We start from the raw sequence: 262356 nt of genomic DNA on the forward strand, positions 1-262356 counted from the left end.
ATGAAAGAAGTTATATAGGGCCATTGAAATTGCAATGTGCTGATTTTTCTGTCATTTCTTCCTTTACTGCTGTCATAAGTTCCTGCTTTATAGCAAATAAAAACGTTCTTGGAATCATTTTTCTTTTTTGAAATGCTTCTCATTTTTAAAAATTCTCAGGTTTATTCAATAATGTTATTAGTTTGTCTCTAACTTCAAATGCCACCGGGATCTCTGTTGCAATTCCATTAAATCTAAAAGTTAAATTTCCTATTAAAAAAGCAATTTATGAAGATTACAACATCTTTTAATCTTGATTTGCTCATATAGGAAAACAAAAAAACAGCTGGAGTTCCTCTTGTGGCTCAGCCTTACCAGTTCTGACTAGTATTCATGAGGATGCAGATTGGATCCCTGCCCCGCTCAGTGGGTTAAGGATCCGGCATTGCTGTGAGCTGTGGTGTAGGCCGGCAGCTGCTCCTCCACTTTGACCTGGGAACTTCCATATGCCACAGGTGTGGCCCTAAAAAAAAAAAAAGAAAGAAAAAGAAGAAAAACAGCTAACGTTTGTGAGGGCTTATCATATGCCATTCTCCAATCTAAACTATTTTACCTATCATTTTTGTAATCACTGCAGTGATTTTCAGATACACATTTACAAGTGAGGAGACTCAAGCACATATTGAAAAGCAATCCTTAAAAATATAAAACCACTGGTGGTGATGGGTTGTTAACGAAATATTGTCGTGATGATCATTTCTCAATATACACACATATCCACATCATCATGTTGTGCACGCGAACGAATACAGTGTTATACGTCAATAGAACTGAAAAAAGGCAGAAAAATAAATAAGTAAATTTTTTAAATTAAAAAAAAAATCACTGACCTAGTAATCACATTTTTCTTCATCAGAATTATCACAGTCCATGCTCTCCACCTCCTTCTGTTTTCTGAATCTCACTTTTTTTTCTAGTTCTGTTTCATTCTGAATTTTTCTTTCTAGATCTATTTTGCCTTCTTCATTTTACCTCCACAGAGTTGGCCATATTCTGCAATTCTGAAATTTAAATGAGTTGGTTTGAACTGTTTTGCTTTATTAAGGAAACAATATGTGACCTCAGGTGAGCTTTGGGTGAGCTAGGGTCCCATATGGCACCTCAACCCCCCAAAATGGGGAACAAGTGACTTCTGAAGTAGACACTGGAAACAGAAGGCCAAGATCCATAAGACATGGGGAAATGCAGAGGGGAACCAGAAAGGAAGCTTCAGGATGCAATTCCACCTTCATGTTTAATGTCAAAACCTGAGAATTTATTCGTCCACTTTAAAGTTATTGAGCACCTACTGTCTCCCAGGAGGAGACTCCTGAAACGTGATCCCTCCTCTAATAGAGGGTATGCATCTGTTGGGGTTATGCAGCTGGAGAGGCGGAAAACTAGCTGAGTCCTAAAGATCCCTAGGCTATGCCAGAGACAAGTAGGGAATTGTCTCCGCTTTGCTTCCTTTTTTTTTTTCTTCTTTCTTTCTTTGGGGGAGTCTTACATGAGGCATATGGAAGTTCCCAGGCTAGGGATCAAATCAGAGCTATAGCTGCTGGCTATGCCACAGCCACAGCAATGCCAGATCCGAGCTGCGTCTGGGACCTACACCACAGCTCATGGCAACACTAGATTCCCAACCCACTGAGTGGGCCCAGGAATCAAACCTGCATCCTCATGGATACTAGGTGGATTCATTACTCCTGAGCCACAATGAGATCTCCCACTTTGCTTCTTTATAGAAGTAAAGAGTCTTCACCTCTTATCCTAGAGCAGAAAAGGGCTGTCATCCATGATTCACAGGATGGGGTGACAATTCAGCTCAATTAACGTAGGTCCTTGAGACATGTCCAGGTTGAAGTAACTGTTCTCAGCCCTCTGTGGACTGGCCTCTCATCCTCAGAGGGCTTCTTAGGATCCAATTCTGTCCTTTGAGACAAAGATCAGATCTAAGCCTGGGGTACCTGAGGTCCCGTCAAGCCCCAGTGTAGCACGCTGGTTCTTGGCCACATGGCTTCCCCCGAGCCCGCCCTTCTCTGATCTCTGCTGGAAGGGGCGTATGCTGAGATACCGCAGGACCTCCAGGAGAGAACGAAAATATCAGGGAGCCAGTATGAGGTTAAGCTTCGACTTCTTTTTATGGCAGGAGTAGAAATGGAACTGGGGGAGGTAGAAAATGCTATTATTAATTCTAATGCATGGCAGGTTGATGTCCAGACATATACGATAAAACTGTGGGGCTCTCTAAGGCATGACCTGTTTATATTTACAATATAGGTTTTTAAGGATGTCCAACAATAAAAAAAGCTGCTGTAGTTATAGAGTTCACCCAGTTGGCGTCATGGATGCTTATTTTCTCTACACTCTGAGGAGAGATCTATCAAGAATCTGGTTTATTGGTGACTTTTTTGTGGGAAGGCTAGGCTGGATGAGATGTTCTCATGGACATGGAGAACAGACTTGTGGTGGCCAAGTCGGGGGGGAGTGGGCTGGACTTGGCATTTGGGGTTCATAGATGCAAACTACTGCCTTTGGAATGGATAAGCAATGAGATCCTGCTGTGTAGCACCGGGAATGATGTCTAGTCACTTATGATGGAGCAGGATCATGTGAGAAAAAAGAATGTATACATGTATGTGTGACCGGGTCACCTTGCTTCAGGATCTATGCTGTTATTATATAGAATATTATGTAATAATATATAATATTAAAACCTATAATGTTTCTCGTGTCTGTATTGCTATTGGGACTCGACAAAACCAAACGGCAGGTCAGCTCAATTAATTTTCGTTGCTGCCTGTCATGTCAGGGCTGAGTAAGCTTCCCAGTTGAGAGCCACGCCTCCCCATCAGCCATCTGACAGGCACATTGGGAAGAAGAGGGGAGGAAACGGTGCAGGCACAGGGAGGCTGCCAGATGGTGGGGGCAGAAGGAGGAAATGCCTGGAAGGCCAAGTTAAAGGAAGACCTTAAACAGAAATTCCTGTCTGTGGGGAGGGTGGAGCGTGGAAGAGCAGCGGAAGAATACATAAGGAGAGCTAGCGGTACAGAAGAATATTGAAAAACAAGAGGTTACTTTCAGTGGGGACGTCCCACTTGAACAACAAAGAAAGAAGTGAGGAATACATCGCCAAGGAGATGTGCTTTTGTTGTTGTTGTTAATTCACAAACGAATGGTGACTCGAGAAATGTCCTTCTTTGAATATGGAAATGGTGCCTGCTTGTCCATATTCGCAATTGCTATGAAATATTGCCTCCTACTTGGTTAGATACTTGTGTTTTTACTCTTAAGGCTTTTGATGCATTGTAATGAAAGCAGTTTCATGAGACACAAAAGCATGTCTTTTTTTCTCTTAATGAGAGAGAAACACTAGTCAATTTCATGGACCTCCCCCTTGTTTAAAATGGAATCTGAGATATAAAGGCAATGTTTAGCACATCTGAAATTTAGAATGCCTTTTTAAGCTATACACCTGTGCCTCACTCCATGTAAGCAATTCATTTTGCTAATATTGACCAAAGGATTAATTACCGTTTGACTGAAACTCTTCTAATGAATGAATATAAAATTTAGATCTTCTTCAAGTGTTGGAAATTGGTTACCAATAAGACAAAAGCAAGGTTCGAAGCATGAAGCCCCACTTAGATTTCAAGAACTCAATTCTTCTAACAGGAAGATAAGCACAGAGCAATATTCAAGACCTCTAAAGCATAGAGCAAAACAAGATTAATTTGTAAAGGGGTGGAGGGTAAAGAGAAAGTGAAAACAAAGAATTCTGTTACCAAGCATAGGAAGGGGTTTGAGGGTATGTGGTGTGGACAGACGCAAACTCATAAACGAATGTCCCCAGTTCGAGAAGCAGTTATCTTCACAAATAAATCTGCTTGGATTCAACCGTGCGGCTGACAGCCCTTGGTCAATGTTAAGATTCTGCCACCTTCTGGTTGCCATGTGTATGACAGGCGCGCTCACGTTGTTTGCAGAGTTGGAGCACTTCTGTTTTATGCAGAACTTATATTGAAGGGAAACAGCAGATACGTTACTTGCGCTGTGTACTCTCTCCCCTGGGGACGGTATTGGAACGAGAACACGATCCATAAATGTACTCCAGTGGCTGCTCTGCTTGAAAATCTGAGTTCACTTTTTAAGCTTGATCAACTGTAACGGTATATGAGAGGCCAGGAGTTGGAGGCAGCGCTGTAATTGAGAGAACAGGAGGATTCTGTTGTCTGTCTTCTTCCTGGTTGCCACTTTCTGAACTTCTTAGAGTCGCAGAAACGGAGCTCCAGCCAACGTGGCAAGCCTTCTGCGGGTCAGGGAAAGCAGATAGGAGCGTGCGGAGGGATCGAGCCTGCAAACCAACACGGCACCATGTAAGCTAATTTCACTGGACAACATTAACACACAGTTGTGTCCAAATGATGACTTGGATTGCATCCTGCCGAAACTCGTTCTTCAATTCAGTATCGTGGCCTTGGCAGTCTTGGCTGGAGAGGCGAGCTTGGCAAAGACAGACCTTTGCCACTTCACCAGGGCGTCCTAGCGGGAGGACTTTTGGAGGACCCATGGCCAGCCACTTTATGCATGAATCTCCTATAGTTTGCACACGGAGCTCTAGTGTTTGAAAAGGTAGTCACCGAGGAAAAGTATCATTTCTTCTATAGACAGTGCCTAAGGTGTTACACGTCTTAATTGAAATTAGCTCTAGAAGTCTTGAAGTCCTATATTATTGGTAAGTGCTTCTCCAGTGGCAAATATATTTTTATAGATAGAGTAAGGTAATTGAATAATTGTTCTGTACATATTAGTGGTGTAGACTCTGAAGATCTCTTGGACAGGCAGCCCTATGTCACACCACCTCCCGCCCCTCTGCCATTTGCTGCTCACTGCCCTGCACCCACACATACACTCTCAGCCCCAGAGCAGAAAGCTGGCAACACGTTTAGCGACAGAAAGGAGTAGAGGTTTACTGTAATGATTCAGGTGATTTTTTTTCAACTTTCTATTGCACCTCCCCTAGGCTGAGGGAATTCAATTTTTTTTGTGTGTGTGATTGAGCCATTTCTGAATCTACAAAGCAAGCGATCAAGAAAGGAGTAGTCAGGAAAAAATAAAATGCAAGTTTACTTTAAAAAAAAAAAAAGACTAAATTAGCTGCTGTTACTGTGTTAAATCATGGTCATAAATTGGTATTGGGGTTTATTCTATATAGCATGTCATCATGAAGAATACAACTTTCCAGGGTAAGTGTTTAAAGCGTACTCCCACAAAAGAACTGTGAGATCTAAGCGTGACATGAAATACATGATGCAAACAGAGCCAATTGAACACATTAAAAATCAGTGAGACTCAGAAGCCAGCTTGAGGGCTTCCCACCAGTCAAATTTGGGACCATTTGGGAAACAAAAGAAATAATAAGAGTAAAATTTTGTGACCTATTGAATAGGGAAAAAAAAAAAAAGCCATGAGTTCATGCTAATAGGGATACATGGAGATGGTGTTAACATGAATACATAAGCAAAAGGGTGATAAAGAAAAGCTTTTCCTGGAGTTCCCTTAGTGGCTCAGCAGTTAACGACCCAAGTACGATCCATGAGGATGCAGGTTCGACCCCTGGCCTCAATCAGTGGGTTAGGATCTGGCGTTGCCAGGAGCTGTGGTATAGGTTGCAGACGCGGTTCGGATCCCGAGTTGCTGTGGCTGTGGTGTAGGCCGGTAGCCATAGCTCTGAATCGACCCCTAGCCTGGGAACTTCCATATGCCCCAGGCGCAGCCCTAAAAATCAAAAAAAGCAAAAAGAAAACTTTTTCCTTACAGTAGAAAGGCAACTATTAAAGGTGGGAAAAAAAGCCTGAAATTAGAAAATTGACATTTGGCACCATCATCATAGTGATTGATTCAGAGCAGGATCATTAACAGACTCTAAAAGTAGTGAGTGAATGTTTGAGGAGGATTATTTATATAATCTCATGGTATCTCTACAGAATAGTTACTCATGTAAGAGGGTAAAGTAAGAACCTGAAAATGAGAAAGGTGCGAGTCTCCCCTTAAACAAATGATCAGAGTCCATGAGCAAATCCTTGCCATGAACAAATGCACAAATCTAGTCTTCATTTCCTGATGTCAACTGCTGAGAAGAATTTAGCATCACTCCTGTAACATCCCTGCCAAAAGCATAAAACCTGTTTGTGTGAAACATTTGGCCAACCCAAAATAAGAGACATTCTATAATTGGCTTGTGCTCTTAAAAAAAAAAGTCAGCATCAGGAGGAGTTCCCATCATGGCTCAGTGGTTAACGAATCCGACTAGGAACCATGAGGTTGCGGGTTTGATCCCTTGCTCATTGGGTTAAGGATCTGGCGTTGCCGTGAGCTGTGGTGTAGGTCACAGATGCGGCTCGGATCCCGAGTTGCTGTGGCTGTGGTGTAGGCCAGCGGCTACAGCTCCGATAGACCCCTAGCCAGGGAACCTCCATGTGCCACAGATGCAGCCCTAGAAAAGACAAAAAAAAAAAAAGAAAAAAAAAAAGTCAGCATCATGAAATACAAAAAAAAGAGAGACTCATAACGCTGTTGCAGATTAAAGATGGCTATATACAGGATGACTTGAATGAAGCATATGACTCTGGATTTTCGACCTATGAAAGAAGACAGTTGGTGAAATCCGAGAAGTCTATAGATAAGAGTGCCGACTCAGTGTTAGACTCTTGACTTGGTTAATTTCATTGAGGTTATATAAGATGATTTCTTATAGATGTTTGAAGTAACATGGATGCAACCAGAGATTCTCATACTAAGTGAAGTCAGTCAGAAAGAGAAAGACAGATACCATATGATATCACTTACATGTGGAATCTAAAATATGGCACAAATGAATCTATCTACAGAACAGAAACAGACTCATAGCCCTGGAGAACTGACTTGTAGTTATCAAGGGGGAGGAGGGAGGGAGTGCGATGGACTGGGAGTTTGGGGTTCGTAGATGCTAACTATTACATTTAGATTGGATAAGCGATGTACAGCACAGGGGGCTGTATCTAGTCTCTTTGAATAGACCATGATGGAAAATAATATAAGAAAAGGAATGTAGGGGTTCCCATTGTGGTTCAGCAGGTGACAAACCTGACTACCGTCCATGAGGATGCGGGTTTGATCCCTGGCCTCGCTCAGTGGGTTAGGGATCTGGTGTTGCCCTGAGCGGTGGTGTAGGTCACAGATGTGGCTCCAATTGATTCTGAGTTGCTGTGGCTGTGGCATAGGTTGGCAGCTGCAGCTCCCATTTGACCCTAGCCTGGGAACTTCCATATGCCATAGGTGTGGCCCTAAAAAGCAAAAAGTGGCGGGGAATGTACATACACATGACTGGGTCACTTTGCTGTACTGCAGAAATTGGTAGCCTCGTAAATCGACTATAAAAAAATAATTTCTTGTTTTTAGGAAACACTAACTGAAGTCCTTAGTGGTAAAGGGGCTTAATCTCTGCATTTGCTCTTACATGATTCAGAAAAAAACGTGGTAAATGTTAATATTTAGAGAATTGTACATATAAGAATTCTCAGTGTTATTCTTGCAGCCTTTCTACAGGCCCGACACTTTCAAAGGAAATTACAAATTAGTACAAAATTAATAACACTGTCATTTCTTTCAGTTCACATAGTGCCAAATAACAGCTAACTCTAATTTTTTCATCAAAAAGCAAGTTTTTTAGTCTCATGTAGACTCAATTCCAGACACTGATGAGGGCGTTTAGCAATCATGTCTTTTCAGCGTAGCCACTTTGCACCCTCAGCTGCAAGGCAGCATCCTGTCCTAGTTGAGCTTCACACTTTCTCTTCCCTTCTTTTTTTTTTTCGTCTTTCTGCCATTTTCTTGGGCCACTCCCTCGGCATGTGGAGGTTCCCAGGCTAGGGGTCGGATCAGAACTCTAGCCGCTGGCCTGCACCAGAGTCACAGCAATGAGGGATCCGAGCCACGTCTGCAACCTACACCACAGTTCACGGCAACGCTGGATCCTTAACCACTGAGCAAGGCCAGGGATCGAACCCGCAGCCTCATGGTCCCTAGTCAGATTCGTTAACCATTGAGCCACGACGGGAACTCCTCTCTTCCCTTCTTTCCGCGCTTTGTTTCCTTCAAAGATCTTCGTGGTGCCCCATCTGCAGCCAGATCGTGAGAACTGCTGGGTCTTCAGAGGTGAGTTAGACCCAGCTCCCAGTCTAAGACACCCAAGGAGTTCTAGCAGCGTCTACTTCATAAGTGCAACAATAGTCATAGTGTGGAAATAAGGAGAGAAAATAATAACACGGATGATTTCAAGGAGGAGTCTCCACCAGAGACTGAAGACATTGAGATAGCGGGTGTGCTGTTCAGGGCTCTCCCAGGGCCCTGATACTGTGTGGCACAGCTGAACGGTGAACGATGTGCCACACACACAGGGCTGAGACTGGGGCAGACACCGTTTTCCTCCTATAGAGTTTGAATTCTATTACTTGGTTGTGGGAAGCCACCAGGATCATGCTTAGATTTGTATATTAGAAGGAGCCCTTTGTAACTTTCTTATCAGCCACTTCCTCAACGAATGACTGCTTTAGGTCATTGAACGACACATGACCTGCCCCCCCCCCCAAATGTAGGGTTTCTGCTCTTACAAAGCATCTCCATTCTGTGACTCTGTGGCTTTTTTTTCTTTTTGTTTCCAACACTTAAATTTGAGCCCTGTATAAAGATCACTGTAAGTGGTAGTTGGTCTGCCCTGTATTTATTTGTGCTTCTTCACCTCACCCTGGAACTCCTGAGTCTGCTGTTGTTAAGCTAGCAGAAGGAGAAAGTGCTCGAAAGAAACCACAATGCAAATGTAAGGCAAACTTTGACGTTCCCTAGCCAGTCCCAAAGTAGCCGATTTAAACGCTACTCAAAGCTTTCTGCCCAATTCTAGCAGGTAATATCGAAATTATAGGATTCCCTAAAACCCATCTTTTTAATCCATTTACTTAACAATATTCCTGTCATCTTAACAGTTATAAGATAAAATAATTGTATCATTTGTATAATTCTGAAATGTAGTTAGCCATTATTTTCAATTATTTTTTTCACAATATAGTATGATCATTTATATTTCATGCTTAGTACACTAATTAGGTTAATAGCCTCTAGTTCTAAGCACTGTAGTATTTTATTTCATGGTGTTTGAAAGCTATCCTGTATGGAATATAATATAATTTTCACTGTATACATTCACATATTATCATGATTTTTGCAAGTATATTTTTATTGGAAGGGTCAGCAAGGGGGAAACACTCAAGGCCGTTTAGATTTACCCAAAGAACATAACATGTCCTTCAACCAGTGCACCAGCTGGGCACTCAACATTTGGTTAGAACTCTCCCAGGACACGGGTGAGAGAGAAGTGGACAGGGAGAGGTGAGAGCAAAGGCCATCCTCCAGAAAGAGTCTTCTGTAGTCAGAGAAATAACAGTTTCTCTACTAGATACACCGGAAGATTTAGAGAGCAAAATCTGAAATTTGAATCCTTAAAATGCTGCTTTCTAGCGACACAAGCTTAAGCGACTGAAGGACGCCAAGGCTCCGTTTCCTTGTGGGTAAAATACGGGTAAAAAAGCCACATCAGAGCCTCTCCCTCGGTTCCACTCCTAGACTCTCTCGCTCCCCCCGCTTAAGGGGTGGGTGGTCCTCCAGCCACGCGTCAGTCCGCGTGGAGCCGCCCCTGGCCCCTCGCGCCTCCCACTCAGATTGCTCTTCCTGAAGATTATAGCTCAGAAACCCCCCACATTCATCCCCCAAGTCCTCGGGCCTCACTTACTGAATTTAAGGACTGAAAACGTAAACAGAGTCCTTGGTTTGAAGCACAGGGGTATTTTTAGATCTTGGAAGGAACCTAATAAATAATTATGACTTGGGTTTTTTTTTCGTAATTAGAACATTTGAGTTACAATCTTCATGTTCTTGTCCTACCTCCCACAATTAGTTAGCCCTACCTTCCATCCAATTAGCTATCTTTTTATTTATTTTTTTTTCTTTTTTTTTGGGGGGGGGAGGGCGCTGCCCAGAAAGCTATCTTTTTAAATTGACTTCCGTTCATTTTCGTCACTTGTTCTGTGCACAGCCACTGCGACTACCTCTCCCTTCTGCCTGCTTGCCTTCCTGCCTGAGCCACTGACAGCATTTCCTCATCTGTGTCCCTCCCCGACTCTGGACCGTCCTATACACGGCAGCCCAGCCTATTCTGCTTAAGACTGTGCCTGTCCCGTGCTCCAAACTGCCCAACACTGTCTCCAACTAGAAGCCAACTCATCCTACATGTTCCTGAAACACCAGTGGAAACCAACCAGTGGAAACCACGTATGCTTTCATCCAGGCTATTTTTCCAACCTGCTAAAACCTCGTCTTTCCCTCTCACACCTCCTCCAACACAGCGCGGACAAATCCAGTCCTCCCCAAGCTCCAACTCAAATACCCCCTCCTCCCTGAGGTCCTTATTAACTTCCCCCAACTGCACATAACCTCAGCCCTTTTCGTTCTCATATACGTCATCTTGAAGACTCTGCTCTGGAATAAAACCCCATAAAAACCCCATCACGTGCTCCTTTCTCGAGGAACTATCACTTCTTCTCTGCAACACGGTGTGATTATGCAGGCTGACATCACTCTGAGGGCCGCCTAGTCCTGTCTTTATCACATATTCTTTTTCGCCTTTTGTCCATAAAGATGTTGCCTTAAAAGCTTTGGGTCTGACAGGGTCCGACTATTATAAGCATGCGCAGTCGGTGCACTCCAAGGAGCCCTTCATCCTCCAACTGGCTGGTGGGAGACGAAAAGCCGCAAGAGGGGGAACTCACCGGTCCCGCCCCAGCCTGGCTTCTCGCGACAGTTCGTGAATGGTTCCTTTCTCTTTGGTCCACGTACACGAACCAGAAGCCTCTGGTCTTTTGGAGATTTCACCTAAGAAGTTTCAGGTATTCTGCAAGTGGCTTTCAGATAGCTTCTGTGAACCCGTCAGATTTCTGCCTTATACTGTCAAAGCGTGAAATAACAGTAACGACGCTGCCACCGCTGTGCCGTGAAATTGTCAAGGAAGCCATTGGTTTTCAAATCCACCTTTAGAGACACCATCACTAGCAAATAGGGAACTTGGATTTAATTTGGGGAGGAAATTTTAAATCGAGCCTATCGAACTTTTCTTTCTTTTCCATCACGGCCTCTCACGGAAGGACTAGTGAGCAGCGGTTTGACTAAAGACCTTGTCATCACCAGGAAAAAGTTGGCAAGGAGGGGCGGGGCCTCACGCACGGGCCCCCACCCCGGGCAGCACATGGTGGCGGCGGGACTCTCTCTGGCCAAGGGGCCCACGTCCCTCTGGAGGCTCTGAGGAGAGTCCTAGTGCTTCCTCTTTATGAAGAACCTAAGGTGTCCTTCTGTTCGTCTCAATTTTGCGCTTCTGCGGCCCCAGTACAGTGTATTATGGGGCCTCCACCATATTACAGCGGAGAGGCTGGGGCTGACTGGTGATTGGGACCTCCCTTCCCAGTCTACTGAAAATGGCCATGGGCACTAACCACATTAGAGAAGGCACGTCTGACCCCAATTCAGACTCTGTTCAATCACAGAGAAGACATTGGTTGCAAATGGTCAGGCCGAGTCAGACCACTGGTCTCTGGTACAGCCTGGCCCCTCCGCTCCTCTGCTTCCTGGCTGTGTGACCTCGGGAAAGCCACCTAGTCTCTCTGGGCTTCCACTTCCATATTTATTGGTTGGGGATGATAAAATTTATAATATTGTCAGAGTTTTAGTAACAGTCTTTTATTGAGCACCCGGAAAATAGTAGTTCTTTAATAAATGCCAGTTTATAATTTAAAAGTTCCAATGTTATACAAATAGCGCTTTCACTAGTCATGTTATTTTAGCAATTTGCTTTTAACCCATACCAGAGATTAATGACTTTCCTCCAGTTTTAAATATCTACGGCACCGCAGAGTCCGCAAACATTTCAGAAAACTTGATTTTCAAGGTATTTCTTTCCCTGGACTGATAACAATGAAGTGGAAATTGCTGTTTGTTTAGTTATAAAGAATATTTCCAGAGGGAGTATTGTGAAATATCAAAGAGGGCAGAAAGGATTGGTGAGTGAATTTTAAAGTCTTTTTTTTCCCCCCAAGGAGTTTCTAAGAAAGATATATTTTGCACAGTGAAGATTTTAGTTCTTTCATATACAGATATTTGGGGAGATCTGTTACATGCCAGGCTCTGAGCATAACAGATGGCTGGGCTTCAGCTCCTATCCTGGAAAAGCCTTCGGTCTGGTAGATGAAACATATTCTGTGGTTTCACATCTCAGTGATGATTTCCAGCAGAGAGTAGCCATACCTGAGGGCAGAAGGATGAATTTGATGCTCTCTGGACGCCTATTCCAGCTGAAAGGTTCTGTGATAAGAATAAGGAGTCAGGGTACCAGGATGTTCAGAGGTTCCTACTCAAACAGGACTGAGCTCCACATGCTGATGGGCAAAGGCTGATCAGGAGAAAACAGTTGGTACGTTTTTGCAAGTGCTTCGTGGTATGAGTATTTCCCTTTTTCAATGGATTCTAACTCTGTTATGATCATGAAAAATGTCGCATTTTTCATAGGCGACTTTCTTCCCTACTATTTCAATTATGTCCATTAATTCCCACCTGTGGACATAAAAGGACCACAGGCAGGTAACCCAGAAAAGCAGCTCTCTGATATTTGCATGTCTTCCCTGTTGGAAAGAGAGGTTCCGGCTGCTGTGTAGACCGACTCTAAGAGACTTAAAACAGAAAGGGATCTGGGAAGCCACCACCAAAGGCGGGCTCTGATACGGGGCCAGGCATCACACATCCTGCCCAAACTGGCATTGTTGTCAAGCTGTTTAACTTGGGATTATTTTCTCCTGTTGCCTTTTCTTTGAAAACTAATTGTCGGTGTGAAATGGCCACGTTTAAATAATTCATAAAAACATAATAAATCCAGAGGAAAGTGGCAAAGGTATCGAGAAAGCGGGCGAAGTACAAAGCAGGGGTCAGGTCTGTTATAGTTTTCCAAGCGCTTTCCTTACTCTGGAGTGCTTAATTAGGCCTGCCTGCCTGTTTGGCCCTGGGTTGGTTTTGTTCTTTCAAGAGAGCTGTTGACCTAATCCTGCATTAGAACACACTGAGCAGGAGCTTCTCACGGTTCATGAAAACATTTGTAAATGCTGTTATTTTGGCATCTGGAAAAAAAGAAAAAAAAAGTCAGTACCATCTGACCAAAGGAAACTCATACATTTATCATTGTATTTTTTTAATGTTGTGGAACAGCCTTTTGGCTCTACCAATTAGGCAAACCAGTTAGACAGTATTGTTAAATGTAGGTAACTAAATGCCTGGAAGATCCTTAACTATAAAAACAAGAGCTTCTGCAGGTTTGGGAAATTCTTCTGACCGAACAATTATTTGAACTAACTCAATGATGCCTTTCTAAGGTTTATAGCTTCTGGAACCCCGGCTGTGCTTACAGAGGCATGTTAAAGGGTATATGCTTCAAACTTCTAGATCTGTTAGTTTGTGATAGAAGGCTATCTCTAAGTCTAAAATTACTTTTTTGGGTGCGGATACATCATTTTCAGTAATAAGCTTTTTTTTCTTTCTTTCTTTTTTTTTTTTTTAGAACTAATTAGTAGCTCATGCCCTGGAGACACTGCTGCATATTGGCTAAACTTTCCTGCTCATACAGTGAGGGAATTTCTAGCATGAACTTCATCGCCCCTCCTCCAAAGTGCATGGGTCGTTAGAATAATAGAAAAAAGTGACTCAACCTTTCTCTAAGAAGACCAGTTAGGTTTCTCTATTCTGTTAAGTCTGCTAACCACTCTAATGTTTTAAAAGCTCCTCAAACATACACTGTTTCAGCTCTTCCCTATGCCCAGTTTCATTTTTTAAAAATACGGCCACGTTTCCGCTTTCAGCCAGTACCAAATATGTTTCTGTGGAATGCCCTGTTACTGCAAAAAGTGATTTTCAAAGTTGACATTCAAAAGTGTTCATCTGGGGAGCTCCCATTGTGGCTCAGCAGGTTGCAAACCCTGCTAGTAGCCAGGAAGATGAGGGTTCGATCCGTGACCTTGCTCAGTGGGTTAAGGATCCGGCATTGCCGTGAGCTGTGGTGTAGGTCCCAGAGGCCGCTTGGATCCTGAGTTGCTGTGGCTGTGGCTGTGGCTGTGGCTGGCAGCTGCAGCTCCCATTCCACCTGGGAACTTCCACATGCTGAAAGTGCCAACCTGAAAAGCCAAAAAAAAAAAAAAAATCCATCTGGCTTCTTAAACACTAGCATGTCTCTTGTTTTCCCAAGTCTCTGATGAGGAGATGTTTGTCACTTAATTGCTGCTGAGGATCACAGATGATGGTTTATAGGTTTAGGTAAATTGTGGGCCGTGCTTTGTTAAGCAGGGAAGGGCACGCTGGTACTTGGTAATTACCCTGCAGCGCTCAACTGGCCCTTAACGGCACCTGCCTGGATAGCATCAGGGAGGCTGGTCTCCACACCGAAGCTCCTGCTTGTTAATTAACCTGTGTGTGCTGTGACAAATGAAACCTATTTGTTTCCAGTTAATATATTTGCTGCTGCTTTAAATATTCATTTATTACTATGCTTGTTAAGTGAAGGGTGGAGGAGAACCGTTTTGGACGACTTCCATCACGATGCACTGAGCCTTAAGTGATCCGCAATCGACTCACATGTCAATTGCGTTGCTGTGGGCTCGGTGGGCCCCCAAATGTGCTTAAGAAAGATGAGTTCCTCTCAACCGTGAAAACAAGATAGGGGGCGACTGAAAAGCAAGGCACCCACCTCAGCAATCAGTGAATTTTCAGTAGAGGAGAATTTTCCTACATATTAAATGCTATTCATGTGAAGCCTGATTTCATTTCACAGTCTACCTCATGACTCTTTTCTGTCCGGGTAGGAAAAAAACTGGACACCTGCAAGTAGCTATGTCTTGATTTTCTTGAACGAAATGATGAAGCAAAATTAAGAGGAATTTGCTAAATTACTTATAAGCAAAAGTAATTTGACAATCATAAGAAAATTAAGATATAGATGCCATGTCTGGAGTATGGGAATTGAAAAAGCAGTAGAAACAATAAACAGGTACCTATTCAGCATATTTTATATAAAGCCTAGAATAAAACAGCTATTCTTGTAAAGCCTGCCCAAATTGATCACTCAAAATGAGATTCTTAAAATGTTGGTGGTCTGTAATTCGTCTTAGGTATTTGTTATGCTTCAAAACTCATATTGGAAAATTTTCTAGAATGCATTTTTTTCAAAGTAAGAATAACCTACTTTACAAATGAAACCACAGTATTTTATGCAAACACGAAGAGGGACTTTTTTTATTTGAATGTAATATTGGAACTATGTGGCTTTAAAATTTGCCCTTTGGAATAGATTCTTTGTTTTTGTTGCATCAAAAATCATGCTTATGTGACTGCAATTAGGTTTGCTTAACTGCATACAGAGTTCAAAATACACTTAAATATTGATGGAAGCAACATTCCCACAGCCACCAATCAATTGCTTTGATTCTTCTGTTTTAAAATTGGTCCAATAATGCATTTTAGAATAGGTCAATACTGCCTGCTACGTAGAGTGATATGTCTAATTTGTTCCTATTCATCATGATCATGTAGTTAAGAACAATACGCTTAAAATTTCAAGTTGTCCCTTCGAAGCATGATATGTGAAATTGACAAAAGAATTTATAAAATTGCTATCTGGGCATAATGTTTTTAAACATGTAACACATCTCTGCATCCTGTCTTTCCTGTGAACACGTGATGCTTTGGATGTACTGCTCATTTGCATGAACTTGATTGACCTGCACGCATACACTCTCTAGTTACTAACTCAAAAGAGACCATTTCTCTAAGCCCAGATGCAAAAAAATTTCTCACTGCCCTCTGCAGCATCATTCAGAAAAAACATCAGAGAAGAGAATGCCTTTCCCTCTTGCCTTAACCGAATCATTTTTTTTCTGAGGAAGAATTCCTCATTAACAGCACCAGCAAGTGTTGGCGAGGACCTCTATGTGAGGTGCTGTGGAGATGCAGCCAGAAGGGCTGTAAGAACATCCACAATCACCATGCTCTTTGAAGCTCTGCTTTCACCAACCATGGACCGTTATCAGGAGACCGAAAAGCAGAAACGTGGAGGTCCGTTCTGCTGGGCTCCTTGGTGTGTTCAACCCACGAAAAAAAAAATGCACACTCACCATGGAACATTCCAAAGAAGAAAACAGCTGGGACTCAAGAAACCTCCTTGTGTGGCCCTTGTGAGTGTAATAAGCGTCCTTGTGCCTGACTTTATTCTTTATTCCTTCTTCCTTGGCAGAGTTGGGGAACCAAGGAAGAAACCCAACAGGCTATTTTCACTTGAGTTCTGGTGTATGTGGGGCTCACGTGGGCATGCGCTAACTTTTAGAACACTAGGGCTGTATTTATTGCACCATGATCTATATAAAGAAACTCGTCCTTGGAGTGCTCATCGTGGCGCAGCGGAAACGAATCCGCCTAGGAACCATGAGGTTGCAGGTTCGATCCCTGGCCTTGCTCAGTGGGTTAAGGATCCAGTGTTGCCATGAGCTGTCAAAGACACAGCTGGGATCTGGTGTGGCTGTGGCTCTGGTGTAGGCAGGCAGCTGTAGCCCCGATTAGACCCCTAGCCTGGGAACCTCCATATGTCGTACGTGTGGCCCTAAAAAAAAAAAAAAGAAGAAAAAAATAATTTAAAGTAACTCATCTGTGTAACATTAACATGGATATTTGGAAAAAGTTCTTTTATCCTTGCAGGTTGCTTTAGTCCTAGGAAAGAACTTTAAAATTTATAGTGATCATTTCCCTGAACTTCTTTACCACTTTTTGGCCATCATTCTGATTAACCACACCTCTACTGCTTCAGTCTGCTATGCATAGTTGCCACTATTTATTTATATAATAAATGCTGTAAATATATATTACTTACATATCTGATCACTCTTTCATTGAAATAAACTCTATATATCCAGCACTCACACATAAACCAAGCAATCACGTGTCATTAATAGGAAAATTATAATAGGAGTTTCCGTAGTGGCTCAGCGGAAACAAATCTGACTAGCATCCATGAGGACGTGGGTTCGATCCCTGGCCCTGCTCAGTGGATTAAGGATCCAGCGTTGCCATGAGCTGTGGTGGAGGTCACAGATGCGGCTGGGTGCTGGCATTGCTGTGGCTGTGGTGTAGGCCTGCAGCTACAGCTCTGATTCAACCCCTAGACTGGGAACCTCCACATGCCTTGGGAGCCGCACTAAAAAGAACAAAAAGAAAAGAAAATTATAACATATGTCCCTCACCTTTTATTAAAATTCTCGTTATTGATCTAAGCCAATTTGGGCATTCACCAGGACTAGGTTCTTTTTTGGGTGGATAGACTTAGCTTCTAACAGTTAGAAGTAGATGAGGACTAAAATTCTCCCTCCAAATTTTGATGGTATGTTACAATAAAAGCAAGCCTGAGGATGAATTCTGTAACACATATACATGTCATCGCATTTAAATATTTTTCAGTAAACAGGGACAAAAAGAGACAGATCATCTGCCCCATAAAAAATGTTCTTATGTTATTTACTATGTGAACAAATATGTGTCTACCAATTCAAGCAGCACATATGGTGTCTTTGACGATGGAAGCGACAGAATGTATCACAGGATTCTGGGGTGAGGGTTCACCACGGATGGTGGTGATGGAGGAAACCATCACCAAAGAAGCTAACCTTGAACCAGACTGCTAAGAAAAGGCAGGTCTTCGATGGATGGAGTGGCGCAAAGGGCGTCCTCAGCAGGAGAGAACCAGCAAAGTTTCCAAGGTGGAAACGCCGTATGGAGGCAGGCTCGCATGTTTATGGAATTGCACTTTTCCTAATTCCAGCCATCAAAGTTGGAACAACATTTTGAAAATGAGGAACATTATCATCAAATTATAGGTGTCTTAGCAGCCATACCATCAGAATTAATCTATCCTAATAGGCCAACCAGGAATAAAGAGTGTGGATTTTCTATTTTTTATAGGCAACTTGACTTTCAGTTGGAACATTTTACAACCCATTCTCTAAAACATGAAGGGCTCGGAAAACACTACCTGTACTCCCAGAGCAGCACAGTGTGCTACGGTGTGTTAAAATGCCAAGGAGGCAACAGACTTTCCCTGTGTTTATCTGTTCATTCATTCATCCATTCATTCATTCAAGCAGCCATCTGGAGAAAAGACTACCTCTAGGGGTGGCTAGAATCCTGGCTTATTTTGACAATTTCTAAAAGGCAGGCTTACCTAGGACTATCACATTGATTTGAAAATGGGGTTCCGATGTATGAAGTGGAAGATCAGTGAGGTGACTCCATCTGTATACATTACTGGCTCTCATTTTGCAAGGGCATCCAGAGAATTGGCGAAAATTGCCAGCCATTCTCTCATCTGCAGCATAAAATAATTGAACTCCCAGGCTTCAAAGTACTTTACGAGGATGACTAAAGTTCAGATTTGCCTGGGTCTGTCCTGATTTTGCCAGTTGTGCAGGTGTGTTAATTAACAGCACCTACTTCCCTTCTTTAAAATATCCCACTGAACCAATAATTATTTGTTTAATATGATCTGACTTCAGCCTTTAGTAACAGGCACCTACCTACATCTATCAACCATTTGGGAAAGAAGGCTTCTGACATGTTAAAAGGCTTCTAACCAAGGAGAACAGCTGGAGGGATTTCTTGAACTAGTTATATGATACTAAAAAATGAGTCAGTTTCATCAAAAGAGCTGGACAATTGATAAGGAGGGGAAATAAATCACCATGGCTGGGAGTCAAGGACACAGACTCAAGCCACATTCACATCCCAGTTCTGCTACTTCCTCCCCAGTAAATCTACCCTCACTGGTCTCAGTTTCCTCATCAGTAGAGCCAGGATGATAGGAGTAGCTCTTTCATAGTGTTGCAGTGATAATTAGATTACTTTGTAGGTGTTAAATGCCTAGGATGGTGCCTGGCACACTGTCAGTCATATGATAAGGGTTTGCTCCATCATTCAAAAAGGTAGGCATGGGAGTGCAGAAATCTCTTTGAGACGCTGATTTCATTTCCTTTGGATAGAGGTCCAGAAAAGGGATTGCTGGGTCCTGTGGTTGTTCTATTTTTAATTTTTTGAGGGATCTCTGTACTGTTTTCCATAAATAGCTGCACCAATTTACATTCCCATCAAGGTGCACAAGGTTCCCTTTTATCCTCACAGTATTTGTTATCATTGCCTTCTTGGTAACAACCATTCTAAGAGCGGCCAAGTGATATCACCTTATAGCTTTGATTTGCCTTTCAGATGATTAGTGAGGATTAGTGATGTTGAACCTTCTCACATACCTGTTATCCATTTATGTCCTCTTTTGAGAAACATTGCTCCAGGTCCTTTCCCCTTTTTTATTTTTGTCTTTTTGTCTTTTAGGGTCGCACCCGTGGCATATGGAGGTTCCCAGGCTAGAGGTCTAATCAGAGCTGTAGCTGCAGGCCTATGCCAGAGCCACAGCAACGCGGGATCTGAGCCATGTCTGTGACCTACACCTCAGATCACAGCAACGTCAGATCCTTAACCCGCGGAGTGAGGCCAGGGATCGAACCTGCGTCCTCATGGATGCTAGTTGGGTTCGTTAACCACTGAGCCACGATGGGAACTCCCCTTTCCCCTTTTTTAAATTCAGGATATTTGGTTTTTTGATATTGAGTTGTGTGTTCATTGCAGCATTATTCACAATAGTTGAGATATGGAAACAACCTAGATGTCCGTCAACAGATGAGAAGAAAGAATGTGTTTATACACACACACACACATTTTTAATATAAATGTATTATATATACACACACATTTACATAAATGTGTGTATACATATATATAAACGTGTTTATATATGTATAAATGTGTTTATATCTCTATCCTTACATTCAAGGGTATACTATTCAGCCTTAAAAAGGAAATCCTGGACATCATGTTAATGAAAATAAGCCAGACACAGAAAGACAAATTATGCATGATCTTCTTACCCAAGGGATGTAAAAGAGTGAAACTCATAGAAGCAGCGGTCAGGAGAGATCGGAGGGGAGGGAGAAATGAAGGGACGTTGGTCAAGGGGTAAAAGTTTCAGTTACGCAAATTGAATAAATTCTGGAGATCGAATGTACAGCATAGTGAGCATAGTTAATGATACCGTATGTATCCCTAAAATTTTACCAAGAGGGTAGATCGTCAGTGTTCTTACCATACAAGAGAAAGAAGGAAGGAGGAAGGAGGGAGGGAGGGAAGGAGGGAAGGAAGGAACGGAGGGGAAAGAAAGGAAGGAAGCGGGGAAGGGTAACTGTGAGCTGATAGGCACGTGAAGTAGCCTAGTTATCTCATACTGCATACATATATCAAAACACCACATTGTACACCTTGAATATATACATGTTTTATTTGTCAATTATACCGCAATTAAAGCTAAAAAGAATAGGTAAGCACGGATGAGTTAACATATCTTGTATATAGATGCAGCCTTAATTGAGCAATGTCAACCACAGGGTTTAATAGACTATACAGCAGATTTAATAGGTGATGAAGCCAATGGCATGTTGCTATAAGCCTTTAAGATACTTGGTTAATATATCATAATAAAAACAAGAGGTTTATTTACAATAACACTTTGAGCTTTTGTGACGTGAAACATGTCATATCTCACTGACAACTAACTTCATGTTATTACTCTCAAGACATAAAGGGGAGTTCCCCGATGGCCTAGAGGTTAAAGATTTGGCATTGTCCCTGCTGTGGCTTGGGTTGGATTCCTGGCCTGGGAACTTCTGCATGCCATGGACATGCCCCCTCCCTGCAAAAAGAGACAACGATTCTGGTATCTTACTATGTTATAGCATCTGAAAATTTTTTATCTTCTAATATTAGAATACCCTACAGTCTCATTGAATAAAAACCTCATTTACATCTCCCTAGTTCTGTGTGAAAACTAGCATATATATTTTTTATTTATATATACCACTAAAACAGATACATTTCACTGTATAGATTAGAGGCAATATACATTTAACTTGAAAAAGAATCACTGAGGTTAATAGGATACATTCAGTTGATAATACTTGACTGTTGGCTATTGAACTGGGGATTAAGATATCAGACAGTTCCCTAAAGTAAATACCTTGATAGAATGATCACAATGGAATTTAGAAATTAAATATAAAAGACTATGTTAATGTGGTATAAGTGGGAACATGCGAAAATATCAAAGTTGAAGTTTTTGTTGGAAGATGAATTTGAAATGATCTCTTATGCATATGCAACTTTTTAATACATACTCTCTGAGGTACATTTACACTCACATTTAGAAGTCTAATTAGTAATAAAAAGGGAAGCGTTCCTAATGATAGCACCCTGCTCTTAGGGTCCCTATTACAGATTCTGAAAACAAATTCATTAATATCTTAATATACATGATGTCATTTTCTATACTCAAATACTGCAGCCCCAAAGCTTTTCTTCCTTTTCCTTTCCCTTTCTTTCTTCCTTCCTTCTTCTTTCCTTCCTTCCTTCCTCTTCCTTCCTCTTCCTTCCTTTTCTTCCTTCCTCTCCCTTTCTCTCTCTCTCTCTCTCTCTCTCTCTCTCTCTCTCTCTCTCTCTCTCTCTCGCTTGTCTTTCTTCTTTTTTTAAACACTTAATCTGTAAGTCTGAAGCCTAGGGATCTTGTTTCTTTCCAAGTCAGACTTGTGAAGACATTTTTCTTCTGCAAAACAAAAGACTTGAAAAAGAAGTAGGCATGACGCTTTGAAATGTGTGCTTTCTCTAATGTGTGCTGCTTCTTGAAAAGGCTAATAGGCATTTGGATAGTGAACCATCAAAATCCCCACTTCTCAGCCTTTTCTTTTAGGCTATTACTGGTAGAATGCCTCTTAACCCTTGAGGCAACTCAACAATTGAGTTAAGGAGATTTTCATGTATCGGTTTTGCCTGTCATATGGTTGACTTAACTTCAGGATATACTTTGCTGCGGAAGGTTCATTTCCCTCAATTTGTTAAGTGGCTAATTATAAAGGTTCACAAAAGAAGCGACACAAGGGAAGGAGAAGGGCCAGGCTTCTCTCAGCAGCCCCAAGAGGCCTGTACAAGTGTCATGTGTAAAAACAGAGCACAAATTAAACAATGGCCATAATAAGCTGCCAGTGGCTGGGGTATAATGAAAGGGAAATTCGTATGTAGATGCAAAGCAGGCACTCAATTCTTGGGACTTTTGTTTATTTTTTTATATTGACAGCTAGGTCCTAATATGTCATTGTATTGAAGGTTCTGCTGCAAAAATCAAATTTTAAACCTGAGTTGACTGTAACAAGCTAAATAAAGAGACAACTTGTTTTGTACTTGTAGATGAGATTTATATTTTTATTTCCTCTCTATGATATATTGAAAATACTTTTGAATCCCAATAAAAGAATTGGTCTTGTTGCCCGAAAGAGCAGGCATTTACAATAAGTTATTTAAAGCAGTGGCCAGAAATATAAGTGTAAGATGAAACATCTGTATTAAGAAACAAACATTTTCCATCAAACAACAATCAGCATTCCTATTTACAGGCAGTACCATGAATTCTAAATGCCAGCCTTTTTAACGTATGAAAAAAGCGTGAACAACAAGGATAAGTCCCTTTGCTTGGGAGCATGATAGCTAATGAAACAGAATGGAAATCACTCCATTTTTTCTTCCTTTCATCAAAACATCCCTATGCATAGTGTTCGCATCATTATGTAAGACATTTGCAAATATGTATAATGCTTTTGCCTATGGGAAAACGCTCTTGCTCTAATGTATTCCTGAAAGATGAATGAACAATTCTTTAGGTATGATAAAAAGACTCAGAGGGTTGGAGAGAGCAGTAATATTAAAGCCACAGGCTCATCATTTAAATTTTTTTTAAATGTCAACCACGAACACTGCAGGTCTATGTTGTACTTAAAGAATTTTTTTTTTTTCTCTGCAAACTCATCACTGCTTTTCCAATTCCTTTTCTGATTCAAGAGCAGCAACCCCTTATTGGCTGGAGGCTGCCGGCTTTGATAATTCAGCGGGGAGCTTGTGAAGTGAGAATATTCTTCGGCTTCAGATCTCTGATCTGGATTTTTGCCTCATCTCTCTAGATTTTTCAGTAGCCTCTGAAACAATTGCTGAAAGTTGGACATCATCAGATATCCATCTCATTATCAAATTCGAGAATCAGACCAGGAGCTGATTTTCAGAATTGTGTGGGTTCCGCTTTGACTAAAATCATAAAATGTGAAGACAGCTTTCATCGCATTTTTGAAATATAGAAAGCAGATGGAAGGGTAGTTCTGGATTGAACAGAGTAGAGGAAATTAGAACATAAGTGCAGGCAGAGGTAGAGAAGAAACACAGGTGAGCCAGTTTGTCCCATGAACTCCTGAGAGCTTCTGTACTTGGAGGCATCAGGTCTCTGACGGTGCAAAGCCAAAAAGACATGGTTGGATTAAAAGACTATGTACGGTCATTGCATATCCCAAGAAGGTGAGAGTTTCTAGATTCAAGTATAACAGGCAAAAACGTGGTCAGGGTCAAGTTGTGAAACTGATACCAGTGATTTGATTAAGAGAAAGCAGGTTCATAGAGTGTTTGCCACCAATTTGAAGGCATCTTCTCCAGGGAAACTGAACTGACTTTTAGAGATCTTCTTATGAAAAGGTCACCTTGCTTCCTGATGAGCCCACAGTGAAGTCCTTCAATGGAAAATTCCATCCACACATATGGAGCTTCTGCTTTTCTTTTTTCCTGCCTCATTCATAAGCATGAACAGCAGCAAGAGATCACCAGGCATTTAAGTAAAGCCTTCAAGCTGAAAAAGAGTATAATAATTACCACACAAACAAAGGAATTCAGAGGAGACAGACAATGCAGAGTACAGAAGAAACTTTTAAAAATAACAAATAGCGGAGTTCCCTTTGTGGCTCAGCAGGTAACGAACCCTACTAGGGTCCATGGGGATGTGGGTTTGATCCCTGCCCTTGCTCAGTGGGTTAAGGATCCAGCATTGCTGTGAGCTGTGGTGTAGGTTGCAGACGCGGCTTGGATCCCGACTTGCTGTGGCTGTGGCTGTGGTGTAGGCCCTCGACTACAGAGCTGAATAGACTCCTAGCCTGGGAACCTCCATATGCTGCAGATGTGGCCCTAAAATAGCCACAAAAAAAAAAATCCCCTGATAAAGACAAATATTTTATGATATCACCTATATATGGAATCTAAAAAAAAAAAAAATGATACAAATGAACTTACAAAACAGAAACACTCATAACATAGAAAACAAAATTATGGTTACCAAAGGGGGAAGGAGGGGAGGGATGAACTAGGAGTATGGGATTAACAGATTCACACCTCTATATATAAAATAGATAAACAACAAGGATGTACTTAATTAATAATAATATCCTTAGAGAGTCAGGAAAAGATACTGTGTCCATAAAACAAGAACAGGATGCTATGAAAACAGAACAATTAGAAGCAAGAAAGAGCTGTTATAAATCAAGACTAGGGTCAAAGTGACAATTTAATAGAAAGTTGGCAGATAAGGACAAGAAAATTTCAAAGAAACTATATAAAAAAGACCAAAAAAAATGGAAAATGGAAGAAATGAAAAGAAGTTGAGAAGATAATTTTTTTTTAATAAAAAGGTCTAGAGAGAATAGAAAGAATGGAGCAAAGAAAAGATCTAAAAAGTAACACAAGGAAAACATTCAGAACTGAGGGCATCTGTCTCCAGGTTACAAGGATATTGTAAGTACTCAGCCCAATTGAAGAAAAAAATCAGAGTTCCCACTGTGGCTCAGTAGTAATGAACCTGACTACTATCCATGAGGATGCAGGTTCGATCCTTGGACCCTCTCAGTGGGTTAAAGATCCAGCATTGCTATGAGCTGCAACATAGGTCACAGATGCAGCTTGGATCTTGTGTTGCTGTGGCTACGGTGGAGGCTGGCAGCTGCAGCTCCAATTTGACTCCTAGACTGGGAACCTCCATATGCCACAGGTACAGCCCTTAAAAAATACATAAATAAAATAAAAAAGGCCACATCATCATGAGCTTTCACAACAGCAATGATAAACACAAAATCCTTAACACTTCAAGAAAGAAAGAAAAGAGAAAAACAGATTTTAAAAACCTCAAAAGACAAAGCAACAGACCACATATAAAGAGCACAGAATCAGAATGGCATCAGAATTCTCAAAAGCTAGAAACCTGGAAGCGGGAAATTCCTTTCAGTATTCTAAGGCCAAATGACTTTAAACCAAAAATTTTATATTATCCCTATTTTCAATTGAGTCTGAGAATATGAAAAATATGTATTTAGATATACCAGGACTCCAAAAATTTACTTACAATCATCCTTTTTTAAGGAACCTACTGCAGGTTATAATTCAGAAAAAGTAGGGAATGAATTAAGAAAAGGGATCCAGAATATAGACATTCTGATACCAGGGTGAAAAAATCTTCTCGTTTGTTTGGAAGTCTTAGGTTAGCCCTATTGTTGTGGCATAATTATTAGTAACACTGCTTTCATTCTCAAAGATGTCCTAGTTATTTTTAAAGGTAGGTATCTAATTTCATATTTTAAGGCATTCAAAATTCTTAAACGAATGTCTCCATTTTGGTTCAATCAATGTAAAAAAAAAACAGGATAAAATTAATGGATTCATTTACATACAATCTGGAAAATGAATCAGAAAGTATATGCGATTATGTTGAAGCTATGAAATGATTTTGCTAGGAGGAAACCTCTTGTGAGCAGATGCGACACAGAAATAAACATAAAAATATACATAAAAACTTTCAACACGCATAAACATCATTCAGATGTTTGACTTGGTTTTTCTACTCATATAATTTAATAGAAAATACATACCCAAAGACTGCTTTCAAAAGAGAAGACAGCTATTACAGTTACCATGAATTTAGGAGGCTCATAATATACAAACCCCAATGATGTAATCTCAAGTTCTTTCGATGTAGTGTCAGTTGCCTTTGCAGCCGTTAAAACAATAGGAATTCTTTATTTGGAGCGTAAAAAATGAAAAAGTCTAAAGTGTATACACTTTTTTAAGATGGTCTAAATATAAAAATTAACTAGGTAAGAGATCTGAACGCACACACCCACACCAGGCATTGTGTGGGTACATTCATGGGCTCCAGAAGATCCAATTGGCTTTTCTTAGCTATGGAACCTTGGAGAAACTGGCAAAACCCCTCTGTAAAATGTAAAACACCCTCATAGTGTGGTGTCAAAATGCATTTGCCAGTGTCTGTTTATATCTCGTTATATCCCCTCACCTTTATTAGGTTAAATACTCCCAATTCCCTCAAACTCTGCTCTTATTGTCATGGGCTTCATCACCCCCTTCTTTTGAAACACTCCCTTAGTCAATGATCGTCTTAAAATCACAGAACTTGGGACTGGATACTCTACAGGGCTCCATGCACTATTGAAAGAGTTTCATAGGAGGCCCAGGTTGCCTCTTGCAGAAGAGAACAGACAGGTTGCAGAAAGAACAGGGCAGCACTACAAACTGTAAAGTCCCTTTACAAATGCACAGTATAACCAATTCTTCATAGATTTCTTCTGGTGTTCTTTTATTTATTTATTTATTTATTTATTTATTTATTTTTATTTATTTATTAGGGCCACACCCACAGCATATGGAGGTTGCCAGGCTAGGCGTTGTATCAGAGCTGTAGCTGCTGGCCTACGCCATGGCCACAGCAACACCAGACCCAAGCCGAAACTGTGACTTACACCACAGCTCATGGCAATGTTGAATCTTTAACCCACTGATCAAGGCCAGGGATCGAACCTGCATCCTCATGGATACGGGTCAGATTTGTTTCTGCTGAGCCATGACAGGAGCTCCATTTTTTAAAATTTTATTGGAGTAGAGTAGATTACAACATTGTGTTATTTTCAGGTGTATAACAAAGTGACTCAATTATATATATATATAATTTTTCAGGTTCTTTTTCCTTCTAGATTAGTCTATTTTATTATACAGATGTTTCCCAAATATGGTTGTATTACTAAGCCTTTGTTTGAGGTTCTCTTAACAAAGTCAGTAGGTGAGTCTTTCTCCCCAACACTGAGGAAGCTATACTATAATATATGAGCGCCTTGTCATTCCATCATCCCACAGAAATAAGCATAGAGGGAAAGATACTGTACCTACGTGATTGTCAGCGGCAATTTCCCATTCTTGTCCACTGGGAAGTATGAGTAAGCATATGGGGAACCACCTCTCGACAACTTCACTAGGCTGCTCGGCGAAGCCAATGGATTCCACGTCTTTTTTCTGTGGATAAAGTTACATATACTAACCAAGAAGCCAAGAAGCTAGACTATATGAGAAAGAGAAATAACTTGCTTAGCGCATTATGATTATAGTTGGGGCCTGTTGGTTCTGACAAGAGGCTGTGTGGTCCCCAGCAAGGCTGAAACATGTAACCAGATATTAGGTTAATGTTGGCAAGTTCTTTTATAAAGATGAAATGATAACTCCCTTCCTAAATACTTCTCAACATCTTAAAAATGTATGGCTATGAGCTCATTTAAGCACTGTTGGGTTGACACGCATTTGAAGATTTGAGGATAAAAATATACGGCTTGTTGTTTTCTTTTTTCCCTTCTTTCTTTTTATGTGAAAGCAAGTGATGATTAAAGAATTGAAGTTTTCTGGTGAATGAAACAGCCAGACCACTTTTCATGACAAAGTTGGTAATTAGAAGGCCAATTTAGTGGTGAATCAGGCAGAAATATTCAAACCATGACAAATGACTTTAATAATGCAGCTTGCAATGCCTGAACAGAAATAAATTTCACTTCCTCAAACTCTTGCCTTTCTCTGCCTGCCTGGAAGATAGAACTGTCCAGGAGGTATTTTGTACCCTTTATTCAGTAAAGCTTTTACTAGATTTTAAGCGACCAAATAGCTTGCAAATGCACAACATCATTCAACTTCTTATGATTTTTTTTTTTTCCTGAAGGTAGACCGTGATCAGAATTCTGAGTAAGTCGAGATTTATTTTTCTTCGGTTCTGCTTAGCCCTGCAATAGTGTTTTATTGTTGCCTCTCTGACTTGAGGTATTAAAGGGAGCTACACTGGCCTCAAAATTGAAAGCTAATTTTGGTGTTTGTCATAAGTTTGTTAAGACCACATGCATTCCACAGTTTGAAAAATTTCATTATTCTGTCCATGCTGGGGCTTCGTAATTGGATAGTAAGGATGTTCAAAGACTAATTTAGTGAATTGCACAATATTTTAAATGGAATTATGCAGGTTTATGGGTCCTTAGGGGATTCAGCTAGGAGCCTCTCGAGAAAATCTGTTTATCAGTAAATGATATTAGCAGCTTTCACCTAGCTTTTGTCTTCATTAAATTGCTGCTCTCCCAATTGAGGGTCACATCTGAGGCCTGCTTTGATAATTTGTCATTATTGTCTTGTTTATTGGAGCATAAAGTTGATACGGGCTGGGCTGTGCTGTTTATACACAATGTGCAAAGAAGTTTCTATTAACAATTCCACCGGTGCTAAATCAAAGTGGAATTTTTCAGGATTCAGGAAAGGGGATCATTTGTAGCATTCTAATTTCCTCTAAAACTCTCTGAGTACATGCCATGCCCCCTTTTCTAATATGTATAACACATAATGGCATTGCTAGAGCCAATTCTCTCCAGACTTAAAAAAAAAAAATCCATTTCTATCTTTAAAAATAAGGTTGAAAGTTGAAATTCTTTCCATAGTATTGACCTGTCAGATAAAACCAAATCCATGCCACGGAGCTCCTTTAAAGTATGACATTCATACATAATGGCCATTAACTATTTATCTTAAGAGACTTGGGGTTACAGCGGAGATATGAAAATTATGAAGAAACATACTATTTATTGTAGCACCATCAAGCATTCTTTTCAGGGCACTTATGTGTTCTAAGTCCAGCAATAGGAGGAAAATTCTTCATTCATGGCGTCTTTGAAAGTATCACTGAGCATGTTTAAACTCAGTTGGTTTCTGGCTGTGCTTTACACGTGGATTGCCATGAGGTGTTTTTTTTTTTCCCCAGTGATGACGTGGGATCTAGAACTGGGAAGGAGGGCGGGTAGACTCTATTTCCAGACAGGTCTCTAATTCCAAGCCTTTTTTTCCAGGGCAATTTGCATGCCTTGTGGCTGCCTTCCCTCTGTCTTGGCAGAGTCATTTGCTGGACCTTGGTTTCTCTACATTTGATCTGGGATTTGCTCTGCTCCCTAGAGGGTTCAGACACGTCTCCTTTCTCCCTCTGTCTTCCATTTGTCTCCTCTCCATTAGAGTCCCTCTTGCCCCCAGGAACAATACTATTTATTTCTCTACGAGAGACTGGGCGTAGGAAGAAGGAGAACAGAAGTTCAGTGGCTGATGATCACCAGACTTCTGTGGTACAACTTGGGAGAAAAGAACCCCCTGTCCCCTTCAACACAAAAGGTGAATTGTCCTTTGGAGTCAGCCTAGGAGAGAAGCAGGTCCGCCGAGGGTTTTATTGTGCACACCCAGTAGTCCTGCTTCCTGAGCCACGCTGGGCCCTACTCTCCCTGGGAGGGAGCTTGAGAAAGACCAGGGCTCATGGGGGGTGGGGGGGCTAATGACACCCCACACAATGTGCACAGGGGTGTTGGGATGCCAGGAAGGCACAGGCCAGCCCCGTCAAGTGTAAGGACAAGTGCAAATAGTAAGTTCTACACTCTCGCAGGCTCAGAATGATGGCTCAGGCTTTCCTTATGAAAGTTCTCAGGCCAGGAACCTAGCCAACCTCATTTTTACATACTATTACCTAGCCCATCTCCAGCTTTCAAAGATTTATGGTTATTATCACTATCTACTCACCCACATAATCACCAGCCTTTCACTCTAAAATGGTTAAAAATTGTTTTATAGATTGCAGATCATTAATGTAAATTAGACTATTTCTATATTTGATTTCTTAATTTTTAAAAGGAAAAGAATAGCTCTCTCACACACACATACTCTTTTTTTTTTTTACTTGAAAATTTTAAACGGCTCTCCAGACACCTCTTTCAATAATTCTTACCCTCCAAAGCTAGGCTGCCTTTTAATTTCACTTTAAAATAGCTACATTGGGACCATAATATGATTAGAACTAATGAATATTGTGGAGAGAAGAAAAAAATTTTTATTTAAAATCTTTAAAAAGTATAAATACTTCATGTGAGTAAGGACCTAGGGTTCATCCCAACCCAGTTGAGGACTCAATTTTGATTCTGAAGATAAATCACTTGAGCTCAGCAGGCCCCACCTTCCTTGTCTGCTTAAAAGGATCATGACTCCAGAAGTTTCTTCACTGAATGGAAAAAAGCAATCATATTAAAATAAGTTACCATCTCTCAATAGTGACAATAATATAAGAATAGCAAAATTGTCTAAGTGCAAAAGCAGTAGAAACTACTCATATATTGGAGCTAATAAAGTCTTGCTTGTTTCCTTTTTAAGAAGACATGGACATAGGGAATGGCCAAGATGACATCAAATAGATGTTGTATAAAGTTGCCAACTTATTAATGACTATTCCATTTACCTAAAAAGTTCTTTCTTTCAGCCAGAGTTCTTTATTCTTGACTAGTTTCTTTAAAAAAAAAAAAAATCAACTCCTCAAACTTAAACCAGGCATTTGGAATTTGCTTGGCAGATTCTGAAATCTAAGATGGTTTTGCTAGAAAGACTTGGATGCCAGACTCTGTACTAACTGCTGAAGGGCATTCTTTTCGGAATGAGCTGTTGTTCCTGAAATGCAATTCCATCTTTCTTAAGACCTTTGCAAGCCTTAGCACTCCTCCACCCCTCCTAACTTCCCTTTGGTGGTGGTCTTTCTCTCAAGATTTGGGGACCGTTCCCATCCTAGAGCCCCTTTGTTCTGTGACAAGAGGCACTTTAAGCCTTCCTCTCACCACCATATCCTACGGAATCTGATCTTTCCATAACACACATAAGAATGTTTGACATGCTATTTTTGAATAGAGACAGTAAGAATGGTTGAGTTTTGCCGAGTTTGGAGAGGCAATAGCCTGGAAGAGCTGAAAAAAAATGGTGGGTCTAGATGTCAGGAACCTGCAGGCTAACTTTTCTTTTGCAGCCTTGGACAAGTCCTCACAACTTGGCTTAGTTCCCTTCTGCCCTGGAATGATGAGGTGGTAAAGAGACTTTGGCTTACTGCACATTTGTCAGATGGCCTGTGAGCCCCCTGAGAAGTTCAGAATAAAGGAGAGCTGGTATTTCCCCAGCATTCAGACTGGGTGGATGTGCTTAGCTCAACAATGGCCCAACCATCAAAGCTAGAGACACCAGTGCAATGGCTGGAAACATACAGCTTGGAAGGATCACTCTAGCCTAAAGAGAAGACTACAAATAGGCTTGTCAGCAGAAACAAGCTAAGCTATGTTCATTTTTCTTCTTCTAGCTTCAGTATTCTCATTTTCTGCTTAGTCTTGAGCTTATTCAATTCTGCTATGGAATTTTAAAAGCTAGGCATTTCTGTGACGGTTCTCATATTTGGTGAGAAATGATGAATACACAAAATGCTTCTGGCTTTAAAAGCATTAGATATTTTGAAGTGGCAGTATTTATTGATAGATAGAATCCTGGATTTCGAGCAAAGAAGATCTAAAAGTTCTATTTCTTGACCCGTGAAACAGAGAAAGAGTACTTACGCCATTCTCACAAGGCTCATTGCAATTTAAGGACTTATCCCTTGTTGTATTAAATAGCAAACAGAAAAGTTTGGAGAAGACATATGTATATTCAACTAGATAAGCAAAAACAAAACAGTCCAATAATCTGATTTAGTTATGAAATTCAGAAATAGAGTCAGATCTGCTTAAATGGAAGTAAATACAACTTGGCAGCATCACCTGCCTCTTGATATGATCATGTTTTAAACCATCTTACTTGATTTGAGAAATAAATGTCGATTTGCAGACATTGTTTTATCTCTGTTTGCAATTGCAAATATGTATCAGCCTGATTTTCAAACAACTGACCATTGAAAATTTTTCTTCACGTAAGTGCACCTGAGTCCTAGAATATAGGGCCTTTATTCTCTGAAGAAGCAGAAAATGCCTCAATGAATTTTTCTCTTTCTCTTTGAGTCAGCTTGCACTTCAAAATTTTATACTTTTTTCTGGGGATTTATTTGTGTTCTTGTCAATGTGAAGACATTGGGGACTTTAGTGACAAATCCATCAGTGCTGTGAGTTGGGGGCTGGAGGCAGGGACAGGGAGATCAAGGGAAGGTGAAAACCAGAAAATAGGGAAGAGATAAAAATGATATATAAGATAAAAAATATAAAATCGCCGGTAATGTTAAAAGAAGTTCAATAAACAAATAATGTAATAAATAGATAAATTAAAAAGTACGTTCTATTTCTCTATGAGCATTTCGATTATGTTGTTTTCCAAATTATCCTTGTTAACCTAAAAATAAGGAACTACAGTTTTTATGCCTTTTTCCTTCTCCCAGATAAACCGCATGAATGAGAATTCTGATTGGCCATGGATATACCTGGTCCCAGAGGAAAAGGAAGTCTCGTTAAGCATGTCCTGGGACAAGGGGTCTTTCTGGGACTACAAATGGTCTCATGCAGGATAACATGCTGCTGTCTCAAAGGGATGCCTCCGGGCCATGGTTCTTCCCTGGTGAGTTTCCCCCCATGCCCACTCGCAATTCCCAGGAGCTGCTTTGTTATAAAAAGAAAGAAATTCCCAGACTTCCTTGCTTTCCCCAGTTTCACAGTTGTGGGGCATCTCTTAATCTCAGGTCATTCTGTGCACTTGTCTGGGATTTTTTCAAAAGTATTCCATGATGGCAGTTAAAAATGGAGTTTTAGTTTCGCTACTGCTGCCATCCCAGTTATGTCTGTATTGTATGGTAGGATCACGAGGCTAGGCATTGCACATCATTTTAAAGGATCGCATGCATTTGAAATTGGGGAAAATTAAATGTTTGGCAAAGTATGCCCCCATGGAACAGCACCCACCCCAAATCTTCTTAGAGCAAAAGAAATGGTTGCACAAATAATTGGGTAAATGCTGCATACCATCTACTCCTCTTGGTGAGCCACGATGCACATTAGTAAATTCAATATCTGAGAAATCCTATAGCAAAGTACCTATTTTTCTGTATGTAACCCAGAGTTTTTCAATCACTTCAGATCTCTTTTTGGAGCAGCACCTATTTGCATGCTATGTAACAGTTTGGGGAGGCATACTCTTAAGGCGAACCTTATCAAGGTACTTCAGAAAGGAAAGGAACTAATATTTGAGATGAAATAATATAGCAAACAAAGGCCAAGATCAAACAAGGGAGACAAGAGATATGCTCATCCCATTTTCCAACCCCCCTCAGCACTCCACGTATATTCAGAAGTGGTCTACAGAAGGATTAGCATCCCTAACATGACTGCCTAGAAATGCTGAGGCAAATGTAGCAAGCAGAGTTAAACATAAATGTGGGTTTTCGTAAGTAAACCAAAATACCACTAGAATTTACCTTGGCTCCTTAGCCGGTATATCAGGCAGTAAAAATTTCAATACCCAAACTGCAAAAACCCACATTATTATTCATATTACTCAGGCCAGTAAGATAATGTTCCAGAGGCTGTCCGGTAGGCTAGTTGACCTAATCATGGTACATGGTCACAGGACACCAAACTGACCTCGGACTTAGGGTCCATACTTCCTGCTTCAGTTTATCCAAAGAATAAAATTATAAAAATGCAACCTCCCAAATCAATGAGATAACATCTCAATTAAAAAACCCAAGTCCCTTTGGCCAGGGAGACTCACCGGGTAGCTGTTTTCTAAATATTATGGAGGAATCGTTAGAAGAGACCCCATTTCCATGTACTAAACCCCCAGCAAGGTGGAGAGGTTGCCAGAAAACATATCTTTTTAGTCCTGTATTACAGCTAAAGACCTGACCACACAAAGACTTTCTATTCAGTGAGACTGAATTTTCTTTCTTTTTCCAAGCTACCTTGCTTAGTGAAATTGGGCAATTTATCACACAATGGCCTGCAGCAAATTTAGTATATGCAGGTGATTAGTTTGTCTCTTCCCCAAGCAGCCTTGATGGACTTGGGGAAGAGTGGCGGCAGAAACGGAAGGTCACTTATAACAGGAATTCTCTGGGGAACCGCTAATGGGCTATTGACCCTTCCCCACTTTAGGTCGATGTGTCATATTTGATTTTGGTTTCTTGAGATGTAATTTCCAAGTGGTGAAGGTTCAAAGTCTACACAAGATGGGTTGTTCTATCAAGTTTTAAGCACGATATTATTCACACTGTGAATGGCAGGTGCCAGTTGATTGGACTGGAGATAATTTTACTGTTTCCAGCTAGCCCCAAGGCAAAGGAAAAATACACTATTGACAACATTGGCTAAGTTAATAACCAAGAGGAAATTATATCTTCACCCTTGCATTTAACACCCTTCCCTCTCTTCCCCTTAAGCCTATTTCCATGAGGTCTAGGGAGCCAAGTCAACATTTTTGGTATGGTGTGATACTTGGGTCTGTTTTTACAATGAATTTAATGAGTGCCTTTCCTGCCATCATTAAAAAGTCTATGGAGGATGGAGAACCATTGCAAATAAAATGCTAGGTTCTGTCCACAATCCCTAAATGGAAAAGAATCGGTGGAAATAATCAGAAATGTCAAATGGGCTAACAGTCCTTATTTTTTAATTTAAAATACTTTTTTTTTTTACCCCGAATAATCTTTATACATTTCAAGAACAAATGCTAAAGTTGATAGGCATTGGAGAAGCATCGTTAAATTAAACCAACACATTATCCATGTATGTCGTTTCCTCTGAAGGTGGGGGAGAGACCAGAGCACACTTTGCAAGGTCTAAGGAAGCCAGAGTCGGGATGAAATACTTTTCTTGGTTCACTGATACAGTGACAATTAAAAAACGTCCGTTGGGATACGGAGCAGTGAGGGGTGGGCAGGAGGGTTGATGTGGAATAATAGAGGTCGGGGAAAGGAAAGAGGGAGAAATAGACAAGGAAGAGGACAAAGGAATGAAAGGATGGGCCTGGATGGTCCAACAGACATGCAGCTGCTCCTTGTGCCTCCCACTGGACGAACACACAGCAGAGGTATGAAGGAGTAGGTTTTTCTAGCGCCCACCGTGTCCATCCTAGGGCTGTGGAAGCATGATGTTCACACGGGGGAGGGTCCGTGGGTGTGGGAAAACAGCTGGCAGAGGTAGAAATCAAGGTTCCTTGAATTTTCAAAAACTCCAACCATGGTAGTGGGTTTAGAAAAACGGATGTATAACAAGCTCTCAATTTATTGTAGCAGTACACTTATTTTGAAATCATCAATTTAGAAAGAGGGAGGTTTTCGCTCTCCGAGACTCACTAAATTACTGTACCAGGCCAACTTATGATCTTCCAAGTGTTGCTGCAAAGAAAAATTCTCCCTGCAGGTAAGCTGTCTGTCTAGAGCCAGAGATATTAGAAGCAATTTTATGAGCAGCATCATTAATTATGACCTATGAAATTTTAATAGGTACCTTCTTCGGATCTTTTGTAGGAGCTGAGATCAAAGTGGCTCCAAAGCATTGACACAGACTTGGTCATTGGGAAGTCTGGCAAGCTTGTGAGGATTTGAGATCCCTATGCACTCTTTTGTTTCAGTTGCTAATGTTTTGCTAAGGGCAACATGTGTTAAATTATATATATATGTATATATATATATATATATATGCAAATATATGTATATATATGTACACATATACACATAAACACACACATATACACATGCACATATATTGCAGTTTCTACAGTATTTTATTTACTTTAATCCTCGTGGTTGTACCAGACACTTATTTTATATGCTTGCATTTCTAAGGGGTACTACTTTTCTTTTTAAATTACAATTAAGAGAAGGTATGGTATAGTTGAAAGATAAGTGAATGTGAAATAACCTACATTTATTCCAGGTCTGTCATATAACAGAACACGTCCTTGGGCAATTGGCGTAACAGTATCCATTCACGTTAAACACGGGTGTCTCATCCATTTTGATGCCTCCGAGCCACGGGTATGGCCTGAGAACTATTGGAAGATAGGGCTCCATGTTTATTAACATGTTTGTCTTTCAGATCGAAGATTATGTAGATACATACTTCTCTAGATTCCAGGAAAATGGGGATCATAACAGTTCCTGCCTCATAGGCTTGCTGTGAAGACAAAATAGGATAATCCTTGAAAAGCACCTCCAAGAGTACCTAGCACACAGTGCACATTCCACATGTGCTCATTCTTCTCTTATTATCTTTATTATTTCTGCTACATGAGAGGAAACAGGGCACTTACATAAAAAGAAAAGCTGGTTCAAACGGCTCTAAAAAGTCGAATAAGTAAAATTAAAGATCCATCATCTGGTGCACTGGGTGTTCCTAAGGCCGTACAGTGACTCTACCAGAAGCTGCAGGTGTTACAGGTGTATAAGCACTTGCCCTGTTCTTCTAAGATTAATACTCTTCTGCTCTGTGCACATGGAGGATGAAAGCTCCCCAATTAAAAAGAAAGAACCCCCCCCCCCAAACAGCTGCTCCTGCATGGCCCTCTTAGGGTCCTGTTAAAATAGATGGCAGCATCCAAAGACAGAGGGAAGATAGCAAACTCATGGAACCAGCCCGGCTAGTTGTCTGCCAGACCAGGCTGGTCAGATGAATAATCAAATGGACCACTTTTTTCTGCATATGATAGAGGTAATCAGAAATTAGATTCCTACTCATGTCATTCCTGAGTCTAGCTCAGAAAATGGTACACTTCCTTCCATTTAACTAGAAGTTTCCTATGCCTAAAACATGTTAACAGTACAAATTACTATCAAAATCTTTTAGTTGTCTGTATTGTAAATTGACTATATTCAATAAAAAAAAAATCCTTTAGCTGGTTAAAATTATTTTAGGTTTTTTTTTTTTTTTTCTTGATGAATAGCTTACTGGTCAAGGCATTGTTTTTTATCTAGGTCTCATATCTCAGCAGTAAATTCTGTCAAGGGTTTCCTTGGCCGTCTAGCTCAAATTCTAGCTGTATGGATGACATCAGGTTCAATGCCTCTGTTCTCTCCACTCTTCCCCCGGCATTGCCAAAGACCCCCCATCTGTGGCCTAGGTCCCTTGAGTTCCACAGCCATCCTGAAGGTCAGAATGGCAGCAGCAGTCTCAGCCCTAGTGGCAGGGAAGCCACCAAACCTCCTTTACTCCCTACCCCTGTTCCCTCTCCTGGCGTCTAGAGCACAGACTGGATCTCTGCCTTGATCCTCCTCCAGCCCACCACTTGAGGCTGGAACTGAAGCTCTGTTCTCCTCCCTGAGCTCCTCAGATGAATCTGCACATCCCAGTCACAAGCTGAGCCTACATGGTGCATGGCGCCTTGGCTGTGATATCACCTTTTCCCTGGAGGACAAGTGCCTTGAACAGGTCTTTATATCTGGACCCACCTATGGACCAGGCTCAAGGATGCCACACTGGTCCTTTGCAAAGATCAGTCTCTGAAATGATTTCACATTTCCAAGCCCTTTTTTTACATTGTCCAGGCTCTTCCTCACCACCAGCCAGGGCTACTGAGACCTCATAGGCTCCTGAGTGAGATAACTAAGGCTATTCTACCTGTGGACCTTTGCACCTTCTCTACACCATCTAAATGACCACCAGCAGTGTTTAAGAGGCCCTCCTTCCTTTCTGCAATGCTAACATTAATTTCCAGGAACTTTTATCCTTTCACCTCACCTACTTCTGTTGATGGGCATGATCACTGGTTAGTTATACCAAGGGTCATTCCCACCCTTGATGATGCTTTTATGACCTTGCTTCCTATTCCTCACAGCCTCTGGAAAATGCACTCCAGGGAAAATGAGATGTCAAGTAGGTGACAAGCAGTTGCATTCCACTGATTTCCTGAATGAATGGAATCAATGACTATTCAGGGATGGTACTTCATAGCTGTCTATATTTTCATGCGAAGGAAGGGTCTTCGGTTTGCTTACCTGGCAAACTATTGAGTGAACCAAATGAGATTAAGTACAGAAAACCACTTGTCAACTCTCAAGTGCCACACAAATGCAGTTACTCAATATAGTTGAGCGATATCCACTCATGACTAATTTTAGTTTCTAATATGATATTGGATTTATTTATTCTGCTTATGTAGGAGGTACAAATTTCTCAGCATTTAGATACGTGTAAAAAGAAAATGTAACTTTCTCTGCAACTCAATCGAATCTCTGCTTTAAGCCTTATTCCACCAGGTGACAGAGGGTTTAATTTTCATCAGACTTAGTGAAATTGGTTTTTTGGACTTTTCTTGATTAACCCTTCTCCACTCTCCCCGGACTTCATTTGAGTCCTGGGGATCTTACCTCACAGCTAGGCTACTGGGAGAGAAGGAAGGAGAGAGACTTCTGTTTTTAGGCTGACACCCCCACCCCCCCGCATGTTTTGGCAGCTACGGCTGATGCCTGCATTCCCATCTGCCTCCAGCCCGCGGCCAGTGCACCTGTCCAGCCCCTCGGGCCCACGGGCCCTCTCTCTGGCACTCCCTCTCTCTTTTGGAATCACGGAAAAGCTTCAGATGCCCTCACACAGCACCCAAGGGGCTGCTGGAAATTTGAGTGACGGGCCCCATGTGCTGCAAAACACCACGTGGCTATTTCTAGTACCCTCGTGCTCCAGGATTCAGGAGCACGCAGGCTCAGTCTTTGTTTCTCGGACTCACCTCTGTCTCCACAGCAAAAACACATTTTCAGCAAGGGGAAGAGAGGAAAAGATTCCCACAAAAAGCTCATCCAGCCCTCTTCTCAAGTCTTTGGCTAATGCAAACTTTGGTTCTCGTACTTCAGTGCTCAAGCTCTTGAGCCTAATATCCCTTCTTCAACCAACAAGCACAAAACTGACAAAACTCTATTTGAAGAGTTTATACTTCATTCCTCCAAGGAATGAAGCAGGGAAAGGGCCCCAAGGTAAAGGCAATGTTTTGTAGCTGGATTGTGTGCAGATGACTTAGGGACTATATACATATGCATATTTTCTTATATGTAAATTTTACCTCAATCAGCTTTTTGGAAAATATTCAAATGTGGACATATGTGTACACACACAGAGAATGGTATTAAAATATTATCCCCTTTACACTTATGTAATCAGTCCTGTCTTCTTTCTTTAGAAGCAAATCCTAAGTATATTGTTGCATTAAAATACAGCTTTTCCAGATGTTCCCATTGTGGCTCAGTGGTATGAAATCCGACTAGTATCCATGAGGATGTGGGTTCAATCCCTGTCCTTGCTCAGTGGGTTCAGGATCTGGCAGTGGTGTAGGTTGAAGATACGGTTCTGATTCGACCTCTAGCCTAGGAACTTCCATATGCTGCACGTGCAGCCCTAGTCGGATTGCATACCACTGAGCCACAATGGGAACATCTGGAAAATCTGTATTTTAATGCAACAATATACTGCATGTGCAAACAAAACAAACTTCCATATGCTGCACGTGCAAACAAGACAAAACAAAACAAAAAACTCAGAATTTTTTCCACTTGATTTTTTTCCTTATGACATTCTTTTAATTCTTGATTTTTTTTTTAACTTTAGAGATATATCAAGTTTGCTCTCCTTATTCGCCATTTTTCCTTTCCATAGTTTTGAGGGTATTGGTTTATGCTAGTTACTTTATTTCTGCTCTGCATAGGAAATACATGTTGCAATGGTTTGTTCTTAGGCATTTGAGCTGAGCTGGTGGAGACTCCAGTGACTCCAGAGACTCCAGAGACTACTCAGCTATCCCAGTGTAATAACTAGATCCTTGCACTGAAGAAGAAAGGGATTAGACATGTATGTCTCTTCCTGCTAACCCCACACAGGTGTCAGAAGTTGAGTTTTCTATGGAATGGCTGTTTCTCTGCATTGATGCCCTTTTTCCAATAAAAACTGATCAAGAACTCACATTTTTGCAAGAGTCATCAACAAAGTACATTAAAAAATTATTTTTGTCCTCTAACAACTTGACTGCCAAGAACATGAAAAATGAAAAGGGTCCCATATTTCTGGTTTGTCAGAGAAGAAGTGTTAATATCTATCTGCATTCATGACTCTGAGATCCTACTCTATTTTTTAATTCCACAATTCTAAGTCAGGAAAAAACATACCAAAGGGTCATCACAGAAAAATGTTACATTTCCTTTTCCCATAAAATGCTGTGAATTCTCAATGTATCAATATTATGTAAATCACAGCATAGATGTTTGTTTAAATAACTGAACACTGAAAGGTCACTATATATCTTCTTTTTTGTTGCGAGTTCCTTTGCAACCATACTGGTCACCACTGAGTGCCAATCATTCTCCCGGGAGTTTGAGAGAATCCGGAAGTAACTGGCAACATCAGCAAGATGTGAGTAGGCAAACTGCATAGGAAAGTGGATTTTAGAAATGATGACACACTACATGTAAAATTGATAGCATTATCACTAAAATCATTTATTAACCAGCCACTTGAGCATGATGTTCAGCTTCTAGCCTCCAAGAGAAATCTTTGCCAATAAACAACTGCTCACTTGATCGGCCTTGGCAATCACAATCCTCCAGTGATTGCAGAGGGATCTCTGAATTTGGTGAAGTGCATTTGGACTTCTGGCATTGTATGGCCCTGGCACATACAGTAAAACCTTTTTCTTTTCTTTTCTTTTTTTCCTTTTTGGCCCCACCCATGGCATGTGGAAGTTCCTGGGCCTGGGATGGAACCACACCACAGCAGCAACCCGAGCCACTGCAGAGACAATGCCGGATCCTTAACCCACTGAGCCAGCAGAGAACTCCAATAATTGCTTTCTTTTGCGACTTTCATATCTAAATTACTTGTTAAGAGTCCAGCGATGAAGAATCAAATGATTTCTATTGACCTTGACCTATTACCTGGAAAAAGTTAAAAATACAAATATATTTGTAGTTTTATATCATTATGGATAATGATGAATGTTATTGCTCCTACACTATTAATATTATATTGAGGTCCTAAGTCGATCATAATTAATTAAATCAATGGTATCACACGATTAGTATTTAGTTTATTTATTAAATATAATTATGAAAATGAGGCAAAGCACAAGAACTCAAGTGGCGCTGGGACAGAGCAGTAGGTGGGTCATGGGGGTGACAGTATATAGAACCACAGCTAAATTTCACTTCTCCACACAGAGTAAGAATTTTTTTCTATGATAACCATATTCGTGATGTTGAAAAATCCTGGATTACTTTCTATGTACTTTTGAAATATTCTCATGTCAAGTTTGCAACAATAACAGGTTTAATTAGTAAGTTAGCTTTACATCTAATCTAAATATTCCACATTCCAGAAGACCAAATGTTATGATTTTCACTTCACATTTGTAAAGATACAGACAAAGAAAAAGGAGTCATCATATCACAGAACATAATTCCCCCGCTTCTATAAGATGTTAGATGTCCATATCCTTAGAAAAAATTAAGCCTGTCTCTTGGCAGCATGGACTCTAGAGGTTGCTTCTTGTCTTCCATTTTCATTCTTGATAGCGAGTTACCCAAAAACAATTCATTTCAATAAATTTCAAATCGTAGGCTATAAACAAAATCAGAGCTTTGTGAGATTCAAATATATGTAGAACTGTTAGGTGTGGTTTCCACTGGAGAATCCCTGATCCTAGTAGAATATTAAACTGTATTTCCTCTACATGAGATTTCAGATATTCTAATTTCTCTCATTCTTTGGAGCTTGATAGAAGTCTCCAGAGACTTCTTTTCAGGTAAATATTTTTGACATTAAAAAAAGGAAAAATAAGTCTTCAAATATAACTCTGGCTTGGCATTAAAACCTTAGGGTTGTCATAGTCAAACAAACTCTGAAAACTGAAGTCCTGAAAGAAAGAAGGAATTAAATTTGGCCATTCGGTTTAACAATGAGATCATAACGTGACTTTTAAGGCTCACTGAAACCCTGGATGATTCTGTGGTATTCCCAAAGAAACGAAAATTGATTGAGTTATGCATGGCCAATGCACTCCCAAGGAGTTCATTGCAAAGTAATGCATATTGAAAAAGACCGTTTAAAGTTCCCACACACTAATGGGTCTGATGGGCTCTGAATTAGCTGGCACTTTTCACAAAAAAGATCTAGGCGTCATTATGAACAGCTCAATTAAGATGTCTGCTCAATGGGCTACACTGGGCCAAAAAGCAAATAGACTGCTTGGATGAATTAATAAAGGGAGAGATAATGTAGAAATATGGTAACGGCCTTGCATAAGCCTTGATGAGTGGAGGTAGTTTCAGTGCCTCCTGCCTAAATTTAGATGAGTAAATCAGCTTCTCCCATCGTGGATCGTTTGACTCCTTTCCAGAGGAACTCTCTGGGCACAGTTTTCCTGATCTGGGAGGCGGCAGTCAGGTGCCTTGTAACATCAGAAACATCATTCTTACCACATCTGTTTGGCTGCTGATGCCTTTGGATGGGATCTGCTCACCTTTTTTCTTCTGACTCAGCTTAGGGAAACTTCCTGCCTGCTTATGGAGTGCCACGAACCCCGGGAAGAGGAAACATGAAGGCACACACAAGTCTACCACCCCACGAGCCTCGTGTCCATTCACACTCCACCAATTTATAATCTTATCTTGGAGATGGGTTCACAGTTTTCAGATGCTTCCGAGTTTCCCCCCGTTTTGATAAACATTCCCCACTGCAAACTGTAATAAACCCACTTCATCTAAGCCATAGCTCTCCTTTCCCATGATCCTTGCCTCAGAGGAAGGAGAAAAAATAGATACCAGTCTAAAGTAAGCATACCCAGAATCCCTCAAGCCACTTCCTGTGTGAGAATATTCAGCTTGCTTTGGAGTTCCCCTCGTGGTTCAGCAGTTAAGGAACCCCACTAGTAACCATGAGGATGCTGTTTGATCCCTGGCCTTGCTCAGTGGGTTAAGAATCTGGTGTTGCAGTGAGCTGTGGTGTAGGTTGAAGATGCAGCTCGGATCCTGCGTTGCTGTGGCTATGGTGGAGACTGGCAGCTGTAGCTCTGATTTGACCCTAGCATGGGAACTTCCATATGCCACGGGTACGGACCTAAAAAGACAAAAGACCAAAAATATATATATATATATATTTTTCAGCTTGCTTTGAAAAAACTTACAAGAACTTAAAAGAAAACATAGCCAGTCTCATGGCCCTGAGGTTCATTCAGATTTCTGGCACAATTGTCTCAGAAGGTCACACTGCTTGTGATAGCACTGCTTGTGTGCACATGTGCATGTGTGTGTGTGCGCGTTCTTAGTCTTGTGTCATTAATGCCCGCCCCCCACCGCTCAGGCAAGAAAGGAATTTCTCCAGAGCATGCTGAGAGCAGATACACTGAAGTTGCTCCCGGTTACCTAATGAGCTGGTAATAAGTTCTCCCATCAGGTTATGCACAGAGCTTTAAACATTTTTAATCCAAGCTGTTTACAATCTAACTCTCATATGATCCCAAAACAACCCTGAGAAATTTTAAATCTGGAAAAAAAAAAAAAAAACCAACAAAAAAACCCCCAGAGTCCTAGAAAAGTTGATCTAATGGGGTCATTTGAATTTTGGGGCATCCAAATAGAGATGAGTACCAGTCTCTAAACTTTTGAACTAGTACTTAGTCCATGAGACCAGTCCTCCTCTATTGTTACTGGTACAGTGAGGGTGACTGGACCACATTGTTATAGCAATGCGGCATTGCTTTTAAAACAACCAAGAACAGGATTTTGGTTTTTACCAAAGTATCCGTCTATAATAGACTGAAGATTAAAAACAAATGGCTCAATAAACCGTCCTCCACCAGAGATGCTTTGCATGCTGAGCACTGAACTAGGGGAACGCAGCTGCTGAAAGTCCTTCAGCATTGCAGTCGGGATCTTTTGCACTTTCAGGTTCAGCCTCTGAAGCGCCAGTTAAGAGAGAAACTAAGCAAATCGACATGCAATCAAAACACATCCACGTGGGAGATGCCGAGACTCACCTTTCCACATTTTGACATATTAATATGTTTCAACTTCCTGTTTCCCTCTAGTGGCTCTTGGTTCAGAAAGCTGAGGAGGGCCTGAGAGACTGAAGACCAGCAAAGACAGGATCGACTAAATGCCTTCACCTTCCTCTCAAGTTGGAGATAAAAACCTTGAATTCTTTTCGGTATGCTTAGTTTCTGCCTTTTTTTTTTTTTTTTTTTTTTCACTTTCAAGATTTCCTGACTTATTTGAGTTTCATCAGCCAACAACTGAATTTAAAAAAAAAAAAAAAAAACAACCGTCCTGTGGAGATACATATATTTTCCTATTTATTTCTTATACTTAACTATCACAACACTCAGGCTCACAAAGAGAGGGCAGGGGATAAGGGTATCATGGAGATACAAGAACTGAAATAAGGAAAATCTGGGTGTGGATAGTTTATAATTCTCTGATTTCGAAAGAGGGCTGTGCTGTGGGTGACTGCTCTCAGAGAACAAAGAGTTAATCTCCACTTTTTGGAGAAATGTTTACCAAAACATTAATGCCGAGGTGGGGCTGAGTGTGGTCGTCCAGAGCCTATCGATAAAAGAAATGCAGAACAGCATTGATTTTGCTGCAGCCGAAGTGCCCAGGCTTCGATCTATGGCCGTATTGACCCCGTTCCCAGAACAAAATGTAACAAAATTTACACAACAGCAGCATCAAATGGGCTTCAGTGCTGCTGTGTGTGGTGATCAAGGAGAGGTTTGATTTTCAAGTTGTGTCGATACTTGTGTTGAAAATACCACAGTTCCTGTCAAAACCGTGCCGGGGGAAAACAGTACACATATGTTTGAGAAACACCTTTTTTCCCTCCCAACTGACAATGCCGTACTTATTCCCCCAACACAGTTACAGTAAAAAGATTTTAAGAGTTCCTAGGGGGTCATGGGGCGCAGATGTAAGGTTGACAACAATAAGTCTTATATTAAGACTATATATTTCACAGGTTTATATTTAGTGACACAGAAAGGTGTTTATAATATGTTGTTAATAAGAGACAGGTTTTAAAACTGTACCCATAATGTGATTCACTTTTGCTATTGTATATGCACTGGGGAAAAAAATCTAAAAGATACATATTCCAAAAATTTAGCAGTGGTGTCCTCTAAGTGACAGTACTCTCACTGATTCTTTTTCTTTTGCTTGTCCATGTTTTCCAATATTCCTCTCCCAAGCAGGATTTCCCATTTTCCTTTTAAAAAAATGAAGAAAAGGAAATATTTTCATCTACTTCTGAGACAGTAGAATGAGCCACATAGTCTCTAACGTTTCTGCAAGTAGGAACACATCCGAAATATTCAACATTGTGCTGAGGGGTTGGAATGTGGGTCCCAGCCAAGATGGGAGACTTGCTTCCTTTCCTCTCCCAGGTAGACAATCTTTACAAAAGATTCTCAGCAAAAGCATGGGTAGGATTCAGTAATCAAAGAATATAATAATGTAAAGAATAAAAGACTATAAAGTAAATAATATATGTGTAACCATATAGAACTGTCTCAAAAGTCAGCCGAAACGTCTATTCTCGAATGGATAAAAAATGAAAGTCTAGAGAGCTTGAAAGAGTGTTTCTGGTGAGCCGCGTGACAGAACTATAGGTTTTAGGATCTGAAAGACCTGGATTTGGTTTTTGTTGCCACCACTTATAGCAGAACATCTCTGAAAGTCTCAGTTTCCTCTTCTGTAAAATGAGGAAAATGATAACCATTTCATAGAGATTTTATTTTATTTATTTATTTATTTATTTATTTTTTTTTTTGCCATTTCTTGGGCCGCTCCCGTGGCATATGGAGGTTCCCAGACTAGGGGTCTAATTGGAGCTGTAGCTGCCAGCCTACGTCAGAGCCACAGCAACACGGGATCCGAGCCACGTCTGCGACCTACACCACAGCTCACGGCAACGCCGGAACCTTGACCCACTGAGCAGGGGCAGGGATCGAACCCGCAACCTCATGGTTCCTAGTCGGATTCGTTAACCACTGCGCCACGACGGGAACTCTAAGATTTTATTTTATTTTCTAATTTATTTATTTATCTTTTTGGCCTTGCCCATGGCATGCAGAAGTTCCTGGGCCAGGGGTCAAACCCGCACCATGGCAGCAATCCAAGCCACAGCAGTGACAATGCCAGATCCTTAACCCATTGAGCCACCAGGGAACTCCTGGGATTTTAAATAACTACTCAGAATCCGTGTGAAAAGTTTATCACATTGCCTGACATATTAAGCCCTCAGCAAACAGTCCCCATAAAATTACTATTAATTGGAAAAGCTGTCCTCTTGTCCCCTCCTAATTCCCACCATGGCCAGAACTCTGCTCATCCCTCTGTTCTTTCCTGCCTCTCTCATGTTTCAGTTCATGTGACAGGTTCCACGCCTGCACTGTATTTGCACGTAGAGGGAAAGCCATTTCTCCCGCTCTACCAACAAAAACTGAAAACTGAAGGCAAGATATTCCACATCTATCATGACCAAACATCACTGGGTCTAGTACACTCAGAGGAAAGAAAGAGAATGCGATGTCTGAATTTTTAAAAAATTTTTATTATAGTTGATTTATAATGTTCTGTCAATTTCTGCTGTACCACAAAGTCACCTGGTTATACATATATATACATTCTTTTTCTCACATTATCCTCCGTCATGTTTCATCATAAGTGACTAGATATAGTTCCCTGTGCTACACAGCAGGATCTCTTCTTATCCACTCCAAATGCAACAGTTTGCATCTATTAACCCCAAACTCCCAGTCCATCCCACTCCCTCCCACTCCCCCTTGGCAACCACAGGTCTGTTCTCCAAGTCCATGAATTTCTCTTCTGTGGGAAGGTTCATTTTGTGCCATATATTAGATTCCAGATATAAGGGATAGTATTTGTCTTTCTCTTTCTGACTTACTTTATTTAGTATGGGAGTCTCTAGTTCCATCCATGTTGCTGCAAAACATCCATGTTGTTTTGTCCTTTTTATGGCTGAGTAGTATTCCATTGTATATATATACCACATCTTCTTAATCCAGTCATCTGTCTTTGAACATTTAGATTGTTCAACCTAATGTTGTCCCTCGCCCCTGGTAAATACAAGTCTGTTCTCCATGTCTGTGATCTGTTTCTATTTTGTAGATAGGATCATTTGTGCCATATTTTAAATTTCTATTATTCTTATAGTTGGTATCATGGAAGCTGTAGTCCTCTTGAACCAGTGACAGACGTCAGGGTCTTTGGGGGCTTCATGTCCTGTGCCTAAAGGTCCTGGCTACAGACACTGCTGGATTCTTAATCCGCATTCATGAAAGAGGAACAAAGTGTGAGAGGGATACCCTATAAACATTTTAGCCATTTCACATGTTTTGAATACAACAACACAGTGAAAGCCCATTAAACATAGTAAAAAACAAAAGCAAAAAAAAAGCCACTAATTTAATCAGCAACAACCTATTTTTGACATTCACTACGTCAGTTAACATCACCTAAAGTGTTGGTTGGTATATAGATAGTTTTCTTTTTTTTTTTTTTTATTTTCCCACTGTACAGCAAGGGGGTCAGGTCATCCTTAGATGTATACATTGCAGTTACAGTTTTTTCCCCCACCCTTTCTTCTGTTGCGACATGAGTATCTAGACATAGTTCTCAATGCTATTCAGCAGGATCTCCTTATAAATCTATTCTAGGTTGTGTCTGATAAGCCCAAGCTCCCGATCCCTCCCACTCCCTCCCCCTCCCATCAGGCAACCACAAGTCTCTTCTCCAAGTCCATGATTTTCTTTTCTGAGGAGATGTTCATTTGTGCTGGATATTAGATTCCAGTTATAAGGGATATCATATGGTATTTGTCTTTGTCTTTCTGGCTCATTTCACTCAGTATGAGATTCTCTAGTTCCATCCATGTTGCTGCAAATGGCATTATGTCATCCTTTTTTATGGCTGAGTAGTATTCCATTGTGTATATATACCACATCTTCCGAATCCAATCATCTGTCGATGGACATTTGGATTGTTTCCATGTCCTGGCTATTGTGGATAGGGCTGCAATGAACATGCGGGTGCATGTGTCTCTTTTAAGTAGAGCTTTGTCTGGATAGATGCCCAAGAGTGGGATTGCGGGGTCATATGGAAGTTCTATGTATAGATTTCTAAGGTATCTCCAAACTGTTCTCCATAGTGGCTGTACCAGTTTACATTCCCACAGGATAGTTTTCTATATTTGTACACACTTTAGCCATTTATGGGAAGATGTGTAGAAATATAGGTCATAGCCATTAATGGAGCATGGCTTGTCTGATAAAATGTTAGCTTACCATCTTTGGAGAATGGATTCTTGATTAAAACAACTAACTGTTCCTAAAATGAAACACTAAACTAGTTAATCCATACATCCCACTCTTTCTATACCGAAAAATTAGAACACTGTAATAAGACATGATAATAAAATGAAATCAAATGCATTTAAATTAATTAGACATGAGTAGTTCTTGAATGCTTATGTATATATGCACTCTGCTAGGTACTGAGGGAGGATTAAAAGCATAAGATAATTGGGTATCCAGGCCATTCATTACACCATCTTTAGTTACCTTGATTCATTCATCCAGAGATAGATACCATTGAATTGTTCATCAATTATTTCCAGCCTATCGTTAAATAGTTCTTGTATCTGGATTTATTTTCTAAGATCTGATTTGTCATGTGGCCAGAATGCTCACTTTCCCAAGATATCAAGGAGTCTGGGTATCAAAAACCTATTTGTAAATTTACTGTTTAACTGATATTACGGGATTACCTATTCACTGGCAAAAGAGGTCAGTTGTCTTTCATCTTAATCCAAGAAACCTACAGAAACTGAGGCCTGTCAGTCATCATATCTTTCCTTCTATGTGAGAATGCTACAGTTTTGTGTGCATCTCTTCCTCATCCTTTGTGACCATTTTAAAATTATAAAGGAATAGTTAATAGAATGCAGCCTCTTCATTTACACAAGTTAACCCATGAGTTAGGCCATCAGCATCTCAGTCTGCTACAACTATATCTACTATGTATCGGCCACTTATTTGTGAGCCAAGTACTTTATAGATACGACATTTAATCCCCACATGCTCTGAGGAGACTTTTATTATCTCTATTTTATCAATAAGATATGAGCTTTAAGAAGAAGAAGTCGCTTGCTGAAGTTACACAGCTAAAGAAAGAGGAAGTAGATCAGGCTTCTGCCTCACAAACAGCCTTCTATTGATCTTATACTATACTGTAGCCAGCCCTTTCCCCACACACAGTCCCTACTATTTACAACTTAAGGCAACCTCAAGGCGGGAGCCCTTTCTTTAGTCTCAGCTCCAGGTTTATGATTTGATAAATTACAAGTGAATAAGGTGACTTTCCGCAAAGCATTGTTTTTTTTTCAAGAAACTCCTTTTGTTGGTTTTTATTTTCATGACCTCTTCAATAATCTACCTCATGAAAATTCCAATTTCTTTGTGTCATCAAACAAATAAAAAATTTACATCTCAAAAAATCCCAGAGGTAAATCTGTTTGCAGAGGCGGCATCTCTTAGGTTCCATTTCACTGGGGCCTTTGAAGAGGATGTGGGCACCCCCTGCAGAGATGCCAAAGCCTGACCTCTGGTACTTGCCCTTAATTGCTGCCATAGAGGAGTCAACTGCAATGAGAAAGAAAGGGCATATGTGTAAAGAAATGGGGAACGTTTTCAGCGTTTTTGTTTGTTTGTTTGTTTGTTTTGAGAACTCTAAGTATGTCATGACCTCTTGGATAAAATGAGGAATACACATCTTGCAACACAGGTCAAGCCCCATGTGAAAACACAACCCCAAGGCAAGATGCATCCCGAAACCCTGAAGACCTTCTTTCCACCTGGACTTCTAGTTCTCCCTCTTCTAAAGCTCAAGTAGTCCCTCCGTACTAAAGCTTATTCTAAAAAAAAGTTATCAGATGGGTGGCTTAAAAATAGCAGAGTTCCTGTTGTGGCTCAGTTGGGTTGACTAGTATCCATGAGGATGTGGGTTCAACCCCTGGCCTCATTCAGTGGGTTAAGGATCTGGTGTTGCCATGAGCTGTGGTGTAGAGTCGCAGATGTGGTCTAGATCTGGTGTGGCTGTGGCTGTGGCATAGGCCAGCAGCTGTAACTCTGACTTGACCCCCAGCCTGGGAACTTCCATATGCAGCCACTACAGCCTTAAAAAGATTTAAAAAAAAGATGAGAGGATGAAACAATAGAGGAGCTTTTGAAGGAAAAGTCACTTAAAGTTGAAGTTTTGAAGTTCCTCAGTGTCTAGTTATGTCACACCAGAGTCCCCCACATGATCCATGCCTGGTCATGGATTTGTGCCTTTGCTCAGACTAGAAGGCTTTTCCATCACCTCAGCCTAGGGTAATACAACTCCATCTTGAAAACCTAATCCAAATATCTCTTATTTATTTATTTATTTATTGTCTTTTTGCCTTTTCTAGGGCCGCTCCCACAGCATATGGAAGTTCCCAGGCTAGGGGTCTAATCAGAGCTGTAGCCGCTAGCCTACGCCAGAACCATAGCAACGCAGGATCTGAGCCATGTCTGTGACCTACACTGCAGCTTACAGCAACGCTAGATCCCTAACCCACTGAGCAAGGCCAGGGATCGAACCTGCAACCTCATGGTTCCTAGTCAGATTCGTTAACCACTGCACCACGACGGGAACTCCCAAATATCTCTTTTTTTAGACACTCCTTCTTCCACAGCCCTCTGCTCTGTCCCTCACTATTTCCAGAGGACAGAAAGAGAATTAATTTCTCCCTCCTAGGAGCAGCTACAGCACCTTCCTCAAATTGCTAAGGCAGCATGAGTCAGAAAGCATTCTGATAGTGGCTTGCCATTTTATTTATCCTTGCCCCACTTGCTCATCTACTCCTAACTGGGTGCTTTCATCAGGGAAAGGGCAGGGAGAAAAGGGATGTAACACTAATATTTATCCAGTCCCTGCTTTCCATCAGCAAACATCTCAAAGTGGTGCTTTTACTGAGGCTACCTTATGTTATTATCAAATAATCCAAAATGAATGCAGAATTACCCTTAATTTATAATGGAGGATGTAGATGCTCAGAGAGGTTATGAAATTTTTATCAAAGTAGCATAGCTACTGCCATGAATGAATGGTGTCCCCCACCCCAACTCTTACATTGAAGCCTTGACACGTGATGTGATAGATTTGGGGGGGAGGTCTTTAGGCGATAACTAGTTTTAGATGAGGTCATGGGGGTGGGGCCTTCATAATGGAATTAGTGCCCTTATACAGAGAGACAGCAGGGAGCTTGCTTTCTTCTCTATGGGCACAGCGAGAAGGTTACTGTCCACAAGCCTGTAAGAGAACTCTCCCCAGAACCTGACCATGCTGAGACACTGATCTCTGAATCTCAGACTTCCAGCCTCCAGAACATACATCTCTATGAAAAGACACATTTCTGTTGAAGCCACCCAGCCTATAGTAATTTGTTACCACAGTCCCAGCAGGCTAATAGTGCTATTGAATAGCAGAGCCAGCATGTAAATCCTGACTTATTTTTCCTCTAAAATACTATGCTGCCTCTCAATGTGAACTGTTCATGAAATGCCTTTATAACTCTAGCATTAAACAGGTTGACTGGAATACAGCAGACTGAAATTTCAGAGATGGATACTGGATGCTGAATGAATGAATGATTAAATAATTACAGAATGAAAGATAAGCATTCACAGCAGAACTTTCACAAACTAGACACATACCAGTTCACAGATTTCTTTTTCTGTTTTTCCTTTTTTTCAGCCACACTCGAGGCATATGGAAGTTCCTCCGCCAGAGACTGAATCTGAGCCACAGCTGTGACCTATGCCCCAGCTGTGCCAACACCGGATCCTTAATCCAATGCACCACAGCAGGAAATCCAGGGGCAAATCATTTCCGATTGCCATGCAGCAAATATGTACCATTCCCTTGGTAGCAGAGAATTTACTGGTGTGTTCTGAACAGTGTACAGACCACCACTGGCATTTGTTGAGCTATTTTGCGAAAGAAGATGAGTTTCTCCCTGAAAATAAGTCAGGAATTCTGGGAAGCTATATTAATCCTTTGAGATAACTGTTTTGATTTTATTTTTTCCTGCCTATTTCTTCCTTTTTTCTTCCAGTTTTATTGAGACAAAATTGATACAAAGGGCTGTATAATTTTTAAGGTGTAGAGTATAATGATTTGACTTGCATACATCATGGAATGAATATCCCAGTAAGTTTAGTGAGCATCCATCATTGCATATAAATTCAAAAATTAAAGAAATAGAAAAATATTTTTTCCTCGTGAGAACTCTTAACAACTGTCATATATAATACATAGCAGTTTAATTATATTTTTCATGTTTTACATCACACCCCTGGTACTGATTTATCTTATAACCAGAAATTTGTACCTTTGACCACCTTCATTCAATCCTCTCCCCAACCCTGCCTCTGGTAACCACAAATTTCATCTCTTTTTCTGTAAGTTTGTTTGTGTGTTTGTCTGTTTGTTTGTTTGTTTTTGAAGTATAATTGACCTACAACACTATGCTAGGTCCTGTTATATAACACAGTAATTTGATATTTCTATACATTTCAAAATGATCACCATAAGTCTGGTTATGATATGTCACCATACAAAGATATTAAATGGTCATTGACTGTATCCCCCACATTGTACATATCATACTTGTGACTTATTTATTTTGCAGCTGGTTATTGTTTTTATTAAAGAAATCATGCCTTGAGAGTGTAAGTGTGGGGGGATGGGTTATACACAGAGAACTGGGTTCAATTAAGCAAATAATTTCAGAGCAATGACTACTATAAGGTTTACTTAACCTCATTCTCAAAGCAGCACTTGCATCTTACTGAGGAGACTTTTAGAAAGTAAATGTTTATATCCACTAAATTCAGCCATTTTATGTGAGAATAATGACAAACGTAATTTTCTTCTATCCATTTTACAATTTGTATATAAAAATACAAATTGGGAATATTAAACAAATCTCATCATGTTTTGCATTAGTGATGTGTGTACAAATCTACTGGCCTGTCACTTATTATACCAACAGGTCCGCGACACAGGGAGAAGGAGGGCTTCTTATCATCTGTAATTGGAGAGGCGAGCAGTAGAGATGGATCACTGGAGTCCTTTCCAATTTTGATATCAGTGATTCTACTTCTGTGAGTGTAACAGTCAAAGGGAGAAGAGAGCACTGCCTCCCCACTCTGCGCAGTCTGCTGCAGTTCCACTCCACCTTCAAAACGCAATTCAAATATTTCCCTTTTCCTTGACACTCCCCCACATACTCCGACACGTTCCTCAACTCTGTTCCACAGGGTGATAGCAGAGTTAATCTCCCCTTTCTCTGAGCCCCCATCATACTCTGTTCACAGCACTGTAGACAATGGATCGGAGAGTTACGAGGAGGGGCGTGCTAGTTCATTTCTCCTCAACCCTACCCTTTCCTTGGCTCCCTCCTTGCTGGGAAGTGCTAGGAAGTTACCAGGAGGCTACTCAGCATTAACCCTGAGGTGGCAAATGAATGGTTCTCCTTTCTTAAACGGGAAAAGCACAAAGTAGAACTTTATTTCATGCTTTAAAAATAAAAATGGCCACAGCTTGTTTTTAAAGAATTTTATTTTATTTATTTATTTATTTTTGTCTTTTTGTCTTTTTTGTTGTTGTTGTTGTTGTTTTTGCTATTTCTTGGGCCGCTCCCGCGGCGTATGGAGGTTCCCAGGCTAGGGGTTGAATCGGAGCTGTAGCCACCGGCCTACACCAGAGCCACAGCAACGCGGGATCCGAGCCGCGTCTGCAACCTACACCACAGCTCATAGTAACGCCGGATCGTTAACCCACTGAGCCAGGGCAGGGACCGAACCCGCAACCTCATGGTTCCTAGTCGGATTCGTTAACCACTGCGCCACGACGGGAACTCCTTTAAAGAATTTTAATTTAATTTAATTTAAATAATAATAATTTTATTATTTTTTATATAAAATTTTTAATTTTTTCCATTATAGCTGCTTTACAGTGTTCTGTCAATTTTCTACTGTACAGCGTGGTGACTCAGTTTTTAGATTTAATTTTAAAGAATTTGAATTTTAGCTCATTTTTATTATAAAATGTATAACTTTTTAAGAGTGATTGATTATTCATGCTGCGGTTTACTTTGTAATCACACCAAATTTTGTTTCATTTTTAACAGTGATTTTGACTCCAACACATTTCTTATCATTCCAATATGTAAACATTAAGGAAACCAAATGTCTGAATTTTCTCAATGCCGTTTGCTCATTGGCTCTAATATTTAAGATGCCAGCCTCAAAGAACAATCCAGAATAAGAATTTCAGAGGGTGCTGGGATCTTCCCTATCAGCTCGTCATCTAGAAACGGAGAGTTAGCAATCTTCAGTTCATGCTTGGAGACCAGTGTTGTCGAGGAGCAGTTGGCTGTCTATGACGGTGGCAAGAAAAGAATCCAGGTCTCATACATCCCTTGCTCTCTTCCTTAAAATTTCACTTCCTTTCATGACTATTCACATAATTCTATCTTGCAAAAAAGAGTGGTATTGATGCCTCTCTTCTAAAATACATAAAACTTACCTGTCCCCATCTTTTTCTCAGCTCCATCGATGTACCAATGTGTGTGTACTGAAATCCCACCGATTAGCCAATATTTTTTAAAAGATATAAATGTGAAAAAATATAGAAAATAGATATGAATCTCATAAAAGAGCCATTAAGGGACAGAGCTAAAAGATGAAAGGTAAATATATATTACAAGACATGGTAATAAGGTGGTCAGGCGCTCCTGAAATTAAGTTGAAATGTAATATACGGAGATGAAAGGAAATTAAATATGAAACCCTGAGATACTTATTAAGCCGTCAGTGGGATTCTGGATGATGATGTCACAACCAGGAGAGGAAAGACGTGCAAAGTTGGACGAGATCCAGTTTGCGCTGTAGATTTATGCAGTTAATTTTGTCCCCTGACTGCATTCAGATGAGCATTTCTCCTCGACATACACCAAGAAAATTGCTGCGTTATAGCTGTGTTAATGGTAATCAGCTTGCTAATGAGCACCAGAAGGTCGTTACAGCAAAGAGAGGTTCAAAGATGTATAACCTAGAGGAAACAAGAGCGTAATTCTTCGGGGAATTCAAGTGTCTTGTTTGTAGGTCATAGATTATTTGTTTTGGTCACTGCATTGCACAGGGAGTTTAATTTAAGCAGGAAAAAAAAAATGAAGCCTTTTGAATTGTGAGATCAGCCCAGCTTAATTAAGAAAAGTAACACTAGGTAGCTTTATATTTGTGGTAAAAATAGAATTCTTCAGTAGACCTAAGACAGTCCTAAATATCGCTGTCCCACGCGGAATGAGAGCGGTGGTTATGCAAAATGTGAGATTTTATTTGTGTTTACTCATGTGCCAGACATTGCTTCATGGCCCTGTGGCAAGGACAGGGTCAAAACATCAGGGGTGAAAAAGGTAACGTTCAGAAATTAAGTCACAGTCTTGTGCAGACAATTTCAGAGTCTAAGCCTTCTGCAAGAATTAAGAGCTATTTCAGTGTTTACTTCAGATTCGCATTTTGGCTTCAAAAGGTTAAGTATTTATTGATACTGACAAAGGAGAGTATTCATCAGGACCACTGCTGCTCTAGCTTATTAGGGCGACCAGGGACATAATTTCAGGTCAAGCTGGGCAGGGCGTGGCTTCCCAGGAACTTCCTCCCCTTGGGAAGATTTAGGGAGTCCCATTAGCTCATCCATTCCTTTAGCGTATCAATAGAAACAGAATCATAATACCACTTGCTTAAATCATTGGAGAGGTTCTATGTTTTTATATAATGAGGACTTTTAAATACACTGTTTTGCTAATATGCTCTTTGGGTTGGTTTTATAACCAAACAATGATGCCTTAGAAATGAACAATGGTAAGAATTTGCATTTCCCCTGTCTGATAGCACAAGCCATTTGTCACCATATTCAAATGAATGTTTTTCTCAACCCAAAATGGACAAATAAAATGGCTTCTGATGATTGATAATATATAGATATAGATAGACACACAGATATATATGACTGATTATAATACAATAAATATATCATCATATTGTACTCTATTATACTAAGAGCATTTTACAATTTCCAACCTAATACCTCTCTGAATAAGAAAGTACATATTTTTTATACTCACCGATTTCCTCGAATAAACACCTTCCTTTGTGAAGGAAACTTCCTTTGTTCCCATTTCTCAAGGTTAAACACCAGAGGGCCTAGTCCTAAAGTTTCCTCACTGCAAAGAAAAGCACACTTTGGATTAGACCAGGGTTTTAATTGTTGGGGTCCATGCTGTCACCTTTACTCAGAACAGCTGTGACATGTATCCTCTCATGAATGGCTGGAAAATAGGTTTCCATGCCAATCTGGAAAAAAAAGAAATAGTGAAGTAAAAAGACAAGGTGAAAGACAGCTAGAGAGGAAAGGGAGGGAGGGAGGAGGGAAGGGCAGTGTGGAGGAATAGGATGAACAGGTAAGACACTGGACAATTTATCAGTGTAACAGCATGGTGTTGGGGAAATATATTTAAAAAACAAAATCTTGGAGTTCCCGTCGTGGCGCAGTGGTTAACGAATCCGACTAGGAACCATGAGGTTGCGGGTTCGGTCCCTGCCCTTGCTCAGTGGGTTAACGATCCGGTGTTGCCGTGAGCTGTGGTGTAGGTTGCAGACGCGGCTCGGATCCCGCGTTGCTGTGGCTCTGGCGTAGGCTGGTGGCTACAGCTCCGATTCGACCCCTAGCCTGGGAACCTCCATATGCCGTGGGAGCGGCCCAAAGAAATAGCAAAGACAAAAAAAAAAAAAAAAAAATCTTCTTCCAGTGTAGAAAACCTCTCCACAAAGAGAGTGAGAAAGAAGACACTTTTCTTATTGAATAAGCACTAAACCAGAGAGCAACTCACACGCAATCTGCTGAGATGCAAAGACGGGAAAAGAATCTCCACGGCACCCCTTGTACAGGCAAGCAGACACAGCCCACTGCATGCATGTTCTTGAAGAGAACAGTGACTAGTCCTCAAGTCAGAGGACTTGATAGCACCGTTGGTCACAAGCGGTTCATCCTAACTTCGCCTGGTAGTTGAGGTGACCATCTGTGTTGGCTAATTGGCCTTTTCCAGAGGAAAAATACACACTCATCTCCTCGTGAAAAGAAGTAGCTCGGCAACCTGGACCAAGGCATCCAGCAAAGTTAGGGTCCTGCCCCCCAACAGACATTGGGGGATAGGCATGCTATCTCCCTTGAGGTTTAAAGAGACACCTCCTGGGTCCTTGAGAAAGACATTCCCAGGTCAGAAAGATGACAAAAGGCCTGTATCTAGTTTTCAAAAGGATCCCTATAGAGTTCAAAGACGTGAGCAAGCACGGGCAATTCCAAGTTTTCTAAAGCAAATGCTCTGAGAAAAAGGAGGGGAGGCATATCTCTTCCATTACTTTCAACAAGTGGGGTCAAGCCTCTTTTTTTTTTTGTCTTTTTGCCATTTTCTTGGGCCGCTCTTGCGGCATATGGAGGTTCCCAGGCTAGGGGTCGAATTGGAGCTGTAGCCACCGGCCTACGCCAGAGCCACAGCAACGCGGGATCCGAGCCACGTCTGCAACCTACACCACAGCTCACGGCAACGCCGGATCCTTAACCCACTGAGCAAGGGCAGGGACCGAACCCGCAACCTCATGGTTCCTAGTCAGATTCGTTAACCACTGCACCACGATGGGAACGCCCTTATTTTTAATTTGTATTTGTCCTTACAATGGGAACCACTGATTTTAACCCCAAATAATGTCCCTGGGTTCACCGAGGTTTGGGTCCCGACAGCAGGGCGGGCAGGAGCCTGAGCTGAAGAGCTCTGGCGTCTCCCAGGTCTGAGGCTCCCACACACTGGGTGTTTGGTTCCTAGAGGTCCCCGAGCACCCAACTCAGTGTCGTCCAGCCTTCCTGGGCACCCGGCCTCAGACTCTAGGAGTGGCCCAGGGTTCCGTGTCTCCAACAGGCTCCCAGGTGATGCTGCAGCTGCTGGACCAAGGCCCATGCTCTGAGCAACAAGTAGCTGTGTTCACCTAGCCTCCTGGGTGCAAAAACCCACCATTTACCAGACACAGGCCCTGGAGTACATGATTCTGCCTCTTTCATTTCAGGGAGGAAAGACCCACAAATGAACTACAACAATTAAGAAATCATTTCCTAGAAAAGCAGAGACTTAGAGCCTTAAAGTGGCCTTAAAAACAGATCCATCCTGTCCTGGAATACTTTGAGCTTCCATGTTTAAAGCAGCACCTTCAGTCAGGTCACAATTTTACAAATGGAGATGCACTCGGCTTCCTTATCCATTTGATTCATTGGGTCTGTTTCTGTCATCTGGGACTACAGAAAATAAGAGAGAAAAAGCTAACATCTTCAACACACTTTACAGTCTATAAAGCAAATTTATGGTGATGATCTGATGTTATCAACAGAGCCCTTTTTATATCTGTGGCCAGTAGTTTTTCCAGCATTGTCTTATCTTCTGCAGGTGACACTCCCCAGGGTTTCCAGATTCTTAACTGCCTTGATTTCCTTTATTTATACTCACTTATAGTTTTTAGTGTCTCTTTTTAATTGGGTACAAATTAATGGCAATTAAAGAATTAGGCCTTATCTCAGAAAATACTTCCTAGTAAGCACTTCCTGAGCATAAACGCTTCCTTTTGTTAAGTCAGTATGCTCTATCAGTGATATGTATTCTTTTCTTACGAGTAGGCATAAACGCAATATTTTTGATAGGGAAGGGGAGGTATGATATGGGTTTGTTATGCATTCTTCTCCTTCCGCTAAGCAAATGTGTTGTAAACGTGCTTTTATCTCACATGTCACAGTACACCAGGGAACCAAGACGTGAGGAAAGAGGAGAGCATGATTATGAAGACTCCGATGGCCCCGGTGGTCCCTCTATGCTGCAGACATTATAGGAGGGTTGCAATGTTGCTGACACGCACTTCGTCTTGGTTGGTTCTGACTCTCTGATACACTAATGCTCTCCTCGCTTCTCTCCCCACTACAGCCCCCAACTGTAAAGAGGAAGGGGCACGGGGCTTCCTGGCAGTAGAGGAGGGTGGAGGCTGGCAAAGCAGCAGACGCGGAGTCCTTGGAGGGCCGTGGCTGGCGCTGCACACCTCTGCTGTGTCCTGCCTCCATCTATCCTCTGGGTGTCCTGCAGATGGTGAACTCAGGGTTCGGATGCTGGTCAAATTCTGGGTCTCCACCATGTCTGCGATCTAGTCCCCTGGCTCATGAAGAGTCCCCTGAAGTGTTGTCCGCAAGACCAGCCACGTCTACAGTGTGAAACTGAGGAAACCTCCAGAGTGTCAGGGAGCTCTTGTTCTGGCTGACCACACTGCACCGGCCCTGCAAAGAGGCTCTGTGCACCGCAGCCTCCATTCAGAATTCCAAAGGACAGAGTGGAGCAGGGGCCTCGTCCTCTCACTGCCTCCTGACAGCTACTTAGCACCTGCGCCCACCACCTCCACCCCGCACACCCCTGCTGCTTCCCCCAACCAGCCGCAGGAAGGAAAGAAAGGATGACATCTCCAGTCTCAGCCGACTTCTCCCTCTCTCCTTCACCAAAAAGACTGTCCACCCCTGCTTCCTTTTTCAGTCTACGCCTCCTCTCCATGAAACTAGGATCAGACCCAATAAACCTACCTCATAGCACGCTTAGAGAGCCTATGAAGAAATTCAGATAGGAGTTTCCATTGTGGCTCAGCGGATTATGAATTTGACTAGTATCTATGAAGATGCAGGTTCCATCCCTGGCCTCACTCAGTGGGTTAAGGATCCAGTGTTGCCGTGAGCCGTGGTGTAGGTTGCAGTGAGGCTTGGATCCAGTGTTGCTGTGGCTGTGGTGTATGCAGGCCAGCAGTTGTGGCTCTAATTCGACCCCTGGCCTGGGAACTTCCATATGCTGCAGGCGTAGTCATAAAAAGAAAAACAAAGAAACAAACCAAATTCAGATAATCTGTTCAGATAATCTTGATAATCAAGACTTGATTTTTGCTGAGCAATCCTATTCTTTCAAGTGAAGAAGCTGATTATTATTTTCCTTCACTTTGAAGTCTCAGCAGACACTTTTAGTTGACTCTTCAAATGCTTCCTTCCTTCTTGTTTGCCACAAGAACCCTGATTTTTGCACCATGCGTCTGTGTGTGTCAGGGGAGGCTGAACTCCTTCCTAATCTGTTTGCTGGTATTGATTCCTTGGAATGTGGCAGCCCTTTTGAGGCCATGAGGATACTTAAACGTAGGGGAGAAAGATGACACTGAAGAAGGCAGAACAGATAAATGGGGGGGGGGAGATGATCCCTTGGTGTTGTCATTGAGCTACTGAATTAACCAAACCTAAAAGTGCCCTAACTCAAAACTTCCTATGTGAAATAATACGTTTTCCTCATTCTTTAAGCCGTTTCCACTTGAATTTTCTTATTCAGAACAGAAAGAATCCAAATTGATGTCTTTCTGTAACATTCTCCTCCAAGGCCAATGAGTAATCCGGCCAACGTGGGCAAAATATTAAAGGAAACTAATGATTATTAATAAGACTAACCCTAAGAATAGGCACTATGAAAATCCAGAGTTCTCTCTCTCCCGTAAATTCTCATCACCATTGCCTATCACGTTTGATAACAAGCTGCACAGCTAGTCTGATCGCCACTCATCTCAACCACCACTTCTAACCCACCCTCTCCAGCAATGCTGGTATCTCCTCCTGAGACACAAATCTCATATGACTCTCCAACTCAGAGCCCTTCCGTGGCTCCTCGTGGTCCCCATGATGAAATCCAAGCTACTGTGTACGTTCTACAAGGCCTGGCACACCCTGGCCCCTGCCTACTTTTTCAGCTTTGATTTCTGCATATCTCTGCCTGGCATTCTGCCCCACGATCCCTCAAGATCTGAGAGTTCCTAAGTGCACCGTGTCATTTCTTAGGAGCTATTCCTGGGGCTTGGGATCAGCTCCCTCAGGTGTTAAAGACTGACAAACCCTCGCGTGTCCTTCATGAGTCAGCAGAAACCTCGCTGCATCCAGGAACACCTCCCTGAGAGCTCCAGGAACAGTGCACTATGTGTTGTGTGCTCTCTAACCTTGCCTGTCCCTCTCCTGCGGCAGCTCTCCCACGGAACAGCACTTCAGGTACACCTGTCTCCCACGTAACCTCTGAATTTATTGAGAAAGAAACCTTCTTGATTTCTGTCTCTTCATCACCTAGCACAGCTCCTAAGATCCAGAGGAGCAGCACAACATGACCCAAGTTCTGGCTGGGTTCCGATCTTGGTTCCATCATATCCTGGTTTTTGTGACTTTCAACAAGTAATTAACCTCTCTGTGCTTTGTTTTCCTTACCTATTGGGGGAGGGGGATAGTAATAACTATAATTACTATTATTGAATAGTAATAATAGGAATAGCATTGTCATGAGGATGAAGTGAGTTTATTCATATATAAATTTTTTTTTTTTTGTCTTTTCGCCTTTTCTAGGGCCGCTTCCCATGGCATATGGAGGTTCCCAGGCTAGGGGTGGAATCAGAGCTGTAGCCACTGGCCTACGCCAGAGCCACAGCAACACGGGATCTGAGCTGCATCTGCGACCTACACCACAGGTCACGGCAACGCCAGATCCTTAACCCACTGAGCAAGGGCAGGGATCGAACCCGCAACCTCATGGTTCCTAGTCGGATTCGTTAACCACTGAGCCATGATGGGAACTCCTATTCATATACAATTATTTAAAACAGTGTCCAGCTCAGAGGAAGCATCCCATAAATACTACGTTTTATAATTATTATTGGCACGCAATAAATATCTGTGCATTGTACTAAAGGACTGTAGCTTCTCTCTAGTTCATGCTCTTTAGGGAACTAAATGTTTTGGAAGTCACAGATTAAAGGGCAGGGATTTCTGTTCCCAAACACATTTCTGCTACAGCTCATGATGCCCCACGTCCCACAGAGGTTTTATCAAGTGCCCTGTGTTTGCAAGGACAGTGGAGGCTGTGTGCTCTATGGCATCCCACACAGATCCCACAACAAATGTTTACATTCAACCTTAGCCCCCAATTCATCTCCCACTTGGTGCCGAGGTGAAGTGAGGGCCCCCAGGGAGCCCAGGAGGATGAACAGGTGAGTTGACAGAAGAAACACCATGGTGGAGTCCTGAACCCTGCATCAGAAAACAGTACGAAGGTCCTCGCTTGGGCAGCACAAATACTAAAATTGGAATGATACTGAGAAGATCATCATGGGCTCTGCGCGAGGATGACTTGTGAATTTGTCCAGCATTCCCTGTTCTTTATAAATCAGCAATAGTTAAATAAAATAAATGAGAAAATAGTACAAAGAGCTGTGTAATCTTAGGAAGTCCCTTAACCTGACAAAACTTCAGCCTCCATATGGAAAGTGGGGGTCATTAAGCCTGTTCCACCTGCCATATAGGGCAAGTATAAGAAATAGATTAATTAAAGCAGGTGCATAGTCATTTGCTAGGCACTTGAATATGCACAGAAGCAAGAAATTTGCTAATGACCCCCATCAAAACCTTCTCTGAGCTCTGCAGCATCAGTCTGTCTGGCGCATAGAAACTCCCCGTAACACCCTCAAGAGATCCCCTAATGTGAGACCGCGCATAGGTCCTGACATTAATGTTTTGTGTGTGCCTGAGTGTGGGGGTGTGTACGCCTGACTCGTCTATCTACTCGCCATATTTTACCTCCCATCCTAAGAAATCCAATTACTTATTATATTCCTCTCTGGAATAAAAGAATTTATTCTAATGACTACCAGACAGCAGAGTAAAATTAGCTTCAGAGGACTATGGAAGCCGATAATGTTCTAGTTTACCAGAAACCAAGGAAACCTCGTATATCCGGCAGCAATTTTTCTTCCTTCTTATTCTTTCCTTGTGGTGAAGCTGAGAATAATGCCCTTAGGTTTTTCTCACTATATATGTAGATGGGGAGCAGATAGGAGCTGCAATGATACAGACACAGAGAAGGTGCAATTAAAAAGGCTAAAATAACTTAGTGTTCTTTTAACCCGGGCTTCTCTGCTATCAAAGTCACCTCAAATCAACAATTTCAACATAATGTAATTCAACAAAAATATTATTTTAGGCATAAGAACGTTTTATAGGAGGAAACATATTGGATGAAGTATCGCTTGTGGTGTAATTTTAATTCTGAAGGATCTTGCTAAGAGGGCTTATTTAAATAGGTTCTCCCTGAGATGAATATTTAGGGGGAAGAAATTCCTACAGGATGATTTATAGCAAAATTATATGAACAGAATGAAGGACAGAAGAATTTTATTAGAAAAGGGCCTCATTTCCACAAAATATAAATTATACCTTTTAGAAAATATATTGAATTTTATTAATATTCTGTAGACAGCCTGAAGTGTTAATCTCCACCCCTACCTATAAGACTTTCATTATGATGTACAAGGTGTATTTACCCTTTAACCAAATAATTTTTGAGCAACTCGGTGGACTCTCCAGTTTACATATCCTACAAAATATTTTCATTGCAGTTACAAAATCCTATACTTTGTGTTGTTGGCAACTTTTAATGATATAAATGTGGGGATGTATATTTTATATACACGTGTGCATGCTTTTGGTATCACCATACAAGAACACATTTTAATGATGAATTCTTTGTATTTGATATCTGAGATGGATATTTCTCCAACATCCACTGTTTCTGTTGTTATCGTTTTAACCATTTTTTTAAATTGTCTTTTTAGGAACACACCCATGGCATAAGGTAGTTTCCAGGCTAGGGGTTGAATCGCAGCTGTAACTGCTAGCCTATACCACAGCCATAGCAACACCCGATCCAAGCTGCATCTTTGACCTACACCACAGCTCATGGCAATGCCAGATCATTAAGCTACTGAATGAGGCCAAGGATCGAACCAATATTCTCATGGATACTTTTCAGGTTTATTACTTCTAAGCCACGACAGGAACTCCTAACCATTATTTTTAAGTAGAGATACAATCAGTTTGAATTTTTTCAGTGCTTTGATTAAAATTCTGCCATGCTTAATCTTGAAATTTATAGTTAGAAGAATTACTTAGGATAGGTTATTGAGTACTGTATTTTTGCATGGCATTTGAAAGTGACCTCATTTAGACCTTAGTAACTAATATTTTTGATGAGAAAATTGACTTATTAGGATTCAAAGAACTTGGTTATAAATCCTTTTCCAGTCTCTATCAGCCTTGAAAATTGAGCCTTTCTTGGAATGGTGACTTTGCGGTAGCAAACAAGAACAGACTGACCATAAATGCAGTGTGAGTTTCAGCAAGGACAAGCTAGAATTTAGGTTCTATATTATTTAAAAATGAAGACTGAGAACAAGAATGAGACTAAATCCAGAAGATTAGAGAGAAAAGACTAGACATATTTTGACTTTTTTTTGTTGTTGTCTTTTTGTCTCTTTAGGGCCGCACCTGCAGCATATGGAGGTTCCCAGGTTAGGGGTCAAATTGGAGCTATAGCCTCCGGCCTATGCCATAGCCACAGCAACACTGGATCCAAGCCGCGTCTGCCACCTACACAATAGCTCATAGCAACACCGGATCCTTAACCTACCAAGCAAGGCCAGGGATCGAACCCTCATCCTCATGGATGCTAGTCAGGTTCGTTAACTGCTGAGCCACGACAGGAACTCCACATTTTGACTCTTAAATAAATATTATTAAATACTTTTCTCTTGCATAAATATACATACTGTAACAATTGATATATTTCACTCTCCTAGGGCATGTAAAATGGAAAAAAGTCCTATTCAAAATATCTGTAAAATACGCTGCTATAAAAAGTATTATTCATGATTTATAAAATGGGAAGAACTTGGTTTAAAAAGGTGGGCCTAGGTTAAAACCAGAAGCCAAGCCTTTCTTTACACCTTAAAAAAAAACCAAAAAAACAAAAAAACCCTTCCAGAGATTCCTCCCTGAGTGCTAGTTAAGGCCAGCTTCTATTTGCATCTCCATGAAGAGAACACTGAAGACACATCTCTAAAAAGTAGCTGGGCATTTGAAACCATAACATCTTGGCATTTCATCCTAGCCCTTATATAAATCTAAAGACCTGGGGAACTGCCCAGGAGGGAAATCTCTGCCATTTATTATTGGCCAATATGGCAAACATCTCAAGGTAATGAAATTAAAGTATTATGATACATTTTAGTACAAATATTCCTGGCTCACCCTCCAAATAAATACTGCAAATCAAGAATCCATAGTCTCCTCATATGGAAAAAAAAGAATTAAAACAAAACATTAAACCTGAAGACCTATCAATATATGTCCCTAAAAGAATAAATGGGATAGCAAAAGGGAACTGTCCCTATTAATCTGTAAGGAAATGCCAGCATCACTCTATTCATGAAATTTTAGTTGTACGAATTTTGAAAAGATTCTCTAATCTGAGATGTGTATTTTTCCATTTGAGGATACAAACTCAGAGTGGTTGTGACACATCTAAGGTCACACAGCCAACCAATGGAAAAGTTAGGACTTGAACCAGGATCCACTCATATCTAACTATATCTTAGCCTCCATCATTTTTGAGGACCACAGGACTCAGACAAAGTTCAACACTGTCAAAGATACCAAATGCAACCTTTGCTTTTAAGGGGAATAAACCAAATAAAATCGTCAACTGAAAAAACTTGATTCTCTTTACATCCTCCTTGGTGATCCATTCTGGTTTTTATAATTTATCATAACAGATGAAAAAACTGAAGGGCAACAATATGAGAACTGGTGACAGATGAACCTTCAATAAACCTTAAATCACATGCTTGTTGCATGCCTCTTACGTTTTATTGTAAATTTACTTTAGTTTTTTTATGTATTTACTTAGGCCTTATCATATCCCTCAAAGAGCTTAAATGGCAGAGAAGTTATCTATGCACAGATTCTATACCCCTCATGTCAAGCCTCAACATGTACCAGTCAGAATTAATGTTATAATAAGGTAATTGGGCAGTTTTCCATCTTGGTTCTATCTGATGACTTCTCCTGGTGACCCATCGCTGTTCCCAAGATCTTGGAAAGGTGGCCGTCACAGTAACCACAAGAAATATAATTATTTAATAAATCAAACACAACCGGCTGGTTTCATTCACATCACTTATACCTCTACAGAACTGGTCCAAATTTAAAAATATGAATTATTCATTTCTAAGGTCTATTCCTAGGTGTTACATAACAATTTTAGACCTTTACTTAAGTAACATGGTTTTCCCAAAAGTCTCTGTAAGCAATCCCAAGCCCTAAAATAACCGGTCCTGGGGAAACTGCTTTCTCTGTCTACCGATCATTCAATTGCAGAATGGCCACTCAAGCTATTGTCAATGAAAATTCGGAATGCCAAAAGGAAATAAAGAATGTGTGGAATATTCTCTTTGACAGCATCTGGTGCCTTTAAAAAGAAAACGTCAGCACCCTCTCTGCTATCTAAGCTCAAAGCGTCACACTCAATGGCATCTTTTCAAATGGCCTGAATTGTATTCCTCGCTTCCCTTGATTTATCCTCCCCTTGGCCCTGCAGGAGAGCATCATTTTTTTCCTCCTGCCCTCTGTCTTCTATATTTCATTTCAGGTGTCTATCGAGGCAATGAAAGATAAAGCTCTCGGCTTTCCCTTGTACTAAAGTTCTATACGGAATCAGTTCACCTGTCTGTCACTCCTCATTAAATTCTTACCCTCTTCATTCACATCCTGATCTTTGCAAATGAACATTTGCTTAATAAATGTTCCCAAGACTAACAGTGCAGAGTGAAAATCCCACACAGCAGTAAATTATTAACTCAGTCACAGAGGGAGTGCCATATATGACTTTTCAGAATGAGTTATTATGTGGATCATCATGTAATTATGAATTTTTCAAGCCATGATAGAGGAAAATTGAATATTTAATATTTTATGGACATATTCTACACTGAGGACATCTTTCAAAATTTTATGATAATTTTTAGAGTGAGCGAAGAGCAGAACAAAAGTTACAAAATAATTGCAAACCTGAATATTTAATCACCAGGGACACTGTTGATTATTTCTCAAATTATGTAATGTAACCAAGGCTATGAACTTTTAATCATAGTGTATTCAAATGGAGAAAAGAAAGGGCATTAAAATCAATCCATAAATATGTTTTGGTTGTTTAAGAAATAAGAATACAGAGCTTAATGTTGTCAAATTGAGACCTTAGGGTATAAATATTCATGTGAGAGGCAGTCTTGAGTGATTTGTTCTAAATGAGCTATTGTTGAACAAAAAATTTTTAAATGAGGCAATTTAAAATGTTAAAAATCAATGCCAAGGAGTAAATACGAAAATATCTTAAAACACTTGACTGAAACAAAATGGAAAACTGAAATTGGTATTTGTCTGAAAAATTAAAAATTGCAAGAAATATTTTATAGCTTTGATGAAAAAATTAAAGAAAAATTGAGATAGACAATTCCATGCCAAATAATGAAGAGTAAGATTTTCTCATGTGTTGCCCTGTGTCTTTACACAGATTCATGAATTCACATCACAGCATAATATTTTTTTTATTTTTATGATTTTAATAGTCAATTGTTACTCATGTTTTAATTTGAAAATTAGAATATTTAGCAATTTCAAATTATTTCTTTATAGGTTCTCCTTTTTGCTGGAGAGGATCATTTCCCAGTGCTAATAATAATAAGCTTTGAGGACACTTGAACTCAGAGGTTCTCACATTGGCTGCACATCAGCCTTGCCTAGTCCTACCTCCCAGAGAGTCTGAATTGGCCCAAAGTGAGCTGGACACTGTGAGGTTTTTTTGTTTGATTTTAAGGCTTTCAAATTATTTTAATTTTCAGCATAATTTAGAATCATTGATACCAATGAGGCCGTCATCCAGTTTCCAGAAGTCAAAATTTCATACATGATTTTAAAATCCCGAAGAATCATGAGCATTAAGGATACAGAGATAATAAGTTAACAGTGCTGACTCTGAAATCACACATAATCTAATGAAAAACCAATATAAATAACCACAACTCAGTGCAATTGCTGCTGGTGGAGAGACATGCGTGAGGTGATACAGCAATGGAGAAGAAAACCAACATTCCAGGTACAAAAATAGACTTTTTGAACCTGAAATTTGACTAAGAAAAAAAATATTACCCTACTATTTCTTGTATTCATTCATTCACTTATTCAATTATTTATTCAACATTTACTAAATTACTACTATTTCCCAAGTATCATCCTATTCTTCTTGTCATAGATTATGGAATGTGATTGAAAGTATGGAGAGTGTGGAGTTTCCTATTGGCCCAGTAGGTTAAGGATCTGACATTGTTACTGCAGTGGCTCAGGTTCAATCCCTGGCTCGGGAATTTCTGCATGCCACAGGAACAGCCAAAAAAAAAATGGAGCATGTTATCAGTTAACTACTGTTGCATAACAAATGACAATGAATTCAAAATGACTCGGAACTATAGCTGTTTATTTGCTTATGGTTCTGAGATTGGAAATTTAGGCTGGGTTAAGCTGCTTCATCAGAAAAGCATGCCTAAGTTACACCATAACCTCTTAAAACATCATTAAAAAAAGAGATTTAGGGAGTTTCCACCGTGGTGCAGTGGTTAACGAATCCGACTAGGAACCATGAGGTTTCGGGTTCGATCCCTGGCCTTGCTCAGTGGGTTAAGGATCTGGCGTTGCCGTGAGCTGTGGTGTAGGTTGCAGACGCGGCTCGGATCCCGCGTTGCTGTGGCTCTGGCGTAGGCTGGCGGCTACAGCTCCTATTTGACCCCTAGCCTGGGAACCTCCATATGCCGCAGGAGTGGTCCAAGAAATAGCAAAAAGACAAAAATAAAAAAAAAAAGAAAGAGATTTAATGACACTTGCCTGAGAAATTGAATCTACTTAGTGGAGTGAATACTTCCTTTAAAAAAAAAAAAAAAAGATCTATACACAGTAGAAAGTTTTATTTATTTATTTATTTTTAAATTTTTTTGTCTTTTCTAGGGCCGAACCCGTGGCATATGGAGGCTCCCAGGCTAGGAGTCTAATGTGAGCTGTAGCTGCCAGCCTATGCTAGAGCCACAGCAATGAAGGATCCGAGGCGAATCTTCCACCTACACCACAGCTCACGGCAACACCAGATCCTTAACCCACTGAGTGAGGCCAGGGATTGAACCCGAAACCACATGGTTCCTAGTCGGATTAGTTAACCACTGACCCATGACAGGAACTCCAGGATTTTTTTTTTTTTTTTTTTTTTTTTTTGTACAGTAGAAAGTTTTAAAGGAAAAAAAACAGACTAAACAATCAGAACGGAGATGCCAATTTTCTGCTCCTTTTTCATCCATTATTGTTTTCCAGCCATGCAAATAAGAGACAGGAATCGGTTACTCCTTTTCCCATGAGTCTCGCCCATTTGTAGAGCCCTTCCTTGCTCTTTAGGACAAAGAGCCAGAAGTAGGGTAAAAGGGTCTCATGTGCTGGTATTGGCCTCTAACCTTTATTAAACAGAGTGGTGATGAAAGGACAGGCGCTTAAGAAGATGTGAATTCTCACAGATTTCCCACTCTCCTTTGGAGTTCCCGGCACTTCCACAAGGAGCCTGGAGACTGAGGAGAAGAGGGAGTAGGATAAAATTTTGTACTTAAATAGCTGGATTGGTGGGAACAGAGAGCTAAACATTTAAGGTTGTGATTTTTTTCTCTCTTTTTTAAAATTTTTTATTTTATTTTTAATTTTTTTTTTTTTGTCTTTTGTCTTTTTAGGGCTGCACCTGCGGCATATGGAGGTTCCCAGGTTAGGGGTCTAATCAGAGCTGTAGCTGCCAGCCTACGCCAGAGCCACATCAATGACAGATCCGAGCCACATCTACGACCTACACCACAGCTCACTCCTACACCAGATCCTTAACCCACTGAGTGAGGCCAGGGATCAAACCCACAACCTCACGGTTCCTACTCGATTCGTTTCTGCTGTGCCACAACGGAAACCCCTCTTTTTTTTAATAGTACTGTTTTAGTATCCTTCTTGTTTTTTTACTTGCTCATTTGTGTGTTTGTTTACAGATAAAAATGCTAAACTTAGAAATTCTGCTATGTCATAGACTCACTTGAATGTTCGAAAGCTATGTAGAGCTATTTGGGGTGCCTGTTGTGGCTCAGCAGTAACAAACCCGACTGCTATCCATGAGGACACGGATTCAATCTCTAGCCCCGCTCAGTGAGCTGTGGTGTGGGCTGCAGACGCAGCTCTGATCCCGCATTGCTATGGCTGTGGCGTAGGCTGGCAGCTGCAGCAGCTCTAATTCAACCCTTAGCCTGGGAACTTCCATATGCCGCGGTTTGGCCCTAAAAAGACCAAAAAAAAAAAAAAAAAAAATTAGGTAGAGTTATTTCAGATGAGATGAGTGCCAAATACATACTGGTAACCCTACTGAACTTGGCTTTTTGACTTGTTTTGTTTGGTGGTAAGAATATTTAACTTGAGATCTGCCCTCTTAACCAAGTTTTTAAAGTGTATGATACAGTGTTGTTAACTACTGACGCAATGTCGTACAACAGCTCTCTAGAATCCATTCATTTTTAAAATTTTTAAATTTTTTTTGTCTTTTTGTCTTTTCTAGGCCTGCTCCTATGGCATATGGAGGTTCCCACGCTAGGGGTCGAAATGGAGCTGTAGCCGCCAGCCTACACCAGAGCCACAGCACCGCCAGATCTGAGCCACGTCTGCAACCTACACCACAGCTCACGGCAGCGCCAGATCCTTAACCCACTGAGTGAGGCCAGGGATCGAACCCACAACCTCATGTTCCTAGTCGGATTCGTTAAACACTGAGCCACGACGGGAACTCCTAGAACTCATTCATTGTGCATAAGTGAAGCCGGATACCCATAGAATATTTCCTATTTCCCCCTCCCCAGTCCCTGGCAATCACTATTACACTCTGCTTCTTCGAGTTTTTCTATTTTAGATTCCTCATGTAAGTGGAATCCCACAGTATTTGTCCTTCGGTGACTGGCTGATTTTACTTAGCATTATGTCCTTAAGGTTCATCCATGCTGTCACATATGGCAGCATTTCCTTCTTTTTGAGAATATAAAAAGAATACAATAACATTCCATTATATGTATTTACCACATTTTCTTTATTCAATCATCTGTCAATGGACATTTAGGTTGTTTCCATATCTTGGCTATGACGCCTTATGCTGCAATGAACATGGGAGTGCAGAGGGCAATTCAAGATCCAGATTTCAATTCTTTTGAATAAGGACTCAGAAGTGCGACTGCGAGAGCATAGAGTAGTTCTGGTTTTAATTCTTTGAGCAACCGCCATGTTATTTTCCATAGTGTCTGTACCATTTTACATTCCCATCAATAGTGTGTAAGGGTTTTCTCCCCCCAACATTCACATTCTCGCCATCACTAGGATATTTTTCATCAGAATGCAACACTACGGAAAACAATATAATAACCTTAGAATAACCTCAGGGCAGAAAACTCCCAGACATCTTAGAAGAAAAAGAAAGACTTGGCATAAGTGGCAGAAGCAATCATGTGTCTAATGGGAAGACTAAAAATATGGTACACATAAACCACACTTCCCAAATATATTCTCTATTTAAAGCATTATCAGTCCCAGTGGGATTTTTAGAAAGCAAATTTGACAAACCATTCTGAAATATTTTTAGTAAAGAATTTAAAATAATGTTCAATCAGAGCTGTAGCTGCCAGCCTAGACCACAGCCACAGCAACGCGGGATCTGAACCACATCTGCAACCCACACCACAGCTCACAGCTACGCCGGATCCTTAACCATTGAGTCCTGGCTAGGGATCGAATCTGCATCCTCATGGATGCTAGTCAGATTCATTTCCACTGAGCCATGATGGGAACTACTGAGGATTTGAAGATAAATAGGACACAGCCCCTGCTTTTCATAGTCCTATGTAAAGACAGAGAAGTAAATATATAATTGCAACATGGAGTACTCACAGGGTCCTGTGGGACCACATAGGAGGGACCCCAGGGGAGAGGGTGTTAAGCTGAGATTTAACAGCTAAGAAGCTGGGTTCAAGGAGAGGAACACTGACAGGTAAGGCTGAAAAAGCAGGCGATTGCCACATCACACCAAGGACTCTACACCTTTTCTGACTTAAGCATCAGGCATCGACTGAGGAGGCTGACAGCCCATCAAACACCCTAATTCTCAATAGCTCTTTTCCTGGAATTACTGCCTACCTCACATAGAGACAAGCACAGTCATGCATTCCTCAAGTGCATTTTCATCAGTGTAAGTAGGGTTTAATCCAAAGTAACACTTTAAACTAAGAGCATCAATCATACTTTTTAAAAAATCAGTATTCACTGGGGAAATCTTATTTTAAAAAATAAAAGTGCAGACTCATTCCTCTTTCTTTTAAACATTCAGTCATCAAGTTGAAGAAACCTAACAAACATCACTTGACCTGAATGGAGAAAGTGCCATAAGATGCTGAAACACTGAAAGCTCCAGTTCTAGCATTGCTTTCGAGTTGTCGCAAAGAATTCCCTTTGTCACTTTGCCCAGGGCATGAAGCATTTCAGCTGGACCTGCAGAACTGCAACCAAGCCGACCTGTACACAACAGAAAAGAACTGACCATGGCACCTGAAAGTGGTGAGTTCTTTCTTAGCAGGGATGGCCAATTCACAGTGTATAGAGCAGCTCTTTTTCAATGTGATGACTCAAGATCAGATAAATGGAAGACAGAGGTAGGCATTACGGAAGTGGGGTGCTGAGGGTGACAAGAATGGAACAAAAAGAACAAACAAAGGAAAGAGTGCTGTAGGCAGCTGAACTACATTCTACCAAGAGAATCCAGCTAGTACCCATGGTCCACAAGGGGCATGATGTGAACACTGGCTCAGAGGCACACCAAGAACAGCATGAAGGCCAGAAAGCAGACCTCACTATTCCAGTGAGATGGGTCTCCATCAGGCACATGCCACACCAATTAACCTGCCTGGTACCAAATTATGCCCTTTAAGTACATTCTCTAGGTGCTCTCAGGGTTCCTTTGGTCCACAAAGAGTCCATCTACCCTCCTCCTTGACCCCGACCTGGATCTAGAAAAATCTATAGCTAGTACTTTTCTGATTTATGGTAATAAGTGAAAGCTTGCTAAAATTTAGCTAAAGTCAAGAAATTCTGTGGCAATTATTATCCTTATTGTTACTGCTGCCAGCATTTGATTTAATTTTGCACATCATGTGCTAGCAGAAGAAGGAGAACCACCTTTCTCCTCAGTTTGTAAACTCAGCTTGAATTCTTGATACTGCACATCTAGGTTACTTCAGAAAATGTTACCTAGTACTTCCAGGTCAGACAACTCTGCTGCAGATACGCAGGAGGTTCAAGGCAGAATTCTTGCACTAGTAGAGCACACAGATGAATAAAAAGGTAACAACAATATGTTTGAAAATTTCATGTCATAGGGATAGGAACAGAATGGTTTGAGGTCACCAAGAAGGGGACCCTAACCCCATTCTATGAGATGAAGGCAAGCTTCCAGGAGAATGAGCAAGATGGAGTTCCCGCTGTGTTGCAGTGGAAACAAATCCGAATAGTATCCATGAGGATGCAGGTTCAATCCCTAGCCTTGTTCAGTGGGTTGGGGGCGTTGCCACGAGCTGAGGTGTAGGTCATAGACATGGCCTGGATCCCGCATTGCTGTGGCAGTGGTGTAGGCCAGCAGCTATCGCTCCAATTTGACCCCTAGCCTGAGAACTTCCATATGCTGCAAGTGCAGCCCTAAAAAAAAAATAGCAAAAAAAAAAAAAAAAAAAGAGAGAGAGAGAGAGAGAGAGAGAGAATGAGCAAGGTTAGTCAAGTGAAGAACAGTGGAGAAGTCTTTCAGACAGAAGTAATGGCAAATGTAGTCAGGGGCAGAGCACATGGCCTATCTAGAGGATTTGAGACGGGTCAGAATGATTGAATCACAAGGCATAGAGGGAGTGGTAACATACGAGGTTGGAGAGATAAAGACAAGACCACAAGGCCATTTCAAGAAGGATAAATGGCATTCTTAAGTCCAAGGAAACCATTAAAGAGTCTCAAGAAAAGAAGAGATGTTACCCTCTAGACTCCTGCTGTTTCAGAGAATAGATTGCTGGCTGCCTGAGGTGAGGGTGGGTGAAATGGCTGAAGATGGTTAAAATGTACAAAGTTCCAGTTGTAAGATATATATGTCCTGGGGATGTAATTTACAGCATGGTGACTATAAGTAACAATACTGTATTGTATTTTGAACATTGCTAAACAATAGATCTTAAAAGTTCTCATCACAAGAAAAAAATTGTAACTGTGTGAGGTGGTACATGTTAACTAAAGTTATTGTGGTAATCATTTCTCAATACATACATATATCAAATCTTTATGATGTACTCCTAAAACTAACATAATGTTATATGTCAATAGTAACTCCATTTCAAAAATGTAAGTTATTTCAGCCAGAACTTGGATCTAAATAAAAACAACTCAGTAAAATTCATATTCTAATTCCAGAATTCTCTGAACCCAACTGAGTATAGACAGTTAAAATTTCCTTCCTTCAGGGTTCATCTCAGACAATGTGAGTCTCAAAAACTTGACTCTTTTAGAGCAGCATGCTTTTTAAAAATTGACATATTAGTCAAAGCCTCACTGGAGAAGTTGAGCAACATTAATTCTGTATCAGCTGCCTTCTCAGTACTGGGGCTTCAGCCTAAGGCCTGTCACCACTATATTCAGTGTGGATTAAAACCAGGCCATCCACACCCTATTCATAATTGATCATAAACTTCAGCATTAGCAGGCTTTGGGCATTATGAGACCTGTCTGATTGATTGCGGTGGGTACCATGCTCACTTGAATGAGAGCCAGTAAATTCACAGGATGAGTCTTCACCTCCCCCTTTTAATTTGTGAAATTATAATAGAAAAATTGTACCAGACACTTGTTATAAATGGCAAGGATGACTTTATTCAAGACTATTGCATTAGGAGAGAGATTAAACTCAACTCCACTTAAATAAAAGGTGAGAGGATTTTCTTTAACCCTGAACTGAGCTTATAGAAAAGTATGGAGGACTTGGGGGGTGGGGGAGAACCAGTCAATGTAATTAGGCCATCTGTGTTGGTTGATTGACCCTTGTTGAAGTAGGTACCTATCTTCCCCTAGAGACTGGGAGATGGGGTGCTATTCTCCCTCAATGATTACATTTCAAAGAGATAGAGTCTAGGTCTTTGAGAAAGACCCTGGATTGCAGATTTATATCTCAAAGGGGCAGAGAAAGAATTTACAAGTTTCCTAGTTGAGTAAAATAATTCAACCCCGCAGATTCTGGAATTATAACACTGTGTGAGCCATAATATAATTGCCAAGTCTTGCATCACTCCAAGTGACTTTTGCTTATGAAGCGCCTCACCCCTGCTCTGGTTTCACCCAAGATATCTCTGATGATGCAAAAAGCAAAGGAGATGTTGACCCACATGCACCTTGACAGCCTATCACCCTTTAAAAGGAGGGTGACCATTGATTTTTGCCTTGGTAAATAGAAGCTATCTTAACTATAAAGCTTGGTAAACCATACATGCCAAAATGTCTTCAAAGTATGTAAAATCAGCTCACTCCACTTCTTCATCCAAGTCTTTTTCATTCATCTATGTATTCAGCAAAAGTTTATGTTCCAGGCCCTGTGCTGAATGATAGATAAATCACACAGTCTCTCCAAAGACAGGACATGGTACACTGTACCTACAATAAATATGTGTTATTTGTCACAAATATTTAATAAATATGTGTTATGATCCTGTTAAAATCATGTTAGGTATGATCACTGAAATTTAGATTTATATTTCAGTGACCATGGCAGATTCTGGAATTATAACACTGTGTGAGCCATAATATAATTGCCAAGTCTTGCATCACTCCAAGTGACTTTTGCTTATGAAGCGCCTCACCCCTGCTCTGGTTCCACCCAAGATATCTCTGATGATGCAAAAAGCAAAGGAGATGTTGACCCACATGCACCTTGACAGCCTAGATTTATATTTCAGTGACCATGGCTAGCATGATTTTAACAGGATCATAATACATATTTATTAAATATTTGTGACAAGACCTACAAAGCACTTCACATCATTTATACTGTCTAGAGTTGACAACAGTCCCATGAGTTCAGTACTCGTATTATCAGATTGCCACTTTTCAGATGAGGAACCTGAGTCTCAGAGCGATTATCACAGATGGAACGAGGACTCGAGCTCAGGTCTGTATGGCTCTAAACCTGTGTTTTAAATCATTTCTTATACTTTGCTCTTAAATCCTACCCAGAGCATCAGAGCCTCCTTCATGAATTCAACATAAACTCAGCAAATACATTCTAAGCACTCTAAGAGTTTAAAATTCACATTAGTGGAGATTCCCCTGTTTCAGGGCAGAGGGTAAGAGATGATTTCAAAGACGACAGTAGAACACAAGGCTTGATGCTAAAACTCAATCAAAGTGCTTCCAGAGCACTGACAGGGCACATGTTTTGGTGAAATAAACAGGTCAGTCCCCACCCTGGAGAAGGCCATGTTGGTTAGCGCCACAGGCCCCCAACTTCACATCATGTGCACAATTTCTGCTATATCCACTTAGTACTTGCACTCTTATTCACTTAATATCTATCTTTAAATAGATCCACAGTGAGTGGGGAAAAAAGGTATCTTTCATTATTGTCATTAAAATAAATGTAACACCGTTGAAACGTAAATATTCATCTGGGCACTAAGTTCATCTCAAGTGCCCCTTTGGGAAGGAGTACTTGCTCTCAATCTTCCTTTGGTTTCCTCTTTCCCATCCCACTCCAGGCATCACTGTGCAGATTCCAGGCCCAGCCCTCACTCTGGGAAAATGCTCTAGACTTTTCCATTTTATCTGCCACCCAACACATACATCAATGAGTGTTCAAAGCCCGTTCACTCAGGCCTTTCACGAGTAACTCACTTTATATTCTGATAAAATAACTCTCTTTGGAGGGCATGAGTAAACTCATTTTATAATCTGATAACTCTCCTTGGCGGGCATTCATAGAGTAATAGTCATCAATAAATAGGAATTTACAATGAGCCAAGCACTGGACAAATGTATTACCTGGATACATTTTAATCTTTGCAACAGTCTGATGCTGAAGAGGCTATTATCCTCTTTTTGTATATGAGGAGATTGAAGCCTGCTTGCTGACTATGCGAAGGGAGGTGAAATAATTTGCCTAAGGCCCCAAAGCTGGTCAGTTGCAAGTCTGTGCACCTCCAATGTCTAAATACTCTTACATACGGAGTGGGTCATCTTTGCTGCTGCTGTTAATAGAGGGCCTGTTTGTGCCTCTGTCTCATGCCCTCCCGCCCCTCCTACCCACCAACACTGCCTTCCTCTGCAGTTCACCTGCCAGGCAGTCACTACAAACACACTTAAAAATGACCAATGGCTGGCTCTGCATTGCCTACAGGATACAGGATCAAGTTCAAACTTCTTGTAGCATTCAGGGCTCATCACAATCGGGCCATAATCTGACTTCCCTGAGCCCCTTTCCTCTCCCCTCACAGCCGTATTAGATCTCACCTTCCCCCGAGACAGGCCATGTTCCCTTCACTGTGCAATCACGTAGCCAAGGATGCTGCAAAATTGAAGCAAGGGCATGTGCTTGGGAAGAGACAGACCTGTTTGAATCACAAAGTGCATGGGCTGTTTAACCTCTCAGGGCCTTCTCGGTTTATTGGACATAAAAAACAGTGATAACACGTCTTGCTTCTAAGAAGTGGGCTGGCTGGCCTAACACATGCCACTCAGTGTGTGGCCCAATGCACATGGCAAAGGTATCTGGCAGGGCTTCGGATACAAGTCACTATTATACCTGTGTCCATGCTGTCCCCTTGAAAATTACCTGGAATTGTTTTTTTCTTCTTCTCTTAAAAATTGCTTATCTATACTTCCAGCTCAAATATCACTTCCTCTGTGAAAGCGTTCTTCAGGCAATATTAACTCCTTCCTCTGCATTTCCCTAGCACTCAGCATCCACCTCAACTGTGACACTTTGAATTGTCTTTCAATGTTCTGTTACTTGTTCCTCTCTTCCATTAGACCATGAGCTCTCAGGAGACTGTGTATCTACCAAGTACAATATTTAGCAATAGTAAATCGACAAATGTTTGTTGAATGACTTAATGCTTCATTCCCCCCCACCCCCCAGACATCATTACTATTTGTAGAATGCTATAAATTTAGACTGAAATTTTAGACACTGAAGCAGAAACACTGAGGTGGGTGGGTGGAAGGTGAGATCTTTCTCCAAAATCTCCAAGCACTTAGATCCACTCTCTATGCATAAAGCCATGTGGGTTCCAGAATCTTTGTTTGCAAACTATAGTGGTCTTCTCTTACAAGCATGAGGGAATTTTTGTGACAGGAAAAGACAATGCTTACAAAACCTTTCATTGTAAATGCTGATTATTTATGAACTACAGGAAAGGGACCCTCTGGATGCTGACACGTGGGAGAAGACACCCCCTCCCTCAATTTATAATAAATGAATGTTGGAGTAAATCTCTTCATTAACCAGAGAGAGAAAGGAATTTACGCTCCAAAGTAATCGCTCGTCTCTTCAGCCACAGAAGCCCCCAAGACTCCTCTTGCTGAACATCCTCTCTAATGGGACAGACCTTTCTGACTGACTGAGCACAAGGAAGGCTTCAGCAGGTAGACTCCACGATGCTCGCAGCCCAAAGCAAACACACAGCCACACTGCCTGGAAGCCGGTGGGGGGGCGGGGGCTTGGCTGGTGAAAGCCCGTCCTTCAAGCAACTGAGGCAGGAGCCCATTAAAGGTGTTAATTTTACATGATGTGGCACGGCAAGTTTATAAATAAGTTAACAAATGAACATTCCCCACGGTTCCTCTCCTCTGCATTTCTGTGTACCTGCTTACAGGCCTGGCGACAGCAGGAGCTGCTCAGATGCCAGATCAGAATTGCTCTGCAAAAAAGTGAGGGGGGAGGCATTTCTGTCGCCAGGACTTGATAACTTTTGACGCCTACATCACTGGATCCAGCCACCTTAAAAAAAAAATTGCCAACTAATCTGCCCTCTGTGGTTGGATATGCTCAATTTAAGATTATCATCATGAGCTGCAAGAACAAAACACAGATGTTAGAATTTCAGAAAAATGTACTGTGGGGGACCATTAGTAAAAAATACTGTTTAAAATATATAGCATATGTAACTATTAAATACATAAAAATCCCATGTACCAAGAGGCAAAACATGATGAAAGTTGTTGAATATTTTAAGTACCTATATTGCTGCATAAAATGGTTCTGTGCGGTAGAATTTTCTATTGCAGGAGATTTATGAAATTTTGTCAAAGTGGTAGATCATGCTGAAGTCAGGGGAAATACTAGCACACACTTTAGGTTGCTTTCTATTTTTAATTAAGTTTGAAACTGCATCTTTGCACTTGTGAGTGTGCATATAAATATATGTAAGTGCAGATGTGATTAACAATAATGCTGATCTATGCAGACATTCAAATTCACTCACAAAATGACCCCCTCCCACTGCAGAAAAAAATTACTTAATTGAGGCTGGGCCCATGTAATCATAATGAACTCGATGTAGAATGGCAAAACTCGGCTAGCATGGTTCACCCTTGCTCATTTTAACAGTGTAGGGGAAAGGAATTAAACAAGCCCTAGGGTCCTGATGTGGATTTCCAGCTGGAGATGAGCCATGATAACCAAATGTTAGCGTACGTGTCAAGTTCACCGAGGACAATAAAGATGGAGATGACTGAACTTGGGTAGATGACTAATGTCCATTTAATGTTTACTTCAAGAGACTGAGGCACCCTTGAGAATTAACTGGGGTCCAAGTTACTCAGAGCCCAAAATAATAAGCTAGTGTTAACAACAATGAAGTCAAAGGCAAGTGAGAAGATCGGATGGACTGGACGGCAGTGAAAGTCAAAGATCAATAAAGTCAGAGTTAAAAGAGAAACAAAAGGATGCAAGCAGTGGACTCTCTCTAGACACAACCCAAGTCCCTTTTCACCACAAGCTCCCCTCCACTGCTCCCCCCATCTCCATTCTTCTGGATCAACCTCTCTTCCAAATTACTGTTGCACCTGGAGCCCATACCATATAACCTAGCATGTAATTACATACTCTTCTGTTTTCATGTTGTTTTATATGTGTTCATTTTCATCCTAACTAGATTCAAATGTATTTGCAGGTCAGTAACTATATCTCATATATCTGTATTTTCCTCAGGGCCTCACATAGCCTTATGCACATTAAAAGTTTCAGCAGTTGCTCATTGGTTGAATCAATATCAAGTCATTTTTGCCCTCTAGCAAAGATTGATAGCAAGTGTCATTCATTCTTCCTCCATCATGTCCTATCTACACCTGTTCCAGTGTTTTTACAAAACATATAAACACATCCTCTAAAATACATGAGGATATTTGTCTCGTTATTATACACTTTATAACTTTTTTTACACAACCACACATACACAGATTCAACTCATTCTAATAGTTGCATAAAATTCTATTGCATGGTTGTGCCACAATTTATTCAGTCATTTCTCTTGCTGCCATTTATTCTAACATGCAACCAATATTACAATAAATAAATGTATCTATATCATTTTTTACATATGCTTTTATTTCTTCATAGATTGCTATGGTAGGCTGCAGAATAAAAGGTTATTTTGCAAAATTGACTTGTTAAAGATACTTCCAGTTTACTTTTTCAGAATATTTAATTAGTCATCCTCTCACCATTAATATAGTTGAATGTTTGTTCATTCAATCTCTCGATAGTACTGGATATGATCAACCTTTTTAATGTTTGCCAAGGGTTAGGAGCAAGATTAGAGGGAAAAAAATGTGATCTCAGCTTGGTTGTGCGTCTCTGCTGGTGAAGTTAAGTCTCTTCATTGTCCATTTGCATTTCTTCTTGTGAAAAAGTGCCTTTCTACCCATTTTTTATATTTAACATACAAGACTTCTTTGTATAGTGGGGATATTCTTCATTTATGAATAACTTATATATTGTTCTCCCAGATAAATCTTACATGTTTATATCTTACAAACTCCTTAAGAATAATGACCGGATTTTAGAGCTCATCTCCTAATAACCCCTTCTTGCTAGCCACCCTGGCATAGTATGTTATAATGCGTGCATTGAGAGAATTTGATAAATATATTCAACAACTTCAAACAACATCAATCAAATGTGATTAGATCACATGATTAGACTGACCAGGCAAATATTCTTTGCAGAGTAGAGCATTTAGTACCTAAAATGTCGGCCTGATCAAATAAGGCACTTCCATTTTAGTTAAAACTAGGCACCCTTAACTCCAGTCTCACCCCTGCTTTGTACCAACATAGAGAAGACTTCAGAAAAGCATTTGAGTCCAAAGTAATAGGTGAAAGTACAACTGTAAAGGGTGTTTGAAAAAAAAATGAAGAAAGGGATTAAAAGAGAGCTTTTGGTATGTATCCACTTGCATGAGCATGTACACACACACATGCGTGCACACACACACACACACACACACACACCCAATGCAGAACAGTGTTTTAATTTTAGCACAAGCCTACCCATTGCATGGTAGGTAGGCCCTGTCTTTGCTTATGTAACAAAGGCAGAACATTAAGATGCATACAAATGAAGATAAGTTAGAGAAATATATAAATATAGCAAACATTTACACTATAAATATTAAGAGGAAACTCATTTGCGAAGTAGCAAGGAAAGTTACAAAATCTTCATTCCAACAAAATTCACAACTATTTCAGGGATTTGGGGAACCATCTAAATGGAGGTAGGATGTGGGGAGTTTGACTGACATACGAAAGTAAACCATGAAACTTAGGATGTAGGTTTAGGGGAGATTTCATCATAGTTTAAGAAATGTACAGAATTGGTAGATAGATAAGATTTCATCATTGTTTAAGAAATGAACAGAATTGGTAGACAGATAATCCAGGGTGCTCTGAAGAAAGATTTTGAAATTTGAGATGGAGCAGATAAGGCTTATCCCATCTGAGAGACTTAGGGTTTGAGCCACCAGCCTTAGTTATCTTCACCTCCAGCTGATAGCGCCACCTGCATCTCTACCACCAATGGCCCCTCTGAATGTGTCTATAGGGACTCTGTGAGCCCTGCTACAGAACACCAATACTTCAACGAAGTAATCTTGTTAATTAGATACCACTGACAAGTCAACTATTCCAAGTGAAAGACTCCCTTTAACTGGTGCTATATATACGGGGGGAAAAAAAGTTGAATTATAGAATTCCATAGATGAGAATAAAATACAGCAAATAAAATTCATATTTTCAAGAAATGTTTAATGACACGGAAAATTCTCATGCTATGTGCAGTGAAAAAAGCATCTAAAACTGTATACAGACACTGCATTTCAATAAAGGACATACACATATATTTTGTACATAAAAGTGAAGAAAAAAGATTAAAAGATAATGCTACAAAATGTTGACAGTAGCGAGTCAACAGAACTTGCCAATGATTTTATTTTCTTCCCTACACTTCTCCGTATTTCACAACCAATTTTAAGGGAAGCGTTTGTATGTTTTAAATCAGCAAAAGCTATTTTAAAATAAATATTGTTTTATGATATTATATATTTAACTGATCCTTGGCTAATCTGATTCTCAGTCATGTTTTGCTCTTTATTTTCTCTCATTTGATTAATCTGAAGGCAAACTTCTCTTCACTCTACTTCTCATTCCTACAGCTCCCATTCCCTCACAATCTGAACGACCTCAGAAGGAAGAAGCAATTGCTCCCAACATTCCCGTGCAGCCTCATATGTGGCAAAGACAAACCTGAACTTGAAGAGGAGGAAAAAAAAATATGAAAGCTGTTTTCAGATGCAAGCTCAACCACATATATCGTCTTCACCCACGAGAACATTTTATACAAAAAAGAAAGTTTAGAGAGCTCTCTATGCAATAACTTATAAACTTGGTCCTGACAGTGTGAGGGTTTTTTTTTTTTTTTTTTTGAGAGAGAGGGGCATATTTCAAAATGCCCTTTATGTCTAAATACAGTATTAAATTAAAAAGTTAACAAAATTTTAAGTAGACACATATGGAGGGATTTCATGACATGGGGAACACATGGCATGTAGATCTTCTCTGTGATTTTTGTGGCACCTAACTATTATTCTCATTATTTAGATTATGGGTGGCATGGTAAAATTTGTTTCCTTACAAAACTGGGGTACACTGAATGGTGTTTCTGCTTATTTGTCACACTAGCAACCTGACATAAAAAAATGGACAGATTACTAACCGTAGCTTCACCACCAGGAATATTAAATTTTACACATATAACTAAAAGTCACTACCAGGAAGGAAAGGAAGGTGGGAGAAAATAGTGTTTTTTTCCTCACCTACAACAACAATGACAAAATAGGTCTGTGATAATCTATGTGAGACAAGAATCTGAAAGAGAATGGTGTGTGTACATGTATAACTGAACCATTTTGTTATAGAGCAGAAATTATCACAACATTGTAAATCAATTATACTTCAATAAAACTTTTAAAAAGGAAAAAAAAATGGAATTCCCGTTGTGCCTCAGCAGTAATGAACTGGACTGGCATCCATGAAGACTCAGGTTCGATCCCTGGCCTTGCTCAGTGGGTTAAGGATCCAGCATTGCCGTGAGCTGTGGTGTAAGGTAGCAGATGTGGCTTGGATCCCATGTTGCTGTGGCTGTGGCATAGGCCAGCAGCTATAGCTCCAATTCGACCCCTAACCTGAGAACTTCAATATGCTGCAGGTGCAGCCCTAAAAGAAGACCAAAAAGAAAAAAAGAAAAAAGAAAAAAAATAGGCCTTGCTATCCTAAATTTTGCTTGTGTGGAGGAATTTTCAGGTACACAAGGACAAATCCAGATCTTCTTGGCTTTCTTAAAGGGTCATCAGGATGTGTGTGTTTGAACAAATGAACTAGATAGTAAATGGCAGAACCAGAATATGAGCTGAGCATTCTGACTCCAGAGCTCTCATACTTAATTTCCACACACAAGGGTGAGACAGCACCCCCCCAAATCTGTGACACTCTCTCTACAAGTATTTGCATGTAATAGAATCCTACCTTAACCACTAGGAGAAGACTTTCTAGTGGAGAAATTTCTGGCACCACTGGAAATATTGAGCTCAAATTGGAGAAAGTTAGGAATAGATTCTTGCTTGCTTTTCTTTGCCTTTGCCTTTTACCTTTGTGTGGAGTGATTGTGAATGAGAAGTGGCAAAGAAAAATAAAACTTACCAGGGAGTCAGGATACTTGGGTCTGGATTTAATTCAGATAACCAACTGCTCTTATATAATTCAGACTAAGTCTACAACTAGACCTTTATCTCCCTTGCCCTGTCCTGTCTCTTGGTAAGGACGTGTGTGTGTGTGTGTGTGTGTGTGTGTGTGTGTGTGTGTGTGTATGCATGCATGAGTGTATGTATATGCATATGCATCATTCATGATTTATACCTGAGGAGTCAGGTCTCCACAAAGGACAGGGAAAGTTGAAAATAGCTGTTTTTATTTTGCTTCCCGAAGCATATGGAAGTTCCCAGGCTAGGGGCTGAATCAGAGGTACAGCTGCTAGCCTACGCCACAGCCACAGCAACTTGGGATCCAAGCTGCCTCTGGGACCTACACCACACCTCATGGCAATGCTGGATCCTTAACCCACTGAGAGAGGCCAGGGATTGAACCTGTATCCTCACAGCTACTAGTCGGATTGGTTTCAGCTGCACCACAATGGAACTCCAAGATGTAGTTATTAAACTATGTCTGAGCTTCTTGAAAAGATAAGAGATTTTTTTTTCTGCAAATGTTAAAATTACAGGTAGGGATCATTTAAAAGTTAATTTTGTCAACTTTGTATTTTCCTCTGACATCTAGGACTTTAAATTTTATGTGACAGCACTAATGCAAGCCAAGCAACAATACACTCTCCACTTAAAAAATGCACAACCTAAAAGTTGAGAATTATGTTTTACTTGGGGCATTGCTAAGGATAATAGCCTGGGAATGTGCCTCTCAGCTCCAAGGAATTGCTCCAAAGAAGGGAGGAACCAGAATATACAGGAGTTTTTGCTGAAGAAACATACAAACGAACAAACCAAAAACAAACAAACAAACAAACAAACAAAAAAACAAATGTAGTAGAACATAAAAAGATTATTTCTAATGACATAAACAGACATCTCGAGTAAATGATTTTAGTACTTTTCTATGTAGAGGAAGATGCACGCGTCTGGGCTTATTGAAACCACTCCTTTGACATGCATCCTCACCATCCAGGGCCAGCATCCTGTCCTCCATCCTGAATTCACCACTGGTGGCAGCTGCGGTGACTGATGGCTTGATGGTGGGCAACATTCATTGTTTACTGAAATGGCAAGTGACATTCTTTGCCCACAAGAGGAAAAAGGTTTTCTGAATTATCTCATTTCATAGAAAAGGCAGTATCTGTGACCCTCTAGAGGTGCAAGTATAAATACTTGATCTCTGGTCTGATTCAACCCAAAGAAATTTAGCAGAAATTGGCACAACATTGGTAATCACCTATACTTTAATAATAAAAAAAAAGAACGAAAGAAAACCAGCTTGTGAATAAATTTGTCCAATTTGCTTCTAATTATAGAAATCTAAGACCTAATCTTTCTTTTACCAAGCTTTGGAAAGTATAGAATTAGACTTTGATTTAGAGAAAGGAGGCCATAAAACATGCTATTGCCTTGCATATAGTTTGTACTTGATAAATATCTACTAATTCATTATTTGATAGCAGTGAATCTTTTGGCCTTACTAGTCCTGATATTGTTTTAAATATCTACTGTGTCCATGAAGCTATTAGAATATTAGCGCTGGAGCTCCCATTGTGGCTCAGTGGTTAACGAACCCAACTAGTATCCATAAGGATGCAGGTTCAAGCCCTGGCCTCGCTCAGTGGGTTAAGGATCTGGTGTTGCCATAAGTTATGGTGTAGGTCACAGACATGGGCTCGGATCCTGTGTTGCTGTGGCTGTGGTGTAGGCTGGCAGCGGCAGCTCCAATTCAACCCCCAGCCTGGGAATTTCCATATGCCACAGGTGCAGCCCTAAAAAACAAAACAAAAACAAACAAACAAACAAAAGGTTAGGCTACCATGAAAAAACAGCAGCACTTTCAAAAGGCAGGGATGGCCTGTGGCCAGAAGTGAAGCTACATGTGTAAAATGAAGCATAAAACCCTTGAAATCCATCTCTGTCGAGAAGACTTATTTACTTTTTAACTGACATAGTACACCCGCATTTCAACCTCATTTCTCCCCATCATGATAACCAACATTTTAAAATCCTTCTCTCACTATGAATGGCTTATATTTGTCTGCTTAAGGCCACTTGACTTCACAGTCCTCTCAAAATGCAGTTCAAAGACACTCACCTAATCCATTTCTTCTAAACAATGAGCTTAGTTTGACTGTAGAAAAAGAAATATTGGAAAGTCTTCTCAGGAGGCTTTGAACACTCCTAGGGAAAGGGCGCTTTCAGGGAATGGTTGAGTACTTTGAAAACCATAAGGAGCTTTGTAGCTAGAAATGACCTTGCAACCTCTCAACAGCTTTTTTGCAAACAAAATCTTTCAAGCTTCATCTGAAAGACTGGTGAGCAACAATTTGAAGAATGAGGTTTTCCTCTGTCAGATTACAGAGCTCAGCAGTTGTAACCTTTTTGTTCTATTATGTTTCTGATCTAAATAAGGAATTATTTATTACCAGAAAACGGTGGTATTCAGATCATAAGCCTCCTCAGAGCACCGACTTTGATCCTCAACTGTTAAGTAGTGATTTAGGGAGGAGAAGCCAACTTATTTGGAGAGTGTCCTAAGAGCCACTCTTAGAAGCTGTCTTTCCAGGGAGGAGACACTGGGCACTCTGGTCATTGAGAAGGAACCTGTCTTACAACTGCTTGTTTACACTGGGCTATTGTAATGCATCTTTTCTTAGCACCTGAAAGTTTCATTTTCCTATGTGAATGGAATTTCTTCTCCATGCCAAAAAACAAATGGACTCAGAAGTTTAATTTGACATGAATTTTCTGACAAAATTACCAAGGGATTAGTTTATATCCCTCCATTAATGTTTCTTGGTAATGACCAGGGAATTTCACCATACCACCAAAGATAAATTTCTGGGAATGCATATGTTACACGATGTTTCGGTCTTCCTCATGAAGATGCCATTGTGAAACTGAGCCTTAAAAGGTAGCTGGGAAATTGTCATTTAAAAGCAATATGTAATATTCTTGGCAGGCTGTTCTGGGGACAGACTATTCCTTGAGTTTGGGGAAGATCAGCCAAACAGTCCTTTTGGCTTTCAAATGTAAAGGGAAGATGCTCTCCTGCAATAGAGATATTTGAGACCAGATATTTGAGACAAAGAGCTAAACTTGTCTTGTTGGTAAGATAAAGTTGCCTCTAGTACAGACAGTATTGGATCTTTACAAGTTATGCTTCCTTCAGAGAAATATTCTTTTCCTTGGTATGGATTGAGTTTCTCGGTCTTGTTCTGAGTGTCTTGGAGGGCCAGAGGTAAGATGGCAGGGGGAGGGGAAGAGGAAAGGGAGGGAAAGGATGGGACAGGACCAGTGGCAGGAAATCTGCACCTGTGGGCCCAAGGCTGCAGGAGGAACTGTTTTCAGGGGAAACTGTGAGACTCAGGGAAACGTGGAAATGTTTTGAGTGTCTGTATTGGAAAGTAGGGACCCAAGATCATTATAATTTCAGTATTAACGGCAATGTGACCTCACTTAAGCACACCTGTGCTTCATTCTCATAAGTTGATACAACTTAGACATACACATGACACAACTGAAAGAATAAAAGATTCCCCTATTACAGATCTTTTGACCTCATTAATATGTGACCTGTTTTAGTGGAGGAAAAAACTGTTTTGTACTAACATGTAGGTTACCCTTAATCTGATAGTTTAGTTGATGTATTAAGCAGACTTTTAAGATGTAAAACATCTAAAAACATTGTTTGAGGTAAGGTTTTCATAACCGAACAATTATTCTATACTTTGTGATTTATTTATATATTTTTAAAAGGATATACTCTTATGTGTAGTTACTAAAACAGTTCAATAGGTATTTATCGATTTTCTGCTGTGTGTCAGGAAACAGGCTGGTTAAGTCCTACCCTTCAGGAACCCACACTTTCTTTGGCACATAGAAATGTGTAGAAATAATGGCAAGAGAGTATGTAAACCAACTGTAATTGAGATAACCACATATGTTCGGGGAGTCCTCAGGAGGGTGGCACTACATGGCCTGGTAGTGGGAGGTTGAAGCAGGGCCTTGGAGCAGGGGGTAGTGAGGTCAAGAAGGTCTTCCAGAGGTGAAAATGGTGGAGTCGTATTCACAAGGCCACACAGCAGGCGTAAAATGTCCTAAGATGGAAAACCATAATTGACACAGGAGGTCATAAATATGCAAGCAAGTATGTAAACGATAAGTGACTTGGCTTGATTAGAACACACTGAGGTGGGAGCCAGTAGATGAGGAGGTAAGAGGGCTAAGCAGAGGCTAGTATGTCTGAGAACATGGAATCAAATATAAAATCCCTGCATAGCCGCAAAACCCAAAGCTGAATCATGATGGTCAATTTGCTCCTGATTTTATTTAAAAAATAAATAAATAAAAAGAACACTTTTTGTTTGTTACTCATTTCTAAATCTACCGTGGCTTAAATCAACAAGTAAGTTGTTACATGTAGGAACCCTGATAGCAAGGAAGAGAAAACTTCTAACAGAATAAGGAGAATGATAAAAAGCAGACATAAGAACCTGAACAGTCTCCAGTTTGGGTCACTTAGTATGGTCTACTCCACAGATTGACAAACTTTTCCCATAAAGGCCAAATATTAAATATTTGAGGCTGTGCAGGTTGTATAGTATTTATGATAACTCAACTCTGCCACTGTAGCACAAAAGCTGGTACAGACTATATACAAATGAATGGGCAATGATACAATGAAACTTTATTCAAAGAGTATACAGAGGGGCCACATTTGGGCTTCAGCTATAGGTTACCAGTCCCTGGTCTAATGGCCCCTGAAGGCAGTGCTAAATTAACACATAATCCTATAATCAATGTTTATAATTGTAGTCTTCACAAGCAATGTTTTGATTATGTTCTATGGTCTCCGTTTTAGAAGTCAGGAATATTCATAAAGTGTATTAAACGAGTCTCTCTAGAATTAGAAAGTTTTGGTACTTAAGGGAAAAACACGAAGCTATATGGTAGAAAATAATCTAAAAGAATAGCATATTCCTATGCAGATGGCCAACAGGCACATGAAGAGATGCTCAACACTGATAATCAAGACGGAAATGCAAATCACAACCACAATGAGATATCACCTCACACCTGCCAGAATGGCTATCACTAAAAAGAATAAAAATAACAAATGCTGGTGAGGATGTGGAGAAAAGGGAACACTCGTACACTGTTGGTGGGAATATAAATTGGGTGTAGCCACTATGAAAAACTGTATGGAGCTTCCTCGAAAAATGAAAAATAGTACTATCATGCGACCCAGCAATTCCACTTGTGGGTATATATCTGAAAAAAACAAAAACACTAAGTCAAAAAGATACATGCACCCCAGTGTTCATAGTAGCATTATTTATAATTGCCAAGATATGGAAGCAACCTAAGTGTCCATCAACAGACAAATGGATAAAGAACAAAATTATGCTATTTGCAGCAACATGGGCTTGGAGGACATTATACTAAGTGAAATAAGTCAGAGAAAGACAAATACTACATGATGTCACGTATATGTGGAATCTAAAAAAATCGACAAACTACTGAGTAAAACAAAAAGAAGACGACTCATAGAGAACAAACTAGCAGTTGCTAGTGGGAAGAGGGAGGGGCAATATAGGGGTGGGAAGTGGGAGGTACAAACTATTAGGCGGAAGATAGGCTCAACGATGTATTATACAACATGCCCGATAAAGCAAATATTCTGTGATAACTGTAAATGGAAATATACAAGTTTTACACCTTTAAAATTTGTATAAAATTTAAAAAAAATTAAGTGTATTAAAATTTTTAAATGATTTGTAATGAAGTGAGAATCCAGAAAAGAGACAACACACATACGTAACTATGAATCCTAGAACTCGTTTTTAAAAAATTAAATAAATTTACTTTATTTAATAAAACTCATACACTCTTTCAAAAACAAAAACAAAGAATGGCATGGCATATTCCCTGTATGCTTGCATGGCTGAAGTTTCTGCTCCTATATCTTTCTGTGCCAGGATGTATATAGTATTTCTACCTGGGTCTCGACATTTGCTCTCCAATACAGTAGCCACCAACCACATGTGACTATTATTGAGCACATGTAATGTGATCAGTGTGACTGAGGAAATGATTTTTTATGTTTATTTATTTTTGCGTTCAATTTAAATGTAAAAGTAAATAGTCATTTCAATGACTAGAATTTTTATCCCCACCCCCCACCCGGGGCTAGGGGTAGAATCAGAGTTACAGCTGCCAGCCTACACCACAGCCACAGCAACGCGGGATCCAACTCATGTCTGTGACCTACACCACAGCTCACGGCCATGCCAGATCCCCAACCCACTGAGCAAGGCCAGGGATTGAATCCATGGCCTCATGGATACTAGTTGGATTTGCTTTCACTGCGCCACAATGGGAACTCCCAGGAAAATTTTAAAATGTTTGCTACAACTTGGGTAAACTTTTTCACTATAATTTTTGGAAATCTAAATACAAATCAAGTATTTCTCATGCAAATACTTGAGGTATGAATTGCATTATATTTCTCTTGGACGAAATATCCAATATGTATTCTATTGTCTCAAACACTGCAGTGAGGGAAGCCAACATGCTTCCTTCTGCATTTGAAAAACTGAGAAAGATTAGATGACAAAGAGTTTGTGCCACAGTGAGCTAATGGGAGAGAGGGAGCCTTCTATTCCATGGTTCTGCTATTCCAGCTCTTTGGCTCATCTTATTGAACTGTGATGCTTTAATAACTCTTAATGGAATCAAATCCCCCCTGAGATATCTTTAAATCCACATTATTTGGCTAATGTGAATTCTGACATCTGTAAAGAGACCAGTAGCTGGAGTGATCAATTGTAATCCCTGGGAAATCAGGCCCCTTGTCGTCCTCAGGCTGAGAATGAAGGGGTGGCCCAGCCCCAGCAGTTCAATCAAACATGCACATCCTGATGACACTCTGAGAAAGAGCCGGTGAGATCCAGATTTGCTCTTTGTCTGAAAACTCTTCCACATAAGCTAAATGCATGGCAGCAGAACTAAAACCACACCCAGGGGTCCTGACTCTCTGGCCAGTTTTGTTTTTTGTTTTTTCCTCTGTCGTTTCTCATTTGAGTGCAATTCACCCAAAAGGTTAAAAAAGAAAAGTCAAAGGCAAACAAAAGCAAGAATCTATTTTTCACTTTCTCCAATCTGAGATCTCAGCAATAACATTTTGGATAGATTTACAACAAAAGTTACCATTGCACCTACACATCTTCCCTGCCTGAAGCCAATGATAATCAAAACATTAACAAGCTGTACGACCTGAGCACCAACTGGTCAGAAGGAATGCTGGCCGGCTGGAGGGCAGCCTGGGTGTCTGCTCCATCTCCAGGTCCCACTGTTCCTCACCTCCTGCGATGTTTGCTTCAGGTCCCCGGCCTCGAGCTCCTGACAACCTCCACAGAGCTGCCCTGAGCCTCCTTTCCAGCTCTCCCGGATCCTCCCTCCCTGGGTTTGGGAGCTAGCAGTCATTACCTGGGACCCACCGTTTCTCCTCTGACTCTTACACAGCATCACAAGGACTTCACTGAAGACTCCCACCCATCTGTCCCATCCCATTCCATCTTCCTCCTTCCCCAGGGCTGCAAATCCAGCCCTGGATGCAGGACTTGAACTACCCAGCGTCCTTATGGAGGCCTGCCCCATCCCTCCTACTCTCTATCCTTCCTGACCCCACATCCTGGTCAGACTAAATCTCAAGCTCCCTCAAGTTCAAGTCTGCCCGAGGTCTAACAGGACCTCTTGGTGCGTGAAGACGTCCCCTATGCTGGTGTAGCATTACTCTCATTTGCCTATGGAGGCTAAATGGATGGCATTATAATTTGGTAGTTATTCCTCACGTTATATTCCTTCTATATTTGAAGCTTGACAAGAAAGAACTATATTTAATGATAGTATATTGTATATGTGTAAATTGCTAAAAGATCTTAAAAGCTCTCATCACAAGAAAAAAATTATTACTATGTGTGGTGATGATGTTAGCTAGACTTATTGTGATGATCATTTCTCAATATATGTATATATCAAATCATTATGTTGTATACTTGAAACAAATATGTTGTATGTCAACTATATTTTAGTTTAAATAAATAAAATCTAGTGAAGAAAAGAAAAAAACTTTAAAAAAAAGTACAATCTCTTTTCTAACCTAAATATCTGTCATCAATAGGCTGAATAAACAAAGACTGGGTTGGGAAATATTCATTTTACGAAATACTATTGACATATACACGAATAAAAAATGAACTACACTCCCTTCACCAACATGGGTCAGTTTCACAAACAAAATGTGGAATAAAAGAAGACAGCCTCAACAATCCCTTTGTATGATTCCATTTATGTATAGTTCAAAAGCAGCCAAAACTGACACATGGTGTTCTAAATTAGAACAGTAGTTACTTTGAGGAGGAGAAAGAGGAAAGGGATTACGAGGTGGTTCAAGGGGGAATTCTGGAGGTTGACAGTATTCTGTCTCTTGCTCTGGGTGATAACTACATGGGGAGTTCACTTTATGACACTTATGATTTGTTTATTTTTCTGTAGATGTGTTACGTTCCCCCCAAAAGTCAAGAAACTTGCTTTCTAATAAATAGGAAATTAAAAAATACAGTATATTCAGTATTCAGTGACAAAGGCTAATGATTCTCCAGTGTAAAATAGGTAACGAGTACCTTGATTTGATTTGAGGAACCCCATCAACACTTCCAGGGTGCTGGAAATTTCACCATTAGCAATTCATCCTTTTCTGTTAAGGAAGACCATGTGACACATAAAAACTGGTAGAAAATGTGTCACAAATTATTGGGGATTGGTTCACCCTTATAGTGTATAAATCCAATGTGAGAGCTCTGGAGTCAGAATACCCAGCTCACATTCTGATCCCACCACTTAATAGCTGTTTGCCGTCTAACAAACCACCCCCCAACTTAATAAAAACCATTTCATTTTGCTCACAGGTTCTGTGAGTTAGGGGGTTGGGAGGTTTTGTTTGTTTGTTGTTTGTTTTTTAGGGCTGCACCTGCAGCATATGGAAGTTCCCAGGGTAAAGGTCGAATCAGAATTTCAGCTGCAGCCTATCCCACAGCCACAGCAACGCCAGATCCGAGACTCATCTGTGACCTACACCACAGCTCACGGCAACGCCGGATCCTTAACCCACTGAGCAAGGCCAGGGATCAAACCTGCATCTTCATGGATCCTAGTCAGGTTTGTTAACTGCTGAGCCATGAAGGGAACTCCAGGGGTTTTTGGAAGCGCTGATCTCAGTGATTCTTTGCTCCTTGTAGCATCGACTAAGATTAATCAGTGAGTCTCAGCTGGCAGATGAACTAGCTGTTCTGGAGGGTCCACGTTCAGTACTGGAGATAAAATGATTTCAAAGGCTAGGACTGCCAACCAGAGCAATTGCATGCGGCCTCTCTGTGTAACCTGGCTTCTCTACAATGTGGCAGCCTCGGGGTAATCAGACCTCACCGATGGCGGCTTAGGGATCGCAAGGTAAGTTTCCAGTGATCTAAGCCAAAGCTACATTGCCTTTCATATTCCAGGTGCAGAAGCCAAGTAGTGTCAATCAGCCATACTCTGTTAGGTCAAATAGTTGTAAATCCACCCAGATTCACCAGGAAGAGACGTAGAACCCGACCCCTGAAATGGGAAGGATCACAAAGTCTCACTGTCAAAGATCATGCAGAATAAGAGATCCCGTTGTGGCCAGACATCTGTGGAAATTACCATCTATTACACTTGCTGCACAACCTTGGGCAAATAGTTTAAACTCACCAAGACTCGGTTACTTCATTTGTAAAATGATGGTAATATAACAGCCACTAAAAACGGCTTCTTGGAGGACTGATGAGATAATACATGTTAGGTGCTTAGCGCAGTGCCAGGGTCCCACGAAGAGATGGGAAACGTTATTTATTTACCTTCCTGTGAAGGTAGCACGAGCTGAGGAAAGTGAAGCAGGACAGAGAGATGGCCCTAGGATCAAAGTTAGAGGATAAGCCTGGGAAGAAGGCACAGAGGGGAGGAACTGGCAAGCTGCAGAAGAGACGCTTCCCAAGAATGCAAAACGGCTCAGAAAACAATGTGGGCAAGAACAAAAAACAAACTTGCTCAGCTTCCCAATTTCCCCTGAAATTGGTCTTGGTATTGTGTCAAGTAAGCTATGGGAGATGACTTATTTATAAAAGTCACTTTCATTAGAAACATCAGATTGTCTTCATTCATAGGGTTGCCGAATAAAAATAAAAGAGGGACCCTGCTTCTGACATATCCTGACACTGACAGCAGAGAGTAATCTTTCTTAAGTCTCTAAACAAATGAACACCAACCTTTCTGGGCCAGGGTGGTGCCCTGGGATTTGCTGCAGAAATGGAAGGATGTAACAAACTTTAAGTGAAATAAATGGATCTCTTCCAAACAACTCCCAGATGAGCCAGGTAAAGGGGATCTGTACTATGGGATGTTTTATTAATACTTAATAGAAAGAGCCAAAAACCCTTGCTGCCTTGCAGTTGTGAAATAAACAGAAACAAATGATGAGAAGGGGAGGCTATATAAATTAACACTTTGCAGGGAACTAATGTAAGATTTTCAATCATAGAACTGGCTTTCACAAGCACGATGCTTCCATTGACAAGTCAAATGATGTTTCATGCCATTTTTAATTGCAAAAATACAGAAATATATGAAAAAGTTGACATATTATTACAGTTTCTCTGCACAGATTTAATGCTCTTTCAGTTTGTTAATGAAGAATACTTATTGAGCACCTACTGGATACTAAATTAGAGTTGTCTAGAAGCCCTAGCATCTATAGTCTCACAATGATATACCAATTTGAGAAATCCAAAGTCATGCTAATTGTGATTCTCTACATTGGAGAAGTTGATTATAATCTGAGACTTTGAGCCTCAATCAAATTAACAGGAAAAAAAAAAACTGTAAATATCTACTTAGCACCTACCATGGGCAAGGCCTTGCTATGTATAGTAAGATGTACAAAGCTGAGCAAGATCCAAATTCTATTGCCATGAATGTCATAATCTAGAGGAGGAGATAGATACACACTTGAATATTTCTATTCTGAAGGTCATAAAGATCAAATACCTTAATAGAGATAAAAATGTCATTCTTTGGGGTGTTTGGAACAGAGAGGTTCATTCTAACAAGGCTATAGTGAACAGAGAAGGCTTATTAAAGAAAGCAGAATTTCTTTTTTTTTTTTAATATATTTTTTTTATTTTCCCACTGTACAGCAAGGGGGTCAGGTTATCCTTACATGTATACATTACAATTACATTTTTTCCCCCACCCTTTCTTCTGTTGCAACATGAGTATCTAGACTTAGTTCTCAATGCTAAGGAAAGCAGAATTTCTAAGGGACCCTTAAGGAGAAGGCGTGCTCTGAAGGAGTATCTATGATCTGAGAATACGCAAAAAGAATGAGGAAATTAAGTAGCCTCTAGAAACAAGAAAATAAAGGGATTATTCCAGGAAAAGGGAGTGTGAGGTCCTTAAAGTCAGGGAATGCTTTTGATTAGTTCCAACAACTTGCTGGCACTGGTAGAAATGTTAAATAAATGAATAGGCACTGGGCTATGGATGTAGATTAAGCAGACAGATGGGGGAGGGGGAGTGAAAGATCTTGAAAGTCCAGTGCAAAAGTTCAGACCTCATTTCATGCGTAAAGTCGTGACGGGACTGATGCTCTAGGACAACTTAACCCTGTGGAACATGATGAATGGGAATAAAAGGAGAGATGGAGCAGAGATTAACTTCTCTGTTTACTTCCCATCAACTGGATTGATTCTTGTGATGGGTATTCAGGAAGGGCGATTGCCTAATACATTAAAAGATAAAAATGGTGCAACAGACTGAGAGGTAAGGTATTATGATTTTTTATTCTCAACTCTGTAGTTAGGCTCTCTCCACTATATTTTCTTTTTCTTTCTTTCTTTTTTTTTTTGTCTTTTTAAGGCCACACCCATAGCATACGGAGGTTCCCAGGCTAGGGGTCTAATCAGAGCTGCAGCTGCCAGCCTTTGTCAGAGCCACAGCAATGTCAGATCTGAGCCGCATCTGTGACCTTCACCACAGTTCATGACAATGCTGGATCCTTAACCCACTGAGCGAGGCCAGGGATTGAACCAGCAACCTCATGGACACTGAGCAATGATGGGAACTCCTCCACTATATTTTCAAACTTCTCAGAACTTGATCTAATCTGTCTTGAAAAAGAGGTAATTGTGATAATGTTTTAAGCTCTGAACACGCAGGGGAAAAAAAACACTAGAAAAAGATGAACTCAGTTGACTACATAAGAAATAAAAACTTTGATTTTTTTTTTTTAAGGCTAAAGGAAAAATAAAAACAACAGACAGTAAAAAAAATGCAGTAAATAATACAGATAAGAGTATAAAACATTTTTCATATAAAGAGATCATTCAATTTGCGAAGAAAAATACTAAGAAATCAATAAATAAATGATCAAAGGACAGAGATAACTAAGAAATGACTCACCGAAAAAAAGAAACATAAATCAAAATGGGAAGTTTTCAACTTGCACAGTAAGGGGAAAAAAACACATTGAAACAGTGAGATGCCATTTTCTACATCAACAAAACTATGCTTTAATGTTAATAACCAATTCTGCCAAGGTTGCAATAAAATTGTTATATTTATACATTGTTATGGCATTATTAGTTGGGGCCAGTCTCAGAATTCTACTTGACACAATATACCATGAGCCGTCAAAGCTGAGAATCCCATTCATGAGACGTGGGACTTGACCTGGGAAAAATCCCAAAGAAGGAAAATTTAAAGGTTTGAAGAAACTCATTTCAGTATAATTTCAACAGTGAAAGTCTAAGAAAGGCAAAGTATATTTAACAAGTAGTTATTAAAAATGACTGTCCATATCATGCCCTGTGATAACAGTGAGGAAAGCCAAGAAGATGGAGTTGCTGCCATCGCAAAGCTTCCTGTCCATGTTCAAAGGTGGGAGAGTCATCCAGAAAACAATAAAAGGGGGGCTACGTGCCTGCCCCAAGCCACATGCTCCTCTCATCTCCTACAGCTAAGGTTCTGATCACAGGAAGCCCCTCAGAATCACTGGCAGCGCTTTAAAAATAGACGCACGCCTAAGCTCCACCACCGGGAGATGCCCACTCAGAAACTGTCAATTTCATTTGGCTTTTTGGGGTCCAGTTTACTACACTGAAAAGCTGTAAAGAATATAAACTTGCATCCAGAAGTGTTTGACATTGCTGATCAGATCATTATGCTTGCCAAATGCTCTAGAAAAAGAACAGTAATGCACAATCATGGAGAATTAAATTGCTATAAAATTCAGCCTTCCGTCATAGGGTGCTGGTGACTAAATTAATGCTCTGTTTGCATGAATGTTGAAAAAAGTTATGAGAAAGTGTTATCATAAATATGTGATCATTTTTATACTGACTGCTATAGAAGTGAATGAATAAAATCTAAACTGATTTTTATGCATATCTTTGCTTTCACCACTTTAAAAAACTTAGTGTCTATTATTAAAGTTAGTTGTAAAAATATACAATTAATCTGAAACTCGCATCCTTTTCTTCTCTCTCTCTCTCCCCCTTACATATTGTTCCCAAATGGAAATTTAATCGTCTCTATATTGTATAAGGCTACTACTCTCTTACTGTTCCATTTTTCTATGCTATAATTCTCAAGTTGTTTTCGGGGTGTGTGTGATATTAACAAATCCTAATTGGTGGTATATCAGGAGCAGACAGCCTATACAGTATGAAGCCACTTCTACACCACCTATTTTCTGTATGCAAATCAGACAGAAACAAATGTTTGGCCCCAGCTGGGCAAAATGTCCCATTTAGAATTCTTTTCCTCTTCTTTGTTCTTTGATGTTCTGCAAATGAGCCTTAGAACTCCACTCTTCACACAATTCAATTTTACAGACCCATTATCTGAGATATAATGTGGAGGTTAAATATATCAGGGCAGCCATTATGTGAAAATAATTAACAGTAATGAATAATGCACTAATTCCACTGATGAGAGATGGTTATATGTGTAATGAAGTGTTGGGGCAGCCCTGACAAATGAAATTAAAATATTTAAACACTGTTTTATGATATTACTTTGCTCATATAATTTCCTTTACCTACAATGAGCCACTTGGATTATCGTCATTATCTTGACAGCTCTGAAGGATGAAAGAGTGCAGGTTAATGTGACAGCGATTAGTCAGAGGGAAAATCCATCACCCAGGGCAGAACAGGCTGAGGCAGAAAGGGCCTCTACACTGTCCTGTTTCCAACACGAGAAGAATGATACCATCAACATCACTTCAATATTAAATGGATAGAATTATCTTGTCATTCAGTTACAGCCTCTGAAGAACTACCTATTTGTACCTGCAAAGGAAAGGTCAGCCTTTCTTAATCACCCATAAAAATATGTTGATGGATCCTTTATATCAATAATAGTGACAGGAACAGAGACAGGAGAGAAGCATGACAATTTAAAAGCAAGTTTTTCCCTCAAGACCTTACAGTTTTCCCCGCTAATTTCTACTTAAATTAAAATTGAATATCTGAGTCCAGTCTGTTGGGAAGGACACCGTCGCCTGCTCACGCTCTCACTCTGAGACTGTTCGGTCGGACTTCTTTTTTGAAATCAGAGTCTGCCTCTGTTGAACTTTATTCCATGAATTTTCTTTGGAATGATTATTCCTAAGCCTGCCTTTCAAGATACAGCAAGTTTGAATTTTCAAAACCTGGTGATGAGATCATCCGTCTGCTCTTCGTTAAAGAAGATGCTAAACTTCACTTTAAAATGCCGGAAAAGAGAGGAAGGCGCCGGGAACATGAGTGGGAACTCTTACATTGCCAAGGTCCACTTGTACTGCTATAATTTAGTTTATAAACTGGCAAGAGGGGTATCGTTTCCAGACAGTTTTATCTATGTAAAATACGTAAATACCTTAAAATCCTATTTTTTAACTCTCTTTTCTTTTGCTTCAGAATAACTGCTTCTAAGTGGAGTGCAATTAGAACAGATTTTCAGAGACTTTTGTTCTAGTTTCCTCTTTGCCTTTGGTTACAAGATGACTTGCTTTGATTCGGCTCCCCTGAGAGTAACAAAAGGACATGTTCATAAAAGAATAAGGCTGAAGTCGTGCTCCACTTTCCTTTAACTAGTTCCAAAATCTTGGATGGAAATCCTCCTTTGGTCACCAGGCATCATTATTTAGAGTGTGAGAAACGCATGTTTCACCTGCTTATATTTAAAGCTGAGTTTGAAAGTCCACTTCCTTTCCTTCAAACCAGAATTCATTTCCAGAAAAACAAGAGCATCAGCTTGGCTGCAAACCTCTGCTGGCCTGGCCGTGTTCACATGGAGACACAGCAGCCTATTAAGGATGAGTCAGACATTCACAAACACTTTTCAAAATGTAAAATATATAACTCAGTATCTCTCCGCTACATAGATAGAGCAAGGGGATGGGCATCTCTAACACCAATGGGATAAAAACAAATACCAGAAAAGTCTTGTGTAGGGATTGAAATCTTCATTATTATCGAGGCAAAGTGCTTGGAATGCCAAAAGCACAACATGATAAAACCCTTGTTAACACCAACACTGGGAGAATGAGACACTATTTGTGTAAAGGGTAAGATTGACTATGTGACATCAGTCTATTCATAATTGGACCTGCAGTTAAATTAGAATAGCAAGGCCCCTTATGGAAGAGGTGGAGTTACAGTCACTTGATAGATTTACATAAGTATCTAATTTGCAATGTCATTTTTGAATGCTAATTCATTACCGGCTCCTATTGCCACCTCAGCTATCCTTAAGGAAAAGCCAAAAAGGAGAAAAAAAATCATGTACCACTCAAAAACAATCTATGTGTGCAAATCTGAAACGTGTATGACATCATGTATGACACATGTCTCCATACTGCTAAGAAATAATCCTTGAAAATAATATATCCCTTTCCAGCGTTCTTGCATTTGGTTTGGAAAAAATTACAATTTACTTCAATTATCTGACAATGAAGTGCCTCGGTAATAAATCTAACATTAAAAAATCATTTCCAGCAAATTACTCCAATAAAATCAATGAAGGTCAGGCTCAGCTGTAGCAACAAATAAATGACATACTATTGACAGGCTGGATGGACTTAATTGTCATTTATAAAGGTTAAGAGGATAAAACCATCTAATAGAAAGCAGATGTTTACTAAACAAATCAAACAAACAAAAAGTGGAGACAGTGAGATAAACTGAGTCAGTGAGGATGTTAGCCTCAACATCCTTCTGGCCTGGCCCGAGTTACTCTAAGTCTCAGCAGCATGCATGCTGGAGTCGGTCAATATTTATCTGCTTTGGGCTATTTTGTGATCTTTCTACCTTTTCTATATTGAAGCCATGAAACAGATTTTCTGCTAATAGAAAATGAAGAATTGATAAAATTGAATAACAGTAGCTAGGTTAAAAGCAGTTTGACCCATTTCAAAATTCCAGTAACTGCATCTTTGAGAACAGCAAACACAGAGACAAGACAGCTTGCCGTTTCTCTGATAAGAGAGAGGCTTGCTAATTGTGACAGTTCTTTACGAGACATAAACCTAGATTCTAAATATTAATATTTTGTTTAAAATTCATGTTTTCAAACACCATGAGACATATCCAAATAAATCTGGAAGGATCTTTTAGCTAATAACTTCCCTCTCCCGCCTGCAAATGTCAGCAATGTTTACAATGGCATGAGTCAAACTGCTTTGTCTATGCAGATTTCTCAGAATAGACCTCAAAACTTGCCTTACCTGGAAATGTCCAGGATCCTTCCCCTGTATCAGTGGCTATTGCTTTAATGAAAAAGGGAACATTTTGAAGATATCCGACTCTCCTGAAACCACAGCTTCATAGAATCTCTAAAAGAGAAAAGGACCATAGATCACTGAATCCAACCCTTTCATTTTTCAGAGGAAGAAACGCAGAAGCAGAGAAAGAGAACTAGCCCCCAGGTCACTTGGCTCCCCAGCCGTGTTTTTAACAATATGCTAAAGAGGCAGGAAGTACTATCTGCTTCCTATAGAAAACTATTTTATCAAAATATGTGATCTGGGGTTCTCAAATGCGCCCACAATTACCTTGTTTGTTGGTTAAAAGAGCAAAGACCAAGTTTCTCAAATGAAAAACTTTTCCTCTCCTCCAAAAGCATCTGTGTTCTTTCTCACAAGGTCACCCCAACCATCCCCCAAGCCTTTAAAAAAGAAAGAGAGAAAGAAAGGCAAAGAGAGAGGGAGGGAAGGAAAGAAGGAAGGAAGAGAGGGAGGGAGGAAGAAAGAAAAAAAAGATGTGTGAATTTTGTGTGTTTCTGTAATACCTGAAAATTATTTATTCTTATCTTTCAGTACATTTCTTTGAGAAAAACACAAGATGGAATTTTTTTCTTATTATTTTATCAATGTATAGTTGACATACAATGTTATATTAGTTTCAGGTGTACGACATAGTGATCTGACATTTATATACATTATGAATTGATCAGCGTAAGTCTAATAAACATCTGTCACCATTTAAAGTTATTACAATATTATTGACTGTATTCCCTATGCTGTATATTACATCCCTGTGACATCTTTGTTTTATAACTGAAAGTGTGTACCTCTTAATCTGCCCACCCTCCCACCCTCCTCCCCTCTGGTAACCACCAGCTTGTTCTCTGTATCTATGAATGTTTCTGTTTTGGGTTTTTTGTTGTTCACTTGTTTTTTTAGATTTCACGCATAAATAAGAGCATATGCATTCTTTTCATGGCTGACTAACATTCCACTCTGTACGTATATATACCACATCTTCTTTATCCATTCATCTATGGATGGATCTTTGGTTGCTTCCATTTCCTGGCTATTGTAAATAACGTTGCAGTGAACATAGGGATTCATTCGCTAAAATCACTAAGCCTTTCTTCAATTGTTAGTAAAAGCATATTTGTTCAAAATTTAAGCATTAGTTCCCACATTTCTTGCTCACTAGACCCTATTTCATTTATAATACCAATGTTAAAGTAAAACCACCCAAAACAGTTGTATGCACCAAAGGCACAATTTATAACAGTTATGGGGGACTAACTATCAAATATGAGAATTGGAGACCACTTAGGCATATTTCTGGTGAAGCAACCGCTTGTTAAGAGAACTTCACCTTAAAACTTAAGCCTAAAGAGTATTTTCTTGGAGACAACCAAAGCAGAAAAAGGGAATTTATTCTTAAAATGAGAGCTCTATTATAAATGTTTAATAACCCCAAAGTAATACATCTTCCTCATATGTGGAAAAATTGAATTCTGGAGACTAAGTCTCGAGGGAACTGAGTATAATTTCTAGTTCTCAGTAGCCTTGTTAGTCCCATCTACAAAGTGGAAATAAAAATTATTTTTTCATCTTCTAATTTCAGTTGGACTCTTAAAGACAGGTGAGTCCAGTTTGGAACGCCCAGCAAACAGGGGCTAAAGACACACAGAAAGAGTTGCTTGAGGTTCAGGAATAACCCCAAATGCTTTAGTTGCTCCCCCTTTACACCTCCAATTGACAGTTCATCCCCAGACACACCTACCAGGAGAACCCAGTGTATGAACAGAGAGCATTTGTTTAGCTGTCTACAATCCAACCATGACACCAACAGAAAAGATTCTCAAAACTGCAACTCCAGTATTGATTTCTCTCCCAAGATTATCATCACCTTTTTTACATCTACCAAAATGGCTTTAAAATCAACCTTGGAATCAGAAACCATCACCTTCCAGCAAACACACATCTGCCGTTCCCTGTATCCCTTGGCGGCTCTCAGGACCATGGTCCTGACTTCTGCTGCTCTTCACCCAACAGTCACATACCACAGGTTCCTACTAACTGTGGCATGATCATTGGCATGTTTCCTATTCTTTCCATTTCTACCACACCAATGTGGCTCAGCCCTCTTTACTTAATAAAGAAGCAATGTCCCAGGAGACCGGCCTCCGATTTTTTTCTCCATCCCCTTGTTTACCGTGCACATGCCTGCATGATTTGATCCTGACCACAGAATCCAGACACTTCAGTCTCCATTCCAGACCCTTGCAATCTGACCCCCATCCTTCCCAACTAATATAAAATGCTGTCCCCTCAGTTATACCCACAGTTTCCCTGCTCCTGTCATGCACTGTTCCCCAGACACACCTCACAAGTCTCCACAGGGCTTGGCCTCACATGATGAGGCCTGTTTACTGTGCATGAGTTCTGAAGCGGCCTCTCTCTGCTCCTGTTTCTGAAATTTTTTTTTTTTTTTTTTTTTTTTTTTTTTGTCTTTTGTTGTTGTTGCTATTTCTTGGGCCGCTCCCTCGGCATATGGAGGTTCCCAGGCTAGGGGTTGAATTGGAGCTGTAGCCACCGGCCTACGCCAGAGCCACAGCAACGCGGGGTCGGAGCCGCGTCTGCAACCTACACCACAGCTCACGGCAACGCCGGATCGTTAACCCACTGAGCAAGGGCAGGGACCGAACCCGCAACCTCATGGTTCCTAGTCGGATTCGTTAACCACTGCGCCACGACCGGAACTCCTGTTCCTGTTTCTGAGCAGGAACCTAGGGGCCTTCCCGGGACAGACTCCTCCTCCCAAGCGCCCTGCTTCCTCTTTTTTTTTTTTTTTTCCTGCTTCCTCTTGTTTGTAGAAAAGCTGGAGTCTCCCAGGCCTCCCCTGACTCACCAAAGCCTGGCTCAAGAATGAATGGTTGAGGAGTTCCTGTCGTGGCGCAGAGGAAACAATCAGACTAGGAACCATGAGGTTGTGGGTTCAATCCCTGGTCTTGCTCAGTGGGTTAAGGATCCGGTGTTGCTGTGGCTGTGGTGTAGGCCGGCAGCCCCAGCTCTGATTCGACCCCTAGCCTGGGAACCTCCATATGCCTCGGGTGTAGCCCTATAAAGACAAAAGACAAAAAAAAAAAAAAAAAAAAAAGGAATGAATGGTTGAAAAGATGTGAATATCTAGTGACAAAAATAGCAGTTGGGCCAGGAGAACTGCTAAGAATTCCAATAGTAAAGCAGCCACAGAGCAGTCACAGAATTTTAGCGCCCCTCTGAAGCAATGCATGGCAGTATCTGATGCACCTTTCCTGAGGTGTTTGACAGCTGCTAAAACCCCCACCAAATGGAAGAAGTGAACAACTTGGTGACCATGAGCATGTAGCTCCCAGACCCACTGGAGCCTGAGGATTGATAATACGAACCCCTGTGACAGCACTGTTTTGCCTCATCATCAACCAGTCAGAGAACTGTGCACAACCTGATCACACGGTAACTACCCTCCCTCATTTGGACTTAAAAAAAGATCTTTCCTGGAGTTTCCATCGTGGCACAGCGGAAATGAATCCAACTAGGAACCATGAGGTTGCGGGTTTGATTCCTGGCCTCGCTCAGTGGGTTAAGGATCCGGCATTGCCGTGAGCTGTGGTGTAGGTTGCAGACGCAGCTCAGATCCCACGTTGCTGTGGCTCTGGCACAGGCTGGCAGCTACAGCTCCGACTGGACCCCTAGCCTGGGAACCTCCATATGCCATGGGAGTGGCCCAAGAAATGGCAAAAAGACAAAAAAAAAAAAAAATGCTATTACCTTGAGAAGATTCTCTGACTCTGCTTACACATTAATCAGCATATGTGATCCTGTCACATAGTTATTTGTGGATTTTTATCTCCCACATGGGACCATGGAGTCGTTTGGACATACAGCATATAAGTGAATAGCAGACCCATCAGAGGTCCTCAAAAAGTGTTAGTTGAATGAATTAATGAGAAATGGCACGCCAATCAACAGATATTAAAAGTTGAAGAGGGAGAAGCTGAGCTGAGTAAAGACAAGACAGGGAATATTCTGCTGTATGCACCTGCACTGTTGCTGACAGCTAGAAATGTAGTCAGGCTAAGACAAATAGATTTAAAGTCTTAAAAGTTCTGTAAAACTTATTATTCCATTCCCCACTAAATCAGGACTAGACAACCCAGGTAACTCTCCAAACCATACCTCAGTGGCCTTTTACGTGGTGCTCTATGAAGACGATGAGATGGTGGAACACACCCTCCCTGGTGACAGTTACATTCTTACAAGATGAACCCATACTTTATGATGACAATAATACTCCACTTGTGATGTATGTGTACAAAATATGAAGCACAAAGGATAAGAGGTCTGATGCCGGTCTCCTGTTCCTCCTAACAAACAGCTGATGACTCTTAGTCCCACGTGGATGTTCTTTCATGGGTACCAAACTGCCCCCCATAGGTCTGCACTCAGATATCTGCTTCTTGCCTCCTTACCACTGAGTACAGAAATTTCTTAAGCTTTGCTAATGTGCTGGTTCAAGCACAGTATTTAGCCCATATCAATCAGGTTCCAAGAAAGGATTTTGTCTCTCTAATAGGTTTTGATTTTCTACAGTATGCTTTACAAAATGCTGGCATCTGCTTTACTAAGGCTAAAGAACAGCTCAGTGACGCCATAGCTATCTGGCTATCTCTCCAAACACAAGCGTTCATTAACTGAGCATGCAGCCCATCCTGTGTTCTCCTAGTCACTGGCCAGATTCCTTTACACAGAAACAGGAAAGGATTTAACGGATAATTTCCTGCTTGGAATCTGAGTTGAAATCACCTTGGCACTGGACCTCTGATGGTTGGTTCTTTCATAAAAGTAGCAGCTGCTAAAAGCTTTTGTTATGGAGTCATTGCATGACTAATATTGGTAGGCTATGCAACCACAACTTGAAAAGAAAGATTTGATAATCAACTTTATGAGCTCTCAACTATCAGCATCCGTGCAAAACTGTACAATGTTTAAAACAGATTGATTAGAGCAACTTTACAGTAAACACTGTTCAAATTTCAGGCTCCTTCAATGTTCAAGATGCAGGAAATGTGGTGATATTTTTAAGGAAGATGATATATCCTATAGGTGAATATATTTGATCGATGCAGGTAAAGTGAGTGCAATTATAATAACTTGCCTGAAGAAAGGAAGACCAAGTCACTACCTGGTAACTACTATGCAACATGACATATCATGGGATCTGTGGCGGGGGGTAACACCAAACAGCTAAGACATAACCCTCAATCTCATTCAAGCCACAAATTTTAAAAATATTAATTATACAGGAACAAGGAAGATACCAGTTAGAAGTGTAGCACGAATTATACAAAAGTCATTCCAGTTCCCATTGTTCTCAAGTCCAGTCTTCCTCCACAGGACCTGATCTGGTGATTGGCAATTTGAGCCAATTGAAGGAGATAGTTGTCAGACAAGCACAATTGCTCATCTTCATAATCAGGTTTCTTAGCAGGAGAAATTTGGTCCACATAGATTTAAATGACCAGGCATACCGCCTCAAAGGCAAACTGGTATTGACTGCATCCTCCTCACACTACAATTTAATTGGATATTGTGGCCCTGGAGCATTCTCTGTATATTTTAACAAATTCTTATACTCAAAATATTAATAAAGAGTAGAGATATTTTAGGGGGAAATTCATCTTCAACTGAGATTTAAATTTGTTTTCAGTATATCCTGAGCCAAAGAAGGTCCTCAATGCACTCTAAAGACTCTTAGTATAATTATGCTATTTGATAAAAACACTGTGGTCTAAAGATGGTACATTTCACTCTACCCAGTACCAGGTAAACAGAGAAGTAGAATTGCTCACCAATTTTTTTTCTAATGTCTATATCAATTTACAAACAAGAAAATGAATTTAAATCAAAAGAGTACTGGAGTTCCCGTTGTGGCTTAGTGGTTAAGGAATCTGACTAGGAACCATAAGGCTGCAGGTTCGATCCCTGGCCTTGTTCAGTGGGTTAAGGATCGGGTGTTGCTGTGAGCTGAGGTGTAGGTCGCAGACGGGGCTCGGATCCCGAATTGCTGTGGCTATGGTGTAGGCCAGTGGCTACAGCTCCAATTAGACCCCTAGCCTGGGAACCTCCATATGCCATGGGTGCAGCCTAGAAAAAGACAAAAAAAAAAAAAAAAAAAAAAAAAATGAAAGAGTACTGATGAATTCAGAATGCCCCAAAAGTGCACATAAACTTATTTAATGATGAAATTAGGATTTCTCACATATAGTATATTTAAAGATGTATTTGACAACAAATAGCAGAAAGCCCAATTAATAGAGGCTAAAACAATGAACTTAAACAAGTTACTTAATTTTCTCCTAACAATCAGTCTAGAGGTCAGTGGTTCCAAAACTGGCTAAAGAGCACTATGAAGTCAGGGAGCTGGCACTTGTAGAAAGACAGCTACAACAGGAGTTCCCGTCATGGCTCAGTGGTTAACAAACCTGACTAGCATCCATGAGGAGGTGGGTTTGATCCCTGGCCTTGCTCAGTGGGTTAAGGATCCGGCGTTGCCGTGAGCTGTGGTGTAGGTTGCAGATGTGGCTCGGATCCTGCATTGCTGTGGCTGTGGTGTAGGAGCTCCGATTCAACCCCTAGCCTGGGAACCTCCACATGCCTCTGGTGCAGCGGCCCTAAAAACCAAAAAAAAAAAAAAAAAAAAAGAAAGAGAGCTACTTCAGTTCCAAGCATCTCATGCTCACAGAGCGGTGAGGTGAGCAGGACAAGAGCCTGGCATTATCAACAGTGCTATGCAACTAACACTGGAATTCTCTTAGCAAGAAAGAGGGGAGGGTGGCTGCTCTACAGTGGAACTCACGGGGCCTGGGGACACTTCGTCTTCTAAGAGAGTTCTCACAAACCTCACTTGAAATCAATAAACCCCTCATGCCTGACACTACAACACCCCACTCCACACAGCTCTTTGAGAAACCACAGAAGAATCTCTCCATCCATCAGCCTAGTTCTCTTCTTCTAGAAGAAAAAGAAGAGATAAATGGTCCATGTGAAGCTTTTCTTTATCCAAGTTAATGCTAGGAAGCAGTGGCAAGTGCAAAATAAGCAACCGGGTAGTTCAATCACGGAAGAGGCTGTGAATTTATAGTTTACTATGGAGGGAGTAACAGCTTTATAAAGATTATAGAGCTAATTGGAGGCAAAACCGATAGCAGAGCCAAAATAGTTAGAATTACCACTCCATACTCACACCTCCCTCCATCATCATCACATCTCTCTGCTCACACGTCATCATCAATGCAAACATGAGCAATTAACTTGTTAACATTTCCACCTTTATATATGTAAGTATATACAATAAAAAAATATATATATAAAGATTTTCATATATATCTCCCCAATGATAAACTGGCAATTTTATGCTTATTTTTTTCCTGGCACCGTAAAATTGTCAGAGAGCATTTACTTACTGAGGACACTTCCAACAGGAAAATACTGAGAACATAGGTTATATAAGTTATGATTTATGCTCAGAAAATTACTTTTTAAAAATTGTAAATGTGTTTTTGACACTTGAAAATATACAAAAGCCTGAGGTTCTGGGACATCCTGAACTGAAATAGATTTATATGTGAAAAATGTAAGCCCGTTTTCTAGGGGAAAAAAAAAAGTAATCAGAAGTGAAAATATTCGATAAGATGACATTATTGGTAAAAGAAAATAAAGGTGACAGTGGCAACAAAGTGATATTACTTTGGAAAAGCTACAGAAAAGGTCAGTAGCTGATCCAATACTAACCAATGATAAATCAGAGATACGTATTTTTTTTTTTAAATCCTTCTTTTGGTAGTTAAGCAAACACAGCTCTCTAGAAGATAAATCTTGTCTTCATATCAGTTGTTTTATCCAGAGCTCGAAACTCATGCCTTGGAAGCAGCTTCAGAATGATACTGATGAAAACACGGCATAAATTTTAAGAGTGGAATGGCTACACTGCTCAGCTGAGTACAGAATGCATAAGCCATAGTCTTTGGGTAGAGGGAGAAGTGGGTCTGCCCACTACTCTACCAGTTACTAGCTGTCTGACTTAAAACCAGCTAAGTACTCAAATATTCTGAGCCATGTTGGGTATTTGAAAAGTAAAGATTAATGAAACAGTTATTTTGTGGGGATGTTGTAATGACTGAATTCAATGGTGTATATGAATCACTTGTACAAGGTGGGCTCTCAAAAAAGAGTAGCCATTCTTAAGGAAAGAAGACAGTGTAGTTTTTTAAAAGAGAGCTGCACCTTTCCTATAATTGTGAATATCTGTCTGCAGGAGTAGGGACCTGTTAAACTGGAAAAATACTTTGGAGAACCACATTTCAGGACACTGAATTTTTACCACATGAGGTGGATTGGATTATGGTTTAGAAAAATTCTTTCCCTCTTGGTCACTCCCATAAGTAATGTCTACTTCCCCTTCGACTGATCTTGGGCCTTTGTTTCTCATTTTGAGCAATGGTTTATTAGTAGACATGAGACAGAGGCTTCAAATACTCTTGAGCTGTTGGTCTCCTCTCCTTGCCTCTGCCATTGACCTTAAAAGAACACATCTGAACTAGCCCACTGACTCCAGCAGCTCTGAGAGAGCTACGTGGAACAAAGCTAATAAGCTGCCTTCAGTAAGCCCAGCCTAGATTTTCAATTCTCGACACAAAGACACATGACTGAATCTAGCTGAACCCAACCTAGAAGAGTCAATAGATGATTATTGCTTTAAACCCCTGAGTTGTGGGGCCTATTTTCTAAGCATCATTTATCTGGCAATGACTAACTTACATACCAACTTCTGCTACTGTACTTGGAGACTTACTGTGGACACAGTCTTTTACTTGTGTCATGATATTTATTTAAGACGTATGTGTTGAGAACTTACCATGTGCTAGGACTGTGCCAGGCATGGAACTACAGAGGTGAACAAATGGATACACTTTTGAGTTTAGGCATATATTAGGAGCACTGGTTTAAGTTAGAAAACAAATTCTTTGAATGATTCCTGTAGGTAGACAGTGCCAAGGATTTTAAACACCAATTAAAAAACAAGAAAACAAATATAAAAAGCATTTGTATTCCTTCCTTCTCCCTAGACAGAATATAACAGCAAATTGTTTTCAATCAAGTCCTTGGTACCCCCCGCCCCAAAACAATAAATACTCTTTGTCTCTCAAGTTGATTTCAGGAGAGTAGTTATTCTAAGTGAACAAAAACAAACAATTCAAGCAAATACTCGAGCAAGATGAATTGTTGAATAAAAAACAAAACAAAGCAAAAAGTGGAATCATAAATAAATCACTGGAAACTTACTTCTTTCCTGAATATATTTTAAAGAAAACATGTTGGCATAATATTTTCTTTTCTTTAAAAACATGTTTAATTCCAGTGCTGGCATGGCAGACTGAGATAATAGGCTTTTCCTTATAGCTACAACTCACAGATGCAATAAAATGGATAGGCTAGATTAAAGACATTAAAAATTAAGTTTGAAAACAGTCAAGTTGAAAAAAAAAAGAGAGAGAAAGAAAAAAAGAAAAGTTTTCCAGATTCAGGAATGAAGGGAGAGCTCAAAGCCAAGGCAGCATTTACATCAAAAGTTCACCTATCCAGATACATTTTAAAGCCAGATAGGATCCTAGGAGTTGTAGAGCTGTGGTCTCAATGCCAATACAGGGACAAGCAAAGTGATCTTAGGAGAGAAGCTAGGTTGAAGAGCTTTCATAAAGCCAGGATCCTTAAAAAGCTCACCCAAGTTAGTGAAGAGGACTAGAAAAACTTTACCTACTTGCTGGTAGACATAATAACAAAGATTGCTGTATGCCCTCATTTCTGGGAAAGAAAATGAAGTGCTCATAAAAATGAGAATTCCAGCCTTGTACCTTGCAGAGATATGGAAGGCTAAATTTATGTTATTCCTATGCTGTAGGAAGCCCAAGATGAAAAATTAAAACACTTGGATTCTGGCAAAAACTGTACAATAACCACATTAAAAAAGTATATTTAACCCAAAGCACATGGGACTTTCCAAGAAAACCAACAAAGAAAATCCTTTGTCAAATATGAGGTCAAAATTAAAAACCAAGGAAACAAACCACCATGATGGAACATCAGCAGATGTAGCTAATGAGAAGTGACACTACACACAAAACAATTTGAATAAAAAATTAAAAGTACATCTAAAATAAGCATAAAACAAAGATAAACCATGATGAAATAGGATCAAAAAGTGAACTAAAAATAGGCAGATTCAATAATAACAAAATAGAATTTCAGAAACAAATCTCAAAAACTATCAGAGAAGGAAAAAAAAAAGATTACTCATAAAAAGTCAAGAACAAATTATACTAATAGAAGCCAAAAGACACTGAAATGATATCTTCAAATACTTTATGAAAGTAACTCTCAAACTAGAATTCCATGGACAAGAAAATTATAATTTTTAAATGAGCAAAAGTAAAGACACTCTAAGCAAAAAAACACTGAAAATTTTACTATCTACTGACAATCCATTACTAAACATAAACCAAAAAAAGAACGATAGCTTTCTACTAAAAAGGAATTAAACTCAGAGTTCCCTTGTGGCGCAGCAGATCCATGTTGTCGCTGCAGCGGCTCAAGTTGCTGCTTTGGTGTGGGTTCAATCCCTGGCCCAGGAACTTCCACATACTGTGGATGTGGCAAAAAAAAAAAAAAAAAAAAAAAGACAGGAATTAAACTCAGAAGGAAGGAATGATATGCAAGGAAAATGGTGTGCAAAGGAATTGTAAAATGTAGGTAAATCTAAAGAAAGAATAAGTCTTAAAATTCAAGAATATTATTTATAGTAATAATCAAGTATGTTAAAGGCATTGTGAACAAGGTAAAAGTAAAATACTGAACAACAATAACATAAAACATGTCAGCAATTGATTGGGATTAAAATATTCTAAGAACCTTGGTGTTCTAGGAGGATAGAGATATTGACTGCTTCTTAATATTATTAAATTGACTATGTATGACAAAAAAGTAAGGGTAATTACAAAAGAATATGTCATGAATGTGTAACTTCCAAGTTAAGAAAGGGAGATAGGGGTTCCCGTCATTGGGCAGCGGAAACGAATCCGACTAGGAACCGTGAGGTTTGGGTTTCCATCCCTGACCTTGCTCAGTGGGTTAAGGATCCAGCGTTGCCATGAGCTGTGGTGTAGGTCTCAGACGCAGCTCGGAAGCTCGGATCTGGCGTTGCCGTGGCTCTGGCGTAGGCCGGTAGCAACAGCTCTGATTAGACCCCTAGCCTGGGAACTTCGATATGCTGCGGGTGTGACCCTAAAAGCTCAAAAGACAAAATAAATAAATAAAAGAAAGGGAGATAAATGAAAATTTAAAGAACAACAAAAACTCTCAATAAATCAAAAACAGAAAGAAGAAAAAGGAAACAATGAAAGATATGCTACATATAAATTTTAAATATAACCTTATAAATTAATCCCCTGAAAAATCAGTATTCACACTAAATCTAAATGGATTAAACTTATTTGTTAAAAAATAGAGATGCTCAGATTAGAATTAAATAAGAAAAAAATTCAAAATCCAGGTCTACTTAAAAAAGAAATGCCAAAATGCAGTGCAAAAAAATATATTGCAAAAAGGCAATGAGGTAAGTATATATATATATATATAAAATAAAACTAACCAAAATAAGCTGGTCAGGTGATATTAATATAAAACAAGTAAACATTAAATCAAAACCTATTCTTGGTTAAAGGGATACATTTCTTAAAAGATAAAAGAAAAATTCTTCAGACAGATATAACAATCCTGGATATTGTATGTTCAATAATAGAGCCTCAAAATATGTAGAGCCAAAGTTAACCTGATTATTAATCAGGCTTTTCTAAAAACATATTTCTGGACGTTCCCATTGAGGCTCAGGGGGTTACAAACCTGACTAGTATCCACGAGGATGCAGGTTCAATCCCTGGCCTCACTCAGTGGGTTAAGGATCCAGCATTGCCATGAGCTGTGGTACAGGTGGCAGAGACAGCTTGGATCCCGAGTCACTGTGGCTGTGGCATAGGCCAGCAGCTGTAGGTCTGATTCCACCCCTAGCCTGGGAACTTCCATACGCCTCAGGTTCTGCCCTAAAAAAGGAAAAAATAAAATAAATAAAATAAAAAGAAGGGAGTTCCCATCGTGGTGCAGCAGAAATGAATCCAACTAGGAACCATGAGGTTCAATCCCTGACCTCGCTCAGTGGGTTAAAGATCCAGCGTTGCCGTGAGCTGTGGTGTAGTTCGCAGGCGTGGCTCATATCCCATGTTGCTATGGCTCTGGCGTAGGCCAGCGGCTGCAGCTCTGATTAGACCCCTAGCCTGGGAACCTCCATATGCCACGGGAAACGGCCCTAAAAAGATAAAAGGACAAAAAAAAACAACAAAAACAAACCAAAAAATACTTTTCAGTTTCTTCCCAAAATATGTACATCAGATATTCAAATAAGAATTAAGAAACAACACATTAAAACACTCAAACCAATAGACCTATACATAAAACCCCATATCTAACAATTAGTGAACACATCTTTTTTACGGTATACAAGGAGCACTTTTTAATGACTACCTAAGTTCTAGGTTTCAATTCTTCCTTTCAAAAGAAAGTTTCAATAAACAAAAAGGAAATCATTTCCCTGATGACATATGACATGGATCATCTTTTAACTTTAGAATCAGTTTGTCAAAATATACAAAATAACTTGCTAGGATTCTGACTGAGATTCCCCTGATTCTAAAGTTTCTGTGGAGTGGAGTTCCTGCTGTGGGTCAGCAGTAACGAACCCAACTAGTATCTGTAAGGATGCAGGTACAATTCCTGGCCTCACTCAATGGGTTAAGGATCCAGCGATGCCATGGACTTTGGTGTAGTTCACAGACATGGCTTGGATCCCATATTGCTGTGGCTGTGCTGTAGACCAGGAGCTGCAGCAGCTCCAATTGGACCCCTGGCCTGGGAACCTCCATATGCTGCAGGTGCAGCCCCAAAAAGTGGGGAAAAAAAAAGTTTATATGGAGAAGCATGAGACTCAGAGTAATCACTACAATATTTAAGTAAAAGAACAAAGTCCCACATGAGCAGAGTCAACTGATCTTTCAAAAAGCAATGAAGGAAATACAACAAAGAAAAGACGGTCTTTACAATAAACAATTCTAGAACAACAGGACATATATTTGCCCAAAAAAATGAATCTAGACACAGACCTTATACTCTTCACAAAAAATCAACTCAAAATGGATCATGGACCTAAATGTAAAACACAAAACAATAAAATTGCTAGAAAATAACAGGAGAAAATCTAGATGGCTTAGGGTTTGGCAAGGACTTTTTAGATACATCAAAATCCATGTAAGAAACAACTGACAAGCTGGACTTTATTAAAAACTTCTGCTCTGCAAAAGATGATATCAAGAGAACAAGACAAGCCATAGACTGTCAGAAAATCATTGCAGAAAATATATTTGATGGGAATACCCATTGGGGCTCAGCAGGTTAAGAACCGGATGTTGTCTCTGTTAAGGATGTAGGTCCAATCCCTGGCTTCGATCGGTGGGTGCTGCAGATGGGGCTGGGATCTGGTGTTGCCTCCTTTTGATGTAGGCTGGCAGCTGCAGCTCTGATTCGACCCCTACTCGGGGAACTTCCTTATGCTGCAGGTGTGGCCATAAAAAGAAAAAAAAAAAAAAGAAATAGCTGAAGAAGGACTGTTATCCAAAATACACAAATTCTTAAAAGTCAACAGTAAGGAAAAAAAAAAGCCAACTGAAAAAATAAGCCAGAAAGACTTAAATATACGACAGGACACCATCAAACTCCTAGAAGAAAACATAGGCAAAACACTCTCTGACATCAACCTCATGAATATTTTCTCAGGTCAGTCTCCCACAGCAATAGAAATTAGAGCAAAAATAAACCCATGGGATCTCATCAAACTGAAAAGCTTTTGCACAGCAAAGGAAACCAAAAAGAAAACAAAAAGACAACTTACAGAATGGGAGAAAATAGTTTCAAATGATGCAACTGACAAGGGCTTAATCTCTAGAATATATAAACAACTTATACAACCCAACAGCAAAAAAGCCAATCAATCAATGGAAAAATGGGCAAAAGACCTGAATAGACATTTCTCCAAAGAAGATATACAGATGGCCAACAAACACATGAAAAAATGCTCAACATCGCTGATTATAAGAGAAATGCAAATCAAAACTACCATGAGATATCACCTCACACCAGTCAGAATGGCCATCATTAATAAATCCACAAATAACAAGTGCTGGAGGGGCTGTGGAGAAAAGGGAACCCTCCTGCACTACTGGTGGGAATGTAAACTGGTACAGCCACTATGGAGAACAGTTTGGAGATACCTTAGAAATCTATACATAGAACTTCCATATGACCCTGCAATCCCACTCTTGGGCATCTATCTGGACAAAGCTCTACTTAAAAGAGACACATGCACCCGCATGTTCATTGCAGCACTATTCACAATAGCCAGGACATGGAAACAACCCAAATGTCCATCGACAGATGATTGGATTCGGAAGAAGTGGTATATATACACAATGGAATACTACTCAGCCATAAAAAAGGATGACATAATGCCACTTGCAGCAACATGGATGGAGCTAGAGAATCTCATACGGAGTGAAATGAGCCAGAAAGACAAAGACAAATACCATATGATATCACTTATAACTGGAATCTAATATCCAGCACAAATGAGCATCTCCTCAGAAAAGAAAATCATGGTCTTGGAGAAGAGACTTGTGGCTGCCTGATGGGAGGGGGAGGGAGTGGGAGGGATCCGGGAACTTGGGGTTATCAGACACAACTTAGAATAGATTTACAAGGAGATTCTGCTGAATAGCATTGAGAACTATGTCTAGATACTCATATTGCAACAGAAGAAAGGGTGGGGGAAAAAATGTAATTGAAATGTATACATGTAAGGATAACCTGACCCCCTTGCTGTACAGTGGGAAAATTAAAAAAAAAAAAAATAAGCCAAAGACCTTAACAGACACTCACCAAATCAGTTATATAGATGATAAGTATATAAAAGATATTCAAAATCATATGTCATGAGGGAACTGCGAATTAAAACAATGAGATATCACTACACATCTATCAGAATGACCAAAATCCCAAAACACTAACACCACCAAATACTGACAAGGTTGTGGAAGAAAAAGGAAGTCTCATTCATTGTTGGTGGGAATGTAAAATAGTACATTCAGAAGACAGTTTGGCAGTTTCTCACAAAGCTCAACATACTCTTACCATGCAATCCAACAGCTGTGCTTCTTTGTATTTACCAAAAGGAGCTTAAAACTTATGTCCACATAAAAATATGCACATGGATGTTTAAAGCAGCTTTATTCATAATTACGAAAACCTGGATACAACCAGATGTTTGTTCTTCAGTAAGTGAATGATAAATAAACTGTGGTACATTCAGACAATAAAAAATTATTCAGCAGTAAAGAGAAATGATCTATGGAGCGGTGAAAAGACATGGCAGAATCTTAAGCATTTATTACTAAATGAAAGAAGCCAGTCTGAAGGTGCTGCAACTGTGTGTTTCAACTCTATGACATTCTGGAAAAGGTAAGACGAAGGAAAGAGTAAGAAGATCCGTCATGGGTTAGGCGGAGAGAGAATGAATAGGTAGAACATAGAGGATTCTTTTTTTTTTTTTTTTTTTTTTTTTTAGACTTGGTGCACTTTTATTTTTTTTTATTTTTTATTTTTTTAATTTTATTTTCCCACTGTACAGCAAGGGGGTCAGGTTATCCTTAGATGTATACATTGCAATTACAGTTTTTCCCCCAACATAGAGGATTCTTAGGACAGTAAAACTACTTTGCGTGCTACTATAATGGTTGACACCTGTAATTTTACATTTGCCCAAACTCACTGAATGTATAAGAACATCAAGAGTGAACCCTCCGAGTTCCCTTAGGCTAGTGGTTAAGGATCCAGCATTGTCACTGTTCTGGCAGGTTTGATCCCTGGCCCAGGAACTTCCACATGCTGTGGGCTCTGCCAAAAATAAATAAATACACTAAATATGCTACAAGGGGGAAATAAGGAATGAACCTCTAATAAACTACAGACTTTGGGAGTTCCCATGTGGCTCAGCGGAAACGAATCCAACTAGGAATCATGAGATTGTGGGTTTGATGCTTGGCCTCGCTCAGTGGGTTAGGGATCTGGCGTTGCCCCGAGCTGTGTTGTAGGTCACAGATGTGATACGGCTCGGATCTGGTGCTGTGTGGCTGTGGTGTAGGCCGGCAGCTGCAGCTCCCACTGGACCCCTAGCTTGGGAACCTCCATATGCCTCAGGTACGGCCCAAAAGAGCCCCCCCCCCCCAAAAAAAAACAAACCAAAAAAAAACCCCTATAGACTTTGGGTGAAAATAACATGTCAATGTAGGTTCCTCAGTTGTAAGGACTGCACCACTCTGGTGGGGGGGGGGACAGTGTTGATAGTGGGAGAGGCCATGTATATGTGGGGCAAGGACTACATGGAAAAAATCTCTGTATATGCCCCTCAATTTTGTTGTGACTCTAAAACTGTTCTAAAAAAGGACTCCACATCACGTAGATGATATTTTCTGACAGCAGTATCCATTGTGGTATCAATAACAAAATACAGGTTAAATACACAATCATTTGTAAAGTAAAAACAAGTGTTCTAAAAAAATCCATTGCTCACCATGAAACAATAGAAATTGAAAGGTACTTAGAACTGAACATTACAAATAAGCATCCTTGGCTTCCACAGCGGGTAGAACACCAAGAAGGCACAGTAAAGGTGCCTGTACGTAGAACCCTTTACAAATAGAGGTTGCAGGGTGTGGAACTTAACCCTTCGTGACTGAGAATTATTGTAAAATAAATTGTCTAGCCAGGCAATTTTTTAAAAAAATTAATCCATTCAGCAAAGTGCCCAAGGAAAGGAGAACGAGCAAATCCGAAACAAAAAGTCTGGCAGAAAGCTCTTGGGGACTTGTAGTCAAAATCTTACCTTTTAAATAAAAGCTGCCTCAAAAAGAATGGAGGTTCTTACAAGAAAATGAAGTTATCTTCACCCCCCCAATCCTATCTCAGTTCTATTAAGCAAATATTTATTAAAAGGGCCTTTGGTGCACAAGATATTAAAATAGGTAATTGGGCCAGAGAGGCGTCAGACCAGCGCCTTGTCCTCAAAGAACTTTCAGACTACTGAGAGAGACAAGCTCAAAAAGCTATCCCCTGAATAACATGTGGTGAGTGCACAGGGGTTCTCCCTGTGTGTTATGGGACCACAGAGCATGGACACTTAGCTCAACCTAGAGCTCAAGAATGGCTTTTGAAAGAAAAGACCATCTGAGTTTCCCAAGGTATCAAGTTACTTTTTCTGTACCTGATCTAACCTTCACAATTTAAGCAAAATAAGCTAAAGAATTTAAATGTCTCCAGATTTCTCTGAAATATCTGAAACAGGCTCACAAGTAATTCATCAACTTCTCAACTGCAGTGCCCAAGGCAATTCAAAAAAAGAAAAAGGGCGGAAAAAAAAAAAAACAACAACAGGTACTTATTAGTAGCCCTAAGCAGAGGCAGAGACTGAACTGGGACCACTCTTCCTAGCTGTTTGCAAAGGCCTGTAGTAGGACTTTCAGAATCAGCTCCCCTGGGGCTAAGTATCAGCATATGACAGCACAATAAGGCTTTTTCTAAAATCTAAAAATTAACATTCTAACCATCAGACCAGAAAGAATACCAGGACCCGAGGTACTGTTGTTACAATATCTGTTTGCTGCTTGCCCTCTCAGTTCAAAGCTCCACACTAGCTACTTTGGAGGAAAAAAGAGATTAGCAGAAAGAATCTAGTCCAAACTCATGGGATTGACTATTATCAGGCAAAAAGAAAGTGACTAGGTTATTTGAAATATTTTATTCAACAAGATGTAATTTATTTATTGAAATTTTTTTGTTTGTTTGGTTGTTTTTGTTGTTTTTTTGTTTTGTTTTGTTTTTCCCTGCTTTTTAGGGCTGCACCCACTGCATATGGAAGTTCCCAGGCTAGAGGTCGAATTGGAGCTACAGCTGCCAGCCTACACAACCGCCACAGCAACACAGGATCCCAGCTGTGTCTGCCACCTGCACCACAGCTCACGGCAATGCCAGATCCTTAACCCACTGAGGGAAGCCAGGGATCGAACCCACATCCTCATGGATCCTAGTCAGGTTCGTTAACCCCTGAGCCATGAAGGGAACTCCAACAAGATGTAATTTAAAAGCAAAGGTGATAAACTCATTCAAGTCAATTTTCAGTGTCTTATCTCGTTCACATCTGCCCATGAATGAGTCTTATTAAACCTTCCCCAGCTCCAAGAGCAGAATGAAAAGGAAGAAAAAAGGAAAGTAACAGACAACACTTGGTTTAACAGATCTCAGCCACCTTGCTGCCATGAGGTTCTCCTGGGACATCCTAATTCTGAAAATGAATGTGGCCCAAATGTCACCTAACCCGGCCATGCTTTCAGAGGCCATGCCCTGCTCAACGCGACCATCTGGTATGGTGGGTGCCTTAACAGCTGCTGATTCACAAAGGGCTTCTCCATTACCCACTCCTACCAGAGTTGCTGGCTTTCCCTAGCTTATTTCCTCTTAGGCTTTTCTTTTTTGGAGACTGGTGTTTGGGCAAATCTGGTGTTCAGTTAATTGTATTTATTTTAAGTGTTTTCTACTTTGTATGTGTTAGGCTAGTTTGAGAGAGGTCATGCTGCTTTGGGGCCCTAGCTACAAAAATTTTAAGATAAGTTTTCATACTTTGAAATATGTATAACTGTGTGTGAGAGAGAGATGAAGAGAGAGAGTGTGTGTGTGTGTGTGTGTGTGCAAGAGTATGTTTTGGAATTTGACAATAATAAGTCCCTCTGAGTGAGTTTTGTTTGTTTTTCAGAGCACTGAGGGCTTTTGGACTTTGGCTAATTTCCATGCCAAGAGCTCTGAGGAGTCAAGAGGCAGTACCTCCTCTGGGAAACCAGTGGAGTTCTCTCAGGGATGCTCAGTGAAAGACAAAATAAACAGTCATCCAGTGCACAGAAGCTCACCAGCACCCGGCCAAACCAGACCCAGGAATCTGCTACTTCATTTCTTGGAATTTAGATTGTGCTGGGCTTTGGGGGCTTTCCGTTTCTTTGCCTGGTCTTTCCTTTTGTAATTATCGAAAGTTAGATCTGATTTTGTTCGGCTTCCTTTGTTTTTCAAGCATGGGCATTGCTACTTATTTAAACAAAGGTCAACTCTCCCATTGGTTAGAGAAAGAAGAGAAGCATCTATTTTTCTGGTGGCAATAGGATGTTGGGCTCAATTTCTATAGTCAGTGTGAAGAAATGAGGAAAACTGAAGGTTTAAAAGGTGTAATTTAAGTATCTCTGGAATGCGAATTTAGGAGAGGTTTCTATACCATACTAACCACATTTTAGTGGGGATTTTTATTCTGTGACTTAAGTTAGCTCCAAGCTCTTATTTCTTCTTAAAGGAGAACTTGCCAATCCAATGGCATCTAAGCAGATATCTTGGAGTTAGAATCACACTATATATGCACATATATACATAAATCTCAAGGAAAGGAAACATGTAGAAATGTCCTTTTTTTCGCTGGGCTAATAACTTCCAGTTGAACTAGTTTTAAATTTAAGGAGAGGGCTTCATCCATGTAAATTCTATAATTACAGGCTCTGAAGTCACAAATAAATTAATTTTACAAATTAAATTTTAGCAGTTGGTCCACTTGGAAAAGAACTATCATAATGAAATTCAATTGAAAATGGCAAATGGCATGATGGATGTAAGACTCTATACTAAGAGGACGTCAAAATAGAAAGTTCATCATCACTCCATCTAGGGGTGACTTAGAATTTCCATACATCAATGGATAAAGAAACCAGTCAGGGGAGGGGAAGGGTCATGAAAGGATTCGAGTAGCAGAGCATAAGGGAAAGAGCGAAAAGTTGATTACCTGGAGGCCTTGTGGCTCAGGAGGGGAGGGCACTGTTAATATAACCAGGTGGAAGTGGACATAACAAATGCCTATTTATAGAGGGCCAACATGCAAGAGAATATACAGTGGTCTCCCTTGAGCTTTGGAGTGAAAGAGCCAAAGGTCTGAACTCAGATTCAGTCACTGACCACCTAGGAAGCTGGACCAGTCACTTCTCAGAGCCTTATCTCTTCGTGTGACACATACGAGACGAGGATTTCTTTTCTGAATCTTTATCTGAGGATTAAGTAACATAACCTGCAAACGGGTTAACACTCGATCTGGCACATAGCAGTCATTACATTTTCATTTTCTTTCTTTCTGCTTTCTCTGCCCCATTCCCCACCAGCGCCACTTGGACCAAAAGTGAGAGTTTGGAAAATTTCCCATCTGAAATAACAAATTCCTTAAACCATGGGAGCATTTTGACAACAAAGCTAAACAATATCTAATAGAGTCAGCCAGCTGTCACTCTCATCACCTGTTTTAATAAAACTATTTTGAATCAATCTCTTGCTAAGAACTCTGTAAGTGAGCTGCAGTGCTTCTAATCAGTGTTTCTGATTATACCAGGTTTCTGGAAAGTGGAAGAACTGTGAAAGTGCAGAGCTGCAGTTGGTTCAGTTCAGTGGAAGAACAACTATGACATCTAAAGGCAGACGGCCAGGCTGAAAGTGTTGGTTCAAAAACATGAAAAAAGCCATCGTGCAAGCGGCAAATGTTATTGCCATGCACTGAAAGAGGGACTAAATACTCTTTTCTGCTGTTTCTTTCAATGCACTTTCCTATTCGGTACAGATCTCTTCTGCAATAAAATCATGAAATCTTTCTGAAAAGTAAATACGTCCTTTCATTAATCACCACTTTCCACTTGCTTTTTTGCAACTTCACTACTGAGAAGTCAGCAGTGCCACAAACCTTCGACTAGTGAGCTACCTTGATTAAGGCACAAAACGTTAAAAGCAAATTACTATGAAAGTATGAAACAATTTGCACTTAATGTTTCAGTCATATCTGTAAAAAATATGACTTAAATATAGTTTTATTAATAATACATATTTTAATTAAACGGCTGGAGGTGCATCTAGCAGGAAAAATTGAATCTTCTCTGGATTTCACATACTGGTATGATTCATGGGCAGTAAATATGCAAAGCTTTATGCCCATAAGGCAATCAAACTCCAAAGCTGATATGCATGTTTTTGTCTAAAAGAATGAAATCTAGTAAGGGCTAGAAATAATAATAATAACAGACTGCCAGAGCAGTCTAATGAATTGGTTCTAGCCAAGAGTATCCTTTTCCATATAATAAAATCATCCTTTCAGCCATAATTACATCCACTACAACATTTATTATTACTTCCATTATTCTCCTTACACAAGAAAATCCTGTATATGTACTTATGCATATTGAAAAACTTCACAAATATTAACAATAACATCCTGGGATATGAGGGACCGCCTTCACGGAATAGGAACGTTTTCTATCACAGGCTGTTTACGTGGTGCCTACCTCCAGGAGGACTCCCCTTTACTCTGACAGCTTCCCTGACATTTGCCTTGGACATTCGTTTGTGAGGGCTCCCATGATAAAGGACCACAGACTGGGCAGCTTAAACAACAGCAATTTATTTGCTCACAGTTCTGGAGCCTACAAGTCCAAGGTAAAAATTTGGTTATGGCTGGCCTCTTCTGAGGTCTGTCTCCCCTGCTGACAGATAGAGGGAGCTGTCTTCCCCCTAAGTCTTGGCATTGTCTTCTCAGTGTGCATGTCAGTGTCCTAATGTCCCCTTCTTATAAAGACAGCATTCATATTGGATTGGGGCCTGCCCTATGACTTCATTTCAACTTACTTAGCTGTTCAAAGGGTCTACCTCCTAATATCCACATTCTGAGATACTGTAGGTTAGGACATAAACGTAGGAATCCTAGGGAACACAGTTCTGTCCCTAAAACCTGGAAATCACTTTTCATGTCATTATTTACCTACTGCTATACCACGAGGCACTAGGTTTTGCCCCAGATAAGAGCTTGGTAAATTTATAAAATAATGCAGAGGAGGTCAAATAAAAGCTAAGGTTATTTATTTATTTATTTTTGCTGTTCTGGGCCACACCAGTGGCACAGGAGGTTCCTAGGCTAGGGGTCTAATCAGAGCTGCTGCTGCTGCTACCGACTCAACACCACAGCCAGAGCAACACGGGATCCGAGCTGCAACTGCGACCTACATCACAGCTCACGGCAATGCAGGACCCCAAACCTACTGAGTGAGGCCAGGGATCGAACCCACATCTTCATGGATACTAGTTGGGTTCGTTACTGCTGAGCCACAACAGGAACTCCCATTTATTTATCTTTAAATTGAATTTCTTTGAAAAAAAATCTTCATTGCATTTGAAGCCAACATTGTAAAACACCTGAAAAATTAAAAATGAAAAGTTGACTACTTTTTACCTGTTTTCATTTATTCTCCTACTGGGAAGAAAAAATGATATCCTAGAAGAGATTTGTGCCTAGAAACTAACAATGTCATAGATAAAATGTCCTTCAGAAGCTAATTAGCCATGGGTGAGAGAATATCAGCCCTCCTAACTTTATGCCTGACCCAACTATGACCCAGGGGCCACATGTGTCATCTTCACGGAAGCCTTGCTGAGGATGCCTCACAGGAATAGAGCAGACTCGGCACTGCCTCCCCATGGTGACCCAGTGACCTGGAGAGTGTGTTTGAAGCCTTATTATTAGATGCATACACATGTATAATTGTCATGTCCTCCTGATGAACTGTCTATCACTATAACATACCTCTCTTTATCTCTGGTAATACTCTGAGTCTTAAAATCTACTTAATCTGAAGTTTTAAAAAGCTGCTTTAGCCTTGATAGGCTTACTGGGGTTTTTCGGGTTTTTTTTTAGGGCCACACCCACAGCATATGGAGGTTCCCAGGCTAGGGGTCAAATTGGAGCTACGGCTGTTGGCCACAGTCACAGCCACAGCAACATGGGATTCTTAATCCAATAAGTGAGGCCAGGGATCAAACCCCCATCCTCATGGATACTAGTTAGGTTCATAACCTGCTGAGCCACAGTGGGAACTCCCTAATATGAATATCTTGTGGGCAGTATGTAGTCAGGTCTTGTTTTTATCCACTCAGTCAACCTCTGCCTATAAATCTTAGAGTCTCAGTCAGTAACATTTAATGTTAACATTCTCGGATTTAGGTCTATCATTTTGTTATTTGTTTTCTATTTGTCCCTTTGTTACTTATTTCTATGTTCCTCTTTTGATGTCTTCGTTTTACTCATTTGAAAATTTTTTATTGTCCCATTTTATTTTACCTATTAGCCTTTCTGTAATATCTGTATTATACTTAGGGTTACTCCAGGGATTATAATATGGTATCAAACCTTTCACGTAAAGTTAATATTTACCATTTCCTGTAAAATGAAAAAAAGATCTAGAATAACATAGTCCTTTTATCACTCTTCCAACTGAAATGTATATTACAGTTGTCACATGTACTACACCTACAAACACTGAACACCCTACTCAACACATTGTAATCCTTGCTTCATTTAATAATATAGCCATTATGTTTTAAAGTACTTACGAGGAGCAAGAATAGTCCTTCCTAATTATCCAGCTAGGTACCAGCCCTGCTGGTCTTCTGCCATTCTTAAAGATCCAACTACCAGGAGTTTCCATTGTGGTTCAGTGGTTTTCAAACCCAATTAGTATCCATAAGGATGTGGATTTGATCCCTAGCCTCACTCAGTGCTCAGTAGATTACGGATCCAGCATTGCCATGAGCTGTGGTGTAGCAATAGGCCAGCAGCTGCAGCTCCAGTTTGACCCCTAGCCTGGGAACTTCCAGATGCCACAGATGCAGCCCTAAAAAGCAAAAAGAAGGATTCAACCAACTTCTAACATCACTTTCCTTTAGTACAAACAATATTGTTTAGCATTTTTTACGGAGCAGACATGCTAGAGAAAAAAATTCAAGTTTCTTTCGTCCAAAAATGTCTTTATTTCACTTTAAATTCTAAAGAGTATTTTACAGAATTTAGAATTTTGGATTAACAGTGTTTATTTTTTTATGCACTTTAAAGAAGTTGTTCCATTGTCTTCTAGCCTCCACAGATTCTGATGAGAAATCCACAATAATTTAAATCATGGTCCATCTCCATGCAAGGTGCTATTTTCTCTAGCTGCTTTTAGAACTTCATCTTTGATTATCAGAAGTTCAATATAATGTGTCTATAATTTCTATAATGTGTTTTTCTTTGAGTTCACCCTGTTTACTCTTCATTGAGCTTGATTTTGTACATTTTTGCTTTTCACCAAATTTGAGTTTGGTAGTATTTCTTCAAACAATTTTTTGTCTCAATCTTTGTCTTCTCCTTCTGGGATTCCATTTTTCACATGTCAGATCTCTTTATATTGTCCCACAGGAACCTGAATTTCTGGGTTTTTTCCCAATCTACTTTGCTGTTTTTCAAATTGGATAATTTCTATACAGTGATCGTCAGTCTTTCCTTTGTCATCGTCACTCTTTTATGGAGCCTACTTAGCAAGATATTTACTTCAGATATTAAATTTTCAGTTCTAACATTCCCACTTGGTTCTTTTTTTATACTTTCTACTTCTCTCTTGAAATGTATGTTTTCCTTTACTTTGTGGGTCCTAGATATAAAAACTGCCTTAAAGTCTTTGTTTAGGTCAACATCTGAATCATCTTGGGATTGACTTTTTCTTAGCTGTCCTTTCTGCTAATTGTTCTTTCTCTTGAAATTACATTTTCCTGGGCTCTTTTGCATTTGAGTAATTTTGGATTATATGCTTGACTATATGAATGTTTTGTAGACTCCTATTAAAATCCAAAATATTATAATTTTGTCTTAGCAGGCAAAAACAACTCAGGTTTAGATTACAAATTCTGTCTCACCTTCTGTAGGCAGTGTTTCAGCTTAAGCCTCTAAGCCTGTGATATGCTGGTTTGGGGCCAAACTATACATGCATAGTTTAGGAGTTAATCTGAGACACATATGAATTCACATAGAAATACAAGGATCTCCTTTTCCAGCTCTCCTCCCTCTAAGACTCTTCCACACCCTCTGGCCCACAGATGCTCCCTTCTCTGTCTTCTATCCAGAAAGACAGAGTTTTTAATCAGAATTTTAGCCACTCTACCAAGTAGCTCTGCAAATGAGGCCCAACTTCAGAGCAAAGTCACAAAAAATAAATTATTAAAACAAGGACTAGCTCATTGTCCCTTCGCCCCATGAACTGTCCGTTCACAATCTGCCTGCTTTTGTTAAGTCTGATTCTTGGATCTTTAAGAGTTGTTTTTTGTATTTTTTCTTAGGGTTTCAGTTGTAGTCAGCAGATGGGTGGGGCTGTTGTGGATTTATATCCCCATAATGAGACAAAAAATTCTCTGACTTTCCTTTGAGACACAGCAAGGGAGACAAATTGTGAGGTCTTTTCCTGTGTAGCTTCCCTCATTCCACCTAGATTATTCAAGAACTCCAGAAGTTACCTGTAATGAGGTATGGATGTGGAGCAAGGTTGCTCAATAACCTGGCACAAAGATAAAAAGGCAGCCTGCACACCTAGCTCTCAGGTCAGGGTTGGGAGCATTTGACTCCCAGTGACTTATCCTAGTGCGCCAGACATGTGCATTCAAGTAACTTTTTTGCTATTAGAGATTTAAATTTACTACTGTGATACGCAGACTAATTTTAAAGAAATCCACCAAGCAAAAACAAGAGCAAATAAAGAACACAAAAAACAAGCATCCTAAAGAATAACACTTATCCCATTCAATCCTACAAAACAAGCCACATATGGCTCAAAGTCTGGTTAAAAAATGAGGGGTTCATTTCTATGAGCCCATTATTACCACAAGGAATAACTATAATCATTAACTTGTACAAAATCACAAAAAAAGTACTAGCAGGGCCTGATAATTCATTCTTTCAAGAAATATTTATTGAGCACTATTGCTAGGCACTGTTATAGGCATCAAAATTATCTTGAGAGAAAAGCAAACTGAGACTCTGAATTCTCTTACAAACAGTTCTCTCCCTCTTTTTTTTTTTTTTTTTAAGGGTCACAGGTTTGGTGCATGCAAGTTCCCAGGCTAGGGGCTGAATCGGAGCTGCAGCTGCTGGCCTATGGCACAGTCACAACACCACCAGATCCGAGCTGCATCTGTGACCTACACCCTAGCTCGTGGCAATGCTGGATCCTTAACTCACTGAGCGGGGCCAAGGGTCAAACCCACATCCTCATGGATACTAGTTGGGCTCCTTTCCACTGTGCCACAAAGGGGACTCCTCCCTCTCTTTTTCCATCTTTTGATCTATTGCAATGTATTTTTCTGATTTCATTAACACACTTTATATGAGGTTGCAGTGTGGTTAAGAATATTCCCAAGAGTATAGAAAGTCATTGATTTAATGTCATGATAACAGCTCAGTGCACATATGACTTTTCATTGCATGCTGCCACTGTAAAAGAGCTACTGGGAATTAGAAATATAGTGACTATGTAGGAAAGTCTTAAAGAAAGTGATGGTGCCAAGTCATCGTTCCTTCCATAGAAACCAAAAAAGAAAAAGAGGATGCTCTCGGCCCCTCCCCCTTAGACTCCCCCATCTTTCTCACTACTTGGAGTACAGGAGGAGTTGGGTATTGTTGTGTCTACTGGGCAGCAGCCCACAAGAGTCCCTTTCAAAATCAGCAATCCCACAGCAGCCACCCTGATTCATCAGCCTGCTCACCCCACTTCAGGCTGAGCTGGGTTTTGCAGGTCTCTGAAAACTGTCATGCATGTACGTTCCTGACAAAGAAGGGGAGGGACTCACTGACTCAACTAAGCATTTAACCAAAAATCAATGTTTGAAAATGTGCAGCTGGCTTGGAAAGTAAGGGCCAGTTTGGAAATTCAGTAATTCCAACCACTGCATCAGCCCTCCTGTTTGGCAACTTGGGTCTTTCTTGATTTTTTTCAAGGTCCTCACTTTCTTTTGGTAATCTTTACTTCATATGAGTTCTGGCTTCAAGACATTGAAAAATCATTTTGGGTGCCATCATCCATTCAGTTAACATGTTTTGAGGACCAGTGTCATGCCTTGCACTGTGCTAGGCATAGGAATAAATAATTGAGAGAGACTGAATATCACAGCACTTGGGGAGATTTACCCAAGAGACCTGTTGAGAGTTCGGGTCTTTTGTGCTCTGTTTTCTTCACAAAGACCTGCCAACCCCCGAGGCTTGCCAGTCCCTGTAGGGGATTGTTTGCTTCCTGACTCATAGTACGCCTATCCTCTCTGCCACCCCTTCCTCTGCCTCAGGAAGGTGAATCCTGCCAAAGTTTTTGGTCACCACATTCCTAAAAAGAAAATAAGTCCAAGACTTAATTCCTGCTCTCTCAAAGCCTAGAGCATCACAAAGAGCTTATTCCACAGAAATTAGAAGCACAGAAGTGACAAAAGTACTACATTCAGATTTTTTTTGTGTGAATTACATCAATGAAAGGAAGATGCTCTCCCCATGGAAATTAATTCAATTTTAGTTCTATTTGTATTAATGGTCTACTTTTCTCAGGGAAGAAAGACAACATTTCTGGAGGGGAAGTCTTTAAAAATCATCTCCCTTTCTCCCTCCTTGACCCCAACAGAAGGCACTAAGTTAACCTGTGCTGATGAAATGTTAAATTCCCTCAACTTGCCCTGACTCCACTAACCAGGGTGCAAGTCCCTGTACACACTGGATTCCTGTATCACCATGTACCTCTTCTTCTTTGCACTTATCCCAGCTAACATTAGCTTTTATTTCTGTGAGTCTTTCATTGATGCCTATTTCTCCTCCCAAACTGTATAGCTCATGAGCCTAGGAGCTGCATTTCTTTCCTTTTCTTTTCTCTTTTTTCCTTCTAACTGGTTATCACATATCCAAGCACAATGATGGTACATTATAGATGCTCAGTAACTTCTCCAACAATTATCTATGAACTATTTAATGACCACATCTCCACCTTAGGGATCTAATGGATGCATTAGATAGGCAATCGCTGTACACACAGTCCACACTCCAGTATTACAGATGGCAAGGAACACCCACACAAAGATTTCAGAGATTAGCAGAGTAGGTGTTCAATTAATGCTTGATGAGTGACTGAATGACTGAATGGCTGACTGACTGATCACTGCTGGGCTGTCAGGTGAAATCACAACCTCCAAGAACCTCCTCTGATGTTTAATTCTAGGAAATAAAGGCCTCAACTGGTTGACCCCAGCAGCTCCAAGGTCCCTGGAGGGAAAAAATGAAGTCCCTGAACTTGGAGGTGGCAGGTTCCAGGGATAGGGTAGAACCCAAAAGGAGTCTCAGTGCTCCTCCACAGCCCCAGATGACTCTGTAACTCTTTGAGCCCACTTCTCAGGGTTTCACTAAATCTCCAGGACATTAGGAGACAATGTGCCAAAACTCTGGACCAGAAAAGTGGTTAAAGACCTAAGGTCTACCTTTGTTTCAGTCATGTAATAATACGGTGATCCTGGGCAAATTATTCATCTTCTTTGCAAGTTAATTTCTTTACTGGAAAAATGCAGTGAACAATACTTCCCCTGATCATCCAGAGGGTTGATGTGAGGTCAACATGAGAGAGTACATGTGTAAAATAGACTGAACAAGCAGAAAGCCTGCAACATAAACTAAAAGCCTCTTGGTTTGTCTTTTTTTTTTTCTTTCCAATTTACCTCTTTAAAACTTCTCAGTGGATTCAACACAGGTAGTTCCTCTCTTGTTGCTGGAGGAAAACTCAGGCAAGAGCCACGATTTTTGTGGGCCATTCCTAGATATTACAAAGTCCTACAGATACTTTAATTCATAAAACAAATGCCCATTCAGTACTTAGAGCTGTTCAGTCTCATGTATTAATCAAAACTATGATCTCGATTTAAGTATTAAAAACCTTCTCCCCTTCCCAGCAAAGCCCTGTACCACGCAGGCCCTTGACATGGTAGAAGGGGTGTGGTCTTCCAGTTGTCTTTTTCCATCTGATGTTTCCAATTCTTTCTACTGGAGGTGATGGCACACAAGCTGCCTGCCCCACCTGGAAATAGGGTATGAAGCTTCTCTCTCTCTCTTACTCACCTCTTGCCCTCCTCTCTCTCTTCCTCCCTTCCTTCCATATTTCTTCTCTCTCTTCCTTATCTTCTCCTCCACTTGCCAGACCTTTTTTTGAAAGACAGAAAAGACAAATGAATGGTGACAGGATAGTTATTACTTAACCGGTACTGTCAAGGATGGCCTCTTGATGTCTAGGCCAGAGAAAAGTTTAAAGGGAACTTTTCCCTATGTGGGATGCTTTCACACATTCTACAGAGACTCCCAAGCACTGGGTACCACTCTGAAGTTCTCTTGACAAAAACAATGTATTTTACTCTTCCAGCCGCTGTGTTCCCTCAACCCTCAATTTGCTGAGAGGTACATACCATACTTTCTCTGTTGGAATTTTATTGCCTTTCCTTAAGGGACCTCTTGAACAAAATTTCTAAACATTCTATTAAGGGTATTGGTAAACATTCCCAAAGTAGAAGCAAAAGACACAATGAACCCTCATGTCCCTCATCATCCAGCTTCAACAATTATCAACATTTTTCCACCTCCCTTTTTTTCCCTGGTAATATTTGAAAGCAATTCCCAGATTGTTTCTATTTCTGTATTTTAGCAAGTAGAATTTAAAAATAGCTCCAGGCCAGCTCATGCATGCCCCTCACCTGGCCCAAAGGACACATTCATATACCCTAGATGCTGACCAACTTTGGAGTACCAGTCATGCCATTTGTATTTCCGAGGCAGTATGTCAGAATGCATACCCATACCCAACCGAAAGAGTTATGCACTAAGCATTATGGGTAGACCCAAAGAGGCCACTCTGCTCAAGCTTGGGGGTAGGAAATAGCACTTATCCACATCCTCCCCAACCTGTAGAGGATAGGATTCACAGAAAAGCTCTCTCTCCCCAGAAAAAAAAAAAAAAAAAAGAATGTACAATAGTTCTCTCCAACTGTGCTCTCACAGTAATGTTATACCCTCACTGGATAAGGTAGTTTAAGAGACTTCTACCCAATTTTCTCATGTCTCTTGGGAAATCCTTCTCATGGTCCAACATATCCATCAGTATATAGCAATTATGATAACTCGGTATCTTGCCCAAAACTTTAATTTAGTATTCTGATTTAATTCACCTCTAAAGGAGTTTCATAGAATACACACCTAGTTGAATTTGTATTAATGACAATGAAGCTACCAAAATTTTAGTTTATCTTGTATTATTTTATTATCCTAAATTACAGTATTTGTTAAATGTTTTTTTCTTATAGCCACTACCAAGTCACTCTACCTTAAAACTAATCTGTCAGCAGTAGACAATTATTGGTTTCCCATTTAATTCTATTAGTATACTCCTACTTTTGAAATTAAAACATGATTATCTGCAGAAAGGGCTATGCTCATTGACATTAAACATGATTAGCTTCTGAGAAAGTGATTAGTTACAATTATGTCCTATTGCTCCAGTTCCACTGAGATTCTCAACTTATTAACTCATGATACAGCTAAAACTAACTGAATCATTGTGTGACTATGTATAAATTCACATTCCATCAGTGAATTTCCTTTGTGTAGAGAGAAGCATGATATGCAGATGTGGGAGGGATAAAAGACCCTTAGCCTTCTTCCTGTCTTAGCCTTCTTTCTAAATTTCACCTTCATACAAATTTAGACTAAGGTAGAGCATCACTGAAGCCATATTTCCCATAAGCAGCATTGCCAAAGTTCTGCCAGGGACTTGAGGAGAGATTCAAGCATTCACTCTCTCCTCCCCAAAGATTTTCTGATCTACACAAGACAACAGGCTCCCCCAGAGGAGAAGCAGTGCTTATTGTGCTCCCTTCTCTACCTAGAGCCTAGCCTAGTGCCTAGTACTTAACAGGTCCTTAGCAAATATGTGTATATTCAACAATCAGGACTTGTGAAATGTAACCATAATGCAACTTAACTTTGTCTCTTACTAGCCCTTTAAAATACATGCTGTAGGGAAAGTTTCCTCCTCTTCTGAATAAAAACTTGAGCAGTCTTTTATGACTATCCTGGTTACTCGAGTAATTCAAAGCACTCTCATCTCTACATTTTGAATTTGTGGTTCCATGTCATTACCAAAGCTTCCATCTTTTTAAAAAAAATTTATTGGAGTATAGTTGACTTAAAATGCTCTATTAGTTTCAGGTGTATAGCATTTCAAGTTATATCTTCTTGATTTGGGGCCTGCCACAGGGAGGAAGTTGTGGCAGGTAAGGAATGTAGTCAGCTTCTTCTGTCTCTCCCTGCTCCTCCTTTCCCAAGATTTCTGACTATTCTGGGAGGGAGGAGAAGGACTTGGAGCAAGAATGTCTTATTTAACAAGCCAAAAACAGAGAGACAACACATACAACTGACAAAGGATCATTATCCAGATACATATTTTTAATTCATGGGAAAGGAATAATAAATAAAGGACTAACACCTATTAGAGAAATGAGGAACAGACAGGAATAGGCATTTTACCAGAGGAGGAAACACAGGTGGCCAATAGTCATATAAAAATAGAATGAAAATTGGTATAATCACTTTAGAAAATAATTCAGTGTGACCCACTAAATGAGGTTTATATACAGTATGACCCATCAATTTCATTCTTAGACAACACTCAGAAGAAACCCTTACATATGTACCTCAGAAAACATGTACAAAAATGTTCACAGCAAGCATATATGGAACAGGAAAAATGTGTGAAAACTCAATGATAATAGAATGAGTTGACTGTAGAATACTGATAGTTCACATAGTATTAATAAAATACAAAGCAGTGAAAATAAAAAACTACAACGACAAGCATCAAAATGGATGAATCTTGGGAGTTCTCTCGTGGCTCAGTGGGCTAAGGATCTGGCACTGTCACTGCTGTGGCTCTGGTTACAGCTGTGGTGTAGATTCAATCTCTGGCCCTGGGAACTTCTGCAGGCCATGAGCATGGCCCTGGGAACTCCTCGAAAATGCCTAATGAGGAGTTCCCACTGTGGAGCAATGAGATTGGCTGTGCCTCTACAGCACCAAGATCCAGGTCTGATCCCTTGCCCAGCACAGTGGCTTGGAAGACCTGGTGTTGCCAAAGCTTCAGCTTGGATCTGATCCCAGGTCAGGAACTCCATATGCCAAGGAACAGCCAAAAAGAAAAGAAAAGAAAAGAAAAACTATCAAATACCTAATGAGTTCAAAAGTAAGCACAGCACAATAAATGTATAGGAATACCTACACATATGATAAAATTGTGAATAAAAGAAAGGAGTGTTAAGAATACAATTCAGGATACCAGTTCACTCTGGGAAGGAGGGAGAGAGATGTGCCCAGAAAGATCAAACAGGAACTTCAAGATATTGGTACCATCCTGTTTGGTAAGCTGGGTTCATGTGTTTTTAGATGTTCCTCTTTTTAACTATTTTAAGTTACATGTATGTAGTATTTGTGCTTTTTTGCATATATTACATTTATCAACTTTTTAAGATTAAAAAATAAAACAAGGAATGAAAATAATCTAAACAATTCAGGTCTATTACGTTCACAGAATCAATCACGATTTAATTCTCTACTTTCACCAGTATAAGAAAAAATTCTCAAATAAGCACAGGGGAGATAATAAAGAAAAAGGACAAAGACTGTGGCATTTTTCCAAGACAGATATTTATGAAGTGCATAATGACCTTCTGGGTCATATAACAGGGAAACACATAACACATGTAAAACAGCAAGAAACTACGCAGAGTTGTCATCAGGATTCTGTGGCCAGGGGGTCAGGGCAGGGAGAGCTTACTATGAGTTAGATGCAGTCACTTTTTACATCTGTTCACATTCAGTGTCCCTTTATGGCCAAGGTCCTGTGGTCAACAGCAGAACACAATCTTTGGCAACAGGCAGAACTTTTATTCCCAGTTCTACAACACACTTGTGTGACCTTGGGCAAGCTCCTCTAGCTCCCTGTGCCTCTTTTCCTTCATCTGTAAAGTGAGAACAAGGCCTACATTGCAGGGATGGGAAGGTTAAGTGGCACAAGGTACATGTGGCAGAAAGTGCCAAAGTGCTTGTTAGGCACAAAGCACTGATGGCTGTTACCATCATCATTGTAAGCACCGCATCGTCACACATTACCACGTGACTGGTAGAGAGAAAGAAGCAAAAGTTGTCTATCTATTAAGTAACTTTCACAAACATGGTTTAATATGAACTTTAAGGATTGCTCTGAGCATCTCTTCGGTTCCATAAATTTTAAAAGCCTCATTTTATATATATAGTGCATCTATACATGTACATGTATATAATTACTAATTACTAATGCAGACGCTATACAAATCCTGTTATATCTGTATGTTCCTACACCAAGTACCTGAACTAATAAAATGGTATTCATGGCTATTTACATTAATTTATAATTTTAAATTAGACTTTTAATTTCTGTAATAAAAAAGAAAGTGGCTTGTGCAATTTCCCATTTTTATTTTCCTACATGGAATACAGTGGCTCTAATATAATACATGACTTTGTGAATATTTCCAGGGTTGCTAATATTTTATCTAATATTATATCTTATGTTTTTTGATCTCTGACCCCCGTTGATACTCCCAGAACCCTCATGGGCAATGTTCGCTATGATAACGCTTGGTAGAAGAAGCAGGACTAAAATCGAAGTTAAATCATTCGTGGCGAGAATCTCTCAAAGAGGCCTCTCAGGGTCAGTAGTGATTTTTTCCATGTATATTTCTCCACTTAAAGAATGTTCCTTAAATATTTGATTCATCAGGACTAAAATATATGTTTGATTTTGAAATAGATCACTAGTAAACACTATAGAGTATGAACATGACCCTAAATTCTTCTTGTTTTTTTTTTTTATTTCCACATTTTTCATTACATCAATATATATTCTTACGTCCTCTGGGGAGCAACAAAATGGAACAACAAGAGCACAGAAGAAAATTATGAGACAATACAGCTTTAAAAGATGGCAAAGGTAATTTATTGGCAGAAGAAGAAATAGAAAAACATTATTTTTTAAATTAAATTGAATCGTTGCCTCGGTATTTGCAAAAGGTGATGAGCATTTGAAACTAAAAATGGATATACTTTCCTCAAGAGAGAAAAAAGAAATATTGGAGCGAATCAGGATCGGGCAAAGACCAGATTATGAAGAATTATAACACATTAGGAGCAAACACAGGAGGGTTATGATATAAATGGTAAATGGGCAGGAAAAGATTTGAACAGTCAATGGAAGCAAATAAGGAAAAGACATTAGCAAAAAGAAACATCACAGCCTTAGTACAAAGAAGGCCACAAAATCACTTGGGTAAGCTTTAATTTAGAAGAAAAAACAAATAGAATTACTGCTCAGTGACAAGTTTCAAACACCAAATGTACCAACTTTCCTGTGTCTACTACTCAAATCAATCACTGAGTAAAACTAATAATGTAACATCCCCACTTATCTGGCAAAGGAAAAGTGGCTTTCAGCTTCTAATTCACAGCAATAGCTCCCTGCACCCCAACAGTCTCCATTCTTTCTCCCATCCCCACTACCTACGCCTGATCCACTTTCCTCCTCAATATCAGTGCGTCCCTTTCTAAAATGTAAATTTGATCCTAAGAGTCTCCTGCTTAAAATTCCATGCTGGCTCTCCATTACCTACAGGTAAAGCCAAATTCCTCAGCTTGAGATTCTCCTTGATTCTGCCTCTATTTGCCTTTCCACTCTCCTTTGTTTCCACTTCCTCTATGGCGCTTGGCCTTCCAGCTAGGCTGAAACACTCATTGCCCCTAAATGCACAGATCTGCCTGCTTCTCTGCCATTGCACCTGCTTTTTTCTTCTACCTAGAATATTCTCCCTCCTCTTGTCCACCTGGGAAACTTCTCACTCTTCATGACCCAGAATCCTCTGAAGTAAGCCTGCTTCTCCCTTCTTTGCATATCTCTGGGACATAGCATGGTGCCTAGCACAGAAAAGGGGTTCAGTAAACGCACATCAGATGCATGATGACAAGTTATGTTCAAAGATCGTATTAACAGATTTCTCATTTTTAGCTGCTACTTCAGTTCAGAGTAAATCTATTTTCCTTTCCCTGATAAATTGAGATGTCATGGCTTTACGCATTCTACCAAAACCATTTCAAAACTGAGAAGGTGGGATTCCCTGTTGGCTCAGTGGGTTAAGGGCCTGGCACTGTCACTGCATGACTCTGGTTACCCCTGAGGCATGGATTCAACCCCTGGCCCAGGAACTTCCACGGGTATAGGAAAAAAAAAATACTGAGATGACAATGAGCAATGTGTTGATACAGGAGAGTAGGGGAAGAGAGGTAACAGTGGACCAGGAATAGCTGCAATTGTTGCCTCTTACTAGTTATATGACTTGGCTCAAATTACTTAAACTTTCTCAGCCTCAAAATCCTTATCAGCAAAATGGTGATACTAGCACCAGAGATTGTTGCGATTACAAAATGTGAAACTGCTTGTTTGCTTCTTCACTTGTTTGTTTCTAAAGACAACACCTCTCCTCTACTATTGATTAATTCTGGTCAATGAGTTCCCTCATTTGTGGCCTATTTTTATCCCTTCCAATAGGTCAGGGTTATTATCCTATTGTCCCCAGGATTTTGGTATTGCAGTGGCCCTTGAGATCAGAGTCATAGGTAACTGGTAGCATTAAAAGGTTACGAATTTGTTCTTAATCAAACAGTAAGACAGTAATGGCACTACAAATAGAACCACATTTTTTATATTCTCATTTCCTTCCATGGAAATGAGCATACTTTTCATTTGCTAATGAACTACACGAAGGTCATAGCCATCGTCATATTGAAATAGACACTCATCAGGTAATGCACTACAGAAGTGTTTATAGATGGGATAATTACTCAATCAATCAACTCACCATTAAGTGAGTGCCTAGTCTGCACAGGGCATTTTGCTACATTACATGGCAGACACAATTTTTAGGACACATTCCCACAAACTCAGAGCCCAAAGAGATGAACATACACTGAAAAAACAAACAATACTCCCTCATAATATAATACCTAAGGATAGCTATATAGAATTGCTCACCAAAAATATTTATTTTTACCAGATGTGGCATTATAGATATCTTCAATGATTCAGTCTTAAGTAAAGGTTATTGGAGAAGTTTAAAATTATTCAAGGTAGGTCTAATCGCAAATCTTCAGCCTGGATTTATTGTCTCATTTACATCTTTATTTCTTTTTCTTTTCCTTTTTTTTTTTTTAACTTTTTTATGGCAGCACCTGCAGCATATGGAAGTTCCCAGCCCAGGGGTTAAATTAGAGCTGCAGCTGCAACCTTCCCCGCAGCAAGTGGCAAGGCCAGATCCTTAACCCAGTGAGTGAGGCCAGGGATTGAACCCACAACCTCACAGAGACAATGTCCATGTCTTTAACCTGCTGAGCTACAGTGGGAACTCCTCCTTTACATCTTTATTCATTCATTCATTCAACTGTAAGGAGATGGCAATATTTTTATTATCAGAATTTCAGGAAGGCATATCCCATAGCTACCTGGATATGTATGGCATGGAGAGCCATGGACTAGGGATCCAAGGCAGCAAAGAGTAAGAAGAAAGCCAGGAAGAACAAGGATGGGAAGCTGTGAGTAACATGATCCCTCCACATAAGTTCTCCAGACTTAAGTAAAACCAACAAACTCATGAAATCATAACTGAGCTAGGATTTTTTAGAGAATATAGCAAAAGATGTGACATAGGATTAACTAAGATGATGAGCTACAATGCAGAAGCAGAGAGAAGAGACCAATGAGTAAATAATGGCTAGAATTAGAGAATTAGCAGAAAGAATGCTAGTCCTCCAAAGGCCATTGGGTGGTCAAAGGACAGTGAAGTGCCAATGACATCTGGGCTATATACCAAATATGTATTAAGCACCTACTATGTGCCAGGAACTGTGCTTGGTACTAGGAATACCAAAACAAATAGTCCCTGATTTTACAGTAGTTACCAACAAGTTGGAGACACGGAGAATGGAATAACTGATTATATGACAGAGCGGTAAGTGTACGGTGAATAGTCCTGTGGTTTTAATATTTGTGCCTCCCAAAATTCATATTTTGAAATCCCAACCTCCAATACGATGCTATTAAGATATGAGGCATTGGGGAGGTGATTAGGTCATGAGGAAAGAGGCTTCATGAATGGGAATAGTACCCTTATAAAAGAAATCAGACAGAGATCCCTAGCCCTCTCTACCATGTAACACTGTGAAAAGATAGTCATCTATGAACAAGGAAGTGAGCCCTCACCAGACACTAAAGCCAATGACTCAATCCTGGACATTTCAGACTCCAAAACTGTGAGAAATAAATGTTGCTTATAAGCCATCCAGTGTATAGCATTTTATTATAGCAGCCCAAATGGACTGAGATGGCATGATGTGCAGGTGAACTTCATAAGGGAGGAAGAACACTTGCAGAGGAATGTTTTCTGGAGCAGATAATACCTAACGACAATAAACTCCAGAGGGAGTGAGGAAGACATAGGTTAAAATCCTAACTCTTCCGCATACATGCTCCATGACCTCAAGAAAATTACTTAAACTCTCTAAGCCTCAGATTCTTCATGTGTGAGAATGGGATAAGAGTTACCATCTCACAGAGCTGCCGAGAAGACGAAGTGGGATGATCTGTGTGAAGCATTTGTCAGAGTGCCTGGCATACAGTGAGCAGACACTGTTTGCTATCATTATCACTGTTTCATTGATATCATTGTTGGTGTTGCTTTTGTTAAGCAGAGACCCGAAGGATAAAAGCAGTACGCTAGTCAACAAACAAGAGGAAAGTGTTCTAGTTAGGAAGCTCAGCATGCAAAGACACCGAACCAACAAAGCATCGTATGTTTAAGTAACAAAAAGAAAGTCATGGCCCAGGAATAGAGTAGGAGGGTTGAGAATAAAAATTCTGAAGCCATTGCATTTGCATTTTCAAAACTGTGTCTGATTACTATCGTTACTCTTTTCCAAAACCAGAGAAGCATCAGTGTAAATGGAGAGTGATAGAGTGCTTTGAGGAATATTTCAGAACTTGGGAATTAGAGGTGCGGTGGGGACAGAGAGTAGGGGAGTCAAGAGTAATACCATATTTCTGTTTTAAGCAAGGAGAGTAGTATCGTTCCTTGAGACAGTTAATACTGAAGGAAGAGAACCCTAGAGGAACATCTTAGGTATGGTGGGTTCATTCTGGTTGTATTTCACTGGAGGTGTCTACAGGATCTTTAGAAGGGAAGATCTAGTAGGCAGGCACATATATGAATCTTAGGAGAGCTAGATGTTTAAGAGTCATCAGCAAAAGGATGATAATTGAAGCCAAGAGAGTGTCTGAAACTACCCAGAGAATATAGGCAGAGCAGAAAAAGGGTCCAAAATAGACAATGAAAAATAACACCATTTAGGAAGCAGGCAAATTTTTTTCAAAGACTAAGGATTATCTGAAGGAAGATACTACTTAAAACACCATATTAGAGGAGTAATTTTCTTTCTTATACAAACCACATCCTAAAATTAAAGAGTATTCTTCATGATAAATTTGTGGAAACATTCCACACACATGAAATTTCTCACTAAGATTTACAAAGTGCTTATCAGATGCCAAATACTATGCTAAATTCCTTACATAGGTTTTTTTTTTCATTTGATCCTCATCTTTGAGGAAAAAAAATTAAGCTTAAGGAGATTAGGTCAATTGCCACAGTAAGTATGTCTTAGAGCTTAAATACAAACCCAGGAATCTGATTCTAGAGTCTACACTAACCTCTACAGACAGAATTCAATAATTATAAATGTTAGGGTTGGATGGGACTTTAGAAGCCATGTAGTGCAAATCACCCTGTCAGAAATATAATCCCTCTACAATGAATTCATATAATTCAATTCATGATAAGAAACACAGTAGCTCAAAGGATATCTCATTTGTTCCTTATATAGAGACAAAATTTCCCTCCATTCAGCTCCTACTCTTTGGAAGTAGAGAATGAAAGAAACTGGGGTATGAAAAATTATGAAAACAGTTGCTAAAGTCACCAGCAAGATATCAAAGCTTGCTAAAATAATACAAAATGGAAAATACAGATAAAAGTTGGACTTATGATACAAAAAAAAAAAAATCTAAATAAAATACCATTGGGGGAGTTCCTGTTGTGGTGCAGTGGAGATGCATTTGACTAGGAACCATGAGGTTGCAGGTTCAATCCCTGGCCTCGCCCAGTGGGTTAAGGATCTGGTGTTGCCATGAGCCGTGGTGTAGGTTGCAGATGCAGCTCGGATCTGGTGTTGCTGTTGCTGTGGTGTAGGCCAGCAGCAACAGCTCTGATTAGACCCCTAGCCTGGGAACCTCCATATGCTGCAGGTGCGGCCCTAAAAGGACAAAAGACCAAAAAAAAAATACCAACTGAGTCCATAAGAAATATGACAAGTAGGATTTGGTTCAGGAATGCATGAATGATTCAACAATATAACATCAAAAATGAAATGAGGTAACTCATATGATTATATTTACAGATTTTTTTAGTCACTAAAAAAATCAGCAATTATGTCATTAAAAATGTCAACTATAAAAGAAATAGAAATTAGTTCATTGTGATTCAAACTATTGTAAAAATAGCTACAAAGATCCTAATAAGTGGTTATATGCTTAAACCATTTTCTTACTAAAATAAACAGTAAGATAGAGATGATGCCAACTTCTACCATATGGCAACTTTCACTTAATCAATAAAATAAAAATGTTAAATAATTGCATAAATATTAGAAAAATTATAGCAAAAATTTCCTTGACCAATGAAACTTCAAGTTGTAATAAAAAAATCTGGGAAGATGTCTTGATGCAGAATAAATACACAAAACTAACTTTCTTCTGTCTACACTACTAGTCAAAATGGTAGCATATTCCATTCATAAAAACCATAAAAATTGTAACTTACCTAGGAATTATTTTAACAAGAAAGATACACGACCTATATGAAGAAAGCCACACAGTCTCATTAAGAGATGAAGAAGGAATTCTCTTGTGGTGCAGTGAGTTAAGGATCTGGCACTATCACTGCAGTGGCTTGGATCACCGTTGTGGTATGCACTCAGTCCCCAGCCTCAGAACTTTCATATGCTGTGGGCGTGGCCAAAAAGAAAAAAAAATGAAGAAATGAACTGAATAGAGAGACAGACCATGTTCTCGGACAGGAAGATTTGGTCTCAAATGTGGCCAACCTTTGCCAAATGCGATGCAACTTCAATCAGAATTCCAATGTGCTTTCTTTATACTGGGCAAATTATTTTAAATTTCATATTAAAAAATAAACAGATCTGCAATAGCAAAAAATCTCTATTATAAAACCACCAAAATAAAGAATACTATTAAAACTATTAAAAGTGTTATAATCAAAACACTCTATATTTGTACAAGAATAAAAAAGTAAAAGAAAGTATCAGATCAAGAAATAAATCCATTTATATAAGAATTTAATGTATTACAAAATACATTGGCATTTCCATACAATGGGAGAAAAGATAGTTTTTTGGGAGGGTTGATGTTAATCTTAAATAAAAATAAACTTAGAGTTCAATTTATTTCATATACATACAAATTCTATATGAATTAAAAATATAAATGTAAAAACTAAAATAATACTAAAAGAAAAATTTTTTAGTATTTGTATAACTTTGGCAAAGTAGAGAACTTCTTAAGCAAGATAGAAAATTCAGAAGCCCTAAGGGAGAGAAACATAATTTGTTTATACATATATTTTTTTGAGATTATATGACAAAAATAACAAAATACCTAGGAATAAACTTATAAGCAAGGAGGTGAAAGATCTATATTCTGAAAACTATAAAACACTGGTCAAGGAAACTGAAGATGATACAAAGAAAGAGAAGATACTTCATGCTCTTGGATTGGAAGAATTAATATTGTTAAGATGGCCATACTACCCAAACCAATATACAGACTTAATGCAATCCCTATCAAAAAAAACCCATGACATTGTTCACAGAACTAAAATAATCCTAAAATTCATATGGACCATAAAAGACCCTGAATTGCCAAAGCAATCTTAGGAAAAAACAACAAAGCTGAAAGTTTCACCATCCCAGGCCTCAGACTATACTACAAAGCTACAGTAATCAAAAAAAGTATGATATTGGCAAAAACACAGATACACAAATCAATGAAACAGAATAGAGAGCCCAGGAACAAACCTACACACTTATGGTCAATTAATTTATGACAAAAGAGGCAAGCATATACAAAGTAAGCTGGTACAACCCCGACAGAAAACAGTGATGGTTCCTCAAAAAACTAAAAATAGAAATACCAGATGATCCAGCAATCCCACTCCTGGGCATCTATCTAGAGAAAACTAAATTTAAAAAGATACATGAACCCCAATGTTCACTGCAGCACTATTTACAATAGCCACAACATGGAAGCAACCTAAATGTCCACTGACAGAAGAATGGATAAAGAAGATATAGTAAATATATACAATGGAATATTATTCAGCCATAAAAAAGAATGAATAATGTCATTTGCAGCAATATGGATGGACCTAGAGATTATCACACTAAGTGAAGTAAGTCAAAGACAAATATCAATAAGAGGTTAATATCCAAAATAATAAACAGGTCATGCAACTTGATATAAAAAAAAAATCAAAAAATGGGCAGATGACCTGAATAAACTTTCTTCTAAAGAAGACATACAAATAGCTAACAAGCACGTGGAAAAAATGCTCAACATCACTAATTATTAGAGAAATGCAAATCAACACCACAATGAGATATCACCTCACACCTGCCATAATGATCATCATCAAAATCAAAACTACAATGAGGTATCTCCTCATACTGGTCAGATGGCCATCATTAAAAAGACCACAAATAACAAATGTTGGCAAGGATGTGGAGAAAACAGATCCCCTGTACACTGTTTGTAGGAATGTAAACTGGTGTAGGCACTGTGAAAAAACAGTATGGGGTCTCCTTAAGAAACTAAGAATAGAACTACCATATAATCCAGCAACTCCTCTCCTGAGTCTATATCCAGAAAAAAAATGAAAATACTAATTCATAATGATACATGCACCCCAATGTCCATAGCAGCACTACTTACAGTAAGGAGCCAAGATATGGAAGCAACTTAAGTGTCCATCAACAGAAGAATGGATAAAGAAAACGTGATATATATATACATACACATATGATGGAATATTACTTAGCCATAAAAAGAATGAAATTCTGCCATTTACACAACGTGTATGTACCTAGAGAATATTATGCTTAGTGAAATAAGTCAGACAGAGAAATACAAATAATGTGTATCACTTACATGTGGAATCTAAAAAATAATACAAATGAATGTATTTAGCAAAACAGAAACAGGCTCACAGACATAGAAAACAAACTAATAGTTATACTGGGGAGAGGGAAGTAGGGAGGAGCAAGATAGGAGTATAGAAGTAAGCACTACAAACTACTATGTATAGAATAAATAAGCAAAAAGGATATATTGTATAGCATAGGGAAATATAGCCATTATTTTATAACTTTTAATGGAGTATAATCTGCAAAATACTGAATCACTATGCTGTATGTTTAAAACTAATATAATACTGTAAATCAAAATATACAACTGACAACATAATTTTATTTTTAATAGCAAATTACCAAATATTCTTTACAGTGTGACCCCATTTTTTAAAAAAAAAAATACACATATAATATCTCCCCTCTATAATTACATCAGAGAATTTTCATTATTTGGAATATGTACAGACGAGTTTATTAACCTTTGCTTTCTATATTCCATATTGTATATTTCTGTATCTCTACATTGTTCAATGTGTTAGAAAAATCAGGTAATGCTTTTGTTATTTTATTTTATTTTATTTTATTTTATTTTTTTGGTCTTTTTGCTATTTCTTGGGCCGCTCCCACGGCATGTGGAGGTTCCCAGGCTAGGGGCTGAATCGGAGCTGTAGCCACCAGCCTACGCCAGAGCCACAGCAACGCGGGATCCGAGCCGCGTCTGCAACCTACACCACAGCTCACGTACATCACAGCAACGCCGGATCCTTTAACCCACTGAGCAAGGGCAGGGACCGAACCCGCAACCTCATGGTTCCTAGTCGGATTTGTTAACCACTGCGCCACGACAGGAACTCCGCTTTTGTAATTTTAAATAATCTAGACAAGTGAAAAGAAAAGAAGGAAGAAGAAAGGGAGAGAGGCCAGGAAAGAGGGAGGGAGAGTGGAAGAGGGATTCTAAGTGGCCGTGGAGCCCCGGGCTAGCATTACTTTGACTGCATAGCGTCCCTAACAAAGACAGACCACCACTCTCCTATGAGTTCCTATGACACTCTGGACTCACCACTTCTGTGTCAGACAGAGCCTTGTGTGTAGGCCTTGCTCACTCCACCACGTCTTCAAATGCATGGAGCGCTCCCTTACTTACTCTCATGTCGCCTGTACTAAGTGCAGTGCCTATCATAAAGTAAAAACTCAACTAATATTTAGGGGAAAGTGGGTAACATATTTAAAGTACTGGGAAGGGGGAGTTTCCTTTGTGGCTCAGTGGAAACGAATCTGACTAGTATCCATGAGGATGCAGGTTCGATCCCCGGCTTTGCTCAGAGGGTTAAGGATCCGGCGTTGACGTGATTTGTGGCATAGGTCGCAGACAGGGTTCGGACCTGGTGTTCTGTGGCTGTGGAATAGGCCAGCGGCTATAGCTCCAATTCGACCCCTAGCCTGGGAACCTCCATATGCCACAGTTGTGGCTGTAAAATGACAGAAAATTAAAAAATAAAGTACTGGGAGCAAATGGTAGGCAGCCAGTAAATGTTCATTGCTCTTTTCCCCTAGCAGGTCTTTTACATTTACAAACACTCCTATTTTCATAAAATATAGAGATTTTTATTGCTCAAAATAACAACTCTTTGTTTTCATTTTTACCTGAATGAAAATAACATCCTTATTTATTTAAAACAAAATGCTATGTGGCTAGTCAAAGCATCTGAGTAAAATCATATTAAAATGGACACAAATTCATTTCATTATATTTTCCAAGTGATTAGAAAGGATGCACTGGGTACATGAAATGGATAGAACAGAATCTGGCTTCTTATAGGTGTTCAGTGAGTGTTTAGTTCGAATCTAAAACTCAGCAAATTGCATGTGTAGTTTAGTTTGGGTAGTGCACAGAGTAGATCTATTTGGGGGCTTTCTCGATTGAGGCTGGCAGTGTTAACACAGCCTAAACAGCATTCAAATGCTAAAGGGATGTCAGAGAAGTTGAGGACTTTTAAAAACTAAAAAAATTTCTAAGACATTGGCATGTAATTAAAACAATAAAATTTCCCAAATAGGGATTTTAAAGTGCTATGGAAAACTCTAGAGTAAATTGCAGAGAAGAGGCAAATCTAACAATTCCCTTACCAAGGAAATTTTACTCTCCATACTAAAATGAGCTGGAGAACAAAAGACATTAAAGCAAATCTGCTTCTGAAAGAGCCTAAAGACCATGAGTCTAAAAGTTATTAATAAAGTAGAATAACAATAATAGTAATAATAATAATAATATGAGCTTAAGAAGAGAGATCTTAAGAAGCAGAGAGCAAGGGCTTTACAAGCCTTCAAATCGGTTTCTTCCGGTATGAGCTGCCTTTGAAACTTCTTTCTTATGAATGAGGAATGGACACAGGGATTTGGTTTAATGGGAAGTAGTTGGTGGGTGAGAGGATGGATGTGACAGAATGCTTCCCAACTTCTGTATCATCCATGAAGAAACAGTAGAGACAAGTCTAGTTCTGGGTAGGAGTAGAGTAGATAAAAGGCAGCTCATTACTTAGAGCTGGACAGCATGATCTTTATCACACCTACCTCTACTTGAGCAGGTTATTAACCTCACTCACAGCCAGGTCATGCCACATTTCCCTGTCGGTAATATTTTAAAACTGGACAACATTTCTTTTGCAAAACTTCAAAGCAACATTGCTTTTACTTCATCTAATATACACTGAGTTTTGTCACGATTTGTTCACTATTCTAATCAAACACGAAATTTTTAAAATGTACAATAAAATGATTAAGATGAAGGTAGTGAAGGAATGCTGTTGATTTCCTTCATCCCAGAATAAGACCCATGAACGCAATACTTTTTTCCCCATCAAAATGCACCACGTTGAAAGTCAAAGTGAGATGCTATCTGTACTCTCATGGCTTTTAAATGCTTTGATAAGGCTTATTAATGGCACTTTTCTTAGAATGAAACCATTATTTTAGTAATGCAGAAAGCACCATCTCACTCCTGCATCACAAAACACAAATGGAAATAAAACTTGATTTCTCTTATTCCAGATATTACAGACAAGATGTTCTCAAACCATAGAAGACAGCTGCCCTCTCCCTTTCAGGAGTGGCCACTCTTCTGGGCTATGGTGGGTCATGTGACATTTCCCACTTATTTATGTTTTTCCCTAATGAAAGGATGCCTCCTTGTGCTGCAATAAATAGTTTAGATTTTTTAATATTGTTAGTGTTGAGAGATAAACACTTTGGTACATATTGGAGAGTAATAAATTGTGTTGAACATTGATAAACTAACGCAATTACCGGCAAGGTCAGAGAGTCAGCTAATTTAGAAATATCAGTCCCAGGATTTTGAGTTGTCCCCTGGAGAGCTGCAGCCACTTTATTACAGCAGGAGGGTGAGGAGAAAATGGTACATTAGGATTGATCTTTTGATCTAATTGTGGAACTCTGCCATTCCTTGTTTGACCAAAAATGCTTACCAAGCAAGAGAAAACAGCACAACTAATTGAGGACTATCCCTTATAAACCAGACAAAGTAAAGGAATTCTGGGAAAAAAGGGACACGTTGTGCTTGGCATCACTGGAGTGAGTTTGTTGTCACTGAGACGCACATGTGTGTCTTTCTTCCAGAATATCTTTTAAATCATAATTGCAGATCAAATACAGAATTTTTAACCAGTTCAAGAAAAAAAAATTCATTTCCATATTCATCGCCTCTACTGGTAAAATGGTAACAAAATTTGAATGAAATGCTCAATGCCCTTCTTTCCACATGGACCTCAAATTAGCCTTAGGGGTACTTAGTTTTCAAAGATTTTCAATGCAAGGAAAAGTGTGATTTGCCTTATTTATTCTTCAATATTCATTGCTTTGCCATCAATAACACAAAGAATGTGAACTGCCCAACTTACATCTAAAGATACACGTATTCTAGACTAATTTCATTCTAGAACTGTAAGTCTAATTTTCTGTTTTCATCAACATTGTTACTTTTAACATGATTTAGCTTAGCCCTCATTCAATATCTCTGAAGTCCTGGGCCTTTAGGAATAGGGTAATTTGACTGATTGTGTTAAAGGCAAACTAACATCCTGATTCGAGGGCCCAAATAGAGTTCAATTGAAATAAGATTCCTGTTTAGCTGCCAGGCACGCAAATTGTGTTATTCGGGAAAGCTATTTCAAATGCAGTCCCTTTTAATATGTACTCCTATTTGACAAAGGAGTTTCCCAGGAAGCATTAAGACTGAATCATGATTAAAGGGTGTACGTGCAGCATCTGGGAAAGGCAGGGATTGACAGCATTTGAGAAGTGCAGATTCTCACACTGGGCAATAACACAAATATCTTAAAACTCGGCCCTAACATTTGCATGCAAGTACATAAATCACTTACAATTAGTAAATTCTAATAAGATATTAAGGTTGGATTATATTAAAAAAAAAAAAACCTTCCCCTTGGGTATTAGATTTCCAAAGCAGAAACCCTTTAATATATGAATTTTTGTTCCAGTGGTTGTAAGACAACCAGGAAATACAAGTAAAAATAGTGACATCATATACTGCAATTCCATTTTTAAATGGAATCAAGTTTTTCAAAGGGTAAGGTAGTTCTCAGGAAGGAAAAAGTTCTGAAGAAGCTGAGCAGGGGAAGTGGCATCACTGTTAAGTGATTACAGATCCTTTCTGTCCTTTGCCAAAGTTCAACTCAGTGCCTGTAATTTTCAGACTCACAATCACTTGTCCTTCAGAATCTCGAGCCTTTCCAGCTCCATTGGGTTTTCCTTCTAAACCCTCAGTTGCTATGAATATAATAACTATATTATTGAGTTCTTAATGCCCACTTCAGGATGCTAGCATTTTTCAAACAGGGTCTTGAGACTACAGCTAGAATGTTTATGATTCTGTTCTGTGGCACCAGATTGTACTAATGTACATAGCAAATAACCGATGTCAAATTGAGGCAGGCAGCCCAGCTGTCCCCTTTGTCTGTAGGTAGAATTCCCAGAACGGGACTGTGGTAATCCCTTTGTGATACAATCAGCTCTAGGGGTTTAGCTACTTATATTACATTATTGAAAGGATGATGAGCTGATGATGGGCTGATAACAGGAAGATTGCATTAGGCAGAATATTAGCCCAAACACCTCTGAGCTGCTTCACCATCTCTGTTGCCGGAACATTATACACAGTTTTCGTTTTGCTTTCAAAAACAAGTGGAAACTGTCTTTGGATAAATCTTAAGTGGCTTGGCCAGGAAGGGAGTCCATACTTAGACTCCATAAAGAATTATCTCCCATAAAGAAGATAATGTACACAGTAAATGGGTAACAGAAAAAAATCTGGAATGGAGAGCACATTTATATGATATGTTACATGTTATATATAATATATACATATAATATATACACATAACATTTAATATTTTATAGTCACATTAACAGATTTGTCATAAGCTGAATCATGATTTAAAAATAATCATATATTGCGAAAGGATTCCCACCATCAAGTTACAATTTTATTTGTCAATTATACCTCAAAAAAGCTGAAAAAATAAAAAATACTGACCACTTTAATTTCATAAATATGAGACAAATTTCACTTTGAACACTCTTTTGAAGCTGGCATCATGAGATACTATCTTTCTTCTACCAAACCTACCAGCAACGGCATTTATTCTTTGATTTTCCAAGGGAAGCTCTGGAATAATCTTTGGGTTATTTTAGCAGTCCTGTGCCCTTTTATCTGATGACTTTTTGAGAGTGAACACTTCAGAATTTCTGGAAGAAATTTCTTTCCAAATAAGACAATACTATTTTTCCTAGTCTTCAAAATAGAATTTCCTCAAACTGTTTAATTGCTTTTAAAAAATCATTTAGGACATACTTTTTATAAAATTACATTAAATTGGTTTTTTTGGGTTTTTTTTTTTTTTTTTTTTTTTTTTTTTTGTCTTTTTGCCATTTCTTGGGCTGCTCCTGTGGCACATGGAAGTTCCCAGGCTAGGTGTCCAATCGGAGCTGCAGCTGCCGGCCTACGCCAGAGCCACAGCAACGCGGGATCTGAGCCACGTCTGCAACCTACACCACAGCTCAGGTCAACGCCGGATCCTTAACCCACTGAGCAAGGCCAGGGATCGAACCTGCAACCTCATGGTTCCTAGTTGGATTCGTTAACCACTGAGCCATGAGGGGAAGTCCTAAATTGGTTTTTTAAATTGATAAATGTATAGTACAATGATTGTCAATGTGTGCATCTATTCAGAGACACCTCCAGATGAATTTCTCAGAATGAAAATAGCCCAGAGAGAGTAGAGTCACTTCTGGGAGCATGTGAGGTAGTATTTATTTGAGGAATTTGCTCTAGGGAAGGAGAGGGGAGAAAAGGAGTAAACTGGAACTTCTGGCCCCAAAACCTCTGGCTAATTGGCTCTCCAGTGCAGCAAATGAGTAAAAACTCAAAGTAGGTTTATTTTGCTACCCCAAGGCCTTGTATTTTTCATTCTTTTCTTCCTTGAAGAAGAGGCATTATGCCTTCCATCAAAAGTCGGGGTCTTCCATTTCAGTCTTAGGCTCAAACATGCTTTATCTCCACTTTCTCGACCCAAACCTGCTATCACATTCTTCACTCAAGTTGAAAAAGAATATCTTGCTTCTGTTAATAATTTACACAATCATTTCTAAGTTTAGGCCATTATGATCTCTAGGCACATATATTTTGTAATTCGTAGGTAAAAGCAAGCTATCAGCTAGCTTTTCATTTATAATTTTGAGTATTTATTATCTTAGTTTTATTAATAAAATTGCCTAGAGCAGTTTTTGTTTCACAGCAAAACTGAGCAGGAAGTACAGAATTCCCATTTACACCCTGCCCCTCCACACCTTAAACTTTCCCACCAGAGTGGTATGTCTGTTATAATCTATGAATCTACACTGACACATCATTATCACCCAAAGTCCATATTTATATTAAGATTCATTCTTGGTGCTATTCATTCTATGGCTTTTGACAAATGTACAATGACATTTACTCACCAGTGTAATCACAGCGAATAGTTATACTGTCTTAAAAACCCTCTTTTTTTTGGAATTCCTGTCGTGGCTCAATGGTTAACGAATATGACTAGGAACCATGAGGTTGCAGGTTCGATCCCTGGCCTTGCTTGGTGGGTTAAGGATCTGGCGTTGCTGTGAGCAGTGGTATAGGTCCCAGATGTGGCTCGGATCTGGCATTGCTGTGGCTGTGGTGTAGGCCGGTGGCCATAGATCCGATTAGACCCCTAGCCTGGAACCTCCATATGCTGTGGGTACGGCCCTAGAAAAGACAAAAAAAAAAAAAAAACAAAAAACCTCTTTTTTTATTATACTTGATATACATAGTGTTGTGTCAATTTCTGCTGTACAGCATATGTATGATCCAGTCATATATATATATATATATATATAAAGTACATAAAGAATATATATATGTATGTATATATACATATATATACTTTTATATATTCTTTTTTCTCATACCATTTTCCATCATGTTTGATCCCAAGAGACTGGACATAGATCCTTGTGTTGTACAGTAAGTAGGACCCCATTGCTTATCCATTTCAAATGTAATAGTTTGAATCTACCAACCCCAAATTCCCCATCCATCCTACTTCCTCTCTCCCAACCTCCACAACCACAAGTCTGCTCTTCTTATCCGTGATCTGTTTCTGTTTTGTAGATAGGATCATGTGTGCCATATTTTAGATTCCACATATAAGTGATAGCCTATAGTATCTGTCTTTCTTTTTCTGACTTACTTCATTCAATATGAGAATCCCTAGTTGTACCCATGTTGTTGAAAATGGCATTATTTGCCCTTTTTATGACTGAGTAATATCACGTATTCTTAATCCATTCATCTGTCGATGGACATTTAGGTTGTTTCCATGTCTTGGCTATTGTGAATAGTGCTGCAATGAACACAGGGGTGCATGTATCTTTTTGAAGGGAAGTTTTGTCCAGATATATGCTGAGGAGTAGGACTGCTGGATCATACGGTAGTTCTATATTTAGTTTTCTGAGGAACCTCCATACTGTTTTCAATAGTGGTTGAACCAGTTTACTTTCCCACCAATGGTGTAGGAGGATACCCTCTTCTCCACATGCTCTCCAGCATTGGTTATTTGTGGACTTATTAATGATGGCCATTCTGACTGGTGTGAAGTGGTACCTCACTGATGCACCTACTCATCTCACTCTTCCTACAGACCCCTAGAAACCACTTATCTTTTCACTGCCTCTACAGTTTTGCCTTTTCCAGAGTGTAATACAGTCAGAATTTAACAGCTCTGGACTTTTTAGATGAGTTTCTTTCTCTTAGTAATATGCATTTAAATTTCATCCATGTCATTTCATGACTTGATTATTTCTTTTTAGTGCTGAATTATATTCCATTGTCTAGAAGATGTACTCATTATTTAATGACTCTCTACTGAACAACATCTTGGTTGCTCCCAAGTTGTGGCAATTCTGAATAAAGCTGCTATAAACATCCATGTATAGGTATGTGGACATAAGTTTCCAACTCCTTTGGGTAAATACCAAGGAGCATGATAGCTGGATTGTTTAGAAAGAATATGTTTAGTTTTGTAAGAAACTGCCTAACCATCAGCCATTGGGGCTGTACCATTTTGCATTTCTGCCAGCAATAAATGAGAGTTCCTATTGCTCCACATTTTCATCAGCATTTAGTGTTGTCAGTGTTCTAGATATTGGCCTTTCTAATAGGGGTGTAATAGTATCTTCTCATCTTTTCCCTTAGGACATATGATGTTGAACACCTTTTTTTCATACACTGATTTGCCATCTGTATACACTTCTTTGGTTAAGTGTTTGCTAAGGTCTTTGGGCCATTTTTTAGTTGGGTTGTTTGTTTACTTATTGTTGAGTTTCAAGAGTTCTTTGTACATTTTATCAGTTCTTTGTCAGATATGTCTTTGCAAACTTTTTTCTCGTCTTTGACTTGTCTTCTCTTCCCCTGACATTACCTTTCATAGAAGACAATGAACAGAGTTTTTAATTTTAATAAAGCCCAGCTTACTAATTGTTTCATTGATTGTTCCTTTGGTGTTGTATATAAAAAGTCATAGTCATACCCAAAGGTATCTAGATTTTTTTCCTATTGTTTATTATAGAATTTTTATCATCCTGTTTTACATTTATGTTTATGACCCATCTTGAGTTAATTTTTGTGATAGGCATGAGGTCTGAGACAAGATTCTTTTTTTCACATGTTAATGTTCATCACCATTTATTAAAAAGACTCTTTTCTCCATTGTATTTCTTTGGTTCCTTTGTAAAAAAAAAAAAAAAAAAAAAAAAAATCAGTCAACTATATCCATGTGGGTCTATCTCTCTATTCTGCGCCATTGATCTATTTCTCTATGTTTTTCACCAATACAATCTCCCTGAGACACACTGTCTTGATTACTGTCACTTTATTTATTCTAGGCCTTGAATTTGGATAGTCAGTCCTCTGGATTTGTTTTTCTTCTTCGATACTGTGTTAGCTATTCTAGATCTTCTTCTCTGCCACATAAACTTTACAAGAGTTTTCCAATACCCATAAAATAATTTGTTGGAATTTTGATTGGTATTGCATTGAATATATAGATAATCAGCTTTTGCTACATAATAAACTGCACTAAAATTTGATGGCATAAAACAACAATCATTTTATTTAGTTCACCATTTTGTGGGCAGGCTAGTCCAGTTCTACTGGTCTCTACTGAGCTCTCTGACATATCTGGATCCAGCTGACAACCTGACTGAGGGCGCTTCATCTAGGATGGCCTCTTCCCATGTCTGTTATTTGGCTGTTGGTCAGTGGAGTGATGGGTTGGTTCAATGGACTGTGTGTCTCTCACTATTAAGCAAGCTAGCTTAAGCTTCTTCATATAACTGTGCTTTCAAGGTTCTAAAAGCAGCAAGGAGGGAAGCCCCAATGCACAAGTACTTTCCAACCCACTTCTTATGATACATTTATTAATGTTCCATTGAATAAAGCAATCTTACATGCTCAGATTCAAGGATTACAGAAAAAAAAATTACGTTTTGACAGGAAAAAATGCAAAGTCACTCTGGAAAGAGGCATGCATACAGGGATGAGAAGAATTTGTGGCTACGCATATCATATGCTTTAGGACCCATGGCAAGCTGAAACAACATTGTAATTGATGAAGCTAGTAGCCGTGTGTTAGTGTTTTTGTCTATACAGTATCTAACTTCTCTTAGTCTTGGAGAATTCCTTCTTGTGCCAATTACATAGGCTTGATGGGTATTGTTCTTCAATTTGCAATATGAGCTTAAAATATTCCAAAGGAACAAACTTCCAGTTACAAGATAAACAAATTCTGGGGATGTAACTAATATACAGTGTATTGGCCATAGTTATCAATACTGTTTTGTATATTTTACAGCTAAGAGAGCGGATCTTAAAAATTCTCATCACAAGAGAAAAAAGTAACTACGTAGTGATGGATGTTAACTAAACTTATTACGGTAATTATTTCACAATATATTTACATATATCAAATCATTATATTGTACACTTTAAACCTACCCAATGTTATATATCAATTATATTTCAATAAAGCTAGAGAAATATAAATAAATGCTAGGGTCTTTAGAATGCATTTCAAAGGCCCTCTCACCCAATCCTTCTAACTGCTAGCCCATCACTATTGGTCTCTGACCTTGTCTCCTCCCACTCTCTCAATCCCTAACTGTTCCAACCACACTGACTGCGTGTGGTTGGAATATGTGTTCCAACCACACTGACCGCGTGTGGTTGGAATATGTGTTCCAACCACACATTTCCCAAACACATGTGTGTCTCAGAGCCTTTGTATTTGTTATCTACTCAGTATCAAACACTCTTCTCCACACATCCACATGACTTTCTACTTCACACTGTAACATTTAAAAAAGGTCACATAATCTGTGGGAGCCACCTTAAATCCTCTATCAAGTTGCAGCTCAATCTCTCCAACTCCTCATACTTCATAATCCTTTTACACTAAGGATATAAAATACTGCCCTCATGTCATTTATTATCATCTAACATATATTTACATTTTTATTTATTATGTCTTCCCCAGAGTGTAAATTTCAAGGAAGCAGTGACAACTCTATTTCTAGCACCTAGAAACAGAATCTAGCATGTAGTAGGATCTCAATAAATATTTGCCTTTGAACAACAACAACAACAAAGACAAAAAAAAAAAAAAATATTTGCCTTTGGGTCACTTTGCTGTACAACAGAACTGGAAGAAACACTGTAAATCAACTATACTTTAATATGAATAAATAAATAAATATTTGCTGATTAAACAGATGAAAGAATGAATGTCTGGGATGAATGTCCATAGCAGCACTGGCAGCAGCCTTGGGAACAATCTCATCCTAGACAGATTGTCTCTGCTAGAAAATAACTTTGTGCCTTTCACATCCAGCTTTTTGACACTTCTGTAACTGCTTTGGTTTCTGCCTATTTTGCAAGTATAGTCTTCAAACTTCGCATTGATTCTGTGATCCTCAATATCCTTCCAATCAATTCTCCCTTTTCCCCCCTTAAATAGCTAGAGTGGGTGTTGTTGCTTATAGCCAAAAATCTTCTTCTTCTTCTTTTTTTTTTTTTTTTTTTTTTTTTGTCTTTTTAGGGCCACACCCACAGCATATGGAGGTTCCCAGGCTAGGGGTCGAATCAGAGCTGTTGCTGCCGGCCTATCCCAGAGTCACAGCAACGCTGGATCCAAGCCGTGTCTGCAACTACATCACAGCTCATGGCAACGCCAGATCCTTAACCCACTGAGCAAGGCCAGGTATCGAACCCATAACCTCATGGTTCCTAGTCGGATTCATTTCCGCTGCGCCAAGACAGGAACTCCACGTAGCCAAAAATCTTAACTGGCACACTGATGATCTGTGCCACCAGTCACTGCATGCCTCAGATTGCTGCACAACATTCATTTCCCAGAACACTCTCAATTAATCAATGCAATCAAAGAATCAGATATGTATGACATTAAGCTGTTTTATCTTAAACTGAGTATGGGGTGAGAAAAGTTTCTCTTTTACAAACCCAAAAATGGTACATGACTAACTGCTCTTTGGCCTTTTTCAAAAGGTCATAAACTAGTAACCACAGAACAGTTTTAAACTCACCCAAATCAGCCATAGATTCCCTTCAGTACTCTTGACTGTCAGCAATCCCTAAATTCCACACTTTCTCGAAACCCATTGTAAGATCACTTTTTGCTTTGTTCACAGAGTATATTCTACAAATACAGCTCCCTCTTGCATAAAAACTAATAATAATTAAAACAAATTTAGCTTTCTTTCAAATGTATTTGAATGGTGTTATCTTTAATAGAAGGCAGTGAAGAATAAAACACTGTCAGTGGAATTCAAACTGTTCAAAAGACATCAACCTTTGTTGATCTTATCTAATGAATATAATTTATACAGAAATCATATAATTTAGAAGGTAGCCATCATGCAGAATATCTGGGATTTCTCTTTTAAAAAATGGACTAGCTACTAGCTATTAGGTTTGATGACATGTAATTGATAATCACGCCAAAGAAACAGCTGTAAAGAACTATAATCTATGCCAGAATAACACACCAACTGAACCTCCTTCTCAATAAGCAATAATCAGAATTTTGACAAAATATCCATAATATCTTCCAAGTCATCTTAAATAGAAATATCTTGTCTTTCAAAAGTCAAAGATTCTTCCAGCTTCAGCCAAGGAGGTAAAAAACGGGAAAGCATTTCCTCCCATCCTGATAACAAGAGAAGCCAGACAATCTAGAAAATCATACTGTTATTAGGTCCATTCGGGAGCAGAAGTTGCAGAGCTAACAGTCTAAAATTTAAGCAAAGTGAGGTGTCTCCAAGGAGACATGAGACATTAGTCCTGGCTCACTTGTAACTGACCCAGAGAGGAAGATGAGGCTACCATATAAGTGGAAGAGGAAAGAAGAGAGAATGGGGCAATAGATATTAGAAGTGATAATAGATAAGAATTTTCCAAAAATAATAAAACACATCTAACCACAGATGACACTATTTCCCAGAAACAAGAATAATTATAAAAACAAACACATAAACACTTCCTCCCTCCCGAAAGAAAAACCCTAGGCATGTTCTATTTAAACTGCTGAAAAACAGGGAGTTCCCGTCGTGGCTCAGTGGTTAAAGAATCCGACTAGGAACATGAGGTTGTGAGTTTGCTCCCTGGCCTCACTCGGTGGGTTAAGGATCCAGCGTTGCCCTGAGCTGTGGTGTAGGTCACAGACGTGGCTCGGATCTGGCATTGATGTGGCTCTGGCGTAGGCCGGTGGCTACAGCTCTGATTAGACCACTAGCCTGGGAACCTCCATATGCCGTGGGTGCAGCCCTAGATAAAAAAAGACAAAAATACATAAATAAATAAATAAATAAATAAACTGCTGAAAAACAAAAATAAAGAGAAAATACTGAAATCAGAGGAAGATACATTATACACCAAATAACAAAGGAAAGAATTGAAGCACATTTCTCACAGAAATGCAAAACAAAAGACAATGAAGTAACATCTTTAAAGTGCTAAAAAAAAAAATTATGCAAATACCTTATTTCATTATGAAAACTCAGACAGAGCTTTTCAACAGTTATTCATAACATATGGACTTTATTCAAGATCATTTCTGGGAATGATCTGTATTGCACCTGTTATATTAAAGAATTTACAAGTTGGGATCTTCCAAGTCAAAAAAAATATATACATACCTGGCCCAGGAATTTCCATATGCCACAGGCGTGGTTAAAAAAAAAAAGGATATTATTATCCTTAGACTAATTTGAAACAACACAGACTAATTAGGTGATTAATGCCTCAGGTCAGGTAGCAGAACCGGCTGCATTTTCCATCACTCTTCATATCACTCCATTCACTACTACAGAAGTCAGTCCTAAGGAATAACCACAAAGTTGTAGATGCATTAGTCTCAGTGATTAACAGTCCAGACTTTAGACTCAGAAAGATATGAGATCAAACTCTGTTTCTACCATTTAATAAGTCTGTAATCAGAACATTAAACTCTGAATCTCCATAAAAGAGGGTTAACAAAACCCATCTAAAGCCACTGCTGTAGGGATTAAATAAGATATATATATAAAGTATCTAACAATAACAATAATGAGCTTTCAGTAAACTGTATTCTTATGATTACTGTGCTGTTGTTTTTAAGACTTAATTGTTAATATTTAGACAACTCAGGATACCAAAAATGAAAAAGAATGCATTCTAGATGCTTATATTCCAGCAGTTACTCTTATTTTTTTCTATAAGAGTTAGTCTTTCATAGGAATTGTTGTACAAGGCTAGAGTGATTTTTTATTTCACTGGAATTGAAATCAAGGAGCCTACCTTAGTCTCATAAGGTCTAGAGAACAAGTGGCCTGGTAGAGTCTGCTATGGCAATCAATCACTAAAGTGCCATTTACCACTAATATCCAAAATAATATCCAACATTTGCAAAAGGTTTTCACTTCCTTCCATAAAAAACATACAGATCCCAAGTGCGATGATTTAATAAAACAACCCCAAAGGTAATGATAAATTCTATGAGAAAAGTCAATATATGTAGTTTGCATTTGTAATTCTATTGTTAAGATGTTGTTTTGTTGGCATGTACAGGAAATACCAATATAAATAACTTCTAATCTTATACTACAATACACAGCTTAATGAATTAAATAAGCTATAGGGACCTATAACATGTATAGGGAAAATACAAATCATTTAAAGTCTTGTATTTTTCTCTAAGTATAAAATGTCATTATGGTGCTATATATTAGTTTGTATTTTGTCTCTGTACTTTCACAATTTTCAGAAATCAAGTTTTTTCCGTATCCTGTAAATGTCACATAAATAATAACCATATTATTTTTGGATTTTCTCTGCTTTATAGTCACTCAACAAACACTCAATAATATTGAACAGCCACTCTGTGCAGGCAAGCGTTCACTACCAAATGAAACTAGCAGCACATATCCTGCTGTATAGCACTGGGAACCGTATCTAGTCACTTGTGATGGATCATGATGGAAGATAATGTGAGAAAAAGAATGTATATATGTATGTGTGACTGGGTCACTTTGCTGTAGAGTAGAAAATTGATAGAACACTGTAAACCAACTATATGGAAAAAATAAAAATCATTTCAAAAATAAATAAGGAGTTCCCATCGTGGCGCAGTGGTTAACAAATCCGACTAGGAACCATGAGGTTTTGGGTTCGGTCCCTGCCCTTGCTCTGTGGGTTAAAGATCCAGCGTTGCCATGAGCTGTGATGTAGTTTGCAGACGTGGCTCGGATCCCGTGTTGCTGTGGCTCTGGCGTAGGCCGGTGGCTGCAGCCCCAATTCAACCCCTAGCCTGGGAACCTCCATATGCTGTGGGAGCGGCCCAAGAAATAGAAAAATAAATAAATAAATAAATAAATAAATAAATAAATAAATAAGCTACCCTCAAAAAAGAAACTAGTAGCACATTATTAAATTGATCTACAAATAGGCTACTTCTTGAACTGCACTAAGAGAATTAAGACTAAACGTTACCACATTAAATCAAGGACTTCATTTTAATAGAGTTAAAAAGAAAACTCATTTCAAAGCCTTTCTTTTGCTCTTATTTACTTCTTTAATGAAGTAGATACTCCTTTATGAGCAAAATGGTGATTTGCAACAAATGATAACTCAAATGACTAAATTATAAAGGAGATGGGATGTGTTGTATATTATCTCACACTGAAATACTAATATAAGATGATTTGCTAGAGGTCATGTTTTGCAGATTCTAAGGGCTTGAGAATAATATGCTCAGAGATTCCATTGTAATACCAGTTTGCCAACACTAAACTGAATGATGCCTACAGTACAAAGGAATATGACATCTCTTTTACTGACTGTACAAAGCTATTTTTTATCATCTCATCTTCATTTAAAATGTTCCTATTTTGAATTCCTGTCATGGCTCAGCAGAAAAGAATCTGACTAATATCCATAAGGATGCAGGTTGGATACCTGGCCTTACTCAGTGGGTTAAGGATCTGGTGTTGCTGTGAGCTGTGGTGTAGGTCGCAGACGCAGCTTGGATCTGGCATTGCCGTGGCTGTGGGATAGGCTGCAGCTGAAGCTCTGATCCGACCCCTAGCCTGAGAACCTGCAGGTACAGCCCTAAAAAGACAAAAAATAAAATAAAATAAAGTAAGTAAAATGTTGATATTGTGTTCATCATGAATTGCCGCATTGATTTTGATTCTTAAAATATTTCATTAAAGTATTATGTCCTGATTACTGATCTTAAGGGATCCTCTTATACTCTGAGCCCAAGACAAGTGCTCTTGGCCATCATCATCTGAATGTCACTTCATAAAAATTATTATTAGCTACGGGATCTGCCCCAGATCATTTCCAGGGCCCAATTTTGGCTATGATACTGGTTGTATAACCTCTCTTTTTTTCTGAGCATTCTCTGAGCCTATTCTTTGCCCTTTCTAGCAATTTCATGAAATCCCAACTACCTTTCAATAAACGCCTGATTCAATTAAGTCAGCCAGAGCCCCTTTCTATAGTTTAAATCTAAAAAGAATGAATAATTGGGGGAAAGGAGTAAGAATTCTCAAAAATATACCACTTAGAAGTCATTCACTGCCTGAAAATCTTGTTCTGACATCTAGAGACAGGAATTTTTTGTATTTATCAGGAAGTTTCTAAAGTTTGATCTTCTTTATTACATTCTCAAAATAAAAGTACTCCAGTTTCAGACAAAGTAACAAGTTCAGGTATTCACTGACTATGATACAAACTTCAGTGCAGGCCAGTAGGAACTGTTTAATGTCCTATGGTGATATCATGGTATATTATATATTAAAAGCAGCTGCTTCTCTGTCAGAGAAATCTGAGTTCCAATTCCTGCAGCTTACCAGTTGTATTATGTTGAACGAGTTCACTATCAGTCTAACCTCAATTTCCTTATGAGATTATTATGAAGATTAAATAGGAAAAATGTAAATAATGTAACACAATGCCAGGCACACCACTACATGCTTAAATAGTCTTTGTGGAAGTAGAAATAGTAATGGTAAATTTTTCTTGTTATACAGAACAGCTATCTCAAGAAACTGGACTGCTCTACCGAATAAGTTTACATCTGCTTAATAGAAAATATCTCTACAGTCTTTTCTGGGAAACAGGCATCTTATTGCTCATTCTGTCCAGAACACCAGTTTCAAAGTGCCATCCTGTCCAAATCCAAGGAGTGCCATTTACACCGTAGTCCACAGAAACGGTGCTCCCTGGAGTTGTGCAGTATACAGCCTATACACCTGTGTACAGCAGCTCTGTTTCAGCTTCTGATTTTCACAAATAACACAATGGCCATGAGCTACAACCCCTTTACACTCCAATAATCCCTTTACTTTAGATTAAGCAATAATTAATATAACATCAGAATAGCAAATACAGATTCAACATTTTGTTGCCTGTTTTCTTTGTAAAGATAGACATCAAAAAATTTTTTCATTTCAGAATGCTGATGGAACGTTGGATTGTTTTTCTTTGGACTGAGCAGGACTTGCAATCTTGTCTCTTTATCCATAATAGATATTAAACTTTTTTAGGTTAGATTTTAAGTGGTTGAGCACCTAAAATTTTGTTAATCTCATTAATTACATGTCAGTCTTAACACTAATATGCTATGTTGAAAATAAAAGATGGAAATGCATCTGAATTCAAAACAACAACAAAAAAAATGTACCCTGAGAAAGTTTTATTTGTTAAAAAAGGAAATGGTATTATTCAGTTTTGGGAACACATATTGAAAATCAGTTTCCTCAGTTCTCAGAGGATTTCCAGCTGAATGATATGTGTTCAAAGGAATATGAAACTCTGATGTAACTTGGGATGTGATAATCAAGATATGTATTTAGCAGGTTCCCTTTTATGTCGGTAAGCAAAGGATTATTGAATATGCAATATAATCCCTCATTTAACTATGCCAAACACAGCCTAATCTAAGTGGTTCTTATTATTCCCATAGAGCTCTAACAACGCTGAAATTTGGTGAGTCAATGATGATAGTTCAGAAAACAGGTGCCCCAGTCCATACTTGCGCCAGATTTGGTGGATGACAGAAGGCAGGAGGGGAGAAGGAATCAGGAAAGTATTTGGATAAAAGGCTCTTAAAAAACACTATCCTTGCTCATGTGAGCAAAACTATGAAAAGGAGAAGATAACTTGAGTCAACTTATCTCTAAAAATCAAAACCAGAATCTTCTGAAGGAACTGCTTACATTTGTCTTTTTGCCATGTCTTTTTCACTTTGCAACGCTTTTATCACCACCTAGGGGGCAAGCCAAACAAGCAAGAAGCTCCTTTTTCACCACTAAGTCATTCCTAAATTATGTGCTATCTGAATCAAAAAGACATTTATGATTTCAAGTGATTGCCTAGCTTTTTTCCCCAATAAAAGTCAATCTTTTATTATGTATTTTTTCTTTGTCTCAAATATGATTTTAAAATATAAACTGATTTTTGTAATACCAGAATATCATCTTTTAGTTTTATCTTTGTGTCTCTCCCTATATGTCAACTTGTCAAAACTTTTGTATTTACTTTGAGAAGATTTTAACCTAAAAGAATAAGTCTATTTTTACAATTGCTAACACTTAATCCTTTAAGTTACTCAATTTATTTCAAAGTGTACAATGCAGAAACTTTATATTACATATATAGCCATGTCAAATCATATTTAAAAAAAAAAAAACTCTTGCTAAAATTATCCAAAGTAATCGAATTTCAAGTAATACCAAAAGCAAAATTATTATTTTCAGGATAAATTTAAATTTCTTAGTTTAAAGTGTTTTTACTTGATACTTATAATCAACAAGCTTGTAATAACAGATTAATATGAATTGAAGAGATTTGATTTATAACAGAGTTAGTGTTATTTCAAATCATTTGTATCCAAACTATTATAAATACAAATAATATCCAGAAAACAAGTCTGTAGCACAGTACACATTTAGGAAAACTGGTATTTTGGGTAACTAAGCAATTCCAATTTTGCAGAATTCTAAGGCAATTTCATAATTCACGCAAGGAAAGTCTGCTCTTCAGATATCAGTCAACAAATAAACAGTTTCAAAAACTCCAAACTAAGCAACCCTTCTCTAGTTCTTTTATTCACTAAGGTGTAGTTTTTCATATAGTCAAGAAGTTATATTTTTAAGATTTTTGATGGCCCTGTGCTCAATATTTACTAATATTTTATCAACAAATGGCAAATTAAATAAAGCATCTTGAATATACCTATATTAGTGCAACCAAGCCACTTGTTTTCAATCTTTCCACCTTAACAATTACATTTGATAATGCACACAACTCTAAAATATTCTATTTTTGTTGGATTCCCAGCGATTTCTTATTTTTCAACAGTGTTTTAATTAAATCTTCAATAGGACTTTTCGAATCATTAATCAACAGTTTCCTACAAGCATGGTTTTTCTTTCATCAATGAATACAAAAGCAAATCTGAGCACTCAAAAGAAGAATAAATAAGTTCAAGATCATAACCACAGGTAAAAGACAGAGAATGTCTAGCCATGTGCCATGCTGCCTTGTTCGTTTACGGGGGTTTTTTTGGTTTGGATTTTTTTTTTTTTTTTTTTTTTGTCTCTTTTTTCAGGGCTGCACACATGGCATATGGAAGTTCCCAGGCTAGGGGGCCTGTGCCACAGCCACAGCTACGCCAGATCTGAGTCGTGTCTGTGACCTACACCACAGTTCATGGCAATGCCAGATCCTCAACCCATAGAGCAAGGCCAGGGATCGAACCAGTGTCTTCATGGTTACTAGTCAGATTCGTTTTCACTGAGCCCAGACGGGAACTCCTATTTATGTAAATTTTTAACATGGACATATATAATAAAGAATTTCCAGATGCTAATTTCCTACAAGTGCTGGCTTTTGTAGCACTCCAGTACACAGACCTCCATGACTCAACTCTTAAAACCAACATCTTACATTCTGAGGGTATTTTTGAATAGTATGTCCTCAAGAGCAACTGTAGGCACTGAAAAAGTGAGACTGCCATGGGAATTGACCTCTGAGAGTGAGATTTTTCTTCCATGGGGAAGAAACTTTAGCAAGTAAGGATAGGAGGCTTGCTAGAAAATAATCAAGTACTCAAAGAAGGAGATCTGTTTTTGTTTGTTTGTTTCCTAAAGGAAACTGGGGAAAAGATAAGAATAAAATGAAACAATCTACAAGGAGACCATTGTTAGGTTTAATTATCAGAGTCAAGTTCTGAGCTAGACTTTTTTTTCAGTGCTTCCTCCTAATATGTGATCTATTTGTCACCAGCCCACAGTTAACGTTAAGTACAGAATTTGAGATTGAGAGTTTAAAAACATCTACAGCAATGTGAAAGAGTAATTTTATATCTATTGCATGTAATAAGGGAAAAAAACCCAGGCCTGCTGCTTATCTTTTTTAAATTTAATTTTTCCACAATTCATTTTTATTCTGTTTTATAGAAGTGTTGGTTTATGACACTTTAGAAATTGTTCTGAATGTTTCTTTAGCTCAATAGTGTGAGAAGCCTTGGTTTTTCTGTGTTCTTTCGTTAATGTTCATGTGAAACTTACAATGTAGATGCCACTGTTTTCTCCAGTTTCACTAAGAAAACCAAGAAATGAAAAAATTTAGTAGCTGTCAGAGTCTAGATTCAAATCAGGCTTCTGGCTCCAGAGCACATTCCACACTGGACCTTGTTTCTCTATTTTGGATATTGTTATACTAGACATGTGATGCCACTATTTTCATCCAGCGGCATATTTTATCACCGAGTGTCATCAATGGAACTGTAAGAGTTACAGCCCAAATAGCATTTTTGCATTTATACATAAATTATGAATTAATCACTTGTGAATTTGTCTTATACCTATTTATATTTTCATCTTTCCATCTCCTAGAGAATTTTGCAAAGCTACCATTCATAATAATAACATTTCCTCTTGTTTCCCATAAATTTAAAGCATATTGCCCCCTGCTTCACCTATCTGCAAATCTTCTGTCTTTGCTTCCATCATAAAGGCATGATTCTTTTTAAAATTTATTTTAGAATATTTATAGACTCATAAAAAAATTACAAAAATAGTAAAGAGATGTCACATGTACAGATCACCCAGCTTCTCCCAATGGTAACATCTTACATAACTACAGTAATTATCAAATCCAGGAAATTAACATTGACACAGTACAATCAACAGATCCTACTTGGATTTCACTAATGTTTTTGCATGCATTCATTTTTTTACCTGTTGAACTTTATACATTTTTCATTGTTTAATGTACTGTCCTTTAGTTCTATAAACTACATAAACAATGTGCTTTGCTAATCTCTGTTATCTTTTTGGGCAATTCTCAAGATCTACATTGCAAGGATCCATATCATCATTGAATTCAGAATTACAGCAGCAGTTCTTAGCCACATAAAAATCTCACTCTCGCTCGGGGCTACATTAATATTGATATCATTGGTCTAATACCTCTGTTCGCATTGACTGCTCTGGCCACAATGACAGGAAGCCATACTGATTAGAATGGCCTCATGATCCAGTCAGACCTTAGCCTGACTGTTATATAACTATTACAACTCTGCCTTGACAACTGTACCAACTTTCATTGAGATGCAGTTATTATCTCATTTTCTGAGATGCAGAGATAAATAATTCACCATCCCTGCCTTCAAGAAGCTCAGTCTTAGAAAGGAGAAAGAAATGAACTTCTAGGTTCCTTTAAGATGATGGACCAGCTCTGTTTTTATCCCTAAAAACTACCATCGAGCAATCATGGAAGAGGAAGATAAGTACAGATGTGAGAAACTAAGATAGAAATAGCAAGAAACCTCTGAAGAGAGGAAGGCCATTAGGAACTAGTGTCAGGCATACCTACAGTCTGGAGGGGCAGGAGAAGGGGGACAAGGACATAAGATACAGTGGTAGAGGAATGGGATAGGAAAAGCTTTCAGATTTGCTTTCCTTCCCTCATTTGTCTTGAGAGATGATGTCTTGCTTTTTTGCCACTGGTAGGTAAAAATCACTAGTCAAAGCCCAGTCCTCCCAAGGTAAGACTTTCTACAGATACACCATAATAAAGCTTAAAAATAAGCATCAAGAGAATAAGATTGATTAACAGAATATTAACTGCCTGGGAACTAAAATCTTAACAGTCTTTAAAGTAAGAAAGGAAATGCACAGTCTCAACAACAAAGTGTCTACAATGTGCATCATACAATCAAGAATGACTGGATATAGGTTTTACTGGCCTAAAACAGGAAGGACTGTCAGAATTGTCCTGAGTTGGACAAAGATGGCCATGTCCCTATACACATGCATTACTAGTCATTAGATGTGGGCCACCTTGAGAAAGGACAGGACCTTGGGTGAGGCAGCTCTCTGCAGCTGAGATGACCTCTGAAGGGCTTGGGGACCGAAGGATGTTGGTGGCAGCACTCCTAAGCACCTGGGGTAGCCTTTCTTTGAAGAGGAGATCTGGGCAGCATATCAGTGCCACACATGGGTGATCTAGGCTGGAGATTAGGATCTCTCCGTTTGGAAGACAGAATAGTGATACTCAGACTTTTTCATCTCAGAATCCCCTTCCTCTCTTAGAAACTACTGAGGACCCAAAGAACGTTTATGTGCTTTATGTTTACCTTTAAAGAAATTAAAACTGAGAAATAAAATTTGTTTATTAACCTATTTTAAAATAGCATAATTCTATCATCTACTGAAAAAAAACCTGTATTTTCAAAAGCAAAAAAAGTTAGCAATTATCATAATTTTTTTTTTTACTTAACTCTTCATGCTAATTTAATGGATTACCGCTGGATACCTTACTTCTGCATTTAATTTGTTTCAAGAGGTTTCTTTAGTTGAAGTATATGAAGGAAATCTGACTTCACACAGATATGTAATTAGAAAAAAGGAAAAGTCTTTAAAAAGCCTTTTCATGTAGTTGAGGATATCCTTCTTCAATGCTACACCAAAACTCAACAAGTGGTATTTTCTTAAAAGCTAGTTGTAACATGGAAACAAAAACCTTATGAATGAACTTTACAACTCTGATTGCTACTCTGTTACACGGAAATATATTATCTATATCAACTTTCTTTTTTTTTTTTTCTTCTGTCTTTTGAGGGCCCCACTGGTAGCATATGGAGGTTCCCAGGCTAGGGGTCAAATCAGAGCTGTAGCCGCCAGCCTACACCACAGCCACAGCAACACCAGATCCAAGCCGCATCTGCGACCTACACCACAGCTCACGGCAACGCTGGGGCCTCAACCCACTGAGCGAGGCCAGGGATCGAACCCGCAACCTCATGGTTCCTAGTCAGATTCGTTAAACACTGTGCCATGACAGGACCTCCTATGTCAACTTTCAAATGAATCTTTAACTCCTGTATGTTTTTGTAACTCATGCATTGTACCTCATGTATTCCATTTTACAACATCAAAAAATAACATTTGTTAATGTCCCACTGATCTTATCAGAAAAGTGTTTATGTGGTAAAGATATAAATTCATGGTGTCATATCTGAGTTTTCTAATACTTTAAGTTTTGCCTGAAAGCATGAATTTGATCATTGGAAACAAAAACTGTCAGTCCTTTTCCTTAAAAGGACAAGTTCATTTTGCTTATTTTAAAGAAACGTCTACCAAATAATCAAGTCTGAATTAACCATGGCTTATCCATCAGTCTTTTATTCAAGTAAAGATGGTGTTTCATGAAAAAGGGAACTAATTGTGCTCTTATGGCACACCACTGCACCAGTTACCTTTTTTGATATATGCATTATATGCTGGTTTGCAGCAGTAGTGGGCTTATGGGTACTTCCCATTTACCAAAAGAACATTAGGAGTTCCCATCGTGGCGCAGTGGTTAACGAATCCGACTAGGAACCATGAGGTTTCGGGTTCAGTCCCTGCCCTTGCTCAGTGGGTTAACGATCCGGCGTTGCCGTGAGCTGTGGTGTAGGTTGCGGCTCGGATCCAGCATTGCTGTGGCTGTGGTGTAGGCTGGCGGCTACAGCTCTGATTCGACCCCTAGCCTGGGAACCTCCATATGCCGCGTGAGTGGCCCAAGAAATAGCAAAAAGACAAAAAAAAAAAAAAAAAAGAATATTAAAGAGATATACTTAAGGTTGAGATTTAGTTATATTAGTCATTTATACCATTTCAGCAAAGACATTCAGTGAATGAAAGATGCTAAAGAACATGATGACTATGCCACAAACTGATGTCCTGTCGTTAAATCTGCTGAGGCACTAGCACTTTTAACTATCGTTGCTCTTGCAACATCAGTGCAAATGTCAACACAGTGAAAACGGTATTGTCTTAGTATTATTATGTCAATAATACTAACCTGAGGACTCCTGAGAGGATCTAGATGAACCCCTAACTGTTCACAGACCATTCATTGACAAGAACTGAAAGAGTGTACAAAACCTAACTCAAGAAGGCGCCAAGAAGTTACTAGATATAAATCCAGTGAACTTCTGTGGCCTTGATTCTGAATAGCTTCCTACTCTATCCCTGAAAAATGTGTGAAAACTATCGGAATAAGTACACTGGATAATACATTCTTCCCTCCTTCAAAGGGAGGATGTCTTCGGGAGTTTTTCCCTAGAAAATTCTAAGGTTGCTTTGAGACCCTCTTCTAGAAAGCACAAGTGAAATGAGGTCTCAGCAAAAAAGCATGAAAATGTTGTCATCTGTGCTACAGAAATTCCTAGAACCAGAAACTCAATGCAATTGGAATTTTTCAGGGGGAAGGAGAGAAGATAGGGACTGTTACCAGAAGTTTGGTTTTCAGCAAAGCAAAGCAGCGCTGAGCATTGACTCTTTAAAACTAAATGAAGTAGTCTGGGGTCTAACTTAGAAAAAACAAACAAACCAAAAAACCTCTCCATCAATATGTATAAAAAGAATTTTGTAGCTGCTATAATAAAATAGAAAGCAACCAGAAATAAAGTTGTTTAATAAGAGAAATTGAGTATGCTGTAGATAGCTCTAGATGTTATGGTTAAACTGTCTCATCACCTTAAACTAGGTACCTAGGCGTAAGGCAATTACACAGTGAAGGTTTAGGATTGATGTAAATGCAAGGTTCCGTGGTGATCTTGGATGCTTATAACAAAACACCTCTTGTGGGAGAGCAGGGCCCTCGGCAGTCTTTGCAGGGCTGCGTTCAATTAAGTGAGAGTTTATTCGGTTTTTGTTTTTAATGGGACTCGTCATTTACTGTCATTACCGGTCCACCAGAGAGAACACTTTAGTGTTCTCTGTTTTTCTCTAAAGAACAGAATCTGCACTAAATGATCAGAGTTTGCTTTTCTAGCAATGACAAAGCTTGTGACTTATGGAAAGCCAGCTCCATCTAGCTGTCCATCCTGGACCACTCCTCCATCCATGTTCCATAAATATAAAATAATGCACAAAAGTTATCATGAAAATAATATTTTCTTCTAAAAGAGAGCCTTGCCAAATGGACAGATCAGTGAACTCGGGTATAAATACTTTTAAAGATATGTATACAAATCCATTTATTCCTATCATATTTTCCTCCTTTTTGCCTTGATTGAAAATAGAGCTGGTATGCTAAGCGAAGACTCTAAGGACAGCATTATATTAAAACTCACACATACACACAAATACATACACTTCACCTCCTTTATTAAGTATGAAATCTAGTTCTAACATTTTGTGAAGGTTAAAAGGTAACCAGATTAAATGTTCAAATAGTATTACATTTGAGGTTGTTTATTGTGTGCATAGTGGTCTTTATCGAAAATGTGCTAAAATGGTCCTCCTGAGACTCCCAAAGGAGTGTTCTCCAATCTCTCATGTTGAAATCAATCTAAAAATATTTAGCATTGTGTAAATCTTGTGATGGCCACATGCATCTTTATTAGGCTATGCCAATATTAAAGAGATTTACCAAAAAAATTCAGTTCTTATAGCATATATTTCCTATGCTGTTATTATTAAATTATTCTTAAATTTGAAAATTAATAAGCCCTATAGTTAATCTATTTTCTTGGATAATATTAGGAATTTCCACTATTACTATAATTTTACCACTAAAAGATGTTACTAACATCTTTATGAATTCACTTAAAGCCATTATTTCACTTCAAAGAGCTCTACATACATTTCAAAATATGTTGGTTCAACACATTTTCAGTGCCATTTTCATCAATATTTGATTTCACTATCACCCGGCTTTACCTCTAGTCACAAACAATAAAGCAGGGCAGTCAGGCAGTTTAACACAGCTTGAATTCAACAACCACCCTACACTACAATCATCGTTCACATCTCAAAATGCACTCTCAGTGATCAAAAAAAAAAAAGTATTCACAATTGAAACATATGACTTTATAAATTGTTCAAATTTTGAAAAACTCTGAACACACATCATATTGGATCTCTGAGAAACTACCGTATTCTATTTGATTTAGAACCTACATCTGTACAGATAGCACTGCTATTCATGAAGAGTGAAAAGAAGTGTTCATAAGTGGAAATCTATTTAAACTGCCTTTCTGTTGAAGCTGAATGCTGCCCTTCAACTCATTCATTCATCCACACAGTACAATTTGCCAGTCTGTTCTCTACATAGAACTCTGCAGCATGCTATATCCTTAGACTCTTCAAAGAAAATATAAGTTTTCCGACCTGTGGGCATCATTCAGGCAATGTAAAGAGTGATGACAAGCTTCATATTTCTGCCAGTGGTTCTCTTCAGGGTTGACATATGCCTTTGTTAAAAGACACTGACAGCCATTTACAGCATAGCATGATTTTGTTTATCAGAAGCACCAACAAAAAGAGATGCACTAAAGAATAGCAGTAAGGACTCGTAACTCTATCAAAACAATGGCAACTGGTAAGAACGGCCATCCTCAAAAAGTCTACAAATAATAAACGCTGGAGAGGGTGTGGAGAAAAGAGAACCCTCCTATCCCACTGGTGGTAATGTGAATTGGTGCAGCCATTGTGGAGAACAGTATGGAGGTTCCTTTAAAAATTTAAAGTAGACTTACTTTAGGATACAGTAGTCCCACTCTTAGGCATATCGCCAGAAAAGATGAAGACTCTAATTCAAAAGGATACATGCAGGAGTTCCCATTGTGGCTCAGTGGGTTAAGAACTTGACTATATCCATGAGGATTCAGGTTCCATCTCTGGCCTCACTCAGTGGGTTAAGGATCTGGTGTTGCCACAAGCTGCAGCACAGGTTACAGACACTGCTGGGATCCAGTTTTGCTGTGGCTGTGGTATAGGCCAGTGGCTTCAGCTCTGATTCAACCCATATGCTGGGAACTTCCATGTGCCAAGGGTGCAGCCCTAAAAATTAAAAAAAATTTTTAAAAAGGCATACATGCAGCTCACTAGTTATAGCAGCACTATTTATAATAGCCAAGACATAGAGGCAATCTAGGTGTCCATCACCAGATGAATGGATAAAGAAGTTATATATAATCATACACATACATACACATAATACATACACACACAATGGAGTATTACTCAGCCATAAAAAAGAATGAAGTATTGCTATTTGTAGCAACATGGATGGACCTAGAAATTATCACACTAAGTGAAATATGTCAGACAAAGGTAAATATATATATCAATTATATGCAGAATCAAAAAAAATACAGATGAAATTATTTATAAGAGAAACAGACTCACAGACATATATAACTTGTGGTTACCAAGGGAGAAGGGGAAAGGGATAAATTAGGAGTATAGGATTGACAGGCACACACTACCATTCATAAAACAGATAAACAAAATGTATTTACTATGTAGTATGGGGAACTATATTCAATATTTTGTGATAACCTATAATGGAAAAGAATTTGAAAGAGAATATATATATAACCAAATCGCTTTGCTGTACACCTGAAACTAACACAATATTGTAGATAAGCTATGCTTTAAAAAAAAAAAAAGAAGAAGAAGCATGACAGAGTGCCAGGCAAAATCTAAGCTAATGGTAAATGGCATGGTGAGTGGTACAAAAACAGTGCGTGTCTAGAGTCTAGTGTCAAGCATGTGTGTTGACTCCCAGCACCACCACCCACCATATGGCAGTGAGTGATGCATTTCATTTTGCTGAATTTCTGCTTCTTCACAGGCATAATGAAAATGATAAAATATTCTTCAAAGGGCTGACGGGAGGATTAATAAAATAATATATGTGGAATTACAAGGCACAGAGATAACACTCAAAATTTTGTAATGGCTTTTCCCTCCTCGCTTTGGCAAGGACACAAACTTGAAGCAGAGGGCTCCTCAGAAGACCCTGGATGTTCTGGAAGTAGGGAGACCTAAATTTGGGTGATCTAAACTCTAGCACCTTAAGGGCCTGAAGACCAACTTCAGATTTTCCCGGAACGAGATCACACTCTACCTTAGATCCAAAAATCAAAAATGTTTTGGGGAAGCACACAAAAAGAGGACTTTACACGTCATTCTGAACAAATGCTCTCTAAACATTTATAATATTTACCCCAGATATTCCCCAAATCAATTTGAGCCTCTAAATTGTGCTCTTACCAGGTCAAACTGTCCTTAGTTGGCAGAACACTCTCAAAGTCAACTGTTCTGCTTTCTTCTTTTCTCCCACCTCACCTCTTTCAAACACATCTTTAAATGGCCCCTGCTCCTTCTCCGCCTCCGTCATAGTCCTCTCATTAAAGCGATGCACCTGAGTGACGTCATCTGAGAGCGCCGCCGCCGCCACCGCAGCCTCAGCTGCTGCGGAAACACCCGAGCTGCATGCGCGAATCTCTGAGCTGCATGCACAAGGCTGCACGCACACGAAGTGCGAGGGTGTCCCGCGCTCCAGTCGCTAGTCTGCATAGAAGTACCTTGACCCTCTCGGCTATGGGACCCATGTACCGACCTCTGCAAGCGTGGCCGTTAATGTGTTCAGGAAGCAGTAAAGGTGGAGATTCCCACTGAAGGACTGGAGTTCATGGGCCATGGCAAAGGAGAGCACGAAGGCTCTTCCTGACCTTGACAGTCACCTTGAAAATTGACTCCTCAAATCAGAACATTGACACTATATTCACAGATTAAATCTGTGAATATAGTGATCGCTTTGATCAGTTTGGAAGGGAGGAGTTTCCTTTCCTCCTCGATGTTGTTCTCTTTAAATGGCAGCCATTTAAAGATGTGTTACTCTCCTTTAAGAAGATTTCCGGCTTTGGCATCTCACAAGAATTGGGTGTACTAAATAATGAGATTATTTGGGATTATGGTTGCAATACTTGGTCTGTATCAGTTTTAAATATACCTTGTATGTAAATAGTAAGCTTATGATCAACATTGAGTGGAGACATATAGGGTGCCAATGCACAATCTTTTCTTCCATTCCTGAATTTGGCAGATATATTGAGCACTGTTACGGCTGACAATGTCATTTTTTGTTCATAATTAAATCACTTTGCCTCCAGTTAATCTACCATAAACTTTCACTAATATATAAATTCTCATTAGTGTTCTTTATAGTTTCCCTTACATTTACAGTGATTTCTAAGTCTGAGAAACTCTAAGGAAGCTATTTGTGAATACTATTTAATTGTTATAGAAGAGCTGTTTACCTAGTGGTACCAGAAGTGACTCTGCTAATCCTAAAAGATGTGAAACATAGGGAAGATTATCTGAATTATAAATGATCAGCAGTGCCCAAGGTTTTCATCCTCATTTGCCAATTTTGGCAAATGTAGTTTGATTTACTCTAATACTTTCTAGTTAACAAAATCCTCATGCAGTGCTCACTGCATGCCAGGCACTACTCTTTGTGCTTTGCAAATATATACCATCTCTGCCAAAATTACTTTTTTAAAACATGATGCTAAAACTACCTTTTATTTGAAAGACAGCCACAGCAGTAGAAGTTCTCTTCAGCCACTCTGTCATGTCAAGAACAAAACAAGAAGCAAATTAGCATTGATGGAACTATTTCTCATTTATATTAGAATCTCCTCTCTTGCTACTCTTATATATTCATAGCATTGCAGTAACAGGTGATTTTTAAATTTCTTAAGAAATCAATCCAGATTATGCAACTTGACTCAGAATACCTGGCTGTCACCAATCTGACTTTACCCACAGGAACAAAATATTGCTTCATTACATTTCTGTCTTATGCTGATCTCATTTCATAGTGAGAATCAAACTCCCAAGCATTCACAAACTCCAAGTGGGTCTCACCCCCTAGGAAGATTTCCTCGGAGGGCCATTCACTTCAAGTCCCTGACGCTCCCGTAAGCCTCACAGGGGTGATGCTATCAAGAGGAAACTGAAAGATGAAGGAAGTGGCTCCCTAAAACAAATATCAAGGCTAATTTAAATGACTTGTAATAATTCACTACACCACAGTGGGGAGAGCAGGTAAACAAGCCATTGCTTCCACTCTCACTGTACTGAGATGCAAGTCCCTCAACATTGCACCTGACAGAATCTACCAACTCTGGATACCAAAGGGAACTAAAAGGTGCCAAAGTCGAATGCCAAAGATGGCATTAGCATTAAGAACTTAAAAGCAGGGGTTCCCAGTGTGGCTCAGTGATAAAAAAAAAAAAAAACGGCTAGTATCCATGAGGACGCAGGTTTCAATTCCTGGCCTCGCCCAGTAGGATCCAGTGTTGCCATGAGCTGTGGTTTAGGCCGGCAGCTAAAGCTCCATTTGAACTCCTAGCCTGGAAACTTCCATATGCTGTGGTGCAGCCCTAAAAAGGGAAAAAACGAAAAAACAAAAAAACTCAAAAGCAACTAGTTCCCCCATTCTTCTGCATGCTGCTTTAAGAAATGGGCTCCATGTTTAAGCAAAAACAAACCCAAAAAAATTAAAAAATGGAAGAATTGAGATGAGAATAATCAAAGAGGGATGGAAGCTAGTCCCACTTCAAGTCTCTGCAGAAAGTCTGAGAAAGCAGCAATGACCAAAACAAAGGACAGTGAGAGCAAAAGGTAAAGGACTAAAAGGCAACATCATCCATACTTACGTTTCGACTTCCTTTTTTTTCTAAATTAAGTGAGAGTACCTTATTGGGAGTGGAGAAGCTTTTCTCTTGGTTATTTCCTGCATCTTTACTGTGAAGCAAGACTTTTAGCATTTCTCTAGCCTCTTCCTGCCCTCTGTCCTCATTCCAGTCCAGGGAAGGAAGAGTGGCCTTATGCTTGGTGAATGTGGAGAAGAGGTTGGGGACTTATCCTTGAGGAGTAGCCTGCTCCCATCTAATGCAGCCAAGATGAAGTATGGACAGCAAGTCTGCCCAGTTCTGGATTTAAGATCATAAATCTCCCTAGGTAACAAGCCCAAAGCTCTGAACTCTACCAGTGGCAAAGGGAGATTTGTGTAATCCTGTATTAATCCTCTCTGTTTTATTCCTCAGTTTTCTCAGAACCCAGGTGCTATCAGAGGCCACCTTAGAGATCCTTTACACCCTTGTCGTTCAGATGAAATATAACTCAGAAGGCATTCATGCACACACAGGGCACTTCTACAGAGAAGCATGTCTTTAGCCATTTCAGGGTCCCCATCCTACAGTCTCCTCCCTTTTCACTAGTGATTCTCCAGCCATCTCTTTCCTCTACCCTCTTGCCTCCCATCTTCCTGTCCCTCTAAAACTTGCTTCCAATTGCTTCATTCACACCTGCATGTAAATCACTGATAGCAGCTTACAGTGTGCTAGCTCCTCAGAATCCATGCATTTGGATCCCATGGGATTCTTTAACATGCCAGAATCAGAATACCTAAAATATATAAATAAATAAACAAACACACACACCTTATAAGAAATGCAGTGGCAACTGGACAACCAGAAATAACAAATGCACTTTAAAAAATTATTGGTTTTCTGTTGTGTTTTTGTGGTGGGAAAAAAATCTGGAGACTATTCATTTCCAAGAGTATCACATGAATAAAAAATAATTGAGAAGGGAGAGATTAGGTCAAAAAAATTTTTCTAGCTTATTTGTAGCCATTCTTTAAGACTGATTTTAAATGTTACTTTGTTGTTAATATCTGATCCAATTCTCCCATAGATGGTAAGATTCTTCCTCATCTGTGCCCCTCACAGATCCACCGGGCTCTTCTCCACCTATTTTCTGCAGTCTTGGATTGTCTGCATATGTGTCTGCCCCATTAGCTTAAGATCTTCTCAAGGATACAAGCATGTTTGGTCGCCTGCATTCTGATACCCAGGATTATTTTTTTTATAAATATTTGGGCAGTTGAGTGGAATTGTACCAAGTAATCAGACCTCAATGAGAAAACGAAGGCAACTCACACGTCCTGAAAAATTAAACTTCTCTTAGGAAATAAGAAGTATTAGAGAAATTCTAGGGGCCAGAAGAAAACAGAAAGATGGAGAAAGAAAATTTGGAGTTCCCTTCGTGGCTCAGCAGAAACACATCTGAGTAGTATCCATGAGGACACAAATTCAATCCCTGACCTCACTCTGTGGGTTAAGGATCTGGCATTGACATGAGCTATGGTGTAGGTCGCAGACGTGGCTCAGATCTGGCGTTTCTGTGGCTCTGGCGCAGGCCAGCAGCTGTAGCTCTGATTCAACCCCTAGCCTGGGAACCTGCACATGCCATGGGAGCAGCCCTAAGAAAAAGAAAAAAAGAAAAGGTGAAGAACACAATAGAAATAATTCAGAGATGGATGAGAGCATGAAAACTACATTTAGAAGCGTCTGAGGGATTGGAATGCTCAGAACTTGCCAGCAGAGAGGACAGTTCCCAGTGGAGCCAGAATGGAGAATGGCTGTGCAGCAGCAGTGGTAGCAGCACCAGGACAACAAGGCAGATGACTAGGACCACTCAGACCTGGGAGCAAATAGCCACAGCCAGGGACCTTAAGAGGTGCATCCATCTTGTACCATCTAGGAAACATGACTCTAAAAAACTGCTCACTCTGAAGCAGTACAGCCAAGGTCAAAGACCTTTAAGTTAAAAGGTTAAAACCTCCAAAGAGGAATTTTAATACTTATGAAAGAATTTTTATGTAAAAAGCTCTTCCATTTAAGGAACTGCATCTTTTCATTAATAAATTAAAAAAAAAAAAAAGACAAAACTGAAGAAACATCCAAAAGTCAAATTTTCTTAACTTTTATACCATACAGGCTTAAAAAGGAAAAAAAAAATTCTGACACATGCTAAAACATGCCTGATCTTGAGTTTATTATGCTAACAGGAATATGCAAGTCACAGTTTGTCACAAGACAAATACGGTATGATTCCATTTACATGAGGTATCTATGAGTAGTCACATCCATAGAAACACAAAGAATGGTGGTTTCCAGAGGCTGAGCAGAAGGAGAAATGGAAAGTTGTTTAATGGGTATGGAATTTTGGTTTTACAGGATGAAGAGTTTTGGAAATTTGTTTGTACAGCAATGTGAATAAACTTAGCACTACTGAACTGTAAAGAAGAAATGCTTATTACGATGGTAAATTTTATGTATGTTTTACCATGGTAAAACATATATAAAATTTTTTACATTAAAACTTTGTTATAAACCAATAATTTTCATTCAATTGGCTTCAAAACAGAGAGGAAAGGAAAAGAAGGAAACCTTTCATTTATGGCTCACATCAGATAAATATATTGGAATCAGTCATCTTAAATTTTCAAGGAATTAACATTTATTATTAAGAAAAAGTTGAAACCAATAATCAGTATGCTTTCAGTTTATTTCACAGTTAAATCTTGAGTTTTGTTAAAAAAAAAAAAAGGTAAAAATTCTCTAACACTGAAAGTATTCAATATTTCTCCACCCATCCCAAAACTAGACAAATTTTGCATTCTTGTACATTTCTGATTTTGTGCTTAGATTACTTTTTTCTTTTGGCCTTTCAAAAGTGCCTGAAACCTTATACCTATGCTGTAATGAGAAAGGAAAAAAAAAAAGCACATTTGTTTAATTGGAAATATTTAGGGGTGAGCAGAAAAATTTGCATTCCTGCTGACAATTTCAGTACTGAGTTTAGTCCGGTGGGATTAGAAGTCTCTGAGATATTAAACCCTGGAAAGAAGAATTTGTAATGGAGGGGCTGAAAGAACTTAATTATAGCCGGTAGCACCACTTGAATACTTTAAGCATACTCAAATGTGCTGTGTTATCACAAGAGCTTAAAAAAAAAACACAGAAATGATGGAGGTTGTGGATCAGACGTTATAGACATCACTGGAGAAGCAGCTTCACCTCTGGGTCATTTGGGGTGGCAGGCTAACCACAGAGGAACATCTGCAGTGCTATTCTGGGAGCTGAGTGATGCACCCTCATTTAGACTCCTGGGATCATTAAATCTGAACATGACCTTGGTTAACTCCTCATGGTATCTCACTCAGGACACCTGTCCTATGTGTATTTTGGTGAATAGACTGAGGAGAATCAGGTGAGTTCCTCATTCTTTAAAGTGGGAGACACGCAGGGTTCCCATGGTGGCTCAGCAGTAACGAACCTGACCAACTAGTATCCATGACGATGCGGGTTTGATTCCTGGCCTCATTCAGTGGGTTAAGGATCTGGCCTTGCCGTGAACTGTGGTGTAGGTTGCAGATGCGGCTTGGATCCGGCATTTCTGGCATTTCTGTGGCTGTCGTGTAGGCTGGCAGCTGCAGCTCGGATTTGAGCCCTAGCCTGGGAAGCTCCACCTGCCGCAAGGGTGGCCCTAAAAAGCAAAAAATTTAAAAAATAAATAAATAAAGTAGAAGACACACATTGGAAGGTCTCTGTGTTTATCTGCAAGAAACACAATCCTCCTATAATGTATGCCAAAGTTGTCCCGAAATAGATCATTTCATAACGGTATCTTCCTCATTTCTTGTTTTTCTTTTGTTTCAGCAGCAACGCCTTTCCAAGTCCCCCACCATCAGCAGCTCCTCTAGCTGAGAAATGGGATGATCTGCCCACAGGAAAACACAAGAACACTCCTGGACTTCTCACTTTCCTATACGCACCCCAGCTGAACACAAGGCCCTGCAGGAAGGATCCATCCCCACCTCATGTGCAGCCGTTGTGCAGGGGAACCAGCTCCTACACTGGCAAGATGAAAATAGTCTTTCACTCCAATAATTTGTGTATTAAAATAATTGGACATATCCTATTTTCTGTCATTCTATTGTTCCATCTCATTCCTAAAGCCCAACTCTGGGTCTATCAAAATCGCCTTTCCTATAAGTTCTTTCTCACTTTGACCGACTTCATGACTATTGTAGCTTTAGCTGCCTTTTGTATTCAAAACCACGGACTTCTGAGGTCAGCTTGATTTCCTGGCCTCCAAACACGTGGTGTCATCCTGCTCATTAATTGCCATCAGTCTTATGACCCTTGATGTGGCTTACTTTTTTCCAAGCCTTAGTCCAAACTCTCAGTAACTATTAGAACTGAATTTTCTGGAACCCCAACTCCCCACCTCCACACACCCAAATCTCTCCCATTCCTGACTCCCTCCTTGACCCAGTCTTTCCTCTCTCTTCCTTTCCATGGAGCAACACGTCTTCTCATTGATTTACTAGAACTTCGGGGACTGAAGTTGCAGATAATCGTCCGTGCTCTTGGTTTAGATTCAGAACTGCAAGTTGCAAAGGTAACATGAAGTCCAGATTAAAGTATTTCCCTCATCACTCAGATGAATTTCCACAGTCAGCTGGTGTGAAATGATTAAAGTTGTAACCAGAAGCAGACTCCAGGCCATTTCTTGCCTGCCCGGGAAAGCTTTTTTTAATGTAACAACTTCAGATTGCTCTATCCGTGGGGCATCTGTCCTATACCTATTAGTCTATAAAGAACACCACCAATGGAAAAATCTCCCTAGAAGACAACTGGCAAATGGAGGAAATTTCATAAGAGATAGCTTCTGCCGTGAGGGTCAAATAATCTAGAATCTACCTTTTAAAAATTTCAAGTCACTCTGTTCTTATTTACATATTTTGATTTTTTTTTTTTGTTCACTGTGGAATAGTGAGAACCTACTATGTGCCTACCATAGACTAGGCTCTAAGGATACGCGTGTCACCAGGCAGGAGCCCTGCACTCAAGGACTGGACTCTCTCATGGCTGTTTGATTGATTGGACTGGTTCTTTTCCTTTTTTGTCTTGTTTCATTAGTCATATCAGAAGCAGCCGTAAATCCATGTTGTGCTTGTAGCTCTTTGGCACCAAGCTCTTCATGCATTGATTTACAGTCTCTTTTCCTACCAATACTTCCTAAGCTTTATATTTTTTTAACTCTTTACATGCTTTTACAAAACAAATTGCTCATTTTGAGGCCATTTTAGCATCACAAAAGACACTTTGGTGGCCCTTCTTAAAGTTGTCACTCTGTGCCCAGCAAGCCAAGGGTTCCTGTTGATACTGAATGACAGCCACTGCTCTGAATATAAAATGATGCAATAGGGTTTCAAAAAGGTTTGCAAGGTCATATTTCTCTGGAGGGGATTGGTTGGCCTTTAAAGCAAAGTAAACCTGACCAAAGAAATCACAACAACACAAACACTTTGCGAATACAGAACAAATACTCTTACCTACACACTCTTTAGATGATCTGAATCGAATACAAGCAACCTTTCCTTAACCTTTGAGCCTTCTTATCTGCCCCCTCTCTTGCTTCCCCCAATCTCAGTCAGTACAAGTTACACAAATATGCTTACTTTAGTACTAGCCTAGAAAGTCTAACAAAGTGAGTATGCCAAAAAGTTGGATATAATGCATTTTAAAATCAAAATATAAGAGATTTTTAAATTGTCTGCCCTGAGAATTTTCTGAGAGGTGATTCTGTCTCTCAAAGAAAATATTTTATGAAAATAAAAATTTCTCAAAAATAATTCTTTAAAAAGAGAGAGGAGACACTTCCTTCTTGTGTTTTCTGGCTTCCATGGCAATAGCACATTTGGGCTAATGAAGATGAGGTCTAATGTTCATTAAGAGTCTTAAAAATTGCAGTCCTGAAGATTTGCCGTTGTTTTATTTATTTTCACACAACCCTGATAAGTAGATGTCAATACCCTCCTTCTCTAGGTGAAGAAATTGAGTAAAAAATAAATAAATAAATAAATAAATAAATAAATAAAAGAGTAAAATAACTTTGGTATTAATTTAGACCTTATTAGTACCATTTTTCTCTCCCCTCTCTAATCTCGGTCATCACTCCCTCCTTAAAAAGCACGCGCTGTGGGCGCGTGCACGCGTCAGCGCGTGCACTCATACCCTCATCACATATCACAACGCACGGTGTTAAAAGAGTTTATGCTATTCACATGCCTTCAAAAAAATCAAATTAACATATTAAAAATCACTCTATTGTGTCAAAACTGTGAGCCAAAGGCAAACTTATGGAAGGATTAAGAAATCAGCCTATTTAACCTGACTTGAAAATCTTCACTCTAGACTTCAAGTCAGACTTCCAGCTGCTTTTCAGTGATGAACTTGGCAGAGGCACTTCTTGGATGGGATGCAGGGAACAGAATACCAATTCATAGTTCTCTGTTCCATAGAGATCAAAGCCAAGCTTTCCCTGCCTCATAATTCCCATGAAGTTGGAACTTACCGCTCTCAGACTTAATATCTTTCTCTTTTCCCTCAGTGAGGACATGCTGCAGGTGAGATGACCCAGGCAGAGGTTCAAGGCCTTGGTATTCAGTGCCTCAGGCCTTAAACTAAGAAAATTGAGTGTGAGAACTTTATCACCAGTAGTTTCTGCCTATTGTGACATCTCTCTTGGGTCTCTTCACCCCTAAATTCTTCATTTCTTTTTAGAATTTAGCTGAAAAGCACTTTTTCCCTGCCTGTTTATCTCAATGTCTGTCTTTCTCTGCTAGTATTTATTGCATATCACTGTAAGTCTTTATTGAATGTAATCTGTTTGGGGATATAGTTGGCATGAAAGATGCTTCACCAAATGAAGTTGTAAAGTATTATACATAAATACTTAATTCCTGGATTTATTTATTATCATCATTACTTATTTACCACTATAGGCACACAGGACACTTTTGAAAGAAATAAATCTGGTCGGTTGCTCTCCCCAATTTTTACCAGATTATTTTTTTTCAGAATATCTCCCAAATTGTATCAAAATATCATGTAAGATATAAATTAATGTCAACATATAATAATTAATGTTTTTCACATGACTAGTATACACTATAATTTACAAAATTTGTACACATATAACATTTAATTTTTTATCACTTAATCTCCCCAGCTATCCAATGCTAGGAGAGTTTTTGTATAACAGGTATAAGGAGGGAGTTCCCGTCGTGGCACAGTGGTTAACGAATCCGACTAGGAACCATGAGGTTGCGGGTTCGATCCCTGCCCTTGCTCAGTGGGTTAACGATCCGGCGTTGCCGTGAGCTGTGGTGTAGGTTGCAGACGCGGCTCGGATCCCGAGTTGCTGTGGCTCTGGCGTAGGCCGGTGGCTACAGCTCCGATTCAACCCCTAGCCTGGGAACCTCCATATGCCGCGGGAGCGGCCCAAGAAATAGCAACAACAACAACAACAACAACAAAAGACAAAAGACAAAAAAAAAAAAAAAACAGGTATAAGGAATATACCTCTCTGTGTAATGGGTAAGGAAAGTGAGACTCTGAATGTTTGAATTGACCCAAAGTTCAAATGACTAATGAGTTTCAGAGATGCTTCAACGTCAGGTCTCCTACTTTAAGTCCTAAGTATTTCTTTCTTCCCAGAGCTGCCTTTAGAGTCAGCAGAATGAAAAGAAATCAAGCAAGGGTCAGGTGAAAAAAAATGGCCTCCATTGTCTCCCTTGTGAAGCTCACTCAAGTGTATGTGGTTTGGTGTGGATGTATGTTTCATACGCACCTACATTTTTTTTTTTCTTTTTTAGGGTCACACCTGTGGCACATGGAGGTTCCAGGTAAGGGTTGAATCGGAGCTGTAACTGCCGGTCTATGCCACAGACACAGCAACACAGGATCTAAGTCTGTGACCTAAACCACAACTCACGGCAACACCGGATCCACAACCCACTGAGCGAGGCCAAGGATCAAACCTGCATCTTCACGGTTGCTAGTCAGATTCATTTCCTCTGAGCCATGACAGGAACTCCCATGTGCAGATACATTAATTCAACTTCATATTTAATTCAGAGTCATTGGAGCCTGAGTTTAAATTTGGAGTCCCCATACTAAATTTTTATTTGCAGCAGTGGACGTGCTGGAAAAGGTCATTGCAATTAGCCCCAATTAGTACAATTAGAGATTATTTCTCTACATGCCCAAGAAATGCTGGAAATGCCTGAGCTGCAATGAGGCCATTAAGGAAAGACCCCAGGAAGTGGAGGATTGGAATCCTGATCAGAGAGGAGTGCACCAGCCAGTGGGACACAGACCCATGAGGAATACAGAAAGGGTGATATCAGTTCATACGAGTGGATAAGCACATTCAGAAGCCTGTTGGGCCTTGAAATTACAATGGAGTACATTCATTTCATCCCATACACCCTCACTCTACCAATGATAGATACAGAGAAATAGAGGCAGAAACTCTGTGCAGTAATATTCCCCATGCTGAAGCAGGTAAATATATTTTAGAGGATCCTTAGAAGCATCTCTATGGGATGGTAAACTTAGAGCCTCTTGAAACTCCCTTTGTCTGTTGTGTGTATACCTCTCCTTGTTCACGAGAGTGTTTAATATAGCAAACTGATTTTTCCATCCATAGTTTGGAAGTATTCCAGATTTTACTATTTTTTTCGGGAAAATTCCTACCTCTCATTCAGGAATTCCCACACTAAATCCAGTCTCACATCCTCACTCAGAGAAAAGGAATAGGAATATGAGGTCCAAATTCCCATGATAAAGCCTTCTCAACAAACCAAAAGATAGAATTTCAAAACAGGAGTTTCTGTCATGGCTCAGCAGAAACAAATCTGACTAGTATCCATGAGGATGCAGGTTCAATCCCTAGACTCGCTCAGTGGTTTAAGGATCTGGCATTGCTCTGAGCTATGGTGTAGGTTGCAGACACAGCTTGGATCCTGTTTTGCTGTGGCTGTGGTGTAGACCAGCAGCTACAGCTCCAAATCGACCCCTAGCCTGGGATCCTCCATATTCCGTGGGTGCGGCCCTAAAAACATAATTAAAAAATTCAAAATAATGCTTGCTCTAGTTGCTGTCAGCTATGCCAACAATTTCTGCTTATATAATACTTTTCAGTCTAGTTGATATTACAGTGAAAGTCCAGCTCTAGAATCCCCTTCCTAACAGAGCATTTTACTGCAAAACCCCAAGGCTGTGGACCTCCTGTTCACCAAGAGGAATAAATTAACTATCGAATCTTAACACTGGCAGTTGATGGAGCACATTAAGTCAGCCCAAAATATTCTGCCCGGAAAATTTGATTCAGTTCATAATAAAATAAATTGTCACCTTGAGTTGAAAAATAATTACTCTTGAACTAAGTATAATACACCAGATACATCCATTTTGGACAAGAAAAACAAAAAGGAATAGTGGAATATGTAATTTCTCAGTTCACCTACAAACCATCAGAAAGAAAAGAAAGAAACAGAGAAGAAAGAATGTAATAAATTGTGTATATGGGAAAACAATGTAAATATTTTTCATGTTTTCTATTCACATCATTGATTTTAGTTCTGTAATCAATAAGAAACACACAGTTTCAAAATTGGATACCAAAATAATTAACTTATTCTTGATGTCAAGTGGGTAAAAATATGATGAGACCTATGTTAATCTACAATTCATTAATGGAGGTAGTAGTAATTTAATTTATGGTATTTATTTACATCCCAAAAAGAATGGATTATAATAATAATAACCAGAATTTACAAAAACAAAGGTTTGTGGTGGTTTACAATGAAGGTTTTTAGGCAGATGTAATAAATGGAAAAATATAAAGTCAAGATTAGGCAGCACACCTGTTACCTTAACCATGAAAACTGTAACATCATTACAAATCTATAAGCAAATTTGGCTCTGTCCATTGAATCACAACAGAAAGGAAACATTATAAGACATTTCATGTTCATTACGTCAAAGAGGAAACATCAGTCTCTTAGAATTACAATATATTTCTGGGGACTAAATCTTTCTTAAAAAATTTTATTGAAGTATAATTGACTTACAATATGTGTTAGTTTAAGGTAACAGCAAAATGAATCAGTTATACAAATACATAAATCTATTATTTTTCAGATTCGTTTCCCACGTAGGTAATTACAGATTATCAAGTAGCTTTCTCTGTGCTATACAGTAGGTCCTTGTTGCTTGCCTATTTTACATATAGTAGTGTGTATATGTTAGTCCCTAATTTACCTCCCCCATGTTACCTCTTTGGTAGCCATTAGTTTGGTTTCTAAATCAAACTAATGGCTTTTGGTTTTGAGCCTGTTTTTGTTTTGTAAGTTCTTTTGTATCATTTTTATCAGATTCTACATATTAGTGATCTCATATGATATTTGTCTTTCTCTGTCTGACTTACTTCACTTAGTATGATAATCTCTATGTCCATCCATGTTGCTGCAAATGGCATTATTTTGTTCTTTTTTATGGCTGAGTAATATTCCATTGCATACATATACGACATTTTCCTTATCCAATCCTCTGTTTATGGACATTTAGGTTGCTTCCAAGTCTTGGCTATTGTAAATGGTGAGTACTAAATCTTTAAATAAAGTTCTCAGGTAGACTTATACAGAGTACTTTGAGTAGAATAATGGGCAAAGGTCCTCAATAACAACAACAAAAAAATGTTTTTGTTGTTGTTGTTGCTGTCTGTTTAGAAACACAGAAGTGTTCTTTTTCAGATTGCTTTTATTTGTGGTAAATCTCAAAGCCCATGTAGTAAACAATGTTAAATGCACTGAAGCAATTTAGTAGGAACTACAACAACATAGCCTATATATTAGCTTCTGGTAGCCTAATTTGGTCTAAAATTAAGAAAAGCATCTTCCTGAGACTGCCTTCCTAAATATCACATCTCTTCAGTCAGCATAAGATCCAAAATGCTAATTATTGGAGTTTATAGTACCCCAAAACTGCCTTCAGTGCTAAGATTCCATGTTGTTTACTGCAATCACTAAGTAACTTTCAGAATTCTTACTAAAATTGCATCTACCATAAAACAGGTATCACCTGGGGCCTCTAAGAGCTGAGTCAATTGGCTCCCCCAATCTCACTACTATTTGGGGTCAGAAACTTCCATGCATTTCCTGATCTGCTTCTTTTTGATCTGCTTTTTCCATGCGTGTCTGAGTCCACCATCTCAGTTTGACCCTGCACTATTTTCCATGGGAAAGCCAATTATACTCATGCATTGTGAGTTTAGAAAGTCAACTCCATTGAGAAAAACAGAAAGAGAACTTCACTTTCCATGCAGCATTCTCCAGCCCATCTGTCTGCATCCTGTTCCTTGCTCGCTTTGGACATTTTTGTTAACTACTAGAATTAGAAGCATGTGTGACATTGGAGTAAAAGGATTTATCTTGGTGACCTTAGGATACTAGGTATAATTATATGTAGATATAATTATATGTAGATATAATTATGCAAAGCTAAGAATCTAGGAAAGAACTGATAGAGAAGGAATTAAAAATAGGTTTTTATAGTAAAGCACTCACTTTGATCCTAAAAGAAAACAAAACACGGCAGCAGCAGCAACTGAACAAAATTTTGACCATAGAAAACCAAAATACAATTCTCTGAAGTCAGTGTGAACAAAGCTGAATCAACTATATAAAACATTTTATAAGCTTAAAGAAAGCTGTTAATTAAGTAAATAATGTATTCAATACATTCAATACATTATTGTAAAACAATAATAGTAATAATATATACGTCTTAGAAGGGCTCCTGGCACATAGTTGGCTCTTAATAAAGGTTAGCTCTTACTCTTAGTATTATCATTATTAAACAGATGAGTATTTATTATGTGTAGGCACAGTCCCCTATGCTATTGGCTTGGTACAAAACAAGGTCCCACTCATGGGATTTTCAAACTAGAAGGGAAAATAAACTTTTCAAAGAAAGTTCAGTGAATATTATCAAAGGAATAAGTAAAGTTTTCATCATTTTGATTGAAGTTTTCTTTTGAAGGAAAATTCTGGTGGGTTTTTTTGAGGGGAAGATTTTTTTGGTTTTTTTTTTTTTTTTTTTTTTTTGGCCACCCTGTGGCATATGGAGTTCTCAGGCCAGAGATCAAATCTAAGCCACTGAAGCTGCAGCAATACTGGATACCTAACCCACTGTGCCAGGACAGGAATCAAACACGCGTAGCAAAGATGCCACCAATCTCATTGCTCCACAGTGGGAACTGTGGGCAGGCTTTGATTTTTAAAAGATGCCTCTGGGAGGCTCAATGGATTAAGGATCCTGTGTCCTCACTGCTGTGGCTGCGGCTACTGCTGTGTTGCAAGTTCCATCCCTAGCCCAGGAAATTCTGCATGCCATGGACACAGCCAAAAAAAAAAGAAAAAAAAAAAAAAAAAAAAAAGTTCTGGGTCCCATTTAAGAAATGACAAATGTAACTTCTGAGATTTGAGGTGTTCTAGACTTTTTAAAATCCAACAAAAAGTGGCCGTTGGGCATCCTGCATGAAATTATAGGCTAAGTAGCCTGGGGCTCAGAATTGGTTATTAACAACTTTAATAATGTATCAGCAAAAGAAAAAATCAGATTAAATTTGTGTCAATTAAGAAAAACTGAGTAAATACATTTTTAAATACATTATATTTTGATATCTGATTTATCTTAGAAAACACCAATCATATCATATACCAAAGACCTCAGAGTTAAAAAAAAAAATCTTCATGTATATACAAAATATGCAGATCACTGGGTGCATGCATAGGAATAAATAATTGGGAAGTTCTTCCCATTGTGGCTCAGCAGGTTACAAACCCAACTAGTATCCATGAGGATGTAGGCTCAATCCCCGGCCTCACTCAGGGGGTTAATGATCTGATTCCACGCTGCTGTGGTTGTGGCTGTGACCAGCAGCTGCAGCTCTGATTGGACACCTACCCTGGGAACTTCCATATGCTGCAGGTTTGTTCTTAAAAAGCCAAAAAAAAAAAAAAAAAAAAAAAAAAAGAAGAAGAGGAAGAAAAGAAAGAAGGAGAAATAACTAATTGTATAATTGGATAGGGAATAAAACAATGAACAACAGAAGAGATGGAGACATATTGGAAATAGATAAATGCTAGTCTCTTAAAAAATATGTAACTGTTATGAAGGCTTCCATTTTCAGATATAGCTGGTAATAGACTAGCCTGCTGATCGTAAACTATAAAACTGTGCAAACTGTATGAAGCAACTATTTTCAGTTGTTTGAAAGCAGTGGTGTGGAACTGTGATCCATTAGAAAAGGGCAAACATGCAAAGTGTGTCCCACAATCATCCTAGTTCTCTCACTAGATATACTTTCTGGAACATAGCACAGGAAAGTGGAGCCTACGTACCAGCTTCACTGAGCTGAGGAGGCAGAAATCAGAGTTTGGGGGGCTGCCAAGTAACTGGAATTTGCCAAAAGGAAGCTGTACAAAGAAGGGGCTCCAGAAATCTATACAGTCCCTCCTCAAGAGTTCAATCAATTACTAAGTGCAGATGGTTAGAATAAGACTCTTAAAGCCTGGGAAGAAACAGTTATTGAAGATTTGTGGATTAACTGTAGATTCTAGAGTCTTCTCAGTACTGAGAGATGTTGGATTTCCAATTAGCAAGTGTGTAGAGACTTCAGTTAACACCCTTGGCACTCTGGGGCCCCAGAAGTTCACATCTTAAAAAGTGGGCTGTTGGATCCCTACAGTAGGGATTACTAGAGATGCACCATAATAAAGCTTAGAAAATAACCATCAAGAGAATCAAGCTGATTTAATGAAAAATCAGCTGCCTGGGAATACAAAATCTCAACAGTCTTTAAAGTAAGAAAGTTATAATGCAGAGTCTGAATAACAAAGTATCTACAATGTGCAACATACAATCAGAAATGACAAGATACAAGATTTACTGACCTAAAACGGGAAGAAAAAAATCAGTAAATAGAAACACACCTATAGATGGCAGAAATATTTAAATTAGTAGAAAATTATTTTAAAACAATTTAATAAACATATGCACATGTTTTAAGGGAAAAAAAATGGCAGAATGAGTGTCATTAAGAAGAATATCAGGAGTTCCTATCATGGGTACAAACCTAACTAGGATCCATGAGACACAGGTTCGATCCTTGGCCTCATTCAGTGGGTTAAGGACCTGGCATTGCCATGAGCTGTGGTGTAGGTGGCAGACTAAGCTCAGATCTGGTGTTGCTGCAGCTGCAGCTCCAATTTAACCCTTAGCCTGGGAACATCCATATGCCTCCAGTGCGGCTCTAAAAAAAAGATGTAAAGAATATCAGTAAAGAAATGAAAATTAGGAGTTCCCGTTGTGGCGCAGTGGTTAACAAATCCGACTAGGAACCATGAGGTTGCGGGTTCGGTCCCTGCCCTTGCTCAGTGGGTTAACGATCTGGCATTGCCGTGAGCTGTGGTGTAGGTTGCAGACGGTGTAGGTTGCAGACGCGGCTCGGATCCCGCGTTGCTGTGGCTCTGGCGTAGGCCGGTGGCTACAGCTCCGATTCAACCCCTAGCCTGGGAACCTCCATATGCCGCGGAAGCGGCCCAAGAAATAGCAACAACAACAACAAAAGACAAAAGACAAAAAAAAGAAAAGAAAAAAAAAAAAGAAATGAAAATTATTTTTTTAAAAAACAGAAGAAATTCTAGAATAAAAGCTAGGATAACTGAAGTGAAAATTTTGCTACATGAGCTTACCAGTAGATTGGGAGCCAAAACTCAAGATCCCGAAGGCGGGACGATAGAGATTATCCAAATTGAAGCGCAAAGAAGAAAAAGACTGAAGGAAAAAAATGAACAGAGTGCCAATGACCTATAGCACAATATCAAATGGTCTAGTATATACACAAATAGAGTCACAGAAAGAGAAGAAAGAAATGCTGGAATAGGAATTTTTTTGAATAACTAATGGCTGCCAATTTTCCAAAACTGATGAAAAATATTGACCAACAGATTGAAGAAGCTTAATAAAGTCTAAACAGGATAAGCAGAAAGAAAAACATACCTACGAACCTAGTCAAATTGCTGAAAACCAAAATTTTTTTAAAAATTGAAGCTTTTGGAAAAAAAATGCTAAAGACAACATAGAACATATGTTGGCTTTATCTAAGCAAGGAGAACAAATTAAAAGGCCATCCATGCTTTTGAAGTATGTGTTGACATCAGAGAAAATGAAAATTATCCAGTTCCTGCCTTGAATATACATTCTTTCCAAGGGTAATTTTGTAGAAATTAAAGGTGAAACACAAACCTTGTTAAGATTCCAAATGAATAAAGACATACTCATGAGTATGTCTGTGAGTTGTCCATCACGCCCTAATACTGTGCATAATTTTTGGAAACAATCTTATTTTTTAAAGTATCTGTGAGTGGAGTTCCTGTCGTGGCTCAGTGATTATCAAATCCTACTAGAAACCATGAGGTTGCGGGTTCGATCCCTGGCCTTGCTCAGTGGATTAAGGATCTGGCATTGCCGTGAGCTGTGGTGTAGGTCGCAGACGTGGCTCGGATCCTGAGTTGCTGCGGCTGAGGTGTAGGCCGGTGGCTATACCTCCGATTTGATGCCTAGCCTGGGAACCTCCACATGCTGAAGGAGCAGCCCTCAAAAGGCAAAAAGACAAAAAATAAATAAATAAATTAAAAAAAGTATCTGAAATTCACTATCACTCTTTGTTTTAATCTATGGAAGCAACCTAATCACCTAAATCTGAGAGAATGATAGTCTATGGTTGAATCACATCCTGTGGATGAACAGGATGGAATGTTATGCACCATTGCAAAGGAGCCTCAAAAGTACTTATAAGAACATAGGTAATCTTTGATTATAACCTTAAGTTAAAAAAAATAGCAAGACATATAGGTGTATATAGAATATGGTTACAGCTACTTCGAGGGATAATTAAACCACATAAAAAGACTGAAAAGAGAAACAACAAAATGCTAATAGCAGCAGGTTTTTAATAGGAAATTTAAAGTGACTTTTTACTTACTATTTTTGAGTTTAAATTTTTTCCTATTATAAAAAAGTATTATCCTTATAACTGTAAAAACTTAATGTTTAAAAGAAATTAAGTAGACTCTCTTGGGAAGTACTAGATTTCCTATCACATAATTAGTTGAAGCTATGTGACCATCAGCCCCTAATAAAGAGAAATCCCTTACTGGAAAGAGGGATGTTTATGAGGATCAAAGCCTCCCAACTCTGTGATTCTGTAAATATATGATTTTATATTTCAGAATTTAGAAGTTAGTAATTATGTCCTTCTATTCAGGAACCAAGAAGTTTTAGACCAAGAACTTTTTAAAGAAATATAGTTTATAAAATATAACTTTCAACGTCTAAAAGGAAACCTCAGTAAACCATGCCCTCTCTTTGCAATTCCTGTTCCTAAGCATTTTTGTTGTCAATTGCAGCTAAAGTTTTCAAAGGTTGATTCTACACAATCAAAATGGCTTGACGATTTTATCTCCATTAACTGGCTAACATCGAATAGCTAATGTCCATGTTGATGAAATTCACTAATAATAAATCTGATGTGAGTTTTCTCAAGCAAACCAAACTCTACGAATTCAACTAATTTGAATACATTCCAGGTTTAATCAAAACAGCTAGTATATAATCAATAAATCTATAAATACTGTCAAATGTGATCATTGGCGTCAAATCTACCTTAACCTTGTGCCGTGAAAGAAAGGCCAAAGTGTCCCTCTAGTAGGATGAATTTTGGTGCATTGCCTACATCCTCTTTATGGGGACAATACAACCCTCTCTCCAAGAGACTAACCAGCTACTTCATAGCAAATTGCTTGCGTCACACTCCTCCCATTTGGAAGGGGGAGAGATGCATTCTGACCAGGTTTAACATACACAGATGGATGAATTTGCCTTTCCTGTCCATAGGCTCTCAGCCAGGACCACTATCCAAGGACTCATAGAATGTCTGATCTACAGTCATGAAATTCTGCATAAAATCACTCCAGTTCAAGAGACCTACTTTAAAACAAAAAGATGTGACAGTGGGCATGCGTATGTGGGGTACATAGTCCTATCACTTTCTATAGCATCAAAAAGCTCCTGTCCAGGTAGGGTGATGAAACAGCTTCTTAATGATGTAGCCAAGACACCAGCTTGAACCAGTTTAATTAACATTTTGAAATTAAACATCCTTATAAAGATAGGTACTATTCTGCACAATTTGGTGAATTCCTTAAAGCAAGGTCCATTGTGTGGTGTTGTGTCCTCAATAAATAGAAAATGTGGGTCCAGAGAGCAGAAAGATTGAAGTACCCCTACTCACCTACACTTCTAGAGACTTCTCAAAAAGCCTGTGCTTTCCATCCCCAGATGTTTACAGTCTGTGACTCTAGGAATTAGAATTACCACCTAATAATAAGATCATAAATGAATATGTCTGGTGCATGTGCCGGGGCATCTCTTAGCACCTTGATGTCATCTGTGACTATAAATGGGCAAGTACAGCAACCCCAGTTTCCAAAAGGTGTGGTAATCAGAGACTCAGGGTCCTCAGATGACAGCTGCACCAAGCCAGAAGGCAAGTCACCTAGACCAGCCAGAGTGCTAGCTGGAGGAGGGGGGACTTAGAGATGGGGGATAGAGGAAGGAGATGATGAGTATCAGAACATTGGAACCAATGGCAGTAGAGGGAGCCCTAGTTTACTCCACCAACACTTTCGTTTCCCCAACAACTGTGATCATGGGATCTGTACGATCAGAATGAATTTAATGGGGAAAGCTAGTGGACCCAAGCAATGCAAAGCATAGACTACGATGAATGCCGTTTTGATGCCCCACCCAAATCCTCTTAACCAGACCTGGGCATTCACGTCCCAGGTGTTGCAAGTGTTGGCTGCCAAAGGGGTTCACAGCTATACTCTTAGCAGGAAGATGGTCCTCTGCTGATAGGAGCTGCCTCGCTAGAGAAGGTGTGCACCATCCCTACCACCCTCCACCCCAATACAACCAAAAACTCGTGACCAGCTGAAAGCAGAGTACTAAATACTGTCACCCTTTCCTCAAAGGAGGACGACTCCGTAGACCACTCCCTATAGATCAGACCAAGGCTAGATTTTATCTGAGACCACCCTTTTCTCTTTCCCTATCCTGTTTCACTCTCAACATCAAAGATTTTTCTAGAAAACACAGCCTCAGTCATTCACGTGCTATAGTTTAAAATATCCTACTGAAGACTCTGCTTTTAAGGATATACAGAACTAAGAAAATCTCAAAATTATTGTTATAAGAATTAATAGATTATTTTAAGTGCACGTTCTTTGACCCTCCCTCCAGAGAAGTAAATTTAATAGGTGTACAGTGAGCCTGGGCTTTGGTGTTTTTGACAAGGACTGACTATGGATTCAGTACCTTTATCTGCTAACCACTCTTTGAGATGCACTGGGCCAGACCATCAGCACACACCATCCACAAAGGAAAGCTTGAAGCTTCGCTGACTCAGCAATATTTTCAGTCACTGCATCTGAGAATAACTTTCTCAGGACTTTCGTATCCCAAATATAACAAACCCCTAACCTCAACTTGGTGATATGGCTTTCACTCTACGCATGTTTACAACTACAAAATGTTAATAAAACATGATAAGAGCAAAAGTCGAAATAAAGTAGAAGAGATGGCATGTTAAGTAATGGACTGCACATTCTTAATTTAAATCATATATATTTATTCACTCACTTGGTAACTGAATACTAACCAAATGAATTCGTAATATATTCCAGTCTAGTTTTATTAGGATTTGTGCTGTATGTGTAATGTGAAAACAAAGAAAATATATTGCTACATCAACGTATATTGTTCATGCATATCGAGTTCTGTGTTTCTGCCCATGCCATTGAGAAGATGCATTAGGAAGTCGATTACAATAACAAGAAAAGGTTATTTGAGTCAAATCAAAACAATAAATGGCTGGAGAAAAACTGTAAAACATTTGTTCTACACTTTCCTCCAGTGACACATAAAACATTATCTCTTTCTCTAAGCGATTATGAACATTTCTCCTCTGTCATATGGCATAAAGTGGAGATTTGTTTAAAATCATTTATGTCTGGAAAGTCACACAAGCTTCCTTGTACTTCAGAAAAAGTGTATTTTGGATCACTTCAGCTGTTAAGAGCTCAAAGCTTTTATTTGTAGTTAGACTCAGATGAAAATATAGAAGCTATTTAAGCAACGTCTAATTAACTAATTTATCAGATTCACCACACTTTTCCCTCTCTCTGTAAAATATACCAGTGGTTGCTGAGCGTATGCAAAACACTCAGAAAGTCTGGCTTCTCCCTGCTATGCCCATCTGTTTCTTCTCCTCCAGTGGGTGGTACAATCCATCAAGAGTCAGTTGTTTTAAAACCAGTGGTTACCGGTGGGGGGAAGGAAGGGAGAAGGGGCAAGACCGGATAGGGGTAGGGGATTAAAAGGTACACACTACTATGTATAAAATAAACCAGTTCCAAGGATGTATTATACAGCACAGGGAATATAGCCAATATTTTATAATAACCATAAATGGAATATAACCTTTAAAAATTGTGACTCTCTATGTTGTATGCCTGGAACTTATGTGATATTGTACATCAATTGGACCACAATAAATAAAAATAAAAGAAAATTTAATAATAAAAAGAATCAATTGTGTTTATTCACAAAGTTGCCCATGATCCCAGGTATTACATTATTTAATTTTGCTAAATATTACATATATCTATGAAATAAGAGTTCTAAAGCAAATAGATGTCTCTGTGAAAATTAAGATGAATACTTTGGGGGTTTTTTCTTTTCATTTTAGGTTTTTTCAGCTTGTTTTGTTTTTGATTTTTAGGGCCACACTGCAACATATAGAAGTTCCCAGGCTAGGATTAGAATTGGAGCTGTAGCCACCAGCCCAAGCCACAGTCACAGCAATGCAGGATCTGAGCCACCTCTGTGACCTACACCACAGCTCACAGCAATGCCAGATCCTTAACCTTCCAAGCAAGGCCAAGGATGGAACCCAAATCTTCATGGATACTTGTCAGGTTCTTAATCTGCTGAGCCAAGACAGGAACTCCCCTAAGTGAATACTTTGAAGGGATTATAAGATTGCCTTAAAAATTGCTCTCAAATTATAGAGAAATATAAAACAAAGAGGAAAAGAGTAAAACTAAGAGAATTTTGTACTCTCCCAAGTTGCTTTACAGGAGTTGTTACCTTTTTGCTCCACTTTAAAGAATCCTACAGTCAGGAGTTCCCATCATGTTCAGCAGTTAATGAATCTGACTAACAACCTAATCTTTGTGTTAGCAGTTTGAAGGCTTAGACAAAATACTAGTCTCCAAAAAGTATTGTTTATTTTAAAAATCAGAAATGTAAATATGAGAATACTTAACATTAAATATGTTGAATTAGTACTTAAAAAAAATGTTCCATGCTCTTGGATTAGAAGAATTAATAGTATTAAAATGGCCATGCTACTCAAAGCAAGGGATTTAATATAATCCCTGTCAAAATACCCATGACATTTTTCACAGAACTAGAACAAATAATCCTAAAATACATATAGAACCATAAAAGATCCTGAATTGCCAAAGCACTCTCAAGAAAGAAGAACACTGGAGGTATATCACCCTCACAAACTTCAGACTATACTACAAAATCATAGTTATCAAAACAGCATGGTATTTGCACAATAACAAACACAGAGATCAATGGAACAAAATAGAGAGCCCAGAAACTAACACACACACCTATGGTCAATTAATTTTCTACAAATAGGCAAGAATATGCAATAGAGAAAAGACAGTCTCTTCAACAAATGCAGCTGGGAAAACTGGAAAACTACATGTAAAACAATGAAATTAGAACATTATTTCACACTGTATACAGAAATGAATGCAAAATGGATTAAAGACATAAATGTAAGACCTGAAACCATAAAACTCCTAGAAGAGATTATAAGCAGAACACTCTTTGACATAAACCATAGCAATATTTTTTTTTTGCATCTATCTCCCAAGGCAAAAAAAAAAAAAAAAAAAAAAAAGCAAAATTAAACAAATGGGACCTAGTTAAACTTAAAAGCTTTTGCACAGCAAAGGAAACCACTGACAAGATGAAAAGACAGCTATTTATGGAATGGGAGAAAGCGTTTGCAAATGATTAGAACAATAACAGGTTAATATCCAACTTAATATCAAAAAAAAAAGCTTATATGACTTAATATTCAAAAAAATGGGCAAAGAACTTGAATAGACAGTTTTCCAAAGAAAGACATACTGATGGCCAATGGGCACATGAAAACATGCTCAACATCACTAATTCTTAGAGAAATGCAAATCAAACCCACAATGAGATATTACCACATACCAATAAGAATGTCATCAGAAAGCGAGATGAGTTCCTGTCATGGCTCAGTAGTTAACAAATCCAACTAGGAATGATGAGGTTGCGGGTTCGATCCCTGGCCTTGCTCAGTGGGTTAAGGATCTGGAGTTGCCCTGAGCTGTGGTGTAGGTTGCAGACGCAGCTTGGATCCTGCATGGCGGTGGCTGTGGTGTAGGCCGGCAGCTGTAGCTCCAATTAGATCCCTAGCCTGGGAATATCCATATGCTGAGGGAGTGGCCCAAGAAATGGCAAAAAAGCCATAAAAAAAAAAGTATATGAATAATACTGAAGAGGGTGGGAGAAAAGGAAGTCCTTGTACGCTGCTGGTAGGAATGTAAATTGGTACAGCCACCATGGAAAACAGTACGGAGGGCCTCAAAAAACTAAAAATAGAACTACCGTACAATCCAGCAATTTCACTCCGTATATAGCTGCAGAGAACAAAAATACTAATTCTAAAAGATACTTGAACTCCAGTTTCATAGCAGCACTATTTACAATCACCAAGATACTGAAGCAATGCAAATGCTGATCAACAGATGAATCAATTTAAAAAGGTATGGTGTTTATATAAATGGGATATTATACAACCATAAAAAAGAATGAAATGATGCTATTTGCAGCAATGTGGATGGACCTGGAGAATATTATGCTTACTAAAATAAGACAAAGACAGATACTGTATGTGGAATCTAAAAAATAGTACAAATGAATGTACATGTAAGATAGAAACAGAATCACAGATGTAGAAAATAAACTAGTGGTTACCAAAGGGGAGCAGGAAGGGGTGGGACAATTAGGGGCATGAGGCTAAAAGAGACAAATTTCTATATGTAAAATAGATAAGAAATAAGAATATATTATATGGTACAGGGAATTATAGCCATTAGGTTGTAATAACTTTTAATGGAGTATAATCTTTAAAATACTGAATCACTATGCTGTATACCTGAAACTAATAGAATATTGTGAATCACTATGCTTCAAGAAGAAAGAGGTAGGAGTTCCCTTATGGCTCAGCAGACAAAGTCCAGCATTGTCACTGCAGTGGCTCTGGTCACTGCAGTGGCAAGGGTTCCAGCCCTGATCTGAGAACTTCTGCATGTCATGGGTATAGCCAAAAAAAAAAAAAAAAGAGGTAATTATGAGGTAGCATTCTATAAAGTGTAATGTGCCATATGAATTCCAGGTATTATTACAAATATTAATGTTTTTATCCCTTGTAACAGGAAACAGACTACAGGGGATTTTCAGAAATTTTATTTTAGGCTTATGTGTGACAACTGGAAAAATACCTTCTTTTAGTGAAAAGTTTCCAAAGAACTAATCTTAGGGAATTCCTGTTGTGGCTTAGTGGGTTATGAACCTGACTAGTGTCCGTGGGGATACAGGTTCCATCCCTGGCCTCACTTCGTGGGTCAAGGATCCAGCATTGCCATAAACCATGGTGTAGGTCACAGATGCAGCATGCATCCTGAGATGCCGTGGCTGTGGTGTAGGCTGGCATCTGCAGCTCCAATTCAATGCCTAGCCTGAGACGTTCCTTATGCTGCAGGTGCAGCCCTAAAAAAAAGAACTGATCTTAAATAAACTTTCATAGGAATCATTGACCTCAATGATCTAAGAGGAATAACAAATACTACATTAGAAGTAGAACATTAGGGATTCAACATACACAAATATATTTTCAAGATTTTAGTGCTAGATGTTAAGTTCTGACATTTAAAAATAGAGGCAATCTAACCTGTATTTTAGGTTATACCAACTCAAACTTATTCTTGAATCTGAATATATGAATTTAATTCTAATTTTTATTAAATATAGGAAAATAGAGAACAGGAAAATCTTATTATTTTGGTAGTTTATTGTACTTGGGATCTTTACTACATATCAAACATTTACACTTGGCTCCTTTATTTTTAAAATGTGCATAATAAAATACTGGATACTAACTTGTGATTACTATAAATTAATATGTTTCTACCAATGAGATAGGAGTTTATGAATCTACAAGAATAAGGCTCTAGTGGTTGACTATAAAATGTCATTGGCAGGTAGGCGAGTAAATTCTTTTTAGGGCTTTCTTCTTCTGTTTTGGCCTAATATAAAGTCTTCCCTTTAGCATTTCTAAAGCATTTAAGAATTTTAAATTTCAATATTCCTGAAGGGACTATTCAGAAAAGAAGATAACTTCAGACTAAGGCTTGATGACATTTAAATATTTCAAACCAACTTCATAACATACTTTATATTTTAACAAATTATTTGGTGAACTATAGTGTGGCATTGCTTCATTGTTTTATTCTATAAATATTTTATTTAACTCTTGATGACCTTGCCAACTCAGCATTCTTCCATATGAAAAAAAAAATAGCAAAACAAATCAATTTTTTTTCAGATACCCATTCTCTTTTGAGTGGCCACTTAATCAAGAAAGAGTTCCCAATCCTCAGCCCAGAGGTGAATTCTGCTTAGTCCAAGCCTATTTGGTTTCACCTTTCTTGTGCCCGTAATTTATTGAAGGATAGGGATAGGACTAATTTCTGCCCAATAAGCTGGTAGGAGAAGTCTGCCTGGAAGTGGGGGAGGTAGGGGATGGGGGAATACAACTGAAAGGAAGGAAGGAAGGAAGGAAGAAAGAAAGAAGGGAAGGGAGGAAGGGAGGAAGGAAGGAAGAGAGAGAGAGAAAGGAAGGAAGGAAGGAAGGAAGGGATGAAATCCTTTTATTCTGCAGGATGCTGCATGTCTGGTGTGGTGGCAGCCACAGAGCCATCCTGAATATGAAAGAGCAGAAAGATGTAAAGAGCTTGAATCTTGGATGATATCATGAAGCTAATGAATCAACCTGGAAGCACCCTATCTCGAAGCGTCTTACAACACAAACACTAAAAGTCCTTAGCGTTTAAGCCATTTTGAGTTAGGTCATCTGCTAATTGCTGCCAATGGCACCCTCACCAATGTCAGTATAATAAGATGCCAGGCACTACACCAAGCCCTACAGGTGTAAAGACAAAGAAGTCAAAGCTTTATCTTTAAGTTTCTCTTATTCTAGGGCGGGAGATAAAAGCCTATCAAAATTAATCTGTAGTATGAAATGGCAAATGATGAAGGAGATGTGTGGACATTGTGGGAGCAGAGAAGCGTGAGTGAATACCTGGCCATGAAACAAACAAATGAATGTGTGAACTCAACTTGGGTGTTTGTAAACAGCTTCTTGGAGGTAATAACACTGAATTAACATTTAAATGCCTGGGAGGTATTGTCATCGAGTCTGTTTCCAAAAGACTGAAAAATCAAATTAATTTTAAGTGAAAAGTGCCAAAGAAGATCACTGAGCTATTCCCTCCCTAATGAAATTATCTGTCCACTCAGCCAGGTCACGAGGGTATATTGTCTCAAGGAACTTAAGTAGGAGGATCCATATTTGTAACACAAAGAACAGAGTCATTAATAAAAAGAAGACTGATTACCTAGAGAAACACTAAGTTGATAATAAGAGATTTGATCTTCTGTAGGAGGATTTGAAATAATCACATGTCCTTCAAAAAAGTTTCTGCTACTTTCCAAGCATTTTCACCCAGAGAAATATACTCAGCCCTTATCCAGATTCAGTGCACTCAGCCCTTAGGTAGATTCAAGCACCCAGACTCAATCCCACTTTGCAGAGAAGGAACCATGAGGTCAAAAAGCAAAGTTAGGAGTTCCTGTCGTGACTCAGCAGTAACGATCCCAACTAGTATCCATGAGGATGCGGGTTTGATCCCTGGCCTCACTCAGTGGGTTAAGGATCCGGTGTTGCCGTGAGCTGTGATGTAAGTCTCAGACACAGCTCGGATCCCACCTTGCTGTGGCTGTGGCATAGGCCAGCAGCTGTAGCTCCGATTCAGCCCCTAGCCTGGGAACCTCCATGTGCTACCAGTGAGGCCCTCAAAAGCAAAAGCAAAAAAAAAAAAAAAAAGCAAATTTATTGGTCAAACTTAGACTCAGAATTTGAACCCAGGTCTCCAAATTCCAGGGAAACTGCTTGATCAATCACCCCACTCCAGTGATGAACCACAGAGTCCCGCTCAGACTCTCTCTCACAACCTGCTGAAAATGCATAGACGCGCACAGGGTGAGGGATTAAAGCGGGGACCACTCACACCCAGAGGATGGTCAGCAGAGGTCCCACGGCATATGCCTGCACATTCTGTCAGCCCCTTGAGGGCACCAGAGCTTCAGACGACCAAAATGACAGGTTGTGCAGAGATCCAGACTCATTACAAAGGGCCCTTCTTTTCCTTTTGTTTCGTTCGTTCTGAGCAGCTGGCATCTTTCAGCGAACTGTCGGTATTATATTTAAGACATAGTACATCATTAAAATAAAGCTCGAGGCTAATAATTATGTCTTGTTCAGGTGTTTTATGACTAAAGATTCTGACTTTCCCCCAAGGTTTCCAACTCACTCTTTTCCAAATTGCTTCTCTAAGGGCATTTGTTACATTGTGAACGTGTCCCCAACAATTAAAAAGCAGTTTAATCCTCCCTCTCTGGATCTTTCTTTTGAGGTAGCGTCCTGGAGCCTAAGCCACTTCCACTTTCAAGATGGGATTGATGGAGTCCTCAATTGGCGAGGCGAGTGTGACTGCACACAGAGGTTAATCAAAGTGGAAAGCCCAGCTCCCGCCCTCGTGTCGCTCACCTGCCACAACATCCTCTATTTATCGGCGATACTCCCGCCCCTCCCTGCTTTGCTTCCACCTCAACCAGCTATGAAGATGCTTGAAGCACCAAATTTCCCTCTCAGGAAGGGAAAAGAGAACGGGACCAGGTTGACACGTGCATTTGAACTCTGAGCCTTATTTTTATCCATATCATGGAGGGACAGTTGTCCCTGCCATTCAGACTTATTGTGAAGATCAAGAGGTCACATTGTAAAATCACTTTCTAAGTTCTTTAGCATTAGCAAAAGCACTTTCCTTCGACTGCATCTTCAGGAGCTGGTGAATCCTGGCACTTTGTGGTGGAGAGCGGAGCTTAGCTAGTTTCCCTCTTGAAGGGAAAACCTGCTATGGACGGGCCCCTAACATGACTGTGCTGAGTGACCAAGCACCCAGAACAAGGTGGGAGAGCTGCTCTGTGCAAATGGCAAGAGCACCAGATTGATTTTAAGGACACCCCCACCCCCCACGCCCCCCCTACCCCCGCGCCCCAGCCTGCTCTTCTGACATCCCGGAAAGAGAGAAACTTCAAATCGGCCTTTCTACACACATTTATTGAAAGCAAAGCCTAGGTAAGGATTCTTTCACAAATTATGGATTTACCTGTTCAGCATCTTAGCCTTCCTACCAGATGGGATTCGCAAAAAGCATTTTGACCCAAACATTCAAATTACTGCCACTTAACCATTGGGTTGCTTCCACTCAACCCAATTTAATGGGATAGTCAGTTACAAATAGCTAAACTGCTTTGATTTTACAGTTTTTAATCAGAAAGAAACACCTTGCTATGGAGATCCAAAGTTCAGAATCACATTTACATACTTTTTCCTTTTTAATATGTGACGTATTTGATATATTTTTGCATAATTTGCAATGATCAAAGCATTATAACCCTGGAGCAGTCATTAATTTTTTTATTTTTTTATTTTTTTTTTTTTTTGCTTTTTAGGGCTGCACCTGCAGCATATGGAGGTTCCCAGGCTAGGGTTCGAATCAGAGCTACAGCTGCCGGCCTATGCCACAGCCACAGCAATGCAGGGTCCAAGACATGTCTGACCTACACCACCGCTCACGCCACACCGGATCCTTAACCCAGTGAGTGAGGCCAGGGCTCGAACCCTCAACCTCATGGTTCCTGGTCGGATTCATTTCCACTGTGCCACCACGGGAACGCCAGTCATTAATTTTTTTATCAAATATTTTCAGCCTCTTTTCAAAGTAGGCATTTTCCTATGGGCTTGGGATTCAGAGATGAATGAAAACTGAAATGACCCAGCCTTCCTAGGACTTGTAATTTAGCAAAAAGATCCGTCTCTTCTCCCCAGGAGACATTTCTCTGTGGTAGCATGAATCACATGATCTTCAGATTACATCCAGGTTTGCCAGACTTAAGTAAGCTCACCTCGATATAAGCTAAACATTATGCTATGGAATATGTTCATGGAAACAGAGTAGGCTGAAAAATCTCACTTATTCCTCTAAGTTTCCTTTTGCAGTTCGTTCTGTTCGAACTGCTGAAATAAGCAAAATTTCAAATTTTCACAGGCATTTTGGCTTTGCAAAGAGCAATATTTGTCAGATTTGTCTCAATCATACCAGCTAACATTTATTAAACGCTAACAACGTGGTATGATCTTCATACCAATTTTTTTCTTGCACCTCATAATAACACTACCGTCACGAGGAACGGTTATGTCCTTTTTACAAATGTGACGCAGGTCGTGGGAGCTAAACCAAGAATTTCTCACAGGTGTAGCCCTTGCCACCCTGTGAAACAATGAAATGTTTCTTCACTCTTATATACTTGTTTTAATTGAGCATGTATTGGGCACCTCGTATGTGTAACTTACAGGCCTCAATTCTGGAGAAGGGAGTGAAAATGGATAAGATACAGGTTGTCCCCTCAAAGGAATTTAAAATCTAATAGAGCACAAAGCCATGGACAGAAATAATATGACATGAAATTAAGTTGGCAGAGGCAGCAGGAGGAGGAGTCTTGGGTATGGACCAAGGATGAAGGTTCCCCACATGGGAACACAGCTATTATAGTGGCGTAAGTGCAGGTACCCTTAGTTCCTTTTCCTGTTGCAGGGTCAGTGGTATATAGAGCATCACTCAGAGTCTTGGACAAGAGAACCAGGTGGGTTAGAAGGGCCTGTCTCAAATCTCTTCCAGCAACAGAAGATAGGAGATGGAAAGATATTCCTCCTCCATGGATCCCTGGGTCAACTCTCAGTCCTCTCCCCAGCATCCCTCACCTGTCCTCAGGTCTGCCCTCTGTGTTTAATCAAAGCCAGCTTTATAGGAAGAGCAGAATGTATGCTCTACCGCTTCAAAACGATGAGTGTTTTAAACCTCAGGCCACCTACCCTAACCTTCCCTCTCCCACTGCCCACCCACAGAAATAGGCTCCTTCCTATGGAAACTTGAAGAATCCTCCACCTTCCCTTTTGTCTTAGTTTGTGCAGGCTGCTATCTCAGATACCACTGCCAGGGGAGCTCATAAACAATGGAAATGTATTCCCCACAGTCCTGAGGCTACACAGTCCAAAATCAAGGCACCAACAGCTTTGGCGTCTGGTGAGACCCACTTCCTGGTCCATCGACCACTGTCTTCTCGCTGTGCCCTCACGTGGTAAAGAGATGAGACACCTGTCTGGACACCAGCCCCGTTCACGAGGGCTCCACCTCATGACCTAATCCCCTCCCAAAGGCCCTCCCTCCAAACATCATCACATTAGGGAACTGGTTTCAACACACGAATTTTGGGAGAACCTAAACATCCAGGTTTTTTTTTTTGAAACAGGTCTTTCCCTTGTTGTAAAAGTAACATGTTTATAATAAAAAGTCAAACCATTCAAAAGGACAGCAAGGAAAATACAGATTGTATTGTTTCCCAACCTCTAGCTGCCTGGGGCTAACAATCTCCTGGCACCCGTCCCTCTGAGATTCTCCTCATATCCACAAGGATACTCATACCTGCACCTACACTGTACATGCACACACACACACACACACACCACAGACAACAGGCTGGAGACCAGAGTTCTGCACCCCCAGGGGCAGGGAGCAAGGCCTATCCTGGGGGCATCAATGACTGACACTCATACCTGAGAAAGGGGGCAGCTATAAAAATGTGAATCTCCTGTCCAAAGGCAGTATCTCACCTAGAGAAAAAATTCACAGTGTGGGCACCAACACTTGTGACAGGAGAGGGGTCCTCTGCTGACACCGTCTGCTCAGTGGACACCAGCACTATGGGGACACAGGAAGGGTCTGATGGCCAGACCGCCTTCCGTGGGCACCAGGCTCAGAGGTGGCATTGCTGGGAGCCATAGCGGCAGGGTGGCCAGGCCTAGTCTTCCCAGTCATAGGATTATTATCAAAGCAAGTCAGATCCAGCGAGGAGGAAAATGCTGGACACGTGTGTGAGGAAAACTGAAGAACAAACGACGCTCCCTGAGGATTCCTAGGATTGCTGGAAAGAAGTGCGCCATGGGTTGTAGGTCCCTCTGAATGCAGCAGGACAGAGGCTGAAAAAAATGACTGCTTTGTAGCTGTTATCCTGACTCCCAGGGTTCTGATGTGGGAAATCTGAGGACACGAACAATACAAATAAAGGCCTCCTGACAGGGCAGATAAGACCTGGAATCTGAGCTGGCCAAGCCCCTGACATCAGCAGGCTGCAAAGAAGGTCCCTCCCCCACTGCCTGCTGCAGCTGACACCGGATCTCGAGGAGAGACAGTCAGCCCCAAAGAGTCCAAAACAAGAGCTGCAATCAAACAGTCTGGGGGATACAGACATTTTCCCTGAGGCAAGTCACAAGATACTCTATAACAGAATACATCTGCTTAAACACACCATTGCCACAGCAAAATCTCCACTGGCGAGGTCTACCGTGTGGTCTGCATGAGTTTTAAAATAAAGCCTGGATTTATTTTAAAACAACAGCAGCAAAGGGTAGGAAAGCAAATTGTCCTAAATACAGGATCTCGGTTTCTCAGGGAAAATGCATGCAATTAGGAGACAGTGGAACTGACCAGCCCTTCTCAGGGAACAGAATCACAAAATGAGACATGGTCCCTTCCTCCCTAAGATCACTTTGCCAGGAGAGAAAACATAATTTGTTGAAACGTGCATGTTAATGTTTACATTTGTTTCAAAATTATATCTATTACCTGCTACTGCTTCTGGTAGATTTTTACTTTTGGTTTATGAAACAATGGCTTTCTTCCTCTTTAAAATAATTTAGCTCAAAGTTTCTTTCCCGATGTTTGCTTGAGAGGTTCAGGATAGCAATGCTTCATTTAAATACAAAAGATAATTGGAGTTCCCATCGTGGCACAGCAGAAACAAATCAGGCTAGGAACCATGAGGTTGAGGGTTTGATCCCTGGCCACGCTCAGATCCCACGTTGCTGTGGCTGTGACGTAAGCCAGCAGCTGCAGCTCTGAGTTGACCCCTAGCCTTGGAACATACATATGCCAAGGGTGCAGCCCTAAAAAGACAAACTAAATAAAAATAAATAAAATAAATAAAAATAAATAAATAAATGCAAAAGAAAATCTGATTCTCAGTTTAAAACAAATCTTAGAATGAATCAAAAGTTCACAGACGTATAGAACATATCTGGACAGAAAAAAAAAAGAAAACCCTTTAGCTGGAAATATTCTACACAAGCAAAGAATTCATTGGCATCTCCTTCAGTCTTCTGTTCTTTGATGTCCTCAAGAGTGTTAGCCTCACCTTGGTATGACTTGACCTCACGGAGCCTCTTTCTGTCATGGATTGATGCCCTTCGGTTTCAAATAAATGCTGTTTTCTGAAGACTTTTACTCCTTGTCTGGCCATCATCCCAGAAGTATTGATCAGCGCAGTGCCATTGCCCTACGCCACCTCAGAACGGCGCCAGAGGGATCTTCTAAAACCCAAATTTCATCATGCTGCAGCGGCTTAAACCCCTGTGGTCATTCCTTATCAATTCCCATTAAAAATGCTGATTGTCCTTAGCAGTGCTGAAGGGATCTGCATGGTCCAGGTGCCCTAGCTTCTATTTTCCAACAAGCAAATTGGGAGCCAGCCCAGAAAAAAATGCTCACACAAGGTCATCACCAACGGATGATGGACCCGTTTCCAAAAAGACCCCTGAGAGGTGGAACTGCACCAGGTTTTGCGATTTGAACTTCCCCTCCCAGAAATCCTGCAGTCCCTCCAATGAAAAGTGAAAGTTCTCATTTACTGATTTAGAACAATAAGAATCACTGGCTACTTCCAGCATGTTCGTAATTAGAAAACTTCAGTCAGAGTGGAAGCCAGGTCGCTAATGACGGTACTCAGAAAGGCATCACAACTCTTTAGAAGACAATTTATTTATTTATTGTCTTTTTTTTTTTTTGCTATTTCTTGGGCCGCTCCCACGGCATATGGAGGTTCCCAGGCTAGGGGTCTAATTGGAGCTGTAGCCACAGGCCTATGCCAGAGCCACAGCAATGCGGGATCCGAGCTGCGTCTGCAACCTACACCACAGCTCACGGCAACGCCGGATCATTAACCCACTGAGCAAGGGCAGGGATCAAACCCGCAACCTCATGGTTCCTAGTCGGATTCGTTAACCACTGCACCACGACGGGAACTCCTAGAAGACAATTTAAACGTATGTCCTTCATCTGAAAAACATGAATTTTGCATTGATTTGCTTAATGCTAACATCCCCGGTCTCTTTTCATTGTTTCCTATGAGGTGGCATTTCCTAGATCATGGATATCATGGATGATTCTGGTATTTCACTACCTTTGAAGGAAGCTGCCCCCCGGAAGAGCTCTAGGTGGGCTTATCACATTGTGAGGTCATCAGACCCTCAGCAGAAACACACCCCTGTGGGAGCCCCCCTCCTTTCTCTCGTACTCTCCCATCATCCTAAGGATTTTCTCTCCAAATTGGCTCTGCTAATTCCTACAAAGACAATAAAAGACCCCAAGCCCGAGCACCTCTAGACTTTGCTCAGTGAAACACAGGGCCCAGAGTCAGCCAGAGGATAACCCTGGATTCATGCCTCAACAGTGATGTTCCCCATCCTGCCGGTGGATGGGCTCCATTGACGATCAAGGCAGCGGTCTGTGTGACCTGATGTCTCCTGATGAGACCAGGACCTGAAAGTCCTCCTCAAACGACAGCCCCTGGAAGAAGCAGCCTTGGGTGGCTTTTAGCTGTTATTTTCGGGGCCACATCTGGATGTAAAGCATGTAAAGTTGCAACCTACTACACAAGTGCCCCTTTCAAACGTGTGTAACTTCTGAAGCTTCTTCTTCTGCAGAATGAAATTCCTTCCCTACCTCTTCTGGGTGATACCAGAGTTAGATCAGAGAACCCCTCCCAGTCATTGCTCACAGAAGTCTGTGGGTAATACGCTAAAGGGTGGAAAAGAGAAAGAAGGGACTCCCATGAGATTAAATATGGGATGAAAGTATTAGAAGTAAGAGAAATGGCATCTCCGTTTCCATAGTGTTAGTCCTGGCAAACATTAGCAAAAGCTTTCTTTTTAATGGTAACAGGTTACAAGTGTGAGACTGGGCATCGAGAAAACAGTATGAAAAGTTCCCAAAAGCTGAACAATAAGAGTTTTCAGGCTCAGACGATGGCCTGATACCTTCAGGGATTCCTCCATGTGCTGCGTTGGTTTTAGTGCTGGAACGCAAACGCTGCCTCGCACCCGAGAGCCTCCAGGAGTTTAGAAACTTCAGATCCTACATCTCACTGTCTCGAGTGTAAAATTATCACCCCTCCGCCTGCTCGCTCCCTCGCGCTCTTGCTCTGATGACACTGCAGGAAACAGGAAAGACACGTGGTAATCTGTTTGGGGAATAAGGGAAAGGTGTTGGAAAAACAAAGACCATATTCCCCAGGAAACTATTTGAGTTCCGCTAAGCCGAAAAATGTACAAACTCGCTCCTAATTCACTCTGAAGTGGTGCACTTCAGCTCCCTTGTAAAAGACAGAAACACAAAATCGGAATGCATGTCCCAGCAAGAGCTCTCTTTGGAGTGCTTTGGCCAAATGGAATAAAACTCAGGCAGCCACAGTACAGTGTAAATCAGTCCACAAAACACACGCTTCCTGCCTGCCCCCCTTTTTTTTTTCCCAAAAGAAAAAGTATGACTGTGCTTTATCCACAAAACTAAAACACTATGAGAATTTAAAACAAAGCCAAATGGAGTTCCCGTTGTGGCTCAGTGGTTAACGAGTCCGACAAGGAACCATGAGGTTTCGGGTTCGATCCCTGGTCTCGCTCAGTGGGTTAAGGAAAAAGACAAAGAAAAAGAAAAAAAGAAAGAAAGAAAGAAAAAGAAAACAAACCCAAACACTTTCCGCCACTTTCGCCCTTCTGTTGCCCATCTCACTGAATTCATCTCATCCTCATCATCCTCACCCTCCTCCCCATCAGGGAATCTAGAAATCCCACCCTTGTCTTAGGCTCCTGCCTCTTCTGAACGCCCCATCCGTCTTTTCTTTTGTTCCTAGCGCCACATCCACAGCGTGGGTCTGATTGGGACCTCGCCCAGACGTCTGCCTCTCTCGACCTCTCTCGACTCTCTGGTCTATTCATTCCTTAGCTTGTCCCCAGGACACTTTTCCCCTCTCGTCCTTTCTGTCAACCACCCCTAGAGCAACCTTCCCTACACCCAGCTCAGCTGCATCTCTCCTTGGCCCTGAATCTTGACTTACATCTTCCCAGGCCTGCATGAGCAACAAACACCATGGAGGCATTTAATGGTGCCATGACCTGCCCCTAATTCCCTGTGCTGCTAGTGTCTTGCCCCACCCGTTTAGGGTCTTTCTCTGCCACAGTGACATCAGATCATCAGCAGTTGTTCAGACACCTACCCCCTTCCCAGGGTGTACAAAGCATTTTTCTCTCTAGAAGGCACTTCAGCCAACCTGTCTCTGGCCCCAAAGAGAGACTGCTTGAAACCTTATCCATTAGGCAAAACTCGGCCTTTCCTGATCTCCGTGGTTGAAATGAATGCCCCTCTTTCCCATGCTTGCATATACTCTGCACCTCCTGGTCAACGCTTACCACCTTCTGCCCTGTATTGCAGCTAATTAGCTTCCCTAGTCTTTCCCATTATATCGTAAGCTGCTTCAGGGCAGGGACCATGTTCCAGCATGGGGATATGGGGGGTGAAATATATTATTAGGTCATGTGTTGGCCGAGGCCAACTACATCATTATTATCAAGTAAATAAGTAAAACAGACTCTCCTTTATCAGCCGTGTAAAGTTTACTGCAGAGATGTAAACTGCATTTTTTAAAGTGTCATATGTTATTGAAGTGTGATTAAATTAATTTTATTGGTATATTTTACCTAATAATGTGCCTAAATGCCCTAACTTTTAAAATTATGTATGTGTGTGCTGACAATAAATATTTAAAGTTAAATCAGAATCACCAGATGTTTCTTTTACTACAGGAAATTGTAGCAAGAAACTAGTGTTCTAGCAAGATAAAGTGCTTAAAGTCAAAAGACCTAAGTTCAGCTCTTGCCTCCTGCACTTAGGATCTACCTGGTCCTAAGCAAAGCCCTAAATATTTTTGAGCTTCAGTTTCCCAGTCTGTAAAAGAGGACAGAAAATGCCTAGCTACCTCTTAGAATTACAGAGCACCAAATAATAGATGTGGCAGCACTTTGTGAACTAAAATTTTGGTTACAAAGAATATATATTAGCATTACCCTGAATAAAAGACATACCTAAAGAACACACTTCAAATAGCAGTCTTCATGCTTCAGATAAAGCTAATGAAGTAGAATAATGCTCCTGGGTAACATCTGCAAAGATGGCAGTCCTCGGTCGTCCCTTCACTTCCCAAGCCTCCATTTCCCCAGTTAGTTGTATTGAATCTTTGTGAGCTCTCTTTCTAATCATTGATCCATAAATTTAGCTCTTCCAAGTTTACTTTCTCCAGATTTTTTTTCTTGTCTTTTCTTTTTTTAGGGCTGCACCCGTGGCATATGGAAGTTCCCAAGCTAGGAGCCAAATTGGAGCTGCAGCTGCCAGCCTACGCCACAGCCACAACAACACAGGATCCAAGCCATGCCTGCAACCTACATCACAGCTCACAGCAATGATGGATCCTGAACCCACCGATCGAAGCCAGGGATCAAAACAGCATCCTCACAGATAGCAATTGGGTTTGTAACCTGCTGAGCCATAACAGGAACTCCCCAGCTTCAGATCTTAACTAGTTCAATTCTCACTGCCCTCTTCAGAATTCTACTTCCGGTCAAGATGGAATAACAGGGGTCAGATTTATCCTCTTGTCTAAAACAACCCCCAAATGGGCAAAATATATGAAACAAAGGTTTTCTAGACACTCAGCATCAGGCAACTAAGGATGGTAATCTGTGAGAAATAGAAACAAAGGAGATGAGTCCTTTGATTGCCCAGCTTACTGCTTTGAGAAGTTCCCAAGCCACCGCACAGGGAGGAGGAACTCAGGCACAGCCCAGTAAGCTACGGGAGTTGAAAAGATACAGCTAAAAATTCAGGGACACCAAGACGGCTAGAATTAGAAGGTCAAAGTAAAAGACAGGAGTAAGCAGTACAAAGAAAGAGCTTTCAGAGATTCACAGAGGGTCCCCCTAAGTATGTAGCTGATCACAGAATGCACAAGAGGAAACTAAAATAAAGTCAAACATCTACCTTATGCCATACACAAAAGCCAATCCCAGGAAATGAAATAAAATAAATTCAAGAAGCAAAACCTTAAAAACTTTTAGAAGAAACAGAGAAGACATCTATCACACTAAAGCGGGGAATTTCTGGAGTTCCCGGGGCTCTGTGGGTTAAAGATCTGGTGTTGTCATGCTGTGGCATGGGTTCAATCCATGGCCTGGGAACTTGTTTTTGGTCTTTGTTCCACCTCTTTAGGGCTGCAGTCAGTGTTTTGTATTTTGACCATTTCAATCAGTGTGTAGTGGTATTTCACTCTTGTTTTAACTTGCATTTCCCTGATGACATGTGATGTAGGGCATACTTTTATATGTTTACTTAAAACACATACACACACACACACACATACATGTATATACATATATTTGTCTTTTGAGGGCCTCACCCACAGCACATGCAGGCTCCCAGGCTAGGGGTCCAAGCGGAACTGTAGCCACCTGCCTATGCCACAGCCACAGCAACGCCAGATCCCAGCCGCATCTGCAACCTACACCACAGCTCACAGCAATGCCAGATCCTTAACCCACTGAATGAGGCCAGGGATCAAACCTGCATCCTCATGGACACTAGTCAGATTTGCTAACTGCTAAGCCACAACAGGAACTCCTTCTGCATGCCACAGGTGCAGCCAAATAAATAAATAGATTAATTAATCAATTAAGTGGGAAATTTTTCTAAGCAAGACACAAAAAAGCACTTGCCATGAAGGAAAAGATTAATAAATTTGTGTACATTAAAATTAAACCTTCTTGGAGTTCCCGTCGTGGCGCAGTGGTTAACGAATCTGACTAGGAATCATGAGGTTGCGGGTTCGATCCCTGGCCTTGCTCAGTGGGTTGGGGATCCAGTGTTGCCATGAGCTGTGGTATAGGTCAAAGATGTGGCTCGGATCCCGCATTGCTGTGGCTCTGGTGTAGGCTGGTGTCTACAGCTCCTATTCAACCCCTAGCCTGGGAACCTCCATATGCTGAGGGAGGGGCCCAAGAAATGGCAAAAAGACAAAAAAAAAAAAAATTAAACCTTCTGGACCACAAAAGGCCATATATTAAAAAATGACACTGAGACAAGTTAGACACAGAGAGATGAGGTTCACAATCGATAAACTCAGTAAGAAATTTTCGCTCATAATATGCAATAAAATCCTACATATTCATTTCTTAAAGACAATAACCCAGTAACCAAAACATAGGTAAATGATACAAAAAGGCACTGTATTTAGAAGTGGGATACACGTAAAATTTCTCAGGAAAATAAAATCATAATAAAACACTATTTCATATCCACCTCATGGAGGTACACTCAATCATTCATCACAGAATTATTAGGTTCTACGTTCTATTGAGGTGTAATGCTGTATTGAGCACATAGAAACATTAAAAAGGTAAATAAATGACCATGATTTTCTTTACTTTCTGTCCTGGAACAAGAACTCAAAGATGGCAGGCGTTGCTTCTTAGTCTTTCATTGTAACTTCAATGCATAGTGTAGTCCCTGGCATTAAGTAGAAAAATATTTGATGACAGAAAAATGATGCAGCTCCCACTTTGAGGATCTCGCAGTGTGGGAGGGAGTTGGGGGGGGCGGGCAGAAAAGCCAAGCAAGAATCCTAATGCCTCACAGGGATCTCTGGAAATATCCTCAGAGGAGCTAGATTCTGAAGGGCATGTAGTTCTCCAGGGCTTTGGTCAGGCTCTCTAAAAAATCAATATTTGAAATGGCCTTGAAGAAAAGTTTTCACTGGCACAGCTTCTTTCCTTTCAAGTCAGCACAGAATATTTACCATACAAGACACACACACACACTCTGCATGCACACACATCCCAAATAACTGATTCCCTGATGTAAAAGGCTTCAGCTTCAAAATGCCACAATAAGGAGGAGAAAGAGGAGGATAAGCAATAAGGATGACAAAGAACTGAAGCCATTCACAGCCACACACCTTATCTAACGTGGCTTTATGATTGGCTGTCCTCACTCTTCGCTAACAGAATTTTACTATTTCACTGTCTTCACTGATTTTACTTTACCACTTCAGAAAACTTGCCCAGGAAGAAAAAAAAGTGCCCAAGAACTTTATCATTGGTTCCAGGAACTTTATGAAAATCCCACTTACATGAATTGAATGTTCAGCTCTTAAATCCAACCACTGTTTACTCGCCAAGATCCTTCAAAATTCTCAACTCCACCAGGCTTACATCAGGATCTCTATGCAAACGCAGTAAAGAGCCCCTCCCACATGTCCCGTGAACTTATCTCCCAGTTCTCCAACATCCACTACCTCCCCCCAACTTTTTTTTTTTTTTTAGATTTTTTTAGGGCCGCACCCACGGCATATGGAAGTTCCCAGGCTAAGGGTTGAACCAGAGCTACAACTATTGACCTACACCACAGCCACAGCAACACGGGATCCAAGCTGCATCTTCAACCTACACCACAGCTCACAACAATGGCAGATCCTTAACCCACTGAGCGAGGCCAGGGATCGAACCCTCTTCCTCATGGTTACTAGTTGGGTTCGTTTCCACTGAGCCACGATGGAAACTACCCCCACTCAGCTTTAAAAGACTGCCTTAAATCAGATTTCTGTTCATTACTAGGACTCTGAGCAGGCAGTGGTCTCCCTTACTGTAGTACAGATAAATTCAGCTTTGTCTTATCAGCCGGTGATTTTTGGTGAGATTTTCCCAGGTCCAGCATTCCATCCTCCTCCTCTCCCACCTCCTCATTCTCTTCCTCCTCTTCCTCATCATCCGTATGAGCACGGATGGAGCCCTAGCAGCACGTCAGGCACTTGCTAAATACATGAGCTTCCTGACCATCACTTTTCTTACACAAAAAGAATACTTTTAAACAGGTAAGTAATTCATTGTAGGAGATCTACGCAAACGAGATTTCAAAGAGCCATCCAAAGATGAGTTTTATGGTCTTCTCTGTCCATCAAAACAAAATATGGGAGCCATACAGACCCAAATTGAAAAGATATTCTGCAGCAGATTTCCTTGGTGAATACCACTGGAAGCTGTCTGTGATTGCAGTGCCATTGGCCTTTGTGATTCAGCTCAGTTGAAGGCTATTAAAATCACAAAAATGGAAAGAAACGCGCCTCTTTTTTTCTCTTTTTTATTTGGCTATCCCTACGGCATGCGGAAGTTCCCTGGGCCAGAGACCGAACCCACACCACAGCAGCGACCTGACCCATGGACGTGACAACTGCTGGATCCTTAACTGCTAGGCCACTGGGGAACTCCCTAGAAATGTGCCTCTTCTTTTCATAGTAAAGGGAAATAACCTTATCACAGAAAACATTAGCTGATGAAATAAAGAAGGCGTTAGAAACATGAACAAAATAGAGGTAAGGAGTCTTGAAGGAGGAGAAACAACACCTGTGTTTTGGCTTTCACCTCCAAATAAAGACTAATAGATATGCCCTTGGCAAACTGAGAAAGAGAAATGGGGCAACTGAGCTTTGCAACTGAAATAACCTCAACTATATATTGTAATATCACTTTTGCAACACCACACTTTTGACTTTGTGGCATCGCCAGTAAAAATTCATTTTCGAGCAGCACATCTGAACACCCTAAGCCTCTGCCTTAATTCACTTTCCCTGCTAAGAGCCAAGAGGAGAGGTAGGCTTGCATAAGGAGGGTGGACGGCAGAGCACTCCATCGGAGGAGGCCACATGCTAAATTAATCATGTTCCAGCTAGAATTTGCAATTCTTTGAGAGATGCTCAAGACGGTATGAAAAATTTAGAGGTAACAGGGAAAGAAGGAGGGAGGTTGTGAAGCAGAAAGCTTCAGAGGGCACTTTAAACGTGAAAGATGCATTATAGTTCCTTCCACGTGAACAAGGGAGCTTGCTCTACCCAGAAGGCAATAAATAAGGACTGCATCCTCCTCGTAGATGTGCCCCACAAAGGGATGCTCAGGCTGGAATGGCGAACTATCAGTCTTGATGGTCATTTGCAGTGATTAGTATAAATATGAAAATTATCCACCTTAACATTGATTCATCAATGCCAACAGGCAAGGATGGCGTCGGTCCAGGATGACAAGCTTTGCTCAAGGGGATCCGAGCGGTATTGCTTAGAGGAGTTTGGGGAGTTTTTCATGATTGTTATATTAATGTGTATTTCCCCTGTCTTTCTGCTATTATCTAACTTTATTTCTGATTCCAATGACCTCTACTTCGTACTGCAGACTTCACCACTGGTTTTTTACATGAATGTCATCAAATATGGTCTCTCCTATTACTTCTTCATCTCAAAAATTAAATAAAATTTCTGATCCAGGAGTTCCCTCGTGGCTCAGCCAGTTGAGGGTCTGGCGTTGTTACTGCTGTGGCTCTGGTTACAGTGGTGGCACAGGTTTGATACCTGGCCCAGGAACTTCTGCATACTAAGAGGGCATGACCAAAAAAATAAAACTAAAAAAAAAAATTTTTAATTAAAATTCCTGGAGTTCCCATTGTGGCACAGTGGAAACAAATCCAACTAGGAACCTAGAGGTCGTGGGTTTGATCCCTGGCCTTGCTCAGTGGGTTAAGGATCCGGCATTGCCATGAGCTGAGGTGTAGGTTGCAGATGCAGCTTTGATCTGGTGTTGCTGTGGCTGTGGTGTAGACCAGTGGTTACAACTCCTTTTAGACCCCTAGCCTGGGAACCTCCATATGCTGCAAATGTGGCCCTAAAAAGACAAAAGACAAAAAAAAAAATTTAATTCCTGTTCTATCATAAATGAAAGCCATGAAAGTTTTTTTGGTTTTTTGTGTTTGTTTGTTTTTTAAGAACAAACAGTTTTTCTAGAGAAACTCTCGATTTTTTTTTTTTTCTTTTTAGGGCCGCGCCCTCAGCATATGGAAGTTCCCAGGCTAGGGGTTGAATCAGAGCTGCAGCTGCAGGCCCACAGCACAGCCACAGAAACACAGGATCCAAACCGCATCTTTGACCTACACCACAGCTCATGGCAAAACGGGATCCCCAACCCACTGAATGAGGCCAGGGATTGAACATGCATCCTCATGGATACTAGTCGATCCATTCCATTGCACCACAACAGGAACTCCCCAATGTATATTTTTTTAAAAAAAGGAATAGATAAATCAATGATGAGAAAATTCTGATGACTGCAATGCAATTTAGGGCGATAGTCCATGACTTTTGTAAGAAAAAACTGTCCTTTCCCTGAGGAAACTTGGGTAATATCCCTTGAGGACTATCCTGCTCCATTGCACTCCCCATCCCAACCTTATTTCTTCCTACTGATACTGCAATTTCCCCTTGGGGACAGGGGTCGTGGCTTCTGGGTGACCACAGAGGAGACTACGACAGACTTCACACTGAGGAAATCGCAAGGCCTCCATCCTTGGCTGGGGATGGCTGTCAGATAGTCACAGGTGACACAGCCTGTAGCTAATGTCCTCCTGCCCCCTTATCCTCACAGGGCCCGGGCCTTCTAACACATTCTCCCTGCCTGATTCACCAATTTAGTCCCATCTCTTCTTTCTCTAAAGAAACTTTCCTGCCCCCCATCCCCTGCTTTTAACTCCTTGCCTTCAACCAGTGCTACAAATGCATTCCTGGCTTCCTGGCAAGCTGTTGATAATGGCTGATAAGGAGCCTGAAATACAATCCATGGCCACTCTCGGGAGCTCGATTATTCCTTGGTTGTGGAGAGACATTTTCCTCTTATCATCAATTAATATTTTATGGGTTGCTGGTTCTTTATCTTACCTTCATCCCAAACAATGTACTTTGTGAACTCTTTCCCCTCCCCCACCTCTGCTTCTCAGGGTCTTGCCCACTCCTCCCAGGGTGATGGGCATTGCACATGGCACGTTGCTCCTAATGCAGCTCATCTCTTCCCATCACTGAAGGCAGCCACTCATGTCCACTTAAGAGCAGCCCTTGAAATTCATGATCTGAATGAGAAAAAGGAACTGAGTCTTACCTGGTTTTGAGCTTTCTTTTGGTTCCTCCCACACACCTCTCAACTCAGCCTCACACAGCCGAGTCCTATCTTCTCGGGACAGCCTCCTTCTCCCACCGTCCCCAGCATCTAACTTGGTCTCATGCTTCTGGTCTCAACATAAACTTTATCACTTCAGGGAGACCTTTGCTGACCTTTGCACATACGCACCAGGTTAGCATCCTGCGTGTTGTGTTCCCATAACACCCATTACTTCTACTTTAACAGTAGCCCATACAGCTGAGCCTGCTTCTTATTCAGATTGTCTTTCCCACTAGACTGTAAAGATCACAGGGTCTGGTTCTTTGTTGTTAGGCCAGCAGATAGCAAAAAAATTTCTTAAGTCAATAGACTTTCTATTCTATCATAAAACATCACAAATGAGTCTGAGGAATCATCTGGCATCTCGTTGTCTCTAGCTGAACAACTCAGATCTTAGTCATCAGTCTGCTGAACTTTTTCAGAAACATAGATACCATCCAAAAATTTTCTGATATCCTTGTTCTTTTTTTTTTTTTTTTTTTGTCTTTGTGCCTTTTCTAGGGCCGCACCTGCAGCACATGGAGGTTCCCACGCTAGGGATCCAATCGGAGCTGCAGCCGCCAAGCCCATGCCAGAGCCACAGCAACGTGGGATCCGAGCCACGTCTGCAACCTACACCACGGCTCATGGCAACACCAGATCCTTAACCCACTGAGAAAGGCCAGGTATCGAACCCTCAACCTCGTGGTTCCTAGTCGGAGTCGTTAACCACTGAGCCACCACGGGAACTCCTGATACCCTTGTTCTTAACTGCCGTGGCTTGCTGAATCCAAGCAGCTGAATTTGATACCAGTCCAATGCCGTTTCCTTCTAGAATCAGCTCATCTTCAAGGGCTTGATACTGACTGAACAAGCAACCCCTGGCCGCATCCAAACCCTGTAGATGTATGTATCAGCCCCAAAATTTCAGATTTCAACAAGAAAGCCACTCTCCTGAAAAATGACATTGACGGGGAAGTGAGCGTACACAGACCGCATCTTGTAACGGAAGCCCGGTGTACCACCCTTGACCATATTCTGTACATAACCACGGACGATGCGAACAATAGCCAGTTTCTTTCTATTTCCCCACCGTCTGTCAACCCGGAGCCTCTTTTTTCTCTTCAAGGAGCCTGAGTTCTACATTGATGTGGTTGAAGTCCCTCCTCAGAGTGCCTCTGGGGCCCTTCGCGATGACTGTGTGTCCTTTTAGAGTGATGTCAGCATTTTCTGGAATGTCGACAGTGACTGCTGACAATGGTCTTCATTCTCCCAGGCAATGGGGCAAACAAGGATAGCAAATTTGTATCAAGTGAATGAATAAAGGCAAGGATCATATTTGAGTCTTTCTTGCATCTGCCATAACACCTAACAGAGTAACTGAACTGTAACAGTTAACATTCAATAAAATGCTCGTGGGTTAAAAGGGGGAATAAAAATCCCGAGTTCAGCGGAATTCAGCACAACCCCAAATCAGGCGGGAAAATCCTTCCTACTACGGTGGTTGTCTGATCTCTCAGTGGGCTTCTTGCCTTGCTTTTTGGCTCGGATAAAAGCTAAAAAGAACAGCACCACAGGAAAAAAAAAAAAAATGTAAGATGCAATGGAGACCCAAGTGCCACAGTCAGAAGTAACATTCTCGTTTTCTTTCAACTTCTACCATTAAACATCCCCCCTACTCCCCAAGAGGGGAAGATTACTGGAAGCATACCCACTTTAAAAAAAAGTATTTTTTTTACCCTGGTATTTTTTTTTACAAGATGTATGTTATTTAAATTCTCATTTATGAATATGTAACTAATATTGACTAATGGGAAATGTAAAGGAAGAAAGCTAAGGTTTTTTAGAACACATCCATTGAAATTAGGGTCATATGTAAGAAATTTGTTTAAATTTTTTTTTTTTCTGAGCCACATCCAAAACTCCAGAGGGCGTATTAAATAATGAAAGTGTAAACTATTGGGATTTGGTGCTGGTGAGTGTGTCAGCACACTAGATGACTCCCTGTGTGGTTTAAAAAATTAAGGAATTTTTTTTTCCTCTTCCTTTATCTAGTAGTTTCCAAAATTAAAACAGTTTTCTTTTCTTCATGGAGTAATACAAGCTAACCAAATTATACTCTAATATTTTCATTCAATGACTTGGGAAGTCATGAAAATGGTTGTTTGGGGAGCTGCCTATACAGAAGCAGAAAGAAAGAACCATATCAAGAGGATTTAAAAAAAAAAAAGATAAAACAAAAAATTCCAAGGATTGTCACAATCTGATCTGCATAAATAAAAGATAATGGCTTCAGTGAGCTGGCCAACCTTTTTGTGGACTGATCGGTCTGTGGAGAGCCATGTCTGAGAGGCTGCAGGTCATTATGGCAGGATAAAGCCTATTTCTCATTTATATTAAAGAATCTTGCCTGTTAAGGGCTCGATTTGGACCTCAGACACAAATGTGCACAGGGCTGCACACCTAGTTAAGTCAATTGCGTTCTCTCCCTAATACACACACAGAGTTTATCATTCACAACTCAACCATTACCCCTCACGTTATTTTCTTGATTTAAAAAGGATAACAGTTAGGCAGATCAGAACAACTCAAATTGGGGGAATTGGATCATAAAATTTGCTCTTGACATAGGAATTTTTTTTTCTAATGTTGCATAGGAAATGCTAATTTCCTTCCCCTTAAACAAAATTTGCTACATTAAGAGAAGAAGATAAAATGGTTTCTGCTTTTGCTTTACATGTTCGATTCACTTTATTATCTGGTTCCAGGCAAGATGGAGTGTTCCAAAATGCATTTTGAAATCTAAAACGCTTGCATTAAAATATATATTATATATATTATTTATGTTCATATTATTTTATATATACATTTATACACAGACAATACAGTAAACAAAGCATGACTACAAGAATGGATAAACATGGAATAAGAAACCAAGGAAAGCCATAGCGCCTTGGGTCTGAAGGGGAAATATGGGTATAGTTGAAAGTGTTCCTTAGGCTCTGCCTCCTAAGGTGGCTGTAACTTTAGCGAGGTCCCCATCTTACAGGTTTGCAGATTTAGAAATTCAATGTGTCACTTCACTCAGGCACAATCAGGCCTTCCTGAACCAATTTACATCAGCAATAATAAAAAATAATTATTATTTGGACACTGGCTTCCAAATAAAAAAGCAATGGATTAATTAATGAGACCGTAATTTTATGGCCCAAGAAAGTTCTAGACAGAAGATTAGAGGTCTCAATCTACCTAGTTTCCACTCTGAGACTCTTTGTGAATCACTTGGCATCTCTGGCTGTTGATAACCCTAATCATATCAGAAATACATCAATTCAAATCCATGAGAAAATAGTTCAATAGATAAAAGGGCAAAAAGACAGGAATAGAAGACAGTATAGTGCAATTCCGTTCTCAAAAAAATGCCTGGGCAACTTGGTGTCCCCAGATCTATCAATAATGGAGACGCTTGTACCAAGAAATCCCACAGCATAGATGTGGGGATTATCTGAAAGTATACAAACAACAGGCTCATTTTGCTGGATATTGCCAAACCTGTGACCTGCAGACTGGGGAGAGATCATAAACATTGTATGGTAAGAAAAATATTAAGGGAAGTTTTCAACAAACATCAATGGGAAGAATTTCACTTTCTAGGAACAGGTAAAATGTTCCCTTTCTGAGGACAAAAATTTGAAGAAAGAAGGTTTGAGAAGAGGCCCTGAAGATCTGGTGAGTGTGTAGCCATCCCAGAGATGGAAAGTTGAGCTAAAGGCGGGGACCTCTCCACCTATTTCCCTCTGGGAATCCTGGGGAGATGCCATTTTCCACCATGCCTGTACCCAGAACATGGTATCACGGAAGAATAGAATTGGCAGTGGGGCACACATAGGAAGAAGGCCAGAAATGGTGGCCCTGAGATTCTGGTGGCTTGATTTGGAGGGTGTGGAAGGGATGCAGACATTGACAGATGCTTTCAGTGAGGGAGCCACATCACTGCCCAGAGCAAGTGAGGAGGTTGGCCAGAGGTTTCCCTACTGAGGGTACAGTGACCCCCAAAGCAGAGGCTATTTGGTGGATGGTTGAAGCCAGGGCCAAATGGAGGCCGTGGCTGAGATCAGCAGATTTCAGCACCTGCAGAGCTAGAGGAGGAACCCTGGCTCTGCCAAGGGAATACATCAGGGCAGCAGAGTTGTCAGGACCAAGCCACTGGGTGAACAGGGAACATCCAACAAGACTGGCATGCAGACCCAGAACCCAATCCTGTTGCCACAAGGTCAATGTTCCCAAGTGTCCAGAAGCTGCTCCACATAGGGGAGCAAGAAGCAGAGACAGCCTGAAAGCCAGAGCCATCATCACCCAGAAGTGGTGGAGTTAACCTACAAGTAACCATGCTGCTCTGCAGAGATGAAGATAGTTTGAATGGCCAAGTTTCAGTCTATCCCTCACCAAAAACTCCTACTATCACTAGACTCAGCAAATAAAAAACAAAGAAACTACCGGTCTTTGGACACATCTCAGCTTTTCCAAGCACTGTGGATTTATCCTTCTCTTGAGTGTGCTCCTCTCTGTTCCAAGTGCACAAGAAATGGTTCATCCTGCACTGTAGGAACCAGAACGGAATGTTTAAGTCCAGCACACAGTATTACATTTATCATGTCTAAGCCCATTAGAGATAAAAACAAGAATAAGAATGCCATCTACTGGCCTGGAAAGCAGCAAGGACTCTTACAAATCTGCATGTGGTTTAAATGGGAAAAAGACACAGAAGGAAAACAAGTTGTTTTTGTCATTTTGTCATGAGGCAGTGACAACAGCCAGAGAATGGAGAGTTAAATACAAATAGTACTGAGAGAACTGATCACAAATTTTTTTCAACTGCTAAATCTTTCACTTTCTTTTCTCAGCTTTCTCCTTGCTACTACAGGCTCCCTCTGGACATAAAAGAAGTAAATATAATGATACAAAAAAGTTTTGTTTTACTGATCTAGCAGGCTGTTCACAAAACATCCTAATTTTGCCCTCCATTCAATCTTTTAAAAGATGCATTGATCAATTGGTTTGCCTATGTGTACAGAATGATAGAGAATGTGACTCTATTTAGCTGTGTTCATTTTCCATATGTTGGAACTATATTGAGTTTTCTTCATATTTTTATAGAATACACACCAGAAAGTGATGAATTATATTTGTCAATATTGATTGAAATTTATATGATCATTTACACGAATTTTTCTCAGTTGGCTGGCTGGCGATAATTCAAATTTTTAAACTTTTGAAATTAAACCATTTATTTCTAATTATTTATTATCTGAAAAGCTTTTCAAACCATGATATCTTATTAGATAATGGTTAGATCCATTAAAACACCTCAATGACTCATTAAAACGTCTACAATGTCAAGGTTCATTTCATTGCATACAAATATCCAATTGTTCCAGCATCATTTGTTGAAAACATTATCTTTTCCTCCTCATTAAACTGCCTTGGCACACTTGGTGAAAATCAATTGACCATATGTGTGTGGGTTTATTTCTGTATTCCTATTCTGTTCCATTAATGTATTTGCTTATCTATAGATCAATTTCACATTTTCTTGATTATCACAGCTTTACAGGAAGTCTTGATATAAGGTAGCCTAAGACTTCCAAATTTGTTCTTTTTACAGTTGTTTTGGCTACTTTAGGTCTTTTCCATATAAATTTTAAAATTACCTTTTCAATTTTTACCAAAAAAGACTACTGGGATTCTTATTGGGATCAATTTGGGGTGAACTGACACCTTAACAATTCATCCACTGATCTATATATCTTTCCTCTAAGACTCTTTTCAAATTTTGCTAAGCAATGATTGGTCGTACAAAATTTATTTCAAAATGAACCATTGACCTAAATGTAATGGTTAAAATTACAAAAATTCTAGAAGAAAACAGAAAAATTCTTAGTGACCCTAGGTTTAAGAGAGAGTTCTAAAATAGGACACACACACACACAAATCACAAACTATAAGATAAAATAGGAGTTCCCGTCGTGGCGCAGTGGTTAACGAATCCGACTAGGAACCATTGAGGTTGCGGGTTCGATCCCTGCCCTTGCTCAGTGGGTTAACGATCCGGCGTTGCCGTGGGCTGTGGTGTAGGTTGCAGACGCGGCTCGGATCCCGAGTTGCTGTGGCTCTGGCATAGGCTGGCAGCTGCAGCTCCGATTAGACCCCTAGCCTGGGAAACTCCATATGCAGCGGGAGCGGCCCAAGAAATAGCAAAAAGACAAAAAAATAAAATAAAATAAAATAAAATAAAAAGTTGGATGTTATCAAAATTAAAATATTTTTCTTCAAAAGACACTAAAAATGAAAGACAAACTTTAGGCTGGGAATAAACATTTGCAAAGCATGAATATAAAAAAAGGATCTAGATTATACGAAGAATTCTTAAAATTCAATTAGAAGACAACTCACTTTTTTAAATGGGTAAAAAATTTGAAAAGGTATATAATCAAAGGAGATATGATGACAAATAAGCACATCAAAAGATGCCCAATATCAATCGTTAGTGAAATGCACATGAAAACCACAATGAGATCTCACTGCTTTGCCACTAGAATGGCTAAAAGACTCTCCACACCAAGTGTGTTGGTGAGGATGGGCAGCTCCTGGAACTTTAATATACTCGGAATATAAAATTATGCAATCAATTTGGAAGAGTGTGACAGTTTTTTAAAAGTTAAACATACACCTACCATACAACTCAGCAATTCTACTCTTAAGTATTCACCTAAGAGAAATGAAAGTATATGTGTACCCAAAAACTAGCATAGAAATGTTCATAACAGCTTTATCTGTATCAGCTAAAACTGGAAACAACCCAAACGTCCATCGACAACTGATGAATGGATAAGTAAGTTGGGCTATGCCCATACAATAGATTAGTACCAGGAATAAAAAGAAATGAATTTCTTCAGAAATAAGAAGGAATAAGCTATTGCTATATACCAATTCAAAATAATTATGCTGAAAGAAGCCAGACCAAAAAAGAGTATAATCATACTATTTCATTTATATAATAGTGTATAATGTAAATGAAACTATAGTGACACAAAGGAGATCAGTAGTTTTTCTCAATTATACCTCAATAAAGCTATAAAAATAATGTTACTCAGTGGTGGCAAAAAGCTGGTTAGATAAAATACTGATTTTTAAATGTTTTATTGTTCTTTACTTTTGCCCAGATACTGGGCATTTGAATAGCATCCTCTCGCAACAAAAGCAAGTGAGAATAGGCTTTTTACGGTAAGTCAACTGTGATTACTAGTTCAACCACATATCAGGGTAGGAAAAAAAAAATTAGCTACAGATAAAAGAGCATAAAGACTACATCAGGGAGTTCCTGTCATGGCTCAGTGGTTAACGAATCCAACCAGTAATCATGAGGATGCGGGTTCAATCCCTGGCCTTGCTCAGCCGGTTAAGGAGGGGTTGCCAGGTAGCTATGGTGTAGGTTGCAGACGCAGCTCGGATCCCTCAGTGCTGTGGCTGTGGCGTAGGCCAGTGGCCCTTAGCCAGGGGACCTCCATATGCCTCCGGTTCAGTCCTAAAAAGACAAATAAAAATAAACACCACTTCAGACACATCACAGTACAACTTAAGGGGCCACGTATAAGACACAATTATTATTAATAATAATCATAATAATAATGGTACTAATTAATATTAGCTAACATTTACTGACATCTGCTGTATGCCAGAACTGGTGTTAATATATTTATATACATCTATTCACTTAGCCCCCATAAAACACAAAATTCATTATATACCATTATAATGCCCCATGTACTGAATGAGCACATTAAGATGTGGAGACATTGAGCAAAGCTCCTGGGATCATCCTTGGGTGCCGAATCGGGGATGAGCAGGTTTATACGGACTCAGAGTTCTGCAGATCTCTGATTTTAGTGTTATTTTGATTGCTTTACTGTATTTGAAGTTCGGTCTTTGTTTTTGTCCCCTCTTCATTTGATCTGTTTGGGGTTCTTTAATTTTATCAGACTATTCTTCAGACTTTCATAGTCTTTCAAGCATAGTTGACAGCGTTGATTTCTTGATTGCCCGGCACTGTTCTATCACTTACAGTAATAATTACAGAAGTAAAAGCGCAATAAAATGGGAGGTTTTAACCCATATTTTATGAGTCACAAATGGGCTCTAAAAAGCTGCTATTTTATTATTTCCTTTAGAGATACTTAATAGGTAATGTCAGTAGTAAAGTTTAGTGCCTAAGCAACACTTAATATATTCCCTGTCCTCGGAATTATCAACCATTCTTAAAGGAAGAAAAATCAAATGATTTTACATACAAATGTCCATCCAATTTCATATCATCTAGGTTAATAACTCAAACGTAAGCAGTAGGAATTAAGAGACTGCCATCAACTGTACAGATTGAGCAACAAGAAAAGATAGGAAAAGAATCAAAATGAGGATATTATCCAGAAAATTAAAATTGTATGTGGCTCTACACATAGCATATACCTGGAAAAAATGGCCTTAAATTGTAGACACAGCATGAAACAGCCATTGCAGAGTTGGTTAGTTTCGCATTAACTCACATAATCTGACCTCCTCTGACATAGTTCAACACCTAAAAATTTTTCATTCCTCTCTAATAAACTAAACATCTCCTCACCTTGGTTCAGCTAGATTTCTGGTAACCACCCTTACTAGAAGCTGCTGATTAACTGAATTCTATGCAGCTCTTGTCTAGCTGCTGGTTTCCTTGCATTTTCTGCAAGTGTTTAATCTTTGTATTCAAGGCATCATTTGGACGTAGTTCATCACCTCATAATTCCACTTGCAACCAAGCCTATTCACCCCCTTTCCCAACACACCAGCCAAGGCTGTATACCCACATGGGCACTTACCAGAGTCTCTCCACGTGGAGTTAACCCACGGATTATTGCTGCTCAAACATTTAACAGAAAGCTCCAGAACTTCTGAGGATCTGGGAGATGTAGAAGTCAGTGTATATAAAACTAATTTTTTGAAATTTATTGAGACTCACTTTTTAACCTAGTTCATAGCCATTTTCTGTAAAGGTTCTATGTGTACTTAAAAAGAATGTGTATTCCTTAGGAGTTTGATGCAGAGTTCTATTAGACCAAATTGTTGTGCAAATTTCTACATCTTTATTAAATATTTTTCTCTTGAATGCGACGAGACAGGTGTAATAAAATTTTCATCATTGCTTGTAGACTTACTTTCCTCTAGTTCTATCAATTCTTGTATTATACGTTTAAGATTTTATTAGAGACATACAAGTTTAGAGTTTTTGTATCTTCCTGAAAATGTCAGTTTTTTATCATTATTTAGTGACCTTTTACATTCCCAATTATGCTGTTTGTCTTAAAGCTTCTTTTGCCTGATAATATATCCACACCACCCTTATTTTGGTTGGCATTGACTTGGTATCATGTTCTTTTATGCTTTAGGCCATTCTATGCATTTATATTATTTTTTCCTTTTTGGCTACTCCATGCCATATGGAAGTTTCCAGGCCAGGGACTGAATCCAAGACACAGCTGCAACCTATGCCACAACTGTGGGAAAGCCAAGTCCTTAACCCATTGCACAACAGCAGAAACTCCATGCATTTATATTTTAGATGTAAACTAGAATATTTTAATCCAATCTGATCATCCCTATCTTTAACTAGTATATTTAATCTATTTTTCATCATTGTATTATTGACATAGTTGGACATGTTACCATCTTTTTTATTTCCATTTGTTCCTTTTGTAATGCTTCTTGACTTTTTTTGGATATTTAATTTATTTTTGTGGTTGTTTATTTGTTACTGTGTCTGTATTGAACCTAATATATAACTCCCAAATCTCTTGTCCTACCTGTCTCTCAGTTCAGCTCCTGCTGCAGTGATGGTTTCATTGTGGGTCCCAGCCAGTCTCACACAGAAGCAACCTGACAGCAACCTTGCCTCAGCCCCACGTATATGCTGCTCACTTCCTGCCCTGCAGCTTCAGGGGATGCCACACATGCAGACATAATCTGGACATTCTAGGAAGAGCAGGGGAGAGGCAGCCCAGAACAAATTCTTTCCTGTTGTGCTGTGTTGACGGACAGTCATGATATGCAATTTTTTTTGCTTTTTAGGGCTGCACCCATAGCATATGGAAGTTCCCAGGCTAAGGGTTGAATTGGAGCTACAGGTGATGGCCACAGCTACAGCCCACAGCAACACGGGATCCGAGCCTCATCTGAGACCTACACCACAGCTCACTGAAATGCTGGATCCTTAACCCACTGAGCAAGGCCAGTGATCGAACCCTCATCCTCATGGATACTAGTTGGATTCCTTTCCACTGCACCACGACAGGAACTCCAGAAGATCCTGATTTCTTACAGTTCAAAAAATTACTGGCAGTGGACAGATACTGTCAAGTCATAAGCCTCCATAGCTTTATAAAATAGAGACAATAGTGTTTATTTACCTCATAAAATTCTTGTAAGAACTAAGTAGGTAATACAGATAAAACCTCTCTTTGTAAAGTGCCTTTCTAATTTTAAAGTGCCAGTTTATTATGAAGGAATGTGATTTATTATCAGAAATATTCTTGGTGGTAATAAATGATTTCCATCATTTCTGAAGATGCTTCTACTACTGGGCAAAAGCAAAATATTACTTATATGCTAACAACAATGGACTTGAAACTATCCCACTTATCAATTTATATCACAAATATTTATTGAGCATAGTGTTGACATTACTGTTTCCGTTTGGGAGCAAGTTAATTCCTGGATTCATACAGAGCTATACCACATGGGCTAATTACTCGGTATCTCTCACCCTCAAGTTTCTTTTCTTCTCTCTCTCTCTCTCTCTTTTTTTTTTTTTTTTTTTCTTTTTATGACTGTACCTGCACCATGTGGAAGTTCCTGGGCTAGGATTTAGAGCTGAGCTGCAGCCGCAGGCCGCCTATGCCACAGACACTACAACACTGGATCGGAGCAGCATCTGCGACCCACACCGTAGCTCGCAGCAATGCCAGATCCTTAACCCACTGAGCGAGGCCAGGGATGGAACCTGCATCCTCACAGAGACAACTTCAGGTTCTTAGCCCACTGAGCCACAAAGGGAGCTCCTTCTCTTTTAAATGGTAACAGTAACACTACCTTGTATAACTATGGGGGATATGAAAGCTAGTTATCTTGACTCTACTCTGTGGAGACAGGAGATATTCAGATCAGTTTTGAATGTTTCCATAGAGAGGGTTTTAGAAGCCAGTTTTAGAAAACATCATAAGCAGGAAGGACTTTTGGTTTGGGTTGACCTGACCCTGTTACTACCTCTTTTACCTAATTTTGGCAAAAGGGCTATAAACCAGAGTGAGGGCTGCTGGAAGGAATTCACTTCTTGCAGGCCTTCTGAAGAATCTCATCTCCTAGCAGTGAGGTGCAGACTCTGAAATGCCCATCGTTGGGCTGGGAGGGGCAGCATAGTGTCTAACTGCAGAGGCCTGAGAACAGAGCCACTCCAGGAGAGCGTTATTTATAATTAGTGCTGGTAGGACTAGACACCTATCTGTCTGCTCCAAAGGCGTGAAATGCCCCCAATTTACCTCCCATCTCAGCATTTCATCAAGAAAGACCAGCAGACACCTCTGTGCTTGAAAAGCCCAGCAGAACGACTCCCTGTTGATCCCTGTGCAAGTTTTGAGCTGAGAGAAAATTTTCCATTCTCCTGGTTTTATCTGCTTTTTTATGGTTGGGCTATGTTATCTAGATCTTTGTACTGCTCATATTAATGTAGTCTCTAAACACAAGTCGAAATTCATTCTCTGATCCCCAAAGAGCCTATAACTACTTTAAAGAATTTCTCCCCATCAATTCTTTTTTCAAGGGAATCCAGCTGACAGACTTGAGTTATTTCAGATGGTTTAGATACAAAATTTTATGCACACATTTGTTTTTATATATACTCCTCGGTGTTCACACATATCTTTCACCTCCTTCAAAATTTAGAGGGAATAAAAACATGAGCCTTGAGTAAATCATACAAGATCTACTGTCTCTGTGGCACGTCCTTTGTTCAGACCTGTCTCCTTTCCCTGTTTCCTTTCTTGCCGAGTCTATTTTATTCCATTTGAAGAGGCCAATGTAAGTCTCTTCAGTTTTCATTCACTAAGGACCTTGTAGGCTTGTATAACCCGGGAAAGTGATCTGAAAACAAGCTCTCTTTCAGGATCTCAGAAGCACCAAACCATAATAATCTCCACAGAGGGCAGCAACTAGAATGGAGAAACCGACCAATATTTCACCCCCCTTCCTCTGAGGAAGACAGAGAAGAAAACTTGTTTACACACAAGTCGATACATCCAGAACATTCTTCATGCTTTCTGGGCAGGCTTAATATGGGATTACAGCATGGCGGCAGTCAAAAGACTTACCCATAAAACAGCCCTCAGCCTGAAAGCGGAGGTATGATTCCAGCGGTGTTACCCAGTCTCTTTGGCAACTACACTGTGCGGTGTCAATCATATTCCTTTATAACTTTAATTTTAATGGGACAGTAAATTTACATGGTATAAAAATATCACCATGTTTTAACATTTCCTGTTGCTACTGACATTTTTATTATTCCAGACCTAAAGCAGTTTGTATGTAAATTGCCATATGCTTTTAAGCTAAACTGATCGACTCCTGTCTATGGAGAACTCGTCATTTTGTTATATACATGTGTAAAACTCATTGCACAAACACTTCCAAGAAAAAGAGGGAAAGTGTCGCATAAAAGTAGTAAACAAATTTTGTGCCTAATTCAGCTGGTCATAAATAATATTTTCTTTTTGCTCTGATTATGTTCTAACAATGACCACGTTCTCAGTTTTAAATGAAGGGCATCCAGGAGCTCCCGTGGTGGCGCAGTGGTTAACGAATCCGACTAGGAACCATGAGGTTGCGGGTTCGATCCCTGCCCTTGCTCAGCGGGTTAAAGATCCGGCGTTGCCGTGAGCTGTGGTGTAGGTCGCAGACACGGCTCGGATCCCGCGTTGCTGTGGCTCTGGCGTAGGCCGGTGGCTACAGCTCCGATTAGACCCCTAGCCTGGGAACCTCCATATGCCGCGAGAGCGGCCCAAGAAATGGCAAAAAGACAAAAAAAAAAAAAAAAATAAAAAAAAATAAAAAATAAATGAAGGGCATCCACTAGTGAAGCATTTTTTTCTTTATCAGAAAATTTGAATTAAGCACATGCTACATGGGTCAGGCAGAGACTATACCCTCCACTGTGTAACTGCCTCAGCTTCTAAAACACACACACACACACACACACACACACACTCACACATATGTAGACGGCAGAAAGTACAAAAAGTTACCTATGTCTTTACCACCGCTCAGGTCCAAAGAAAACTTTCTGTAAGATGAAATAATTTAAGTCAAATTTTCTCCTCCATAAAAATGCCATGACAGAATTCTGTTCATAAACGGGGATTGTTTTACAGGAAAAGGCACAATAACCATATTTTAAGTAATTCAATCATCTATTTATTATACACTTTATTCCATTATCCAGCTTTCTAAACCATATTTAAATAAATTGAATAGGGCAACAGAACAAATCGCATAACATTAAATTTTTATATATCTGAGAGATCCGTGGGAGAGTGGCTATTTAGGATAAGGCAGGAGGATGCAGTAAGCAATAGTGTTTGAAAAAACAATTATAAGATCCCAGGAGTGGGCTGCTTTCAAGACCTTTTATTCATTCATTAAATGTTCACTAGCACCTCCTAAGTACCGACCCCTCTCCTAATCACTGATGATACGAAGGATGCTAGAGACTGAATGTTTGTGTCCCTTCAAAATGTCTATGTTGCTGCCATTTGCAGCAACCTGGATGGACCTAGAGGTTATCTTACTAAGTGAAGCTAGACAGTGAAAGACAAACATCATATGATATCACTTATGTGTGGAATCTAAAAAAAAAAAAAAAAGATACAAACGAACTTATTTGCAGAAGAGAAACAGGTCCACTAACTTTGAAAACAAGATTATGGAGAGTTCCCACTGTAGCTCAACAGTAATGAACCCGACAAGTATTCATGAAGATGCAGGTTTGATCCCTGGCCTCATTGAGTGAGTTTAGGATCCATTGTTGCCATGAGCTGTGGCATAGGCTGGAAGGTGCAGCTCTGATTCAGCCCCTGGCATGGGAACGTCCATATGTCACATGTACAGCCCTAAAAAGCAAAAAGAAAAAGAAAAATAATACAAAATTATGGTTACCAAAGGGAACAGGTTGGGGTGGGAATGGACAGGTCTGGGATCAGCACACACACGCTGTGGTGAATGGAATGACTGGCCAGTGGGGAGCTGCCATATAGCACAGGGAACTCTACCCAATATTCTGTGATAATCTATGTGGGAAAAGAATCCGAAAAAGAATGGAAATGTGTATATATATAACTGAATCACTTTGTTGTACAGCAGAAACTGTCACAACATTGTAAATCAAGTATGCTTCAATAAAACTTCTAAAACTAGGGAAAAGAAAAGAAAGAAAAAAAGAAAGCCTAATCCCCTGTGTGGGGTACTAGAAGGTGGGGCTGGTGACTAGGTCATGGGAGTGGAGCCCTCATGAATAGCATGAGCGCCCTTATAAAAGAGACCCTACAGAGTTCCTGCGCCCCTTCCACTATATGAGGGCACAAAGAAAAGTAGCCATCTTCTTTTTCTTTTTCTTTTTTTTTTTTTTTCTCTTTCTGGGCTGCACCTGCAGCATATGGAAGTTCCCATCTAGGGTTTAAATTGGAGCTGCAGCTGCTGGCCTACACCACAGCCACAGCAACACCAGATCCAAGCCACGTCTGCAAGCTACTCTGCAGCTCACAGCAATGGTGGATCCTGTTAAGTCACCCACTGAGCGAGGCCACGGATCAAACCCACATCCTCATGGATACTAGTTGGGTTCTTAACCTACTGAGCCACAATGGGAACTCGAAGACAGCCATTTATAAACCAGGAAGTGAGGCTCTCACCAGATATCACATCTTCCCACATCTTGATCTTGGACTTCCCAGCCTCCAGAACAGTAAGACACAGTCAGAATGGTATTTTGGTTTTAGCAGTCTAAATGGCAGATGTGAACAAGACCAACAATGGCTCTGCCTTCATGGAGCTTACATTCTGGAGGTAAAGAAAGAAAATAATCAAACTAGCAAAGAGTTATATAAAGTTCCATTGTGGTGAGATGGTGAGTGCTATGAAGAAAATAGAAAAGAGCAATGCGATGCTTTTAAGCAGAGTATAGCATTATCTCATTTACATTCTTAAAATAACTTTTTGTCTACCATGTAAGAATAAACTACAGTGAGGCAACTATGGGAGCCGGGAGACTAGTTAGGATGCTATGTCTTAGACAAGGCAAGAGAGAAGAACAACTTGCGATAAAAGCGATAAGAAAGGCCATATGTGGAATCCATTTTAAGGGAAGAGACAGCAGGATTTTCTAATGGATTGGATGTGAAGTGTGAGGAGAGGGTTACCAAGGATGATTTCAAGGTTTGGAGATGGAGAAATATCAGATGTCAGAGGAACCGTTTACAAAAATCAGGGATACCGAGGGAAGAATAGGTAGGAAAGGGAAAAATCAAGAGCCCCCCACCCCCGGCACATTAAATTTCAGAAGCCTGTTAAACTGTTGGGTGAAGCTGTTGAGCAGGTAGTTGAAAATGCAAGTCTGAGGTTCAGTGGAGAACAAATGTTGGCCTCATCAGTATACAGATGGTATTGAAGCCTCAGAAATGACTGTATTATCTAGGAAATAAAAATACAAAAGGGAAAAGAGGTCCAGGGACTGAGCTCTGGAGCACTCCAGTATGTGGAAGTCACAAAGAGAAATGATTTGGAGAAGGAGCCTATAACGGATAGCCTATGAAAGAAGAAAAAAATCACAGTGGGGGCAGTGTTTCTAGAAAGAGGAAACCAATAGAGTGGCATTCTGCCAAAAGACTGAGTAAAGGAGCACTGAGAATTGCCTGGTGGACTAGGCAGTAGGGCAGCCCATGGCTTTCTCGATGAAAGTGGTTTCAATAGCTGTGCTAAGTGCAGGAGTTCCCGTCGTGCCACAGTGGTTAGTGAATCCGACTAGGAACCATGAGGTTGCAGGTTCGATCCCTGGCCTTGCTCAGTGGATTAAGGATCCGGCGTTGCCATGAGCTGTGGTGTAGGTCAAAGACTCAGCTAAAAGATGTGCTAAGTGCAAAAGCCTGATTTGAGAAGATTCAAGAAATAATGTGAGAAGAAAACTGAAGAAGTGCAAACAGATGCAACTTTTCTGTAAAAGGGAGGAGAGGGGTGGAAGGGTCGCTAGAGGAGGGACCCTCAGGGGTCGAGGCAGGAATTTTTTCTTTAATGGAAAATATTATCCCATGATATGTTTATGAAAGTACTGCAGAAAATAATAAAGTCCAAATACAATCTGAGCAGCTTGTCCCTCATGTGATGGGACCTATTCCTCATTTCTTCTGACACTCAGATTCTCATTTACAAAGAAGTTTGTATCTCCTTTTGAGGACTGTTATGATCTTAAGAAAGATACCTAAATTATCTTACAGAGTACAAATGGGACTATTAATAAATTAAATAAGTTAAATATTTGAACTTCTCTCTAAACATGTCAGTTTAAACATATGTATCTTGCTTTTACTCTCTCAGAAAATGACAAAAACAACAATAGGGAGCAAAAAGAAAACCGTAAATCCATAGGGACAAAGAGAACAGAAAATGAAAATCCTTTGACGGTGTTCTATCTGACCTATAGGAGCTGAAACTTGTATATCTTCCAACCAGAAGCAAGCAGTTTCTAGCCATAGAGCCCCAGAAAGTTGCAGTAATTGGTGATAGCAAGTACATATCACTTGGAGGTCAGACATGGGGCGGAAAAAGGTGCAATAAATGAAATGTCCAAATAACCCATCTCTACTGTGTGACACCAAATAGACATTCCTCTCCAACCCTTCAAGACAGTTTATTAAAAGATTTGAGATCTCAGTAAATTGAATCAGAGAGATATAGTCACCAAGGACAGGTGGAAGTGAGACATTAGATTGAAAACAAAAAGATCCCAACCCTTAAGCAAACCCTCAGTACTTTGGTCTCTGATAATCAAGTTTCTACCCTACAAAGAAGTGTTTGGTGGAATTCCCCAGTGGTACCACAGCTTAATGATCCAGCATTGTCACTGCTGTGGCACCAGTTTGAACTTCTGCATGCCATGGGCATGGCCAGAAAGATTTTTTAAAAAAAGAATTTGGGGGTGATTTTTGTCCTTTTATGGCATTGTTGCTTTTGTTAAAATGCTCATTTTTAAAACTGAATGTTTTAATGTCACACAGACCTACTTGTAGAGTTGCAGTTGTTATTCTATTTCAGATCCTGATCATGCAGAAAATTTGCTTAGCACATAGAAACTTTCATGTTTCCATCTTTTGAAAATAAAGATAAATCTAAGAATCTTTGTGGTTAATGAATCCAACTGGGAACCATGAGGTTGCGGGTTCGATCCCTGGCCTTGCTCAGTGGGTTAAGGATCTGGCGTTGCCGTGAGCTGTGGTGTAGGTTGCAGAGGAGGCTCGGATCCCACGATGCTGTGGCTGTGGCTGTGGCATAGACCGGCAGCCATAGCTCTGATTAGACCTCTAGCCTGGGAACCTCCATATGCTGCAGGAGCGGCCCTAGAAAAGACAAAAAAAAAAAAAAAAAAGAATCTTTTATGTGACATAAATCTGAGAAGTACAGATTACCTCCAATCCAGCTCAATGATCATTTGGTAGATGCTACTGAAATAACCAATATGATTATTGTCTTCCTGCCCTGTGTTTTTCATTATAAAGGTATATGTTTATGATCATACTTTTGGATTGGAAGAATCAACACTCTCAAAATGACTATACCACCCAAGGAAATATGTAGATTCAGTGCAATCCCTATCAAACTATCAATGGCATTTTTCACAGAACTACAACAAAAGCTTTTTTTTTTTTTGGCTTTTTAGGGCCGCACCCGCGGCATACGGAGGTTCCCAGGCTAGGGGTTGAATTGGAGCTGTTGTTGCCAGCCTACGCCACAGCCACAGCAATGCCCGATCCGAGCTGCGTTTTCAACCTACACCACAGCTCATGGCAACACCAGATCCTTAACCCACTGAGCAAGGCTAGGGATCAAACCTGCAACCTCATGGTTCCTTGTCGGATTCATTTCCACTGTACCACAATGGGAACTCCAATTGTATGGAAACACAAAAGACCCCAAGTATTTAAAGCAATCTTGAGAAACGGAACTGGAGGAATCAGACTCCCTGACTTCAGACTTTATTATAAAGCTACAGTCATCAAAACAGAAAGATACTGGCACAAAAACAGAAATATAGATCAGTGAAAGAGGATAGAAAGCCCAGAAATAAACCCACGTACCTATGATCAACTAATCTATGACAAAGGAGGCAAGAATATACAATGGAGAAAAGGCAGCCTGTTCAATAAGTGGTGCAGGGAAAACCGGACAGCCGCATGTAAGAGAATGAAATCAGAGCACTTCCTAACACCACACACAAAAATAAACTCAAAATGGATGAAAGACCTAAATGTAAGGCCAGATATTGTCAAACTCTTAGAGGAAAATATAGGTAGAACAAACACACTTTGACATAGATCACAGCAATATCTTGTTGGATCCACCTCCCAGAGTAATAAAAGTAAAACCAAAGTGGAACCTAATTAAACTTAAAAGCTTTTTCACAGCAAAGGAAACCATTTTATTTTATTTATTTATTTATGTATGTATTTATTTTTGTCTTTTTGCCATTTCTTGGGCCACTCCCACAGCATATGGAGGGTCCCAGGCTAGGGGTCAAATCAGAGCTGTAGTCATTGGCCTACACTACAGTCACAGCAACGCCAGATCCAAGCCACATCTGCACCCTACACCACAGCTCACAGCAACACTGGATCCTTAACCCACTGAGGGAGGCTAGGGATTGAACCCACTCCCTCAAGGATATTGGCCAGGTTCCTTAACCACTGGGCCACGACGGGAACTCCCTCAATACAATTTTTAAAGTGATGAAATATATCCAATCATCTAGCAAATGCTCCCCTGACCCTTGCTCTCCCTCTTTCTATCCTCCTGCAGGCCTTCATTTACCTACTCCAAACCAGGAATCTTTCCAGCTCGATTAATGCCATCATCTGAAATTCATCTGAATCTCATCTGTATGAGATTCTGAAATTCATACCTTTATTTTCAAGAAAACGGAACTTGGTAGACACAAAAGTTTCTATGTCTCAAGTCAGTTTTTCACATGATCAGGATCTGAAGGCAAATAACAACTTCAATTCTAAAACTAGGTCTGTATGACATTAAAGCCTTCAGATAAAAAAGAAAAAGAAACTAAACCTTTTAACAAAAGCAATCATGTTTTAGAAACACAAAACTCACCAAACCCTTATTTACAGAGTTCTAAAGAAGGTTATTTTTATGAATCAATACAACCTAAAAGAGAGGCTTGGACATCTCCATCCAGAGGAGCTCACAAACACCATGAAATAAAATAGAGAGTGAAACAATAGGTCCATTGTCTGGAATACAATTTCCTTAAATCTGAAAACATAAAATGCCTTCTGCGACTTAGGATTAACCTAAGTAACCTAAATTTAGATGCTGGAAAATGCCTGACAGTTCTTCCCACAACATCCATCTTTATCTTTCATCCTCCCTAGATGTTACTGGGTTTTTGTTTTGTTTTTTGTTTTATTTTTGCTCAGGATGCTAAACAGCCCTGAAAATTGATAACAAATCAAGCCAGCCTAATTTTCAGTCTCAAAGTTAACTGACATTATATTAAACAGATGATCAACCATCAAAATTACTACAGCAGTGTTTATCTTCTAGATCATATTTTGTAGTCTTTGAAATGTCAAATATGCATTCCCACTGAGAGGCAAATGTGGATACATATGCAAGGATGTCATCAACGTGGAGAAGATTGAAAGCAAATTCACAAGCCTTCATTACGGAACTCATCCTTCCTAAGATTCAGATTAAACGAGGAACTGACAGTTTGCCGGATTCTGGAGTTATTGATTACTGAGGTAGGAACTGGAGCTCTTTGTGGGCTGCTGAATAGAGCTTCAGATTTAAAAGTTTGTGGTCTCCAATAAAGGACATTCATTTAGGGGGTGCTTTATTCAGACTAACATTACATGGTCTATTCCTACCTACCTGAAGAGCTGTGTTTGTCTTTATCACATTAAAGAGCAAAAGGCCACAGACATGCTCATTAGTGAGTGTAACAGTCCCTTGAAAACATATAAATCTTTTAGAGCAATGATGGAAACCATTATCCCAGACCTCTGTGTTGATTAGTCAACACAAGCACTTAAATTTGCCTTATGTGGAAGTTCCTGTTGCAGCTCAGCGGTAACAAACCTGACTAGTACACAGGAGGATGCAGGTTGGATCCCTGGCCTCGGTCAGTGGGTTAAGGATCCGGTGTTGCCCTCAGCTGTGGTGTAGGATCCAGACACAACTCGGATCTGGTGCTGCTGTGGCTGTGGCCGTGGCCAGCAGCCACAGCAGCTCCGATTCACCCCCTAGCCTGGGAACTTCCACATGCCACACATGTGGCCCTAAAAAAAAGAAAACTAAATAAATAAATATATTAGCCTTTGCTTTCTGACTTAGCCCATCTGCCACCTCCCCAACCTACCCCAAACACACAGACTTTAAAAACTGTCTGTAAATGTTTAACCATGAGCACATAAGGGACGGCCTTCTCCCAGGCAGCCACCCTCCCAAAGCCAGCTTGTCTGGCCCCCAGTCACAAAACCCAAGGCACCAATTGGAAGCAATGGTTCTCCTTCAGAGACTAACTCTGTGTGGGGACAATGGCACAGGTTTCTCTTTTTAAAAAGGGCATTGTTTTTAGTGCAGAAACAATACACAAACAGACAATTACCAGATAATGGCTGAGTGGGGGGGGGGGAACGGTGTGGGAGAGAGTACTGAGTACTAGGAGAGAGTACTAGGTACGCCTGAGGGAGGAGCAGAGGGAGGAAGGCCCCAGTAGAGACAGTATTTGCGAGCAGCCTCGAAGGTTGGGGGAGGCAGGGGCAGTCGCAGAGGCCAAGGACAACAATCCAGTCCAGGGAACAGCACCTGAACAGAACAAGCATTGCCTGCCTGCCATCGCGGTGTTCCCAGGAACCTGTAAATGGGTTCCACGCAACTGAGACCAGAAAGCATTGGTAGGACATGTAAGAGATGAGGCTGCAACGTTGTAGGAATAAATGACAAAGGACCACTTATGCAGAGCGAGCAAGCTTGGGTTTTTATCTTGTAGGTAATAGGGAACCATACAGAATTTTTAAGTAAGAGAATACAGTTCTAGAAGTTTCCAAATTAATCTGCTTCTTCATGTATTAGCACAAATTCACCTAAGCAAACTCTGAAACGGCTCTTATCTCCATGTTAGAGTTGATAGGTGAATTCACTCACCAAATTCCTCCTGCGGCCTTAGATCCAGGGCCCATATAAGGACAGAAGGCATCTCTTCTATGTGCTTCATACTCCCTCTCATTCTGCTTAGCCCTAAGCAAGGGAGCCTTAAGTGCATGCTACATCTATTCCTAGAATTTCCTAAAGTAGTCTGCAGCTTCCACTCTTCTACAAATAACGTGCACCAAAGAAAACTTTGAGGAGCCTCTCATCTTCAGCCTACATATTGCTTCCTGTTTTAGAATGGATGTCTCCCTATAAAAAAAAAAAACAAAAACAAAAAAACTTGAGTACATTGGAATTTTTTGCCCTTTCACCAATCCAATTTGTGGTTCTATGTTGTGACAAGTCCTCCACTGCTTCACACTCCGCCTCAGACGCAAATGCTTGACTCTGAGTCACATACTAAACACAGATGAAAGTCATTTCCTTGCATCTCTGGAAAAGAGATCCTTTTTAAAAACGTAGCGAGTGCTCAACCAATGCTAACTGCCGGATTTGCGACCACCTCCTGCTCACTTCTCAGCAGTTGAGAGGAGCAGCAGCTCCACGGACAAGGCCAGCTTCCCAGGACAGATCTAACCAGAGCACACAAAAACAATCAGCACGAAGATTAGCCTTGACTGAACTGCCCGTTAGAGATGGTTCTTTGCAGAGCTGAACTGCACGGTGCCAGATGGACAGATGTAGTTTATTCAGGAATCTCTCCAGAGAGCGCCAGCCTAAAAATTGCTACTGGGGCTCAGGAGAGGTCTGTCCAGGCTGGAGGCCACCGGCCTGAGGCCTGCACATGTCACAGTTACCACTCGGGGTTCTCATGGTGTAGAGAAGCAATGGGAGCCAAGGCCTGGCTCCTACCCCTCAGCAGAATCCCCACACAGCCCCTCGGAGTCAGCCAGCACCTGTTAGCAATACCCTGGGGATCCTGTTGATGGAGGTGAAACTGAGCAGGGTCCTGCGGGGCTCCTGGGCCCAAAAGCCTCTCTGTGTCCCCCATTTCTTGTTTTTAGGAAATGGGCCTCATTCAGCCTCCATGGCCTTCCCTGAGTTCCAAGGGGCAGGTTCAGACAGTTGCTGATCAGGGAAGGGATGGGAGATAAACAAGGGAGGAACAGTCGAGAAACAATAGCGCAGCCTTGGGGCAGGATCCTGGGTCCCTCCCAAGGGATACACATCATAACGGAGGCATCTTATATACCTGAGAGAAAAGCTATATTCCTTATGCTTCTTGAAGAAATGAATACTTTAAAACTGAACAGCTTAGTGTCCTTCCCTGTCCTTCTCCCAGGCTTAATTACACCCTCAACACAATCACCCATAAACTAAAGATTAGGTGCCCTGAGCACAACTGCCTGTGGGTTAAAGATTATTAGCACGTGATGTTTTTCAGGAACTTTTCTAGTTTGTTCTCATCTCTGATCTATACACCCTTTTCGCAAGTACTGTTATTCTAGGTAATAACCCAGAAGACCGCCACCATGATTGTACAGAGATCTCCTGACTCCAGCTTCGATAACTAAGATTCCCCTAAAGAAAGAATGCAGGTTTGTCCCAGTCCTGATTCCTATCTGAAAACCTGTTTTTCTCCTTTTTACTATAAAATTCCTCTCAATTCTTTCCAATGGGAGGAGCAGTCTTTAGGGCATTAGCCTGCTGTGACCCTCCTTTGCCTGGCAAAGCAATAAAGCTATTTTTTTTTCTCCTTCACCCAAAACTCTGTCTCTGCCTTTCAATTCTGCACCAGCAGACAGAGGCCAAATTCCAGCAACAGAGGGACTCTCTGGGGAATGTCAACACCTGCAGACATGACCACACAACTACTCTACGTTGATTTTTTTTTAATTCCCCTTTACCATTTTTAACATTGTAAAGGTTATTTTTCAACCTAATTAAAGATAGGGAATTAAACTGCTTTTTAACACTCTACTTTAGGTTCATCCTATGCATATAACATACATAGCCTTTAAGGTAAATACGGTCCCCGTTCTAGAGAGGAGGAAGATGAGACTCTGAAAAGGTGACGGACTTACCCATCACACAGTTTTTAGGCAGTGTAACCAGAGTCACCTCTCAGATTGTTCTGTGTCCTCGGCCAAAGGTCTTCCTTCTGTGCTACACTCCTTGGGACTCGCTGAGACAATGGAATCAGGAATTTAGGGACAAATGGAGATGTCCTTCTGGGGACTGCTTTCAGGTGTGTGATGACGCCCTGGTGGAGAGAAGGGGTAGGGGGAGAGAGCCAGAGAAGGGGGTGCAGGGAAGAGGAGGGGAGGGGAATTTAACGTTGATTTCCACTCCTCCAGGGAGACCTTATTAATGTAGAACTTGTTTCATCGCTAGAAATATGTGTAGCTTCAGTCAAAGGAGCTAGAATTTACACATGTGTTGAGCACTCATTTCATGATTTTAGAGTGATGTTTGTCAAACTAAGGGTTTTGGGTATCGCTTTCCCTCCTTCTCTGCCATGGACCATTGTTGCCATTTCTGATCTGATGGCCATCTGTGCCACAGAGACAGGAAATCCCTGAGGCATCAGAAAAGTCCACGCCAGGGGGCTGCTTATGGCCTTAAGAGTTGTGCCCTGGTGGAGAAGGCTGGGAGAGGCAGAGAGGGATGGCTTAAGACAACAGAAAGAGGCATTCAATTTATTTTCTGCTACAGAAATCACATTCTGTTTTCCCAAACCCTTAGCTGTGAAAAAGCCTACTATTCCTCCATCTTTCCTCAGAACCCATGTCTTCTTTTCAGGTAGAATCCTGATTTTTTTTTTTTTTTTATGAACAATCCAACTGGGGAAATATTTTGTGAAAAACACTGAGAAAGACGATCCCTAATTGCTCCTTATACGGTAGAGCTTCTGGGGGCCCATCTTAGAAATATCAAATTATAAAGGGTAGACCTTTTGATTACTGAAGTATAATAATTAAATTACACAGAAATTTCCTGAGCTGTAAGGTTGAAAGGAACAAAATAACTGGTAATTGGTCTCAACCAGAGTAAATAACGTCCGTCTTTTTATTTACATTTGGTTTTCCTATAAACTGCCTACTGGGTTGTGTGGAACTAAGAGGCTAGCAAAAAACTGAATCCCCATCCATCAGTATTAATCTCACACTTTACTGTGGCTCCATCCATTTATCTTTCCGACACAAATTAGAAATTCAAGAGTTTTAACAAATGAGCCTGCAAATGTAAACTTATTAGGCCATATATTTTTACTACACACTGTGCAGTGCCCTCCACAAAGCTGTCCCTTCAGAGAGCATTTTCCTATTTTGTGTTATTGATGGCAGCTAACTAATCACATTTTTAATGTTGTCTTTGGGGAGGGCTGTTTGAGTGAATGTGCAAGCTAAACTACCCAGAATAAATCTACCTTATTAAATGCTTGAAATTATGTGTCTTTTACGATAAAGAAACTCCCGAGCATTGTTACATTTGCGAACCCTCTTTCTGCAGGAATCAAAAGACTGGGATTAATTAAAATAATACATCAAAACTGGGGTGTTGTACAGAATGTGTCTATGTGTGAGGAAAGGCCAAGAAAAATTGGTTAATTGGTCTCTTCATCCCTATTCACTCCCCTCCATCTAAATAGCTTTAAGTGTTGCTTTCTGAACTGAAACGACAACAGCAGGAGAAGACCCTGCCTGCTTGTAGACAATGGCTAGTCCCCACCACCAGGAAATTTGTTCTAGTTTACATGGGGCCTCTCTGATGAACAAAAAACTCTAGAAAATTTTGTCTCTAGACCCAGGTGCTTTACAGCATAGAGAAAGTACAGATATATTAACAGCCCAGCATCGTAGTTCATATCAACAAAGATGCACCGATTTAACGCCTCTGATCGGCCTCATGTTTCCCAAGTATCAAAAGAACACATCTGGCAGGTCAACACTTCTTTCCTCAAAGCCTAGGCCCTCCTTTCCTTGAGGTGGTGAATCCAATGGTGAGCCTCCCTCAGACCTGTGTACAATCATTTCATTCTTCTGAAGTGGTTTCTCAACGGCACAAGTGGTAGAAATTTGGCAGCTGCATCAATACATATACTTTAAGACCTCAGATGTAACAGGATTATACCTGAAAGAAGAAAAAAATGATTGCAAAGTGAGAGGTGATAAAAGAAGAACTCGATTTTTGGCAAATTATTTTCCAATTACTTGACTGTCCCATTTGAGATGTGCGGCTTTTGTGAAACTGACAGTTAAACGCAATAAGCATATGCTTTTCATAGAAATTAAAGTCACGAGCATTTTAAGCATTTGTAATAGATGGTTTTAGTGTTCCCCTGCAATCAGAGTTCTTCTCTATTACTTAGCTTGGAGGAGAAACATAAACTTGATTAGTACTTAACTGGAGTGTAATGGCTGATAAATTGGCCTTAATGTTTCAAAACTAGACAACCATGCTAAGGTTGCCTAAAATTTATTTCTTGACGACACAGATACATTCATTTTTCTCACTTAGTCACAGGAATCAACCATTTAAGAATGCACTGGCTCTCCTGAACCGTATTTCTTATTTATCTTGGATTACTTAGAGGGAAGCGTTAGCTGTTATCTCTAGCAAAGCAGCACTCCAAAGAGAGGTAAGGCTGGTGAATTAAAAAGAAAGTCATGGTTGGCGGAGGTGATACTGACTGGAAGCGCCTTCTGCTTTAGAATTGGTTTGAAAAATGTAAGGTATTTACTTAGTCACTCAGCAAATATTTATTGAGCACCTACTAGGAGCCAGGACCTCTGTCAGGTGTCAGAAAGACAAGGTTAACCAACATCTCCTATCCTTGGTGATGGAGCTGGTGAAGAAATCAGCCATGGCAGCAGGTAATTTTATATGATAAGGGCTTTATCGAAACATAAAGAGTTTGGGAGCTCAAAGAGCCACTTAAAAAAGTTCTGACTCTCAAAATTGTTCTTGTGACAATGCTTAGAATCTAAATTACACTTGCCTTCATTGCATTCACATGGCGAGAAAAACTCCATTTTGCTGTTAACATAATTGAAGCAATATTCACATATTGTACACAAGGTACATTGTTACCTTCACTGTGAAACAGGTAAAACTCCACATCACAAAAGAGCTTCTAAAAAGTTGGGTTTACACAGAATTAAATAAATATTCATTCCGACTAGCCCATCTAAGGAATGTTTACCCTTAAAGATCACCCTGCAATTAATCCTTTGCAAAGAACACTTTTGCAGTTCCAGACATCCCCATACTTATTTGCAGTATAAGCCTGGATTTTCATATATTAGGTTTGAATCACAACAATCTTAGCGATAGGTCCCCAGGCAGCATAATGTATTGTCTTCCATGACACTGCCTGTGCTTGCAAGGAACAGGACAAAAGGAATCAAAAGCACTAATCCCTTTTGTCCTTTGGAGAAAGTCCAAACTTTTTAACCTTCCAAGGATGGGACCCTACTTAATCCTCCAGACTCCTACTGAGTGACCTCAGACGGTGGACCTCTGTCGGCCTTGGTTCCTGAGTGACTCTATGGAAAAGAAATATCTCCACAGGCCTGAAGTGTCCCCTCCTGACTTGTCATATTGGATATGTAATGTGGACCATAAATAAATAAGCCATTTTTCTTACACTCCTGAATTCAGGACTTGTGTGTTACAGCAGCTTTGCCTTGCCTGACCCTCAGCCCTTCTGCAGCTATACTGCAGCATCACCTAGAGCAGTATTTTCAACATGTAAGCACTCAAGTGCTATCTTCACAATTTTTTTTTGCCTACCTAAATACTATTTTTTATTTAAATCAATTTAACTTTATTTAACTAAAAACGTTTACTTTAAAATAAAACTACATATTCCTATTGTTAGTAAGTAGAGAATAAGTAAAATCCATAAATCTTCAAATAAGTTGTTTATTTATGGACATTAACAATTCTGATGTACCACCAGCATAAATCTAACACAACTTTAGAAATACTAGTAAAAAAAAAAAAAAAAAGACACAGGCCTTGATGTTAACAAAATTCCATGTGAATCCCAGCTACCACCTACTGTGTGTCCTCAGGTAAGTTACCTGACCTCTCTGGGCCACAGATATTTTATAATGCGGACAACCATAGATTAATTTGAAGATGAAATAATAAGTGTCTGTGAAGTGCCTAGCACATATTTTTAAGTGAAAATTCAGTGGTTTTCAGTATACTGGAATGTTCAGTATACATTTTTAATGTCCAGAGGTATTACATGTTGTTGTTGTTATTGCTGTTGTTAATGTCACATAATTCTGAGATTGCGAGCTCCCTAAGCGATGTTTATTCATAGTTATTCTCGTACCATCCGCTTGCACATCAGAGGTGCTAAATAAATAAAGTGATCTGCATAATCAAAGATTTCTCACCTTATCTGTGGTGTTTGTTTTTCATACCTGTACATGCAGAATCGACTAATCAGGTAAATTACTCCTCAAGGTTTGCATGTAAATCATTTTGGTGAGGCTTTGCCCGATTTCCATTCACAGGCTAATCAAGGATTCTCATCTTGTCAAACTGCTATAATTCTTCAAAATGATCTGCATGTCTTTTAGTTCAAAGATTTAGTTACTAATTAGTAGCAGAAAGAACCTCAAGTTCGAAATTTTGATGCATGTAATTACAATAGAAGAGAAGTCTAGGTTTTACGTTCAGAAAGCCCAGGATCCCAGACATTCAGAGGTCAGCGTGTTAGGTACCGAGCATCTATCATGGACATGTCGGGAAGCCCACAAAACCTAAAATTAGAGATACACAGGTTTGAACATTGAATTCAACATGGACAAGTTCCCAAACTTCTCTGTCCTTAGTTTTCTCATTTGTAACATGGCCCTATTAAAGTGAATATCCTCTTAGGATTGTCCTGAGGGTTAAATAAGAAAATGTACAGAGCTTAAATGGGTTTAGAACAGGTCTTGGCATACAGAAACAACTTATTAAATGTTAGCTTTTATTACTACCATGTCTACACCAAGTTATTGTTATAATTTTTTACATTCTAAGTATAAGTATTTATACTTCAAACTATAAACATTTCAGGTAGCTGAAGAAAGACTTGTAGGTATCTTATAACTTGCCTTGTTTTATATTTAATTTTTCAATTCAGTTATTTTAGTCACCAGAATGAACTAGGCTAAGCTACGGTTTCAAAAAAAAAAAAAAAAAAAGTCTGACAAAATTTCCCTCTGACTCTCCCAGACAACAGACAGCATCCTGGGTCAGGTTATCTCCACATTCATTGTCACCTGCTTGAGTCTTAGAGCATCTCCACATCAACATGCCTGACCATGATTCAGTCATGATGGGAGAGACAAACAGGCTGGAGAGTGGAGTCCTTACTAACACGTAGTACTTCCACTCACACACCCTGGCCAAAGCAAATTGCATGCACACCTAGCTTCAGGACAGAAGGTGGGGAAATGCTGCCCAATTATTGGCCCAAAGGTGAAGGAGAACCAGACCTTGAAGAGGAGTGGTGATGACTGCCACGGTTGTGAATGACCCCAATAATCACTCGCTGAGGGGTGTCAGTCACTCACTGAAGTGACCGGGTCTCGGCAGTTATAATTTCTCAATTTTTTTTTTTTTTTTTTTTGTCTTTTTGCCCCTTCTTGAGCCGCTCCCATGGCATATGGAGGTTCCCAGGCTAGGGGTCAAATCGGAGCTGCAGCCACCAGCCTACGCCAGAGCCACAGCAACGCGGGATCCCAGCCGCGTCTGCAACCTACACCACAGCTCACGGCAACGCCGGATCGTCAACCCACTGAGCAAGGGCAGGGATCGAACCCGCAACCTCATGGTTCCTAGTCGGATTCATTAACCACTGCGCCACAACGGGAACTCCATAATTCCTGAAAATTTTTAATAAAAAGCTTTTATTATATTACAAATCCAATAATACACTTAGCATAATTCCAAAGCAGATATCAAAGTTCAATCAAAAAGAATCCTACTAAAATATTTTTAATTCACACACAATTTCAGGAATTTATAGTAGTTTCTTTTCCCACTCTGAACGCTGATCTTACTTCATGCTATGAGAAAGGGAATTCTCTATCTTTGCTGTTCCCAGAGAAGCAAGAAAAAGAAACCTCATTACTGGATCTAATCAAACATAGGATTTGGTCTTTAATTCATGTTTTTGACATAAAATAGACTGCCAGTTATTACTCCAGAAAAAAAAGAGGGGAAGAGATTTATTCAGCATCAGAAAAGAATTGCAATTTGTGGTCTACAACCACGGCAAGCCACATGCAAGTCTCCACTTGGCAAGGGAAGAAAAACGCTTCTATAAAGAGGAGAAGGAAACTGAGAGGGCTCTGGCAAACAAAGAGTCCATGGCTTTTCATTGGCTAAGTTGTTACCAGGAAGGAAAAGGAGTGTTTTATTTCTCCTGTTGGGATCCACTATCAACACAGTGGAGAGTCTCTCTACTTCCCTCTGTTCTCCCCACTTTATTTTAATTGGCGTTTATTAATTTTTTTTTCACAATATGATCACATGATTTGCTTTAATCGTCTTCTCAAAGGAAAAAAGTGTCCTGATATTACTGGTCCCTTCAAATTTCCCTTTCTTTTCTGGAAAAACAATAACTTTCAGAGTTCCCATCGTGGCACAGTGGTTAACGAATCCGACTAGGAACCATGAGGTTGCGGGTTCGGTCCCTGCCCTTGCTCATTGGGTTGACGATCCGGCGTTGCCATGAGCTGTGGTGTAGGTTGCAGACGCGGCTGGGATCCCGCGTTGCTGTGGCTCTGGCGTAGGCGGGGGGCTACAGCTCCGATTCGACCCCTAGCCTGGGAACCTCCATATGCCTCGGGAGAGGCCCAAAGAAATAGCAAAAAGACAAAAAAAAAAAAAAAAAAAAAAAAAAAAACTTTCTTATAATTCTCCTACTTGCCCAACCTCTCTCCCTAGGTTGCTTTTAAGAACCAAAACAACCTATATCCTCTGACTATCATTTTTCATTTCCTCCTTGCAGGTAACTTCTATATTTGATCTCCACATTTTCATTTCCAATCTCAGTCACCCCAGCTACATACACACTACGTCACGTAAATGTCTTATTTTATAAATCTAGACTCACACTCGGAACTTCACCCCCCCAAACCAGCTCTGTTTCACTATTTCAGTTAATTCTGCCCAAGTTTGAAATATAAATGGAGGAGTTCCCACTATGGCTCAGCGGTAACCAACCCGACTAGTTTCCATGAGGACGTGGATTCAATCCCAGACCCCACTCACTGGCTTAAGGATCCAGCATTATTGTGGTTGTGGTTGTGGCCGGCAGTTGCAGCTCCAATTCAGCCCCTGGCCTGGGAACTTCCATATGCCACTGGTGCGGCCGTAAAAGAAAGAAAGAAATGTAAATGGACTTTGATTTCTTCATCTTTCTTACTCCAAATTTCATCTGATTTCAAGACCTATTAAATCTTTGTATGGGAGTTCTTGTCATGACTCAGCAGTTAACGAACCCAACTAGTATCCATAAGGGTGCAGGTTTGATCCCTGGCCTCGCTCTTTGGATTAAGGATCTGGTGTTGCCATGAGCTGTGGTGTAGGTTGCAGATGCCACACAGATCCTGTGTTGCTGTGGCTGTGGTACAGCTACAGCTCCAATTCGACCCCTAGCCTGGGAACCTCCATATGCCGCAAGTGCAACCCTAAAAAGAAAAAAAAAAAACAAAAAACAAAAAACAAACAAACAAAAAAACCTTTTTATGAAATCTTTGTTTTGTGAGCTCTTCCCTTTCTGTGTTTCACCACCGTTACACTTAGTACCTCATACCTGCACCACTGAAATCATCTCCTAACTAGTCTCCAGGCTCTTCTCTGTCTTCTAATTTCAGCACACCACCTGCACAGTCATCCTAAAACAAACATTACTTCTATGTGGAGTTCCCTCCGTGGCTCAGTGGAACCTGACTAGTATCTGTGAGGATGCAGAATCGATCCCTGGCCTTGCTCAGTGGGTTAAGAATCCAGTGTTGGTGCAAGCTGCAGTGTAGGTAGCAGATGCAGCTCAGATCTGGCTTGGCTGTGGCTGTGGCTGTGGCTGTAGCGTAGGCCAGCAGCTGCAGCTCCGATTCAACCCCTAGCCTGGGAACTTCCATATGCCACAGGTGTGGCCCTAAAAAAACCCAAACAAACAAAACATTACTCTTATTAGGTTAATTTCTAGGGGGAGGGGGCAGGAGAGGAAACCCCTTCTATAACTTGCCCCTGAATACATATAAACACTAAGTCATCTTCACCATCAGGAGCTTTTGTCTTGGGCATGAATTTCCTCTCAAATCAAATTAAAGCACTCGCTCACTTAGGACAGACCATCTACTTTCTCTTTCTCTGCCTTTCCCCTTCCATTGCTTCTACCTAGCATATGGCCTCCCATCTTCAAATCCCACTTGTCATGTAATGTCTGGAACCAAAGCTTTCATAAACTCTTCCCAAACCATGATTGGTTCTATAAATATAACATAATTTGCATGCAAGTAGTCAGAAAGCAGTATCCCACAGAATGCCACACACAGGATGTATTTTGTTGGATCAGCATGGTGTTGTTGTGGCTATTGTTTAAACTAAATTTGAATACTTTTAGGGACCCCATATACTCTTCAGTTCCCTTACAGCTTGAGCTTGAAAATCCTGGTCTATTCCATTTCGTTCATGTTATTTCCTAATCTTTACCTATGTTTTTTAAAAAATATCTTTTGTTTATATTTCCAACTGACTTGTAAGTTTCCTAAGGTCAGGGAATTTAATTTTTATACAATTAAAAATTAAAATAGGGCAAGAGAGTGGAAATCACTTTGTAACCATAATTAACCAAAGAGCTATAGTGTCTCTTTTATCCCAAGTTCTGGCAGCACCAAAAAAACCAGGAGGATATAATTAGAGCCATTCAGGAACCAAAATTGTTTTACTCGGGAACCGAAATTGTTTTACTCACAATGATTCCAGGGAAAAATGATTCCATAAAAGTCTTCTCTCCTCTTTTTCTCTTTCCCCACCCAACCGCAACTTTTACTTTGCAGAGAAATAGACTTTGAAGCAGATGAGTCTAATATGGAGAAATGAGTAAAAATGGTTTCAGAGGAAAAAAAATCAAATTTCAGCAGAGGGGGAAAAAAAGAATCTCAGTGTTTACAATGGTTTGGAAGTCTAAGAGGAAAAATACTTGCTAGAAATAGTTTAAGAACAGAGCAAGAGTAGAAACACAGCAGTAATTGAAAAGGTAAATTAACTAATACTTATTGAGTGCTTGGTGCCAGCCAAGTTTTCACATGACTTACATGTGATACAAGGTTGGCATGGTTGTTCTCATCCTAATTGAAAAATTGAAGTGCATATATTTTACCTGAGCTTATACAACTTGGTAAATACTAGCATCAGAATCCAAACCCAGATCTATCTGACTTGAAGCCTGCATTCCTGGAACTAGGCTGTGCAATTTCCTAATAGAAAAACAATAAAAATAGTAGACTTAGTAGATGACAATTGTTTCAATAATTTATTTTAACTAATAAAGCCTTTTGACTTTATTCAAAAAGTAGAAGCCTTGAGAGAATAATTGTAATAGTTCCATAAGATAGACACTGGTTAAGAAGAATTATTCTATTATGAAATCAATAAGAAGAGAGGGTCAAGCATAGGACTACAAAAAAAGACTATGGCAGTAGTTTGGAATATCCTCGACCTGGGATGTGACATTGAGACGATGAACACACCAAGGCAGGAAATGCCAGCAAGACCAACACTGGTGAGGGCAGAGGTTATAGTTGACATTGTACAGTGGTTCAAACCTCTTGGATGACAACATTGCAATATATTTCAATATCCATAAAGTGTCCATACCATGTGAAACAGAACTCTCACCTTGGCAATTTAACTAATTGAAATAATACAAAAGGGGAGGGTAGGAAAGCTGGGGCCCTGAATGAAAAGAGATACCAATAATTATGTTTATAAAAGAAAAAAGAACCAGTAATAATAGAAACATACAATAGTTGGGGAAATTGTGGATAAACTATGGAATATTCTAAAGCCATTAAAACGCTAAGTATGATTGCTTAGAGACTTTTAAAGGTATTTAAAATAGGTCAAAGGCAAAAGCGAAGCATTAATTTTGTATACTCTATAGTAATAGCTACCGTGATGTGCCAAATTCTGATCTAAAAGCATCACATGCATTAACTCATTTAAACCTAATAACTAATCTATGAAGAAGGTGTTATTATCATCTCCAGAATGCCAAAGAAAAATCTGAAGATAACAATGAGTTTCACCCAAGGTCACACAGCTCCTAAGAGCATAAGAAAAGACTTCAACACACGCCTGGTTCTAAAACCCAAACTATTAATCACAGTGTTAATGCACCTCCACAATTGTAATTAAACCAGTGCAAAAGATGATATATATGTGGATAAAGAATAAGAAATACTACTGAAGAGGAATCAACAAACATGAAAGCAAAATTAAACGGTGGTGAGACTTATTAACTTATTTTGTTCCTATTTGGTAGAAGGCACTGTGCTAAGTTCTATGAAGACAGATTTCTCTGGTGATAGTTTCATTCAGTCCTTCATAGAGTGTTAATTTTTGTAGTTCTTTCCAGAGTTTTGGTTTAGAGATATTAAAATATCTTCTAATCAGTATTGTTCATATGCGACAAGCCATATCTATTTGAAATTCATACATTAGGATCACAGAGACTTTCACCCACAAAGTGTTAAAGTGCTAAGCATTTCATACCATAATCTAAATTCTCTGAGCTAAAATGGGATTAAACATTGTAAACAGATTAGTGTACATTAAAATTTTCACATTGGATTTAACCCCTCAGCATTTTGGGGGGTTGTTGCAAAGAGAAAGACATTGTTTTCTTTATGATAAGACTACATAGAATGATATATGTTCAAATATTTTTCAATTAGTCCTTTTCATGTGACCTAAAAATAAATCCCAAAGTGATACTGCAGTAAATGGTGTTACATCCAACTTTTGCAAGCCACAAAGTGTCACTGTAACGTTACATTTCATTTTAACCCAATTTCAAGAATATAACCCTCCAATTCTCAAAGGTAATTTAAGCTGTATTCAACCTCAAAAGGTTTCAACTTTAGTTAATGCCATCTTCATTATTGCTTGAATATTATATATCTAAAATATTAGGAACAAATTAATCTAGTAAAGAATTCAGAGGTATTGTTATAAATAAAAGAGATATTTTCTTATGTGACTCCTGGAAAACAAGTTTTTTGACTTTATAGAGACACTATATGTATTGTTTTAATGGGCACCAAGAAATTAGCAACCTAATGCCTATTAAAAGAAAATGAAGATTCTTAATAACAATGAAACAGAGTGTATATGGTACACATACAAATTTTCAAAGCACCTATATTACCTACCATTTAAACAGAGCTCATGTGATTGAGGATTGTGAGCAAAAGAGTTTTATCCATTGTTTCTAATACTATTTCAAATGGAATCATTTGAAACCTTGATTAAAAATGTATACTGGTATGTCAGGTAAAGTATTAGGGAATAGAAATGTGTTTTCTTTAAGACCCATTACACAATTTTTGTTATTTGAGGAACAGAAAGAAGCAAAACAACACATAGGTTTTAAAGCAACATAAAGCTTGCTACCATGCCCCTTCTTAATTTTCTCCTACCAAAAGGTTATAGAGAAAAGTAAAATTATCAAATGGAAGAGCACACAGAGGCATACACTAGCATTGTAAAAATCAATTTAAGAAGTGCAACTGCAGTTGTCTTTCCTGGGTTTTTAATTATGTGTTTGTTTGCCATGGTGGCCTAATTTAGTCAAGAAGATGAGCCAACATTAAAAGCTGGTAGGAGAGGTAAGTAATCCCCAGGGTGGGCTGCTTGTGCTCAAGAGTTTAAAAGCTCCACATCCAGAGGCAGAAGCCAAGGCACATTTGAGAAGGGGGTCCACATGACAAACAGTGAAAGGCAAGCAAATCAAATTTTTCACAATTAGTTGAACAACAACTGTGACAGGTTTAGCGCTTAGCATTTTCATTTGTGTGCTCAAATTTGGTTATCTGTCCTCTTTTATGCAAATGCGATGTGACAGGAGAAGCTGGGAGCGCTGGAGCAGGCCAATCACTCACAACAGGGGCCAGGGCAGCTCGGCTAAGAGGCCGGGATTAAATGGACTGGATGCTGATGGATGAATGACAGGAACCGCACTGAAAGCCTCATGAACTGATTTAAAACTTCTAAGGGAAGATGCCAAGAATATAATTAGGCTTTATGCCCCAGCCTAAACTGTCAAAAATAAAAAGATAAAAGAAGAAAATAAATTGTACCAAATGAATATTATCAGCATTCATAATTTAACTAAACCCAACATGCTTATCCTACATTGGAAAACAGATAAGACTGGAAAGCTGTATTCTTATCCCACAGACCTTAGGACTGAAGCAAAGTTTAAAAATTTTAAAGCAAAACAAAATGGAAAGAGGTCTGAGCCAACACAGCTTTTCTCATAAGTCTTCCATCTCCAACAAGGCAGAGGGTCCCTCCGCAAAGTTAACACAGACAGTTCATCTTCAAATGTGTCTCTGCAAAGAGGTTCAGGTTTAGGGTGGCATCTCCTTTGTGCCCAGGACCTTGGAGAACACTCACTAGCACCTAAGAGGGTCTGAGGGACAATTTCCATAAATTTGTAGGGTGTCGCCACTCTGTCCCAACCAGCACCTACAGTCTATGATTCTATGAAGCCAAAAGGGTTGACAAACATTAGAGCTTGTTACTTATTTGCTTTGCATAGGTTTTCTAATTCCATTGTTTCTAAGAGTTCTTGCTAGAATAGAATGCTTTACAACACTAACTTTTTCAGGGGGTAGGGTCTCTTGTCTGAAAACAGAGATATGACGTATTGCCTTCAGTTCCTTTCAACATCTGACTTTACAATTTCTCAATTATCACTACGAACACACACCCCTTTCCGGGAAGACATAAATGATTTTAGACAAAAAGACAGAAAAAGCCCATACATATGTACCCTATGGAGAGAATGTAATTTAAAATTCTTTTTATAAAAAGGGAGGATATCAAACAATACAATATTTTATGAAGAGAGGAGGAAAGTAAAGATGGCAACAAAGGCAAACTATGTTTAAGTGAGCTACATTGCACTCATAGTCAAATACACAAATGTGAAGATAAAATTTGTTGCAGTCAATTAATACTATTAGCTAACAGAAATTTTTTGCTCTACAGGAAATTTTGACATACTTTGTTGCCTTAATCCAGCTCTTAAAATTATCATTGTTTACCACAGGATTAACTACTATAGAGAATGTCATAAAATTCAGAAAATACTAATTAGTAACACATGCATTTAACAAAAAATCAAGATAAAAATACAGATTCCTGTGCAAAATCCTCATCTCTACTAGGTTAATGAGAAAGAAATCTTTAAATATATCTTTACAAGACCAGAATAATATTACAAGTTAAATGTTTGTTGCTAAAACCCCTTTTAAAATGTTCATAGTAATAAAAACTATATGGGGAAAAGTGCACAAATCATAAATGTATTATGTCAATAACATTTAACAAAGTAAACATGCCTGTGTAAACGCCGCTCAGATCAAGAAATGCAGCATTGGAGTTCCTGTCGTGTCTCAGTGGAAAATGAATCCGACTAGTATTCATGAGGACGCAGATTCGAGCCTTGGCCTCCATCGGTGTTTTAAGGATCCGGCATTGCCATGCGCTACGGTGTAGGTCACAGATGCAGCTCAGATCCTGTGTTGCTATGGCTATGGTGTAGGCCAGCAGCAGTAGTTTTGATTCAACCCCTGGCCTGGGAACTTCCATATGCAGGGAGGGTACAGCCCTAAAAAACAAACAAACAAACAAACAAACAAAGAAGAAGAAAAAAGAAATGCCGCATGACCAATACCACAGGAGCCCTTGATATGCCTCTTCTCAGTTATTAACACCTTCAGATATAACACTCCTCCAAACTGCATCAGCACAGTTTGGTTTTGCCTGTTTTTGAAACTCATATAAGTTGAATCCTGCCAAGTGCATTCTTTGTGGCCTGCCTTCTTTATTCAATACTACGTCTGTGACATTTATCTGTGGTGTTGTGTAACAGTAGTTCGTATTTCCTCATTGCAAAATATTCCATTGTATGCACAGCATATTCTTGCCATTGATGACCACTTGGTTTGCTGCTAGGAACACTCTTGTACCTTCACTTTGGTGCACATATACTTTCATTTATATGGCTTCTTTACCTAGGAGAGGGGTTGCTGGGTCATTGGATGTACACATATATTTTAATATGACTCTATAGCTTTAGTTTTCTAAAGTGGAACAAAGTACTTTTTGTAAAGTAAGGAAACCCCGCTATGGCCTGAAATTTTCTTTTAGGTTACAAAAAAAAAAAAAAAAAAAAAGAAAAAGAAAAAGTCAAGAAACAAAATGACTAAAATTAAATACACATGCCACACATGCAATTCCCAGGCAGAAAATAATGTGCCTAAATTGAAACCTGAATGCTGATTTCTCCTAGCCCTGCCAATATTATAGATGCCTTGCTGTGGAAAGAAAGTAGTGGCAGTCATGGCAGCCAACTCTGATACCATCTGCTTAAGGAGTTCACTAAATGGACTAGAAAATGATCAGTTCATTGAGCGACTTCCCAAAAAAGTGCTATGCAACTAAAGTGAGATAAGTCTGCCCACAAATCCCACTTCCATGCGGTAGACACAGGACCCACCCGTATCATTCAGAATACAAGCCACATTTTTATTCATCTAACATATTTGACTTTATCCTTTTAGAACAAAAGGTGTGTTGCACTTTCAATCTATGAATGGGCTTTTCCAGTGGGTAAATGGACAGAGTCCTCACTCTTTAGCCTTAGAACTAGTGTTATACAGGAGAGGGCCTGGATAACACAATTAGCCCATCATAGTACTAAATAAGGCTCATCTGCCACCAAAATGGGTACATGCAGCTTAAGAAGCACATCCGATGGCTAACTCTATCTACCAGGCCTGCCAACACATAGTCATAGCTCAAAGCATCAGCAACCAAACCCTGAAAGCAACATTGGGGGAAATTTAGATTCCAGTCTACTTGCACATTTTTCCCAATAATTTTCAATAGCTCAAAGTGGAGGAAAAGGGAGATGAGGGCCTCTTCCCTCTAAAGTGGCCTCCCTGGTCTGAGACTTTCCCCACTTTATCCTGGGAACCATCACAGTCTGCAGAGTAACTTTTCTCTATTGCTTTTTGGCACATACTAAAAATGAAGTCTTCACCTGCTGGTATACGATCAGTTTGTCCCTCGGTGGGCTCTACATAACCTTCCTTCTGGTGACTGACTCCTCCTGTTCACCTGACTCTTCATGGTCGTTATCCTAACTCCATACATTATTTCACTGTCATACTCCAGCATGAGATACTATTTCCATCTCCATATTCCTGGAGATGCCAGGTCCTTTCCTGGGAGGTCCTTGGTTTAGGGCCACCCCTTTTCAAATTCTTAGACAAATGCCTCTCTAATCCTACCCCTTTCTCAGCCAGTGTGCCCTCCTCCCTCCTCTCTGAGCGTCCAGTTTTCATCAGCACAGTTCTGTCATCTCTTCTTCTAAGCTGTTCCCTGGTGTTGTCCTCCACCGATATTTAAACTTCCACTTAAAATGCTTCATCCTTCCTCTCCCGGCACTTCAAATTACGTTTTCAGGCCTACATCATTTGACCATAGTTTTTTAAACATAAACAAATATAAGAATAATCACTAACAATTATACTTCAAGTTTCTAGACTCAACATAATCAAAACAATCCCCGAAACACAAATAACTTGTGGGGAGAAACCCTTTTGCAATTGTGCCAGAATACCTAAGCTGTCATTCTCCACCAGACCGATTATATTCATCCTTTAACACTCAGCTCAAATGTCCTCCCTTGTGTGGAACCTGCAACAACTCCTTAAGACAAAGTCAGTAATTTCATCTTTTAAATCTTCACAAAACCGTTATAGCATTTAACATACTGTATTGGAAATACCTGCTAGGACATCTGCCTTCCCCACTGGACCATGAACTCTACAAAAGCAAAGACTGTATCCATTCATCTCTTGATCCTCCAATTCCACTCAATGCAGCAAATATTCAACACCTAGCACTGTGTCAATTACAAAGTTGGTACTTAATAAATATTTCATGTGAGAATGAAAGAATGAAGGGAGATAAATTTACATTATTTTAAAACCCTTTCAAAAAAGTGCTGGCAGAAACTTCCTTTTTTTGTTCTGCTTCTAAAAAGTATGTTTTTCTAAAATCCATACTTGGGCCAATAAACTTCAAGGTTTGTTTTTCCAGTTTGTATTATGTTTATAAATTTAAATTTAAATGATGAATAACTTGAATTACATGGCATAGCACAAGTGACCTTGGAGGTAATCTAGTCTAGGGAGACAGTTAATATATGGCACTCACCATGCTGCTCTTCACCTCCTGCACCCACAGCAGACAGCACTAATCGATCATGGCACTCCTTCTCATTAAGCCCAGACTCAGCCTTAGAATTTTCGACTCAGCCCTAACAGGCTACTTTCTGGAGTTGATGGTCAGCATGTATAATGCTTGTCACTCCTGGTCTGGTTCATTTTCTTTTATCACAGATAAGCAAAGTCAGATCTGGAAAGGTTAAATGACTTTGCCTAGGCCACAGAGCTAATTAGTAGTAGAGCCTGAACTCGAATGGAACTCTGGTTACCTAAGGCTCTTTAATATACTTTTCATTGCTATAGTTGGTTAATAAAAATAAATATCTCATAGAACATGTTAGTTTTGTTCATTTTCTATGTACGTATGTGCATGTTACATATGATTCATAATCCTTTAGAACCTTCACTTACTATTTCTCAACCAATGGTGTTCTTAGCAAACCAATGTATCATAAAGACTACTTTGGTATTTCATATCAAGTCAGTCTTTCCTTAAAGCCACAGAGGCATAATTTTTCAAAAACTGCAATTTGGTCTAGCTCTTTGGGAAAAATATTCCTTTTTTTTAGTTCAAGAGTGAGATGCCTATAAAAAGTTTCCATAATAAGTTGTAAAACACAAAATAATGCAATGAAAAATAAGCACTGATCAGTTTGACTGTTTGGTATCCTTCTTATAGCTTCCTAGCACATGAAAGATATATTTAAAAAATACCTATGGAGGAGTTCCCGTTGTGGCGCAGTGGTTAACGAATCCGACTAGGAACCATGAGGTTGCGGGTTCGGTCCCTGCCCTTGCTCAGTGGGTTAACGATCCGGCGTTGCCGTGAGCTGTGGTGTAGGTTGCAGACGCGGCTCGGATCCTGCATTGCTGTGGGTCTGGCGTAGGCCGGTGGCTAAAGCTCCGATTCAACCCCTAGCCTGGGAACCTCCATATGCCGCGGGAGCGGCCCAAGAAATAGCAACAACAACAACAACAACAACAAAAGACAAAAAAAATAAATAAATAAATAAATAAATAAATAAATAAATAAATAAATAAAAAATACCTATGGAAATTAGAATATAAGCAATACATACCTATATTATCTTTTCAGTTGGATTTTCATTTAATAATTTTTATTAACTTTCTCTGTAAATTCACGTTACTCTCTTCTATTTTAATGTCACTGCCACCAGTACAAGTGGGTATCAGGTATGATCCCAGAACTGTCTTAATAGTATTTTTAAACTGCTTGAATGCTATAGGCATATGTCTTTATCACACACAAAAGCTTATGTGTAAATGAATATATGTGAAAGAAAACAAGATATACACAAAGTATGTGCAAGCTTCTGTTTTCTTTTCCAGAGCATAAGCTCGAAATTCTCCAAAGGGGTGGATTTGTTCCTTCCAAGTGGGTCAGGAGGGGTATAAGAGAGAAACAAAGAGCGCTGAAATAAATTTCAGATTCCTTCGCCTCTTTTTCTTTGAATAGCATACTGAAAAATCCTCTCAAAGAATCAACACCCAGGATACCTCATTACCAGAAATAGAGGCAAATGAGAAAGGCAGTAAAGAAAAAGCAACCCCACAGCCTGAAAATAGATAAAAGAAGACAAGCAAAGTTCTTGGACATGGAATCACACGAAGGTTAGCCATTTGAGAATAAGCTATGAAACAAACTATTACCAAATAACAATGACAGCCCTTGCGAAAAGTATCTGATTTTTGTGGACCAAGAAAAAGTAGTTGTAACTGACCTATGGTTGATATTTCAGCAACATATGTCCATTTATTTCAGTGCATGACTTACAAGTGTAGCAATCTTATGACAGTGGCCCTGTGGATATGCCTCTTCAAAGACCTAGGGTATCAAAGCAAGGGTTAGCAACACTATTTTTCTGACAGTCCCTGAGAGAAATGGTGATGGCAGCTATTGCTGTTATCTACCGATTGCCTCTTAGAGCCAATTCAACCTCTCTATATTTGGCTTTGTAATGTTAAGTATCTACAAACTACATTTCCTAGACTAACTGCCAGTGGGAGGCACTGGTGGGAGACTACCAGGGGAAAGAAAGGATGAAAACATTCTCCCACTTCCAGCTCTCGTGTGTATCCTTCTAGTATCTTTTATTATTTTGAGAATCAGCTGTGTGTGATCCCTGCAGAAGTCCAAGCAGCAGCTGTGGCCCCTCTTCCTTGATAGTTATCTATTCCCTGCTATTCTTTGCTCCAGAGAAGGGAAGAGCGAAGGGAAGGGAACAACCCTCTCCACCCCTTGAAGCTGTTGTTACTAACACTTCATTATCTGTATTTGTAAACTGTTACATGAGTCTATCACTGAGAGATAAGAAGGCAACATAACTACATGCTTTGCTATATGTGCATGAATTGAATAAAAGATGAGCAGTGACCAATCACCAACAGCCTTTGAAAGAAGCAACATGATTGTTCACTGGTCATGATGAATATTTCCAACTTACACAGTGATGTGTGGTAACTGATTTTGAATTGTGGCCTTTGTGGACTGGTGTTAAGTAAACTGTAGTAACTGAAATTCATGCGCATCAGAATGGTCTAAAGCAAGGACTGCCTATAGGTATCTGTGCAGTCAACAGTTTGGAGATTTATAAATTCCTTTTGAATATATATATACATATTATTATTATTATTTTGCTTTTTTAGGGCTGTACCCATGGCATATGGAGGTTCCCAGCCTAGGGACTGCATCAGAGCTACAACTGCCAACCTTTGCCACAGCCACAGCAACATGGAATCTGAGCCACATCCGAGACCCACATCACAGCTCATGGTAATGCCAGATTCCCAACCCACTGAGCGAGGCCAGGGATCGAACCCACACCCTCATGGATACTAGTTGGATTCATTTCCGCTGCGTCACAAAGGGAACTTCCAGGCTTGACTTTTTTACGAAACAAATTCATGGTAAAATGTTATGAACAATGGAGGGCTGTCCATCCCTTTCTATTATCTATTCCCTCATGTTGTTTACACCTTTCCTGGGATTCACAAACTAGGTATGTGTGTCATGGTGAGTTGTGTCCATTGACTTGTTTCTTTACTGTGGGCTGCTCTACTCAGAGCCTTTTGTGTAAGGGCAGCCAAAGATGAGAGGAGAGCAGGTACCTGATAAATGATGGATTACAGTTGTCTGACAGAGAGGTTGAATCAATGTTAGTTCCCTACAACTTCTTGTTTTAAAATTCTACATCTACACCCCTATTTGTGAAATTCTCTCCTTTCCTGGCTTTTGTGACACGTCTTTGGTTTGGTCTTCTTTTCTTCCAGAAATTTTTTTTCATCTACTTCATGGTCCTTGCAAATAATGGAATTCACCATGCTCCATCTTCCCTCTATGCATGCTTCATGACCTCACTGGGGAATCTCATCTATGCATATTATTCCCAGACTTTTATCTGCATCCCAGACTTCTCTTCTTGGCTTCAGATAGCAGATGTCTGCCCACTGGTTATTTCCATTTTCATATGCCACAGGCCCTGAAGCTCAACATGTCAGACATGAATTCAACTCCTTTTCTTGTTTTACAAACTTGGTCCCAGTCCCACATGCCCCATCTCAGGGTATGACATGAGCAACCAGCTTTGCTGCTCAGCCCAGAAATCTGGGGTTTATCTCCCCTTGTCCCCTTGGAGGTTCAATGTGCTCCCTAATTCCAATCCCCCTCCTTAACATTGCAAAAATGATCCTTCAAAACTGCAAGCATAATTGTTTAACACCCCCCACCCCCGCATCCCTGTCCTCCTTCCATTCCATCACCTTCTTTCTCCTAAACTTTCAAACCTTGCAGTGGCCTCCAATGCCTCAGGGTAAAGTTCAAAGCTCTTACCATGCTCTGAAATTTGTTTCTTCCCAGATTCCTTCTTCCTAGCTTCCATTTCCCTTAAAACCCTTTACATTCTAATTACTTCATGCTCTTTGCCACTCCTCTGAGCACTTATTTTCATTAATTGAAAATTTATTGAAATCTCTTTCCACTAAATATCAAGAATGAGAGTAGATAGAGCAGAAAAGGACTATGGGAGAGCAAGATGTTTGTTTACCACTGGTTTGAGAGGGTTAGGGCAGGAAATAGGAGCTGTGTTTGAAAAAAAAATACAGGCTCTGAGCAGATGCCATGTACTGATCACAGGAACAAAGACTGATGGAGCTGGAGAAAGGTCATTGACTTTCTCACACCACAGTGCAGATTTGGAGTCCCAGGGAGAGGAGAGGGACACTGTAAGGGTTTCCAATAAAGCAATGCTTTAACAGAGGCACTATGATTGGCAGTAGAGGCCATGGTGAAGGGTCCAGATGAATCTGGTAAGAAAGAGTCTGAGGGGACTAGTTAACACCAGGTATTATGAGATTTTCAGGTATAACTGGGAAGGATGATAAAATGGGGATGCTATTCAGCAGTCATACAGGTGGGAGCTATGCAACAAATGATATTTCTACTTGCTGCAAAAAGAGAACACTGAAGTCATTGGTTGGAAATTCCTTTAATTCCTTTACCAAGCCTAAAATCCTAATGAAATTTTCTTTCTCTCCCTGCTTCCGATTACAGTGGAGGATTTGTCTCTACTACTACCTATGGGCAGTTCTAATTGTGCTTTGGATCTTTTCTTGCCCTATTTTTGGGAACACCTTAAACTGTCATTGTTGTCTACTCTGTCTTGTTATTGGGACTCCTTTCTGCAGAGATTTAACAATGATTAAGTGTGTCTTCACGTTATCCTATCTTCCTTGCAATGTACTCATCTCTTTTCTATCCTTAAAAATCTTCTCAAAAAACCTATTCTTAACCTGGCTTTTACTCCTTAGCCTATCCATTTTGTCTCTGATATCCATCATTAAAA

The 262356-nt window shown here is 39.7% G+C and overlaps 1 long non-coding RNA gene, 1 other non-coding gene and 1 pseudogene across 7 annotated transcripts; 1 reads left to right on the plus strand and 2 right to left on the minus strand.

The window, feature by feature from the left end:
* Positions 1-20532: 20532 nt before the first annotated feature.
* On the minus strand, positions 20533-173219 carry LOC146398644 (uncharacterized). 6 transcript variants are annotated; one of them, XR_014819658.1, is made up of 8 exons: positions 173067-173202; positions 158160-158341; positions 131022-131102; positions 101705-101812; positions 56520-56618; positions 36181-36431; positions 27360-27486; positions 22499-23989 (listed from the first exon to the last, which is right to left on the minus strand). It is a non-coding gene; the product is annotated as an uncharacterized LOC146398644 (long non-coding RNA). The 6 variants fall into 6 exon arrangements; XR_014819657.1 differs by lacking the exon at positions 158160-158341 and having other exon boundaries at positions 20533-23989; positions 27364-27486; positions 173067-173205; XR_014819662.1 differs by lacking the exon at positions 158160-158341.
* LOC146398645 (U6 spliceosomal RNA) lies at positions 62590-62696 on the plus strand. The gene has a single exon (XR_014820145.1). It is a non-coding gene; the product is annotated as a U6 spliceosomal RNA (small nuclear RNA).
* A 44634-nt stretch (positions 173220-217853) lies between the features above and the next one.
* On the minus strand, positions 217854-218707 carry LOC110255779 (large ribosomal subunit protein uL6 pseudogene; annotated as a pseudogene).
* Between the last annotated feature and the right edge of the window lie 43649 nt (positions 218708-262356).

This window comes from Sus scrofa, chromosome 11 (assembly GCF_054392235.1).
Source record: "Sus scrofa isolate SSC_HxYL_T2T_F1_AM1 chromosome 11, Sscrofa_HxYL_maternal_Yorkshire_Landrace_v2.0, whole genome shotgun sequence".
NCBI classification, from domain to species: domain Eukaryota; kingdom Metazoa; phylum Chordata; class Mammalia; order Artiodactyla; family Suidae; genus Sus; species Sus scrofa.